We start from the raw sequence: 286190 nt of genomic DNA on the forward strand, positions 1-286190 counted from the left end.
TGAAAAAATCCACTTATGACTCTAACCCAGTCATTTGTCATACGCTTAGGATCTGGAAACAGATTAGGTATTTTCTTAACATACCCACTGTATACATTGACAGCCTGATTTGCCTGAATCATGCTTTCTACCCCGCATTGGATGATGTGGTGTTTTCACAGTGGAGGGAGAAGGGGCTCACAACAATTGGTAATCTATACATAGATGGTCAGTTAGCTTCATTTCAACAATTACAGGGAAAGTTCAACATGCCAACAACACATTTTTTCAGATACCTCCAAATCAGGAATTTCGTAAGGACACATATCCCACAGTATGGCATGAAGCCAAATAGTCCTACATTAGATAGCTTGATCCTTGTCAAACCCCATTCAAAAGGGTCGGTCTCTAGACTGTATGATGTGCTACAGGCCCACATAGAGGTATCCACAGACACCATTAAAAGGGCTTGGGAACAAGAACTTGGCTCAGAAATCTCAGATGAGGACTGGGTAGAAGCTCTCAGGAATATAAACCACAGTTCAGTGAATGCCAGACACAACCTTGTACAGTTTAAGGTGATACACAGGTTACATTACTCAAAAGTAAAACTGCATAAAATATTCCCGGACACCTCACCACTCTGTGAGAGGTGGCAGGATGAGGGGACGTTGACCCACTTATTCTGGACATGTCCTAAGTTACATGTTACTGGGCTCTCATTTTTGATTACTTATCTAGAGCCTTTGATAGAGTTCTAGCCCCAGACCCATTGACCGCTCTGTTTGGTACAGTTGATGGGAATAACCAGGAAGGGAAAGCTGTCTCTCTTTGTACTCTTATTAGCCAAAAGGCTCATATGGCAATTTTGGAAATTGGAGAGTGTACCTACCTTTGAAATGTGGTTACGGGATTTAGGAAATGTAATAAATATGGAAAAGATTCGATACAATACCTCCAATAGAAGTCTAATGTTTTACAAAATATGGCAGCCGATACTGGATAAATGGTCTAGTCCCGCTTCATAACTGGGTTGACGATCTGCTGCTACTCTGTGCTGTACTCTACTCAATATTTATTTTTGGCTTAACTACACTGCTTGTAATGACTATATGCCGTCTTCTTATACATGTACCACCTAATAGGATTTAGTTTTATTTTGTGTATGTGTGAGTTAAGTTTTGTTTTGTCATATAAATTGGCCATCCCATTCAACAGTACAATGAATGTCATTGTTAGTATTGCTGTCTTTTTTATTTGATTTTTTATTGTAAAATAATAAACATATTATTAAAAAAATAATATCAGTTGTAAATACAACACACTTTAATACCTTGCTTTGTTTGTTTCCAGTGTGAAATACAATATAAACGAAGACACAATATGAACCATGATGGACTGGCATACCTGTGAACAACCTAGATCAACCTAATGGTGATCAAATCAATTCCACTTCTAAACATAAACGCACATGTAGTAAATGTGCAGCAGAACTCAGTAGACAAACAATTTGGACCTGCATTCCAGATATTCTTGTACTTTATGTTTCTCGTGTAAGGTCAAAAGTCACCACTGTAATGTGAACCTGTATCCCCATCTCGCTTTATTGATCTTCCAGCAGTTGGCAATGAAAGGTTGACCTACAGATTGAGCTCAGTTAATATCTTTGCCCATGATCTCCTCCACAATCACAGATTATACTCTCAAAATTGCTGCCAGAATGAAGTGGTGCTGGGTATGTACAACACAGTCCCCCTCCTAAACACATATTTGATTAGTAGAGACCCCACTGAGTATTTCCCACCCCACTAGCTGAGACAGGTAGAAAAGTAATCTCTACAAGCCAATAAGTATTCCATATACCGTGTATAGCATTGCAGTGAGTGGAGTAAGGAGTCACTAGTACTCTGTATTAAACCCATTGCCCAGCACAAGAGACCCATTTATGTTTTGCAGACTCTATTGAGTAATTCCAGTAACATGAATGTGTATTTTATTTAAAGTGTATTTCTTTAAATATAGCCTAATCGAAAGAGATCCATCACGCTCTCCCAGAAGCTTGTCTGGTGCGTAAAACCCACAGTGGTATGCTATCTCATGAATTGATATGATGTAGTCAGGTGAGCGGACACCTTGGGCGGTTGATTCATGAGTTGCCCTTCATGCCTGCTTCCATACCCTTTAATTCTGTATTTCTCATCCCTGATTGGCAGATGAGTAGCAACCCTGATTAGAAGCACCTGCTGCTCATCGGTTGTTCTTTGCAAATGCTGTTTTGAATTAAAATAAAATTGTACCTACACATTGAAGAAGGCTGTAAAGCTGAAATGTCTGTGTACACTATCCCTGATGCAGTGAAGAAAAACAAACATTACACATTTTGGTTTAATTAAATAGAGCCTACACAAAAGCTTTCAACATACCAGTATTTTTGTAAACTTTCAAAATAAACAATATTACAAATAATATACATACAATTATCAATACATTTTTTCAAAGGTGGTTGCAATGCTGTGAAAAACAGTTGAACTGCACTAGAGTGACAAAAATATCGACATTCCCAAATGTCTTTGCAGGGGGACTCTTATTTTGAGAAAAAAATCCACGATGGTGCTGTCAGTATAATATACTGCTGCTTGGAAACCCATCTATGCTATCAGCAGAACATGCTTGATTTTCATTTGCGAGATAGGTTGACCGGCAGTGCTGCAATGGTCCTGATGTGCCTCTTTTTCCCTCTGAGAATTTGCATACTACTTGGTCACTGACTTGTATGTGCCACCTGGTTTCACAGCCTAGCCTTCCTGTTGCCTGTCTGTCGCAAAAAAAACCATAATAAATGTTAATATTAAATTCTTCCCCAGTAAAATGTTGAATCAGTCAAATTTTATGGCCCAAAACAGTATAAGGAAGAGCGCACTTTACTTCGGAGACCAGGCAGATTGGGCTGCTCCTCAATAGTCTAAAGATACCTCCTCTCCTCATCTTCTCTCCTTCATCTGCACATAGACTGAACTGAAAATTAAGAAGACATGGTATACTGTCGGTGAAAGCAACATGGTGGATGTCTCTTCAGAATCTGTAAGGAGAGGAAACAAATGAGACAAGAAGAGGAAGCTTTTTGGAATAGTGGGATGCACCCTGCACTGGCCTTTGCTCTCACACTGTAGGGAAGCACTCTAACTGGGACAGAGAGGAAGAGGTGAAGCGAGAGGCTCCACTCCCATCAATATCTGTCTATGTGCCTCCCGAGTGGCAGAAGTGGTCTAAGGCACTGCATTGCAGGGCTACTAGAGATCCTGGTTCGAGTCCAAGCTCTGTCGCAGCCGGCCGCGACCGGGAAACCCATGGGACGGCGCACAATTGTCCCAGCGTCGTCTGGGTTGGGAGAGGGTTTGGCCCGCAAGGATGTCCTTGTCCCATCGTGCTCTAACGACTCCTGTGGCGGTCCGGGCGCATGCATGGTCGCCAGGTGTACAGTGTTTCCTCTGACACATTGGTGTGGCTGGCTTCTGGGTTAAGCGGGCATTGTGTGAAGAAGCAGTGTGGCTTGGTTTGGTTGTGTTTTTTCATATGGAGGTCTATGACCGTGTTGGATTTGGTCAACAAAAAATGTGATTGCTAATTTGTGAGACTTATTTGATTGAATAGAAGTTTTGTAATATTTAGGTTGTTACGAATGTGCTGATTTAAGTGGACGCAGGTGACATCTTGGCAACTTTGAGAAAACAGAGTTGTGTCTGTCTGTTGGTCCCATCTGATCTCGCCGCCTCCTACCTTTCCCCTTTTGCGACAACGACTCCTATTGTTAGGGCAGAGACAAGACCATCTCACCATTATACAGTGCATCATTTATACAGTGCATTCGGAAAGTATTCAGACCCTTTGACTTTTTCCACATTTTGTTATGATACAAGTCCGGGCTCTGGCTGGGCCACTCAAGGACATTCAGAGACTCCAGAAGCCCCTCGTGCCTTGTCTTGGCTGTGTGCTTAGGGTCGTTGTGTCATGTACTGTCATGTTGTGTCTTGTTTCTGTCCTTTCCCTTCACCCTGTCTCCCTCTGCTGGTCGTTGTTAGGTTACCTTTTCTCCCCCTCTTTCCCCCAGCTGTGCCTTGTCTCCTCCTAACTACCTCGTCACCCCTTTTCCCACCTGTTCCCTTTTTCCCTCTGATTAGGTCCCTACATCTCTCTCTGTTTCTGCTCCTGTCTTTGTCGGATTCTTGTTTGTTGTGTTTCATGCCTGAACCAGACTGTCGTCATGTTTGCTGTAACCTTGTCCTGTCCTGTCGGAATCTGCCGGTCCATCTGAGCCTACCTATGTTTGGTAATTAAAGAAGCTCTGTTTAAGTTAATTCGCTTTTGGGTCCTCATTCACGCACCGTAACAGAAGAATCCGACCAAGAATGGACCCAGCGACTTCGGATCCTCTCCACTCAGCCGTCGAGATCCAGGGAGCGATGCTAGGCAGACACGAGCAGGAATTGTCTGCTGCTCGACATGCCGTTGAGACCCTGGCCACCCAAGTCTCCAACCTCACAGAAAAGGTTCACCATCTCCGCCTCGATCCACCGGCCACTTCCAGGGCTTTCGAATCTCCGGAGCCCAGAATCAATAACCCGCCGTGTTACTCTGGGGAGCCCACTGAATGCCGCTCGTTCCTTACCCAGTGTGATATTGTGTTTTCTCTCCAGCCCAACACTTACTCCAGGAGCACTGCTCGTGTCGCCTACGTCATATCTCTCCTTATTGGACGGGCTCGTGAGTGGGGCACGGCAATCTGGGAGGCAAGGGCTGAGTGTACTAACCAGTATCAGGACTTTAAGGAGGAGATGATACGGGTTTTTGATCGATCTGTTTTTGGGGAGGAGGCTTCCAGGGTCCTGTCTTCCCTATGTCAAGGTAATCGATCCATAACAGACTACTCTATTGAGTTTCGCACTCTTGCTGCCTCCAGTGGCTGGAACGAGCCGGCTTTGCTCGCTCGTTTTCTGGAGGGTCTCCGCGCAGAGGTAAAGGATGAGATTCTCTCCCGGGAGGTCCCTTCCAGCGTGGATTCCCTGATTGAACTCGCTATTCGCATTGAGCGACGGGTTGATCTTCGTCACCGAGCTCGTGGAAAGGAGCTCGCGCTCTCCGTTGCCCCCCTCTCCGCATCACTACCATCTTCCTCTGCCGGCTCGGGAGCTGAGCCTATGCAGCTGGGAGGTATCCGCATCTCGACTAAGGAGAGGGAACGGAGAATCACCAACCGCCTCTGTCTCTATTGCGGTTCTGCTGGTCATTTTGTCACTTCATGTCCAGTAAAAGCCAGAGCTCATCAGTAAGCGGAGGGCTACTGGTGAGCGCTACTACTCCTGTCTCTCCTTCAAGATCCTGCACTACCTTGTCGGTCCATCTACGCTGGACCGGTTCGTCAGCTTCCTGCAGTGCCTTAATAGACTCTGGGGCGGAGGGCTGTTTTATGGACGAGACCTGGGCTCGGGAACATGACATTCCTCTCAGACAGTTAAGGGAGTCCACGGCCTTGTTCGCCCTGGATGGTAGTCCTCTCCCCAGGATTCAGCGTGAGACGCTACCTTTAACCCTCACTGTTTCTGGTAATCATAGCGAAACCATTTCTTTTTTAATTTTTCGTTCACCTTTTACACCTGTTGTTTTGGGCCATCCCTGGCTAGTTTGTCATAATCCTTCCATTAATTGGTCTAGTAATTCTATCCTCTCCTGGAACGTCTCTTGTCATGTGAAATGTTTAATGTCTGCTATCCCTCCTGTTTCCTCTGTCTCTTCTTCACAGGAGGAGCCTGGTGATTTGACAGGGGTGCCGGAGGAATATCACGATCTGCGCACGGTGTTCAGTCGGTCCAGGGCCACCTCTCTTCCTCCACACCGGTCGTATGATTGTAGTATTGATCTCCTTCCGGGAACCACTCCCCCCCGGGGTAGACTATACTCTCTGTCGGCTCCCGAACGTAAGGCTCTCGAGGATTATTTGTCTGTAGCTCTTGACGCCGGTACCATAGTCCCCTCCTCCTCTCCCGCCGGAGCGGGGTTTTTTTTTGTCAAGAAGAAGGACGGGTCTCTGCGCCCCTGCATAGATTATCGAGGGCTGAATGACATAACAGTTAAGAATCGTTATCCGCTTCCTCTTATGTCTTCAGCCTTCGAGATCCTGCAGGGAGCCAGGTTTTTCACTAAGTTGGACCTTCGTAACGCTTACCATCTCGTGCGCATCAGGGAGGGGGACGAGTGGAAGACGGCGTTTAACACTCCGTTAGGGCACTTTGAATACCGGGTTCTTCCTTTCGGCCTCGCTAACGCTCCAGCTGTCTTTCAGGCATTAGTCAATGATGTCCTGAGAGACATGCTGAACATCTTTGTTTTCGTTTACCTTGACGATATCCTGATTTTTTCACCGTCACTCCAGATTCATGTTCAGCACGTTCGACGTGTCCTCCAGCGCCTTTTAGAGAATTGTCTTTTTGTGAAGGCTGAGAAGTGCACTTTTCATGCCTCCTCCGTCACATTTCTCGGTTCTGTTATTTCCGCTGAAGGCATTAAGATGGATCCCGCTAAGGTCCAAGCTGTCATTGATTGGCCCGCCCCTAAGTCACGCGTCGAGCTGCAGCGCTTTCTCGGCTTCGCGAACTTCTATCGTCGTTTCATCCGTAATTTCGGTCAGGTGGCAGCTCCTCTCACAGCCCTTACTTCTGTCAAGACGTGCTTTAAGTGGTCCGTTTCAGCCCAGGGAGCTTTTGATCTCCTCAAGAATCGTTTTACATCCGCTCCTATCCTTGTTACACCTGACGTCTCTAGACAGTTCGTTGTCGAGGTTGACGCGTCAGAGGTGGGCGTGGGAGCCATTCTTTCTCAGCGCTCCCTCTCTGACGACAAGGTCCACCCATGCGCGTATTTTTCTCATCGCCTGTCGCCGTCGGAACGTAACTATGATGTGGGAAATCGCGAACTGCTCGCCATCCGGTTAGCCCTAGGCGAATGGCGACAGTGGTTGGAGGGGGCGACCGTTCCTTTTGTCGTTTGGACTGACCATAGGAACCTTGAGTACATCCGTTCTGCCAAACGACTTAATGCGCGTCAGGCGCGTTGGGCGCTGTTTTTCGCTCGTTTCGAGTTCGTGATTTCTTATCGTCCGGGCTCTAAGAACACCAAGCCTGATGCTTTATCTCGTCTCTTCAGTTCTTCAGTAGCCTCCACTGATCCCGAGGGGATTCTCCCTGAGGGGCGTGTTGTCGGGTTGACTGTCTGGGGAATTGAGAGGCAGGTAAAGCAAGCGCTCACTCACACTCCGTCGCCGCGCGCTTGTCCTAGGAACCTTCTTTTCGTTCCCGTTCCTACTCGTCTGGCCGTTCTTCAGTGGGCTCACTCTGCCAAGTTAGCCGGCCACCCTGGCGTTCGGGGTACGCTTGCTTCCATTCGCCAGCGTTTTTGGTGGCCCACCCGGGAGCATGACACGCGTCGTTTCGTGGCTGCTTGTTCGGTCTGCGCGCAGACTAAGTCCGGTAACTCCCCTCCTGCCGGCCGTCTCAGGCCGCTTCCCATTCCCTCTCGACCGTGGTCTCACATCGCCTTAGATTTTGTCACCGGACTGCCTTCGTCAGCGGGGAAGACTGTTATTCTTACGGTTGTCGATAGGTTCTCTAAGGCGGCTCATTTCATTCCCCTTGCTAAGCTTCCTTCTGCTAAAGAGACGGCACAAATCATCATCGAGAATGTTTTCAGAATTCATGGCCTTCCGTCAGACGTCGTTTCGGACAGAGGTCCGCAATTCACGTCTCAATTTTGGAGGGAGTTTTGCCGTTTGATTGGGGCTTCCGTCAGTCTCTCTTCCGGCTTTCATCCCCAGTCTAACGGTCAAGCAGAACGGGCCAATCAGACTATTGGTCGCATCTTACGCAGTCTTTCTTTTCGCAACCCTGCGTCTTGGTCAGAACAGCTCCCCTGGGCAGAATACGCCCACAACTCGCTTCCTTCGTCTGCGACCGGGCTATCTCCTTTTCAGAGTAGCCTCGGGTATCAGCCTCCGCTGTTCTCATCTCAGTTCGCCGAGTCCAGCGTCCCCTCCGCTCAGGCTTTTGTCCAACGTTGCGAGCGCACCTGGAAGAGGGTCAGGTCTGCACTTTGCCGTTATAGGACGCAGACTGTGAGGGCTGCTAATAAGCGTAGAACTAAGAGTCCTAGATATTGTCGCGGTCAGAGAGTTTGGCTCTCCACTCAGAACCTTCCCCTTAAGACGGCTTCTCGCAAGTTGACCCCGCGGTTCATTGGTCCGTTCCGTATTTCTCGGGTCATTAATCCTGTCGCAGTTCGACTTCTTCTTCCGCGATACCTTCGTCGCGTCCACCCGGTCTTCCATGTCTCCTGTATCAAGCCCGTTCTTCGCGCCCCCGCTCGTCTTCCCCCCCCCCCCCCCCCATCCTTGTCGAGGGCGCACCCATCTACAGGGTCCGTAGGATTTTGGACATGCGTCCTCGGGGCCGTGGTCACCAGTACCTCGTAGATTGGGAGGGGTACGGTCCTGAGGAGAGGAGTTGGGTTCCCTCTCGGGACGTGCTGGACCGTGCGCTGATCGAGGATTTCCTCCGTTGCCGCCAGGTTTCCTCCTCGAGTGCGCCAGGAGGCGCTCGGTGAGTGGGGGGGTACTGTCATGTACTGTCATGTTGTGTCTTGTCTCTGTCCTTTCCCTTCACCCTGTCTCCCTCTGCTGGTCGTTGTTAGGTTACCTTTTCTCCCCCTCTTTCCCCCAGCTGTGCCTTGTCTCCTCCTAACTACCTCGTCACCCCTTTTCCCACCTGTTCCCTTTTTCCCTCTGATTAGGTCCCTATATCTCTCTCTGTTTCTGCTCCTGTCTTTGTCGGATTCTTGTTTGTTGTGTTTCATGCCTGAACCAGACTGTCGTCATGTTTGCTGTAACCTTGTCGGAATCTGTAATTCCTGTCGGAATCTGCCGGTCCATCTGAGCCTACCTATGTTTGGTAATTAAAGAAGCTCTGTTTAAGTTAATTCGCTTTTGGGTCCTCATTCACGCACCGTAACACGTTGTCCTGTTGAAAGGTGAACCTTTGCCCCCGCCTGAGGTCGTGAGCTCTGTGGAGCAGGCTTTCATCAAGGATCCCTCTGTACTTTGCTCCGTTCGCCTTTCCCTCGATCTTGACTACTCTCCCAGTCCCTGCCTCTGAAAAAGATCCCCACAGCATGATGCTGCCATCATCGTGCTTCACCGTAGAGACGGTGCCAGGTTTCCTCCAGACGTGACGCTTGGCATTCAGGCCAAAGAGTTCAATCTTGGTTTCGTCAGACCAGAGAATCTTGCTTCTCATTGTCTGAGGGTCTTTCGGTGCCTTTTGGAAAACTCCAAGCGGACTGTCATGTGCCTTTTAATGAGGAGTGGCTTCCATCTGGCCACTCCACCATAAAGGCCTGATTGGTGGAGTGCTGCAGAGATGGTTGTCCTTCTGGAAGGTTCTCCCATCTCCACAGAGGAACTCTGGAGCTCTGTCAGAGTGACCATCGGGTTTTGGACACCCACCTGACCAAGGCCCTTCTCCCCCGGTTGCTCAGTTTGGCCGGGCGGCCAGCTCTAGGAAGAGTCTTGGTGGTTCCAAGCTTCTTCCATTTAAGAACGATGATGGCCACTGTGTTCTTGCGGACCTTCAATGCGGCAGACATTTTTGGTACCCTTCCCCAGATCTGTGCCTCAACAACCCTGTTTTGGAGCTCTACGGACAATTCCTTCGACCTGATGGCTTGGTTTTTGCTCTGACATGCACTCTCAACTGGACCTTACATAAAGTTGAAGTCGGAAGTTTACATACACTTAGATTGGAGTCATTAAAACTTGTTTTTCAACCACTCCACACATTTCTTGTTAACAAACTATAGTTTTGGCAAATCGGTTAGGACATCTTCTTTGTGCATGACAGAAGTAATTCTTCCAACAATTGTTTACAGACAGATTATTTCACTGTATCACAATTCCAGTGGGTCAGATGTTTAGATACAGTAAGTTGACTATGCCTTTAAACAGCTTGGAAAATTCCAGAAAATGATGTAATGGATTTAGAAGCTTCTGATAAGTTAATTGACATAATTTGAGTCAATTGGAGGTGTACCTGTGGATGTATTTCCAGGCCTACCTCCAAACTCAGTGCCTCTTTGCTTGACATCATGGGAAAATCTAAATAAATCAGCCAAGACCTCCTTAAAAAAAATGCCGCAAAGGACCTTGTGAAGATGCTGGAGGAAACAGGTACAGTATCTATATCCACAGTAAAACGAGTCCTATATCGACATAACCTGAAAGGCCACTCCGCAAGGAAGAAGCCACTGCTCCAAAAAAAGCCAGACTACGGTTTGCAACTGCGCATGGGGACAAAGATCGTACTTTTTGGAGAAATGTCCTCTGGTCTAATGAAACAAAAATAGAACTGTTTGGCCATAATGACCATCGTTATGTTTGGAGGAAAAAGGGGGAGGCTTGCAAGCCAAAGAACACCATCCCAACCGTGAAGCACAGGGGTGGCAGCATCATGTTGTGGGGGTGCTTTGCTGCAGGAGGGACTAGTGCACTTCACAAAATAGATGGCATCACGAGGGACGACAATTATGTGGATATATTGAAGCAACATCTCAAGACATCAGTCAGGAAGTTAAAGCTTGGTCGCAAATGGGTCTTCCAAATGGACATTTACCCCAAGCATTCTTCCAAAGTTGTGGCAAAATGGCTTAAGGACAACAAAGTCAAGGTATTGGAGTGGCCATCACAAAGCCCTGACCTCAAGCCTATAGAAAATTTGTGGGCAGAACTGAAAAAGTGTGTGCGAGCAAGGAGGCCTACAAACCTGACTCAGTTACACCAACTCTGTCAGGAAGAATGGGCCAAAATTCACCCAAGTTATTGTGGGAAGCTTGTGGAAGGCTACCGAAACGTTTGACCCAAGTTAAACAATTTAAAAGCAATGCTACCAAATACTATTTGAGTGTATGTAAACTTCTGACCCACTGGGAATGTGATGAAAGAAATAAAAACTGAAATAAATCATTCTCTCTACTATTATTCTGACATTTCACATTCTTAAAATAAAGTGGTGATCCTAACTGACCTAAAACAGGGAATGTTTAGGAATTGTGAAAAATTGTGTTTATATGTATTTGGCTAAGATGTATGTAAACTGTTAAGTGGTGGGTGTGGCCGGTGCATGGAAGTCAGGCGCAGGAGAGCATAGATGAGTGAACAAATAAGCACTTTACTGAGGCAATAGTAAGAACAGAACGCAACCGCGTCACAGAAACAAATGCCCAAACAACAAATTAGGCAGCACAAAGTACAAAGTACCGGCTGCCACAAATCAGTACAAATAAAACCCTGCGCAACCCAGCCGGAAGCGTGCCAACCTAGACAATAAACAATACCCCACACAGACATGGAGGGAACAGAGGGCTAAATAAACATAGTAATCATGAGGAGATGTAAAACAGGTGTGTGGAAAACAAGACAAAACAAATGGAAAAATGAAAGGTGGAGCAGCGATGGCTAGAAGACCGGTGACGTCAACCGCCGAATGCCGCCCGAATTTGGAGAGGGACCAACTTCGGCGGAAGTCGTGACAGCCTATCCAAATCATGTCCAATCAATTGAATTTACCACAGGTGGACTCTAATGAAGTTGTAGAAACATCTCAAGGATGATCAATGGAAACAGGATGCACCTGAGCTCAATTTAGAGTCTCATAGAAAAGGGTCTGAATAGTTATGTAAATAAGGTATTTGTTTTTTTAAATTATACATTTGCAAAACTTCTAAAAACCTGTGCTTTGTCATTATGGGGTATAATGACAAAGTAGTAGCTTGATCTAGAAAAACAATTTTTTAAATTCAAGGTGCCTGAATACTTTCCGAATGCACTGTAGACACGACAATAAAGCAGTGCTAAAATTAAAGGATATCTTTGTTTCATATCTATGACATTCAGAGGCTGAGTTAGGACCTAATGTCGAGGAGTAAAAAAGACTGGAAGTGTAGCACGCTGTTTGGAGGGTTCGAAGTCCAACGTCAGCTTGTATGAAAGATAAAACTTGGACACGTGACGAGACATATGGAACTCAGCAGGACGTGGCACTGGCCTTTTCTCATTTGGGAAAAAGTCAGTCCTCCGTCCTCTCTCCTCCATGACCTGGAAACAGATGAGTGGCCGAGGAGAATGTCACTGTCAATTCGTTAGTAGCAGAGAGGAAGAGGCAAAGAGATAGGGACAACTGGCCAAAAAACTGTGTTCTCCAGTTGGTGGGGTAGTTTTATTTATTTTGCTCACCAAGTGAGGAGTTTTTGTATGGAAGTCAATTGCTATGTGTGGTTTATTTGATTAGAATATAACTTTATTAATGCTTAGATTGTTACGAGTGTACTGATATAAGTAGGACACGTGGTATCCCGGAAACTTTGAGAAAAAACACTTTATCAGAGTTGTCTCGAGATGGCTATGCATATTCATGACATGTATCTATTAGCATAGCATCTCTATCCGTTAAATACAGGCGGTTGACGTCAACAGCCCTCATCAAATATTTTAAAAAGTATACAAATATTGAGATATATCCACCAATCCAAAGAGAGGAATAGGCGGCAGCTTGACAGCCAGCCGTTCCGCTCTGTGGACAACAAATCCCCTTGTTAGGGTGGAGACGGGTATCTCGTCATTATATCCAAATCTATGTTAGTAGGCAAACGGACGACAGTCCTCACCTCCTTGATAGCTTCCTTTAGGCGAGGAAGCACAAGTGTATCTTACCTGAGTTTTTTGCAGAAGAGTATCGGAATCTGCCACACCCCCATTTGAATCAGCTATTGTTTTCTCAAAGGCATGCAAACGTTTAAAAACAGCATGCTACTTATCCTTTTATCTATAAAATGTATTGGACAACTAGCTTCATTTGTTTGTATCACTTTATGTATTTCTTTTGGGATTCCATCCTGTTAACGTAATTTGCCTGATGACACGCAATTGGAGAAGAAGAGTCTTATTTCATACAGCCACATTTTTGTCCACTTTCCCTCTTCTCGCTGCCTCTCCTTGACTACTTTTGATATTTTTCAAAAGGAGGCCAGAGAGAACGGAGGAGAGAGTACGCAGGAGTTGAGCAAATTCAATTAAGGGTCAAGCAACCACATAGAGAAAGACATAGGACTCATGTTTGTATCTGCACCATTGACTCAATTTTCTTCTTCACAATTAGCTGATCCCTCCTGATGACCCAGTTGGACATGACCCCAACAGGGTCACCAGGAGGGATCAGCCAATGAAATTGGAAGTCACACCCAGTTGACTACATTAAAATGGTGGAAGCCCTCAATGGCGCTGCCCATGCTAATACTGCCTTTTGGCCATTAGACCGCTCTATCGTTCTCTATGGGCAACCACCATCTCAATTAGTTGACATGACAGACAGGAATTTATAGACACGCGTAAGGCATTACTAATGAATAATGAACATCCTATTCTCACCCTTACTGAAGTAATCTAATGTGTGACTGTTGCTATCAAATGAGTTTAAAATATGTTTAAATAAATTGATACTTGATGGCTCATAAATTAAAATAATATTTGTGAAAATATTCTAGACTTTTTCTTTATCCATATTGAATGAAATATGATATGAAATTATAATGAAGTAGCTTACACAAAAGATATGAGTCATGTTACACTACAGAAAATTGCAGGAAATTTGCTTCAAAACCCCCAAAAAATCCTAGGGACCTGAATTAAACAAAACTAACTTTTGGTGGTGTATTTAACATATCTCAATGAACAGCAATTAAAATAAGCACAAATGCAGACTCGTTCACATCTGTTGAACTTATTTGGTCTTTCACAATAGTTAATGTAGGTCATTGGAAAAATTCTCATTCCTTACAATGGGCAAAAATATAGGGTAATTACTGTGCTTGTGTCAGCAACAACACTACTGTAATTCTCCATACTTCTATTATTCCACTTCTTCAAAATTTTGCCGCTGCAACTACTTGTTTTAAGCTAAAGTATGTCCTGGACAGTCTTGTCATAAAAATGAGAAAATGCTATATTGAAATGCTTCAAGTATCTTATTTTGTACTTTTAGTACTTCAAACCAAGTCGTCAAGTTTTGAATGTTCATTCAAAGCATCCTGAATACACCCGACGTGTGATTTGATTTTAATTCCACCCTGGTTGTAGTCGTAAGCCTCCCAGGAGTCCTTCGAATAACATTTAAAAACTGTGGGGGCATGCCCTTGGACCCCACTAGCCACCCTTTTGTCTCCTTTTCTCCTTCCTGCCTCTCACAATCTTTGTCATCTCTATTACAATGCACTTACGATCCACTTCTAAATCACGCTTGACTCTTTCAACCGTGGTACAGCACTCGTCCCTTTTAAGCTCCTTCTTTCGAGTACATGAATAGGGGCAAGTCCATTGAATTATATAACTACAAAGATTAAATTATTTGCAAATGTAGAAACATGTCTGATTTATCTTATAGTTTATATACACTGTGTACAAAACAATAACACCTGCTCTTTACATGAAATAGACTGACCAGGTGTATCCAGGTGAAAGCTATTATCCCTTATTGATGTCATGTCTTAAATCCACTTCAATCAGTGGAGATGAAATGTAGAAAACTGGTTAAAGGATTTTTAAGCCTCGAGACAATTGAGACATGGATTGTGTAGTTGTGCCATTGAACTGGGTATGGTAGAAGGTGCCAGGCACACCGGTTTGAGTATGTCAAGAACTGCAACACTGCTGGATTTTTCACACTCAGTTTCACTTGTATCAAGAACAGTCCACCACCACCCAAAGGACAACTGTATTGGAGTCAAAATTGGCCAGCATCCCTGTGGAACGATAGACCTAAGATTTAACAATGATGTGTGAGGACGCGCTGACCACCTTTCAACTGTTTTTTTTTCTCAAAATAATGACCTTGGAATAAAGTGTGTGGATGCAAGGATTACGTGAACAGCGCTACAATAAATCTGTAGCCTAAGTATTACAAACATGTTATCTGATGTGTGCCAGCATGATGATACATGAAAGTGATGTACAGTGCCTTGCGAAAGTATTCGGCCCCCTTGAACTTTGCGACCTTTTGCCACATTTCAGGCTTCAAACAAAGATATAAAACTGCATTTTTTTGTGAAGAATCAACAAGTGGGACACAATCATGAAGTGGAACGACATTTATTGGATATTTTAAACTTTAACAAATCAAAAACTGAAAAATTGGGCGTGCAAAATTATTCAGCCCCTTCAGTTCAGTGAGGATCTCTGAATGATCCAATGTTGACCTAAATGACTAATGATGATAAATATAATCCACCCGTGTGTAATCAAGTCTCCGTATAAATGCACCTGCACTGTGATAGTCTCAGAGGTCCGTTAAAAGCGCAGAGAGCATCATGAAGAACAAGGAACACACCAGGCAGGTCCGAGATACTGTTGTGAAGAAGTTTAAAGCCGGATTTGGATACAAAAAGATTTCACAAGCTTTAAACATCCCAAGGAGCACTATGCAAGCGATAATATTGAAATGGAAGGAGTATCAGACCACTGCAAATCTACCAAGACCTGGCCGTCCCTCTAAACTTTCAGCTCATACAAGGAGAAGACTGATCAGAGATGCAGCCAAGAGGCCCATGATCACTCTGGATGAACTGCAGAGATCTACAGCTGAGGTGGGAGACTGTCCATAGGACAACAATCAGTCGTATATTGCACAAATATGGCCTTTATGGAAGAGTGGCAAGAAGAAAGCCATTTCTTAAAGATATCCATAAAAAGTGTTGTTTAAAGTTTGCCACAAGCCACCTGGGAGACACCAAACATGTGGAAGAAGGTGCTCTGGTCAGATAAAACCAAAATTGAACTTTTTGGCAACAATGCAAGACGTTATGTTTGGCGTAAAAGCAACACAGCTCATCACCCTGAACACACCATCCCCACTGTCAAACATGGTGGTGGCAGCATCATGGTTTGAGCCTGCTTTTCTTCAGCAGGGACAGGGAAGATGGTTAAAATTGATGGGAAGATTGATGGAGCCAAATACAGGACCATTCTGGAAGAAAACCTGATGGAGTCTGCAAAAGACCTGAGACTGGGACGGAGATTTGTCTTCCAACAAGACAATGATCCAAAACATAAAGCAAAATCTACAATGGAATGGTTCAAAAAGAAACATATCCAGGTGTTAGAATGGCCAAGTCAAAGTCCAGACCTGAATCCAATCGAGAATCTGTGGAAAGAACTGAAAACTGCTGTTCACAAATGCTCTCCATCCAACCTCACTGAGCTCGAGCTGTTTTGCAAGGAGGAATGGGGAAAAAATTCAGTCTCTCGATGTGCAAAACTGATAGACATACCCCAAGCGACTTACAGCTGTAATCGCAGCAAAAGGTGGCGCTACAAAGTATTAACTTAAGGGGGCTGAATAATTTTGCACGCCCAATTTTTCAGTTTTTGATTTGTTAAAAAAGTTTGAAATATCCAATAAATGTCATTCCACTTCATGATTGTGTCCCACTTGTTGTTGATTCTTCACAAAAAAAATACAGTTTTATATCTTTATGTTTGAAGCCTGAAATGTGACAAAAGGTCGCAAAGTTCAAGGGGGCCGAATACTTTCGCAAGGCACTGTATGTGCTTGTGTGTCTAGGCATAGCCCTCTAGGTCTAATCTAGTCGACGGCTTAGCCTTGTAACAAGAGAAATTGAAGAGGTAACCAAAAATGTTATTTAAATGTTCTTTATTTAAAAAGATGGGTGTAAGTCTCTCAGAAAAAGGTTATGATAGCCCCAAAAATAAATTAAACAAACTCTTTCAGAACTCTACACATTTAACTACTAAAAATACTGCATAAACTATTACAGTAGAAAAAAACTAACAGGAATACACATAAATATTAACTTAATACACATGTAAAATACAAATATTAAACATTACTGTCCAAGAGGGTATATATTTGTGAGATAATAAATATGAACACTCACTCAAACATGAACAAATACTGTACTATGTTAGGGAGGTTGAGTCCAAGAGCGTTGCAGTGAAAGAGCTTTCGTTAGATACAAACACCTCCCAGTCCTTTTCAACATAAATCCAACTTTAAAAGACTGGATATGCTGATCGCTGGGCTCAACCCAACGCTTATGGAATGGAGACAGATAATGGTGGCTGTGTTCAGGCTTTAGCTATATTCCAATCTGACAACTCAACGCCTTAATTCATGCCTTTCAAGCATCTGGAAGGTGGGCTTTTCCTCCCATATTTCTTACGCCTATTGAGAACTGTTAGGGGCTGAGGGAGTCAACAAATACAGAGGTATTGGGTTGAGTTTTCAGTTTGGAATGTAGCTGCTGTCTAAGATTGATCCAGCAGATTGTTTTGTGGTTAGTGCTATAGTGGGGTAGGAGGGTAACATTGCAAAATTCAATTCAAACAGCAGGCCACCCATGTAAAATTAACTCTAAATGAACTGGGAAATGTTAATTGGAGTGGCTATATACATTCCTATGGAGCCTTATGTGCAAAGTACATGTCCAACATTCTATTAGCTGCATATGGAGTGGTGGAAGCAGAGCCATATTCCTAAATATATACTTTACATGTAGCTCTGGGTAGAACAGGAATCAGCTGGAAGGTACTGAGATGGACTGAGTAACAGTCCATTATCTTTGGAGGTGTAGTGTTCTGAGTTTCTTCTGACCTTACTGCATTCTCCCTCTCAGCCCAAGAGTTAAACAATGCATACACATAATGTATTGGAGTACTGGAGGTTCCTCTTGTGCATTGAGTGGTTGTCCCTTCCTCGGTTAAGGCATTGTGATTGATGGACAGGAGTCAGATGAATTCTCACAAGTTCTCTCCAGGTGAGTACTGTTTTTGTGTGTGTGTGTGTGTGTGTGTTTACTGGCTGGTTTCCTGTTTCTTGCTGCTGATCCAGTCAGTGTATTGTGTAACACGTGTGTACACCCCGGGTGTGTCTTTCTTCCCACAGCCATCACCCCAGCTGATCAGCCCCATCAGAGTCATCTTCCCATCCTTGGGACAGACGAGAGGACCGCCAGAGTCACCCTGCATAGGAGAGGAGGGACACGTGTCAGTTGTGGTTCAGTCATGGTTCAGCAGGAGGCCTACAGTACCATTTTATAAATATTAAATCAGGAGCACTAACATCCAACATGACACATCCTTGTACCAGCTAATTAGCTATTTAAGTGCTTAGTGTTGTAGAGTTTTTGGGGCTTTGGGCTACATACTGCATGGCAAATGGCACCCTATTCCCTACATATATAGTGCACTACTTTTGACCTGGGCCCATAGTGCTATGGTCAAAAGTAGTGCACTATATAGAGAATATAGTGCTATTTGGGACACAGACAGTGTGTTTGGGTCTTAGGAGGGTGAAAGAAGAGCCCTCTTCACCTTGCAGGCGTCATCCAGACCCCGGGTGTCCCCGGCACACAGCATGTTGGAGGTGACCAGACGCCCAGATAAGACATTAGGGACACAGCGGTCCTGAGGCCACAACCTCACGTGACCCCTCTTCACCCGCTCAGAGTACATCGCATTAACTATGGAGAGAGGGGAAATGGGAGGGTATTAAGCTCTGGACACACTATTCATGTTGGTCGGCCTGCATTGCTCCATGCCCTCTAACACATATAGCCTATATAACATTTTTTATTTTACATCTCTAGACTGAATAAGAAAAGATAGCAAGGGTTATGCACCCCTTTGGGCCTCAGGACCAGGATTAAGAAACACTGCTTTAGGTACACTATATATACACAAAAGTATGTGGACACCCCTTCAAATGACTGGATTTGGCCATTTCAGCCTCACCTGTTGCTGACAGAGCCATGCAATCTCCATAGACAAACATTGGCAGTAGAATGGCTTTACTGAAGAGCTCAGTGACTTAACGTGCCGCCGTCATAGGATGCCACCTTTCCAACAAGTAATTTCATTCAATTTCTGCCCTGATAGAGCTGCCCCGGTCAACTGTTATTGTGATGTGGAAACATCTAAAAGCAACAACGGCTCAGCCGCAAAGTGGCAGGCCACACAAGAAAGGGAACTCCGAGTGCTGAAGCATGTAAAAACCGTCTGTCCTCGGTTTTTACTATCAAGTTCCAAATTGCCTCTGGAACAAAGTATGTGAGCGGAGCAGAGCTGGAGTGGTGCGAGGAGCAGAGCGTGCCCAAATTGACTGGAGCACGGAGTGAGATTCTCAAAGGCTGGAGTGTCAGCCTTCTCGCATGCCCGGCCCAGCATGCATTTGTAGTCTAGTTGTGTTCTGCTATAGCCCCTTACTGTAGCTACTGTCATGGAATTCCCTAAATATTGTCATAAAGAAACTGATAAAACACACAAGGTGCTAAATCAAGGTGACTTACAAATATGAGGACCAAGAGCACGAGAGGGAGTGTGGTGATGTATTGTCCACAACTAAATAATCATTGTGGAATCTGAAAAGACACATATCCCAAAAGCATGATGGTGTTCTTACTACGAGCACAAGCTAAAAGAAAGAAATTAGGTGGGTAGATAACTAAGTGTGTCATTGTAGCAAAGTATTTATAAACAAAAAATCTGATCTCTTAAAACATTTTGTTCTATTATCTATACAACAGGCCATAATTGATTTTGGCACAATAGGCCTGGCATACTCCCACATTCAAGGAGCTTTCTGTTTTGATTTAGTTATTTTGCCTAAAAACCTTTAGGCTGACCTATAGAAAAATTCAAAACAACTCTGTATCTCTGCCCAGCCTGGCAAGAGTGGCCAAAAGGGTGTTTAGCATCCCCAGTGGCTCTGCAGGTGTGGAGAGGATATTCTCTGCTGCTGACCAGCTCTCCAGGCACCATCGCATGAGCCTGCAGCCACAGATTGGCTAAAATCCTGTTTCTAAAAAAGTATAGACTATAATGATTGAATACAACAAAATGTTGTTTAAATGCTGAATACTTTATATCTCTACCAGCCTATTGTGTCGCACTCGCAAATGCATTTCTTTGTAGGCTATAGCCTTGAAATAATTGAAATGATATCGCCTAAATAATTAAGGCTCCCTGTCTGGCTCCTGACCTATTTAGAGTGATTATATGCTGTATAATATGACATGTAGCCTATTTGAAATTATGTCCACTTCCTACATTTCCCTTCTCTTTATTCAAATACTTTTCATTCAAATCCATATGGTTTGGTTTCAATACTTCAAACCAAATGGTAGTTCCAGGTAGTCAGAGAAATAAGATGGGTGTTGGTTAAATTGTGATTGTAATGAACGGAGCGAATTTGGAGTGGCAGTATTGTTTCCTGTGTGAGCGGAGCGTTTTTTAGCAGAACAGTTGGAAAGGACATGGATCAGCGTTTCACACCGCTCCATGAGAGATGAGCGGGATTTTCAACCGCTCAACTCTGCTCACATGCTCTGCTCTGGAAGCAACGTCAGCACAATAACTGTTAGTCGGGAGCTTCATGATATGGGTCTTCATGGCCGAGCAGCTGCACACAAGCCTAAGCTCACCATGCGCAATGCCAAGGGTCTGCTGGAGTGGAGTGGTGTAAAGCTCGCTGCCATTGGACTCTGGAGCAGTGGAAACACATTCTCTGGAGAGATGAATGCCATCTGGCAGTCCGACAGACGAATCTGGGTTTGTGGGATGCCAGGGGAACGCTACCTGCCCCAATGCATTTGTCGTGCCAACTGTAAAGTTTGGTGGAGGAGGAGTAATGGTCTGGGGCTGTTTTTCATGGTTCGGGCTAGACCCCTTAGTCCAGTGAAGGGAAATTTTAACGCTACAGCATACAATGACATTCTAGGCAATTCTGTGCTTCCAACTTTGTGACAACAGTTTGGGGAAGGCATGAAAACCCCGTCAAACACCTTTGGGATGAACTGGAAAGCCGACTGCGAGCCAGACCTAATCGCCCAACATCAGTGCCCGACCTCACTAATACTCTTGTGGCTGAATGAAAGCAAGTCCCTGCAGGAATGTTCCAACATCTAGTGAAAAGTCATCCCAGAAAGGGGCCTCCCGAGTGGCGCAGCGGTCTAAGGCACTGCATCAGTGCTTGAAGCGTCACTACAGACACGGGTTTGATCCCAGGCTGTGTCACAACTGGCCATGACCGGGAGTCCCATAGGGCGACGCACATTTGGCCCAGCGTTGTAAGGGTTTGGCCGGGGGGCTTTCCTTGGCTCATCACGCTCTAGCTGACTTCAGTCGTCAGTTGAACTGTGTTTCCTCCGACACGGTGCAGCTGGCTTCTAGGTTAAGCGGGCAGGTGTTAAGAAACGCGGTTTAGCGGGTCATGTTTCAAAGGACGCAGGACTACACCGTCGCCTCACCCGAGCCCGTTGGGGAGTTGCAGAGATGACACAAGATCGCAATTGGAAATCTCAAAATTGGGAAGAAAAAGGTGGTAACAAAATACAAAATAAAAAAAGTATCCCCAGAAGAGTGGAGGCTGTTATAGCAGCAAAGGGAGGGACCAACTCCATATTAATGCTCATGATTTTGGAACGAGATGAGCAGGTGTCCACACACTTTTGGTCATGTAGTGTACGTCAACATTCTTCTCCACCCTTTCACAAAAACCTGAGTGTGCCTCAGGCTACTGTCCTCTACTGGGCATCAGAAAATAAACCACAGAAACACTTCGCTAAGCTTCATGAGTTTAAAAAAGAAAGAAACATTTCAAAGAAAGGGTGATGTCTGTCTTACACTCCTTCTCTTTGCCGTAGCCAGAGATCTCACACTCGGTCCAGTCAGGCAGTACCAGGCCTGGGTCAGGCAGACAGGCGGGCAACACCTCCGGGGAGTTCACAGCACACAGGCCACTATCACTCTTCAACTTCAGCAAGACTGAGAAGAGGGGGAGGGAGGAGGAGGGCAAAGAGAGAATTAGTGATATTTCTTTACTTTGGTTACAACAGCTCTTTACATATGCTACATAATCAAGCCATAAGCCTCTTGCGAGTCAGTGCCTAACATTGTGCTGTCCAATATAGCTCAGTTGGTACAGGTTCAATTCCCACGGGGTAGCAGTATAAAAATGTATGCAATCACTACTGTAAGTCGCTCTGGATAAGAGCATCTGCTAAATTACTAAAATGTCATGTAAAAAAAATGGGTCACCAATGTCATTGTCAAAGTTTTCCTCGTTGTATTTCTCGTGGGTCCAGTACTTCTCCACCTCAAAGATCTGGTCACTGCTGGAGGAGTTCTTACGAAACGTCTGACCCAGAACCACTTGCAGACGCTCTGGTTTAAACCTAACGGAGAAAGCAAATCAGTGAGTCACACTTGGGTGTCTGTGTGTGTGTGTGTGTGTGTGTGTGCGCGCGCACGTGTGTATTAAACCTACCTCTCGTCGAAGCAGTGTGCAGCAGAGAGGACCCAACAGGAGTCTATGAGGACCCCTCCACACAGGAATAAGTGTGCTTTGTATGTGGACCGGAACACGTTGATGGCTGCCTGCCATGGCTGCTCTGTGATGTCACTCTGCCGGGCCCCCCCCAGGATACGGAAGGAGGGGCGACTGAGATTGTTGTCAGCACGCTGTCCACAGGTACCTATGGGGGGGGCAGTCAATATATCATTTTCAGATGTATAAACCTCAAGGTTTAAAGAGGAAGAAGGGGAGGTGTGAAGGAGGAAGAGGAATAAAAGGAGATGGGGAGGTGTGAAGGAAGAGGAGGAATAAAAGGAGAGGGGGAGGTGTGGTGTAGAGGAGGAATAAAAGGAGAGGGGGAGGTGTGGTGTAGAGGAGGAATAAAAGGAGAGGGGGAGGTGTGGTGTAGAGGAGGAATAAAAGGAGAGGGGGAGGTGTGGTGTAGAGGAGGAATAAAAGGAGAGGGGGAGGTGTGGAGGAAGAAGACAAGTGTACAGGTAAATGTAATGTGTTGTTTTGTGACTGTCCTCTTACCTCTGTTGTTGTTGGTGGTGGGAGCCCTGGGGCCTAGAGTAGTGATGGTAGTAAGTCTCCTCCCTAAAGAACAAACAGATACTGTTCAGTACGACATTAGATATCAAATACTCATACAGCGTGACTACAGTTGCAAATGTACTCAATTACACTCCTAGGCATTTCACTCATTGCAATCCCGACAGTCATTTGACTCCTTGTCTTCTTAGTCATTACATGCATTACAGTAAGCTACTGTAGGTGATGACAAATCTTGGCAGAATATACAGTGTTAATTTGACCGGCACATGAGGACATATACATTCATACTGTTGCCGATATTATTGGACAGTAGTCATGGTAACAGAGATACTCACTGCATTTGGTGATGTTACAGAGCTCCCAGGTCAGCTTCATGTTTCTGTAGACGTGACACCAGGGGCCGAGATCACCGTCTGGGTTCCTGAAAGAAAGAGAGAATGTATAAGTGTGTGGTTGTGTGTGCGTGCGAGTGTATGTGTCCAGCATGCATGTGTGAGAGAGAGAGTTTCTCTGTGTGTTTATAATCCTACCTGCAGAAGTTGTGACTTCCCAGCCCCAGCTCTCTGGCCTCCGTACTCCATGCGTTGTAGAACTTGTGGGTGATGAGGGGTGAGTCCCAGGCGAGACAGCTGTAGCCCTTCTTAGTGATGGCTGTCGTCCCCCTGTACGTCTGCCCCGAGCCCTGCACACACTCTGCTGGGCTCTGGTCTGGAAAAACACAGGGTGAGGCACATATTTCATTTACGCTGTGGACTAGTCAGTCAAGTAGCCTTCTTGTCATAGTTTGGCAAGGCGACAATGTAACTGTATCATGCAGGATATGAACCCCACAGGAGAAACCAACGTTTTAGACCATTACACCAAGAGGAAATTGCCGAGGGCAGACACTGGTTTTGAAGTTTGCAGGCGGTGCTACCTCATCACGTGACCATGACCAACTCATGTCCGTTACATTCACTCCCCTTTGACCTCCTCCCCCATGAGACACCACTGCACGTTTGGCGCCATTGTTAACAAGTAGGACATGAACCCAGGTCTCCCATGGGAACAACCAACCTCTTAGATCAAGAGGAAATTCCCTCTTGGGCCAAGTGCAGACACTGGTTTTGAAGTTCACAGGGCGGACTACCTCATTAGGTGACCATGACGGACTCGTGTCCGCTACATAACCAAATAGCGGTACAGTATTACGTTGTCATGTCATTACCTGCAGGGCAGCTGGAGAGAGTACAGAACTCCCAGGCTATCTGGGTTCCCTTGTAGACATGACACCATGGCTTAGTATCATCGCTTGGATTCCTAAGAGAGAGAACAGGGGAGGGGAATATTTATCTTGAGTGCTCGATTGATGTATGTGCGTGTGTGTGTGTATTTGTGCGTGTATGTGTTTGTACCTGCAGTAGTTGTGATTGCCCAGCCCCAGGCTGTTCGCCTCTGGTCTCTTAGCTGTGAACGTCCTCCCTCTGAGGGCTGTGGAGTTCCAGTTGATACATTCTGAGCCGGTTCGACTGATACTCCACGTACCACGGTACCCTTTACCCTGGCCCACCACACACTTCTCAGTGGTGTCTGTAGAGAGGGAGAGAAATTAGTCTATCCAATCCAGCCACCCAAACACAATTTCTGTCCCAAATGGCACCCTATTCCCTTCATAGCGCACTACTTTTGACCAGAGCATATAGGGCTCTGGTGAAAAGTAGAGCACTATGTAGGAAATAGGGTCCCATTTGGGACACAGACGCGGTATCTATGGGAAAATACATTATCATAGCAACCATGTTGATCTGATAAAGTCTGTCTGTCTAGCTGTCGGCCTTCCTCTATGGCTTCCTCCTATCGTCATGCATCCTGGTTACATGACTAAGGACTCACTCACACATCTATTCCGTGTTTCGGCTCCCTGATCTTATGGTATCCATGCAATGACACACGCATGAGTAAACTCATGTAGAGAGGATGTACCGCTCTTTTTAGGCTCACTCAGAGTCACATGGGGACAGAGTTTGGCCATTGTGGTTTCATCAAATGACCAACGATGAATTATGACGCTGATAGATGACGTCATATAATATGACTCTGGGCTCACTCTTTTGGCTGTGAACTCACTCATTAGGCCATCAACATGTGTTACGAATTTACATGTAAATACCCCACCCACGGCCCCCCAACGGGATTAAAACAAACCGATTGATGCCAGCTAACCACTGAGTTCCATGGCGTTCCAGATTTTGGCTTCTGGGGTGTAAACTATTTTTATTTTATGGCTGGCCCACAGACCACAACTCCATAATCTTTTCTAGTCATTGTCACAGGATTACGTTCTACCATTCTCTATGTGTCTACTGCCCTAATGATAGTAGTAACCAACATTACTACTAGATGCTAATAGATAGACATCAATAGCTATCCCTTGTCCTCGTTTTTCAGTAGTATATGAGGCGAGAGGAGAAGTATTTATTGACAGTGTAGCGTGGTCTCTGTGCTCTACTTACTGATCTCACACTGAGCCCCAGTGAAGCCTGGTGGACACTGACACAGGTAGTCAGAGGAGTAGACCATCTCCTTACAGGTTCCCCCGTTGTAGCACCTTGACTGATAGCAGGCTACAGGGATGGAGAGAGGGATGGTTTGACGTGTTGTTTATTATTTCTCTAACAACAATATTTACTAGACCAGACGAAGAGCCCACCTGTTATGCCTTCTTTTACGTCACATACAAAATGTCATCATTTCCCTTTTTTTCAGAACAGCTTCAACCCCAATTTTCACGTCTCTGTTGACAGCGTATGACCTCACACAAGCTGAGAACGAGGTAGTGATTTGTCTGTCATCAGATGGGTGGTCATGCATCATAGCATTGTTCAGTGGGGGTGAAGGAACATGTGTGTACATTTAAATATAGTGAGTCACAATGGGTGGGTGTTCTAATGACTATACATCTTAGACTACACCCTTTCTCTCCATGACACCAACCACTCTCCATAGTGGAGGAAAGTAAGGGACCAGAAAGGAGAGATACTGTAAATACAGAGTGGACAGAGGGAAGGCAGACAGAGGGAAGGGGTTCTGGAAAAGGAAACAAGTTACAGAAAAACAAGCTGAACAGTGTTGTCACTCTGCCCGCCTAAAGGGGGTTGTGAGTGTGTGTGTGTCTGTATTTATATACAGTATATGTGTTTGTCTGTGTGTTTCCACTCACTGGTGACTGGCACAGAGTGACAGCGCTGTCGTCCTCGTGATGCACAGGTGCAGCGCTCCACAAGCTGGCCCCTCCATCTCAACCACGTGTCCCCAAAACCACGCACCACAGCCGACTGGCCATCCACACACCGCTCTATGCATACAAACACACACGAACACAGAAACACACACAGGGGTAGAGACAAAGACATAGAGAGACAGACACGAGTCACTTACAAGATGAGACAGATACATAATGAATACACATGAAAAGAGAAGGTGTAGGTGACAAATTATTTGTTGTAGCTAACACATGATTAGTGTGAAGCACAGGTGGCCAGCGGCACCTTAATGGCTGGGCACCAGTGGCTGGAACGGAATAAATGGAAAGGTATCCAACACATGCTTACACGTGTTTGATACCATTCCATTATTATGAGCCGTCCTCCATTCAGTAGCCTACTGTGGTGTGAAGGGAGGGACAGAAGAGGGGTGTAAGAGGGTGAGGGGGCAGTCCATGCACACCTTTATAGTTTCTTGTCCCTCTTTTGGTGTGACGAAGTTCAACCTGCCATGGGAGAGGTAAGAGAAGTGAGCTCAAATCTCCACAGTACCAACAAACACATAGTGGGGCAAAAAAGTATTTAGTCAGCCACCAATTGTGCAAGTTCTCCCACTTAAAAAGATGAGGCTTGTAATTTAACTATGACAGACAAAATGAGAAAAAATCCAGACAATCACATTGTAGGATTTTTTATGAATTTATTTGCAAATTATGGTGGAAAATAAGTATTTGGTCAATAACAAAAGTATCTCAATACTTTGTTGGCAATGACAGAGGTCAAACAGTTTCTGTAAGTCTTCACAAGGTTCACACACTGTTGCTGGTATTTTGGCCCATTCCTCCATGCAGATCTCCTCTAGAGCAGTGATGTTATGGGGCTGTTGCTGGGCAACACGGACTTTCAACTCCCTCCAAAGATTTTCTATGGGGTTGAGATCTGGAGACTGGCTAGGCCACTCCAGGACCTTGAAATGCTTCTTACGAAGCCACTCCGTTGCCCGGGCTGTGTGTTTGGGATCATTGTCATGCTGAAAGACCCAGCCATGTTTCATCTTCAATGCCCTTGCTGATGGAAGGAGGTTCACTCAAAATCTCATGATACATGGCCCCATTCATTCTTTCCTTTACACGGATCAGTTGTCCTGGTCCCTTTGCAGAAAAACAGCCCCAAAGCATGATGTTTCCACCCCCATGCTTCACAGTAGGTATGGTGTTCTTTGGATGCAACTCAGCATTCTTTGTCCTCCAAACACGACAAGTTGAGTTTACCAAAAAGTTCTATTTTGGTTTCATCTGACCATATGACACTCCCAATCTTCTTCTGGATCATCCAAATGCTCTTTAGCAAACTTCAGACGGGCCTGGACACGTACTGGCTTAAGCAGGGGGACACGTCTGGCACTGCAGGATTTGAGTCCCTGGCGGCGTAGTGTGTTACTGATGGTAGGCTTTGTTACTTTGGTCCCAGCTCTCTGCAGGTCATTCACTAGGTCCCCCCATGTGATTCTGGGATTTTTGCTCACTGTCCTTGTGATCATTTTGACCCCACGGGGTGAGATCTTGCGTGGAGCCCCAGATCGAGGGAGATTATCAGTGGTCTTGTATGGTCTTCCATTTCCTAATAATTGCTCCCACAGTTGATTTCTTCAAACCAAGCTGCTTACCTATTGCAGATTCAGTCTTCCCAGCCTGGTGCAGGTCTACAATTTTGTTTCTGGTGTCCTTTGACAGCTCTTCGGTCTTGGCCATAGCGGAGTTAGGAGTGTGACTGTTTGAGGTTATGGACCGGTGTCTTTTATACTGATAACAAGTTCAAACAGGTGCCATTACAGGTAACGAGTGGAGGACAGAGGAGCCTCTTAAAGAAGAATTTACAGGTCTGTGAGAGCCAGAAATCTTGTTTGTTTGTAGGTGACCAAATACTTATTTTCCACCATAATTTGCAAATAAATTCATTAAAAATCCTACAATGTGATTTTCTGGATTTTTTTTCTCATTTTGTCTGTCATAGTTGAAGTGTACCTATGATGAAAATTACAGGCCTCTCATCTTCTTAAGTGGGAGAATTTGCACAATTGGTGGCTGACTAAATACTACTATCCCCCCCACCACTGTATTGTCTGAATGGCAACAGTAGTGATGAAGTTAACTCTAGACTCTGATCTAAGGTCAGTTTAGCATTTTTCACCTTGTGCATTTTACGAGGTGAAGTTGGCCCTATAGGTGAAGCTGATCCTAGATCTGCACCTAAGGGCAACTTCTACCTGGAGCTGTGGTTAGTGCAGTGGATGTGGTACCTACTTTGTCCGCTAGGGAGTAGCAGAGAGCGGACAGGAGGAGCAGCATCCCCAATACTCTGGCCATGGCTGTGTCTGGATCTTTTCTGATGGAAAATAAATACAAATGATTGAAGACTGTACTAAGCCATGTGAAGAAAGACTTTTTGGTTGATTCAGGACAAGTCAAGTCATTGGGTACATACATCAAGCACTCAACATCCCTTGGACACAGTCACAACTTATGAAAAATAGAACAAAAAAAGCCAACGCCTAGTGAACAATAGGTTCAATGTCACGAGCATGCTACTCTGATGTGAGTAGAGGATGGATGGACTTAATACTACCCCTTCCTCTAACCCTGACCCTTCCTTTGAGTAAGACAGAGGGAAATGGTGGGATAGGTGGAACGTTTTGGGGAATTGGCGGGCATTTCTGATTCCTTGAAGTTGTGATTTCCTGTGAAGCCTTTTAGGCCTACTGATATACAGGAGGGAAATTAAAGCAGTGCTCGTGTGTGCACGCGCGTGTGTGTGTGCATGTGCGGTCCTCTGTAGCACAGTTGGTAGATCATGACGCTTGCACCGCCAGGATTGTGGGTTTGATTCCAGGGGCCACCCTTACGTAAAATGCATGCACATATGACTGACTGTAGTTCGCTTTGAATAGGTCACTGTGTGGGGGCTTGTATTTAAAAGAAAAAAATCCTTTAACTGGGCAAGTCAGTTAACAACAAATTCTTATTTACAATTACTTTCCTCGTTGGTACTGGAAGTCCCCACAAGCATAGTAAAACAAGGAACATTTCCCCATGAGGACAAAGGCTATTTAAGCTTAGGGTTAGTCCTGAGGGACAGAGAACAGTGACAAACTAAGCACAGTTTGCCACCGAGGAGTAGTCTCACAAGCTCACGTGTGTGTGTGTGTGTGTGTACAAATGACTAAAGTAAACTGTGTGAACTCATAAAACGTTGCTAAAGCCCTCTCCCAACACACCAATACAATATGGAAGAAGTTTCTAAACAGGAGTACAGATGTATGGACGGGTAGAATGACTAATGACAAACAGATGAGGACAAGAGAGAAAACGGAAACTTTACAGAGTTTGACACCACTAAGCCGGCTTTCCAAAAAGTTTGTTGCACTACTATAGAGTTTGCTACGTTTTGTAACCAGAATACACACTTAGTTGAATCTGACACACAAACTTTTGTGTTTTTAAATGTGTGGTGATGGTGTGATGATCGTGCTATTTGGTAATACTGAAGGATGCTGGATAAGAGCATGTGCTAATGGAATTTTACATATACATTTTAGTAATTTCACAGAGCAACTTACAACTAGGGAAGGTAAGACAAATACATATCACAGTCACTGCAATAAAATAAGCATGGGAATAAATGTAAATTAACCTAGTTCTCTGAAAACACACATCAGACTAGAGATGCACTGCAGAACCCTTTTAGGCCCCAAAGCCTCTCAACTGTGACTAACCATGACTCACACATAAAGAGAGAGAGAGGGAGAGGGAGAAAGGGAAGACAGAGGGAATGACAAAAGAGAAAAACGTAAAGTTAAAGATGGAAAGAGTGAAAAGGGATTGAGGAAGACTACAGCACTGTGGTCATTGCATGGGACCAAGACCAATACATAAACCTTACCTACCGACATACACCACATCTGGCTGATGGTTTTTCTAATCCCCTGTGGCTGATTGGGCTGGTGTTGTTATAAATGAGGTCAAACTGTGCACACACACGCACTGCTCAGAAACATGAAGCTAATCAACTCACCAGTTGCAAAGAGTAGATTTTCCTGGAACACAGACTCCCTGAGTCTTTCACTGGGATGACTCTGCAAGATGTGTGGGACTTACACACAGACAGAGCAGAGTACATACCCCTTTCAAGCCAGTTGTTTGTCACTCCTGGTTTACTTGGGCTACCCTTAGCTGAGCCTCTTTGGCAGAGCATGAGTTGCGCTGGTCCCCTACTGTCCCTCCCCTGGCCTATCAGACCAGGCCATATGTTTCCTGCCAACATTGAGCCTGTGTGCCTGACGTCACTCACTTTCATGTTTTATCTGTCACACACACACACACACGCCTAGTGCCTGTCCTCCATCATTAACATGTGTCTATCACACACAAATACACATACAAACGTGTGGGTGCAGTCAGACACCACAGGATTATCAGCTGCTGTCTGACAATCCCACAATGCAGTGTGTCTGTGTAGGACTGGTTTGTGGTCTGGCAATGATCCTACTAAACCAGCGCTTACAAGAGCCAACAGACACATGCACATGTTTAAACCCACACACTCAGACAGTTGCACACCCGTATGTTGGTAGAGGTTTAAAAGATAACAAGAACATCTCTTAAGTCAGCATGTTGTTTGTTGATGACTTTAAAACCTACTGCAGTGGTCTAAATCAGGGTCACACAGTGATTATTGGTAGTCTTGAACAAATCTACTTTGAAACAAAAGTACACACCTCATACACATGGGTATGGGCTTTAAAAAGACACCTGTACCATGTCAGATAGAGTTGAAACGTATTACATTTTGATGTGGAGAAACTGTTTAAAGGTAAAATTGACTCCAACCAAACACAACGTAATCTTTCTAAGACAGAGCAGAATGCAGTTGAATCATTGTCCAAAAATGAACAGATTGTGGTTAAAAAAAAGCAGACAAAGGTGGTGCCACAGTAGTGTGGAGTAAAGACGTGACAGAAGCCTATCGTCAATTAGACAATGAATTCTACCAATCTTACCTTCAACCCTACAGAGGACCTAAAAACTGACCTGAAAGGGATCCTCACAGAAGCTAAGGAGAAGGGCTACATTTCAGACAAGGAGTTTAAATACATTTGATGTCAGTCTGCTTATGGCTTCTTTTACCTTCTTCCAAAGGTCCACAAACATCTTGAAAACCCCCAGCAGACCAGTCATCAGTGGTAATGAAAGTCTGACAGAACCCATCTAAGTACATTGATTACTTTATTAACCCTGTTCTGACATCACTCCCAGCCTATCTTCAAGATACCAGATGTGTTGAACAAAATGAAGGGATTGAACAATATAGATACAGCTTCCTTTTTAGTCACCATGGATGTGGTCTCTATACACCACCATTGAACATGAACAAGGTTTGGCAGCTATGCACCATTTCTTGAGTACCCGACCTGAGACTGAGATGCCTCCTACAGAATTAATTGTCTCACTGACTGAATAGACTCTTAATCATAACACCTTTATCTTTCAGGACTGTATTAAACAGGTCAAAGGGTGTGCCATGGGAGTACAGCCCTTCCTATGCTGGTTTGTACTTGGGTAAATGGGAAAAGGACTTCATTTTGGATCCTTCTGATAACCATTTCTTTGACCAGATTATATGGTGGGGACGATATATTGATGATGTTTGCCTGTTTTGGTCCGGTTCAGAAGATTACCTTATTTCCTTCCACCAATACCTTAACAACATTAACCCTATCAAACTAACTATGGAGTACAGCAAGGATCAAATTTATTTTTTGGACCTCGACATTAGTAAAAATGACCAAGGTTGTTTGCACACATCAATCTTTAGGAAGCCTACAGATGGGAATACCATTCTGAGGGCAGACAGCTTTCACCCCAAAAGGCTAAAAGAGAATATTCCATATGGCCAATTCAAAGAGTCCGCAGAATTTGCGATCAGAAAACAGACTAGTGTCAAATCTGCTGAATTGGAGAATCGCTTCTTGAATCGGGGCTATAGCGTTCAGGTCCTGAAAGATGCTGGTATAAGGGCTGGATTACTTGACAGAGAGAAATTGTTGTGAAGGGGAGTGCCTCGTGATACATCAGAGAGAGTGTATTTTGTTACAAAATACAGAATTGAAGCAGAGAACATTAAAAGGATCATTAAATAATTGGGGAATCATCCAAAGTGATACGCTACTACGCCAAGTCTTTCCTGAGCCACCAGTCATAAGCTTTAAGAGATGTCCTACCCTAAAATGACAAATTAGTCCAGTTATCTTCCGGGTGACTCTCAAACTGGGCTCGACAACAAACCCAAGGGCTCTTTTAAATGTAACCATTGCAGTAATGTTGCACAGAAGAAGTATTTTGTTGACACAGCTTCCAAAATGGAGTATTACATCAAGCATTTCATTAACTGTAAAACCACTCATGTCATCTATAGATTGGAATGTCCACAGTGCAAGGTGTTCTACATTGGAAGGACAAAGAGACGCCTTCAAGACCGCTTAGTGGAACACAAGTACGCCATACGGGTAGGCAATGACGACTACCCCATGGCAAGGCACTACAAGTCCCTACACCATGGCAAGGCACTACAAGTCCCTACACCATGGCAAGGCACTACAAGTCCCTACACCATGGCAAGGCACTACAAGTCCCTACACCATGGCAAGGCACTACAAGTCCCTACACCATGGCAAGGCACTACAAGTCCTTACACCATGGCAAGGCACTACAAGTCCTTACACCATGGCAAGGCACTACAAGTCCTTACACCATGGCAAGGCACTACAAGTCCTTACACCATGGCAAGGCACTACAAGTCCTTACACCATGGCAAGGCACTACAAGTCCTTACACCATGGCAAGGCACTACAAGTCCTTACACCATGGCAAGGCACTACAAGTCCTTACACCATGGCAAGGCACTACAAGTCCTTACACCATGGCAAGGCACTACAAGTCCTTACACCATGGCAAGGCACTACAAGTCCTTACACCATGGCAAGGCACTACAAGTCCTTACACCATGGCAAGGCACTACAAGTCCTTACACCATGGCAAGGCACTACAAGTCCTTACACCATGGCAAGACACTACAAGTCCCTACACCATGGCAAGACACTACAAGTCCTTACACCATGGCAAGGCACTACAAGTCCCTACACCATGGCAACCCTGCCTCCCTACAAGCTATGGGTATTGATCATGTTCCGGCCTCTATTAGAAAAGGGGACCGTCTTAAACAGTTAAACCAAAGGGAAAGTTTTTAATTTACAAACTACAGGCCACTAAATACCCTGGTTTAAATGAAGATCTGGATTTACAAATTACAGGCCACTAAATACCCTGGTTTAAATGAAGATATGGATTTACAAACTACAGGCCACTAAATACCCTGGTTTAAATGAAGATATGGATGTACAAACTGCAGGCCACTAAATACCCTGGTTTAAATGAAGATATGGATTTACAAACTACAGGCCACTAAATACCCTGGTTTAAATGAAGATATGGATGTACAAAGTGCAGGCCACTAAATACCCTGGTTTAAATTAAGATCTGTATTTCTCACCCTTCCTGTAAGGTTGTGATTAGTCCATTTGCTGTCATCTAGTGGACATTTTGCTCAATTGCCCTCAGCTATGTTTAGACTGTTGTTGTTCATGTTTTGCTGTGTTCTAGTGTACTATGGACTATATTGCTTTCTTATTCTTGACACTTCTCCCAGTCATATTTAAGGTTAGAACTACCTTTCTAAGTGTTCTGATACTTCTAGCTTGGAGTTGTATTTATGATAACTTAGCTACAGTATTGCACCTTTTAATGTGTATAGTATTGTTTACTAGGTGTGTCCAATCAATTGTGTAACCACTCCCTCTTCCAATTAGGGCTAATTGAAAAGCTGTTCAAAAGAGGACATTGTACTCCTTTTTTTTGTACTCCCTGATGAAGGCCATGCAGCCGAAACGCGTCGGTTTTTAAAAACTGTTTTAATTGAACATGCCATACTAATGAAGGCATTTTAATCAATTATATGAAGAGTGCCTTGCTCCTCCTTTCTTTTTGATGACCAATTTACCCCTTTCACCAAAGAGCACCTTTATCTACCAAAATGTACTATTGTGTACCTTAGTAGCACTTCCCTTCCTCCTCTTTCTACTAGTATTACATTGAGTTTGCATCCCAATATTACACTTTATATACAGTACATCTCAGAAGACTAAAATATAACAAAACTGTTTAAACATAGAAACACAGGATTTCCGTCTTTAAAAACTAAATGTTATTATGAAATTTTGAAAAATATGAACATTCCACCAATGAGGCCAAAGAGGTTGTTTTTGGTCATTGACTGCAGGAAAGGGCTACCTCATTTTCTAGCAGGGATTAGAAGGCAATGGTCTGTCCCAGTTAGTTAATGGTTTCATTTGATTGTGTTGTATGACAATATATTCCCTACACACCCATGAGGGATGTAGCTCTCTTACAACAGTAGGTCAAGTCTGAGTTATGGTAAGAAGATGAGGCTGTTAAACTGTGATTGGAGCTTAACTAATGATAGACTGAGGCAACACACAGGCCCCCACACACAGGCCACATCCGTTCTACTGATGCAACTCATGTTCTATTAGAGTTCAGTCATAAAGCAGAACTGTAATTATAGTAACAGAGTTGTCTAAGTGCTGAGCACAGCTCCTTCTCCCCCTGTCAGTCTGTGTGAGGATGAGTCTAGCGAGCTGACCTGTACAGTAAGGATGTGTGATTTGCTGACCAGTGACCACAGTACTGGTACAGCAGGTAGAGACTAATCAGCGGCCATTTAACCTCTCGAGGGAAATAGGAAAGAAAGTGTTAAATGTTAGGAATCAGAGGACAGGGCTAGACAACTCAGCACAGCGTTTGCAGTACTCTAGTGGAATCTCTCCACACTGCCAAAGCTGACTGTGTACATGTTCTCATCCTCCTAAATCTATCTACTGCCTTCAACACCATGAACCATCAGATCCTCCTCTCCACCCTCTCAGGGCTGGGCGTTTCAGACTCTGCACACGCTTGGATTGCATCCTACCTGGCAGGTCACTCCTACCAGGTGACGTGGAGAGGATCTGTACCTGCACCACGTACTCTCACTACTGGTGTTCCCCAGGGCTCGGTTCTAGGCCCTGTTCTCTTTATACACCAAGTCACTCGGCTCTGTCATATCCTCACATGGCCTCTACTATCATTGCTATGCGGATGACACTCAACTATATACTTTTGTCCTTCCCCCCCTACTGACACCCAGAGACATGCACCTCAACCTGCCTAGCAGATATCTCCATTTGGATGTCAGCCCACCACCTCAAGCTCAACAAGACTGAACTGCTCTTCCTCCCGGGGATGTCCTTTCCAAGACCTCGCCATCACGGTTGATAACGCCACGGTGTCCCCCTCCCAGAGTGCGAAGAACTTTGGCATGACCCTGTCGTTCTCTGCAAACATCAAAGCAGGGACTCGCTCCTGTAGGGTCATGCTCAACAACATCTGTAGAGTACAACCCTACCTCACACAGGAAGAAGCGCAGTTCCTAATCCAGGCACTTGTCATCTCCCGTCTGGAGTACTGCAATTCGCTGTTGGCTGGACTCCCCACTTGTGCCATCAAACCCCTGCAACTTATCCAGAACGCTGCAGCCCACCTGGTGTTCAACCTTCCCATGCAAATCGTATCTTAAATAATCCTACATTACCCCCTGCTCACCCCGACCCCTCCCTGTGAACTAACACTCACTTTTTTTATTTATTTTTTACACCTGACTAGCTCTGACTTTGCTGATAACTACTTTATTGAGGAATGATTGACTTACTATGACTGTGATGTGTGGTTGTCCCACCTAGCCATCTTAAAATGAATGCAGTTAGTAAGTCGCTCTGGATAAGAGCGTCTGCTAAATGACTCCAATGTAAAATGTCTAGTCAAAAATCTGAACAGTGATCAAACTGAATAGAAGGATTTTTTGAAATACTGACCTACAGCTGCTAGAACGAGGACAAAGAAACAGGAAACATCTTTAAAGTGTACCAAGCCTTGGTACTGATGTTGCTGTTGGTAAAATATGTGGCAATGTAAGTTCCTTCACTTTTCATACCAATAAAGCTTCATGAATTTAATTGAAATTAAGTAAATAGTTGTAGACAGAGGAAGTTGTGTGTATGGATGGGCGTATGTGACTGTACATGCACACATGCCAAAGTTATGTTTATTCTTCACTGAGAGAAAGCAGGCAGCCATAGGCGTAATCTGATTAGCATCACATTGAACCAGTTTGATAAACAATGACACAGAACTCTGGTTTGGTTCTAGCTAATTATCTTCCTTTCCTTCTTTAGGTTTGGTTCCAATACTCTAAAATAGCCTTATTTTCCATGTCTCCACATTACTTTTTGGGGAAGATTCACTGGATATGTTATTCCCAACACTTGAACCCTCAGTCATAAGGTCTATACTATGTTAGTGGCTGTCAAAGATATAACATGTCATGAGAGCTGATGTCTGCTTATGACAACTGATCTAACACTGTCATGACACTGTGTTACTTAGGGATAGTAAGCTACTTGGCTGGAGCTATGCCTGCTATACCGGGCTCTTGACCTGTGAATCAGGTCAGCAAAAGCACTGAGAGGCCCCCTGGCCTAAAACACCAGCCCAGCCACCACAAAGAATGCACTAAATGCACCGATCCATAATTAATGGTCCGGGATCAACGTGTTACTTGGCAACATTGCTGAGTTTGGACTACAATGCTGCCCATTAATGATCAGCCAGTTCCTGGAAGTGACCCTGTCCTGTAGGTGGTGCATGTGAGCCACTTCAGGTTTGTCTTGTTCAGTCACCTTGTATCGGAGGACAATAGGGGTGCGCTCTAGTATTGACAAAAGCTATCCAGAGGAATTCCCAAGTTAAACTAGCTGCTTTAAACCTACAATTCCATACAGGGCTAGTCAGTCAAAGGGTGGATCTAACACACAGCTGACTCCAGGGAACCACATTCCTAGAAACATTGTGTAATCTCTGTTCTGTTATCTGAAGGAACACTGATTCACAACTGCTTTCACTTGTTATTGTAGTTTTTGAATGTGAACTATTGCAACAAGAAATTTTAGAATGACCTCATTCCAGAGCTGTGGATTACTGAGTGAAGTGACAGATGAAGAAGTGATACAGTATGTGCTATGGGAGTATCAGGTGAAGGGAGGGGTAATGAGATGAATGCAAAGAGAGGTGGGAGAGAGATGACGGTATGAAACAGAATGTGAGGGGAGTATCAGGTGGAGAGGGGGATAAAGAGAGAAGAATGGAGACAGGTGGAGGGATGGAGAGGGGGATTACAGTAGTGAAAGAATGCAAGAGCATCAGGTGGAGAGAGGGATGAAGAGAAGAATGGAGACAGGTGGAGGGATGGAGAGGGGGATTACAGTAGTGAAAGAATGCAAGAGCATCAGGTGGAGAGGGGGATGAAGAGAGAAATGGAGTGATGTGGTGCGATGGAGAAAGAGTGAGATGAGTGTGGGTGTGAAAGGGGAGAGAGGAATGTGGAAGAGATAGATGTGGCAGGGTATGGTCAGAAGTATTTGACTTAATTACTGAGTAAGAACTAGGTGACTATTGCACTATTGCTCTTGGCTGGCTCAGTCACTCTTTCACTTCCCCGCACTCTTAGAAAAAAGGGTTTCAAAAGGATTATTCGGCTCTCCCCATAGGAGAACCCTTTTTGGTTCAAGTTGAAACCCTTTTGGGTTCCATGTAGAACCCTCTGTGGAAAGGGTTTTATATGAAACCCAAAAGGGTTATTTATACCTGGAACCAAAAAGGGTTCTCCTATGGGTACAGCCAAAGATCCATTTTTCCCCCCCTAAGAGTGCACATAGCCTACATGTGCCAAGGTGTGGAGACAACCAACATCAGGTGAGAAGAAAATGGCACAGACATAAAATGCACGAGATCTACATGCTCTGCAAGTAACAGAATAACTAGCCTACACAATAGCAGCCAAGAGCGTACATATTTGCTTTCTGCCCTTATTCCGTTGAGTTTGCAGACTACATATTTGAAACGGTCCTATAATTCAGTCCCCAATATAGGATAAATGCCATTATGTGATGTTTCGACCATCTTTCTCTCAACCTCTGAATGCTTGGCTATAAAAAGCCAACTGACATGTACTCCTGAGGTACAAATCTGTTGCACCCTCTATAACCACTGTGATTATTATTTGATCCTGCTGGTCATCTATGAATGTCTGAACATTTTGAAGAAAGATCTGTCCTTAACGGACATGTACTCTCATCTCCACCCAGAAGAGGACTGCCCACCCCCCCATCCTCGTTCCTCTGCGTTTCTACCTAAATTCCTGTTTTACTAGCTTGTTCTTTGGGCTTTTAAGCTGGTTATTGTTAAGCACTTTGTGACAACTGCTTATGTAAAAAGGGCTTTATAAAATAAATTTGATTGATTAATCAATTGAGTATTTGTATTTCATAAATGGAGTTTGCTGACTACATATTTGAAGCGTTCCTTTAATTGGAGTCTCCAATGTGGAATAAATGGTATTATTAAGTATGCGATGTATGTGTATTTTCAAAATGGTACATTTGTTAAACTTTCATTAAGTCTACGATATGGAATAAAAAATGCCGAGGTTTACTGACACCATTCAACCGATGAGGGTGCAGCCGTACTACCGCCTGGGAGGCTTGTGGTCCGCGTATGATGCGTGTAACCGAATCGAAAATAAAAAATAAAGTCAATAGCCTACAATTTCTCTTGGAACATTTGCGCGTAGGTCTACCACCGCAGTGTGCACCTTGCTGTGCTTCACATGTGAAGACATAATAGTTGATCAACATTTTAAACTAACCGTTCTGATCTGTTCCATCAGCTTTATTAATTGATACGTCGCATACCTCCACTAATCTACTTTGATACGCATCACGGGGATTAAGAAGTGAGCACACAATGCCCACGAAAAGTGGGTTTACGGCATATACCTGCGTATATACCCTCCAATACACTACCCCAAAGGACATACGTTATATCTAGAAGGGATTGAATTGGTCCATATTCCAGGTAAAGTAAATTAAGGGACACAAAGTGTAGAACAAACGACATAAACCCATCTAGAGAAGATATAAGCACCTACAAGCATCCGGGACCACAACCTACTGTCTGTATGTGAGACTGCGCTCATAATGATATAGCCTAATCATATAATAGCCTAATCATATAATATTTGACATTCCATTTGAAATAATTTGTCCCGGCATGCTTCACAGAAAACAATTAGCAAATGTTGTAGCCTAATGCAATCAATGACTTTTAGCATAGCCAGTACATAACCATTAAAATCTGGAAAACATGAATATCCTTACCTTGTCCTTGTGTATGGTATGTTGCTAGTTCTGAATCTACCTCTAGAAACAATTATCGGAGGATATTGACAATGAAGTGTGATAACTGCTGTGCTTCTCGGTTTTTATCCTAGCCTCGGCTATTTCCGCTGAAGGGGGGGCTGTTTGGATTACTACATGATTTGACCATTTTTACGTATTACATTGTTCTCCGGAAGTGTGACTCAAAGGCACCCAGGCCTTTACGTGACACACACACACACAAACATGAAACTGAACCCGTCTTTGGCTCAACATTGAAGGGTTGATTAAGAAAAATCTATCATATTCTAATAAAGTGAATATTTGTCTTGTACAGACTTCAGTTGATCTTGGTTGCAAATCTGATGTTATTAGTGATTAAATTCTTCGCAACCTGAGTTTATACTCTGCAGCTGTTTGGAATTGGCCTCCCCAAGGCTCCTGACCAGGCCAGGGTAAAGACTGTGGGTGGGTTCAGTACCAATGGAAATCCAGTTAGTGGCGAATCCCCTGCCAGAGTCTGGGCCGTTCCAGACTGCGTTGGCCCATTCCAGGGCTCTACCTGTCAGACAGGAGACGAGGAGGCTCACATTCGAACGGCAGCCAGGTAGAGCTCGAGCAAAAATCCCTGGCACCCAGCCGCGGCTCCATCGTACTCCCTCGGGGGCGCGAGATGCAACGCGCTGGGACCGGACGCCGCCGGAGGAGGAGTGGGTTACGTCGTCTGTGGGGGAGCTGGGGTTGATGTCGGGAGACCACTCCTCTCCCATCGCTCCATCCTCTCCATCATTTGGTCCATCGACGAAACGATCCGATGGAGGATGGCCGTGTGATGGAGGACGCGCGGTCGCTGCTCCTGCTGACTCCATGTCGGTGGTGCGGGCTTCTGTCACGGCTTCTAGGATTAGTGGGTGGAGGAGTCAGGCGCAGAGTTAGTTCAAACGTGGGTTTTTATTCCAGGAACAGAGTAACGGTCACGCCAAACACAAGGGCGAAATAACCAACTCCAACAAACAGGACGAAACCGTCCGGAAAAAAAGAAATCCACACACATGAACAGGAAAAACTAGCCCGCACAAAAGCAGGTGGGCATACCGAGTTTAAATAGCCCAAAACAAAACCCAAACAAGAAACAGGTGAAACTAATCAGACAAAACTAACTGAAATAGAAAAGGGGATCGGTGGCAGCTAGTAGGCCGGCGACGACGACCGCCTTCATTGCAACTCCACATCAGAGAGCTGCGACAAGTCAAAGACATCAAAATGTGTCAGTGTATGATTTTATATAAATAAATACATTATTATTAGTCCTTGTGTGCTGTTGAGGAGAATATGGCTGAAGTTGTTCAACTTTTATTACATTTTTGTAAAGGAAATTATTTAGCGAACACTGGACTAATTGTGGACTAACACTCTGGACTAACACTCTGTCGCCTCGTTGTCAATTCCATCTATGTTAGATTAGTATGGAGTCACCAGTGTTTAATGAGGACACTGTTATGGGTGTAAGATGGCACAGTGATGCCATCTGTTGGTAAATGTTCATTACTGCAACTCTTGTGTTTTACCGGGGTGCTTCAGATACCCGGATGTGTTGTGATGTACTGAACAAGACTGGTTACTCGCATCAATGCCTCTGTCTCGTCATTTAACATTCAAACATGGTGTCAGAAGTGGGATAACTAACCATGCTTTCCGCAAATTAGAGTCACCTGCTCTGGTTTACAAACAAATGCTTATTTGTGTAAAATTTCGCCCGGAATTGGCCTTAAGCTAGAGTGAGTTTGCTAGTTAGCTTCAGTGTTGTTAGCACCGGTTAGACATGGCAGCGAACATTCCCCCTCCCGCCGTTATGAAGCTCAGCGGGGATTGGAGCACGAACTGGGATACGTTTAGAGGTGAATGGGAGGACTACGCGCTAGCAACGGGACTTCTGGAAAAGGAAGATGAGGTAGTGGCTGCCACTTTGAGGACTATAATGGGAACTGAATGCCGACACGTATACAAACACAACCTGAACCTAACAGCAGCACAGCAAGGTAACGCTATAGCTATTCTTGATGCTCTTGAACATTACTTTACGCCAGCAAAGAACGTCATCTACGAGCGTTATGTTTTCGGTCATTGCAAACAGGAGGACGGGGAGTCCATTGACAGCTTTGTCACTAGGTTAAGGGAAAAGGCAGCTACATGTGACTATGGTGCTTTAAGAGATGAACTGATCAGAGATACGATTGTGCTTGGCATAACGGATGAGGGCACCCGCAGACGTTTGCTGAGAGAACGTGACCTGACGCTGGCCTTGGCAGTGGAGACATGCCGTGCAGCAGAGCTTACTGATATACGGATGAGGTCCATGGAGCTAGAAAGGCAACATACGGACAATGTAAATGCTACATTCAGGCAGCCAGTAAAGAAATTCCCCTTTGCCACAGCTAATGCTAATACTACAGCCAACTCTGCAGTAGACAACCTCAATACATGCCGATATTGTGGCATTTCTCATGGACGAGGAAAAGAACACTGCCCAGCCTATGGAAAAATATGCAAATCCTGTGGTACAGCTAATCACTTCGCAAGGGTCTGCATGAAAAGCAAGAGAAAGGAGGGTAAAGTGCTCTCCATGGAAACAAACACAGATGAATGGAACGACAGCACAGAGGATGTACATGCTAGCGAGTGCATAGGGGCAGTGAGGGCAAAAGGACAAAAGTGGTTTGTCACTCTGCTACTTAATAATAAACCACAGCAATGCCAGCTAGATTCAGGGGCCACATGCAACGTTATGAGCCTTAAAGACAAAAGGAGGCTCGCGCCCAGAGACAAACTCACACAGAGTAGCACCAAGCTGAAACTGTATTCAGGCCAGTTCATGACCTCTTTAGGCCTGTTTGTGACAGAGTGTGTTTTACGTGGCCAGAAATACACCCTTGAGTTTGAAATAGTTGAGGCTAGTCAACAGCCATTACTGTCAGGTTCTACATGCGAGCGCCTTGGACTTATTAACTTCACCATCCCAGCTGATCTTAACATTATAGACAAAGTCCAGGCTGGGCCCCTGAGCAAGGAGACACTCCTAAGCAAGTACCATGATGTCTTCAACGCACCGGTCGAGTCAGTTCCTGGGGAAGTCCACTTTGAGTTGGACGCAGCAATCCAGCCTGTCCAGTGTGCACCCCGCAATGTACCAGTGGCCATGAAAGCAGCTACGAAGGCTCAGCTTGACAAATACGAAGCAGATGGCCACATCATATCCGTCACCGAGCCTACGGACTGGATAAGTAATATGGTTATCGTCAAGAAACCAGACAAGCTACGGATATGCATTGATCCTAAACACCTCAACCGGGCTCTGCGACGTTCACATTACATTATGCCCACGTTGGAGGATGTTCTTTACAAGCTCCCAAAGGCCAGAGTCTTCACGCTCGTGGATGCCAGAGATGCCTTTCTGCAATGCAAGCTCGACGAGCCCAGCAGCTACATGACCACCTTTTGGACACCCTGGGGCAGGAAGAGGTGGTTGAAGCTTCCGTTTGGTGTCTCCGTTGCTCCAGAGGTGTATCAGCGGAAACAGCATGAGCTGTTGATGGGACTCAGTGGCGTGGAACCCATAGCAGATGACATTCTTGTAGTGGGCTGTGGGGACAGTGATGAGGAGGCAGAATGTGACCATGATGCCAAGCTGCTGGCCCTGATGGTCAGATGCAGACAGGTCAAGCTAAGGCTAAGCATAAAAAAGCTTCAGTTTAAAGTGCCAGAGGTCCGCTTTCATGGGCACATCTTGTCCTCCACCGGATTGAAGGCGGATCCTGAAAAAGTGAAGGCTGTCTTGGAAATGCCCCACCCATCTGACGTGAAGGGAGTGCAGCGCTTCGTCGGATTCGTCACCTACCTGGCCAAATTCCTACCGCGGCTCTCTGAAGTGTGTGAGCCACTGAGGAGGCTCATGGACAAGGACACCATCTGGCATTGGCTCCCAAAACATGACGCAGCGGTGAGGGAAATAAAACAACTGGTCACCCAGACACCTGTACTGCGATACTACAATGTGTCAAAACCTGTCACGATTCAGAGTGACTCAAGCCAGTATGGACTTGGCTGTTGCCTCATGCAGGAGGGCCAGCCTGTGGCATTCGCCTCTAGGGCACTCACCCCAACAGAGCAGAACTATGCCCAGATAGAGAAGGAGTGCCTCAGCATTGTGTTTGCATGCCAACGCTTCCACCACTACCTGTACGGGCGCGACAATATTACCGCAGAGACCGATCACAAGCCCCTTATTGCTATATTCAGCAAGCCTCTCCTGAATGCCCCAAAACGACTGCAGAGCATGCTACTGGCCCTACAAAACTACAACCTCAAGGTGGTGTATAAGCCAGGGCCAGAGATGTATGTGAGTGACACGCTCAGCAGGGCTACTGCGTCAGGCACACACACACGCTCCATGCATGAACAACACGCAGTGTGCAGCTTACAAACAGAGCAAGTGGATGTTGAACACATCAACCAGGCTGACTACCTTAATGTTACGGACCAGCGCCTTATACAAATCAGACAGCACACAGACAGGGATGGGCATCTCCAGGCATTGAGGTCTGTGATTATGATGGGCTGGCCCGACTGCAGGGAAGAAACTGCTTTAGCCGTCAGAGAATATTGGCCAATCAAAGAGGAGCTCAGTGTTCAAAACGGAGTAATATTCAAGAGTCAGAGAGTCGTTATTCCCCGGTCTCTGCGCCCTGAGATGTTGGCACGCGTGCACTCAAGTCACATAGGAGGTGAGGCCTGTTACAGACAAGCACGTGACACACTGTATTGGCCAGGAATGCAGAGTGAAATTAAAGACTATGTCAGTAAATGCACAATCTGCAATGAATATGCCATTGAGCAACAGAGAGAGACGATGATGTCCCACGAGCTACCGATGCGCCCCTGGCAGATAGTAAGTCTAGATCTCTTCCAGCACAGTGGCAAAGACTTTCTGCTGGTAGTCGATCATTACTCAGACTTTTGGGAGATTGACCTCCTCCCCGACCTCTCAGCAGAGACAACGATCAAACGCTGCAAGGCTCAGTTTGCCCGCTATGGCCAGCCAGATAGGGTAATTTCAGACAATGGACCCCAATTCTCCGGAGTTGAGTTCCGAAAATTTGCTGCAGGATGGGAATTCGAGCACGTCACTTCATCACCACGACACCCAAAAGCTAATGGGAAGGCAGAGTCCGCAGTAAAAATCGCAAAGAACCTCTGCAAAAAGGCTCTGCGAGAGGGCAAAGATGCTTGGAAAGCAATCCTGCAGTGGCGCAATACCCCGACAGAAGGCATGGACAGCAGCCCGGCACAGCGCCTCATGGCACGGCGCTTAAAAGCAGCTCTGCCAGTAGCCAGCACACTCCTGGAGCCATGTGTGGTGACAGACGTGCTGGTGAAGCTACGTCACAGAAGACAGGTCTCCAAGTTCATCTACGACAAATCAGCAAAAGACTTACCTGAGCTCAGGGTGGGTGAAACGGTGCGAATGAAGCCACTACCAGGGGACCGGACAGGCCTCTGGAGACTCGGATCCTGTGTACAGAAAGTGGCACCACGCTCCTACTTGGTCGAAGTGAATGGATCACTGTACCGTCGTAACAGGGTTGACCTTCGGATTGCTGAGCCAGCACCTACTCAGAACCCTGATGGTCAAAGGGGTCGCATGACAAAAGACAGAACCCCAGCAAGTCACATGGGGCCTGAGGCACTGGGCGAAGAGCCAGGGGATCACAGGTCGGCCGCTCCCTCACCCATCAATTCTCCCCTTAGACATTTAGGTGACACGCCTGTGCGGGAACCCGCAGTCCTCGCAGACAAGCCCCCTGTCTTTTCACGATGCGGGCGTCTGTCCCAGCCACCAAAAAGACTTAATCTGTAGGTTTCCCATCAGGGATTGTTGACAGAGATAAAAGTGAAGAGAATATTAAAATGTGTTGTTGTTCTGGGAAAAAAAAAAAAAAAAAAAAAAATACTAAACTGTTAATGTTGGAAATTGTTACTAGGTTTGTTTTGTTAGTGAATTGACACCTCCTGTCCTATTTTATTAAAGGGAAGATGTTATGGGTGTAAGATGGCACAGTGATGCCATCTGTTGGTAAATGTTCATTACTGCAACTCTTGTGTTTTACCGGGGTGCTTCAGATACCCGGATGTGTTGTGATGTACTGAACAAGACTGGTTACTCGCATCAATGCCTCTGTCTCGTCATTTAACATTCAAACAGACACCACATATTTACAGTACACAAACACAGTGCACACACACATGTTTATCACTCATGGTCTGACAAGGCGGTTGTGTACTACTTGATGAATAAGGATAAAATTATGACACCAAGCCATGTCAACAAAATCATTTCCCCTAATTAATGCAATGCCATGACCACAATACCAATAAAATGTGATGCAGTAGTTTTGACCTCCTGTTAGAAGCACGTAGCACATGTAATACAACTTGGTGAAAGTATTAGGCCTAAAACCCAGGTTTTTGTAAATTTAAGACATGCACATTTGGAACACAGAAGGCTGATGAGGAGAGGACAGCTCGTAATAGTGGTGGAGACAGAGCAAATGGAATGGCATCAAACACATGGAAACCATGTGTTTGATGTATTTGATAGCATTCCACTCATACCATTCCAGACATTACCATGAGCCCGTCCTCCCCAGTTAAGGTGCCACCAACCTCCTGTGATTTGGAATTACATAAAGAGACAGCTATACACTTTTACCTCTACTAAAATGCATAGTTTTGTGTAGTTAATTTAGGCCAAAGGCACCTGTATTGTAATTGTGAGGCTGCTAGGCCTTTTTACAAAACACCATATTAAACAAACAGCACTAGCCAGCACTAACAACACCATATTTAGTAAACGTAAACAGGAAATAGTTTCTCAAAACAGGCTACTCAGTGAGGGGGTCTATGCACCTACAAATCACACATTACTAGTGTAAAAAATATATATCTACGCCATACGCATGGAGCTTTTGCATATAAATAAAAGCATGTATACAGTATGGGAACCAAAGTGATACACGTCAGCCGGATGTAGGGAGGATGTTTCATGTTGTTTGTTGATGTGGAAATGTGATAATGTTTTCATTACAAACAGGGGATTCTCTTGAAAACTGAGGTTTTGAGTGTCGAGAATCTGCTGAACAGTCATTGATTGCATCATTATCTTACAGTTGACAATTAAGGCAATGTCATTGCATAGCTTGAATACTCCGAACACCATGGTAGGGTATTTTCCAAGTAGACATTGTACAGTGATTTTTCATTATTATAATTATTATAAATTATTTTAGATATATTTTTAACCCTTATTTTACCAGGTAAATTGACTGAAAACAAATTCTCTTTTACAGCAACGACCTGGGCAATAGTTACATGGGAGAGGAGGGGGGATGAATGAGCCAATTGTATTATGACACTAGTCAAATAGGCCTTAGATCACTATACGTATGAAAGAGTCATGTCGTTTTCCAGGAAGTATCTGTCGCGACTTCTGCCGAAGTCGAAGCCTCTCCTTGTTCGGGCGGTGCTCGGCACTCGACGTCACCGGTCTTCAAGCCATCATTGATCCATTTTCCATTGGTTTTGTCTTGTTTTACTACACACCTGGTTTCAATCCCATTCATTACCTGTTGTGTATTTAACCCTCTGTTTCCCCTCATATGTTTGTCAGTGTCATGTCCTGACCTGGCCTCCTGTAGGTCTCCCCAGCCTGGTGGGTCCTGTGGCAGCCCCACGCAGCAGGCTGTCTCTCCGTCTCCTCCCTCCAGGTTCTCCCGTCTGTCCGGAGCCGCCAGAGCCGCCCGCCTGTCCAAGTCGCCAGAGTCTCCCGCCTGTCCGGAGCCGCCAGAGCCGCCCGCCTGTCCGGCGCCGCCAGAGCCTCCCGCCTGTCCAGGGCGCCGCCAGAGCCTCCCGCCTGTCCAGGGCGCCGCCAGAGCCTCCCGCCTGTCCAGGGCGCCGCCAGAGCCTCCCGCCTGTCCAGGGCGCCGCCAGAGCCTCCCGCCTGTCCAGGGCGCCGCCAGAGTCTCCCGCCTGTCCAGGGCGCCGCCAGAGTCTCCCGCCTGTCCAGGGCGCCGCCAGAGTCTCCCGCCTGTCCAGGGCGCCGCCAGAGCCTCCCGCCTGTCCAGGGCGCCGCCAGAGCCTCCCGCCTGTCCAGGGCGCCGCCAGAGTCTCCCGCCTGTCCAGGGCGCCGCCAGAGTCTCCCGCCTGTCCAGGGCGCCGCCAGAGTCTCCCGCCTGTCCAGGGCGCCGCCAGAGTCTCCCGCCTGTCCAGGGCGCCGCCAGAGTCTCCCGCCTGTCCAGGGCGCCGCCAGAGTCTCCCGCCTGTCCAGGGCGCCGCCAGAGTCTCCCGCCTGTCCAGGGCGCCGCCAGAGTCTCCCGCCTGTCCAGGGCGCCGCCAGAGTCTCCCGCCTGTCCAGGGCGCCGCCAGAGTCTCCCGCCTGTCCGGCGCCCGCTGCAAAAGGTCCCCAGTCCGAGGGTCGCCGCTCCAAAGGCGCCACCTAAGTGGGCCAAGACTAAGGTGGGGTCCATGTCCTGCGCCAGAGCCGTCACCTCGGACAAATGCCCACCCAGACCCTCCCCTATGTGTTTAGGTTTTGCGGCCGGAGTCCGCACATTTGGGGGGGGGGGGGGGGGTGCTGTCACGTCCTGACCTTAGTTCCTTTTTTATGTCTCTATTTTAGTTTGGTCAGGGTGTGAGTTGGGGTGGGCATTCTATGTTTTTGTTCTATGTTTTGTATTTCTGTGTTTGGCCTGGTATGGTTCCCAATCAGAGGCAGCTGTCTATCGTTGTCTCTGATTGAGAACCATACTTAGGTAGCCTGTTCCCACCTGGTGTTTGTGGGTAGTTGTTTTCTGTGTCTGTGTTCTTCACCATACAGAGCTGTTTCGATTTTCATTTCGTTGTTTCACTTGGTTATTTCGTGTTCAGTGATATTAAATTAACATGGACACTTACCACGCTGCGTTTTGGTCCGATTGTTCCTCAGATGAAGAAGATCGTTACAGTCAGATTGTTTATTGTTCAGATTTCGTGTTGTATTGGTGCGCGATGGGTCCTTGTACCCACTTTGTTTTATTATTTCATCATTTTGGAGTTATGTTTTGTTTACAGTCATTAAACAACTCCATTTCATTAAGTTTGATTCTCCTGTGCCTGACTTCCCTGCCACCTATACACACGACTCTGACCGTAGCCTTGTTGTTTTCTGACTTTTGTAGACTTTTTGAATGGTATTCAATGAGCAAAAACGTCATAAGGCATCAGGCAGAAGAGAATTCAGCCACAAACACTAATATAATTGTATATAAAATTATACATATATCTTAAATGACCGCATTTTCACGGATTTTATGATATAATCGTCAAGCCCATTCAAAAGATACGGGGACAGGATCGTTGCAAGCAGTGCAAAGGCCTTACATGGTGGTATCCTCCATAAAGACTGTAACGACACGTTTTATCTGAGCAAAATCTATTGTAAGACTTGTTGTTGCAGTATTTAGGGGAGATACATTCACCTTTTTCTTTTTTGGACTATGTTTACTCAGGTGAGCACCCCATTCCATACAAGCCTTTCCACTGGGCACAAACTGGCTGACTCAATGTTTCATCTTAATTTGCCAAAATATTGTGATATGGAATCTGTTTTAAAATACATTGGATTTGCAAAAAGTCGTCAATTTAAACTTATGAGGGTGAAATTTCAACCCCAGGATTATGTCAACTTGGTAACCAATCTTCAACAGACAAACCTTGTATAAAATATTTAATTTGTGACTTTGAAAAAATGTCAGATCTGTGAAAAAACTAAAGGCTGGGAAGCACCTACTGAGGAAGTGATCAATCAGCAACTACCCTTTGGTCTTCCAGGGTTCTAACCAAACCTGTTCCTGCTTAGCTTTGATATTTGTCACTGACTTCTACAAATGTGCTATCGTGAGAATGATTTACTGGAATCCTCCACTTAAAAATTAAATAAATTCACTTTTGCTATCGAAGTCATTTCAAAGAGTAGGTAACAGAGCAAATGAAATGTAACTACACTTTATGAGTCATACATCATCCATGATACTATTTAGGCCGATATAGCATATTCAAAGTCATCAACAGCTATTGTTTCAATTCAACCCAAGATTCAACTAAAAATAGACATACAGTACCAGTCAAAAGTTTGGACACACTTACTCATTCAATGGTTTTTCCTTATTTTTACTATTTTCTACATTGTCGGATAATAGTGAATAAATCAAAACTATGAAATAACGCATGGAAACATGTGGTAACCAAAAAAGTGTTAAACAAATCAAAATATGTTTTATATTTGAGATTCTTCAAAGTAGCCACCCTTTGCCTTGATGACAGCTTTGCACACTCTTGGCGTTCTCTCAACCAGCTTCATGAGGTAGTCACCAGGAATGCATTTCAATTAACATGTGTGCCTTGTTAATTTGTGGAATTTCTTTCCTTAATGCGTTTGAGCCAATCAGTTGTGTTGTGACAAGGTAGGGGTGGAATACAGAAGATAGACCTATATTATGTCAAGAACAGCTCAAATAAGCAAAGAGAAACAACAGTCCATCATTACTTTAAGACATGAAGGTCAGTCAATACGGAAAATTTCAAGAACTTTGAAAGTTTCTTCAAGTGCAGTCGCAAAAACCATCAAGTGCTATGATGAAGCTGGCTCTCATGAGGACCGTCACAGGAAAGGAAGACGCAGAGTCACCTCTGCTGCAGAGGATAAGTTCATTAGAGTTAACTGCATCTCAGATTGCAGCCCAAATAAATGCTTCACAGAGTTCAAGTAACAGACACATCTCAACATCAACTGTTCAGAGGAGACTGCGTTAATCAGGCCTTCATGGTCGAATTGCTGCAAAGAAACCACTACTAAAGGACACCAAAAAGAAGAAGAGACTTGATTGGGCCAAGAAACACGAGTAATGGACATTAGACCGGTGGAAATCTGTCCTTTGGTCTGATGAGTCCAGATTTGAGAGACGCAGAGAAGGTGAACGGATTATCTCTGCATGTGTGGTTCCCACCGTGAAGAATGGAGGAGGTGGTGTTAAGGTGTGGGGGTGCTGTGCTGGTGACACTGTCTGTGATTTATTTAGAATTCAAGGCAAACTTAACCAGTATTGCTACCACAGCATTCTGCAGCGATACGCCATCCCATCTGGTTTGCAAGCTAGTGGGACTAGCTTTTGTTTTTCAACAGGACAATGACCCAAAACACACCTCCAGGCTGTGTAAGGGCTATTTTACCATGAAGGAGAGTGATGGAGTGCTGCCTCAGATGACCTGGCCTCCACAATCACCTGACCTCAACCCAATTGAGATGGTTTGGGATGAGTTGGGCCGCAGAGTGAAGGAAAAGCAGCCAACAAGTGCTGAGCATATGTGGGAACTCCTTCAAGACTGTTGGAAAATCATTCCTCATGAAGCTGGTTGAGAGAATGCCAGGAGTGTGCAAAGCTGTCATCAAGGCAAAGGGTGATATATATATTTTGATTTGCTTAACACTTTTTTGAATACTACATGATTCCGTATGTGGTATTTCATAGTTTTGATGTCTTCATTATTATTCTACAATGTAGAAAATAGTACAAATAAGGAAAAACCCTTGAATGAGTAGGTGTGTCCAAACATTTGACTGGTACTGTACATATAGGCCTAGGGTTTCAAGCTTTAAGAATAGGATTAAATTAAATCAATATGTTATTTAAAGTGCATTTAAAGTTTGATTTGATAACACATTAAGTTGTTGTATAAATAAACAAAAAATCCAACATTGCATTTCCATTTCAACTTTGCTGTGCTTTCAAATGGTTGAAGTGCAGTGATAACACATTTAGGTGAGAACTAAACCAAAAACCAGACAATATAAACACAACATGTCAAGTGTTGGTCCCATGTTTCATGGGCTGAAATAAAAGATCCCAGAAATGTTCCAGACGCACAAAAATCTTACTTCTCTCAAATGTTGTTCACAAATTTGTTTACATCCCTGTTAGTGAGCATTTCTCCTTTGCAAAGATAATCCACCCACCTGACAGGTGTGGCATATCAAGAAGCTGCTTAAACAGTGTGATCATTACACAGGTGAATCTTGTGCTGGGGAGAATAAAAGGCCACTCTTAACACAGTGCCACAGAGGTTTCAAGTTTTGAGGGAGCGTGCAATTGGCATGCTGATTGCAGGAATGTCCACCAGAGCTGTTGCCAGATAATTGAATGTTCATTTCTTTACCATAAGCCACCTCCAACATCGTTTTAGAGGATTTGGCAGTACATCCAACAGGCTTCACAACCGCAGACCACGTGTAACCACGCAAGCCCAGGACCTCCACATCGGGCTTCTTCACCTGCTGAATCATCTGAAACCAGCCACCCGGACAGCTGATAAAACTGAGGGTTTGCACAATTGAAGAATTTCTGCACAAACTGTCAGAAACAATCTCAGGGAAGCTAATCTGCATGCTCATCATCCTCACCAGGGTCTTGACCTGACTGCAGTTTGGCGTCGTAACTGACTTCTGTCGGCAGATGCTCCCCTTCGATGGCCACTGGCACGCTGGAAAAGTGTGTTCTTCACAGGTTAATCCCGGTTTCAACTGTACCGGGCAGACAGTGTGTATGGCGTTGTGTGGGTGAGCAGTTTGCTGATGTCAACGTTGTGATGAACAGAGTGCCCCATATGGCATGGGCAGGCATAAGCTACGAACAACGAACACAATTGCATTTTACCAATGGCAATTTGAATGCACACCTAAAACACAAACTTTTACAGATGCACAATGAAAGAGCATCCTGTCGGGCTGTATCACCGCTTGGTACGGCAACTGCACCGCCCGGAACTGCAGGGCTCTTCAGAGGGTGGTGCGGTCAACCCAATGCATCACCGGGGACAAACTACCTGCCCTCCAGGACACCTACAGCACCCGATATCACAGGAAGGCCAAAAAGATCATCAAGGACAACAACCACCCGAGCCACTGCCTGTTCACCCCGCTATCATCCAGAAGGCGAGGTCAGTACAGGTGGATCAAACGGGGACCGAGAGACTGAAAAACTGATTCTCAAGGCCATCAGACTGTTAAATAGCCATCACTAGCACACCAGAGGTTGCTGCCTATATACATAGACTTGAAATCCCGGGCCAGTTTAATAAATGGAACACTAGTCACTTTAATAATGTATATCTTGCATTACCCAGCTCATATGTATATACTGTATCCTATACTATTCTACTGTATCTTATTCTATGCCGCTCTGACATTGCTCGTCCATATATCTTTACATTGTTAATTCCATTCCTTTACTAGATTTGTGTGTATTGGGTATAGGTTGTGTAAATGTTAGATATTACTTGTTAGATATTACTGCATTGTTGGAGCTAGAAGCACAAGCATTTCGCTACACCCGCAATAACATCTGCTAAACACGTGTATGTGACCATTAAAATGTTATTTTATTTTAGATCCTGAGGCCCATTGTCATGCCATTCATCCGCAGCCATCCCCTCACGTTTCAGCATGATAATGCAAGTTTCTTTGTCGCAAGGATCTGCACACAATTCCTGGAAGCTGAAAATGTCCCAGTTCTTCCATGGCCTGCATACTCACTAGACATGTCACCCATTGAGCTAGCTTGGGATGCTCTGGATCTACATGTACGACAGCGTGTTCCAGTTCCCACCAATATCCAACAACTTCGCACAGCTATTGAAGAGAAGTGGGACAACATTCCACAGGCCACAATCAACAGCCTGATCAACTCTATGCGAAGGAGATGTCGTGCTGCACACCAGATACGGACTGGTTTTCTGATCCACGTTTCTATCTATTTTTAAGGTATCTGTGACCAACAGATGCAATCTGTATTCCCAGTCATGTGAAATCCATAGATAAGGGCCTAATGAATTTATTTCAATTGACTGATTTCCTTAAATGAACTATAACTCAGTAAAATCTTTTAAATTGTTGAATGTTGCGTTTATATACGATTAATATGGTGACCAGTGGCGGACTTACCATTAGGCAGAAGGGGAAATCGCCTTGGGCCTCACATCATCAAGGGGCCTCATGAGCTGGGCATAGTAAAATAATAATAATAGTACTCTTTTTTTTAAGTACACTACATGACCAAAAGTATGTGAACACCATCGAACATCTACTTCCAAAATCATGGACATTAATATGGAGTTGGTCCCCCCTTTGCTGCGATTACAGCCTCCACTCTTCTGGGAAGGCTTTCCACTATATGTTGGAACATTTCTGCGGGGACTTGCTTTCATTCAGCCACGACAGCATTAGTGAGGTCAGGCACTGGTGTTGGAGGATTAGGCCTGGCTCGCAGTCGGTGTTCCAATTCATGTCAAAGGTGTTCGATTTTGTTGAGGTCAGGGCTCTGCGCAGGCCAGTCAAGTTCTTTCACACCGATCTCTACAAACCACTTCTGTATGGACCTCGCCTTTGTGCATAGGGGCATTGTAATGCTGAAATCGGAAAGGGCCTTCCCCACCCTGTTGCCACAAAGTTGGAAGCACAGAATAATCTAGAATGTTATTGTATGTTGTAGGGTTAACATTTAAATTCACTGGAACTAACGGGTCTATCCCGACCATGAAGAATAGCCCCAGACCATTATTCCTCTTCCACCAAACTTTATAGTTGGCACTATGCATTGGGGCAGTACCGTTTTCCTAGCATCCACCAAACCCAGATTCATCTGTCGGACTGCCAGATGGTGAAGAGTGATTCATCACTCCAGAGAATGCGTTTCCACTGCTCCAGAGTCCAATGGCTGCGAAATTTACACCACTCCAGCCAACGCTTGGCATTGTGCATGGTAATCTCAGGCTGCTCGGCCATGGAAACCCATTTCATGAAGCTCCCAACGAACAGTTCTTGTGCTGACATTGCTTCCAGGGGCAGTTTGAAACTCGGTAGTGAGTGTTGCAAACGAGGAATGACGATTTTTACATGCTATGTGCTTCAGCCCTCGGCGGTCCCATTCTGTGAGCTTGTGTGGCCTACCACTGAGACGTTGTTACTCCTAGATTTTTCCACCTCAGAATAAACAACACTTACAGTTGACTGGGGCAGCTAGCAGGGCAGACATTTTACTAACTGACTTGCAGGAAAGGTGGCATCCTATGACGGTGCCATGTTGAAAGTTACCGAGCTCTTCAGTAAGGCCAGTCTACTGCCAGTGTTTGTCAGAAACGGGCGTGGCTGAAATAGCCAAATACACTCATTTGAATGGGTGTCCACATACCTTTGGCCATGTAGTGTATAATTTATCAGTTTGAGGCCCCCCCATACTCCACTGGAGTGAACAGACCTCTTGTAGTGTCATGGCTAGAAGGGATCCAGCTTTTGTCAAATTAACTTCAGATTTGAACTTTTGTTGCAGGTTAGGAGAATTTACACAGCAGGTTAGGATAATTGCGTTAGGATAATTGCGTTAAGGTTAGGAAAATGTTTAAATGCAAAACATTTAAACTGTTCACGTTAATTTGACAAAAGCTGGATCTCTTCCCTAGTTTAATGTAACGTTAGCAGCCTATCATTTTCTTACGATAACAGCTATTGGCACATTTGGCACATTATCTCTTTAGATATCCTACTCCAAACTAAGACAACAGTCGCCACATATTCTCCATTGGAGACACTGACAGAGATTGTGAACCTAGCTACTGTATCCGTGTATCAGGCATCGACCTATATCAGCAGTACCAGTCTACAGACTAAGAAAGAATACGCTATGCTCTTTGTGGGCGGACCGACCCCGCGTTCAGGTTTACAGGAAATATGACTTTCAGGAAGTAGACTTTGAGAATTTTTTTCCCCCCAGCTACAGTAGTAAATCGAGAGAAAGTGAAGCTTACTTTCATGAACAAAAGTGTATGCTAGGTAGCTGCGTCTATCATTATCAAACTAACTTTTTTCGTTGGCCAAAGTCTACTTTTCAGGTAGGACTAATTTTACAGTCACTACTCACGAGAGAAAGGTGAGAGGTGCTCGCGGTAGTTGTGCTACATTACAGTAGCATCGGGGAAGCCTAATGCCAGCTGTAATCTTCTATAATGAGTGGAAAACAACTAGTAAGCTTGTAAAGTTTATAAACACAATATAAGCATACTTTTATTTTTTATAAATCGAAACAAACTATCCGCATGATACTGCTGTGCTGCTGCTTTATAAAGAATACACTTGATGTTCTCCTGTAGCCTGCTGACAATAAGTCTGGTCATTTCAGTGTTTATATAATGTAGCCTATTATGTATTCAGAGAGAACAGCTATGGATGTTGAGCTAGTAACACTGTCATTATAGGGCAAGTAGTAGCTGTAGTTACTTGTTACCATATATTTTGAAATCGTTGCTGCTCTGCTTGCCTTACCTTTCAGTGCCCCAATGGTCCAGACATGCGTTCGTTAGGCCTACATACAGTGTACATACAGGCTAATAATGCTGTAGTAAACATTTTTTCAGATCCTGTGTTGTTGTGTGGCTGAGGTCAGGACTATCTGAGGACCATGAGTCGCGTTCCCCTGCAGCAGCAGCAGAGCTGTGGCTCCTGGGAGCTGAAGGAACGCCTGGGGACCGGGGGCTTCGGGAATGTCACCCGATGGCAGAACAAGGTGCATAACTTTAACAGTAGCACACCATTCATGTGTGTATTTTGTTACCTATAACTTTTACCCTATTTTGTGTGTTTGCAAAAGTGCTATGCTATCATGTATGAGCATCCTAAGTGGTGGCATTTTTCATGTTTCATACTGTCATCAGATAGCCTACAACCTATGCTGCTGCATGCCTAGCAGAACCTATGGAGGCTCCCACATTAATATTTGATGTAATATTAAATTCCCTCATCATGAACGCTTTAAATGTAACTTACAGGAAATACACTCATCTTTATTCTGTGACCTGGTCCATAGAACTCTGCATCCTCCCTGGCCTATGACATCACACCTAGTCACAGGATGAGAGGGACATAGATGTACATTATTATAGCTACACCATTGGAACTTGTCCACACCCATTTAGTTAGCTCTTTCTGTCCTCTATCTGTGCACTGTCTATCTGTCTTTATGTCTGTATGCACAACTTTGTTTACTGGAAATGCTGCTCAGTGTTGTCTCAGGTGAATTCAGCTGAAAGGGCACAGTGGTAGTACTATGTGGACCCCTACCAACAATGGAGGTCAGTGGTAATGACAGTTAGCATTGTGTCAAATCCTTTCGCTGGCTCGTACTTTACATGCTTCATTGTCATAGATGTATGACCCCATCAGAGTTATGAAAAGGATGTTAATGTATTAAGAGCTTTAGACCTTTGTTCTCTCTGATTCCTAAATGTTCATTTATGTAACTTTATGTCTTTATTCAAATAGATTCAATGACCTTCCTCTCTCTGTGGTCCCTGAGGCTCTCATGCTTTGGCCTTTCAGCCACCTGTAGTCTATACTGCCTATAGTAGTCCAGAACTGCTCACTCCACTCCTGGAGAACAATGTCTGTGTGCTGGCTGGCCTCTGTCCCTCTTAGGGCTTGATCCCTTTCTCTAGGGACTGATCCAACTGTTAAAAACAAACTTGACAATTATCTCTTCTCTTTTGGTTTCCTACTTATGAAATGTACAAGACTTTAAAAGTAACATGTAATGCGCCACATTTATAAAATACATCAGTCAATTCATAAGAAAAAAACACATTTTTCAAAACACAGTTTGATGGAAACCCTAGGCTTTGTACAACGTTATAAGTTACATCAAGATTCAATCTTAATTCGCTCTAACTTTATGGAAAAAGGTTTATTACATAAATATATCACTCCTCTCATACTACCTAATGGGCAGTTTTATTTTAAATGTAGTACCCTGTTGGGGTTTGTTCATTGTTCCTTGTCAATCATTGGCTCATTGGTGAAATTATCATTCAGACAATATCTTTAATTATATAATTCAAAAACCTTTATTAATGCAATTGCATTAACAGAAGTTGACAACAGTTCTTCAAAATAGGAAAAGTCCCTAGTTATTTTATTGAGCCCGAAGTCCAGCCCTAGTGATGTCACTGCATATGTCATTACCTTCTACTCATCAGACCAAGCCCATGCATACACAGCTATACAAACTTGCAAGAGAGATACAATAGTTCCAGTGTTTTCTAAGGGCTAACCAGTAAATGTCCACTCCCCAAGCTGATTTATAGTGGAATGTCTGACTAGTCTCTTATCTCTTACACTCCCCTACACAGTTCTGTCTCAGTCACACATTTCTCAGACCGTTTCCTTATAAGAGGTAGAGACTAGAAAATAAACTGTGGAACAATATTAAACCTCTATAATAAATATATATACAGTGCCTTGCGAAAGTATTCGGCCCCCTTGCCACATTTCAGGCTTCAAACATAAAGATATAAAACTGTATTTTTTTGTGAAGAATCAACAACAAGTGGGACACAATCATGAAGTGGAACGACATTTATTGGATATTTCAAACTTTTTTAACAAATCAAAAACTGAAAAATTGGGCGTGCAAAATTATTCAGCCCCTTTAATTTCAGTGCAGCAAACTCTCTCCAGAAGTTCAGTGAGGATCTCTGAATGATCCAATGTTGACCTAAATGACTAATGATGATAAATACAATCCACCTGTGTGTAATCAAGTCTCCGTATAAATGCACTTGCACTGTGATAGTCTCAGAGGTCCGTTAAAAGCGCAGAGAGCATCATGAAGAACAAGAAACACACCAGGCAGGTCCGAGATACTGTTGTGAAGAAGTTTAAAGCCGGATTTGGATACAAAAAGATTTCCCAAGCTTTAAACATCCCATGGAGCACTGTGCAAGCGATAATATTGAAATGGAAGGAGTATCAGACCACTGCAAATCTACCAAGACCTGGCCGTCCCTCTAAACTTTCAGCTCATACAAGGAGAAGACTGATCAGAGATGCAGCCAAGAGGCCCATGATCACTCTGGATGAACTGCAGAGATCTACAGCTGAGGTGGGAGACTCTGTCCATAGGACAACAATCAGTTGTATATTGCACAAATCTGGCCTTTATGGAAGAGTGGCAAGAAGAAAGCCATTTCTTAAAGATATCCATAAAAGTGTTGTTTAAAGTTTGCCACAAGCCACCTGGGAGACACACCAAACATGTGGAAGAAGGTGCTCTGGTCAGATGAAACCAAAATTGAACTTTTTGGCAACAATGCAAAATGTTATGTTTGGCATAAAAGCAACACAGCTCATCACCCTGAACACACCATCCCCACTGTCAAACATGGTGGTGGCAGCATCATGGTTTGGGCCTGCTTTTCTTCAGCAGGGAGCCAAATACAGGACCATTCTGGAAGAAAACCTGATGGAGTCTGCAAAAGACTAAAGCAAAATCTACAATGGAATGGTTCAAAAATAAACATATCCAGGTGTTAGAATGGCCAAGTCAAAGTCCAGACCTGAATCCAATGGAGAATCTGTGGAAAGAACTGAAAACTGCTGTTCACAAATGCTCTCCATCCAACCTCACTGAGCTCGAGCTGTTTTGCAAGGAGGAATGGGAAAACATTTCAGTCTCTCGATGTGCAAAACTGATAGAGACATACCCCAAGCGACTTACAGCTGTAATCGCAGCAAAAGGTGGCGCTACAAAGTATTAACTTAAGGGGGCTGAATAATTTTGCACGCCCAATTTTTCAGTTTTTGATTTGTTAAAAAAGTTTGAAATATCCAATAAATGTCGTTCCACTTCATGATTGTGTCCCACTTGTTGTTGATTCTTCTCAAAAAAATACAGTTTTATATCTTTATGTTTGAAGCCTGAAATGTGGCAAAAGGTCGCAAAGTTCAAGGGGGCCGAATACTTTCGCAAGGCACTGTATTGATAATCTGTAGTCTAGGACCCTATAAATGTAAGGAGGGATGGTTCTTATAACCCCTCCCCTTCAATTAATACACCATAGCATAATCAATTATTATAATACATCAAACATTTGGTACAGCCACTATCATGACCCCAAGGTGAACCCCCAACAACCCGTACAGAGAATAATCCAATAAACGTTTTATAGTTACATCGTTAGGGTAAATTAACTTCTTGACGCTACCCATCCTGTTAGCGGGATCATTTTCGTCAGCAACCGCTGAATAGCATAGCACCACAGTCAAATAATATTACAACAAAAATATTCATATTCATGAAATCACAAGTGCAATATTGCAAAACACAGTTTAGCCTTTTGTTAATCCACCTGTCATCTCAGATTTTGAAATTATGCTTTACAGCGAAAGCAATCCAAGCATTTGTGTAAGTTTATCGATAGCATAGAAAAACATTATGTACACTAAGCATTAAGTAGCTAGGTCACGAAAATAAGAAAAGCAATCAAATTAATAGTTTACCTTTGATGATCTTCGGATGTTTTCACTCACGAGACTCCCAGTTACACAACAAATGTTATTTTTGTTCCATAAAGATTATTTTTATACCCAAAATACCGTTTGTTTGTCGCGTTATGTTCAGAAATCCACAGGAAAGAGCGTTCACGAAAACGCAGACGTATATTCCAAATAATATCCATAATGTCCACAGAAACATGTCAAACGTTATTTATAATTAATCCTCAGGTTGTTTTTAAAATATATATTCGATAATATATCAACCGGGTGTGTAGATTTTTCAATAACACTAGGAGAAACAATGGCCGCTTTACTCTGTAGCACAAAACTCACTCTGAGAGCCCCACCTATCCACTTACGCAATGTGAGCTTTCACGGTCATTTTTCAAAATAAAAGCCTGAAACTATGTCTAAAGACTGTTGACACCTTAGGGAAGCCATAGAAAAAGGAATCTGGTTGATATCCCTTTAAATGGAGCATAGGCATGCATAGGAACAGAGAGGTTTCAAAATAAGAGGCACTTCCTGATTGGATTTTCCTCAGGTTTTCGCTTGCAATATCAGTTCTGTTATACTCACAGACAATATTTTTACAGTTTTGGAAACTTTAGAGTGTTTTCTATCCCAATCTGACAATTATATGCATATTCTAGTTTCTGGGGCTGAGAAATAGGCAGTTTCAAATGGGTACGTTTTTTAGCCAAAAATGAAAATACTGCCCCCTACACGCAAAAGGTTAACCAAAAGTAGACACACTCCAATCAGTTTCTGAGACAATTGCCCAGACTTTGTAGACAGTTGAATAATGCTTAAACCTCATCTTTATCAAATAATCCATTAAAGGGACCAACTGAAAAACTACGTACGTCTACGTATGGGTTGTTTAAGTTGCATCTCATTATATTCCCAGTATTACTTTATCAAATCTCCAGTAATCGATTATACACACATACAATTCATCATATTTTCATATCTTCACAAAATCCATATAAAATGTAAGAAATTCTTATGTACTCACATCAACCATTCCATTTGCATTTTCAAGGACACTCCACAGCTACAAAGCAGCTCTCCAAGCAAACTCCCAGCTGAACCCCAAAAAATGTACATTTGTTTCCCGTATAATAACCAGCCCGTCATGGAATCCTCAACAGTTCTCTGACCTCCCAGAAACCACGGCAAAGTCTAAGCTCCCAGAAACTATAGACTTGCTGCTAACGTCCCTCTCTCAATACTGTCCAAGATATTCTATGATGGGCAGTGATGGACGGAACCCCAAAATAACATTATATGAACATTTATTAACCAAATTTCAATCATCTTAGTATACAAATGTTTATATCTTATTTACCCACTCACACAACTCTCATATCACATTCACACAGTACTGTTCACAAACACACATAATCAATATTTATATAACCTGCAGGAATATTTTCTTACATATGTACCTAACTATTTTAAACCATTTCATATCATTAACTTATCTACTAATTATTATTTATCTCAGGCTCACACAGAGCCTTCATGATCAACCACACATGATTGATCAAATGCTCACACAGAACATTACTAAATAACCATCCACACAGGATTGGTCAGACCACTCACACAGAATTGGTCAGATGTCCACACAGAACATCATTGAAAGGTTACCCACACAGAGTCAACCTATTGCACCCACACAGAACACTTCTACAATGTTTATCCACACAGGATTTTAAAACCTGACTATATGAACAGGGAAACCTATACCATTATCAAAAGATTGCCTAATTAGTGGTCCCAAAACTGGGTGTTGTAGCCACACTGGGATATCGCCTACTGCGATTACTATAGATTATCTTCCGTCTATCCAAATGTGCAAAACAACCTACAGAGTACCCATGTCTCCTATCTACCTTTTTAACATGGTCCCAAAAATCCTTTCTTACCTTGTATTTTCTAAGTACCAGGAATATCAAAAACAGGCACAATTACACCCAACAATTGCAACCCAGGGCATACCTGTTTTGCCGTAATTTAAAAAAAAAACATTTAAAGTCAGATGCCTCGCAAGGCGTCACCTGCACTCTCGTTCTTCGTTCAATACATTAACCTCACCAGTCCTACTGTCATCAAGCCATTGCCACGGATCTGGACTTTTGGTAGCCCGCAACTGGCTAATTAACAATCATGTCCAAGGATATCTCACTTAAGAACACTCTCATCAACTCAACTCAGTCCTGTTTAGTTACCCCAGCTGTGGCCCTCTTAAGGAAGACCTCGCTCTGAGTGTACAGGGGCATTTGTTATTTTTTAAATTTTTAAATTTTTTCTTATCTTTTTATCACTTAAACGTTCAGTTAATGTCTAATTAGTACTATTAATTCTGTGCACTTTCAAGTTCAATTATTGAAAGAAACCCGTCTCATCCTTAATTCAATTCTGTTCGAGATGATGTATCCATTCTGCTGACGCTCTCAGCCAGGTGGGGATCTGATCTGCTCCAAATAGTGGAGAGTGGCTTTCCCCTGGTTGCATCTAATGCATCTAATTAAGTTTATGCATCTAATTAAGTTTATCATTGCATCCTCGCCGCCAAAATTGTGGTGGAATTATTGTAATCAAAAGGAGAGACTTCTAGATTTCTTCAAAACAATCTAACTTTATTATTTAATTAGTGCAGTAATGGAGCTGGTTGGTAACCACCCCTAGAGGTGATCACTGAGAACTCAACAAGCTGGTTTGAGCCAAAGCATTTTATAGCAAAGTCCATCCTCCTTCAGTCTACATGAGAAACAACAGATGTATGGAATGGGTTAAGATTTGTATGAAATATACTTATAATTCACAGCAGACAGTATCTCATTGTGTAGAGACCAGGGTCTGGCTCTGGAGTCATCTCTCCCTGGTACCGTATAGAACAGAAACATTAACTAATGCTCTGGAATGCGGTATCACCCAAAGACATCGTAAATCTTCAGAGGCCCATCCTCAGTAGAACACACACAGATGAGTGTTCTTACAACCCCTTATTCTGTTGCATAAAACAGCCATTTGATGCAATAACAGTATTATAACATAATCTTGTAATTTCCACCATACTTTCCACTAGCTCTGTGCAGGCCAGTCAAGTTCTTCCACACTGATCTCGACAAACCATTTCTGTATGGACCTCGCCTTTGTGCACAGAGGCATTGTTATGCTAAAACAGGAAAGGGCCTTCCCCAAACTGTTGCCACAAAGTTTGAAGCACAGAATTGTATAGAACGCCATTCTATGCTGTAGAGTTAAGATTTCACCATGAAAAAACGGCCCCAGACCATTATTCCTCCTCCACCAAACCTTATAGTTGGCACTGTGCATTCTGGCAGTAGTGTTCTCTTGGCCTCCATCAATCCCAGATTTGTCCGTCAGATTGCCAGATGGTGAAGCGTGATTCATCACTCCAGAAAACGTGTTTCCAAGCTTTACACGACTCCAGCCGACGCTTGGCATTGCGCATGATGATCTTAGGCTTATGTGCAGCTGCTTGGCCATGGAAACCCATTTCATGAAGCACCTGACGAACAGTTCTGGTGCTGACGTTGCTTCCAGAGTTAGTGAGTGTTGCAAATGAGGACAGACGCGTTACATGCTTCAGCACTCTGTGGTCCCGTTCTGTGAGCTTGTGTGGCCTACCACTTCGCGTCTGAGTTGTTGTTGCTCCAATACGTTTCCACATCACAATAACAGCACTTACAGTTGACCGGTGCAGCTCTAGCAGGGCAGAAATTTGACATACTGACTTGTTGGAAAGGTGGCATCCTATGACAGTGCCACATTTGAAAGTCACTGAGCTTCAGTAAAGCCATTCTACTGCCAATGTTTGTCTATGGAGATTGCATAGCTGTGTCCTCAATTTTATACACCTGTCAGCAACGGGTGGGTTTGAAATAGCCAAATCCACTAATTTGAGGGGGTGTTCACATACGTTTGTATGTATAGTGTAACTTCGGTCTGTCGTAGGAAGTGGAGGGACGGGCATGATGGGCTATGGCATTGTGTTAATGGGACTTCCTCTGCTACTTTCTGAATCACTGGTGATGATTCTATCCGTTACTTCCTGGATTGTTGAGGATAACATCATAATACCCAAAATAAACAATAAGCTGGTCGTACAGCTCATTATGTTTTGCCCAGAGTTGAAGTGTTACAGTGAAAAAGTATGTGAACCCTTTGGAATTACCTGGATTTCTGCATGAATTGGTCATCAAATTTGATCTGATCTTCATCTATGTCACAATAGACAAACATAGTGTGCTTAAATTAATAGCACACAAATTATTGTATTTTTCTTGTCTCTATTGAATACATAATTTAAACATTCACAGTGTAGGTTGGAAAAAGTATGTGAACCCCTAGGCTAATGACTTCTCCAAAAGCTAATTGGAGTAAGCTAACTTGGAGTCCAATCAATGAGACGAGATTGGAGATGTTGGTTAGAGCTGCCTTGCCCTAAAAAAAAACCTCACAAAATTTGAGTTTGCTATTCACAAGAAACATTGCCTGATGTGAACCATGCCTCGAACAAAAGAGATCTCCGAAGACCTAAGATTAAGAATTGTTAACTTGCATAAAGCTGGAAAGGTTTACAAATGATCTCTAAAAGCCTTGATGTCATTAGTCCACGTTAAGACAAATGGTCTATAAATGGAGCAAGCTCAGCACTGTTGCTACTCTCCCTAGGAGTGGCCGTCCTGCAAAGACGACTGCAAGAGCACAGCACAGAAAGCTCAATGAGGTTAAGAAGAATCCTCGAGTGTCAGCTAAAGACTTACAGAAATTTCTGGAACATGCTAACATCTCTGTTGATGAGTCTACGATACGTAAAACACTAAACAAGAATGGTGTTCATGGGAGGACACCACGAAAGAAGCCACTGCTGTCAAAAAAAAACATTGCTGCACGTCTGAAGTTTGCAAAAGTGCACCTGGATGTTCGACAGTGCTACTGGCAAAATATTCTGTGGACAGATGAAACAACAGTTTAGTTGTTTGGAAGGAACACACAATGTGTAGAGAAATGTGTAGAGAAAAAAAAGGCACAGCACACCAACATCAAAACCTCAACCCAACTGTAAAGTATGGTGGAGGGAGCATCATGGTTTGGAGCTGCAGCTTTGCTGCCTCAGGGCCTGGACAGCTTGCTATCGTCAACGGAAAAATGAATTCCCAAGTTCATCAAGACATTTTGCAGGAGAATGTTAGGCTATCTGTCCGCCAGTTAAAGCTCAACAATAGTTGGGTGATGCAACAGGACAACGACCCAAAACACAGAAGTAAACCAACAACAGAATGGAACAGAAGAAAATGTGCCTTCTGGAGTGGCCCAGTCAGTCCTGACCTCAACCGGATTGGGCGGCAGGGTAGCCTAGTGGTTAGAGCGTTGGACTAGCAGCCGAAAGGTTGCAAGTTCAAATCCCCGACAAATCTGTCGTTCTGCTCCTGAACAGGCAGTTAACCCACTGTTCCTAGGCCGTCATTGAAAATAAGAATTTGTTCTTAACTGACTTGCCTAGTTAAGTAAAGGTAAACATAAAAAATAAAAAAAAGATGCTGTGGCATGACCTCAAGAGAGCAGTTCACACCAGACATCCCAAGAATATTGCTGAACTGAAACAGTTTTGTAAAGAGGAATGGTCCAAAATTCCTCCTGACTGTTGAGGTCTGATCCGCAACTACAGAAAAAATTTGGTTGAGGTTATTGCTGCCAAAGGTGGATCAACCAGTTAGTCAAGGGTTCACATACTTTTCCCACCCTGCACTGTGAATGTTTACATGGTGTGTTCAATAAAGACATGAAAACGTATAATTGTTTGTGTGTTATTAGTTTAACCTCACTAGGGTACGTGGGACACTAGCATCCCACCTGGCACACATCCAGTGAAATTGCAGAGCGCCAAATTCAAAAACAGAAATACTAATTATGAAAATTCGCAAAACATACAAGTGTTATACATCGTTTTAAAGATTAACCTATTCTTAATCCAACCACGGTGTCAGATTTCAAAAAGGCTTTACGGCAAAAGCATACCATACGATAATTTGAGAACAGTGCCCAGCAGACAAATCATTACAAACAGTAACAAGCCAAGTAGAGGAGTTACTCAAGTCAGAAATAGTGATAAAATGTATCACTTACCTTTGATGATCTTCATATGGTTGCACTCACAAGACTCCCATTTACTCAATAAATGTTTGTTTTATTCAATAAAGTCCATGTTTATATCCAAAAACCTCTGTTTTGTTCAGTAATCCACAGGCTCAAATGCAGTCACAACAGGCAGATGAAAAATTTAAATAGTATCCGTAAAGTTCGTAGAAACATGTCAAACGATGTTTATAATCAATCCCCAGGTCATAATAATCAATAATATTTCAATCGGACAATAATGTTGTCAATTTAAAAGTAAGGCACGCTCTCGGTCATGCGCATGAAAAAGCTCTGGGACACTGAATGGTCCACTCATTCAGAGTGGTCTTACTCCTTCATTTTTCAGAATACAAGACTGAAACAATTTCTAAAGTCTGTTGACATCTAGTGGAAGCCATAGGAAGTGAGTCCTAAGTCAATGGATACTGTAATGGCATTCGATAGAAAACTACAAACATAAAAAAAATCCCACTTCCTGGATGGATTTTTCTCAGGTTTTCGTCTGCCAAGTCAGTTCTGTTATACTCACAGACATTATTTGAACAGTTTTGGAAACTTTAGAGTGTTTTCTATCCAAATTGTACCTATTATATGCATATCCTAGCTTCTGGGCCTGAGTAGCAGGCAGTTTACTTTGGGCATGCTTTTCATCCGGAAGTGAAAATGGTGCCCCCGACCCTAGTGAAGTTAAGCAGACTGTGTTTGTCTACTGTTGTGATCTAGATGAAGATTAGATCAAATTGTATGACCAATTTATGCAGAAATCCAGGTATTTCCAAAGGGTTCACATACTTTTTCTTGACACTGAAATTGATTAATGTGGCTATTATACTTCTGACAGGCTTTACGCTGCCTCTTACGCTTTACGTTGTGTCAGGCCTGTCTCTTTCTGTGTACTGTGTGTATGTATTGTAACAGCATTGTAATAGTGTTAGTGTGTGTGTGTGTGTGTGTGTCTAATCCTACCTGTGTGTTGTTGTGTAGGACACAGAGGAGCAGATAGCCATTAAGCAGTGTCGTCAGGAGCTGAGTGAGAGGAACAGAGAACGCTGGTGTTTGGAGATACAGATCATGAAGAGGTGAGAGACTTTTATGTCTACGAAAACGTTTTCTTATAATTTAGCGATTTTAAGGGATTTGCATGGTGCGAACAGTATGGCAATGGGTCCACTTAGCTTTACAGTGGGTTTAGGTTTAGCTGTAGACCAATCCATATGGGTCATATCTGCCAACTCAGCAGGGGAAGGGATATGGATGACTATGTAGTACATTAAGACAGGAGGTTTGGCAGTGTGAATCCAACAAATTAGGCTTATTACCAAATCACCAATTGGGATTACGTTACGATAATCCCATTTGAGCCTATTTTACTCACAGCATCACTCAATATTACTCAGCATCACTCATACGCTGCTGCTACTCTGTTTATTATAAATCCTGATTGCCTAGTCACATTTACGCCTACCCACATGTACATGTTGTATTCCCTCAATTACCTCATACCCCTGCACATTGACTCGGTACTGGTACTCCTTGTACGGTGCATTCGGAAAGTATTCAGACCCCTTTAGTTTTTCTACATTTTGTTACGTTACAGCCTTATTCTAAAATGGATTCAATAGTTTTTTTCCCTCATCAATCTACACACAATACCCCATAATGACAAAGCAAAAACTGCTTTTTAGACATTTTTGTCAATTTGTTTTGTTGCCACTCTAGGGGCAGTATTTTCATTATTGGAAAAAAAAACGTTCCCGTTTTAAACGGGATATTTTGTCAGGAAAAGATGCTAGAATATGCATCTAATTGACAGCTTTGGATAGAAAACACTCAAGTTTCCAAAACTGTAAAGATATTGTCTGTGAGTATAACAGAACTGATGTTGCAGGCGAAAGCCTGAGAAAAATCCAATCCGGAAGTGCCCCATATTTTGAAAGCGCTGCGTTCCAATGAGTCCCTATTGAGCTGTGAATGTGCTATCAACCAGCTTACGCTTTCTACGTATTCCCCAAGGTGTCTAAAGCATTGTGACGTAGTTTTACGCATTTATGTTGAAGAATAGCCGTAGGCGGCTACATTGCGTAAGTGGTCACCTGATGGCTCCCAGGGTGACTCTGTAAAATACAGAGGTAGCCATTACTCCAATCGGTCCTACAGAAAAATGAATTGTCCCGACATATTATCGAATAGATATTAGAAAAACACCATGAGGGTTGATTATAAACAACGCTTGCCATGTTTCTGTCGATATTATGGAGCTAATTTGGAATATTTTTCGCCGTTTTCGTGACTGCAATTTCCGGGCGATTTCTCAGCCAAACGTGAAGAACAAACGGAGCTATTTCGTCTACAAAAATAATATTTAGGGAAAAAATGAACTTTTACTATCTACCTGGGAGTCTCGTGAGTGAAAACATCCGAAGTTCATCAAAGGTAAACGATTTAATTTGATTGCTTTTCTGATTTCCGTGACAAGGTTGCCTGCTGCTAGCAAGGCATAATGCTATGCTAGGCTATAATAAACTTACACAAATGCTTGTCTAGCTTTGGCTGTAAAGCATATTTTGAAAATCTGAGATGACAGGGTGATTAACAAAAGGCTAAGCTGTGTCTCAATATATTTAATTCGTGATTTTCATGAATAGGAATATTTTCTAGGGATATTTATGTCCGTTGCGTTGTGCTAATTAGTGTCAGGCGATGATTACGCTCCCGCATGCGGGATGGGGAGTCAGTAGAGGTTTTAAAAAACATAAATATCACATTTACATAAGTATTGAGATTTACATAAGTCTTTATTCAGTACTTTGTTGAAGGACCTTTGGCAGTGATTAAAGCCTCGAGTCTTCTTGGGTATGACGCTACAAGCTTAAGTTGACACACCTATATTTGGGGAGTTTCTCTGCAGATCCTCTCAAGCTCTGTCAGGTTGGATGGGGAGCGTCGCTGCACAGCTATTTTCAGGTCTCCAGAGATGTTCGATCGGGTTCAAGTCCGGGCTCTGGCTGGACCACTCAAGGACATTCAGAGACTTGTCCCAAAGCCACTCCTGCATTGTCGTAGCTGTGTGCTTAGGGTTGTTGTCCTGTTGGAAAGTGAACTTTCACCCCAGTTTGAGGCCCTGAGCGCTCTGGAGCATCAAGGATCTCTCAGTACTTTCTCTGTATCTTTCCCTCAATACTGACTAGTCTCCAGTTCCTGCCGCTGAAATGGTGCCACCACCATGCTTCACTGTAGGGATGGTGCCAGGTTTCCTTCAGACGTGACGCTTGGCATTCAGGCCAAAGAGTTCACGCTTGGTTTCATCAGACCAGAGAATCTTGTTTCTCATGGTCTGAGAGTCCTTTAGGTGCCTTTTGGCAAACTCCAAGCAGGCTGTGATGTGCCTTTTACTGAGGAGAGATTTCCACCTGGCCACTCTACCATAAAGGCCTAATTGGTGGAGTGCTGCAGAGATGGTTGTCCTTCTGGAAGGTTCTCCCATCTCCACATATGAACTCTAGAGCTCTGTCAGAGTGACCATCGGGTTATTGGTCATCATCCTGACCAAGGCCCTTCTCCCCCAATTTCTCAGTTTGGCCGGCACCAATCAAGTTATAGAAACATCTCAAGGATTATCAATTGAAACAGGATGCACCTGAGCTCAATTTCAAGTCTCATAGCAAAGGGTTTGAATACTTATGTAATAAATGTATTCTTTCTTTCATTTTTGATAAATTTGTCAAAAAAAATGTAAAACCTGTTTTCACTTTGTCATTATGGGGTATTGTGTGTAGATTGATGAGAGAAAACATGTGTTTAATCCATTATAGAATAAGGGTGTCAAGTAACAAAATGTGGAAAGAGTCAAGGGGTCTGAGTACTTTCCAAATGCACTGTATATAGCCTCATTATTGTGTTACCATCTCCTTTTTTATTTACAAAATATTTGTAGTACTTTTTAACTCTGCATTGTTGGGAATGGGTTCTTGTATTTGGCGCATTTTATTTGATTTCTTTGTAAGGAACATTCAGGGAGATTTGCATTTTTCACAATGCCTATTTGCTTTGTTCTCTCTGCTATTAACGTCCTTGTCACACCCTGACCTTAGAGATCCTTTTAAATCTCTATTTGGTTAGGTCAGGGTGTGATTAGGGTGGGCAATCTATGTTTTCTATTTCTTTGTTGGCCGGGTATGGTTTCCAATCAGAGGCTGCTGTCTATCGTTGTCTCTGATTGGGGATCATACTTAGGCAGCCTTTTTCCACCTGTAGTTTTTGGGATCTTATTTTTGGTACCATGCTGTTTAGCCCTACTAGACGTTACGTTTTTTTTGTATTTTTTTTTTCTTCTTCTGTGTTCAATTAATAAATAAAAATGTAAGCCTACCACGCTACACCTTGGTCCGATCCTTCCATCGACGAACGTAACAGAAGATCCCACCACAAACGGACCAAGCAGCGTGGCCAGGAGGAGCAGACATCCTGGACATGAGAGGATATCCTGGATGGTAAGGGATCCTGGATGTGGGAGGACGACACCGGGGTTCGCGACCACGACGGAAACCCAAGAGGCAGCTCCCAAAAATTTGGGGGAGGGGCACACGTGGTGGTTGGCGGAGCCAGGGTTAGAACCAGAGCCAACTCCCCGTGCTCACCGTGGGGAGCGTGATACCGGGCAGGCACCATGTTTTGCGGTGATGCGGACTGTGTCTCCAGTACGCATCCACAGCCCGGTGCGTGCTGTGCCAGCTCCCCGCACTTGCCATGCGAAAGTGGGCCTCTGTCCAGGATAGGTGGTGCCGGCTCAGCGCACCTGGTCTCCAGTGCGCCTCCACGGCCCAGTATATCCTGCGCCGGCCAGACCGTGTCTCCAGTGCGCCTTCACAGCCCAGTGCGTCCTGTGCCAGTTCCCCGCACTTGCCATGCGAAGGTGGTCCTTTGTCCAGGACGCGTTGTGCCAGCTCTACGCTCCAGACCTCCAGTGCGCCTCCACGGTCCAGTATATCCTCTGCCAGCTCCATGCACCCGGCCTCCAGTGTGGTACGTCCTAAGCCTGCTCCACGAAGCACGAAGCCTCCAGTGATGATCCATCGCACGATGCCTCTAGTGATGATCCATGGCCCGGAGCCTCCAGTGACGGTCGGCGGTCCAGAGCCTCCAGCGATGGTCGGCGGTCCAGAGCCTCCAGCGACGGTTTCCAGTCCGGAGCCTCATGCGACGGTTCCCAGTCCGGAGCCTCATGCGACGGTTCCCAGTCCGGAGCCTACAGCGACGGTTCCCAGTCCGGAGCCTCATGCGACGGTTCCCAGTCCGGAGCCTCATGCGACGGTTCCCAGTCCGGAGCCTCATGCGACGGTTCCCAGTCCGGAGCCTCATGCGACGGTTCCCAGTCCGGAGCCTCCAGCGACGGTTTCCAGTCCGGAGCCTCATGCGACGGTTCCCAGTCCGGAGCCTCATGCGACGGTTCCCAGTCCGGAGCCTCCAGCGACGGTTTCCAGTCCGGAGCCTACAGCGACGGTTCCCAGTCCGGAGCCTCCAGCGACGGTTCCCAGTCCGGAGCCTCCAGCAAGGGTTCCCAGTCCGGAGCCTTCTGCGACGATCTACGGTCCGGAGTCCCCGGCGAAGATCTACTGTCCGCAGTCCCCGGCGACGATCTACGGTCCGGAGTCGCCGACGACGATCTACAGTCCGGAGTCCCCGGCGATGATCCACGGTTTGGAGCTTCCGCCGACGATCCCCGCACCAGAGGTGCCATCAAAGTCGGCTGAGCCACGAGCAGAGCGGGGTCTGCGTCCCGCACCGGAGCCGCCACCAAGGGTAGATGTACTGGGGGGGGGGGGGGTGTACTGTCACGCCTTGACCTTAGAGATCCTTTAAATTCTCTATTTGGTTAGGTCAGGGTGTGACTCGGGTGGGCAATCTATGTTTTTTATTTCTTTGATGGCCCGGGTATGGTTCCCAATCAGAGGCAGCTGTCTATCGTTGTCTCTGATTGGGGATCATACTTAGGCAGCCTTTTTCCACCTGTAGAGTGTGGGATCTTGTTTTTGGTATTGTGCTGTTTAGCCCTTTTTTCGGTGTTCATTTAATAAATGAAAATGTACGCCTACCACGCTGCACCTTGGTCCGATCCTTCCATCGACGAACGTAACAATCCTGCCGCAACTTCCCTTCTGTTGTAGAGACAGGCCACATAAGATGTCACGGGCACATTCCATGACACTGACACTTGTTATGTCTCTGGGTTCTGTGTTGGTCATTTGGCATAGGATAGGTAGTGTTCCACCAACTCAGCTTTGCTGTGATGCCAGTGGTACTCCTGTTGGTGAGTGGCACTGTGTGTGGGGGTGTGACGATTATGTCTTGGTGTCAGATGGGGTGTGAAGGGGGGGGATAATTCTTGGTGTCAAGTTAGGTGTGGGTGTGGAGAGGTAATTTGTAAGTGTGTGTACTTTAGTATGTATGTGTGAGAGAGAATGGGTGTGAGGACTTCTTGTTATCAGGTCATGCTTTAACGAGTGTGTTGTTGTCAGACAGACGTGGTCTCAAACACAACCCTCTCTTGCACCCACACACACCGTCCTAGCTTTGCCCATGCAGAGTTTAAACCCAGGTTGCCAAGAATCGTATCAATGTAATAACATCAGATTTTCAGCCAAGGTCAACAGAAGCCCTTAGATGTTGAGTCAAAGTCTGCCTCAGGTTTTTGTGTGTGTGTGTGTGTGTGTGTGTGTGTGTGTGTGTGCAGTCCAGGCATGAAAGCCTTTGATAGAGTCACACTTTTACAGAAAGCTTATAACGCCTCACACACACCCCACTACATCATACATTTACAGACACCCCATAACTGCACACCCTGCCCAGCGGAGGCCAGCTAACCTTACAGAAGTCACTAGGGAGAAGAGGGAGAGACGTTCCATATCCAGTCATACCTTTTTCACTATACTGCCTCTCCGTTTCCAGTGTTGATGGGTTGTTATGGTATTCTGATCATGTTTGGTTTAGCAATCAAGTTACTTCTCAGACTACCATTATGTGACTAAAACACAATGACTGTACATTGTCTGCTGACCGATGTTGACCACATGCCTATTTGTTATCCTAATGATTACCATCATCAGTATCACCTAACCACTTGGTACAGTAATATAGTAAACAATTATAAACTGTTCTTTTTCTAATGTTCCAATGTTATTGTTTTGCCTGTAGAATCTGGAACCAATTACGTTTTTAGTTTAATTTGTTTTCACTGGTTTTTATTGGACGGTTTTAGGACAGTTCAGCCTGCGACAATCAGAAACACATTTATACATTCCACAGTGATGCAACAGTACATAACTGTCTCCCCCCCCCCCTCTACCTTCCTCTTTTTCATAGCAATTCTTCACTGTTCTCCATCCCTTCTCTCTCTCTCTCTCTCCCTCTCTGTCTCTCTCTGTCTCTCTGTCTCTCTCTCTCTCTCTCTCTCTGTCTCTCTCTCTCTCTCTCTCTCTGTCTCTCTCTCTCTGTCTCTGTCTCTCTCTCTCTGTCTCTCTCTCTCTCTCTCTCTCTCTCTCTCTCTCTCTCTCTCTCTCTCTCTCCCTCTCTGTCTCTCTCCGTCTCTCTCTCTCCCTCTCGCTCTCTCTCTCTCTGTCTCTCTCTCTCCCTCTCTCTCTCTCTCTCTCTCTCTCTCTCCCTCCCTCTCCCCCTCTCTCTCTCTCTCACACTCTCTCTCTCAGACTGGACCATGTGAATGTGGTAGCAGCGAGGGAGGTTCCTGAAGGGCTGCAGTCCTCCTTACGCATCAATGATCTACCTCTACTGGCCATGGAGTACTGTCAGGGAGGTGACCTGAGGAAGGTGTGTCACACACACACACAGACACACACACACACACAGAGCCTTATGCTGATCATGTTTCTCCTGTGTCTGTGTGTGTGTGTCTCTCCAGTATCTGAACCTGTTGGAGAACTGCTGTGGAATGAGGGAGGGTTCCATCCTTATTCTGCTACGGGACATATGTGAGTAATAGTTCTAAGGTGTTGCATTTACACACTGATTTTGACTAATTCTCACAGTGTCAGACATGGTGTAGCATGATGTCTGTGTCATATGCCAGCAGTTTGGCCATGTTCCACGTTCTTGATGGTGACATCACAGAGCCACTTCCTCTGAGGCGGCAGTTAATGTGTGATAAACTTCCTGTTGGATGGAGTAAATGTGCGGGGACTTTGTGTGTCACACACACCTGTCTGTCTGACCTTTAGAGTGACATCATCAACGTCCCTAACCACAGGCCAGTCACCATTGACAGTATTCACACATAGTGTGATGATTTGATTCCTGCACAGGCCACATGTACTGAATATATGTGTTTACTGTGAGCTTCTGGTTTTGGATAATAGTGTCTTCTAAATGACTATGTTAGTACATGTATATTACATAGTGAAGACAAGCCAGGGTGTCCAGTGAACCCAGAAACATGTGTTTTTATTGTTCTTTATAATCATGGAGTAGAGGTCTTTTTAGATGCTCCACGGTTGCTGAACTTTAACTGCTGGCATGTTTCAGATGAGTTTTGTTTTGATACTTTGACACAGTGTTTTCCATCACTCTGTATACCTTTTACGTTCAGCAGACTCTTTTATCCAGAGACACTTACAGGAGCAAGTAAGGTTAAGTGCCTTACTCAAGAGTACATTGACAGATTTTTCACTGGCTTGACATGACCAGACATGACCATACTAAATATAAAGCTGAACGTCATAAGCTAACTTCAAACTTCCTGATATTCATAGGCACACATCGTCACACTCACACCAAATAAATCATCTGAAACATGCACGCAGATATGAGAGCGCAGGACCGTGTACAGACTTCTACACTTGAACACACTCACACCATACAGGAGGAAACACGCATCAATAAACAAACACACACACGCTCAGGAATGCATATATAAATCCATACATCTCACATCTATGAGATCAGGCACAGACAGACAGGTGAAAACACTTGAAATACAGGCATGCAAAACATATACTCAAGTAGTAATACACACACAAATCATTCCTCTTCCTGTTGAACTTTGTTGGGAACTTCCTACTGATGAGGGTTTTACAATGTAGCACCCACTGGGCCCTGACACACACACATACAGGGGCACTGGGGTTACGGTATCCACATCATTTAACACTCGTAGCCAACTCCCATTGACAGACACACACACACACACACACGCGCGCGCATCATGCTGCTTTTCGATACCCTATTAGCAGTGTAATGTAATGCCAAATGATTCACCCCCTAAATGATGCTGTGACGCTCTCCTCCGGTTAGTCTGTATGGACAAGAGAAAGTAGGAAAGAAGCCCAGGATCCTATTTGATTACATGTTTGATTAAAATACCCGGATCCTGATTGATTACACTGGGTTGTGACTGGATAGCTTGGCTTTGTTTATTATCTCTCTCTCTCCCCCCTCTCTCTGTCTCCTAGCCTCTGCTCTGACCTACCTTCATAAGAAGAGGATCATCCACAGAGATCTGAAGCCAGAGAACATCGTCCTCCAGCAGGGAGAGAAGAGAGTGAGTCTCCCTGTGTGATTTTAGAAACTGAACTCTTTGCAGTCACTCCCAGAAAAATACCTAGGATTTGGCTCAATAGGCTAACTTGATCTTGAGTCGCACAGACGATATGGGTTCATTACCTGCGTAATCACAGAACCACAAACCACTGCAAACCCCAAAGCCGACAGACACCCCATCTCTGGAATAGATCCTACCTTGCATAATATGTGGACATCTAGTTAATGAGGCAGAATAAACCATCCATCAGTAAACTCCTCAATATGTTTGCATGGACAGAAATACAGTTCTATAACTAAGGCCAGACATACTAAAACATGTTGTTGCTAAATGGTTATTTACTCCCTTGTATTATTTCATAGCATGAAGGCTACGGCACAAAACACATTCATTTCTCTCCGGTTTAAATTGGCCGTAAATGTTTTTCATGGTGAAATGTTTCACACACAATAGCAATACTAAACACCCTCCTGGTGAAGGTGAGTGTTTGGAGTTCAGGACTTGTTGTATAACTATTATATGAAACAGTTTTAAAAGGCCATAGAGCAACAAAGTAGTTATTTGATATTTCTGAGTTAATGATATGTTATGTAGTTACTGTTTAACCGTGTCATTTCTTAGTCAATACTAGTAATATGTCATACATTATGAAGTTAAGCATAACCGTTGACACTGTTATCTCTTCGTCTCTGTAGTTGATCCATAAGATCATAGATCTGGGCTACGCCAAGGAACTGGACCAGAACAGTCTGTGTACCTCATTCGTTGGAACACTGCAATACCTGGTGTGTGGCGCTACTGTGGCTAACACTTCTTCTATCTGTTCTATTTCTACATATCTGTGGTAGAATCAGAATAACTTTTATTCGTCAACACATTTACTAGGAATGATCTCACTTCCCCTCTCTTTTATTTTAGCTCTCATAGATTCCTCTTTTTCATAGCAATTCTTCACTGTTCTCTATCCCTTCTCCCACTCTTTCTCTCTCTCTCTCTCTCTCTCTCTCTCTCTCTCTCTCTCTCTCTCTCTCTGTCTCTCTCTGTCTCTCTCTGTCTCTCTCTGTCTCTCTCTTTCTCTCTCTTTTTCTCTCTCTCTGTCTCTCTCTCTCTCTCTCTCTCTCTCTCTCTGTCTCTCTCAGGCTCCAGAGCTCTTGGAGAGACAGAAGTATACAGTGACTGTGGATTATTGGAGCTTTGGTACATTGGTGTTTGAGTGCATCACTGGGTTCCGGCCTTTTCTGCCAACCTGGCAACCCGTGCCCTGGTACTGCCACACACAAACGAACACACACTCACTACACACACACACACACACACACATCCTCCAGCTAAACCTCTTATTGTCTTTTCCCCTGTTAGAAACACAGACCCATTGTTGCTTTATCCTGCTGTGTTTAACCTTGAGCTACAATAATAAACGTGTTGAATGTTATTCCTAAAGGGTGGGATGTTTGGTTATAATAGATCCCACTCCAGACTCAAAATGATTATATTTCAACACGCTATCAAAGACCTACATAATGAGGGGAAATGTGTGTGTACTGCCCATGTGGGCCTCTGAGGCCAGCGTTGACAAGACTGGCATGGCCAAGCTTGCATTCCATATGTATGTGCATGTGTGTGCGTGCGTGTGTGTTTGTCTGTGTGCAAGCATGCGAATGTTATTGTTAGCAATCTAAGCAATTGAAATAGAAAAATACTAATGATCTGTTCTCCTCCCCCTCATCTCTCTTTCTCTCTGTCTCATTCCCTCTCTCAGGCATAGTAAGTTGAAGTTGAAGCAGGATCATGACATTGTGGTTTATGAGGACCTGACAGGGGAGGTGCGCTTCTCTAAACACCTTCCCCAGCCCAACAACCTCAACACGTGAGTCACTACACCGCCACCTGGGGGCCATTTCAACTCGCCTATAAAGTACCTTCAATTTATTAAGACACAAGATAAGTAATTTGATCATTTGGGTGAATTATTCCTCATTGCGTGTGTGTGTGTTGTAGTCTGTTGTTGGGCCGTCTAGAAAGCTGGCTGCAGCTGATGCTGAGGTGGTCTCCCCAGGAGAGAGGCAAGGCAGATCCCCAGACCACTTCCTCAGACTGCTTCTCTCAGCTAGAGACTATACTGGAGCTGAAGGTACACTACACACACACTTTCTCTCTCTTTAATTCAATACAAATCCCTCTCACAGGATCCTTGTTTGGCTAGACACTGGGTTGTAATGGTAGGATTGGATTGTGTTTATTTTCTCTCTAACTCTCTCTCTCTCTCGCTAGCTGGTTCACGTATTGAACATGGTGTCTGCTAAGATCTTCACCTACTCTGTCTCAGCCAATGAGAGCGTGGCTGATCTGCAGCAGCGAATCGGGTCTGACACCAACATCCCTCCAGCCAATCAAGAGCTACTGTTGGAGGCGGGACTAGCCCTGGAGCCACAGGGAGAGGCGGGGCAGTGTGCCATCGACTACACTGTAATCTATCTGATGTTTATACATAATCTAAAATCCAATCAAAATGTCTTTCATATAGCATGTCAGACAGAGCAGTCAAGATATTGCAGGTGTAAAGGCTAATAAGAAGTCTTCATGTATCTTTACTATCTCTCTCTCTCTCAGGAGATAGACGGGAGGAGGACAGACCTTCCCCTGGTGTTCCTGTTTGACCGTTCCTCCTGCACCTACGAGCCCCAGTTCACCCCCCGCACAATGCCAGAGAACATACGCTTTGTCCGTGAGTAGACCCGCACACTAATGCTAAGAAAAGTGAAAAATATCTATGAATAGTGGTCATCTCTGACAACCGTCTCTACTTTTTACATGTGAATATGTGAGGATTCTGTTATACATTGGAACTCTCTCTTTATCTTTCTCTCTTTCCATCTCTCTCTTTTTATTTTTCTCTCTCCCACTCAGAGACGGATCCTAAGCACGTGTTGTCTTACAGTCCTCTGAGGAGGACCTGGGGCCAGGCCTGGGACACCATCCGCACCCTGAAGGAGGACTGGCAGAGGTTACAGCAGGGACAGAAAGCTGCTCTGTAAGATTCAAAAACACACTTATTCTACCCGGGGAGTCAAATGTCAAATACTTAAAGAGATTTGTCCAGTACAATGAAAGTCATGTAATAGTCCCAAAACTCTCTCTCTCTCTCTCTCTCTCTCTCTCTCTCTCTCTCTCTCTCTCTCTCTCTCTCTCTCTCTCTCTCTCTCTCTCTCTCTCTCTCTCTCTCTCTCTCTCTCTCTCTCTCTCTCTCTCTCTCTCTCTCTCTCTCTCTCTCTCTCTCTCTCTCTCTCTCTCTCTCTCTCTCTCTCTCTCTCTCTCTCTCTCTCACTCACACTCACACTCACACACTCTCTCTCTCTCTCTCTCACACTCTCTCTCTCTCTCTCTCAGCATGAGTTTGCTGAGACACAACAGCTCCCTGTCGAAGCAGAAGAATGAGATGGTATCTATGAACCAGAGGCTGACGGCCAAACTAGACTTCTTCTCTACCAGCCTGCACATAGACATGGATAAATACCAGGAGCAGAGAGCTACAGGGATAGGTATGCTACTGGATACATAGGTACTGTACTGTACAGGGGTCACACTGGAATATATCAGGACTAGACAACAGTCATAGTATATTTTTATGACTGCCCCAGACTGCAGCTCAGCATGGATAGGTTGGCTATATATTGACTTTACACTAGGTGTACAAAACATTAGGAACACCTGCTCTTTCCATGACATAGACTGACCAGGTGAATCCAGGTGAAAGTTGTGATACCTTACCTGTTAAATCCACTTAATTTAGTGTAGATGAAGGGGAGGAGACAGGTTAACATTTTACTGCTCTGGGCTAAATCAGGGTCACACAGATTGATTATTTGTAGTCTTAATAAAATCTACTATGAAACAAACGTATACACCTCACACACATGGTTATGGGCTTTAAAAAAGAAGACACCTGTACCATGTCAGATATAGAGTTGTAATGTATTACATTTTGAGTTTGCATCCCAATATTACACTTTATATACACTACCATTCAAAAGTTTGGGGTCACGTAGAAATGTCCTTGTTTTTGAAAGAAAAGCACATTTTTTGTCCATTAAAAAAACATCTAATTAATTAGAAATACAGTATAGACATTGTTAATGTTGTAAAAAACTATTGTAGCTGGAAACGGCTGAATTTGTAATGGAATATCAAATCAAATCAAATTTTATTTGTCACACACATGGTTAGCAGATGTTAATGCGAGTGTAGCGAAATGCTTGTGCTTCTAGTTCCGACAATGCAGTAATAACCAACAAGTAATCTAACTAACAATTCCAAAACTACTGTCTTATACACACAAGTGTAAAGGGATAAAGAATATGTACATAAGGATATATGAATGAGTGATGGTACAGAGCAGCATAGGCAAGATACAGTAGATGGTATCGAGTACAGTATATACATATGAGATGAGTATGTAAACAAAGTGCCATAGTTAAAGTGGCTAGTGATACATGTATTACATAAAGATGCAGTAGATGATATAGAGTACAGTATATACGTAGACATATGAGATGAAAAAATGTAGGGTAAGTAAAATTATATAAGGTAGCATTGTTTAAAGTGGCTAGTGATATATTTTACATAATTTCCCATCAATTCCCATTATTAGAGTGGCTGGAGTTGAGTCAGTGTGTTGGCAGCAGCCACTCAATGTTAATGGTGGCTGTTTAACAGTCTGATGGCCTTGAGATAGAAGCTGTTTTTCAGTCTCTCGGTCCCAGCTTTGATGCACCTGTACTGACCTCGCCTTCTGGATGATAGCGGGGTGAACAGGCAGTGGCTCGGGTGGTTGATGTCCTTGATGATCTTTATGGCCTTCCTGTAACATCGGGTGGTGTAGGTGTCCTGGGGGGCAGGTAGTTTGCCCCCGGTGATGCGTTGTGCAGACCTCACTACCCTCTGGAGAGCCTTACGGTTGTGGGCGGAGCAGTTGCCGTACCAGGCGGTGATACAGCCCGCCAGGATGCTCTCGATTGTGCATCTGTAGAAGTTTGTGAGTGCTTTTGGTGACAAGCCAAATTTCTTCAGCCTCCTGAGGTTGAAGAGGCGCTGCTGCGCCTTCTTCACGATGCTGTCTGTGTGGGTGGACCAATTCAGTTTGTCTGTGATGTGTTTGCCGAGGAACTTAAAACTTGCTACCCTCTCCACTACTGTTCCATCGATGTGGATAGGGGGGTGTTCCCTCTGCTGTTTCCTGAAGTCCACAATCATCTCCTTAGTTTTGTTGACGTTGAGTGTGAGGTTATTTTCCTGACACCACACTCCGAGGGCCCTCACCTCCTCCCTGTAGGCCGTCTCGTCGTTGTTGGTAATCAAGCCTACCACTGTTGTGTCGTCCGCAAACTTGATGATTGAGTTGGAGGCGTGCGTGGCCACGCAGTCGTGGGTGAACAGGGAGTACAGGAGAGGGCTCAGAACGCACCCTTGTGGAGATGTTGTTTCCTACCTTCACCACCTGGGGGCGGCCCGTCAGGAAGTCCAGTACCCAGTTGCACAGGGCGGGGTCGAGACCCAGGGTCTCGAGCTTGATGACGAGCTTGGAGGGTACTATGGTGTTAAATGCCGAGCTGTAGTCGATGAACAGCATATCTACATAGGCGTACAGAGGCCCATTATCAGCAACCATCACTCCTGTGTTCCAATGGCACGTTGTGTTAGCTAATCCAAGTTTATCATCTTAAAAGGCTAATTGATCATTAGAAAAAACTTTTGAAATTACTTTAGCACAGCTGAAAACTGTTGTCCTGATTAAAGAAGCAATAACTCTGGCCTCGTCAGTCTATTCTTGTTCTGAAAAATGAAGTCTATTCCATGCCAGCAATTGCCAAGAAACTGAAGATCTCGTACAACGCTGTGTACTACTCCTTTCACAAAACAGCACAAACGGTCCCTAACCATAATAGAAAGAGGAGTGGGAGGCCCCAGTACACAACTGAGCAAGAGGACAAGTACATTAGAGTGTCTAGTTTGAGAAACAGACGCCTCGCAAGTCCTCAACTGGCAGCTTCATTAAATAGTACCTTCAAAACACCAGTCTCAACGTCAACAGGGAAGGCGACTCCAGGATGCTGGCCTTCTAACATAATTGCAAAAGGGTTTTCTAATGATCAATTAGCCTTTTAAAATGATAAACTTGGATTAGCTAACAACGTGCCATTGGAACACAGGAGTGATGGTTGCTGATAATGTACGTATGTAGATATTCCATTAAAAATCAGCCGTTTTCAGATACAATAGTCATTTACAACATTAACAATGTCTACACTGTATTTCTGTTATTTTAATGGACAAAAACTTTGCTTTTCTTTCAAAAACAAGGACATTTCTAAGTGACCCCAAACTTTTGAACAGTAGTGTGCATCACAGAAGACTGAAGTATAACATAATGCCTTTGGTCATTGACTGCAGTAAAGGGCTACAGGATTTAACATTTTTGAGACAATTCTGACATGGATTGTGTATGTGTGCCAAAATGGGCCAGCATCCCTATGGAATGCTTTCGACACGTTGTAGAGTCCATGCCCTGACGAATGGAGGCTGTTCTGAGGGCAAAAGGGGGTGCAACTCAATATGAGGAAGGTGTTCCAAATGTTTAATACACTCAGTGTATATTCCACACTATAGTACTAGACTAGTGTAATGTAAGGTGTTCTGTCTCTAGCCTCTGAAAAGCTGCTGGGTGTGTGGAGGGAGATGGAGCAGACTGCAGTCAGCTGTGGCCAGGTAAGTGTGCGTGCCGGCCTTCCTACTTGTGTGTTTGTGTTTTGTTTGTGTGGTATGTGTGTGTGTGTAAATGTGTTTGTGTTGCAGGCAGAGAGGGTGACAGAGCTGGACGAGGAGATGATGCTCCTCCAGACAGACATCGTGGACCTCCAGAGACAACCGTGGAGGAGTGGAGAGGCCCTGGACACACTGTAAGAGACAGACAGAAATATCTCAATAGACCAGTCTTTAATCCAGAACAAGATCTAGAAATGCATCTATCCAGTTTCCCCCTAGCAGCTGATGCCTGGCCGTTAGTGAGATAAAACATGAACTGCTCCCTCTCTCCTCTTTCGGCCACAGTGAGGGGAAGGCCATGGAGTTGTTCCGTAAGCTGAAAGAGAAACCTAGAGGTTGGTTTACCACTTCTCCATTCATCACCATTTACCATCACAGTATAGACTTCTGCTGTCTACTTATGATTCTGAGAACATGTCATTATAGACTGGAAAACTTCCTCGCTCCCTTCTCCCGCTCTATCTCCTTCCCCCTGTCTGTCTCTTTTTCTATCTCTCTCTCTCCCCTCTCCTTCCCCCTGTCTGTCTCTGTTTCTATCTCTCTCTCTCTCTCGCTCCCCTCTCCTTCCCCCTGTCTGTCTCTGTTTCTATCTCCTCTCTCTCTCTCTCTCTCCCCTCTCCCTCCCACCGTCTGTCTCTGTTTCTATCTCCTCTCTCTCTCTCTCCCCTCTCCTTCCCCCTGTCTGTCTCTTTTTCTATCTCTCTCTCTCTCTCTCTCTCTCCCCTCTCCTTCCCCGTCTGTCTCTGTTTCTATCTCCTCTCTCTCTCTCTCTCTCTCCCCTCTCCCTCCCGCCGTCTGTCTCTGTTTCTATCTCCTCTCTCTCTCTCTCCCCTCTCCTTCCCCCTGTCTGTCTCTGTTTCTATCTCCTCTCTCTCTCTCTCTCCCCTCTCCTTCCCCCTGTCTGTCTCTGTTTCTATCTCCTCTCCCTCTCTCTCTCCCTCTCCCTCCCCCTGTCTGTCTCTGTTTCTATCTCCTCTCTCTCTCTCTCTCTCTCCCCCCTCTCCTTCCCCCTGTCTGTCTCTGTTTCTATCTCCTCTCTCTCTCTCTCTCCCCTCTCCCTCCCGCCGTCTGTCTCTGTTTCTATCTCCTCTCTCTCTCTCTCTCTCTCTCTCTCTCTCTCTCTCTCTCTCTCTCTCTCCCCTCTCCCTCCCGCCATCTGTCTCTGTTTCTATCTCCTCTCTCTCTCTCTCCCCTCTCCTTCCCGCCGTCTGTCTCTGTTTCTATCTCTTCTCTCTCTCTCTCTCTCTCTCTCTCTCTCTCTCTCTCTCTCTCTCTCTCTCTCCCCTCTCCCTCCCGCCGTCTTTCTCTGTTTCTATCTCCTCTCTCTCTCTCTCCCCTCTCCCTCCCCCCGTCTGTCTCTGTTTCTATCTCTTCTCTCTCTCTCTCTCTCTCTCTCTCTCTCTCTCTCTCTCTCTCTCTCCCCTCTCCCTCCCGCCGTCTGTCTCTGTTTCTATCTCCTCTCTCTCTCTCTCTCTCTCTCTCTCCCGCCGTCTGTCTCTGTTTCTATCTCTTCTCTCTCTCTCTCTCTCTCCCCTCTCCCTCCCGCCGTCTGTCTCTGTTTCTATCTCCTCTCTCTCTCTCTCCCCTCTCCCTCCCCCCGTCTGTCTCTGTTTCTATCTCCTCTCTCTCTCTCTCCCCTCTCCCTCCCCCTGTCTGTCTCTGTTTCTATCTCCTCTCTCTCTCTCTCCCCTCTCCCTCCCGCCGTCTGTCTCTGTTTCTATCTCCTCTCTCTCTCTCTCCCCTCTCCCTCCCGCCGTCTGTCTCTGTTTCTATCTCCTCTCTCTCTCTCTCTCCCCTCTCCCTCCCACCGTCTGTCTCTGTTTCTATCTCCTCTCTCTCTCTCCCCTCTCCCTCCCCCGTCTGTCTCTGTTTCTATCTCCTCTCTCTCTCTCCCCTCTCCCTCCCCCCGTCTGTCTCTGTTTCTATCTCCTCTCTCTCTCTCTCTCTCTCTCTCTCTCTCTCTCTCTCTCTCTCTCTCTCTCTCTCTCTCTCTCTCTCTCTCTCTCCCCTCTCCCTCCCCCGTCTGTCTCTGTTTCTATCTCCTCTCTCTCTCTCCCCTCTCCCTCCCCCCGTCTGTCTCTGTTTCTATCTCCTCTCTCTCTCTCTCTCTCTCTCTCTCTCTCTCTCTCTCTCTCTCTCTCTCTCTCCCCTCTCCCTCCCGCCGTCTGTCTCTGTTTCTATCTCCTCTCTCTCTCTCTCTCTCTCTCTCTCTCTCTCTCTCTCTCCCCTCTCCCTCCCGCCGTCTGTCTCTGTTTCTATCTCCTCTCTCTCTCTCTCTCTCTCCCCTCTCCCTCCCACCGTCTGTCTCTGTTTCTATCTCCTCTCTCTCTCTCCCCTCTCCCTCCCCCGTCTGTCTCTGTTTCTATCTCCTCTCTCTCTCTCCCCTCTCCCTCCCCCCGTCTGTCTCTGTTTCTATCTCCTCTCTCTCTCTCTCTCTCTCTCTCTCTCTCTCTCTCTCTCTCTCTCTCTCTCCCCTCGCCCTCCCGCCGTCTGTCTCTGTTTCTATCTCCTCTCTCTCTCTCTCTCTCTCTCTCTCTCTCTCTCTCCCCTCTCCCTCCCGCCGTCTGTCTCTGTTTCTATCTCCTCTCTCTCTCTCTCTCTCTCTCCCCTCTCCCTCCCGCCGTCTGTCTCTGTTTCTATCTCCTCTCTCTCTCTCTCTCTCTCTCCCCTCTCCCTCCCGCCGTCTGTCTCTGTTTCTATCTCCTCTCTCTCTCTCTCTCTCTCTCTCTCTCCCCTCTCCCTCCCCCGTCTGTCTCTGTTTCTATCTCCTCTCTCTCTCTCCCCTCTCCCTCCCCCGTCTGTCTCTGTTTCTATCTCCTCTCTCTCTCTCCCCTCTCCCTCCCCCCGTCTGTCTCTGTTTCTATCTCCTCTCTCTCTCTCTCTCTCTCTCTCTCTCTCTCTCTCTCTCTCCCCTCTCCCTCCCCCCGTCTGTCTCTGTTTCTATCTCCTCTCTCTCTCTCTCTCTCTCTCTCTCTCTCTCTCTCTCTCTCCCCTCGCCCTCCCGCCGTCTGTCTCTGTTTCTATCTCCTCTCTCTCTCTCTCTCTCTCTCTCTCTCTCTCTCTCTCTCTCTCTCTCTCTCTCTCTCTCTCTCTCTCTCTCCCCTCTCCCTCCCGCCGTCTGTCTCTGTTTCTATCTCCTCTCTCTCTCTCTCTCTCTCTCCCCTCTCCCTCCCGCCGTCTGTCTCTGTTTCTATCTCCTCTCTCTCTCTCTCTCTCTCTCCCCTCTCCCTCCCCCCGTCTGTCTCTGTTTCTATCTCCTCTCTCTCTCTCTCTCTCTCTCTCTCTCTCTCTCTCTCTCTCTCTCTCTCCCCTCGCCCTCCCGCCGTCTGTCTCTGTTTCTATCTCCTCTCTCTCTCTCTCTCTCTCTCTCTCTCTCTCTCTCTCTCTCTCTCTCTCTCTCTCTCTCTCTCTCTCTCTCTCTCCCCTCGCCCTCCCGCCGTCTGTCTCTGTTTCTATCTCCTCTCTCTCTCTCTCTCTCTCTCTCTCTCTCTCTCTCTCTCTCTCTCTCTCTCTCTCTCTCTCCCCTCTCCCTCCCGCCGTCTGTCTCTGTTTCTATCTCCTCTCTCTCTCTCTCTCTCTCTCCCTCTCTCTCTCTCCCCTCTCCCTCCCCCGTCTGTCTCTGTTTCTATCTCCTCTCTCTCTCTCTCTCTCTCTCTCTCTCTCTCTCTCTCTCTCTCTCCCCTCTCCCTCCCGCCGTCTGTCTCTGTTTCTATCTCCTCTCTCTCTCTCTCTCTCTCTCCCCTCTCCCTCCCCCGTCTGTCTCTGTTTCTATCTCCTCTCTCTCTCTCTCTCTCTCTCTCCCCTCTCCTTCCCCGTCTGTCTCTGTTTCTCTCTCCTCTCTCTCTCTCTCCCCTCTCCTTCCCCGTCTGTCTCTGTTTCTATCTCCTCTCTCTCTCTCTCTCTCTCTCTCCCCTCTCCCTCCCCCGTCTGTCTCTTTTTCTATCTCCTCTCTCTCTCTCTCCCCTCTCCCTCCCCCGCCTGTCTCTGTTTCTATCTCCTCTCTCTCTCTCCCCTCTCCTTCCCCGTCTGTCTCTGTTTCTATCTCCTCTCTCTCTCTCTCTCTCTCTCTCTCCCCTCTCCCTCCCCCCGTCTGTCTCTGTTTCTATCTCCTCTCTCTCTCTCTCTCTCTCTCTCCCCTCTCCCTCCCCCCGTCTGTCTCTGTTTCTATCTCCTCTCTCTCTCTCTCTCTCTCCCCTCTCCCTCCCCCCGTCTGTCTCTGTTTCTATCTCCTCTCTCTCTCTCTCTCTCTCCCCTCTCCCTCCCCCCGTCTGTCTCTGTTTCTATCTCCTCTCTCTCTCTCTCTCTCCCCTCTCCTTCCCCCGTCTCTCTCTCTTCCCTCCCCTCCCTCTCTCTCTCTTCCCTCCCCTCCCTCTCTCTCTCTTCCCTCCCCTCCCTCTCTCTCTCTTCCCTCCCCTCCCTCTCTCCAGACCAGAGGTGTGGGGGGGACAGTCAAGAGGTAGTACGTCTGGTGGTCCAGGCAGTCCAGTTCTACGAGAGGAAACTCAAAGACTTCTACACACACCTCAGGTGTCCATGCACACACACATTAGTCTACACACATCTCAGGTGTCCATGCACACACACACACACACTAGTCTACACACACCTCAGGTGTCCATGCACACACACACACATTAGTCTACACACACCTCAGGTGTCCATGCACACACACACTAGTCTACACACACCTCAGGTGTCCATGCACACACACACACACTAGTCTACACACACCTCAGGTGTCCATGCACACACACACACACTAGTCTACACACACCTCAGGTGTCCATGCACACACACACACACTAGTCTACACACACCTCAGGTGTCCATGCACACACACACACACACACTAGTCTACACACACCTCAGGTGTCCATGCACGCACACACACACACACTAGTCTACACACACCTCAGGTGTCCATGCACACACACACACACTAGTCTACACACACCTCAGGTGCCATGCACACACACACACTAGTCTACACACACCTCAGGTGTCCATGCACACACACACACTAGTCTACACACACCTCAGGTGTCCATGCACACACACACACACACTAGTCTACACACACCTCAGGTGTCCATGCACACACACACACACACTAGTCTACACACACCTCAGGTGTCCATGCACACACACGCACTAGTCTACACACACCTCAGGTGTCCATGCACACACACACACACACTAGTCTACACACACCTCAGGTGTCCATGCACACACACACACACTAGTCTACACACACCTCAGGTGTCCATGCACACACACACACACACTAGTCTACACACACCTCAGGTGCCGTTCCATATACACACATTTGCGTTTTCACTCTCCCTGCGGTACGACAAGTGTGTGTGTTTGTGTTGCAGTAAGACAGTGGTGTGTCGTCAGCGTGTAATGGAGCTGCTACCCCGTGTAGAGGGCGTGGTACAGAGAATGGCTGAGAGTGAACAGGTCCTGATGAATCTACAGGAGAGACGGCAGAGGGAACTATGGAACCTGCTGAAAGTAGCCTGTGTAAGTGCACACACAAATGCATACAGAAACATGGACACACACACACACACACACACACACACACACACACACACACACACACACACACACACACACACACACACACACACACACACACACACACACACACACACACACACACACACACACACACACACACACACACACACACACACACACACACACACACACACACACACTCCTGATCAGTGTGTATCCTTGGTTGTTATTCAGAGTAAGGTGCGCAGCCCGGTGAGTGGGAGTCCTGTGGATGGGGGACGCTCTTCCTCCTCTGTTCCCCCTCTACTGACCCCCAGACCCAGCCTACAGCAGCTGTGAGTACACCCACCCACTCACACACCTAATCAGGTGGACAGACAGACAGACAGACAGACAGGCGGGCGGATGGATGTGTTTATGATGGTGTGCTCTTCTCTGTAGTGAGTTGGTGTTTTGTGTGTATTTGAAGTGTGTGTGAGACTGCTTGTATGTGTGTGTGTTTCAGGGATGAGTCTCTGTTGGTGATCGAGGAGAGCAGGACGTTTGAGAGTCGACTACAGAGTCTGATACAGGAGACCATCCAGGAGTCTGAAAGTGATATGCAGGTACACACACACACACACACACACACACACACACACACACACACACACACACACACACACACAGAGGGTTGTGATAACATACAACTGGCTGTCTTTGTCTCCTAGTTGCTGAGAGAGTGGACGTGGCTGAGTGAAGGACAGGACCTTTCCTCTGATCTTTCCTGACTCTACTGGTTCCCTCGGAGGCAGGGTTTCCCCTAGTTACTGATACCGGGTCAGAAATGTCATGTTAAGGATTGGAGTTAGACCTGAGGTTAAGGGATGATTCTGTCTCAAACTGATGCCAAACAGAAGAGCCGTCCCATTCCAGACCCCCTGCTGTGGTCCTCTGCTGCCGCCGTGTGGCGGGAAGACTTACTGCAACAGATTGCATCGCACAATTTGACATTGACTCTTGGGAGTGCCCCAAAAATAATGAATTGAGCCAACATTTATATTCTCCAGGCTCATTGGCGTGCCGATATTAACATGTGCAACACCGCTGTAATCTATACCCTGGTGTATTGGAGTCATCTTCAATCCGGCTCTAAAGGGTGTAGGTTTGAATGAGGAAAATGTTGACCACTGGCATAGCTGTATTTAAACCTGGTCCAATCAAAACCAGTAATCTCACTGGTTGTCCTCTTTACTAAAGTCCTGGTGGTACTGGTTCTAAAGTCTGGTCTGGCCCCTGGTGATGATTCCTAATCTTTCAAAAATGTTTTTATGCTTGCCACAAAATATTCTCTGACCAAGGTTTTAGCTGTAACTTTTATATTCAGTTACCAGTCTCACAGTTCCCCCCAAAGAATGTAAAAGAGGCCCCATTGTGGACTTGCTGTGCCACTATGTAAAACATATATTTTTACTTGTTATCATATAGGGCCATTTTTGGGTCTAGATTGCAGGAAATGGCAGTTATGTGTTCTGCCCCCTCCCTCCGGGCCTCCCCGGCAGCACAACGTTATTAAAAAATCCTGGGGAGGACCCTGCATACTGTAACAGTTAGAACTGGGCTTTTGGGGATTTTTTGGTTTGAAACTGTATATTTTCTGATGCTGGATCTCTATGTACATTACTAAGCCTGATGTAGAATATCCTCTGTGTGTATATACACTTATTTTTAATTGTTAATTTTTTAATAATTGATATTGCAACATTTACTGCAGTATATTAATTGGTTGGGTTATTTTACTTAACTGTGGTCTATTATGTGTATCTGGTTGAATTCAACTTCAACCACCACAGATCAATAGGAATGTTCAACATATGGTGACATGACTTTAAACAAAATATGTATTCATTTTGAATACAGGACACTCAGTGTTTGACAATCTTCTTTATTCCTTAAAGTCAGTTTGAGGTTTCACCTATCAACAACCTTCCCTCTTCCAAGCACAGCACAGACACAACATTACATAATGTGGTAGATAGAATTAAAAGATGAAAAGACAAAAAAATAAACAAACATGACAGGTTTTGAAAATACCCACACATGCATCTATCTTCTCAAAACTCAACCACAAGAAGAGAATTTAGACAAAGAAAATCAACCAGTTCATCCACCCACAGAAAGGTGTATGTATATACATACATGTGTCTGGGACAGGGGAACATGACATTTAAAAATAAATTGTTCCTTCAAAACAAGTCCCTACTGGCTTTGATATACAAAGTCTGTCAATCTCATTCAAGTCAAAAGTAAATTAAATACATGATCTCAGGCAAAGTGAAATTATACCACACAATAAAACCCTACTAAAAAGGTGCTTACGATCCCATCTCGCAAAGAAAAGGAGAAATGTCTGCTTTTGGGGAGGAAGTGGAACACAAGGTTGACTTGTGACCATATATTACACCACTTTGGACCAGAGCCCCATATGAAGTAGTCATAAGTAGTATACTATCTGGTGAATAGGGTTTGTACTGGTATTGCTAAGGAGATGATAGAGAGATGGTGAACCAACTAAAAAAACTGGCTTCAACAGTACTGGAGGTCTCAGAGGGTGCCAAGGGCTGCAGTGTTATGGCCAAAAGACTTGGGAGGTGTGTGTGTGTGGCATACAGAGGTGGAGATGTGTCAGGTGTCATTGAGGCTCTTTTCCTTTTCTCTCATCCACTTCTCTTCATCCTTATGCCTCCAGCTCAAAGCCCATGCCAACCTTGTGACCGCCTGCGTTGAAGTTTTTCGCATCGATCAGAGCTGAGAGAGTCAGCTTCACTCCTAGAGAGAGAGACACCAGTCTTAACACAGAAAGTACTGCTCCTTTCATATACACTGAACAAAAATATAAAAGATTTTCCTAGGTTACAGTTCATATAAGGAAGTCAGGCAATTGAAACAAATTCATTAGGCCCTAATCTATGGATTTCACATAACTGGGAATACAGATATGCATCTGTGGATCACAGATATCTTTCAAATAGATTAGGTAGGTGGATCAGAAAACCAGTCAGTATCTGGTGTGACCATGATTTGCTACATGCAGTGTGACCCATCTCCTTCACATAGAGTTGGCCTGTGGAATGTTGTCCCACTCTTCTTCAATAGCTGTGCGAAGTTGTTGGATATTGGTGGGAACTGGAACACGCTGTCGTACATGTCGATCCAGAGCATCCCAAGCTTGCTCAATGGGTGAGTATGAAGGCCATGGAAGAACTGGGACATTTTCAGCTTCCAGCTTCCAGGAACTGTGTACAGATCCATGCAACATGGGGCCTTGCATTTTCATGTTGAAACAGTGGCAATTTTAGCATGTACATCTTGGGGAAAACTCAAAAACATTTTACATGACATTCAGGCAACAGCTCTGGTGGACATTACTGCAGTCAGCATGCCAATTGCACGCTCCCTCAGAACTTGAGACATCTGTGGCATTGTGTCGTGTGACAAAACTGCACATTTTCGAGTGGCCTTTTATTCTCCCCAGCACAAGGTGCACCTGTGTAATGATCATGCTGTTTAATCATATTATTGATATGCCACACCTGTCAGGTGGACAAATTATCTTGGCTCATTAACATGGATGAAAACAAATTTGTGCACAAAATTCCAGAGAAATAAGCTTTGTGCATATGGAACATTTCTGGGATCTTTTATTTCAGCTCATAAAACATAGGACCAACACTTCACATGTTGCGTTTATATTTTTGTTCAGTCTATATAGTAGACATAACCTATTCCTTTCTTCTGCCCAACTCCTCTGGTACTAATAGTCAAGGTTTGTAGATATAGACAGATGTAGCTCGGCATCTGGTAGGTACAGTAAAGGTAGGTAAAGGTGATTTGAGTTACCTGGCCGGAGGGCTTGTGTGTAGCCGACTCCAATTAGACTGGCGTTATTGACTTTGGCCTGCAGGGGGAGACAGACAGGTGAGACAAGCACGCATTTGGCTGGTTGTGTGGTTCTAGTCCTGGCATTATGGACAGGTATCTGGTTCTGTGTGGTTATGCATGTGTGGTTGTGGTACACACAGACAGGGAAGCGTCCTTGTCCAGCTGGTATTTGGCTCCGATGCCGAAGCGTGTGTTGTTGCTGCCGGCCGTCCAGGCCAGGTTGATGGCTGTTTCCAGGTGGCAGTTCACCTTCTGGTAGATGGAGCCGCCGAACTCTGTACCATCATTACTGAGAGGACAACACACCATGAACTTATTCAGTACGGTGCTGCATAGCTTTTAAATCAACTTCTGCTGGATCATGACTGGTCAGTTGGCAAATGTAACACATGGAGAAAACATCCTCTGCTGGTCAGTGGTTAGGTTAGAGTCAGGGTTAGTGGGGATAGTGGTTAGGTTAGAGTCAGGGTTAGTGGGGATAGTGGTTAGGTTAGAGTCAGGGTTAGTGGGGATAGTGGTTAGGTTAGAGTCAGGGTTAGTGGTTAGGTTAGGGTCAGTGGTTAGGTTAGGGTCAGTGTTAGTGGGGTCAGTGGTTAGGTTAGAGTCAGGGTTAGGTTAGAGTCAGTGGTTAGGTTAGAGTCAGGGTTAGTGGTTAGGTTAGGGTCAGTGGTTAGGGTCAGGGTTAGGTTAGTCAGTGGTTAGTGGGGATAGTGGTTAGGTTAGAGTCAGGGTTAGTGGGGATAGTGGTTAGGTTAGAGTCAGGGTTAGTGGGGATAGTGGTTAGGTTAGAGTCAGGGTTAGGTTAGAGTCAGGGTTAGTGGGGTCAGTGGTTAGGTTAGAGTCAGGGTTAGGTTAGAGTCAGGGTTAGGTTAGAGTCAGGGTCAGTGGTTAGGTTAGGGTCAGTGGTTAGGTTAGGGTCAGTGGTTAGGTTAGGGTCAGTGGTTAGGTTAGGGTCAGTGGTTAGGTTAGAGTCAGGGTTAGGTTAGAGTCAGTGGGGATAGTGGTTAGGTTAGAGTCAGTGGGGATAGTGGTTAGGTTAGAGTCAGTGGGGATAGTGGTTAGGTTAGAGTCAGTGTTAGTGGTTAGGTTAGAGTCAGTGGGGATAGTGGTTAGGTTAGAGTCAGGGTTAGGTTAGAGTCAGGGTTAGTGGTTAGGTTAGAGTCAGGGTTAGGTTAGAGTCAGGGTTGTGGGGATAGTGGTTAGGTTAGAGTCAGGGTTAGGTTAGAGTCAGGGTTAGTGGTTAGGTTAGAGTCAGGGTTAGTGGTTAGGTTAGAGTCAGGGTTAGTGGTTAGGTTAGAGTCAGGGTTAGGTTAGAGTCAGGGTTAGGTTAGAGTCAGGGTTAGGTTAGAGTCAGGGTTAGGTTAGAGTCAGGGTTAGGTTAGAGTCAGGGTTAGGTTAGAGTCAGGGTTAGGTTAGAGTCAGGGTTAGGTTAGAGTCAGGGTTAGGTTAGAGTCAGGGTTAGGTTAGAGTCAGTGTTAGTGGGGATAGTGGTTAGGTTAGAGTCAGGATAGTGGTTAGGTTAGAGTCAGGGTTAGTGGGGATAGTGGTTAGGTTAGAGTCAGGATAGTGGTTAGGTTAGAGTCAGGGTTAGGTTAGAGTCAGGGTTAGGTTAGAGTCAGGGTTAGGTTAGAGTCAGGGTTAGGTTAGAGTCAGGGTTAGGTTAGAGTCAGGGTTAGGTTAGAGTCAGTGGTTAGGTTAGGGTCAGTGGTTAGGTTAGGGTCAGGGTTAGTGGGGATAGTGGTTAGGTTAGAGTCAGGATAGTGGTTAGGTTAGAGTCAGGGTTAGAGTCAGGGTTGTGGGGATAGTGGTTAGGTTAGAGTCAGGGTTAGTGGGGATAGTGGTTAGGTTAGAGTCAGGGTTAGTGGGGATAGTGGTTAGGTTAGAGTCAGGGTTAGTGGGGATAGTGGTTAGGTTAGAGTCAGGGTTAGTGGGGATAGTGGTTAGGTTAGAGTCAGGGTTAGTGGGGATAGTGGTTAGGTTAGAGTCAGGGTTAGTGGGGATAGTGGTTAGGTTAGAGTCAGGGTTAGTGGGGATAGTGGTTAGGTTAGAGTCAGGGTTAGTGGTTAGGTTAGAGTCAGGGTTAGTGGTTAGGTTATAGTCAGGGTTAGTGGTTAGGTTATAGTCAGGGTTGTGGGGATAGTGGTTAGGTTATAGTCAGGGTTGGGGATAGTGGTTAGGTTAGAGTCAGGGTTAGTGGGGATAGTGGTTAGGTTAGAGTCAGGGTTAGTGGGGATAGTGGTTAGGTTAGAGTCAGGGTTGTGGGGATAGTGGTTAGGTTATAGTCAGAGTTGGGGATAGTGGTTAGGTTATAGTCAGAGTTGGGGATAGTGGTTAAGGGTAGTAGTTAGGGTCAGTGGTTATGAGTAGAAATAAAGGTTAAGGTTAGGAGTTGTGGTACTCACACGTTGGTGTGGAGCTGGAAGTCCCCAGCCTTGTATCCCAAGGCAAAGTTGTTCTGGGCCAGTTTAGACTTGGATGTGTCGAAAGCCATCTGGTACCCGGCCAGCCAGCCCTCGTAGCCCAGCACAGCAGCAGCGTGGACCGTGGGGCTGGCCATGTCAAAGTCCAGGTCACAGCCCAAGTTGATGAAGTCACGCTTGTAGCCAGTCTTCAGCTTGGCACTCTTCTTACTGCAGACAGAGAGGAAGGGGCCAGATAAAAGTAGAGGGGGTGTCGGGCTCCATGTGACATTATGGGCCGTATTAGGTCTATACTGGTGCTGTGATTATTTCAAAATCCTTCATGTTCATGTGCACTACTAAAGATTAGACGGGGAGGTAAAGATTGAGCAGTGAGTGATCAGCTTACCCAGTGTTGGGCACAAACGACGTGTCCAGGCCCAGCTTCAAGCCCTTAGCCAGCTACAGACATACAGGATAGAGGTGGTATATCACATATCGTTGAACAGAACACACAAAACAATATGGTTAATAATAGTAGTGACTTTCAGACGTTGTGTATATTTACCCGTTTTATTGAATAAGTCAATATCAAGTGCTGTCGGGATGGTTAAGTGTCATGTAACCTGGTTTTAGGCTGAACTGGTTTCAAACTCACCTGGTCCTCCATGGAGACCTCTGTGGCCAGGGTGTTGTCTGTGTTCCATTTCTGGGTGAAGCTCAGGCCCAGCTCCTTCACCTTGTACTTGGTCTCCAGGTTACCTGCTGCCTTCCCTGTGTCTGTGTTACTGGAGCCTGAGGTTGAAAACTCCTGAGAGAAGGAAGGAGAGGGGCGGGAGAGAGAGAGGAGGTAGGGGGGTTGGAGAAGGAGAGGGGAAATGAGGGATGGTTAATAGCAGAAAAGAAAGAGCACAGCAGAAGAAAATGAAGCAAGGGAGAGAAAAGAGAAGGGGAACTGATACAGACGAGTAGTCTTAACGAGAGCTTAGCACACTCCTCACAGAAGAGATAAAGATGTATATGAGAGAGAAACAGCGAGAGAGAGAAATAGATGAGCACCCCTTCCACATCTCTTCCAAGCAATTCCTCTCAGGTTTGCATGACTGGTTGTAGCCAGTAGTTACCATTTTGAGTAGTGGTAGATACCCTGAAGCAGTGATCACCAACATTAGTCCTGGACCGTGCCCAGGCTTTTGTTCCACCCAGCACACCTCCTTTAACTAATCAACTAATCCTCTAGACCTTTAGTAGTTGAATCGGGTGTGTTAGTGCTGAGCTGGAACCAAATCTAGTGTTGATGACCACTGTGTTAGACACTGGGGGAATCCATGGAGGTGAGTGGGGAAAGAATGCTAGGAGAAGGCTGTGAGCTGAGGGAAGAGACCCAATTGGTTGATCAAGACAGTCATCTAGTCACTGGCCGACCAGTAACCTATAGAGCAGTAACCTGGCCACTTAGACCACTCTAAAGGTGTGTCTATGGAGAGGAGTTAATTATGTTATAGCTTTAGCAGTGTAGGGGGAATGGTATCAATCAGCTGGGACACTGCTGCAAGAAAGCCTGCAGGGAGCAAAAGCCTGCTCTACACAATCACACACACACACCCTTACCATCTGACAATGGAAGTCCAGAGAGGAAGCAAAAAAAAGGCAAAGGAAGAGAGAGGCAGAGAGTTAAGTCAGAAACAGAGGTATTCACACCCAATCGCTTTTCCTCGCTTTCAGAAAGATCAGATATCCATTTACATATTGTATACCAGAGACACCAACACGCTTTCAGAAAGATCAGATATCCATTTACATATTGTATACCAGAGACACCAACACGCTTTCAGAAAGATCAGATATCCATTTACATATTGTATACCAGAGACACCAACACGCTTTCAGAAAGATCAGATGTCCATTTACATATTGTATACCAGAGACACCAACACGCTTTCAGAAAGATCAGATATCCATTTACATATTGTATACCAGAGACACCAACACGCTTTCAGAAAGATCAGATGTCCATTTACATATTGTATACCAGAGACACCAACGTGTTTGAACTGTGAATCAGAGCTGTACAATCTCATTTTACAAGGAAAGGTTGGGTTTTCAGAGAAGTCCAAGTAAAGTGTATTTCATGAAGCCTTCTTGGTGATTGAATTTAGTCAGAGGGAGAGTTAGATTAGTTATCCAAACTGGAAATATACATATCCAACATGAGTACAGGTGAAAATTAGATGAAGATAATGACACACCAACCTAAATAATCCTGCACAGAGCAATGCTACCCCTAACACTTTTAAGAGAGGACAATGACAGTTTCAGGGAACAGCAATGCTATGAGCGGGATCCATTTTGTTCTCACGTATAAGGAGATTCTAGTCAGATAGACAGTGATGTACCAAGCTGAGTTAAACAGTCTGCCAGACAGACAAACACCACCAGCAGACAGACAGTGAGTCAGCCATTTTGACTGTCCTGCTCAGCCATGAGGCGCTAGGGCCTAGACATGAGGCTTATATTGCCAGACTACACGCAAACACACAAATGAATGGGTCACTCGGATCGAGTGAAGCCCAAATGTAATAATTACCCCCCTAAAATATGAGAGAGAGAGCGATCCTAAAATATGAAAGAGAGAGGTTGTACTTACAACTCCACTCTGGGACTTTGTCTTTAGGTCCAGTTTCACGATTCCAAAGCCTAGAGAGAAAGAGGGGGAAGAGAAAAATGATGTCTCTATTCAGGGTCCTGTGTGGCTCAGTTGGTAGAGCAAGGCACTTACAACACCAGGATTAAAGTCACTGGATAAAAAGCATCTGCTAATATATATACTGTATATATATATTCAAAATAGAGGAGCAAATCACATTTGGACCTTCGTTATTGTATACATAATTACATGACTGTTTTCAATGAGGGTCATCCAAGCTTTCAAGCGTCACAGTTGTGAAACAAGAACATTTGCAGAAAAGTTGATCTGATAGTCAGAAAGAAAGATGACGAGGCACTGTGACTCATGACGGAGTCCCAGCCCCCATCCCCTGGCGGTTGTAAATCAAAGGCTAGAGGTCACAGTCCTGGATGACCAGCTGAGGTTTATGGTTTCAGAGGGAGAGAGAAAGAGCGGGAGAGAGACGGATGTTGGAGTTATCCTAAGAGCGTACAGACATGTAATATGTAGGTGTTTCTCCTTGTGTGTGGTGGTGGAGGGGGTGATTTGATGACTCACCATAGCCCTTGCCGAAGATGTCTTTGGCAGCTTTTCCCAGGTCTGAGTATGCAGGAGGAACCGCCATGGCGACTGTGGAGAGAGATGGACACGTTAGGGTGCATCTCTGATACTAGAACATCACTTCTTTAACGCACAGGAGGCAAAAAGCTGATCAAACGAGCGCCCAAGCCAGCACACATCACACTTCTACGCAGAACAGGTCCAACACAGCACATACCTAGAACTTCACACAGAACACAGCTTTGTGCTAGTAAAGTGGCTTTGAACTGAAAGACACACAGCATCTAGAACTACACACAGTGTCCACACAGCATCTAGGCCTATACACGGTGTCCACACAGCATCTAGGCCTATACACAGTGTCCACACAGTATCTAGGCCTGCACAGTGTCCACACAGTATCTAGGCCTACACAGTGTCCACACAGTATCTAGGCCTATACACAGTGTCCACACAGCATCTAGGCCTATACACAGTGTCCACACAGCATCTAGGCCTATACACAGTGTCCACACAGTATCTAGGCCTACACAGTGTCCACACAATATCTAGGCCTACACAGTGTCCAATCTAGAAGAAAAAGAAACGCACACCTATTTAGGCGAGGTACTGGCTAGCGGAGGAGAAAATTTGAAAATGAAAGAGCCACACACTCTAGGAGCTCAGATGCAAAAATGTAATTACCAACGTTTCGACAGCCAAGCTGTCTTCATCAGGGTATAATCACAAACACTGCGGGATGACTCGTTTATGTAGTGTCAAAAGACACAAGTGTCTGTAATCTTGGCCAAGAGTGGCCTAATATCATTGGTTAATTCTCAAATATTAAAATGGCATACAAAGAACAGCCTACAAACAACAAATGGATAGCATTCAAGCATAGATTCATTTTAGACTACACAAGCTTACAAACAATTACAATAGCAAAGTCACAATAATCACAAAAATGGCTTCAGACCAAAGTCTACGTTGAGACCGAAGGGAGCAAGGGTCTTTAAGTTAAAGATCCAGGCAGCCTCTCATTTTAACAATAAATGATCAAGGTCACCCCCTCTCCTAGGGAGGGTGACATGTTCGATGCCAATGTAACGCAGAGACGAAATCGAGTGGCCTGCCTCCAAAAAGTGGGCCGCAACTGAGCAAGTCAAGTTTTTACACCTAATGGTGCTACGATGCTCTGAGATACGTACTTTTAATTCGCGCTTTGTTTTACCCAGATAATTTTTTACCACATTAGATAAATAACTGCCTTAGTGGAGCACGTAATAACACCTTTGATTGGGATCGATTTCCCTGTTTGTGGGTGTTTGAAGGATCTACATTTAAGTGCCATTGCATTGAGCACAACCATTACACTTGTAATTTCCATCCAGTAGGGGCGCAAATAGACGTTGTTCAGGAATATCTTGGGGTGGTAAATCAGTGTACCAATTGGTCTCTGAGATTTCTGCCCCGCGAAAATACGACCAAGGGAAGGTCCGGAAACACATTACAGAGACTGTCATGGGATTTTAGAATGTGCCAATGTTTGTGAACGATTCCCTTAATTTGTTCAGAGCACTTTGAATAGCGGGTAGTTAGAACACAAGAATGCGTCTTTTTGAAAGGTCATGTCTCGTTTCGTTTTGAATTTTCTCAATGGCAATATTAATCTGATCATTTTTGTAGCCCCTCTCTTTGAACTTTCTTTGCGTCTCAGCCATATTTTGGTCGAAATCTGATTGTTTTTTGCAAATTCTTTTGATTTGACAAAGTTGGCTGTAGGGCAAACTATTTTTCAAGGGAAGTGGGTGACAACTATCAGCCCTCAACAAACTGTTACGATCAGTAGGTTTCGTGTAAAGATGAGTGTATAGAACATTATCTTCATCAGAAGATCAAGAAAACTGATTTTGACGTGTATCAGATTTCATAGTAAATCTCAAATGATCTGAACAGGAGTTAAGAAAAGCATGGAACGCCTGGAGCTGTTTTGCATCCCCCCTCCATAGAACAAAAATATAATAAATATACCGTTTCCAAATAATGATGTTAGGCAAGAAAACATTTGAGAGGATTGAAAATAGACTTTCTCCATGTAACCCACATACAAATTAGCATAGTTAGGAGCCATGGGGGATCCCACAGCAGTACCTTTCGTCTGAATAAAGATATCATTTAAAAACATGAAATAGTTATGTGTGAGTACTATTTCAGCCAATGTTATAATGCAGGCACTGGAAGGAAGTGTGTTCCATAGCTTCAATACCGCCCTCGTGTGGAATATTTGTGTATAACGACTCAACATCAAAAGTAACTAACCAGGTATTCTCAGGGAGAGGATCAAGAGATTCAATGATAGAGATCATAATGCTGGTGTCCTTTACAAAGGAGGGGAGCTGTTCTGCGAGTGGTCTAATAAAAAAGTCAACAAAAGTAGATAGAGGGGCCGTTACTGCGTCAATGCCCGCTACAATAGGGCGCCCTGGAGGTTTTGTAACATTCTTGTGTAATTTCGGCAAAGTATAGAAAGTGGCAATTTTAGGGTGTTGAATAGCCGAAAAGTCATGTTCTTTTTTGGTTATCTGACCAGAACTTAAATACCCATCTAGGACAGTGAAGACAGTATTCTGAAATTGGGAAGTAGGGTCACTTCTGAGTTTCTTGTAAAAGGTGTTGTCAAGCAGCTGTCTGACACTAATTTACATAAACTGTCCTATCCATGAGTACAACCGACCCACCCTTATCAGCGGGACGAATAAGGACTGACGTATCGGATTGTAAATCAAGCAAAGCTTGTTTTTCATCCTGAGGTAAATTATGGAAAGATTTGGACTCCTGTTTGTTCTTAAGGAGATGTCGAACATTTTTTTCCACAAGTCTGCAATATGTCTCGATAGAGTGATTGCGATTGGCTGGAGGTATAAAATAACTCTTGCTTCTAAAAGGAGTCGGAGTATGTGCAGGAGAGCAACCTACTGGTTCAATAGAAGTGTCAGAATTAGGGGAGCTAAGGTATTCCCTTAAACTGATATTTCCTTAACTACCTTAACATCACAATCGTTGCACTGGGTTGTAGGCACAAAATATAACCCTTTATTAAGCTAAGAGACATGGGCAGGGCTCAATATCTTACTTGATAAATTAAAGACACTCAGTCCCGTGGGTTCTGGGACCGTGTGAACGGTCTCCTCTGCCTCTGATAGTCGTTTCTTCTTACCCCGTCGGGTGCATCTCGTAGATGCGCGTGCCTGCGGCCTCCTCCGCCCTTCTGTCCCTCCATCTCGTAGATGCGCGTGCCTGCGGCCTCCTCCGCCCTTCTGTCCCTCCATCTCGTAGATGCGAGTGCCTGCGGCCTCCTCCGCCCTTCTGTCCCTCCATCTCGTAGATGCGCGTGCCTGTGGCCTCCTCCGCCCTTCTGTCCCTCCATCTCGTAGATGCGCGTGCCTGCGGCCTCCTCCGCCCTTCTGTCCCTCCATCTCGTAGATGCGCGTGCCTGCGGCCTCCTCCGCCCTTCCGTCCGTCCAGTCTCTCGTTGAATAAAAAACTACCACTGGAAGCCGATGAGGCGCTGGTTGTAGAGTGTTGGTCAGATGGGGGTGGGTTGAAGGAAGCGGTATCCCTCCTGCGTCTGCCATGGAGAGGGGGAGCAGGACCTCCCTTGTCAGGTTTTCTCCAGAAGTAGACTTTATCCTCGGCCTTGTCTTTTTTGTCGTGGTTGAATTTCTTGATTTTAAGTTCCTTTATTTCTGTAGACAACTTGTCCTGGTGCGCTTGGTTAGTTTTCATCAGTTCATTGAATATGCCATCATCATTAACAACAATTTGTAGAGCTGTGCGTTTGTCTTTAATTGTATTATCCATTTCAATAAAATCCCTTTTCAACTGGTCAACAATTAATGTAATTAAATCAATAGAGCATTTGTTCAGGGTGGCACACCAGCGTTCACAGTAATAATCTGTGCTCTGTCCCAATGATGGTTATTTTTGCCACCCGAGTCCCCTGAGTCCCCGTGGAATAATGCCTTGATGCACATAATCACTAAGAGTGACTATATGTAGATGCGTTCTCGTCTGGCGCTTAGATAAATGTAACAGTTCTTTCGATAGGTCAGAATGACCTCCCAGCATGTCAAAAAGCAGCATCTTATCCAACACACAGTGTCCACACAGTGTCCACACAGCATCTGTAGCGGTCGTCATCGGTGGAAGAAGGTGAGGACCAAGGTGCAGCGTGGTGTGTGTCCATATTTATTAAATGAACACGGAAAAAACAAAATAACAAAGAGAAACGACCGAAAACAGTTCTGGCTGGTGCAGACACACAACAGAAAACAGTTCTGGCTGGTGCAGACACACAACAGAAAACAGTTCTGGCTGGTGCAGACACACAACAGAAAACAGAAAACAATCACCCACGAAACACAATAGAAAACAGGCTCCCTAAATATGGTTCTCAATCAGGGACAACAATTGACAGTTGCCTCTGATTGAGAACCATACCAGGCCGAACACAGAAATACCAAATCATAGAAAAACTAACATAGACAACCCACCCAACTCACGCCCTGACCATACTAAAACAAAGACATAACAAAAGAACTAAGGTCAGAACGTGACAGCATCTAGGCCTACACACAGTGTCCACACAGCATCTAGCACTAGACACAGTGTCCACACAGCATCTATCTATGAGTTCACAGTAACACACACCACACGCTGCTCTAGAAAGGTTTCAACATACACCACACAGTGTCTACTAACTAGTGGATCTACAGGCCCACTAATGCCTTCCTCTTGGTAAGGTGCTCACACAATCCTTGACTGTGTCCTAAATAATATTCACATTAGTATACTAGGCTATTCAGTATGAATGGCAAATTCATTAATTCATACTAAAGTAGTTTCCAAAGTTGTGTTGGAGCCTTGTCACTGAGCTAAATTTGGGAATCTTATTCTCTTTTATAAAGGTGTGCTTTGTAAAATCAATGTACTGTCAAGTACTGACGGACGGGCCAGCTACAGTAGCCCTGATGTGGTCTACTGGGTCTGTGATATATTGCTTTTCACTCCCCCCTACATCCCCACTCTAGGCCAGCCAATTGGTTTAACTCCATTTATTCATGGCATCAGTCTATTAGCAAACCGCTAGCTAGCACGGTTTAACTTAATGGGATTGACTCTTACGAGGGAGGGACTGCTTGTCTTTTGACCCCTGGTATACCAGGTAAACATCTCTATAAATAGGAAACCACATGGCACAGCCTGATCTGAGCCACCTTAAGATTAAAGGAATAGTTTGCCCTAAATCAAAGTCTGTTTGATTTTGGGGTGAACTGTGCCTTTAAAAGCCTGCCACTTCATTGCCTAAGTCAGCGCTGTTAGTAGTTAGCTGCCTGCGTTGAAGCTGTTAGCGTAAGAAGATGTGGAAGAAGATGTAGCCATATAGCAATCACAATATACGTCACAGCACCCGCGCTAGTATGCCACTATGCGCTATTGAATGACAGTAAGCCTAAGTCAGAGTTTGGTCGGTTCAACAACTATCCCCACTGCACACAACTGTACTATGCTTGCTTTTATAATGTCACCAGGGTCCCCTGTGTCTCTGCTTTCCTATAGGACCGGTGTGTGTGTGTGTGTGTGTGTGTGTGTGTGTGTGTGTGTGTGTGTGTGTGTGTGTGTGTGTGTGTGTGTGTGTGTGTGTGTGTGTGTGTGTGTGTGTGTGGTGACTTTGCTGTGGCAGTGTGTCTCTTTCTACTCGGTGGTTTCTTTTCCTCAATGACCACTTGAATATATGCCCTTTCAGATGAGTTGCTTGTAACGTATCATGTTACCTATCAAGTCCTCACACATCCATAGTTGTGAAGGAATGGAGACAGGGACAGGGCAAGAATAGAGACCAGGACTGTTGGGAAAAAGCCCAGTGTTTCTTAAAGGGATACTTCGGGATATTGACAATGAGGCCCTTTATCTACTTCCCCAGTCAGAGGAAATTGTGGATACCATTTTTATGTCTCTGTGTCCATTATGAAGGAAGTTAGAGGTAGTTTCACGAGCCTGCTAACAGATACCCAATCTTCCCTACCAAGCAAAAAGGCAGTAACTGCTCATAGTGTGGAACTGAGAAAAACGTTGTTTTTTTTTACCTTGGTTTAACAGTAACTTTATGCAGTTACTACTAACATGACCCCCATTTCCTCCAAAACACAATACAATAGAGGCAGGATACTTGTCAACATGATTAAGCATGTATTCAATGTAGCAAAAATTACATTAACTAATTTTCGACCAAATGAGCAGTTACTGTCTTTTTGCTTGGTAGGGTAGCATAGACTTCTAGTCATTGTGCTAAAGCTAGTTATCAATTGCGGTAGCAATAGTTAGCAACTTCCTTCAAACCGCACACAGAGACATAAATATGGTATCCAAAAGTTAATCTGACTCTGGGGGTGTAGATAAAGGGCCTAATTTCCAAAATCCCAAAGTATCTCTTTAAGTACTCTCTGACACTTGTGTTTAATACGTGCTAAACATCCGTGACATCTGAATGACAGATTGATCAATCTATTGAGACAGTCTAGGGAACCCTGTTGACATCTTTGTCTCCCCACCTCCTGCTCTCCACACCGCTCTCACTCACCCTTGTGGCAACATGGTGCACAGGGAACTCCTTTGTTCTGAATGGCCTGTGATGCTGGACTCGCCTCCTCCTTCCTCACCAGTCTCGCCTTCTCTCCTCCTTTGTCTGACATGACTCTTCAGATGTGGGGAAGAGCACAAGGAAGGACAGAAGACTTAGGCTTCAGCTTCTGCACATCTATCACTCCAATCTCTATCACTCCAGTGTTTAATTGCTAAATTGTAAGTATTCCACCACTATGGCCTATGTATTTCCTTACCTTATCTTACCTTGTTTGCACACACTGTATATAGACTCTTTTTCCTATTGTGTTATTGACTGTATGTTTTTTTTATTCCATGTGCAACTCTGTGTTGTTGTTTGTGTCGCACTGCTTTGCTTTATCTTGGCCAGGTCACAGTTGTAAATGAGAACTTGTTCTCAACTAGCCTACCTGGTTAAATAAAGGTGAAATAAAGAAATATATTTAAAAATTATCAGTTCCCCATGTGCACATCTCCAGGGCAAGGCCTGTAACCATTGGGCTAATACTTAGGGTGTCCAATCAAAAACCCATATTTTGACCAATGGGTAAAATAATATGTTAATTGTGTAGATAATCCTCTAAGAAAACCAGTGGTCCAAACCTCATGTCTCTATCATAGTTTGTAACAAATGTGTTGGTGTTTTTACCCTTGTAGGGTGGTAAAGATTAGGGAGACTCAATCAATGGAGGCCAGAGAAAAAAAGTGACCAAAAATCAGGAAAATAGCATTTAGACTGGATGCTGTGCAAGAATTAAGGCACCTGACCGGCTTACCAATGAACTCCTCATCTTTCTTCTCAAATCCGGAGGACAGAAAACAATACAGATGTAAGATAGATATTGATTTGTTGTATTTTCATATTTTAGTATACACTGTTCATATTAATAGGAAGTTCCTGATCATTTTGGAAGACTTCTCACAAAAACAAATGTTTCTGTGAAAACGGAGCAGAAACAACTTGGAAGACAACCTCCACAAAATGTAAAATCCTTGAAAGTTTCAGCGAGAAAGTCAACAGAGCTCAGTGCTTGAATGTATTAGGTTACGAAATCAAACTTTTTGGATATAATGTTAAATGTTCCCTATGTTAATAGTTATTTCAGTTAGTGACAAAACAAGCAAGTATAGTGTAGATAATCATTGTACCATCTAAACCACTGTGAAATATATTTTCAATAACCAAAAATATTGTATTTTCAGCTGTTTGAAGCTGGTGTACAAAACCAAAAGTAAAAGATGCAAAAACAAAACTTAAGCAAAGGAAGTATAGAAATAGCACACCTAGAACATATATACAGCTTCTTAAACTTGCTTTCAATGAAAATGACAGATCTATAACTAACATTTCTGTGTGTATTTGGCCGTGTCGCCCAAAAAGTTACATATTGTAGCTTTAAATGATATGTTAGAGAAAGACCCCAGTGAATGATTCAGAAAATTAAAAATCATATTTGTCTTGGTAAAATATATTTTATAACATAAGGAAGTGAAATGACATCACCAAAGCACTGGGCAGAGTGGGTGGACACCCTATAATACTGAACCAGAGGGTGTCCTCAGCACTGATAAAGCAGTGCTCTATGGCCCGTAGAGAACTGCTGATATGTTTATCACCCAAAGGGCCCATGGCTGTATAGATGACAAACACACACCACCTATGACAACATCTCATGATCTGGTAACATACACACACCTTACTGTGGTACCGAGAACATCTGGTGATTTGGGGACACAGTGGTGAGGTGGATGGTATGTTTCCGTGGTGATGGTTACCCTGGTGTCACTGGGAATTTAGACTCACTCACCCACTACCACACACACGTATGCATGCACACACACACACCTCACTCCATAATGTGAGTGATTAGATGAGAGCAATCCTGTCCTCTATGTCTGTGTCAGTGCTGATGTCTATGCTCAGGGACTTTATGACAGGGGGCATTCTACAGACCCAGCACGGTTTGGGATCTGTCTTTGTCAGTTACACCCCCCCCCCCTCTCACTTCCATTCCTCCTTACTCAGTTCCTTATTCCTAGCTTCCTCACCCTCTCCTTCCCCCTTCCTCCTGACCCCTGTTCTATAAATAACCCAGGTGGACTTGACACCATGCCTCATATGACCATGCCATTTTGAAATGGGTGCTTTACCCCTCTACCTCCTGCTACCCTAACCTCACACACACCACGTCACTCCTACTCAACCCACACCACCATAGACACACACTCTTTCCTATCACCAACATTGACCCCTACTTTCCTCTCTCTTGACCCCCCCCCCCCCCCACTCTCTCTATCTCTCTCTCTCTCTCACTCGCCTCCTCTGACCCCTTCACTAGCCTGTCCCCCAAACAAATGTCAAAATGTAGATACCAGACAGCCAGTATTCACCATTGTATTCCTGGGTCTTTATGCTATTCAAACAAAAGAAGCACCACTGTTGGGGATATCAGTCAGCAGCAAAAGTTGTTATCATGCCAGCCAAGAGACATTGTTTTGGTGATGAAGACAGACTAGTGTGACGACCCTCCCACTCTGTCTGCCGTATTCTTTTTCTTTGCTCTTGTTTTCCTTATTAGGATGTCAGTGGGCGGAGCTGGGAGGGTTGTCAGCGAAATAGGACACACCTGGGCCCGGGTTTGTGCCGAGATAAATGCACCTTTTCCCCATTCATTGAGGAGACTCTCCATGCAGACACACTGTTGGATTTTGGTTGTGGCTGTTTTGTTTTGGCACCTTTCAACACCCCTCATTATCACATCTATGCACGCAACCAATCACTTACACTACTGATTACTGACTACACACACACACCATTGTTTAATGTATATAAGTTACTTCAGTTAACTTCTTGAGTGTAGGGGGCAGGATTTTCGTTTTTGGCAAAAAAAAACGTACCCATTTGAAACTGCCTATTTCTCAAGCCCAGAAACTAGGATATGCATATAATTGTCAGATTAGGATAGAAAACACTCTAAAGTTTCCAAAACTGTCAAAATATTGTCTGTGAGTATAACAGAACTGATTTTGCAGGCAAAAACCTGAGAAAAATCTAACCAGGAAGTGCTGTTTTTCCTGAAAGCTCTCTGTTCCATTGGATGCCTTGCCTCCATTTAAAGGGATATCAACCATATTCATTTTCCTATGTCTTCCTCAAGGTGTCAACAGTCTTTAGATATAGTTTCAGGCTTTTATTTTGAAAAATTAGTGAGAAAGATAACATCGCGTCAGTGGATAGCTGGGTGTTCGCAGAGTTTTGCTTGCGCAACAGAGTGGGGCAGCCATTGTCTCTCCCTCTCCTATTGAAAAAGCGACAGTCCCGGTTGATATATTATCGATTATATATTTTAAATACAACCTGAGGATTGATTATAAAAAACCTTTGACATGTTTCTGTGGACATTACGGACACTATTTGGAATTTTCATCTGCGATGTCGTAACCGCTCGAGCCTGTGGATTTCTGAACATAACGCGCCAAACAAATGGAGGTATTTTGGATATAAAAATAATCTTTATGGAACAAAAGGAACATTTATTGTGTAACTGGGAGTCTCGTGAGTGCAAACATCCGAAGATCAAAGGTAAGCAATTTAATTGATTGCTTTTCTGACTTTCGTGACCAATCTACTTGGCTGCTAGTGTTTGTAATATTTTGTCTACTGAGAGAGATGTTCTTACATAAACGCTTGTTATGCTTTCGCCGAAAGGCTGTATTGAAATCTGACACGCCAGGTGGATTAACAACAAGCTAAGCTGTGTTTTGCTATATTGCACTTGTGATTTCATGAAAATGACATTTTTTTGTAGTAATTTAATTTGAATTTGGCGCGCTGCAATTCAGCGGGTGTTGATGAAAATGATCCCGCTAAAGGGATGGGTGCGTCAAGAAGTGAATAAATATATTTTTGTTTTTCCTTATCGCCATGTTGTCTCCCTCTGTTACGGGCTACGAGCCGGTTCGTGACACTAGGGACAGGCGAGGGTGATGCTTTACTTAAGGTCTGCTTAGAAATGGCTATAAGCTGCAGTATGTACTTTTTTGGGCGACCTGGCCAAATTCACATAGAAATGTGAGTTACAGATCTATAATTCTCATTAAAAGCAAGTATATGAAGTGGTAGATCTGTTCTATGTGAAAAGTTTCATTTTTTTATCTTTTACTTTCCATTTTGTGCACCAGCTGAAAATACTTTTTGGTTATTCAATTAATTTCACAGCGGTTTAGATGGTACAATGATTTTCTACACTTGCTTGTTTTGTCACATAAACTGAAATTAGGCGAACTACTCGTGTGTGTGTGTGTGTGTGTGTGTGTGCGTGTGAGATAAGGTTGAAGGCAGTCAAATTAGGCTACACCTAGTGAATTTATAGCCTGAATATTCAGTGGTGCATGGGTTAGCTGTGGCTACCACATGGCCTACTCAACAGGTAGCCTAGCAGAAAGGTCACTGGTTAGAATCCCCGAGCCGACTAGCTGAAAAATCTGATGTGCCCTTGAGCAAGACACTTAAAGCTAAATGCACCTGTAAGATGCTCTGGATAAGAGCATCTACTAAATGACCAAAATGTAAATTCCTGCCAGGCATTTCAGGACAGCCATTTTCCTATAGGGGTTGATATTCAGCCCCTGTACATGAAGCTAAATATTAATTTGCTCAACACTATAGGTAACCAAGAACCTAGATTGTGATTAACAGCATTCTTTTACCATTGAACATACTATCACTGGGTATAGGCTTACTCTCTTCAGGCTTATTAAAAGGACTAGGCCTACTGCTTCAGACAACACTACCAGAAAAAGAAGCAAGGCTTGGATCATTATTTGCTGTCCATAAGTGCAATTGGATTTCAGAACTTCGGAGAGCGACAGAGGCTGTCAGAGGTTTAAAATAGGAAAACACCTATTATGCAATCGTACAACCACACTTACTGTGATTACCTTTTTTTTCACAATGACTTGAAATTCCAAATCGTATTCACTTTCATTTCTGTTGTGAGCCGACCTTCTGGCCATGGATTATTGAATTGCTGCGTGTTACATCAGAACCAGCGTGCGTAAAGAGCATTGTGCCAACACGAGGATAACCCTAACCCTCTTTGTAACAGGGGCACAAACCATGCTGTTAATGGGAATTCAAATTTACAAAACATTTTATAAAAACACTGACACTAGATTATATAGGGCGTAATTTATGGGCTCATATATATTGCCTTTAGGAATAGAAAGATGGCTAGCCTAGGTCTCCATTGTTCATAGTTCAATGCATTGCTCATGTTTGCAAAAATCTATAATGCTAGAACCAGATACTCTGGGGGAAAAAAATACAATTCACAAAATCTACAATTTAATTGATTTACAATTTAATATTCTGCTGAAATTCTGAGACTGCAATTGACACTAAACGTGAAATAACGTGCGCAATGCTCACTAGTTAGCGTCAAATGTATTATAGGCTATATAATCGGTTTATTTATAGCCTATAATTAACCTACATAGCCTAGTGATATCTACTTTGTCCGAATGTTGTAATGCCTGAATATCTAAAAGTGCTGAGACTTATGCAGTTGTCAGACATTCAGGCCTGCCCTGTCCTGAAGCCCTACTATCCTGTAGCCTACCCCACTGTACTCTCGCTTCCACACTTTGAGCCATCTAAACAACAATCAAATAAGTAAAATATTGTTTCAGTATCACTCCACTAGCTGATATTAAAATATCGTTGGTGTTATGAATTCCCTACCTTGTTTGCAGGGCGATGCACGGAGTTTCAGAACGGTCTGGGTCTCACGCAATAGGGCAGAGTGAAGGAGAAAGAGAAAGCACGGAGGGGCGGACTGAGCAGGCGCAATCAGACAACAAGGAGGGCGGGGTCGTTGTGTAATTGTCATTGAGCAAAGAGAGGTAGCCTACAAAACAAGCCAACTGTTTTCCAAACCTTTAAAAAGAAACCCTCTAAATATAGCCTCTCAAACAAATTGTACAAAATAGTTGAAGAAGTACATGCAGTGGCTGATAGGGAAAACATATCTGGCAATAAGAATAGGCTATAGATAGTCTTGATCATTTGGGATCCCTTGGCTATTTCGCTCAGGGCAGGTTATAGGCAAGACATTCAATATTTTGTTTTGTCTCATTTACTGATATGGATATAGCCTCTGTGTGATGAGGTTGTGCAACGCAAATGGCTATAACAAGCTTACCTACAGAGGGGAATTCATTAATACTACAGTCAAAATGCCTAATATATAGGCCTACAGTCTGTGCTCCCAATTACTAGAAAAAATGTGTTTCATTAGGTTACATGATCACCACGATAGCGCCACGTGGCTATAAAAATGAATTTGTCCCATTCAGGACAAATGCTCTCATGGGATAACTGACACATTCTACCTTTATCTGGTAAAGACTCTGCATCAAAAGTCAGTGGTACAGACAGTTTCACCCACGCTCTCCACCGGGTCTGCGTCGCACCAAACGGCGGGCGTCACAGACACCTGGAATCTTCAACTTTCAATGACACCCAGCTCCAGAGCTGAAAGCAAGTCACAGTTCCTGTTGTCATTTGCATGGTGCGGAGCCAAAGCTCATCTCTGGACGGCAGAAACTTTTTTTAAATCAGGCGGGTGGGCGGGTATGAAGTCTGGGGAGCAGGAGGGAGACAGGAGGAGCGGGTAGCTGCAAAGTTGCTATTCAGCATCCTGATGATCTGGGGGTATAAACTATTGGCCAGTCTGACAGTTTTTGCCATGATACTTCTATCATGCACATGTCTGAGTGATTAAAGAGGTCCATGAGGATCTTCTTGGCCTTCCTGCGACACCGCGTGCTGTAGTTGTCCTGAAGGGCAGGCAGTGCGCACCCAATGGTGCGTTCGTCTGAGCGTACCACCCTCTGTAGAGCCTTGCGGTCATTGGCGGTGGAGTTGCTGTTCCAGGCCGCGATGCAGCCCAACAGTATGCTCTCGGTGGTGCTCCTGTAGAACAGGGATTCCCAAACTCGGTCCTGGGGCCCCCCGGGTGCACATTTTGGGTTTTGCCCTAGCACTAATCAAAGCTTGATGATGATTTGGTTACTGCTTTAGAACACTGTAAGGGCCCTTGGGGACAGGGCACATTTTTTTGGCCTCCTTGGGTTGAAGTTGCTGCCTTGCCTTCTTCACCACAGTGTCCAGGTGGTTTGACCTTTTCAGCGGCGGCCCCATTGATGAGCATAGGAATGTGTCCAACCTGGTTCCTCCTGAATTCCACATTCAGCTCCTTTGTTTTGTTGATGTTAAGGGAGAGGTTGTTGACCTGGCACCGCACCGTCAGAGTGCCTACCTCCTCTGTAGGCCCTTTTGTCGTTGTTTGTAATCAGGCCTACTACTGTTGTGACGTCACCGAACTTGATGATGGAGTTGGAACTGTGTGAGGCATGCTGTCATGGGTATACAGGGAGTACAGGAGGGGACTGAGGACACACCCTTGTGGGGCCCCCATGTTGAGGATCAGTGTAGAGGAGGTAATGTTGCCTACCTTCATCACCTGAGGGCCGCCCGCCCGTCAGGAAGTCTACGACCCAGTTACATAGGAGTTCAGTCCCAGGGTTGTAATCTTTGTGATTAGCTTAGAACGCACTATGGTATTGAAGGCCAAGCTATAGCGGATGAACAGCATCCTCACATATGCATTCCTTTTGTCCAGGTGCGTGAGGTTCGTCTGTGGATCTGTCATGGCGATCGGAGAATTGGAGATGGTTGAGTGTGTCAGGGAGGGAGGAGGTGATGTGGTCTTTGACTAGCCTCTTGAAGCACTTCATGATGATGGAAGTGAGTGCTTCGGGTTGGTATTCATTCAGTTCAGTTACTTTCCCTTTCTTGGGCACCAGGATGATAGTGGACATCTTGAAGCAGGTGGGGATAACAGCCTGAGCTAGAGAAGTCTAAACACAACAGCTAGCTGGTCTACACATGCTGTGAGGGCGCGGCTTGGGATACCGTCAGGGCTGGCAGCCTTGCGAGAGTTAACACGCTTGAATGACTTGCATAGTCCTCCATGGAGACAATAAACACATAGCCCTCGTTTTCTTCAGGGGCTATCCTCAGCAGCTCAGAGTCATTATGCTCAAGTCGGGAGATTTTTTCCCCCCGCTCGTCCGGCAGGGCGGCGTTGGTGTCCGCGACATGACTAGCTTTCTTTTTGTAATACGTGATCGTTAGAAGCCCCTGCCACATATACCTTGCCTCCGACACGCTGAATTGCTCCTCCCATTTGATCCTATACTTGTGTCTCGCCATCTTGATTGATCTGCATATATCGTATTTGTACTTTTTAACCATTCAATTGTCCTCGGTCACCTTGACATGTTAACCTTTCTGGCGCAGGCGTTCCGCTAGCGACCCACCTCGACAACATCCAGGGAAATTGCAGAGCGCCAAATTCAAAATACAGAACTAGTCATAATAAACATTCCTAAAAAATACAAGTGTTATACATCGGCTTAAAGATGAACTTCTTGTTAATCCAGCCGCCCTGTCAGATTTCAAAAAGGCTTTACGGCGAAAGCATACCATGTGATTATCTGAGGACAGCGCCCCGCTTACAAAAGCATACAAACATTTTACAACCAAGTAAAGGAATTACAAAGGTCAGAAATAGTGATAAAATTAATCACTTACCTTTGAAGATCTTCATATGGTTGCAGTCACAAGAGTCCCAGCTACACAATAAATGTTTGTTTTGTTCAATAAAGTCCCTATTTATATCCCAAAAACTGTTTTGTTGGAGCGTTTTGTTCAGTAATCCACTGGCTTCAAGGTGGTCAAAACATGTAGACGAATACATCCTAATAGTACCGATAAAGATCGTCAAAACATGTCAAACGATGTTTAGAATTAATCCTCAGGTTGTCAATTGTCTAAATAATCAATAATATTTCAACCGGACAATAGCGTATTCAATAGAAAGGAAAAACAACGAAGGGCGCGCAATCGGTTACACGCGCAGACCAGCTCTGCATTCTTCCTCAGTCCGCTGACAAAAAGGGCTCATTCTTCTTCATTTTTCAGAAAACAAGCCTGAAACAATGTCTAAAGACTGTTGACATCTAGTGGAAGCCATAGGAACTGCAATCTGGGTCAATTGAAAATACCCACGTCAACAAAATCTCACTTCCTGGATGGATTTTCCTCAGGTTTTTGCCTGTTCTGTTATACTCACAGACATTATTTTAACAGTTTTGGAAACTTTAGAGTGTTTTCTACCCAAATCTACCATATATATGCACATCCTAGCTTCTGGGCCTGAGTAACAAGCAGTTTACTTTGGGCACGCTTCTCTTTTTTAAAAATTATTATTATTATTTTTTTTTTTACCCCTTTTTCTCCCCAATTTCGTGGTATCCAATTGTTGTAGTAGCTACTATCTTGTCTCATCGCTACAACTCCCGTACGGGCTCGGGAGAGACGAAGGTTGAATGTCATGCGTCCTCCGATACACAACCCAACCAGCCGCACTGCTTCTTAACACAGCGCGCATCCAACCCGGAAGCCAGCCGCACCAATGTGTCGGAGGCTACACCGTGCACCCGGCAACCTTGGTTAGCGCGCACTGTGCCCGGCCCGCCACAGGAGTCGCTGGTGCGCGATGAGACAAGGACATCCCTACCGACCAAGCCCTCCCTAACCCGGACGACGCTAGGCCAGCTACACCTCTACATAACATAAGAGTTCCAGATGGAATAGCATCAAAGACTATGGCGAACTCTCTAGGTGTTACAGGAATATTGTAACAAGATAAAAATGTCTCATAATTGAGTAACAATCCTCCATTAAAAAGTTGACTCACCAGCAGGATATGATTATGATTATTTAAAAAAAATACTTGTTTCTATACAATATGTCCTTATTGTTCCAAATGAAATACCTATGCGGGGAAAAATTATGTTTACAGTGCCTTGCGAAAGTATTCGGCCCCCTTGAACTTTGCGACCTTTTGCCACATTTCAGGCTTCAAACATAAAGATATAAAACTGTATTTTTTTGTGAAGAATCAACAACAAGTGGGACACAATCATGAAGTGGAACGACATTTATTGGATATTTCAAACTTTTTTAACAAATCAAAAACTGAAAAATTGGGCGTGCAAAATTATTCAGCCCCCTTAAGTTAATACTTTGTAGCGCCACCTTTTGCTGCGATTACAGCTGTGAGTCGCTTGGGGTATGTCTCTATCAGTTTTGCACATCGAGAGACTGACATTTTTTCCCATTCCTCCTTGCAAAACAGCTCGAGCTCAGTGAGGTTGGATGGAGAGCATTTGTGAACAGCAGTTTTCAGTTCTTTCCACAGATTCTCGATTGGATTCAGGTCTGGACTTTGACTTGGCCATTCTAACACCTGGATATGTTTATTTTTGAACCATTCCATTGTAGATTTTGCTTTATGTTTTGGATCATTGTCTTGTTGGAAGACAAATCTCCGTCCCAGTCTCAGGTCTTTTGCAGACTCCATCAGGTTTTCTTCCAGAATGGTCCTGTATTTGGCTCCATCCATCTTCCCATCAATTTTAACCATCTTCCCTGTCCCTGCTGAAGAAAAGCAGGCCCAAACCATGATGCTGCCACCACCATGTTTGACAGTGGGGATGGTGTGTTCAGCTGTGTTGCTTTTACGCCAAACATAACGTTTTGCATTGTTGCCAAAAAGTTCAATTTTGGTTTCATCTGACCAGAGCACCTTCTTCCACATGTTTGGTGTGTCTCCCAGGTGGCTTGTGGCAAACTTTAAACAACACTTTTTATGGATATCTTTAAGAAATGGCTTTCTTCTTGCCACTCTTCCATAAAGGCCAGATTTGTGCAATATACGACTGATTGTTGTCCTATGGACAGAGTCTCCTACCTCAGCTGTAAATCTCTGCAGTTCATCCAGAGTGATCATGGGCCTCTTGGCTGCATCTCTGATCAGTCTTCTCCTTGTATGAGCTGAAAGTTTAGAGGGACGGCCAGGTCTTGGTAAATTTGCAGTGGTCTGATACTCCTTCCATTTCAATATTATCGCTTGCACAGTGCTCCTTGGGATGTTTAAAGCTTGGGAAATCTTTTTGTATCCAAATACGGCTTTAAACTTCTTCACAACAGTATCTCGGACCTGCCTGGTGTGTTCCTTGTTCTTCATGATGCTCTCTGCGCTTTTAACGGACCTCTGAGACTATCACAGTGCAGGTACATTTATACGGAGACTTGATTACACACAGGTGAATTGTATTTATCATCATTAGTCATTTAGGTCAACATTGGATCATTCAGAGATCCTCACTGAACTTCTGGAGAGAGTTTGCTGCACTGAAAGTAAAGGGGCTGAATAATTTTGCACGCCCAATTTTTCAGTTTTTGATTTGTTAAAAAAGTTTGAAATATCCAATACATGTCATTCCACTTCATGATTGTGTCCCACTTGTTGTTGATTCTTCACAAAAAAATACAGTTTTATATCTTTATGTTTGAAGCCTGAAATGTGGCAAAAGGTCGCAAAGTTCAATGAAAAGCAGATCATTTTGCAGGAATCGTATCAATGTTATAGTTACAAAGTAACATAAAATTGAGGCCACCAAAACGGGAGAAGACATAATGAGGAATGAAATTCCAAATTGAAGTTGGATTCTTTAAAATAATTTAGCCCAATTTCTCTTAAAAGTATCATTCAAAGTAGGAAAATCTAAAAAATTGAGACCACCATATTCATATGAGTTCATAACGACAGATTTCCTAATATAATGTGTGTGATTTTTCCAGATGAAGTTGAAAAGCACCTGGTCAACAGCTTTACCTATTTTGTTGTCAAGATATAGGGACTGGGCTGCATAAGTAAATCTGGAGATACCTTCAGCTTTAGAAAGCAATTCTCGACCTTTCAAGGATAAATCCCTCCGCAACCAATGGTTCAACTTCTTTTTGTTTTTTTCAATAATAGGTATAAAATTGAATGAGCATCTTTCCTGTTGATCCTTAGATATGGTAATCCCAAGGTATGTTACTTTTTCCTTGACTGGAATATTCCATATAGAGGGTATTACACAGTCTTTAACAGCACACAATTCACACTTATTAAGGTTTAGGCAAAGACCAGATGCTTTGGAAAATATATTTATCACATCGACTGCTCTAGGAATCTGGTCAGCATCTTTCAAAAAGAGGGTTGTTGTGATCTGCAAGTTGACTTATGATAATATCGCTGTCAGCAATAGAGATCCCTTTTATATTGCTGGATTTAACAGAACTTGTAAGAAGTTGGGTTGCAAGCAGGAAGAGGTAAGGTGAAATTGGGCGACCTTGCCTAATTCCTCTTTTCAAATCAAATCTACGAGAGGTGCCATGCTTTAATTTAGTTGAACTGTTCCCATTCATATAAAGAGTTTTAATAGTACTACAAAATAATTCCCCCAAACCACATTTCTCAAGGGAGAGAAATAGAAACTCATGTTCCACTGTATCGAAGGCTTTATAAAAGTCTAAGAAGACAAAACTATCTTTGAAGATTAAATCAGAATAGTCAATAAGGTCTAACACCAGTCGGATATTATTAGATATATGTCTATTCCTCATGAAGCCAGATTTGAGTCTCTTCTATAAATGAGTCCAATACTGCCTTCATTCTTTTTGCTCATATTTTGTAGTCATTATTGAGCAGACAGGTTGGACGCCAATTATTGAGTAGAAGCAAATTTTTCTGGGGCTTAGGTATTAATGTAATCAGACTGAGTCAAACTGGGAGAGAGCATTATTTGTAAAGCTTTCAGAAAAGACCTCCAACAGAAATGGGGCCAACTGTTGAGAAAAAGATTTGTAAAACTCTGCAGATATACCATCAGTCCCAATATACTTATTATTTTTATGGTGTTCAATAAAATAAATGATCTCTTCAACTATAATAGGGTCATCACACTGTTCCCTCTCAGCCTCCCCAATTAATTTCACATCCCCCAGAGAGCCAAAGAAAAGAGTTGAGGAAACCTCACAATACTTAGAACTATATGAATTCCTGTAGAAGTTGCAACTAAAGTTAGAGATTCATTTGGGATCATCTGTGATGAGACCATTAATATTTAATTGTTGAATCATATTATTTTTATAGTGGTATTTTTCTAACCTGAAAAAATAAGATGAATTTTGTTCACCCTCTGAGACACTTTCAACAGGCTTTTGAACAAGAGAGGTGATGTTTGTAATTAACACTTTCTTCTTCAGCTCTCCTTGTCTTGGCAAGAAAACTCCCATATTTTCTTAAATATTTTCCAAACTCATATTATTACTGTGTGAATTGTCAATTATAGCTTTGTTCCAAAAGTGTGTAATTAAATTGCTTATCTCCATCTTGACCAACTTATGTTTTAATATAGAGCTATTAAGCTTCCAGTAGGATGCTCTGCCAATGCCATTATCAGAGAAAAAGTTTAATGTCAATATAAATAGCTCTATGATCAGTAAGGGGAGTGGTAAGGATGTTAACAGAAATACCCTGTTTATCCAAACATTTAGACACCAGCCAAAAATCTGTGTGATTGTCTGGAGCGTGCCTTATTACTCCAAGTGAAATACTTGTCATTAGGAAACTTTACTCTCCAAATATCTCTAATATCAAACCTTTCCATAAACTGCCCCAAACTTGTATTCATAGAAGTGGACTGTCCTGGAGGCCATCTATCAATTCAATTATTCTGAGAAATATTAAAATCTCCACCTACTATAAGTAAAGCATTCGGGAACTTGGTTATATATATATATATATATATATATATATATATATATATATATATATATATATATATATATATATATATATATATATATATATAATTATTTTTTCACCTTCTCCAAAAAATATTGGGAACTTGGTTTTTGTGCTGGTGCTAGCTGCTGCTGCTGACGATATTGTATCATAATATTACTCACAGCGTTCCAAGAAAACATCTGAGACATTTATGGTCTGTTTACAAATATTTTAGAGGCTATTTATACATAATTGTTTTATAAAACCCGTATTTATGATTAATTATATAGCAATATTTTATGTTTAATATTATTCAATTACACCATTTCTTATATAACGTCTTACTTTTATTTTCCTGCACAAGTGAACGCAGGAAATGCATCACCTTTGCCTCTACTGCCATTCATTCCAATTAGACTGGTTTTGGATTTCTCCTTGACCAAAATGTATCCATTATGGAACTTTTGGGGATTATGACATAGCCCCTTTGTTAATTTAATAGCATCTCTATGTCGGGGACATCCAGGTGCTCTGTGGTAGATCGTCGTCGTCCTCAGTATTATCACAGAGGTTCTAAACTCAGAGGCGCAACATCGCAAGACTTCCGGGAAATGATTGCGAAAGAGACCGAACAGACCAGGCCGGGGTTTGGGAAATGAGAAGTCAATGAGACAAGTGAAAGACTCTTCCTTAGTTGTTAATTTTCTCGAAATCTAAAGGTACAACCTAGATTCAAGCCAATGTCTTAAGTATCTGAACATGTTATTACTCCAACTTTGTGAAAGTGACAAACTGAACCGTTTAAATTATTCCTCAAAAACAACTTTATATTGAAGGAGTGCCTTTGATTTCACGGCGTGCACACGCGCAGTTCGATGCAAGACGACAGTTAGAGCAGATGAAGTATTTGTGCGCATGAGTTTAGTTAGCCAACAAGTGTGATCGGGATTTATATTGGAGAAGCAGTTTTAGCCCATCTTTATATTGTACTGTATTTGATGTTACCCGAGCTGCCTCTCGGGTATCTGCGGTAGGTTACATTGTTGCCATGGTGAGGGATTTGTCTTTAACACTGTTGTCTCTGCGTCATTACTGACTGCTGCGTGTTGACTGGGCTGCTAGTGCTAGCTACAGTTGGTTTGAAGTCTGGAGTATTTTATAAAGGTAATATTTGGCAGAAAACTGTAAAACATTGTGTTTATTTAGGCTAGCGAATGTTATCTGTAGTTACAGTAACGTCACCGTTAGTTATCATCAGTCGTCAATGAATGCATCGATATCTTTTGCTAGCTAGCTAACGACGGCTTTTTCTCTAAACTTGCAACAGTAGGTCATGGTCAGCGTGTAACAGTATTTTCTAACTGGCATTACATTTGTTGCTTAAATGATCACGTTACTTTCTGAAATGTGAATTCAGTGAAAAACCTATTCGAGTAGCTAGCCCAATTGTGAATATCTTTGGTCTCTGTCTCGCAACAGCTACAGGTGTTCAGTGATGTGCGAGGGTCCCTCCATGATATCTGGGCCCATACCCCCAGATCCCTCCCTTTTCCCCGAATACTACAAACGTCCTGCCTCTGGTAATATAGCTAAAATGTACAGCATTTTAAAATGCCAATAATTGTTGAAACAGCATGTCACATGGCGTCTTCTGTACTTCCTTATCCCAGCCAGGGGTCGTCTGGAGGGGAACGCTCACGGGACCTCAGCCCTTCTCTCTGGTCCCCTGGCCCCGGACCCTGTGTTGTACCCAGGCTGCTACAGTGCCCGTGCCCCTCGGCACCCCCGCATCGGCCCTAACGCCACACACATTCTGGAGAGGGGCCAGAGAGGGGTGGTGTGGGCCCTGCTAAGACTAGAGGGGGTCTCCCTCAGTCCCAACCCCTCTAAGCACAGTAAGTCCAACGCCTACTGTTTCGTGGTAACCACAGGTCAACACCATCTTCCACTTTCCTTGCCAAATTCAAAGCCACATTTGTGGTTGTAGTGGATGGACTGTTTGTCATTGTAGTACATTGCATGCAATGTCATTTACTATACAGGAAAATACATTTAAAAGGTTCAACAGAAACAATGTGTTTCTGTGTTACCTTTCTCTCATTCCCTGTATTCTCTGTTTGTCCCACAGAGCAGCTGGTGCGTGACTACGGAAAGGAGAACGTGCGTCGGCTGAGGGAGATCCAGAGACGCTGCAAAGAGCAGGAGGCACAGAGGGAACACTCCCGTCCAGTCCCGGTCAAAGCCCTGTGGAGCTCCCCTAAATACCAGGACATCCCCTCCAGGGTCATGGCCCAGCTACAGGTGAGGGGGACTGGGAGATAGGCAGCCCTTTGTTTAGTGCACTGGTGGATTCCACACCAAGCATAGACCTGTGCCAGTTAGTTCAAATTATAAGGATGTCCAGGGATGCTGGGCCTTCTTCCTATAACAAACCAGGGCACCACCATTAGCGTGGTATTTTTATTTTTGTAATAATGTGGGATTGATTCTACATGGCTCCCTCTCTCTTCCTTCTGCAGGAGACCAGCCCTCCTATGAAGCCGGAGTGTCAGAACTTTTTAAAAGCACATTCTATCTGTGGCTCTGCTGGCCCCCCGAGACTAAAGCGTGCTCTCTCACCCTCCCCAAGATCAAACTGTGCCCCATCGCCGTCCCCCTCACCTCGCTCAGCCTCCCAAAACCATACAGAGAAACCGAGTTTACAGGTGAGATAGGCACATTAAAATAGCCCAGACTGACTGAATTAATGGATTGACTCCAACTGAAATGTAAACATCTATTCCTCCAATCAGTGTGTATTTTAGCTGTGTATTTGCACATCTACCTCCAAATCTTGCCCTCTATGGTTGGAAACTCCACAGCTGAAGGTTGAGACATCTTTTTATTCAACTTCCATTTACCTCCAAATGTGGCTGAGCAGAATATCTCTTCTGCACTGTCTGTTTTCACCAATTACCAATATCAAAAATAAATATGGTATGATGTGCTATTCTCTGAGCCCAAATGCAAACTTAATTAATTAGTATTTTCTGTTGCAGGTGCAGGGTAGGATGGTGGACTTTGTGAGCCACAATGCACACGCTGCAGGGAAGACAGTCCTCCGTCGCTCCCAGTCATTGACCAACCTGAGGAACAGTCAGCCCCTGCCCAGCGCCGTCAAGGGACAGGTGCCTCAGTAGTAAGTACACTGAACCAATATACATTATCCTCCTCTGTAACTGCACTTAACAAAAAGTCTATCTTGCATTCAAAAGTGGAAGTCACTGGAAGTAGCAAATCTTCACTCCAGATCCAATAATTCTGCCTCATAGTTAACAAAGCATACTTTTTTCTGACACTATGAATCATTCTCTCTGTCCCTCTATCTATCAGCCTTGAGGAGCGGAAGGAACAGTGGCGACGGGAGGAGGAGGAAAAGAGGATGAGTATTCCTGATCCATCCATCCCAGCTGGTCACACCCTGATGCCAGAGAGGGAGAGACAGGAGACCCTGGAGTCACTCAAAGAGAGTAGGTCTTTTTACCACAAACACTTTTACATTATTTGTCTTATACCTATTATTTTTCAAGTTGCTTAGTATGTATACATCAGCTCAAATAGATGGTATTTACTATTGAAAAGACGCTGTGTATTTATATTGAACCTTCAGACCAAGATGGATGCTCTTATTTATTCATTCTCTTTCGTCTCTGTCTCTATTCTTCCAGCCCATCGGTCTCTGGTGAGTGAGCTGCTGTCTCTTCCAGTCAGGGCCGACTCTCTGGGTGTCCGTTCCCGTCATGCGCAGCTGGACCGCAGGCTCTCTGAGGTGGAGGAGGCCATCAAGATCTTCTCCAGGGACAAAGTCTACATCAAGACTGACTCTTAACACAAGATGAGGCCTGCCTGGATCTTATTCACTAGGCAAGATCATGGGAGAAAACATTCTGAAAGCCTGGGAGACACTATTGAACTTGTTCCATGAAGGCTCTTCTTATTTTTTGTTCTCTCCTTTATGTGCCTACTGAACGTGATCCTGCAGTCTGAGGCTGCTGGGAAATAGCCTAAACTCTAGAGCTATTATTAGTGTAATTTACAAAGAGGGGAATTTGTAAAATGAAGTGATTTATTTCTCCTGTGACACTAAGCAGGTTGCATTTTTTAGTGCTTGACTACCAATGGCCTACTACTGAATGTATAATAATAATACATTTATTGTATCTAGCGCTTTACATTACAAACAATAATCTTATTTGCTTTGAAAACAAATGTAGGGATCTGGCAGTTCATGGTTGATGGTCTTTCACAGCTTCAGATGTAGAGGCATTTGGGAAAGGCAGTCAGTAGCAGTAGCTTGAGCAGAAGGAGCATCGATGATACAGACCGGCAGGGAGAACTTCAGTCAGATACTTTTCTTAGGAGGGCAATTAGGCAGCCCTACTGTAAACCCAGCACTTCTGTTGGCATAGAATGTACATACCTTCACTGTAATTGGTGAGTGTAATGCCCATTTTAGTTGACTCAGAATCATATCAACTTGGAACTGGCATAAATGTGATGTTTCTCAGTTACATCCAAAGTGGGTTTATTGTCTGGCATTTGTCATAAACTACTATTTATTGACTGACTGTAAAGAAGTAATTAGGTGTGTAGTACTTAAATTCTAGTTTTGCATTTCATTAAACTTTGAGGGTGTTTTATGGGTCCTCGTCATATAAATGTGAGGACCAGAGACTCCTCTATATAGCACTCACAATTGTGTCCGACCTCTATTCAGTCCTTTTTTATTTGTGTACCATATTCGCATAATACTACCTGCTCACTGGTCTACTTTCAACCAAAAGTGGTTATTTATCTCTTGCTATTTCTGTGTTGTGTCACGCACGCCCTGCTCCCCCGTAGTGGAGTTGATTGTCCGTCTACTCTCCCCTGTTAATATTAAAAACTTCTCTAGGATAGGGGGCAGCATTCAGAATTTTGGATGAAAAGCGTGCCCAAATTAAACTGCCTGCTACTCATCCCCAGAAGATAAGATATGCAAATAACTGGTAGATTTGGATAGAAAACACTCTGAAGTTTCTGAAACTGTTTGAATAATGTCTGAGTATAACAGAACTTATTTGGCAGGTGAAACCCAGAGGATAAACCCTTCAGATTTTTTTTTTAGGTCTCTCTTTTCAATGGGATTTCATTGGGAATCCAGATTTCTAAGGGACCTTCTTGCAGTTCCTATCGCTTCCACTGGATATCAACAGTCTTTAGAAATTGGTTGAGGTTTTTCCTTTGTGTAATGAAGAAGTAACACAGTTCAGAACTAGGCTAGAGTGAAGAGGACTCTGTTAGAGGCACGTGACCTGAAAGCTAGCTACAGTTTGTTTTCCTCCTGTATTGGACATAGATCACCCCGTCTTCAATTTGATCGATTTATTTAAGTAAAAAAAATCCTAAAGTTGTAATACAAAAGTAGTTTGAAATGTTTTGGCAAAGTTTACAGACGGAATTAATCGAACAAAAGGACCATTTGTGATGTTTATGGGACATATTGGAGTGCCAACAAAAGAAGCTTGTCAAAGGTAAGGCATGAATAATATCTTTATTTCTGCGTTTTGTGTCGCGCCTGTAGGGTTGAAATATGCTTTTCTGTCTTTGTTTACTGGGGTGCTATCCTCAGATAATAGCATCGTTTGCTTTAGCCGAAAAGCCTTCTGACATGTTGGCTGGATTCACAACAAGTGTAGCTTTAATTTGGTATCTTGCATGTGTGATTTCATGAAAGTTTGATTTTTATAGTAATTTATTATAATTTGTCGCTCTGCATTTTCACTGGCTTTTGGCCAGGAGAGATGTCCCACATATCCCAGAGAGGTTCTAACTATGTTGCATACACACAGCTATTAGCTAACTAAACGTTACGAGGACTACAACTAGTACTAGGGGTTAGCGTTTTAAATAATGAAATAAGTTTATATTCATGTTTTACATACTAGCTAGTAATGTCTTATAAGTAGTATAAGGACCGCAAGAAGGTCAGCCTTTATCGAACCCTTATAAGTAGTATACGGTCCTCATTGAAAATAAGAATTTTAACTGACTTGCCTAGTTGCTATTGCTTGCAAATTAAGGTAGCTAGAAAAGAAGCTACTATAACTAGCTAACGTAAACCTATTCATATGTTCTAGCCAGGTGTCATTAGCTAGTAGCTAGCACGCCCCTTGACTTACCTGTAAGAAAGTCTGTTATTCCCTTGTTTGGGGATTCCTGTGGCGCTTTCCTTTTACTCATCTCTGTATTCCCGCTTTTTTCAAAAGTATGTTGTATTCTTATTTTACTTTCTTGCAAGTAATGTAGCTAGCTAACACAGCCTCTGCAGCCTGTTAGCTCTTAAGTGCTGTGCCAAACGTAATTGAAACCCCCTTTGCACATCCTGTTAACGTAAGGTAAAACGTCAGCCTCTGTGGTGATCATGGCTAATAATAGCCTGTGGAACCAACCAATATTCTCTGTTAGTTTCTTCCATATGCGAAGTCTGAGTGAGTATGATTCTATATTTGTTTCTTACACTCCCAGAATTGGCCAACTATGAGAGGAATGTCAACAGAGCTATCCAAAAGTACAACGCCTACAGGCAAGACATGGTAGTAGTGTAGTGAAGGATGCAAGTGTCCCTTCACAACAGGCATCTGAATAAGTCATTTGTCTGGCTCCTTCAGCCCCATGTTTACTCCCTCAATTACAGTGAATAACTATGTGTTGTGCACAGTGTTTTTCAGGAAAGCAGCTTCAGTGATCTCCAAGTACCCCCAGAAGATCAAAATTGGAGAAGAGGCCAAGAAACTGGTGAGTGCATAGGTGTTGAGAAATAGGTGTCTCAGACACAGCAGTACAGTGCTGTTTATAGCAGTGGTCGATTGTAGTTGATTGACTTGAAAGCTCATCTGATGCTAGCCCAAGATGTACTCTTAAGGAGCCCACCATTGCTCCTTAAGGTCCAAGGACCTTCCTTGTATGTTATTTTCAGAGGTAGACTGGCACTGGCAGCCAAAACAGCCAAGTATTCCATCTAAACGTGAATAGATTCTCAAAACTGATATAGTTTTAGAAACATAAAGCCCTTTACTTTCATATCACATAAAGATAATTTCACAAATGCAAAATATTTACTTACTGAAGATTGTTTTAACCAGCAGCCAAATGCATTTTTCAGTGACAACACGATTCTGCAGGCTTTCTCCCGTTACACACAGGTGTTTGGCACATGCAAGATAGCAAATTAGCACAGGTGGTCGCTCTGTCTTCCGTAAACATGCACTGTAACATGGAGATATGGCGGTGTGGGAACACTAAACCTATAAAGGTGTGTATCAATTTTATGTTTTGGTTGAAAAAAATATATATCTTGCCTTCATGAAAGATAAGGTCCTTATGCTTCTAAGACTGTACTGCAAGCGATGCGTGTTAATGTTCAGACTGAGCGTTAGGGCTCTTAACAAAACTCCTCTGTACAGAAGACACCTTCGTCCAATGACTCTTAAAGGTAATGTAATGGAACTGAGAGTCATGATCAAGGGCTAATCTGATGCCAGCCAATGCTCACCAGTAAAGTAGTATAACAGTACACCATTATACTTCCGTTATACATTCTATTGTGTTCATCTATTTTAAATAGGAGAGAGTTGGAAAAGAGTTCACTAAGAAGATAGATGAGTTTTTACAAACAGGAACACTCAAGAAGTTGGAAACGGTGAGTGTTTGAGGAATGACATTATCCTTCAAGCAAGGTGCAGTCTGTCACTTCTTTGTCCAATGTGGCCACAATGCAAAGTGCATAAACGAAAGAAGATAATTATATTGTTAATTCCACTCCGTTTGATGCACAATGGATTGTGTTTATCTTCCCAGATTCGTAATGATGACACCAGCTCATCCATCAACTTCCTTACCAGAGTTACTGGTATTGGGTATGTCTTCTGCTTTGTTTGTTAAACCCAATCACTGCCCCCTTTTTTTCTAGCCCTTCTTGCGGAAAACTACTGTTCCACAGGATTTTGTTCCAGCCTTTATCGAACACACCTAACCAGTTAAATCTCCATCCTTCTCCAGTCCGGCTCCTGACAGAAAGTTTTTTGATGAGGGAGTGAAGACCCTGGAAGGTTTGCTGAACTTTTAAAGCTACTTTTTACAGTACTTTGGATTTGAGATGATACAATGACTATAAGGTTAATGTACAGACTGTCAGCTTTAAAATGAGGGTATTTTCATCCATATTAGGTTACAAACTATCCTATTCCCAAGACATGCTAACCTTTCACCATTACATTAACGGGAGGTTATGTTATCATTTTTGGGGGGAATGATATTTATGCCTCTAACTTTCTCAGTCAGCATTATTCACGATTCATTCAGGATTAATGTAGAAGTGTTTAGTAACATATTCTATTCCATATCGATTCATCTCATATTAAAGCTGACAGTCTGCACTTTAACCTCAGTCATTGTATCATTTAAAATCCAAAGTGCTGGAGTGCACAGACAAAACAAAGAATTTGTCACTGTCCCAATACTTTTGGAGCTCACTGTATATTAACACTGTGCTTTTAGATCTGAGGAAAATTGAACACACGCTCAATCATCAGTAAGTGTGAATTTTCTGTCAGTTGATCACTCTGCCTGCACCAATGTAAGTGTTTTGCTAATGTTTTATGACCATCAATGGTTGATGTCTCATACATTCCAATTGAAGTTTCCTGTGCATGCTTGGTGGCGTGTGTGTGTGACGCTGCTCTGTGTCTGCTGTAGGTACTTTGAGGAGTTTGAGAAGAGGATTCCACGAGTTGAGATGATGGTGGCGGGTGATATTTGCTGTTGTGAATATTTTATATGAATTTTTTTTAAAGTGGTTAGAATGGAGTTAATTTACTGTTACTACTGTCTTACACGTTTTGTGTGTTTGTCCAGACATTCATTCTGCAGGAGCTGGAGTTGCTGGATGCTGAGTACATCAGGACCATCTGTGGAAGCTACAGGAGAAGTGAGTCCTGACATGTAGTGGTGTACTTGGTGGTTTTTAGTATTAATAACTCTGTACTGTTTAGATGTGCATGTTTCATGTATGATCAAGGAAGTGATTGCAGTGGGAAGGAAAATGTTGTTTTTATAAACTAGATTATTTTATGTTTTGGGTAATTTCCTAATTATTTATCTGTTCCTGCATTCTTTTCTGCAGGTGTTGAATCCAGTGGGGATATTGAGATCTTGCTGACGCACCCAAACTACACCTCTATGGATGAGAAACAGGTGACCACCAAACTCCACAATGCATACTGCTGCTTTGGTACTGTAATGATTAATATACACTAAGGTAAGTGGACATTGGGTAAGTGCAATCTCCATTTAAGTGCTTTACAGTTCACCAGTCCAAATATATTCTTCTTATTTGCCATGTATGTCTTCATGCTTTGGTTTACTGCATGTATTCATGACAGCCCAAGGGCATTACATTCAACAGAAGATGATCTCTTATGACTTTCATATGCTCATCCCATCCTTTCTTTGTTCTTCCTCTTCAAGCCCAAACTTCTCCATGCCGTGGTTGAACATTTTGAGTCCATTGTGTTCATTACAGACACACTGTCCAAAAAAGACACCAAATTCATGGTGAGGGCTGCGTGTGGCTAGCTAGCTGCAGGGAATATTGCGTTATCTGTTTCTTTAACAGTGAAATGAACTAAGATGTTTTGATTTGTAATGTAGTTTGTGCAGCAAGGGTCTGTACTGCATTCACTTAACTAAATTGGAAGCAACTGTTCAAGTACATGGCTCACTGCTTATGTATGTGATAGTTACTCTCTCTAGTCACATTAGTCAGAATGTTTATCTATTCAACCTTTATTTTACCTGGTCGACGACTTGGTCGTTGATTTGATGGTTGCTGTCTCTAGGGAGTCTGCCAGCTGCAGCAAAATGATGAAGAGGAATATCTTCACAGGCACATTGATATCAGGTGGGTATCAAGTTAGCTAGTTAAACGCACCTCATCACATGTTGTTCTGATGACTCCGTAACCTGAGGAAGGTCAGACAGAATGACATGTTGTTGAAAGTGCTCTATCTCCCATTATATCTATGTCACATGCTTCGTAAACAACAGGTGTAGACTAACAGTGAAATGCTTACTTACAGGCCCTCCCAACAATGCAAATCGAATGAAAATAGAAAAGTAAAAGCTGTAGTAATAAAGACAAAATTAGTAATGATAACTTGGCTACATACACTAGGGCACCAGTACTAAGTCGATGTGGAGGAGTACGAGGTAATTGAGGTAGATACAGTACCAGTCAAAAGTTTGGACAGATGTACTCATTCAAGAGTTTCTTTATTTTTACTATTTTCTACATTGTAGAATGTTAGTGAAGACATAAACTATGAAATAACACATATGGAATCATGTAGCAACCAAAAAAGTGCTAAACAAATCTAGGGGTGGTATACAGAAGATAGTCCATATTATGGGAAGAACAGCTCAAATAACCAAAGAGAAACGGCTGTCCATCATTACTTTTTAAGACATGATGGACAGTCAATCTGGAAAATTCAAGTGCAGTCTCAAACCATCAAGCGCTATAATGAAACTGACTGTCATGAGGACCGCCACAGGAAAGGAAGACCCAGAGTTATCTCTGCTGCAGAGGACAAGTTCATTAGAGTTAACTGCACCTCAGATTGCAGCCCAAATAAATGCTTCACAGAGTTCAAGTAACAGACACATATCAACATCAACTGTTCAGAGGAGACTGTGTGAATCAGGCCTTCATTCTTGAGCTGCTGCATAGAAACCACTACTAAAGGACACCAATAAGAAAAGACTTGCTTGGGCCAAGAAACACGACCAATGGACATTAGACTGGTGGAAATCTGTCCTTTGTTCTGATGAGTCCAAATGTGAGATTTTTGGTTCCAACTGCTGTGTCTTTGTGAGACACAGAGTAGGTGAACAGATGATCTCCGCATGTGTGGTTCCCACCGTGAAGCATGTAGGAGGTGTGTTGGTGCTTTGCTGGTGACACTGTCAGTGATTTATTTAGAATTTAAGGCACACTTAACCAGCATGGCTACCACAGCATTCTGCAACAATACGCCATCCCATCTGGTTTGGGCTTAGTGGGACTATCATTTGTTTTTCAACAGGACAATGACCCAACACACCTCCAGGCTGTGTAAGGGCTATTTGACCAAGAAGGAGAGTGATGGAGTGCTGCATCAGATGACCTGGCCTCCACAATCACCCGACCTCACCCCAATTGAGATGTTTTAGGATGAGTTGGAAAGCAGAGTGAAGGAAAAGCAGCCAACGAGGGCTCAGCATATGTGGGAACTCCTTCAAGACTGTTGGAAAAGCATTCCAGGTGAAGCTGGTTGAGAGAATGCCAAGAGTGTGCAAAGCTGTCATCAAGGCAAAGAGTGGCTACTTTGAATAATCTCTAATATAAAATATATTTTGATTTGTTTCACAGTTGTTGGGTTACTACATGATTCCATATGTGTTATTTCATAGTTTTGATGTCTTCACTACTATTATACAATGTAGAAAATAGTAAAAATAAAGAAAAACCCTTGAATGAGTAGGTGTGTCCAAACTCTTGACTGGTACTGTATGTACATAGAACTAGGAATAAAGTGACAGATACTAAACAGCAGCAGCGTATGTGATGAGACAAAAAAATGGTGTAAAAAAGGGTCAATGCAGATAGTTAAATAGTTTGAGTTAACCAAATAGCTACCAACTATTTAGCAGGCTTAGGGGTAGAAGCTGTTCAGTGTCCTGTTGGTTCCAGACTAAGGACTCGTTCCAGACTTGCATCGGTTCCACTATGAGGTAGCGGAGAGAACAGTTTATGACTTGGGTGGCCGGAGGCAACTTTTTTTTTTTAGGGCTGTCCTCTTGACACCGCCTGATAAAGAGGTCCTAGATGGCAGGGAGTTCGTCCCCAGTGATGTAGTGGGGTGGACGCACTACACCCTGTATCGCCTTGCAGTCGGATGTCAAGCAGTACCAAGCGATGATGCAACCAGTCAAGATGCTCTCAATGGTGCAGCTGTAGAACGTTTTGAGGATCTGTAGGCCCATGCCACATCTTTTTAGCCTCCTGAGGGGGAAGAGGCGCTGTCGTGCCCTCTTCACAACTGTGTTGGTGTGTGTGGACCATGAAAAATCCTTAGTGATCTAGACAGGAAGGAACTTGAAGCTCTCGACCCTCAACTACAGCCCTGTCGATGTGAATGGGGTTATGCTCGGGCTGCCTTTTCCTGTTGTCCATGATCAGCTCCATTGTCTTGCTGACGTTGAGGGAGGGATTGTTGTTCTGGCACCATAGTGCCAGGTCTCTGACATCCTCCCTATAGGCTGTCTCATCGTCGTCGGTGGTCAGGCCTACCAACATTGTGTCGTCAAACTTAATGATGGTGGCTATAACCTTGTTCTAACAGAAACATAATTTCCCTTATCTTACTGCAGGTTAATTCCTAAGGGCCTATATTACTGTGGTGTGCTGTATTTCACTGTCAGTGACATCTTCAATAAGAACATCAGAACTCCCCCTCTGGAGAAAGGCTTCACCCTCAATGAGTACACCATCTAGCCAGTGGAGGTCACTGGTAAGTCACATATCAGCAGTCCAAAATCAACAGCCTCTGCTGTTAGACATATTATGTTTGGTTCTGAAAGGTCCGGATGGGTGTAAGCTGAGGAAACTCATATTGCTTACATGCAACGAATCCTTCAGATCCAAGTGTCTAGAGGTGGATTTTGGATTAGACACCTGAATCTTAGATACATTTATGAATTTCAGTAAAGAGGCAGTTAGGAAAGCAAAGGCTAGCTTTTTCAAACAGAAATTTGCATCCTGTAGCACAAACTCCAATAAGTTCTGGGACACTGTAAAGTCCATGGAGAATAAGAACACCCCCTCCCAGCTGCCCACTGCACTGAGGCTAGGAAACACCGATAAATCCACAATAATTGAGAATTTCAATAAGCATTTTTCTACGGCTGTCCATGCTTTCCACCTGGCTACCCCTACACCGTTCAACAGCTCTGCACCTCCCCACAGCAACTTGCCCAAGCCTCCCCCATTTCTCCTTCACCCAAATCCAGATAGCTGATGTTCTGAAAGAGTTTCAAAATCTGGACCCCTACAAATCAGCTGGGCTAGACAATCTAGACCCTCGCTACAATTATCCGCTGCAATTGTTGCAACCCTTATTACTAGCCTGTTCAACCTCTCTTTTGTATCTTCTGAGATCCCCAAAGATTGGAAAGCTTCTGCGGTCATCCCCCTCTTCAAAGGGGGAGACACTCTAGACCCAAACTGCTACAGACCTATATCTATCCTACCCTGCCTTTCTAAAGTCTTTGAAATCCAAGTTAACATACAGATCACCGACCATTTCGAATCCCACCGTACCTTCTCCGCTATGCAATCTGGTTTCCGAGCTGGTCATGGGTGCACCTCAGCCACGCTCAAGGTCCTAAACGGTATCATAACCGCCATCAATAAAAGACAATACCCTACAGCCATATTCATCGACCTGGCCAAGGCTTTCTACTCTGTCAATCACCACATTCTTATCGGCAGACTCAATAGCCTTGGTTTCTCAAATGACTGCCTTGCCTGGTTCACCAACTACTTCTCAGAGTTCAGTGTGTCAAATCGGATGGCCTGTTCTCTGGACGTCTGGCAGTCTCTATGGATAGTGCCACAGGGTTCAATTCTCGTACCGAATCTTTTCTCTGTATATATCAATGATGTCGCTCTTGCTGCTGGTGATTCTTTGATCCACCTCTACACAGAAGACACCATTCTGTATACTTCTGGCCCTTCTTTGGACACTGTGTTAACTAACCTCCAGACGTGCTTCAATACCATACATCTCCTTCCACGTGCGCTATCGCGCATAAATGTATTTTGTCCCCCTACACCAAACGCGATCACGACACGCAGGTTAAAATATCAAAACAAACTCTGGTAAAATGACAACTCAATGTTTATATCCCAGGACAAATTAGCTAGAAACAGCAAGCTAGCTAAATAGGACAAATTAGCTAGCAAGTGAAAGCTAACTAGCTAAATTGCCATACATGTTTAATGCTTTTCGACCTGTCCCCAAATTAATGTAATTGGTTTAGTTTGTTTTTATATTTTAACCTGCGTGTTGTGATCGCGTTTGGTGTAGGGGGACAAATTACATTTATGCACGATAGCGCATGCGCGCAGCCGGTTTGGGTTCCGTGTTAGGTTTTATGGATATTTTGACACGTCAACCACAGATGGAACAACGAGTCAGATATTTCACCGGATTTATAAATGTGAAACTTGCGGTTAGCGGTTCCACTCACGACCAAATATGGTCATGAGGGAAGCCTGGTGGCCAGCGCAGGGAGTAAATGGAGCGAGATGGATTTTGCCCGGCATTCTGCACATTTTCTCATTGATGAAACATTTGATTTCCACACAGTTTTCTGTTTTCAAAACTATAATTTGTAACGAACAGAGTGGACTGCCTTTAGTAGACTTGGCCAAAGTTTTAAAAAAGTGCGTTGTTTAGGAGCACAAGGGTGAATTGAGTTATTGCACACGCACACTTCACAAAGTAGGCGTTCCTTACGGAAATATCAATAGGATCTCACTGGAATGTGCTTGGCTCTACCAACTTTGATTGACTTGGTTACATCGGAAAGACAGGCTCTGGTTTATGTTGGGTTAGTTATAATGCTATTTTTGTCCACTGTGGGGCTCTATTCTAGGGTTTTCCAAACTCGGTCCTGTTGGTGTTGTAATACAGGAGAGTGAGACCAAATCATGGATGCTGGACAGAGTGGATTTCAGTTGTAACAAAAAGGCAGTTTATTGAGTCAAAGATATCTTGTCCTGCAGTTTAACGTGCACGGACCTAGTCATATGACTCAGTAAGGAGTCAGCTGAAAAGGGACCTAGACAGAGGTTGCAGCAGATTTTATACATGGAATAATGTAGGTGGAGTCTTGTCGTGTTGGTCTTCTGACTGGTCCCGAAGAGTTGGAGGCGGGCCTGCTCCAGCCAGAGCAGGAGCCCCATTGGTGCACAGCAGAGTCCTCTGCTCTTGGCACCCGACCAGTAGAGGGAGTGAGGTGTGAGTGTTCGTGCGATGGAATGTCTGTGTGTCAAGGAGTCGTGAGATAAGGGGAACTGAAACTGGCAGTTTATGGCTGGGGCTAGGGTGCTTCCTGTTTTTGCAGGAGTGCATGAAAGGATCAGTGTCAGTGAAATAGTTTGGCACTCCAAGCTTGTTAGTGTTGCAGGATGTTCTTTGTAGTTTACAGGGGAGTATATTTGAGTGATGGCAGCCATGTGTCCTTCGGATAATCATGTTATTGCATGTAGGCTCTAAACTTGACTGAGGACACTGGGCCCAGAGTTATCTGAGGACATCCGGTTTAACCAGAGCGTTGGCCAGCTAGTAATGCTTGATATTTGATTATTTATATAACAGTCCTGCCACCTGAAATTTCGGGAAGATTGCCCGCTATTTAGTTTTTCTAAAGACACAGAAAACGGAGGCAGTGGGAGAACCTATTCAAGTAAGTAGATATAGTATAACGACCAAGGGTTTATAAGCGCGGAAATCGAAATTGCCGCACGAGTATGCTTTTGCAGCACAGTCGATAGCGCGCCGGACCTCGGGCTCGAAGATCGAGGGTTCGAGACCTGCTCCCTGCTGTTTCATTACAATATTCTGAAAGTGATCTAAAACGATCTATTATTAACTAGCTTTCTCCAAAAACTTGTGTTGAGGATAACTCAAAAGAGCTGCTAACTTTATATACTGTATAGTTAGTTAGCTACGGGAGTTTAAATATCACCCGTTTGCTAACTTCATATGCGCTCGTTAGCTACAAACGCATCAAGATAGCTAACAGCCATGGAAGAGGGTGAAAGGATTAGCTAGCACTTCCAGTTGTCAAGAGAAGGGAGAGGAGGCTACCCTGGATAGGACCGGTACCTTTTGTGGGAGGACATAATGAAAATATTCTCCAGTTCCAGTCCCTAGCGAGAAACTGAGGACAGACATATAGCGACATATATTATTCAGGGCTGTCTAACTTGAGTATAATGCAGCCTGTTTAGCTTGCTGCTCTCGGATACAGTCGTCAAATCCTGTCTGCAGATGAAGAGGTCCCAATGAATGTTATAAGAGTAAGGGTACATCCTTGTATGCCAAGGATTGTGTACCTATGTTAGTAAATTGTGAACCAAAAATAGTTTAAAAGTCGCAATGTATAAACACTTCTGTTCCAGCACACACATCTGATTCAATGTATCAAACCTAATTAGTTAATAAAGTGTGCTATTGTTGGGCTGGAACAGAAGTCTACTCACCCACTAGATCAGAGGAAGGAGGTTGGCTGCCACTGGTATTGACTTTTTTTTCTCACATTTAATTGTTTTAGTAATAGCTTACTTGTTACTAATATGTCTAACCTTTTACATAAGTTAGCTTACTTGTACACTTTGAAATATGAAAATGTTGATTTATTTGAAGTTAACAATTAAAACAAGTTTAAACATCTAACTTAACTATTATTCAAGATGACTAGTGTTGATGATAGATCACAATCCTACAATAAAGATGGGAAGGGAATATGTCTCTAATTTGTCTGTATTCTCAAATGAACATGACTTGTTTTTCTTCACTCGTAAGATCTCCACTTTAGTTTTATTTGATTGTCACAATTTTTTCCCAGGATATCAGCCATGTGAACCCATTTTGCAGTCCTTCAAGTAACCCCAACTGCACACTTTTGTTGTAGCCCCCGACAAACATGCCTGATTAGTTGACAAGTAGAATCCGGTGTGTTTCTCTGGGGCTACAATTGTGATAATGCCTAAGATATTTTAGGTCCCGAGGTAGGCCGTCATTGTAAAATAAGAATTTGTTCTTAACTGACTTGCTTAGTTAGTTAAATAAAAGACTATCACAATTTGTCTATGCTAAATGTGTTTAAATTGTAAAAATAAGGTGAAGGTGCTCCACTCAAACCACACAACAGAATCATTTAGATTAAACACGGCATATTACAACAATATTGTATAATTGAGGGATGTCTCCTTTCATATTTAGAAAAGAACAAAGTAGTTTAAGTAGAAACTGATGCTGCAGCAGCATTCATCTTCACAGTGGTAATGCAGTTGATGTGGGTGTCTTTTATAGGTCAGCTGGTGAACCTACAGTAGTACATAAATGAAAAGCACACCTGTTGTTAGAATATCACTTCTTCAGGTCATCTAGACAATCAGGGTTCTTAATTGTTGGGTTGCGTTTAATTCATTCAGGTGTTTTAGTGTCGTATAAAGATGACATTGTTGGGCTGGAACAACCAGTCAACACAGCAGGTTGTCTTATCACATTGAGGCCTTTGTCCAATGCTGTAATTATCATTGGGTTATTTTATGACTATATGACAATCACTGGAGTTTTTTTTTTGTTGTGTGTGTGCAATAGTGACCTCCAGGCTTCTCTTCGTGGTCATTGCTGGAAGGGATCCAGTTTTTGTTAAATTAATGTCATATTTGACATTTCATAGCAGATTATGAGAATTTAGGCTGCAGGTTGAGAATTAGGTAAGGGTTAGCTAAAATTCTAAACTATTTTGGGACAATTTGACCAAAGCTGGATCCCTTTTAGCCAGTACCCCTTCTTCATAGGCCTGGATTACATGGTTGCATTCAACAATGTCTAGAGTAGGCCTAGGCTACAATCGTATAAAAAAAGTGTGCTGATTTCTCCAGTCAGTGTAGAATTGCATGACATGCATGACAATGACATGACAAAGGCCACATTTTCCAGTGCGAAGGAAACGTTAACAACTACGCGCTTGTTAATAGCCTAAAGGGGATCACTATCCAATCTACTCAGCACAAATGCGATGATCGGGGCATGCAATCCTTTGTTATCAAGGTACATTTTTAGCTTCCCCAAAATGTTAAACTCACGTGATACATGCTAATTGCTAGACTACAAGCTTTCTAGCTAATTTTCGATAATTCTAAATTCGAAATCAGACCAGATTTGCCAGTGATCGTAACAGATCGGTTACTGAGAGCTGTTTTTTATTTTACTTTTATTTTGGGTTCAGGTCTTGAACCCAGATAGACCGTGTTGATGAATCAACCTGATTTTATGCACTGTTATCATACAGTTTGGGGAGCCACTCGGCTGTTGTGTCAGAATAATTAATGCGGTGTTCTAACATGGACGCCAGGAGGCGTCGTACGTCAACTGCAAGCCCTCTTTAGCCCGGTAATTTAGTAGGATCTCTATGGTTTTGTGGCTTTGTCTTAGTCTGCTGCAAAGCAGCCAGTTAGAAGCAGGTCAAGGCTAGAAGGGATCCAGCTTTTGTAAATGTAACGTTTTTTATTTATTTAATATTTATTAACCTAGGTAAGTCAGTTAAGATCAAATTCTTATTTACAATCACGGCCAACCCCGGACGACGCTGGGCCAATTGTGCGCCGCCCTATGGGACTCCCAATCACGGCCGGTGATACAGCCTGGATTCGAACCACTGTCTGCAATGACGCCTCTATCACTGGGATGCAGTGCCTTAGACCGCTACGCGACTCGGGAGCCCAACGTCAGCAGGCAGCAAGCTAATATCAAACACAGTACAGTGAAATATATTATATTATATTTATAAGTTACCCCTTCTGTCTGTGGTATAGTATGGTTTAGAAACTGATACGTTTATTGTTTACAACGGTTTCCACCGAAACCAACGACGCGTGGGAACCGTAAAGCATGATGGGTTGAAATAAAATGCAATGAGAAACACCAGCGAAAGCTGCGACAGATTAACCAATAACTACACCAAATGCGTAACGGCGTAGCCAATAGGAGATATGTGCGATCGGGTTCGGTCAGTTACACACCCACATTACTTTCTGTCAACCACTACTTAGCGGGAGTTGTAGCTGTGAAACCAAGCGTCCATACAGCGGAGACAACCGGCGTTGGATTAATTAGGTAAAAAATTAGCTTGGTTACTATGAGATGTCGATCGTTATAATTTGTTCATAGTGAAGGAGGTGGTATATTATTAATTTGCTATCTGAATTGATAAGTAACGTTACAGTGGAAACCGTTGTTTGCTTTTGAGTGGCACACAATGGTAATTGACGTTGATTCACCTGCAAGCTAGATAACGTTTAGATTGTCAGACAGCTATCAATAACTTCCATTTTGACACCTAACCTTAGCTAATATCCTGACATACTGACTTGTTAGGGAAGTAAGTTAGCACCTAAAGAAAACAATGCTGTTTGCTCAGAATGTTAACGTTAGCTAATTTTAACTCTTGACTCATTTGGGGAAATGGTATTAGCCAGCTACTGTATAACTTAGCTGTTTTGTCTGTAACAATCTTGATAACAAACGTTAACCAACTAGCAAACGGGTTATTTATCAAAGCAAAGGTCACCCCCCCCCCCCCCCCCCCCCCCCCTCCCCCGTTATTTGGAGAAAATAATTCTAGCTAGCAATTAACTTTAGAAGCGTATCCATAGAAACTGCGCAGTAGCGGTGATGGAAATTGTTATGCAACGTTGATAAAATAATAGTTCCCAGGGATGCCATGTGCCTGTTATGTAACTGTTATTTACATGGCAGCCGGCCAAGTGGTGCTTTGTGTGTTAAGCTCTGATCTGAAGATGCAGCTTTAGCTACTAGTGGATTAGTTTTAACACGCCAATCGCTTTATAGAAGAAGTGAGTACCGTTAAATGCTGGGTGAGCCCATGTTGATCCTCCCATGCCATTAATACCGTGATGTGTTTTGGTTTCCTAGGGCAACCATGTCTGACAGAAAAGCAGTCATAAAAAATGCGGACATGTCGGAGGAGATGCAGCAGGACGCAGTGGAGTGCGCCACGCAGGCACTGGAGAAGTATAACATCGAGAAAGACATCGCTGCATACATCAAGAAGGTACCCAGATGACAGGTCAATGACTAACATGGTCTGTGGTCCATGGAAGTCACTGAACTTCACTAACAGTTGTGCGGAGACCAGGCTTTGTGGAATCTAGCCCATAATACATCGATTCGCCCAAGGTCAATTAAATGATTAAATGCCCACAGTCTACCTGTTTGGCCTCTGTAGTTGCATGCCTTTGTTTGCTGTCTATTTCAATAAATACTAGTCAAATACCACCACTGTTTCCTTGTTGAGATTCAATGGGTGCATTTGCACTGAGTTGCTAGCTTATAGCAACAGCATGAGCAAACGGTTTACGTTTATTGAAAAAGTGTGGATTTTTGCTAACAATCACAAAACTAGAGGACAAACTTAAGTACACGTGGCCAGTTGCGCTTTTAAGTATTGACCTTGGGCGAATCGACAGTGGGAGCTAGATTCCACAAAGTCTGGGTGAAGTTACTTAAACTTTCTTCACTGGCGAGTTTAGTCCGCTAGGTCTGTGGCTGAATAACTCTGCCTATTCCCCATGCAGAATAGTCCTTGTGACTCTTGCCAAAAGTTACACTCGGGGCTGCAGGGGATTGATTTGATGTTGCGATATGTTTGATGCTCAAAGGAACTGTATAATTGTGTACACGGGTAAAGAGATGTTTCGGTATGAAATTTAGTTTAAATAGTCAGACCTTCATACTAAATGTTAACTGCCTGACACGTTACTGGTTTACTATAAATCAAGGGAAAACTATATGAAATTATTTACTAGGTACAGTTACAGCTCCCGAGTGGCGTAGCGGCCTAAGGTACTGCATCTCAGTGGAAGAGGCGTCACTTGAGTTCCTTGGTGTCCACATCACCAACAAACTAACATGGTCCAAGCACACCGAAAACAGTTGTGAATAAGATATGACAAAGATTTGGCATGGGTCCTAAGATTCTCAAAAGGTTTTACAGCTGCACCATCGAGAGCATCCTGACGGGTTGTAATGGCAACTGCCTGGTATGGCAACTGCCTGGTATGGCAACTGCAAGGCACTACAGAGGGTAGTGCGTACAGCCCAGTACATCACTGGGGCCAAGCTTCCTGCCATCCAGGGCCTCTATACTAGGCGGTGTCAGAGGAAGGTCCTAAAAATTGTCAGACTCCAGCCACCCTAGTCATAGACTGTTCTTTGCTGCGGTACCGGTGCGCCAAGTCTAAGTCCAAAAAACCTCTTAACAGCTTCTACCCCCAAGCCATAAGACTCCTGAACATGCTGCTGCTACGCTCTGTTTATCTATGCATAGTCACTTTAACTCTGCCTACATGTACATATTACCTTGACTAACCAGTGCCCCCTGTATATAGCCTCGCTATTGTTATTTTACTGCTGCTCTTTAATTATTTGTATTTTTTTACTAAACACTTATTTTCTTAAAGGCTTGTAAGGTGTTGTATCTGCATGTGAGAAATAAAATTTGATTTGATGGATGCCAGGTTGCAGTTGTAAATGAGAACTTGTCCTCAACTAGCCTACCTGGTTAAAGGTGAAAAAAATAATCATTTGATCTTGGCAAATGAAAAATGATCTCTAACAGGTATTGTAAACAAAAATTTGAGATGCACTTTATGTGGAAAATTTCTGGGCTCCTTTATTTCAGCTAATGAAACATGGGACCAACACTAATTTTGTTCAGTAGCTCACTTAATAATGGTTTCGTCAATGCATGCTGCGTCTGATTCATCACTGCATTCCTCTCTGCCCCTCCCAGGAGTTTGACAAGAAGTATAACCCTACCTGGCATTGCATCGTAGGGAGGAACTTTGGCAGCTATGTGACCCATGAGACCAAGCATTTCATCTACTTCTACTTGGGCCAGGTGGCCATCCTGCTTTTCAAATCTGGCTAAGCGGCCCCAGCCCCTTCAACACCAACTGACCATTAAATACTGACTCGACAGAAAGGCCATCACCCTGGTCAATGGGGACTGCCTTGTTCTGTGCTGCTTTGTTTAAGAAAAAAAAATACATGGCCATGTGAGATTAAACACTTGTATTTATTTTTGTTTTCTACTACAGTAGATTTGATGTCACCGGTTTTTATTTTTATTAAAGCGATATTGTTTGGCTCTGTATCTTTTGGAGTACTTTATTTTAGCTACTTATGGTCACTCCTTTTATTTGTGCTATGACGCTAGCTTGTCACGAGGTGGATTGTCCAAGTTGATAGAATGACAGCACTGATTGTGTAAGAGGCCATTTTATTTATGATAACCAGATACTACATGCGGTGGGTGACAATTTTCACCTCACTCACTTAACCATTAAGGTAAATGTCGAAGATCACATGGGGTAAAGAGCTCTTTTCCAAAATAATCCATAAAATCGTGTTCATCTGCCACCAGGGCTCTAAAGGCAACGCGTAAAATCTTCCAGATTAAAAAAAAAGTTTTGCGCTGTACGGTTTCCAAGTACAGCAATGGTGCGGATTAGATGGCTACAGCAGCGAGAACGGATTACTTTTTAATTATTTAACCTTTAACTAGGCTAATCAACACATTCCCATTCACAATGACGTCTAAGAACAGTGAGTTGACTGCTTTGTTCAGGGGCAGAACGACAGATTTTTACCTGACAGCTCAGGGTTTCGTTCGAGCAACCTTTCGGTTACTTCTAGTCGAACCAGGGATGATATTTGACCCATACCGACGCAACATTTATCTTCCTATAGCAGTAGTTTAATTTAGGCCAAACCATAGAATGGGATTTATAGGATCCCTGGTCCAGACGTAAATTCAGACCGTCAGGGTACTCGCGCCTCGTTAACGATTTTTTTTACACGCAATCTGATGCCACAAAGTACTTAATTGAAATTGGATAGGTTTGGTATGCTAACATCACCGGCAACTCATATCCATTTGGGGCGAAGAATGACACCGCTTGCATGTCTCAGGACCTATTTAGAAACCTAATACTACATTTTATGTACAGTAATTCGAATAAACATCGAGGGCATGTGCTAATTTAATTGAGTGTCCAGACCTAAGAATCAAGGTCCGTAACTCGTAAGGCCCAAGTTAAACTATAAAGGCAAGATGGAAAGAGTTACGGTTTTACCTGTTCCAACATCCTTGTATGGGAGGTTAATGTCAGTTTAATCGTGAAGACATCTAGTGTAGGGGTGAATGAAAGACAACTGGAAACTGAGTTGGTCGACAAGACTTCAATGGCAGCACACAAACACCTGACGCTCCCTGAATGCCATGGCCTGCCACAACCCCATTGAGTTTTGAATTACAAGGGTGCTGCTGGGAGTTTAACAGGACACCTCAAAGATTGTATTGATGGAAAATGTCAACTTCAAAACATACAGCCAGAAGGTGGGATAGGACTGTGGTGGTACTCTTTATTACAACATTTAGAAAACCAGTTTGTGAGGGTAGACACCATTGGAGAGGCAGAAAGAGGAGCGCAGGTAGCCCTTCAGCTGGGGAACCTTCTTAATGAGGGGTAGCAGCTGAGAGTCTACAGTCTTCTGGTCTTCTTTCCTCTGCTCTGTCAACTGGTACTTCTGTAGCAGGGGGAAGAGAGATTGTCAGACAACTTTAGCTTCTGGCCTACCAATTAAAATCATTTTCTATTTACAACCTTGTTTAGCCACAACCAAAGAGGAAAGTAGTTATCTACCATTGAACGAAAGATTAGAGCTTTCTGGATAAACTGACTATTCTTCAAATAACGAGGGATTTGGATTTATACACATATTGCTCATCTAGTGCAGGCCAAAACCAGCTGGCAAGTAAATACAAAAAACACCAGGAATCCAGCTAAAAATATTTTATTTAGGAAATCTGTTCAAGTATTCCCACTAATACATTTTAAAAAGGAAATGTGATTGTGTCTAAATGTAATCAAGGTATAAAATTGTTATTTTAAAATGCAATCTCTTTGTGGTCAATTTGCAGTGTACCAGTTATTATAATTATGTTACTGCCCGTTGACCATCCACTGACAAATCGTCCCACAGCTGAATCTAGCTGCCTACCCCGATTTATTATGCCCACACTGCCTGTACGCTACCAGTCCAATGACAACCTTCAATAGTTACCCCTAACCTCTACTCCCTCCCAATAGTTTGTGAATCCCAGAAAGTGTGCATGTGTGTATAGGTTGTGTATGTCTAATGTGGGGTTTACCTCTTTCTCTGTGTCAAAAATCTCTCCCTCCTGGTGGCGGGGTCTCCTCAGCCTCTTCTTCTTGAAGTAGGCGTCTGACAGAGTCTTGGGGATCTTCATGCCAGAGATGTCAACCTTGGTTGCAGTGGCGATGACAAACTTTTGGTGTGCCCTGCGCAGAGGGACACGGTTCAGGGCCAGGGGACCTAAAAGTTGGAGTGCGAGTTGGGGATTGAGTTACAACTGAAATAGCAAGAAGAGCATATTTTCAAAACATCACATCAAGGTAGGTATGGATACCTGATGAGGTACTGCAGCTACACAGACATGAATGTGAAATAAAATCTCACTGGACATTCTGAAAATAACTTTATGCAACACTTGTTTTGCCAATCCACCGTGATGAATAAGAATATTTCAAAGAAAGCACTGGTTGTTCTTACCAGTTACAAGCAGGAGACCACTGGAGAGCTGCTTCAGGAACACAACACGCTGAGAGGAGAGAGAAGAGACAGTCACTGGATTGCACAGGACAACATCTACCACATGTACATGCTACAGTAGATCACCAGCCCTGATCCTGAAACAGGGCATACAGGCTTAGTTCCAGCCTAGCGCAAACCCACCAGATTCTTACTGGTAAAATCAAGTGCCACAGCTGAAACCATCAAACTTGTGGCTTAGAATAAAGAGCATTAACAAAACGATCTACAAAAATAGTACAACAAAAATTGTACTAGGCCACTGCCAATTTAAATGTATAGGGAAACGCATTACATAAATCTTTAACAAATCTGTTCAGATGTTCATCAACTTGAGTTTAATGGAAATGTTCCACTTTACACATTTATGTGCTCCCAATACAATGCTGCGAGTGTCCTCTGGCAATTGAGCCGCACTTAAAAGCTGACACCGTAGCAGCAGGACCTGCTGGGTGAATTCAGTGTGTGGGCGCAGTCCTGTGTGTGGGAACTACTGTAGTATGCCAGCAGTATGCCTGTGTGAGGCTTGTATGCGTGCGTGTTTCTATGTGTGGGCAAAAGGTGAACTGATTTGTCAGTGTGGGAGTATCAGGCAGCTTATCACATGTAGGGCACAAAGGGGCAGCAGAGCAACAAGGGGTTTAAATTCATATGCACAGCACACAATCTGCAATATTATTGTTTGCAAAATAATCATACAGTGGGTAAGCTTCAGTGTGTGAAAGCAACAGATATTTATAAGAGCATTGTTTGAGTTTGGCCATGAGGGTTCTCACCTTCCTGCACTGGCATCCAGTTAGCAGGACAAGGACAGTTTAAGGTGGTGGGGCTGGAGTGAGGTTACGGTATGATCCAACTCAATGACACATGAATGTGTGTGCATGCATGAGTATTAATGCATGCAATCTAACCTTTCCGCGGTGGCGTCCAGTGAGCAGTACAAGCACGGTTCCTGGGGTGATGGTGGCACGCAGGTTCCTCTTATGCTGGCTGAAGGGCTTCTTACCATGGTTCTTCAGTTTACGGGCCACATCCTCTGTGGGGTAGTAACGGGGCTGGGGGGCAAACGAGTCAAGGGATATTACACAACTTCACAAGTGTAGAATTAAGCAACATCTTGCTACCAGACCCAACTGTATGCAGTATATTGAACCGATGAAAAGTAAAAATCAGCCTTTTATGTATACGACAGACCAAATCCGTCTCAAACCGGAATCTTCATCTGCTGAATGTGGTAGTGAGCTACAAAATCCAGCAATGGTTACAACGACCCAAGAGAAACTTGATGCCAACCACAATATAGGAAACCATGTTTGAGTGAGCTAAAGACTCACCATTTTGCGCATCTTTACAACACGAGTGCCTCCATTCTTGTCACCGCCAACAGTCTTGGTGATGGTGGATGGGGTCTTGACCTTCAGCTTCTTCTCAATCTAAAACAAGCACCGACAGCACATGTTGAGGCTTTCCGTACACTACACAAATGACTTGACATTAACCAACATCTAGTTTTTAATAAACCCTTAACCTGTTAGTATTTATTAGGGATCCCCATTAGCTGCTGCCTTACTCTTCCTGGGGTCCAAACAAGTTTAACAGGTTCAATCTAGAGAACCAAAGTGACCGCTTCCCCCAGTCGGTGTGCCTCCCCTCTCTTACCTTGGTCTCAGTGGTCTTGGTCTTTCTCTTGTACATGGCCCTGCGGGCATACATGGCGGAGCGAGAGTAGCGACCGATGCCCCTGGCCAGGACAGGGTTCCGGCTGCAGTGAGCCTTCTTGGCCACCTTCTTGTCTCCCTCTGCCATCTGGGGAGACGGGGAACAGAATGGGTTAAACTCATGGATAGTTCTTCAATAGAAATATTGCTCTAATATAGATTTATAAGATTGTAGTAATTCCATGGTCGAACATTCATTACTAGTGGATCATGAATGACTGATGCTGGTTAGTTAGATACTTTCAATATGGTGCTGAAACAGAACGTGACAGCTAGCCTGATGTTAGCACACCAAACCTATCCGCTAAGAACATTGTGGCTTCAGATAGTCAAGAACGGGTAACCAAAATACGTGGCTGTAAACTATGGTCAAATTATAGAGCAAAATCAGCAGGCCCCATCAATGGATGATTGCCTGCCACTACAACACTGGCATGCCATGAACATTTCTGCAACTTGGTAACATAACAGCACAAGTGTGCAGGTAAATACGGACATTTCAATAGACAAGTTAATTAGGCATTTCACAGAATTGACAAAACACATTAAAATGACTGGAGAAAGTGTACACACAAGCATGAGCATATACCGGCATGACAAGTCGTAGCTAACGTTACGTTAGCTATACCATTCACCTTAAGCTAGAAACCAAGCCAAATGTGAGGGCCAGTGAATAGAAATGAAACATGCGCCAAATCTGAAATCTGCTAAATTACAACGCGTTGAGATATGTAGCAGGCTGTGGGCCTACGCTTACGAAACATAACGCTATTTATTTACAAATCATCACACACAAAACAACCATATTCAAACATAAATAGTCTTAAGGACATAGTCAATAGCCCCGTATAAATTGGAAGCGGTTATTTGGTGCATTTTGTATGGATGAACACCGATTTTATTTATGCAGTAGTGTGGTGAGAGGCCATTCTTACCTTTGCTATGAAAAAAAGACCGATATCCGGGAAGTTACGTATATAACCACGTTGCATTTGACGTTGACGTAAAAGACGCAAACAAATCTTGGCCCTTGTAGTCCTTTGAGAAACAACTCATTTATCAATAAAATAAAACAATTTATAGTCAAACATTGTAAATTAAATCTATGAATGCTGTATTTGTCTGGTAAGAGGAGTAATGTTCATATTTGTAATTTCTGGACAAATCTACATTATTTCCAGCAATCATCATCAAGTAATGATCTATGAAAATATTTGCATCTACAGTCTCATAGGACCAAGATTACTGTGGCGTTCCAGGTCACCTTCATTGCAGACACACTGCACAGAGCAGCACATTGCTATATCGATGTGGATCCTGAGATACATTACCAAAAGTATGTGGACACTTGCTCGTCAAAATCTCAATCCAAAGTCATGGGCATTAATATGGAGTTGGTCCCCCCTTTGCTGCTATAACAGCCTCCACTAATGGTAAGGCTTCCCACTAGATCTTGGAACATTGCTGTGGGGACTTGCTTCCATTCAGCTACAAGATAATTAGTGAGATTGGGCACGGATGCTGGATAATTAGGTCTGGCTTACAGTCCGCGGTCCAATTCACCCCAAAGGTGTTTGATGGGGTTGAGGTCAGAGCTCTGTTCAGGCCAGTTAAGTTCTTCCACACCAATCGCAACAAATAATTTCTGCATGGACCTCACTTTGTGCATGGGGGCTTTGTCATGCTGAAACAGGAAAGGGCCTTCCCCAAACTGTTGCCACAATGCTGTATGCTGTAGCATTAAGCTCTCTCTTCACTGGAACTAAGGGCTCTACCCGCATTCCATTATTCCTCCTCCCACCAAACTTTAGTGGGCACTATGCAAACCCTTTCTCTATGCACCCAGTAGCGTTCTCCTGGCTTCCGTCAAACCCAGATTTGTCTGTTGGACTGCCAGGTGGTGAAGCGTGATTCAAGACGCCAGAGAATGCATTTCCACTGCTCCAGAGTCGAATGACGGCGAGCTTAACACCACGCCAGCCGACGCTTGGCATTGCACATGGGCTTGCGTGTGTGGCTGCTCGGCCTTGGAATCCCATTTCATGAAGCTCCCGACCAACAGTTCTTGTGCTGACGTTGCTTCCAGAGGTAGGTTGGAACTCGGTAGTGAGTGTTACAACCAAAGATAATTTTTACATGTTACGGCACGGCACTCGAGTTCCTTGAGATGGTGTGGCCTACAACTCGCGGCTGGGCCGCTGTTACCCGTAGACATTTCCACGTCACAATAACAGCACTTACAGTTGACCGGGGCAGTTCTAGCAGGGCAGACATTAGACAAATTGACTTGCTAGAAAGCTGGCATCCTATGACAGTGCCACATTGAAAGTCTGAGGTTTTCAGTAAGGCCATTCTATAGCCAATGTTTCTCTGTGGAGATTGCATATGTGACTGAAACAGCTGAAGCCACTACTTTGAAGGGGTGTCAACTTCAGGCAATAGACAGTGAAAGACCTAGTAACTACTACATGATACTCAATAAAGAATCAACAACAATCTCACACATTAATTTGTGAATCCCAGGTTTTCACTTTAATCATAAAAAAAAAACAAGATCTTTACAGGCAACCTTACATCATACACACATCTCACATATATATCTCCAGTAGATAAGGCAATGGTGATCCATGCAAAGGAGTGATAATTCAGGCAAGAAATTCTGGATCAATTATGCAGTTACTTCTCTTTCCACAGAAAGCAACATTGGTTACCTCAACTCAATAACACTCACCTCAACTATTCATATACTACAGCGAGATGTAAATGCTATGTCCTGTATGAGCTAGCATTGTCTCCAAGGCAAACAAAGACTTACAAAAACAGGAGTTAGCCCTTCAGATTCACAAGGCCTCTTTAAGCAGATTGTTCATGTATGGCAACCCATATTGTCTTTTAGAAAAAGGTAACAGGAATATGAAACATCCAAGAAAGGAAGTTTAGACATTTATGTTCCTAAACATACAAATACCATTGTCTTCTGTGTTCAGAGAAACAGCAACCATTTTCTGGAGTAATTATGAGATCTTTGTATTTTTTTTCTGAGTGTAGATGCTGGAGTCATGTCTAATTTGAAGTGTGGGTCAAACGTACAAAGAGCCTAATTTTATTTATTTTTTTACATTGGAAGGTGGATATTCTTACATTAAGTCAATACTAAGAAAACTCTACCTTAGACAAAAACATAAGGTCTTACTCGAGTGTGTATATGGCATGTACTCTATTGAGTATGTAGGGTGTGGTGTGTGTTAAGAGTGTGGATGGTATTCTAACTGTGGATGGTTTGCTCGGTTCCTCAGTGAGTGTTCTCTATGATTATGGCGATACCCTGACCACCACCGATGCAAGCTGATCCCACAGCATACTTTCCTCCAATCCGCCTGAAGGAGAGAGCAAAATCACAAAATGGAAATCACTCACCTGTGAGATAATATGAATTGCTCAGCCATTGAATAGCGTTATTTATTGGTTTAACTCCTGTATGCTGAGGTATAGAACTGCCCTTAGCTGTGGTATATTGGTCAGATACACTGTTTGTTGAACTACATAGAATGATAAGCAGTGCTCTGAGTAGTAAGAAGACTACTGGTGTGGTTACCTGAGCTCGTGGACCAGGTGAGCAGTGATGCGTGCTCCAGAGGCTCCCAGGGGGTGGCCAATGGCAATAGCCCCCCCATCAGCATTACTCTTCTCTGGGTCCAGACCCAATGCCTTGGCAACAGCCAGGTACTGAGCAGCAAATGCCTCATTCACCTGAGAGACAGCAAAGGTGAGAAAGAGGACATGAGAAGTCAGAGCAGGAGAAAGAGAAACAGTGAGAAGGAGGAAGTCAATTCTATAGAGTGCACCACAAGAAGGAGATTGAGTAAAGCAAAACAATATCTGCGATTTCCTGCACCAGTTCCTACTTCCTATTCATGAACTTAGATGAGCATACCTCCACCAGATCCATGTCTTGGAGGGTGAGACCTGCTTTCTTCAGGGCTTCTGTGATGGCTGGGACTGGGCCTGAGGGGGAGAATGACAGAATCTTACCAACAGAAACCACTAGATGGCCATGCTGGAAAGGACTATATTTGGCTGTATTATATGTTTTCATCAAGTACATGAGATATGTTGCCAGTCACCCACCGATTCCCATAATGCTTGGGTCACAGCCGGAGACGTGATAGGCCACTATTCTTGCCAATGGGGTGAGCTTGTGCTCCTTCACAGCTTCCTCACTGGCTATCACCACGGCAGCAGCGCCGTCAGACACACCCTGTTGAAAAGGAGCATATCTTGCAGAACAGTACATTCAAAACTAGCACAGGATTTAAACCTAGCACACAAAAATGATCTGCACGCCATTTAAAACCGGTGTGCTTGGGGACAGACTGAATGTGATACTCCGTTGGCAAGCGCTGGTAGGAACTGGGTGAAAGGGCTTGGACTCAGAAGTTAATCGGTTTTGTTAAGAACTCACTGATGCGTTGGCGGCAGTAACCGTTCCTCCCTTTTTGAAGACAGGGGGTAGCCTAGCCATCTGCTCCAGGGTGGTCTGGGGACGAGGGTGCTCATCCTGGGTCATGGGTACTTTGCCCTTCTTTGCCTTCACGTCGATGGGTGCTATCTCTGCCGTGTAGTGGCCCGCCTCATGGGCTAAGGTTTAGAGCGCACACAGACAGAAGTCAACTGTTCATTGTCATGACAAGATACAGAATTATTTCTGGTTTACCGAGGACAGATAATCAGGAATTCCTTATTAAAATCAGGACAGTCTTCATGCCTTAAGTAAGGATTGTAAACATGTAAGCTTAGTTATGGTAAGGGTTGACCTCTAACCTGCCTTCCACCTCTGCTGGGTCTGGTGAGCGTATTTGTCACAGTCGTCTCTGCTGATCTCATATTTCACTGCCAGGTTCTCTGCTGTGATGCCCATGGGGATCTTAATGTGCAGGTCAGTAAGCCCCGCCCACAGAGTGTCCTCTAGCTGAGACAAATACAGAACACATTAGTTTAGTCCTTGGCATTGGTTTAGAGCAGCTGTTAAAGGGCTCTTGCAGTCAAAAATTATCAAAACCACACACATTTGGTTCTTACCGCTCCTCATTTATTAATTCAATACCTTGAGGTCGAGTCCGAACTTGGTTCCGAAGCGGACGTTGCGGACAGCGTATGGCGCCTGGCTCATGCTCTCCGAGCCGCCACACAGCACCACCTCTGAATCCTTCAAACAGATTTCCTACAGAGACATACAGGGTCTTAAAGGGGACAAACGCACAAGGCTGCGAATGTTCCTAAGCAATCAGCAGAGGAAGAAACCATGCACCTACAATTGACCTACAAACAAAAGGGTAGGTGACACTGCAGCAGAAATAACTTTCCTGGGGTCTCTGTGACAAACTTTGCATAATATATATTTTTTAATTATAGTGTACAGTGGGCAGGAGTCCAGTTCAGACAGAGATACATTAAGAAATGCTCAGTGGAGAGTAACAGTGTAGATTATGTAGAGTCTTAGTGCTTAGTGTGTCTACTGTACCTGAGCGCCATTGATGATTGACTGAAAGCCGGACCCACACAGGCGGTTCACGGTGAGAGCAGGCACTGGAATGGGCACCCCACACCTCAGGCCCACGTGACGGGCAATGTATGGAGCATCTGCAGAGCTCTGGAGAGAAAGAGAATATGTCTTATTAAGTCAACTCTCACATTTCCTTCCTAGAGAGTTTATCCTTGCCTCAGCTTGCCCTTTGGAGTTTTAGACACACCTGCATTACGTTTCCAAAGATAACACTGTTGACAAGCTCAGGTGCAACTCCCCCAGCAGCAAGGGCAGCCTTGGAGGCATGCTCTGCTAGGTCTGTTGCACTGTGATCCTTCAGCACCCCACCGTAGGTTCCAAACGGGGTCCGCTTAGCAGACACAATAAACACATCTGGATGGAGAGAAAGAGAAGTCGGTGTGAGGTGACTAATCAAGCTTTCCTGCAGCTTTGGACATGGTTTGAGTGACAGTACAGAAAAAATATTGGACTTAAAGAGGCCGTCTTGCCTACTCTCACTGCATAAACTTTTGAGAGTTCTATCATAAAACTCCACTGCAGTGTCATTGCAATTCTCATGCAACTATGAATAGTGCCACGGTCACCTTCACCCTACATTCATTTTCAACTCAACTAGCCTTTAGAAATGAAACGATAGAGGCAACTGTCAGTTGTTGAATATGTAGAGGGCAGACACATGACAAGAAATAAACAAGTTTACATGTAGAGACAGACTGCCAACTGTCCTTTATTCATTCATTCAGAATAATGATCACAGCTGGAGAGGCTAAACGGTGACAACTCTAAAGGGGAACACTGTTTAAATTCACAAATGTAGGCTATAGTCAGTAGTGAGCAACTAGCCATGAACAATAGTTTGAACTTCGTCGACTGTCTGGAGCTTCTAGTTATAATTTGGCAGACAGACAAGCTATCAACGTTACTACGCAGACACCTTTGCAGAGCAAGATAAACATGTTAGCAGAAAACTAAAGCATGCATTTCGTGGTGCGTGGTTTATGAAAAATAACAATATTACTTACTTCTGAGCAGTGACATAACGTTGATTCCTCCTTACGTCCACGAAGGTCAATGTATCTGTTTGAACCGGGAGTCAATTTAAGGGCGCTTTTATGACAAACTCTGGCAATCTTGGGTCGTCACTAGTTACCACAGCCACAAAGTCATAAACCCCGCCCATTTCCACAATTCATATTCTTAAAGGGTGCTTTTAAACCTAACCTTAACCACACTGCTAACCGTATGCCTAACCTTAAATTATGACAAAAAGCACATTCTTGTTTTCATGATTTTTTACCATATAGACCATTTATACATTGAGGCTGTGATAACTAGTGGAAATTTGACCTTTTGCCTAAATAATGTGTATCTAATCATTGAGACAACAACATTCGACAAAATAACTCTGATCAACATGTTTCTGTAAGGAAATGTTAAATAGTTACTTGTACAATATTTATTCAGTTATGTAGCTATGTTTACTTGAAAAAGTGTCTAATGTTACTGACAAATTGTATCTCTGATGTAACCAGTGCAATCTGGTCTCAGAGCATATCTTGTTATTCTTTATGTAAATCAAGGACACTCCGTTTAGTATGATATTCTACTTTCGTATGGTATGTATTAATTTGTGGATGTCCATCATCCATTTGTATGACATGTTACGAATTACAATTCGTATTATATCTTACGAATTAGCAAAACGTACAATATGTTACAAATATACTAAACACATGATATATTACGAAAATTCAAAATGTGCAATATGTTACGAATTAGCTAAAAGTGTTATATATTACGAATTTGAAAGACTCTCAATGTGTTACAAATTTGCAAAATGTGCAATATTGTAATGAAACAGCAGGGAGCAGGTCTCTAACCCTCACCCTTCTAGCCCGAGGTCCCCAGGGTCGTTACAATATGTTACGAATTTGCTAAACGAATGATTATGTAGCGACCCGCAGAGACAGCTGTGTGTTATGTGTTAGGCTCGTAGGTGGTTGTGTTTTACTTACCAGTGCCCAGTGTTCGCGGGTCCGAAATGCCAATCAACCTGCTATCTGCCAATCACGGGAATGCCTGGAATGTTCTGATGCCGGGCATCCTGGTGGTTGGCGGAGTGGCATGGAGGGGGGTTGGAGCATTGGATGTTATGACCAGGTTTAGCTTTTGTTCTCTCTCTTATGTCTGGCCTTCACAAAAGAAGGTCACGGTTGGCTTGTGGGTTATCCTTCATTTATTTGGCGTGGGCCACGGCCAAACAGTAGAGTAAAGTTGGGTTAATAAACCGTCAATTCGTAAACTCAAGCCTCAATCTGGACAATTGTTCCTTAATGTTCTAGTCAGGTCATTACAATATGTTACGAGTTCTAGCTAGGTGGCTAGGGTTAGGGTTAAATTTAGGATATAGGTTAGGTTTAGCTAACATGCTAAGAAGTCCCAAAGTTGTAAGTAGTGGAAAAGTTGCTGATTATCAAAAATGTGTTGCTAACGTTTGCGTTATACACCCAACCACTCACCTCAACCAACCACCTAAGTAACCATCTGTTTTATGCAACCATACTAAACGTAACATATCATACCAAATGGCGTGTATTTACGTACATAATAATACGACATGCTCTGAGACCGAGTTGCAACGTAACGTGAGCGAGGCGAGCTACAACAATGGGATCGAAAGTGTCCATCTGAAGCTCGAGCTAAATTTACGTCTGTTTCAAGTTGCACTTCCGTCCTGCGGCTGTCAAGGGGACCGCAATGATAAAATGTGTTGATACACGTGAATAACTTTCATCTGATTTGATTGAATAGTAATCAAATAGTATATCGATCATGTCCATTGTTATATCGCGTGCCCTGTGTAGGGTATTGTCCCGACAGACTGCAGTGCCAACTAACGTTAGGTGAGTTGTCTCATGCAATTCTGGTTAGCATAGGCAAGCTAGCTAACGTTAGCTACAGCAGTTGGAACATGTTTTCTTTTCTCATCCAGCTGTATTCTAAAACCTGAGCAAGTTAGCCAACTACGCTATCTATTCACTGCAGTGGAGTTCCACTAGGTTCGATTTGGGGTCTGGTAGTGTTCAGTTTATATATTTTACCTATTGGCAGTGTTATCAAAGGCACAGATTGATTTTCACTGCTACGCAGACAATACACACATTTGCATTCCTGTGTCACCAGAAGATTTTGGCTCCACGGATAAATTATTAGACTGTATTAGTGATTTAAATACTTGGATGGTTCACAACTTCCTCAAGCTAAATCAACACAAGACGAGGTACTTATTGTTGGAGCCAAAGCACAGAGAGAAAATCAAGCTGCACATTTTAACTCACTGGCAATACAAATAAACACCAGGTACATAACATAGGTGTTGTTTTAGATTCTGAAAAAAATGTTGAATCACACATTAGGAATGTGACCAAAATAGCTTTTTTTTACCACCTAAGGAACATTGCCAAGGTGCGATCATTTCTCTTAGGCTGATACAGAGACTGTAATGCTATCCTGTCTGGTCTACCTTAGAAAGCCATTGGTCAACTGCAAAACATACAGAATGCAGCAGCGTGGGTACTGACCAAGACCAGACGGAGAGCTGGTTTTAAGGTCTCTGCACTGGCTGCCTATTAGTTTTAAAATTCATTTTAAGATAATTCTATTGTTAAAAAAAAAAAAATCAATCCACAATTGTGCACCCCAATACATGTCAGACATGCATTTGAGTTATGTACCCAGTAGGTCCCTCAGGTCCTCTGGCACTGGCCTTTTAACTATCCCAAAGCCTAGGACCAAGAGGCAGGCAGCTGTTAGTTATTATGCCCCCAGCCTCTGGAATAGCGTACCTGAGGGGGGCTGAAACTGTAGACATAAAGAGTTCTTAAAACACATCTTTTCAGCTTTGCCTTTCCTTAGGGTGCTTTTTGGTTGTTTAGTTTGTCATTCTTTTTGTTTTTTATCATGTTTGTTGTGTAGTAAATACTTCAGCTTTTATTTTCATTTGTTTTTTCCTGTAAAGCACACCACATTGCATTCCATGTCTGAAATGTGCTTTATAAAGCTTGATTTGATCTGTTACAGTGGCTAGATTGAGCTAACTAGTAGTTCTCCCCTTCCTCTGATTTGGTATGTTGTTCTTCACAGCTTTTTGATGGGAGTGGACGGTCATGTCAGTCAAGGTCCTTGGTTTGCATCTGTCCTCACATTGAAGACATCTGCGCCACTAAGGTAGGTTGAAAATCCTTTTGTCTATAAAGGGTTTGTTCTCTGGTGCACTTTCAGACTCTCTTTGCAGTTCCCTTAGGCACCATTTGTTATAAATGCACTACAAGCTCAACTTTCACTCATTCTGCCTGCATGTGCTCTAACAGAGCAGAGCCCAAGAAGAAGAAGAAAGTGGACCCTCGTAGAGAGCAGATGGTGAGAGAGAGACTGAAGAAGAAATTGAAGAAGCTGGAGAGAGTTCCTCCTGAGCTCATTCCCATTGAAGACTTCACAACCCCAGCCAAATACATGGACGAGACCAGGTATGGCTCACCCACCTTTAGTGTTTAAATTAATGGAGTGGCTGACATTCCCATACAAAATCTGGGCACCACCATGAGTTACTATGGTGGGCACACCCTACCATTGAAGTAGGCACATCCATAAGCTTGGAATATTTACTGTTGCTTCACCCCCAACAGTCAATAGTGGCTTAGTTTGAACCCTGCTTACCATAGTGATCTCCAGCAATAGTCTTAGAAACACACCAAAATCAGCTGATGGATTGAAATTGAGTATGATGCTGTGCTTAACTGATTGTTCTGTTGAGTGACACACTATTAGTGCAACCCAAATGAATTTCGCTGTCCTAATGTACACCTGAATAGGTCCCTACTCTATTTGTTTGTTTTTCCTAGGGTGCGTGGTGCTGCTCAGCTTCCCTTTGAGGAGAGTGAACGTCGGGCTCTACTGCTGAAGGAGTGGTCCCGCTACAAACAGGTAAATGTGATCTTGTAAGCCATTGTTGGTTTAAACTATCACAGTCATATTTGGAAGCAGAAATCAGTGAGCAGCCATTGACAGTACCTTCTTTGTAGACATTTTGATATACCCAGTTTCTGTGCTACATTTTGACTTTCTGCTACGAGCAGACCCAACACCGGGCAGAGATGGAGGCAGTAGGCCTGGCTGTGGAGGCCCAGAGGGAGGCTCTGGAGGAGCTGAGGCTGGAGTCAGAGGAGCTCTACCAGGCAGCACTGAGGCCAGACCCCTTGCTCTTCCCCTTCAACCACCAGGGACCCAGCTACACACCGCCCAAGGCCCAGTATGAGGCACCTGAAGGCAAATACAACAACATCACCAAAGTCTACACCCAGTGAGAGGGTGGCAGCATTAACATTGTGGGCATAACATGTGTTGACATGGTTATTACATCCCCTGGTCTTTACATGATTTGGACAGACTAAATATTTGACGAGCATGTTCATGAAAATAGTTTAGACATGAAAGCTAGAACAACCTCCCTGCCACCAATAGTGGATGGATGTCTCATTCAAAGGGTATTTCAACCGCTTACCGACCAGAGGACCATGACCCCGTCATGTTCATCGTATTGACAACTGCCCTGTCATGGAACAAGTTTCAATTCACACTCATAAAGTGATTCACATTCTGTACTGTATTGTTACATTCATAAACGTCATAGTTTAAATACAACCAGTAAGTAAAACATACCAGAGGGTTGAAAAAGGATTCACTTTTTAATGTATTTTTATTATATACATTTGAATGTATATAACAGACTGTAGATGAGGTGTCCTGTGAACTAATAAAGACAAAGAGCCCATGTAATGGTGTTACAGAAACACTGGCCTCCATTTCAATAGGTAGAGAAACATACAAGCGCTCACTTGAGTCTTTCCACACAATGACCTAGACAGTATAAAAAAAAGTCAGACCACTGGTGCAACCCAGAATACTGTATGGTATGGTGCTGTTACCCTTATGCCAATACAGTAATTATTTTCACCAAAATACACTCACCGTCCAGTTTGTTAGGTACACCACCCCGTTCATGAAAATGGATCGCTCCTACAGTCACCTGGCCGTGGCTTGTTATATAAAGCAGACAAGCTTCGAAGCTTTCAGTTACTGTTCGATTGAACGTTAGAATGGGCAAAACAAGTGATCTAAGTGACTTTGAGTGTGGCATGATCGTCGGTGCCAGGCGCGCCGGACCCTGTATCAGAAATGGCCCTCCTGGGCTTTTCACTCACAAGTGTCTAGGATTTACCGAGAATGGTGCAACAAACAAAAAACATGCAGTCCTGTGGGAGAAAGCAGCTCGTTAATGAGAGAGATCGAAGAAAGGCAAGAATCATCCAAGCTAACAGGCGGTCCACAAAGGGACAAATAACGGTGCAGTACAACAGTAATATGCAGAATGGCATCTCGGAACGAACAACTCATTGATCCTTGTCACGGATGGGCTATTGTAGCAGACGGCCACACCGGGTTCCACTCCTATCAGATAAAAACAAGAAGTGGCTCCAGTGGGCACACGGTCACCAACACTTGAAAATTGAGCAGTGGAAATCATTGCCTGGAACATGACAGCGAGGTCAGTTTACTTGAGTGGCCTGCCCAGTCCCCAGACCTCAACCCAATAGACCATCTTAGGGATGAGCAGGAACGAGCTGTTTTGTAACATTAAAATGTACCGCCGTCCAATCTGCAGCAACTGTGCGATGCTATTGCGTCATCATGGACCAACATCCCTGTGGAATGTTTCAGACACCTTGTAGAATGCCCCAAAGAATTCAAGCTGCTCTGGAGGCAAGGGGGGTCCTAATAAACTGGCCAGTGAGTGGATATCATTGCTCAGTATATTGCTCACGCATATCTTAATTTGTATAACTTATGGAAAGAATAGAAAGCACATTTTCACAATCAATACTTGTTATTGATCTCTGTGTAGAACGCTGTGACTTTCAAGTGTAACAGTTTAGCTTCTGTCCCTCTCCTCGCCCCTACCTGGGCTCGAAACAGGGACCCTCTGCACACATCGACAACAGCCACCCTCAAAGCATCCTTTCCCATCGCTCCACAAAAGCTGCGGCCCTTGCAGAGCAAGGGGAACAACTACTTCAAGGTCTCAGAGCGAGTGACATCACCGATTGAAACGCTATTAGCACCCCGCTAACTAGCTAGCCATTTCACATCAGTTACACAAGCAGTAGAGGTACACTCTCCTAATACCATTGGAGTACACTGGACACCTCTGGGAAGAAACCATTTATGACAGAGTGGTTCTGGTGGTCCTGGAGAGCAGGCTTTTCCCCAGCCCACTGAACTAAACTAAACAAAAAGCCTTCACACCCTCTGCAGGGGGCATATTCAGCTAAGTTACAGAACATTCAGATGTAATAAATTGTGTAGAACAGACATTCTGTCATGAACAAATACAACTTTTACCAGCTCTATACATAACAATTATAGATGCAATGTCAATATATTAGTCTGAATTAGCCACAGGGTCATGGTTTACTAGCCACAACTATACTGTGATTTAGTTTGTAACTAAACAGACCTTATATGCTACATTGTGGTTGGTTTGGCCATGGCAGTGTTAACTCGGGATGGTTAAGACTGGGAATCCAGGGGCTTCCCCTAGTGCAGGGCCATGTGCCAGTCTCTGGGCCGATCTCGTCTCAGGTCCCACACAGGGGTGAACTTTCTCTGCTCCACCATCTGGTTCCTCTCACTCTGCTGTAATGACTCCTGGGGTAGGGGGAGGACAGTCAGAGTTGGTTTGGGGACAGTGCAAGAGAGATCTTTCACAATTTCCTGTTCATAAGCAAACTGTAGCCAATATTTCTGGATGTTGATGGCATTTGCCCTGTAAATGCAGGATTGCTGGTTCCTGTGCTGCTTAGGCCGTTTCAAAGTGATGATTAAGTGCTCAACTGTACCTTGGTCTCTGGACTTGGGTTATTCTCCCACTCTCGACATGTGTAGTAGTCTTCCTTCCACTGCCAGCAGGAGGGGGATGTGCCATGCGTATAGTAGTTATAGAAACGGTTCCACAGGCTTTTGCAGGGTCTGAATTCACGCCAGTAGTCATCACAGGTCCGGGGTGGCTAGGGAGATTATAATTACAGGTAATTAGTAGACTTGGGTGGCATACCGTATAACGAGGTATTTGGAAATAGCCATGGGATGGTTTTACAATACCGTCAAAACGATTTCTTCGTTTTTGTTATTATAAATGTGAATATTTGTTGGTACTTTCTAAGTAAATACCTGAAGTCAAATTGTGCAATATGTTAGGCGATAAAGAAGATCGCGTTCATTTCACCTGTCACATAATTTTTCATTATGAATCTTACCGACCGAGGTAGACAGTTTCAAGTTCGATATTCGCGCTTTCAAACCACTTGAGCCACAGACTCCAAATAAGTATCATGATGTTGGAAAAATTGCGCACAACATTGCACAAGTTTTATTTTCACGATTTAGACATGAATGTGCTTTCCAAAGCTAATAAACATGTGGAACTGTGAGCAGCGTTTCGTATTCCTAGTTGAATTAGTTAGGGAGCGTGAACAAAGTACAAACTTTTTTTACATTAAAATTTCAATAGCTCCTTGGTCATGTGACACTTACTTCAAACAAGGTTCAGAATGTCCACTGACTATACCTTCATATTGCACACTCTGATGTTTGTCTACTTTCATCTCATGCTATTAGACTTAAATCTGTAAGCTTTGCAGAACTTCACTTTACATGGGTGTTTAAAAATAAAACTTTTCCATCCTCGCAATAGCTATCTTTCACATGGACACTGAAAAGATCTGCAAATAGCTGTATGTGGTATGGATCAAGGACAGGAGCGGTGTTCATACAGAGGTGCTTAAAGGAAGGTGCACAGGTAGGCCTTATGAAAAACAACGTTTCATATGCTCTTTTTAATCACAGTAATAGGCAGTGATTTGTCAGTCACAGTGAGCTTCATAACGTGAAATAATCCTTTTTATAGCATCACTTTCATATACTGGACATTAAGACAAATCCTTCTACGTTGAGTATTAGAACACAGTTTACATAACGTGATAATGACTTGATACTTGAATGCATAACGACATAACGTGATAATGACTTGATACTTGAGTGCATTCACAACAAGCCAGCTGCAGACAACTTACAAAATGCAATATTGCATTTGAGGGTTTGTTTTTTCTGATGAAAATAGTTATTTGATGCATGGCCTACTATTTCTAACTGGGAAAATAAATTCCTATGTCTTTTGTGAGTAAAATCCTTTTTCCAAAATTGATTTAGGTACATTTTTGTGAAGAGGTATGAGGGTTGCGATATGGGTCATTTAATAGTACAATCATTTAAGGGATCAATACATTCTATATTGCTTCCCCAGTTTCTGCATGAACCATCAGGCCAAGTGTTTTTGGTTGACCCTGCTGGACAGAAAGAGAAGGAGGAATCGGAAACACGCTGCATTCAAATTCAGGTCTTAGTTATTCCATTGTACTGGATCAAATACATATTAGCATTTTACATACATTAATAAGTGTAATACTTTTTATGACATACTGTGAAAAACTCTCTTAGCTGCTGGCTCTGTCACTTTCAGACATGCACAGAGCAGACTTGAACCACAGGGGTTCTCTGTAAAGAGAGAGTAATCCAGAAGGCACAGACACACCCCTTGGCTTTCAATTGGCACCGTTAACCTGTATGTATCCTCTCCTGATTGGCTCTGTGGTGCACAGTCTGGCAGTCTGACTAAAGTGCCAGAGGTATTTGGAGAGACAATCTCCTTTGTATTTATGGGAACAAATATTTCCTAACACTTTGGATCCTATTCTTGGACAGTTAGAAGACAATGCATCAATGCAAAAAAAAAGTGTATTACTAGTTACTGTCCATGAGTAACCTCAACCTTGTGGTTCTATGGGTGTTTGGGCCAATAAAGTGCCAACTCAATTCTACCACTGACTAGTCTCTCATGCCCCTATGAACGGGGACACAGGACAATAGTTTTTAATCTAAACCAGCCCTTTTTTACTGGAGTACACTAACCCCTAATTGGGTCTCTTTTCTTGACACACAACGGCAGTTTACCAGATAACAAGTCAAGAAGAACAAAAAGTAGATTGTTGTAAGGGTGTATTACGTCCTGTGCTGGCCCCATTGTCATATCCATTCTGGATTCTGAGTGGTAAAATCAGAGCTGAAAAATGTCTATGTATGTGTATACCTTTTCCGCCAAGACAGAACTGCCAAAGGGGGTGGAGTTTCAATCTACTGCAGAGACAGCCTGTAGAGTTCTGTCATGGTATCCAGGTCTTTTTAAAAGTAGAAGGTCGAACTGCCCAAACAGTTTGAGCTTCTACTTTTAAAAATCCACCTTTCCAGAATTAAGTCACTCACTTGTTACAGACCCCCCTCAGCCCACAGCTGTGCCCTGGACACCATATGTGAATTATTTGCCCCCTATTTATCTTCAGAGTTTGTACTGTTAGGTGACCTAAACTGGGATATGTTTAGCACCCCGGCCATCCTACAATCTAAGCTAGATGCCCTCAATCTCACCCAAATTATGATGAAATCTACCAGGTACAACCCCAAATCAGTAACCTCGGGCATCCTCATAGATATCATCTTGACCAACCTGTCCTCTAAATACACCTCTGCTGTCTTCAACCAGGATCTCAGCGATCACTGCCTCATTGCCTGCGTCCATAATGGGTCTGCGGTCAAACGACCACCCCTCATCATAGTCAAAAGCTCCCTAAAACACTTCAGCGAGCAGACCTTTCTAATTGACCTGGCCCGGGTATCCTGGAAAGATATTGACCTCATGCCTGGTTATCCTTTAAAAGTGCTTTCCTCACCATCTTAAATAAGCATGCTCCATTAAAAAAATTTAGAATCAGGAACAGATATACAGTAGGGCAAAAAAGTATTTAGTCAGCCACCAATTGTGTAAGTTCTCCCACTTAAAAAGACGAGAGAGGCCTGTAATTTTCATCATAGGTACACTTCAACTATGACAGACAAAATTAGAAAAAAAATCCAGAAAATCACATTGTAGGATTTTTTATGAATTTATTTGCAAATGATGGTGGAAAATAAGTATTTGGTCACCTACAAACAAGCAATATTTCTGGCTCTCACAGACCTGTAACTTCTTCTTTAAGAGGCTCCTCTGTCCTCCACTCGTTACCTGTATTAATGGCACCTGTTTGAACTTGTTATCAGTATAAAAGACACCTGTCCACAACCTCAAACAGTCACACTCCAAACTCCACTATGGCCAAGACCAAAGAGCTGTCAAAGGACACCAGAAACAAAATTGTAGACCTGCACCAGGCTGGGAAGACTGAATCTGCAATAGGTAAGCAGCTTGGTTTGAAGATATCAACTGTGGGAGCAATTATTAGGAAATGGAAGACATACAAGACCACTGATAATCTCCCTCGATCTGGGGCTCCACGCAAGATCTCACCCTGTGGGGTCAAAATGATCACAAGAACGGTGAGCAAAAATCCCAGAACCACACGGGGGGGGGGACCTAGTGAATGACCTGCAGAGAGCTGGGACCAAAGCAACAAAGCCTACCATCAGTAGCACACTACGCCGCCAGGGACTCAAATCCTGCAGTGCCAGACGTGTCCCCCTGCTTAAGCCAGTACATGTCCAGGCCCGTCTGAAGTTTGCTAGAGAGCATTTGGATGATCCAGAAGAAGATTGGGAGAATGTCATATGGTCAGATGAAACCAAAATAGAACTTTTTGGAAAATTCATGTAAAATCTTGTGAGATGAAAATTGACAAATTAAAGGGTGTGCAATATAGAAGAGTAATCAGTGGACATACTGAACCTTGTTTTAAGTCCAGTAGGTCATATGACCAACCAGCTATTAAAATTTTACATTTGGAAGAATTCATGTAAAAACATGTGAGATGAAAATGGACAAACTAAAGGGTGTGCAATATAGAATGGTAGTCAGTGGACATTCTGAACCTTGATTGAGTCCAGTAGGTCATATGACCAACGAGCTATTGAAATTCAAAAATGTAAACAAATTAAAAATAGTACGAGATGTAAATCGACAAAAAATTATTCTGTGCAATGTGTGTCTGTGTCTATGCCATCGGGTTAGCTAGAACCAGTTTTGAAAGTTTTAGGAGTAATGGTTAAATAGCTATTGTAATTTGTAACATGTGATTTGTCACTATGTTGACAGTCCCTAACTGCTGTTGATGGACGTAAGGAAAACTACAGGCGAATATCCAATTTACCTCGGTTCCAGTTAGGTGGTGTTGGTTTACAAGAGACGAGACCGGAGACTTGTTGTGAGTCACTCATACTGCTTACACATAGGATTCACGGTAGGTAGCCTGTAAAAACAACTGGGCAACATTTCTATTTTTTACCTCTTTCTTTTCGGTATTCGCCTTTTATGTAGCCATTGTTTTTGTCAGGAAGGAGCAAAAGACATTCAACGTTGACCCTGTTGTGCGACCGTTGTCACGGTAACTTGACAGCTGCATGTTCTAAGTTCCTCATTTTAAATTCAGACCTTCCACTACTTTCCTTCCTTCACATTCACAACAGTAAGTTAGCAGCTTGTAATAGCCTACTTGTAAATAATTACCTTGTATTTTCCTGCTATGGTGAATAAAAAGTTGTCTACTCAAAACATTGTCAGATGGCCTATGTTCTGGTAATTATATAAGTTGGCTGGACAGAAATCCATGAATGTTTATGCAGGTCCTAAGAAACATCAGACAAATACATATATATAATAACATAGGTGTTTTGTGTATGTGGACACAAAAGTTCCCTCTTTTTTTTCATCACTGAGCAAATTTCAGGTCTGCTGAGCGCAAACTTGAACGTCGCAATGATTTTTTCTTTATTTAACGAACATTTTAAAGAAAATTCTTATTTACAATGACGGCCAAACTCCCCTAACCCAGACGACGCTGTGCCAATTGTGCGCCATGGGACTCCCGATCACGACCAGTTGTGATACAGCCCGGGATCGAACCAGGGTATATCGTGACGCCTCTAGCACCGAGATGCAGTGCCGCTGCGCCACTTGGTAACCTACATTCCCCTGCCCTGATCACAGTAGGGGAAAATAAAATAAAGACGCCCTTCCCCTCTGCTCTCAAAACAATGAGCTCTGTGTAGCAGGTAGAACGTCGCATTGACATAACGCTGATGACAAAGCAACGTGAAGCTTATAGTAGAGCTGAAGTGTAACGCCGTATTCAAAACAACTGGGAACTCGGTAATCTCCAACTTCCGAGCGTTGAAGAAAAGTGAAAACTAGAAGAACAAAAAAGCTCAGATTGGGAAAGATCGTCTTGAATTGTCGACCAACTTGAATTCCAAGAGCTCTGACTTTCTGACCAAAAGATCACCGAAGCCCATAATTTAAAAAAAAAAATGTCCCGAGTCCCAGTTGTCTTGAAAGCACCATCAGCCTACATTCCCCTGTCCTTATCAGTCAACACATATGGCCTATATTTTATAGTAAGAATGAATATAATAGAACAAAATATAAACAATATTTTTCCCACAGAACTTGAGTGTCATTAACATGTGCAACTGCTGTCATAATAAACCAGTGGTATTTTGGAACAGAGCCCATGTGCTCATTGAGGTAGAAGCATTAGCATATGCTCTTCCAGATCATATAATACCATCTGCCCTGGATGAACCTCTGTATGAGCATTTCATAAAGTAGCTTTTTTGATCAACCTTGGATGTGATCATATTGCACACACTTTCTCTTCTCAACCTACTAGCCATTTGTAGTTTAAGTTAGAAACATGTGCACACTAACCCATCATGTATTCACTAAATATAGAGGGCTTTTAAATATTTGTCAAAGTCAAGAAGAAAAAAATGAAAAGGAAGTGTGCACTCCAGTGGAGGCTGCTGAAGGGAGGATGGCTCATAAAAATGACTGGAACTGTGTAAATGGAATGGCATCAAGCACATAGAAACCATGTGTTTGATACCATTCCACTAATTCCGCTCCAGACATTACCTTGAGCGCTTTCTCCCCAATTAAGGTGCCACCTACCTCCTGTAGTGCATTCCCCCCACGCCAAATGCCAAAGTATTTCTGTGACAATAGACAAGAACAACTCAGACAGAACTACATGCATTTAAATGGAGAGAATAAATGCATAAAAAGCATTTCTGTAAAGCTTTGTGATTGACAAGAAATAGTTTGACGGACAACAGAGTGTTCATGACTTAATATGTGCCAAGGAAAGGCAACATTTATACTCAGGACTTTTAAATACATTACTGCAATCATAACTAGGTCAGTTGGTGGAAATAAAAGTACAGGCTTTGTTGCCGGCATTACCAGTCAGATACAAAGAAAAGGCATCAAAAAGTTGGTGTTTTTCAGTCATGCAAAATGTCTAATGATTTCATTTCTCTGTTTTGTTCTATCCCAGTCCATACTGTGAGACTGCCCCCATCCTCACCAACCAACCATGCAGCTCAGACTCATAAATCCCTAAATTATTCACAAGTTGTTCTTGTATCCCTTTACTGTGTTTTGTTCTTGACTCCGCACACTTATCAATTACAATATGTAGCTATTTCAATACCTACTGATACACTTTAACATTAGGCTCTATAAAGCAATATAATGGAAGCATCATTCCACACACAAATAATTAAGACAAAAATAAACAGATCTATACAGATTGCATATTCAAAACACTGTACTTTACTTCAGAGTGTTGATAAATAAACAAACTAAATAGCATTTATCTACCACTCATCACTCAAAGTTCGAGTCCAACAGGTTCCAATGTCAGAGGAGCGTTTCCAAATTAATTTGATACATATTCCAAGAAAAATCAAACCCACTCCCAACATTAACAACTGTCATTCCGTTGAAAAGTAGAACATTGTTTATGATATTTATCATATTGTAGTGAAAGGAAAGGGTTGCTGTCTTTGAATGGGCTCATACCAGCAACTCTGGACTCTAACCACAGTCCCAATAACATTCAATTTTTTTGATGTGCTTTTAACATGCTTACCATGGGCAAGACCATTACAATATGATCAAAGGAGAGTAACGCCTTGTTGATTCCTGCCAAGGGAAAGAAAAAAAATGAACCCAGCTCTTTTCATGACCTGCCTTTATTGGTTGCTTATGGTGGGTGTGTGAGTATGTTTGTGGAGTCTGCAGTCAGTCTCTGCAGTTGAGTACTGTAGTGCCTCAAATCTTTCTGCCACCCTTCTTGCGAAGTGACTTTCCCTCACCAGAGAAGGCGATGAATTCCGAATCCTCCTGAAAACATGCAACTAGCTTTAGCGTACATCATTCAAATCTGGCACATACAATTTGAACCATCTAAATACAGCTTTTATGCCTTCCTGGAATTTCAGTGTTTGCAAGAAAGGGATGAAGCAGTTTATGACATTTTCCTTCTTTAACCATCATACTTACATCCTCTGTTGTTTTCCTGGGCAGAGGCCTAGAGTTTCTGATGAAGGTGATCCTGCCAACCTTGTACTCATAGTTAGGAATCCCTCTGCATTGGGACAGAGAGGGGTTAAATATTAAGATCAGAGTTGATTTCATCATAGCATGTCACATGTAGATGTGATCTGGAAACACAAAAGTTGCCTGGATATGGGGAAAGGATTATGGGTTGTTTTAGGACTGATAATAGCTCCCAACCTTTTAATGTCACTGGGATCGATGGGGACGGGGCTGGGCTCGATGCCTTTCTTTTTGCCATCCAGACGATTGCCTGAACCTGTGAAAGCCTATAGAGAGAAGTATTCAGACTAATTCATGGGTTGAATTGAGGATTGCATGAGCTTCGCATAAATGAAAGAGAACGTGAACCATATGGGTATGAACTGAGGTAAGTAAGGAAAAAATCCATAAGCATAAACTCACTCTGAATCTCATGTCCATTTCAGTCCAAGTGTTGGGGTCTCCTTCCTCATCCTGTTGTGAGGAGTGATTAGAGTTCATCAAAACATACAGTATAAACACTGAGACCGGATTAGAAATACTCAACATGTGTTGTTCTTACTGTGGGCTCCTCTGGTGCTTTGTAACACCTCTCTGGTTCTTTGTAACCAAGCGGCGCATCAAAGTCCACCTGAGAGACAACAACAGGTATGGCTGGGTGAGGTAGAGCTATTAGGTACCATAATCTAAGTTAAAGTGTTGTGTCTCCACTTATGGTATGATCGATAGTACAGAAGATCTTACATTCATATCACATTCAATGATAGATACGGCCTTGTCTGGCTTAGTCTCCATCACTCGCAGTTCATAGATCTGAAATCAGTATAGAGAAAGATAACAGGTCAGGCACAACTGTATGCCACACACAGGCTGCCGGTGTCACATTATTTGTGGAGGACGGGTTCGTATTAATGGTTGGAACGGAATAAATGGAATGTTAACACAAACACATGGCTTCCATGTGTTTGATACCATTCCTGCCATTATTATAAGCCATCCTCCCCTCAGCAGCCTACTGTGATGCCACACCTTACATTTAGAAGAAACATTTCTGGTGACAAGTCAAATTCCATTACAGTTTTGCCTTGTGCATTGTAATACAGTCATCATACAGTATATGGCCAAATGTTTGTAGACACCCCTTCAAATGAGTGGATTTGGATATTTCAGCCACACCCTACAGGTGTATAAAATCAAGTACACATCCATACAATCTCCATAGACAAACACAGCCAGTAGAATTACCTTACTGAAGAGCTCAATTACTTCCAACGTGGTATCATCATAGGATGCCACCTTTCCAACAAGTCAGTTCATAAAATTTCTGCCCTGCTAGAGCTGCCCCGGTCAACTGTAAGTGCCGTTATTGTGAAGTGGAAATGTCTAGGAGCAACAACGGCTCAAATGCGAAGTGGTAGGCCACACAAGTGACTGAAGCGCATAAAACTTGCCTGTTCTCGGTTGCAACACTCACTACTGAGTTCGAACTGCCTCTGGAAGCAATGTCAGCACAAGAACTTCGTCGGGAGCTTCATGAAAGGGGTTTCCGTGGCCGAGCAGCCACACACACGCCTAAGATCACCATGCGCAATGCCAACATTGGCTGGAGTGGAGTAAAGCTCGCTGCCATTGGACTCTGGAAACACATTCTCTGGAGTGATGAATCTCACTTCACCATCTAGCAGTTCAACGGACTAATCTGGGTTTGGCGGATGCCAGGAGAACACAACCTGGTCCATACAGAAATGGTTTGTCGAGATCAGTGTGGAAGAACTTGATTGGCCTGCTCAGAGCCCTGACCTCAACTCCATCAAACGCCTTTGGGATGAACTGTACCACCGACTGTGAGCCAGGCCAAACCGTCCTACATTAGTTAACCCTACCTCACTAATGCTCATGGCTGAATAGATGTCCCCGCAGCAATGTTTCAACATCTAGTGGAAAGCCTTCCCAGAAGAGTGGAGGCTGTTATAGCAGGAATGGCGGGACCAACTCCATATTAATACCCATGATTCTGGAATGAGATGTTCGATGAGCAGGTTTCCACATACTTTTGGCTGTGTAGTGTACCAACTAACTTCAAACAGTTACCTTTTCATTGTAGTTAATTGCGACAACATCTCCTGTAGTTAAGCAGGCAAAGTTTCTCAAGGCATTTTCCAACCTATAAGAGTGAAGTGAAAAGTGAGAATAATTTGCCTATTTTTAATGACACTTAAAGACAATGTGAAGAGGTGAGTGATTAAAGGTCTATAACTGTACATACACTGCTTTGGGGTTAGTGATATCCAGGAAGTCTGGGCTCTGTGGCTGGAACTTGGAGTATGTGGCCACCATGAGGTTCACACTCTCCACCTGGACCAGGCCTCCTTCCTCCAGCAGGAGATTCTGCATCATCTACAGGGGAAACACACAGGCAACCATGTCACTACAGACAACATACACACTAAAGTTCATGACCACAGAGAGGTGACGATTTTAATTAATGATTTTAATACAGGGCCACTGACACGGCCCGCTACCACACTTGCGGGCTCTCCTTCACCGTGGCCAACGTGAGTAAAACATGTTAACGCGTTAACCCTGCCCAGACGGCATCCCTAGCCGCGTCCTCAGAGTATGCGCAGACCAGCTGGCTGGTGTGTTTACGGACATATTCAATCAATCCCTATCCCAGTCTGCTGTTCCCACATGCTTCAAGAGGGCCACCATTGTTCCTGTCCCCAAGAAAGCTAAGGTAACTGAGCTAAACGACTACCGCCCCGTAGCACTCACTTCCATCATCATGAAGTGCTTTGAGAGACCAGTCAAGGATCATATCACCTCCACCCTACCTGACACCCTAGACCCACTCCAATTTGCTTAACGCCCCAATAGGTCCACAGACGATGCAATCGCAATCACACTGCCCTAACCCATCTGGACAAGAGGAATACCTACGTAAGAATGCTGTTCATTGACTACAGCTCAGCATTTAACACCATAGTACCCTCCAAACTCGTCATTAAGCTTGAGACCCTGGGTCTCGACCCCGCCCTGTGCAACTGGGTCCTGGACTTTCTGACGGGCCTCCCCCAGGTGGTGAGGGTAGGTAACAACATCTCCACCCCGCTTATCCTCAACACTGGGGCCCCGCAAGGGTGCAATTCTCAGCCCTCTCCTGTACTCCCTGTTCACCCATGACTGCGTGGCCATGCACGCCTCCAACTCACTCATCTTGTTTGCAGACGACACTACAGTGGTAGGCTTGATTACCAACAACGACAAGATGGCCTATAGGGAGGAGGCGAGGGCCCTCGGAGTGTGGTGTCAGGAAAATAACCTCACACTCAACAAAACTAAGGAGATGATCGTGGACTTCAGGAAACAGCAGAGGGAGCAGCCCCCTATCCACATCAATGGGAGAAGTGGAGAAGATGGAAAGTTAAGTTACTCGGCGTACACATCACGGACAAACTGAAATGGTCCACTCACACAGACAGTGTGGTGAAGAAGGCACAACAGCGCCTCTTCAACCTCAGGAGGCTGAAGAAATTTGGTTTGTCACCGAAAACACTCGCAATCTTTTACAGATGCACAATCACCGCCTGGTACGGCAACTGCTCCGCCCACAGCCGCAAGGCTCTCCAGAGTGTAGTGAGGTCTGCACAACACATCACCGGGGGCAAACTACCTGCCCTCTAGGACACCTACACCACCCGATGTCACAGGAAGGCCAAAAACATCAAAGGGCAACAACCACCCGAGCCAATGCCTGTTCACCCCGCTATCATCCAGAAGGCAAGGTTAGCACAGGTGCATCAAAGCAGGGACCAAGAGACTGAAAAACAGCTTCTATCTCAAGGCCATCAGACTGTTAAACAGCCACCACTAACACTGAGTGGCTGCTGCCAACATACTGACTCAATCTCTAGACACTTTAATAATAAAAAATTGGATGTAATAAATGTATCACTAGTCACTTTAAACAATGCCACTTTATATAATGTTTACATACCCTGCATTACTCATCTCATATTTATATACTGTACTCTATACCATCTACTGCATCTTGCCTATGCCGCACGGCCATCGCTCATCCATATATTTATATGTATATATTGTTATTCCTTCCTTAATACACACACGTGTAAGATAGTTGTTGTGAAATTGTTAGATATTACTGCACAGTCAGAACTAGAAGCACAAGCATTTCACTACATTCACATTAACATCTGCTAACCATGTGTATGTGACCTATAAAATTCGATTTGAAATGTTTTGACTGTTCGAGTACTCCAATATCTTTTTCGAAAATATTTTTTGAACAAGGCCCGCTTTGGAAAAAAATATGGGAACAATGCCTAATTAATCACAAACATTACAGATAACAAATCCTAATTGCCCCATAGAGACAGTGTACAAAACATTATGAACACTTGCTCTTTCCATGACAGACTGACCAGGTGAAAGCTATGATCTCTTATTGATGTCACTTGTTAAATCCACTTCAAATCAGTGTAGATGAAGGAGAGGAAACAGGTTAAAGAAGGATTTTTAAGCCTAGAGACAATTGAAACATGGATTGTGTACAGTGTGTGCCATTCAGAGGGTGAATAGGCAATACAATGGTAGAAGGTGCCGGGCGAACCGGTTTGAGTGTGTCAAGAACTGCAAAGCTGCTGAGTTTTTCACACTCAACAGTTTCCTGTGTGTATCAAGAATGGTCCACCACCCAAAGGATATCCAGCCAACTTGACACAACTGTGGGAAGCATTGGAGTCAACATGGGGCCAGCATCCCAGTGAAACACTTGACACCATGTAGAGTCCATGCCGTGCCAGGCATAGACTGACCAGGTGAGAGCTATGATCTCTTATTGATGTCACTTGTTAAATCCAACTTCAAAACCAGTGTAGATGAAGGGGAGGAGACAGGTTAAAGAAGTATTTTTAAGCCTTGAGAAAATTGTGACATGGATTGTGTACAGTATGCCATCGTTGTAAATAAGAATGTGTTCTTAAAATGATTTGCCTAGTTAAATAAAAGGTTCAATAAAATAAAAAATGCTCAGAAGAATTGAGGCTGTTCAGAGGGTAAAAGGGGATGCAACTCAATATTAGGCAATGCCATTTCAATATTAATTTATTGAAACCGTAATATCAACTGGTTATATTATATCATGAAACACAAGCTTTAAAAATGTCAGTAACCTTAGCAGTGGCGCTTGTTTGTAGAAGCCGATGGCTGTGCACTGGCATAGCCTTGTTTTGTGAATTTAGCAGACAAGATATGCGTAATTCCTGAGCCCTTAACACGGTCAAGACACATGTTATAGTAAAAAACATGTTGTAATATAAACAGAATTAAACAAAATATTTTTTCCAAGTGAAAAAAAAGTGATGCATCACGCATCTGGAACATAGCCATTACACAATTTCATTCTGTCTCGACACCAAGAAGTACCAAAAAGAGTGTCTGTTCAGAAAAGCAGAGAGAGTCCGGAGAGACGAGGCTTATTCAGGGTCCCAGCCCCAGACACATATGACCAGATGCTAGATATAGGAATTCAACCGCTACAAGCACCGTTTTTCTGTGCATCATTGGCTGTAAGTGACAAAAAAGTGATCACTACACGAAAGTAGTTAAAGTGCTCTACCTTCGAACAACATAGCTATGATTTTTTGTTAGTTTATTATCCCAGTATTAATCATTACCCTCTTCATTGACTTATCGATTGTCCTACAGGCTCACATTTGTAGGCTACATTTAATAATATATTCAGTTGATCATGATGACAATTGTAGCCTAGATCCTTTGTACCGATTTTTCCCACTTAACAATGAAGTAACTGATAAAGCCCATTTTATGTGGCACATGCAAATGTGTTGCATAATGCATTATGAGTCTCAGATATTAAAACCTTATTTTCCTTTTATTTAAGGTCAATTTTACAACTACTTCTGGTAAAGTAACATATACTTAAGAGGTCCTTTGGAAATAATTGGTACATGTCTTCAAGAATCAGCCCAGAGTAATACAAAAGTATTTAATGCAAGAACCTCGGACACAATGTGCACCTCACAAAAGACCTCATCCAACATCAAGGTGCCCAAGTCCAGTTTGACATTGCACAGAAATTCAGCAGGACCATAACGAGAGAAGACAGACCTCATGCAGCAATTTGATAAAGACTGAGCTGACGCCAAAGTCTGGAAAGCACTCAATCTCAAGTAAATCTGAGGCCATCAACCATATAGTAAGTGTGCTTCTTCATCAGAAGGAGTTTGCTTTGACACCTGGCAGGTTCTACCCGAGCATCCAAACCTGCTGCACAAATTGGACTATGAGGAACAAGTGTAATGGATCAGATTCAGCAACCAAACTGACCTTACACCGCGAGAAGAACAAACTGTCTGCCCTTTTGGCACGCAGACAAAGGCACAAATGTTGACTGTTGATTTCAACTGTGGTGCTAAAACTCTGGATTGGAAACTGTCATCTTAAATGCCACAGTTAGAGAAGTAATTTAAGAAAGAGGAAAGACGTAATACTGAAACAAATGACAACGTAGACTGACAAAACGTGTATTTACTTTTATAACGTTACATTCTTTGTTGCATTTATTTATGCAATTATTTTAACTTTCTCCACATATTGTTACATTACAGCCTCACTCTAAAATGGATTTGAAAAACTCCTCAATCTACACACAATACCCCATAATGACAATGCAAAAACAGATTCAGAAATGTTGGCTAAAAAAAGTAAATACATTTATTGAAGAACCTTCTTGGGTTTGATGCTACAAGCCTGGCACGCCTGTATTTGGAGAGTTTCTCCCATTCTTCTCTGCAGATCCTCTCAAGCTCTGTCAGGTTGGATGGGGAGCGTCGCTGCACAGCTACTTTCAGGTCTCTCCGGAGATCGATTGGGTTCAAGTCCGGGCTCTGGCTGGGCCATACAAGGACATTCAGAGACTTGTCCCGAAGCCACTGCTGTGTTGTCTTGGCTGTGTGCTTAGGGTCGTTGTCCTGTTGGGAGGTGTACCCTCGCCCCAGTCTCAGGTCCTGAGTGCTCTGGAGCAGGTTTTCATCAAGGAGCTCTCTGTACTTTGCTCCGTACCTCCCCTTGAGCCTGACTAGTATCCCAGTCCCTGCCGCTGAAAAACATCACAGCATGATGCTGCCACCACCACCATGCTTCACTGTAGGGATGGCCAGGTGATGAGCGATGCCTGGTTTCTAAAAACCTGTTTTCGCTTTGTCATTACGGGTATTGTGTGTAGATTGAAGAAGTAAAAAAAAATATATATATATATATATATATATATATTAGAATAAGGCTGTACTGTAACAAAATGTGGAGATGGTGAAGGGGCCGGAATACTTTCCGGATGCACTGTACATCCTTGCAGTTGCATGAGGTAGTAGCACAATTGTCACAGCAGCCATGTTTGGGTGATATTGGTTGTATGCCTTAATCATCAAAGAGCTGTAACAGTTTCAACCGCCTACAGCTGGTTCTGTTTGACACATACAGTCCGTTCTTATATGAAACTCAAACAAGCTGTCTTCCACGGTACAGGATAAATGAATTTTAGCTCATGCCGTCCCTCCCTGCTCTTCCATATGACTGCATGTAGGACTCAAGGTCTTGAGGTGGTCCATAGTTGACTACATGACACGCTTAAAGTCTATCCCCATTCCCAGTGCTGAAGTAGCCATCACAACTCTGAGATTAGATGACTCATTTTTCAAGGCTGCGATTATGTGCAATTTTATGCCCTTGGTTGTCTCTGAGAGGTGCATGTTGAAAAGCCTGTTTTCCAGTGTGTCCTCTGCTCCTGCTGGATGCACAGATTTCTCCCCAAGGAACTGCTGAAAAACCTTGATGTACAGCAAAGAAGTCTTCAATTATCTTACAGTATATGACAGTCCTTGGGGTCTCAGGCCCTGAGCAACCATGAATTCTAAATGGCATCAGTAGTTCGCAAAGTAGCCTAAGCGGAAAATATACAGGACGCAATTATTCCAAAACTGCTGCTTGTTGTTGGAACACATTTTCCTACTTCAATCAACCAGTCCATTTTGCATTTGTGACAAAACTGATGCCATTTGGCAAGGAATGTAGGTTGTGTGTCTCATCAGTTAGATACGTTTTTATAGGCATTTCTGTAGGCCAAACGGGAGCTTGCGTGCGCCCTCAGCACGCATGTGTAGAGGGAGCGGTCGGAATGCAATTGAGTGAAAGAGACACGGAGGGGAAAGGGAATTTAGGGAGAAGAATTGTATTCTTTTTTGTTGTGCCCCACAAATGTACATGTACAAATGGAACACTAGAGTCAAAGCAAATGAACGTTTGTTTTTTTAGGGATAAGGGTGACAAAATGTCACTTGCCCGTTCAGGAAGCCACAAAGCACATTCCACCAAATAGTTTTGCAGTATTTGAAAAAAAAAAGTGATCTCTGGTTAAAGATGGAGTTTTAAAGTAGTCCATTAGAGTACTCATGCCCATCCCTAACTTTAATGCACGTTACATAACATACACTGTTCCCAATTTAAAGCATCCATCCATCCATACATACATATACATATATATTTTTTGGTTTAGGTGTTCTCACTTTATTTAGACAGAAAGGAAATCAGAGGGGGAAACAGGCAACAAGGAGAGAAACAGTGGAAAGGGTGGGGATCAAACCCTGGTCTCTTGTGGGGAGTCTTATATATTTGACTTGTGCCAGGGAGTGTTACCACTTCACCACAGCTCTGCAGTTAAAGCATTCTTTGATATAAATATGGCACAAGGTTTATAAAAAATAAGTGTTGAAATAAAACAACCCTGCTCACCCAGTGTGGCAGGTAGCAAATCCCCTCATCTGCTACAAACTCCAGGACACCACAGTGTGTCATTCTGTCGGAGTTCTTGTTGGTAAGTTTGAACAACATGGGGTAGGTGATGTTAAGTCTGCCTTTGGGGGAAAAGAGTGAAGGGTAAGAAGAAGTCATCTGTTGGGTATAAAACTCTGGTTCGGAAAAATTGCATATGTAGATCATCAGAGTTTAAATCTGGATAAAGTAGGAGTATACTTACTTAGTTGGTCAAGTGCAGATGGCGGCATTATAACTATAATGAGAAAACAGAGCAATATGAGCACTACTAAACACTTAGAGCAGGATAAGGCTGAATCAACTGACAGTAGGATGACAGTGACTGCAATCTCTACAGTCACTTCACTTGTGTATAGGACACTGGGGCAAAGCTTAGGTGTCAAACTCCATACATTCCTGGTATAGTTATGATATATTTGAAAGTTAATATAGAATACTTACTTTTTCCTCCTTTCTCCACATCAGACCGGTCGTTGGGACCCGCTAGCATGGACACAGAGTAGCAGCGGTATTGAGTGGAGAAGCGGTTTTGGAAAGTCCGTGGCATCGGGTGGTCAAACATGTTGAAGGAAAACTGTGGCAAATATTTAGAAAAACAAAAAGTAGTTAGGTCAGGTAAAAATGAGTTATTTTTAGACAGTTTGTTAGACAACGTTACCCTAACTAATTTCAAATCCAACTTTAATTTCAAACATCATCATCATCATCATCATACCAACTAGTTAGCCTACTTCATGTGAAACTAGCTGACAAGTGACACCAGTTAACTTTTTAAAGCTGTACAATTCACAAGTAAAGTTGCTGAGCAAGGTAGATATTCATTTGTCAGAATGATGGTGCATATTTCCTTTGATTTGAATGGCTAACTATTTCCTACTATCAAGCTAACAGTTAACGGCTAGCTAGTGAATTCCGATACGATGTGGCACTGGTTATGTTAGCATTTTTCATAAGCAACAGTCAAAACCAGTGTTGTCGAGTACTTACCATGATGAAAATTAGCACTCCAAACGTTATATATCAAAATGTATAGAATAAAGCTATACTAAATAGCGTATTCTCCGACAAACTGCCTGCTGAAACTCCAATGTTATCTTCCGCTTAGCCGCAACTAAAGCAGGAAGTGACGGATTACCCAAAACAAAGCATGAACACCAATCAGAATCCTAACACGAACATTCTATCCTTTGTGATTGTCTAAACGCGCGCTGCCGCCTACCTGCATGCAATTTCTATTGGTCAATTTTACATAAGCCTACAAAGTGGAGTTTTATTGGTTGTTTAACATTCGGCAGCTGAAGTGCGAATTGGCGCCATATTTCCAACAAGGACAATTTGACCATACGACAGAAAAGCTCCTGGCTGCATTGAACAATAATAAAGTACCCGTAAAGTTATTTTATATTTTTCTGTTTTTATACAACCTTAGGAATATATTGTAAAATGTTTATTACGGACATAAGAAAGGAATTCTACGACGTTGTTGTCAACCAGGTAAGAACTTCTGACGCTGGATTTAGTTTCATGTTAACTAGCGCGTTATCTAACCGCAGAGAGGGGTGAAAATAGGAATACCACCGACATTTTTCAGTCAACTAACGTTAATTATTCGCCTGCTATTTTTGCTAAATAAAATAGGATGTTAACGCTAACGTTACTTTTTACAAACTTCTGTGACTTGACTATTGATCTGTTCCTCCATTACTTTCAGAGAGTTGCCCTCCTGGTGTCATCTGAAATCGATGCACTCTGCGCCTGTAAGATATTACAGGTAAGTCAAGGCCCCATCTTTTGCTGTCAAATAAGTTAACTGATCTGCTACATGTTTGTCTAATTCACATGTTTTCTTACTGCCTCTTTCACCCCCATCTACCCAGGCACTGTTTCACTGTGACCAGGTCCAGTACACCTTGGTGCCAGTGACAGGTTGGCAAGACCTTGGTACCGCCTTCTTAGAGCACAAGGAGCAGGTAATGTGAGACACCTGTCCACACCTGAATACCCTGGAATTCACCTTATTGTGTCTAACATGATTATCAAAACTACAAACATCCATGAAGGTGTCTGTTATTTGCTCTCATTTCAGTTCCGCTGTTTTGTCCTGATCAACTGTGGGGCCAATGTTGATCTCCTGGAGACCCTTCAGCCAGAGGAAGATTCCATCTTCTTCATCTGTGACACACACAGACCTGTGGATGTAGTTAATGTCTACAATGACACCCAGGTGAGCAGTCAATGTCTATCCTAAATGACAGCCTTTTCCCTACATAGTGCAAAAGTAGCACGCTATATGGGGAATAGGGTGCCATTTAAGGTCTAGCCTTATAAAACTAGCTCACTGTGTGACTTATTTACTAATCTTTGTCTGTGCTTGTTTGATGCTTTTCCCACGTCGGGAGCTATATCCGTGGGTGGTTCTGATTCAGAATGCCACGCTATGCCCAGGAACGAATTCAATTATTAGATGCTACTACCCCCTCCAAATCAATACCAAATATGGATGTCAGTGTTTGCTCGCACCCGCTCCATTGTACTTCCTGTCTGTGTCAGCATGGTGCCTGTGTTATAAGGCTGATTAGCTAGGACATACAGGTGTGAAACACAGGTGTGCGTGCAAAGCGAGAACACAACATGGAATCCATCTTTGGTTTTGATTTGGCGGGGGGTGGTAGCATCTAACAATTTCATTTAATAGTTTCTTATGCACTGCTCGTTCATGTAAGGGATGACATTTTAAGAAGGACTGTCTACTAACTATGGATATACATTCCGACATGGAACACGTGCTGCTACATAGGTAGTCATTTGATCGCAAGTTATCTCGAACGCATTCACTATGCAATACAATTAAACCTCTTAAGTTCAATTATTAATAAAGAGGTTTAAGTTTGGGCTAGTCCTTCACAAGGGGTTGCTTCACTTTGGCAGCAGTTGGGTGACTTCAGAGGAGGAAAGTCCTTTAGGATACTGCCTTTGAGATGATAATGAGCACAGAAGTTGCTGTCCAGATGAAGAGCCAGTGTCAATCAGTGTTCTGAACTCAATCTCCCACAATCCACCCCCCCCCCCCAGGTGAAGCTGATGATAAAGCAGGATGATGACCTTGGAGTGCCCTCCTATGATGACATCTTCCGTGATGAAGAGGAGGAAGGTGGCAATGACTCTGGGAATGAGAGTGACGGAGGCTCTGAGCCTTCTGGGAAACGGAGGCGATACGATGAGGTATACTATGCTGTAGAGCTGAGACGATAAACCAAACATTATCGACACTGACCACACCGATCACTTATTGCAGTAATTTTGAAGATATTGTTCAGTACGATAAGTAGCCAATACTAAAGAAATGTAAAGTTTGATATGAAATAAGTTTGCTAATAAGGGTGATTGTTAATAGGACAATTGATGACTACAACCATCAAACTAGTAGTAGTTTAAAGGATAAAAAAATGGTACATGCTATTTTTATAAATGTATCATTCTATTTATTGTTATCGCATCAATTAAATCCATATCGCGATAAATTGCCTTTTGTCCACATCGACCACCACTATGCTGTATTGATGTCACAAAAGTTGATAATAAAAAAGAAAAATGATATTGATCCCATCCCACCTCTACTTAACCCTTTGATCCAATTTGGATACATATTTCTGATTCTTATTAATGTTTATTTTGCCAGGTGTAATTTTATTTGCATATGACAATGTTGATTTCCACAAAGTAGATGAAGCCGATCAAGTTTGCAGTGATGTATTGTTATTTATACCAACATGTTCCCATGTTTAGGGGGAAGTGGAGAGGAGGATTGAGCGACAGAGAGCAACGAGAGAGTGGGAGGCAAGGAGGTGACGTTTAAAGCCCCCATGCAGTCTTTTATAATTTAATATTTAAATCATCCCTGTTTGGTTAATAAATCACTGTTTATTTATTGAAAATTACTCAAATATATTTTGTATAATTTATTTCCCTGAACCAACTTTGGCCCTTGAAATGCTCTGTCTGATCGAGTGTGCGAAGATGTTTACTTACACAGCCCTAATTGGCTGATTAGGATGATCTAGAGCCCACCCCCGTACCCAGATGAACTGTCATTGACTCTTTATAATCGGATCACATTGTCATGATGTGGGCCAGAAGTTCCATCCCATCTGAACAGGCTGAATTTCCAGGCATTTAATTTTTTTTTTTTTTAAATGGTTCTTACACAAAAAGGGCAATAACACCGAAATTGTGATAATTATGATATTTTGATCTCATTGTGTGGCCTTTAAAAATAATAATTACAACAGGTAAATCACGGTTTTAACCACACTGCCCCTTTAAAGGTTTAAACAGTCTTATAACTTTGACTTTTGAAACGTTTCATTTCAGACGTGAGATCCTGTTTGACTATGAGCAATATGAATACCATGGGACTTCGGTGAGTATGCATTATATATTGGTTATGTTGAAACTTGCTGTGTGTGTGTGCGATACATACATTCATGTAGAAATTGTAAAAATAAAGAAAAACCCTTGAATCAGTAGGCATGTCCAAACTTTTGTGTGTGTGTGTGTGTGTGTGTGTGTGTGTATATATGTGTTATATAAATAACATGGACATTTCTAAGTGACCCCAACCTTTTTTCATTTTTATTTATAAAAAAGAAAAGAAAAATGGGGGTCACTTAGAAATGTCCATGTTTTCCATGAAAACATACATGAAAGGAGTTGTTAAAATGAATAGGAAATATAGTCAAGACGTTGACAAAATTATAAATAATGATTTTTAATTTAAATAATAATTGTGTCCTTCAAACTTTGCTTTTGTCAAATAATCTTCCATTTGCAGCAATTACGTCATTGCAGACCTTTTGGCATTCTAGTTGTCAATTTGTTGAGGTAATCTGAAGAGATTTCACCCCATGCTTCCTGAAGCACCTCCCACAAGTTGGATTGGCTTGATGGGCACTTCTTACGTACCCTATGGTCAAGCTGCTCCCACAACAGCTCAATAGGGTTGAGATCTGGTGACTGTGCTGGCCAGAATACCAGCTGACTGCTTCTTCTCTAAATAGTTTTTGCTTAGTTTGAAGCTGTGCTTTGGGTCATTGTCCTGTTGTAGGAGGAAATTGCCTCCAATTAAGTGCCGTCCACAGGGTATGGCATGGTGTTGCAAAATGGAGTGATAGCCTTCCTTTAAGATCCCTTTTACCCTGTACAAATCTCCCGCTTTACCACCACCAAAGCACCCCCAGACCATCACATTGCCTCCACCATGCTTGACAGATGGCGTCAAGCACTCCTCCAGCTTCTTTTAATTTTTTTCTGCTTATCACAAATGCTCTTCTTTGTGATCCGAAAACCTCAAACTTAGATTCGTCTGTCAATAACACTTTTTTCCAATCATCCTCTGTCCAGTGTTTTTATTATTTTGCCCATCTTAATCTTTTATTTTTATTGGCCAGTTTGAGATATAGCTTTTTCCCTGCAACTCTGCCTAGAAGGCCAGCATCCCGGAGTCGCCTCTTCATTGTTGACGTTGAGACTGGTGTTTTGCGGGTACTATTTCATGAAACTGCCAGTTGAGGACTTGCGAGGCGTCTCTTTCTCAAACTAGACACTAATGTACTTGTCCTCTTTTTCAGTTGTGCCCCTAGGCCTCCCACTCTTTCTATTCTGGTTAGAGCCAGTTTGCGCTGTTCTGTGAAGGGAGTAGTACACGGCATTGTACGAGATCTTTTAGTTTCTTGGCAATTTCTCGCATGGAATAGCCTTCATTTCTCAGAACAAGAATAGTTTGATGATTTTCAGAAGAAAGGTCTTTGTTTCTGGCCATTTTGAGCCTGTAATCGAACCCACAAATGCTGATGCTCCAGATACCCAACTAGTCTAAAGAAGGCCAGTTTTATTGCTTCTTTAATCAGAACCACAGTTTTCAGCTGTGCTAACATAATTGCATAAGGGTTTTCTAATGAACAATTAGACTTTTATAAACTTGGATTAGCTAAAACAACGTGCCATTGGAACACATGAGTGATGGTTGCTGATAATGGTCCTCTGTAAGCCTATGTAGATATTCCATTATAAATCAACCGTTTCCAGCTACAATAGTCATTTACAACATTAACAATGTCTACACTGTATTTCTGATCAATTTTATGTTATTTTAATGGACAAAAAATGTGTTTTTCTTTCAAAAACAAGATTTCTAAGTGACCACAAACTTTTGAACGTGTGTGTGTGTGTATGTATGTATGTGTGCAGGCTGCAATGGTGATATTTGAGCTGGCATGGGTCCTGACTAAGGACACTAAAGATATGCTGTGGTAAGTGATCTTATAAATGTTTTTTGTGAAATTATATAAATGTAATTTATTGCATATGCAGACTATGACAACAATCTGTTAAACATTTGATGTTGGACAGGTGGGCCATCATTGGGCTGACTGACCAGTTGGTTCATGATAAAATCACTCAGTAAGAATATTTCACTCCAACTCTTCTATAACACTTCAAATCTGATGCAACATCTAGGATGCCTACAAAGTTTTTGAAAAATACAAAGCTCATGTCTTACACGAGCACTAACTTCCTTGTATTGTTCCTGTGCCTCCCAGTATGAAGTATGTAACAGACATCGCTACTCTGCAGCGCCACGTCTCACGTCACAACCACCGGAACGAGGATGAGGATAATTCTCTCTCTATCGACTGCATGAGGATCTCCTTCGAGTACGAGTATCCTTTAACTTCACTGGCCAAAGGACCAGGGGAGCTCAGACTTGTGCATGACAACTAGTTGAGACCTAACTTTTTGAGACCTTTGGTTCAGCTATTTTGTTGCTGTGGTGTTTTCTAGGGCTGTGACGATACCAGTATCATGGCAAGGAAACAAGACGCGAGGCGGATTTAACTTCAGGAAAACAGCCCTAATGTTGGAAACAAACAAACATAATTGTTGTCATCCAGAGTCACATTTAGTTTATTTTCCAAGGTATAGGACACTAGTTTACCTACTGCGGGATTTTAAAGAAATGAAAAGGGAAGTTCTCATTTTTGCCCTGGTTTTGCCTCGATATGAACGAGTATCGTAATACTGGTATTGTCCCGGCCCTAGTTTTTTAATTTGGGTCCGCCGTGTTGTTAGTAAGCGTTGCCACATTCTTGTGGCTGTGTGTATGCTGTCCTGACTGTCACCCTCCCGTTCCTCCCTGTCATGTGTTATTAGTAAGCGTTGCCACATTCTTGTGGCTGTGTGTATGCTGTCCTGACTGTCACCCTCCCGTTCCTCCCTGTCATGCCTTTCTCTGTGTGTTAACCCCTTGACGCCCTGTCTCAGTCTGCGTCTGGCCCTGTACCAGCACTGGTCTCTGTTTGAGAGTATCTGTAACTCCTCTTACACCTCCTGCAACTTTAAGCTCTGGTCAATGCATGGCCAGAAGAAACTCCAGGAGTTCCTCGCTGACATGGGGTATGCTATCCCCAATTTATGACTGTCAAATAGAATAGGATCTCCATCAAATTATCATTTTAGGAACATGCATGACTCGCTTTCTTGAATATCAATTACTAATCAATTAGTTAATGGAAGCTACAATTAGTCTGTAGCCTCTGAAGGACAAATGTCACTTCATCAAAAGTAATGGGCAGCAGTTTGTTTTGATTTATTGATAACAATGGATTGTTTGAAGGCATCATCAAAGATGGTTTCTGTTTGTGTTGTCCCAGCCTGCCCCTGAAGCAGGTGAAGCAGAAGTTCAACTCCATGGACATGTCAGTCAAAGAAAACCTGCGAGAAGTTATAGAAGAATCCTCCAACAAATACGGGTAAGAGTGTTTGTCTATTCTAGTGCATCAAGATATCTGTAATCCCCATTATCAATGACTCTGTGTATATGATGAATAAAATATGCCCTTCTCCTAATATGCCCAATAGACTATTTTCAAGTACACGACACAATGACGTCACGTACAGATGTGCGCAACTCTTGGCAGCAGTAAGAAAGCCATTGCCATCTGCGCCCGTTCGACATAGCCTAGATTCACTTTTTATTACTCCTAAACAAAATACCTTTGGTGTTCTCATACGCATACTATGTTTTGATTCTCACTTTAACAGTCGCTAAGATTCCATTTGTTTGCAAGCTTTGGAAAATAACTGTTTTGGGTACAGCAGTTGTAGTTGCTTATAAGTGCAATTCATACATGTAAATAGAGGCTTTTTTTTGCTGGCGTTCTAAATTATAAGAACTCCCACTTGTTCTGCCACTAACTTGCGCGCATCGCCCTTGTGTGGCAATGTTTGTAAAACACAGAAAAGGGTCTATAGCCCTCATTTAATGCTGTTTTCTCTGTCCCTTCAGTATGAAGGACATCCGTATCCAGACTTTCGGCGTTCACTTTGGCTTCAAGAACCATTTCCTGGCCAGTGATGTCGTGCACGCTACTGCCGCCCTGCTGGAGAGCACTGAGAAGGACGACAGCCCCGGCGACAACTTTATCAAGGCCCTCGACTGCCTCTCCAGGTACACACACGTACATGCGCACACAAACTCTCCATAAGAAATGCCTTTGACTGCCTGTCCTGGTGTAGGAGGAGTACTGGACAATCCCAGAAAGCTGGATTGTTCTCTTATTCCTTGTTGAGCTCATGATGAAATGTATAATGATTAACAGAGAGCACAGGGTCTTGGGCCCTCACGGTGCTCGCCCCATGTGTGTATTCACTTGGGATCAAACGGGAGAGGGACGAGGGTTGGGCGATTATTACGAACGTTTATCGATGACGATTGACAACCTCGTGATGTGACAAATGATGGTTTAGCCTATTTGAACTTGACTGGTGCTGCGCCATAGGCCTGAAGAACGAGGGTCGGACAGGGCAGCACACGAGTGACATTCAGAGGAATCTGCCTATTCCTGTTTACTATAGCCTATTTCAATAAATAGCCTATGTTGTATAGGGCAGCAGAACGCAAGAGAGGAATTTAGGCTAGACAGAATTCCACCAAAGCAGTGGAAAATGTCCATTCAGGAAATGTTTCTAGCTCTGTCGGATGCACAGACGTTAAAGCTTAAACTTATTACGTTTTATAACTGACACTCCTTAACTATATTGTCTAGCTGTTTAAAAAAAAAAAACGCTATATTCCCTTCTCTCCATTCAATATGACCTTTGGGCTAGGCCAGGGGTTCTCAAACTTTTTGGGGCCGGGGGCCACTTTTGTGATAGCAAATTCACCAGAGACCCCCCTCATTTTTCATAATTGATTGGATTTGTAAAGCACCTTTCTAACAACCAGAAGTAAAATCAGTTTACATAGTAGGGGGAATCTCACCTCATCCACCACTAATGTGTGGCACCCACCTGGGTGATGCACAGCAACCATTTTCTGCCAGAACTTTCACCACACATCACCTATCAAGTGAGGAGGCCGATTAGGTGGCCATAATGGAATGGGGCCAGGGTAGGAATTTAGCCATGACACAGGGTTTAACACCCCTACACTAATGATAAGTGACATGGGATTTCTTTAATGACTACAGAGTCAGAACACCTCTTTAACGTCCTATCTGAAAGATTGCACCCTCGCCGGGCAATGTCCCCTTCACTGCCCTGGGGCATTGGAATCTCCTTAGACCGGAGTCGTCGTCCCTCCCCCCAACACCACTTCCAGCAGCATCTGGTCTCCCATCCATTTTGAGTACATAATCACGATATGACAAAGGTTCGCCCAACCCTAAGAGGGACCTATTTGAATTATGTCCAATAGTAACACATTGTTTTTGCAAAAAGTGTTACGGTGTGCACTAATGAATACATCCCAGGTGTTGGAATGATCCCATCCTGTTTTCTTTCCTCTGAAGGAGTAACCTGGAGCGTCTCCATGGTGGCATTGATTTGGCTAAGAAGAAGTTGATGGCCATCCAACAGACTGTAGCCAGTTGCATCTGCACCAACCTCATACTGTCACAGGGACCCTTCCTCTACTGCTACCTCTTGGAGGTGTGTGTTATACAGTATACTGTTACCACTGTAATATCACGGTACCAAAATGTCATGATACTTATGATGCCAGCATTTTAGAATACCATAGTACCACTTCATATGATACTACCAAATGTTTTGGCCCTACTGTTTAAAAAGCCAATGGGACCTGTTATAAAATGTCTATAAAGTCTGACATTTTTTATAAATTCTGTATAAAAAAAAAAAAGTTTAGCAACTAATGTCTTGTTTGCGCTGGTCCAATAATGTCCACTTGACTTTCATGAGCATATCATGTGGCAGCAGTAATCAGCCTGCCGCATCCCCTATCAGTCCTCACTCGCCTGTTTCTCTCTGTTCGCTCTTCCTGGACATCTGTTCCTCCATCAGTTGAAACGTAATGTAGTGGTGATGATGAGAGGGAATGCTGCCTGGTATCGTTTGTAAAATGTTGGTATCGTTTGTAAAATGTTGGTATCGTGACAACACTAGTGTGTGGTACGTCCTCCCTATGACCATCCATCTCTGTGCAGGGAACTCCTGATGTGAAGCTGTTCTCCAAGCCCATGGCCTTGACCCTGCTCTGCAAGTACCTGCTCAAAGCCTTTGTCCGCTCTGTGAGTAACTCAGTATTTCACTTACCCATTATCCAAGGCCCTGTCTAGCTCTTGCCCCTGGTCTTCAATTAGTTTCAAACAAAAATGACAGAGTTTTAGATGTTTGTTTATGGTATTTTGCATCGCTCTTGCTTGTCTGCCTATGCCTGTACATAGACGAGGAATAAACGATGTAAGCTGCTGCCCTTGATCATAGCTGCTCCCATGGATGTGGAGAAGAGAACTGTCATCGTTCTAGGCATCCCACCTGAGTCTGAGACATCCGACAAGAAGAAGTGAGTTCATAAGTTGTGTGCCTGTCTCAGTGCAAGCACTTGAATGTTCTTTATGTTTTGGGCAAAACTAAAACAAATGCTAATTTTAATCTTTGTTTTGTTCTCGCTCTCTCCCTAATTTCTTTCTCTCTCCTTCTCCAATAGTTTCTTTGGCCGTGCGTTTGAGAAAGCAGCAGAGAGCACCAGCTCCAGAACTCTCCACGACCACTTCGACACCTCTAGTAAGTCAAATGTTATTGTAATTGTATATATTTTCCACAAGAGGGCAGACATGACACACTACAGATGGGCCTTGTTTAGCAGTACACTGGTGTCGTACATATATTTCAGTACTTTATTTGGCTCTCATACAGGTGCTTTCTCATGTCATTGTTACAGCTTTAATCATTACATCATCAGGTGTTTAAAAAACATTTCCCTTGCACCTGCTAGCCATAACAGCTCACATTGAGCAATACACATGCTCATACTTAACTATGTTTTGCCTTTGCAGTCATTGAGCTAAAGATGGAGGACAGGACTAAGTTTCTGGATGCCCTCATCACCCTGCTGTCCTAAGGAGTGAGCTAACTAAGACACACTGATGTATGGATAAAGTTCCTGAAATTGATATGTGAAATCTGTAGATGCTGGAAGAGACTCTATGACATTACAACTAGGTTCATGCCCAATGTGATGGAGAAATCTCTATTTTGTGCTTCACCTGTTTTGGCCAATGTTATGTATTTTCATTTCAGGATACTTTGTGATGCCTACATGTATATTGTACTGTTTTTCTACGTGTATTGTGAGGGTTTGTGTTTTTAATCTCATGTAAATACATTTTTATACATTCATGTAACACTTATTAAATGATATTTTATTGATGTATAATTATTGAAGTTACCATCTACTAAGAGAAGGAATGATACACTTGAAACATTTAGTAGTAATAGGGGTATGTAATAACATTGAACTTTGGCGCAGAATGTGATATGGACCGTAGAAACTGCTTAACCATCTCCCTCAGTATACTGATCTGGAGCATAGGTTAACACACAGACCGTGGCCCATATAGCACAGTATAAATACAGTTCCATGGATGGGTGGGATCCAAGTCCCTCTCTGTGGGCTAATTGAGCCCCATGTCTCAAATCAGTAGGAGGTCATGACCCACAGAGAAGAGGGTTCTGGGGGTTTCACAGGAAAGGCTGATCTGCTCGCCATGGTGAAAGCGAAACGTGCCAGAAGGAGCTTACTGAGCTAGGGGAGGGGAACAGGATCCTCATAGCAGACGTGGTGTGTCTACTGTGTATATTATTTTATTGCCTTGAACACAAATGTGGATGTGTAACAATCTGACTTCCTGCTGATTGAATGTTTGGATGTACAGTATTATTGTATGTTCTCAACTAACTGGAAAATGGTCAGATGAATTTGCTATGAAGATAAAGCTCATACTGTTCACTGGTCTGGTGAGAGACATCTTATGATGTATAGTTCTATTGTTTACTATTTCATATCCTCTAAACACACCCCACTAGTTACTGGGTAGGTCCTGTTTATTTTTGAGTGATGTTATTACCTAAAGTGAGCTGATGGAGCCAAATTATTGTTTACTTTACTTGGAGTTTAGGAGAATGTCTCTAGATTGTAAAGAATTAGAATTTGGCCACTGGGATTTTGAACTTGGCAGCCATAATATCCCTAGTCTGGCTACACTATTCCACTGTTCCTTTACATTGTGAACTTCTTATCAAGGAATGTTCTGGCATCTGATGACGTCCTGTCTGCCTTTTCACCAAAAGGCAGCATGGTTGTGCCCCATCCCCCAATTTCACCCTCACATAGCCTCACCCCTAGTACCCATACCCCAACCATACAGAGGTCACATCTTTCAGATGCCAGTGAAACGTGGAGAAATTGTGAATTCCAGTCTATTATGGTGTCTGCCCCCCCCCCCCCCGCTGGCATTTCTCTCAACCAAACCACTTCACCCCTCAAACCCCATCCTATTCTTCAGTCCCCTCTTTCACCTTTCCAACCCCCAATGGTGGGGGGCCACTGGCCTTTCTGCTGCTCTGCCCCGGAGGAATGCAACACTACCCCCTGGTCATGTCACAACTACACGAACACACTCACATGTGGCAGGAGAGGGGTAGCGTGTGGGACAGAGGGTATTTGAGGGCCTCACAGTCACACATGTTGCCTTTACTCCTTGGGGTTAAGCTACTTTGTTCACAGAAGGAGCCCAGTGACTACTTTACCCAAGAGCACTGTGTGAGAGTGTGTCACTGTGTCAATACAAGTATATCTCTTTATTTGTACAGTACTGGATATTTGTTAATTAGTTAGAAAGATTAAGAGATTTGAAAGTTCTAGGGAAAACATTTTCCAACTTTCTTAATTTTACTTAATGATTAACAACTGCAACATCCTTCCAAACGAATCCACTTTCAGAGTGTAGGAAATGAGTTGTGATCTCTTCTACAGGTTACTCTAATAAAGAAATGTGGTCAATAAACTATGTTACAGTGGCTGTGAAGCATTCAGGCACATACATACATACAGCATGTCTCAATGACTTCTTGCACAGTAACCCTCTTTCTATCTAAAGCCTTTTCACTTGTTTTCTTCCTCTCCCTAACAATCCAGGATTCCTGATAGGATTAGCCAGACTGGACAACCGGGAACAAAAGCCCACAGCTGACTCCCACTGTCGACGCCTGTCTCACAGAGACGCTATGCTGGGGAGGGTGAGTGGGCTACACACACATACGTTGCCCTCCCCTAGTCATGCATTCACTGCCATCATCAGTAGCTCCCCAAAACATCAGCTGGGGTCTAAAGATGCCCCTCCCACTGTGACCTTTAACCTAAGTGACTGCCAACCTCTGTGACCTCTCACAGTTGTAGGGTCAGCCCATAGAATAAGAATATTAGGATCTCTATGGGTCAACCTCTGAAGCTGGCATTACTGTGTTCTTTCTAAAAGCACTCTTGAAAAAGATTTGAGTAGAAATGTTCATGTGCAGTTTTCTTATTTTTTTCATTGGTAGTTTAGCAATGAACCTGACTACAGTGTATGCATGTATTCTTTCATTTCTTAAAATATAGATACCATCGAACTACAGACCACATTGTGAAGAAAGGACCCGCTGCTTTCTGAACGTCTAACCATATACCCACCGTCATGGATGTGTGACTATACCGAATGTGAAGACACACTCATACACGCAGCATGGAGAGGCCAGTGTCTCAGATGAGTGGGCAGCCTCATTCACGGCCAGACCTGGGGCTTTTCATGAGAAGGGACTCGCGCTGCACTTCCTTTAAACCTCAGAGAGGGAAGGGCAATTTTTTTTTTTACACTACCCTAGTTTCCCTGGACACCAGAGACATAGGGTGTCCAGCCCTGAGAGGTCTGAATCATGCTGTTTGTGCTACTTAGTACAAAGATAAACTTTGAGAATGATAGAATACATTCACACACTCAAGAATTAGCTAAACACTAATTTCATCCTAAACAACTAGTTTGTTGTTTATTTTTCCAAAGCTGTTCTGTCGTTTGCAGAGCAAATCCACAGCAGTGCCTGGAATAGCAACACTGAATTTCCTGCAAGACGCAATTCATGTCAAAACAATGCTCTCCTCAGGATCCTGTGTGTGTGTGGTGTAAATATGTGGGCCAGCAGGCACAGCTGATACTAAACCCAACCTCCTCCATTAATTACAAAGACCTTGGGTTGACTAGACTGGGTAGATAGAGAACCTCTGGCATGGCACACACCCACATGTTAGGGGCAGCTTTTCTTAGGACATTAACTGTTTCTCTAAATTATGGGTTGTAGGTAATTCCTGGGTTATAATTTGGTTTATTTGGTTGATCAATACAATCCCCCCTTTTAGCTGAAAAGTTAAGACAGACATACAAGCAGAGAGAGACTGACAGTGTTTTCAGTGAGCCATGATACCCGTGATAAATAAGAAATGTCTCTTCATCTGTCTTTTGACATTCCTCAACCTGCAGGCCTTCTCCTTCATCTCATCTTCATTTCCTTCATCTCAGCCTAGTGCTTTCATGCCTTCTTTTTGGCCCGGTCTGTGTGTGTGCATGGCATGTTGTTGATTTGATGTCAAGTCTGGAACATGTTTTGGATTTTTTACACACCTTGTAGTTTCTTGGATGTGTTATCTGTTCTGTTCCCTGTTTGAGTAATTGAGGGGTTTGTTGTATTTGTGTTGTGGGCTGCCTGACGTTATATTGGTGCACTATACAGTAGGCAAAATGGTGTTTAGAATCTGTTAATCTATTCTGGATGATTGGTGGGGTGTAAAATGGGATAGAACTCTCAATCTCTTCACTATGTTAATATACAGTGCATTCGGAAAGTATTCAGACCCCTTCACTTTTTCCACATTTTGTTACGTTACAGCCTTATTCTAAAATGGCTTTAAAAAATATATACAGTACCAGTCAAAAGTTTGGACACCTACTCATTCAAGGGTTATACTTTATTTTTTAAACTATTTTCTACATTGTAGAATAATAGTGAAGACATTAACACTATGAAATAACACATATGGATTCATGTAGTAACCAAAAAAATGCCAAGAGTGTACAAAGCTGTCATCAAGGCAAAGGGTGGCTACTTAGAAGAATATCAAATATAAAATACACTGCTCAAAAAAATAAAGGGAACACTAAAATAACACATCCTAGATCTGAATGAATGAAAACTTCTTATTAAATACTTTTTTCTTTACATAGTTGAATGTGCTGACAACAAAATCACACAAAAATTATCAATGAAAATCAAATTTATCAACCCATGGAGGTCTGGATTTGGAGTCACACTCAAAATTAAAGTGGAAAACCACACTACAGGCTGATCCAACTTTGATGTAATGTCCTTAAAACAAGTCAAAATGAGGCTCAGTAGTGTGTGTGGCCTCCACGTGCCTGTATGACCTCCCTACAACACCTGGGCATGCTCCTGATGAGGTGGCGGATGGTCTCCTGAGGGATCTCCTCCCAGACCTGGACTAAAGCATCCGCCAACTCATTAGCATCGTACAGCCCCTGTGATATGCAGCTGTTCAGGGAAGCTAGAAACCATTATACACAGGCAGTTAGAAAAGCCAAGGCTAGCTTTTTCAAGCAGAAATTTGCTTCCTGCAACACTAACTCAAAACAGTTCTGGGACACTGTAAAGTCCATGGAGAATAAGAACACCTCCCAGCTGCCCACTGCACTGAAGATAGGAAACACTGTCACCGCTGATAAATCCACCATAATTGAGAATTTCAATAAGCATTTTTCTACGGCTGGCCATGCTTTCCACCTGGCTACTCCTACCCCGGTCAACAGCACTGCAAACCCCACAGCAACTCGCCCAAGCCTTCCCCATTTCTCCTTCTCCCAAATCCGTTCAGCTGGTGTTCTGAAAGAGCTGCAAAATCTGGACCCCTACAAATCAGCCGGGCTAGACAATCTGGACCCTTTCTTTCTAAAATTATCTGCCGAAATTGTTGCCACCCCTATTACTAGCCTGTTCAACCTCTCTTTCGTGTCGTCTGAGATTCCCAAAGATTGGAAAGCAGCTGCGGTCATCCCCCTCTTCAAAGGGGGGGACACTCTTGACCCAAACTGCTACAGACCTATATCTATCCTACCATGCCATTCTAAGGTCTTCGAAAACCAAGTCAACAAACAGATTACCGACCATTTCGAATCTCACCATACCTTCTCTGCTATGAAATCTGGTTTCAGAGCTGGTCATGGGTGCACCTCAGCCACGCTCAAGGTCCTAAACGATATCTTAACTGCCATCGATAATAAACATTACTGTGCAGCCGTATTCATTGATCTGGCCAAGGCTTTCGACTCTGTCAATCACCACATCGTCATCGGCAGACTCGACAGCCTTGGTTTCTCAAATGATTGCCTCGCCTGGTTCACCAACTACTTCTCTGATAGAGTTCAGTGTGTCAAATCGGAGGGTCTGCTGTCCGGACCTCTGGCAGTCTCTATGGGGGTGCCACAGGGTTCAATTCTTGGACCGACTCTCTTCTCTGTATACATCAATGATGTCGCTCTTGCTGCTGGTGAGTCTCTGATCCACCTCTACGCAGACGACACCATTCTGTATACTTCTGGCCCTTCTTTGGACACTGTGTTAACAACCCTCCAGGCAAGCTTCAATGCCATACAACTCTCCTTTCGTGGCCTCCAATTGCTCTTAAATACAAGTAAAACTAAATGCATGCTCTTCAACCGATCACTACCTGCACCTGCCCGCCTGTCCAACATCACTACTCTGGACGGCTCTGACTTAGAATACGTGGACAATTACAAATACTTAGGTGTCTGGTTAGACTGTAAACTCTCCTTCCAGACCCATATAAAACATCTCCAATCCAAAGTTAAATCTAGAATTTGCTTCCTATTTCGCAACAAAGCATCCTTCACTCATGCTGCCAAACATACCCTTGTAAAACTGACCATCCTACCAATCCTCGACTTCGGCGATGTCATTTACAAAATAGCTTCCAATACCCTATTCAAACAAATTGGATGCAGTCTATCACAGTGCAATCCGTTTTGTCACCAAAGCCCCATATACTACCCACCATTGCGACACATGCACATTTGTGGCCTGCTGGAGGTCATTTTGCAGGGCTCCGACAGTGCTCCTCCTGCTCCTCCTTGCACAAAGGCGGAGGTTGCGGTCCTGCTGCTGGGTTGTTGCCCTCCTACGGCCTCCTCCACGTCTCCTGATGTACTGGCCTGTCTCCTGGTAGCGCCTCCATGCTCTGGACACTACGCTGACAGACACAGCAAACCTTCTTGCCACAGCTCGCATTGATGTGCCATCATTACCTGAGCCACTTGTATGGGTTGTAGACTCCGTCTCATGCTACCACTAGAGTGAAAGCCCCGCCAGCATTCAAAAGTGACCAAAATATCAGCCACGAAGCATAGGAACTGAGAAGTGGTCTGTGGTCACCACCTGTAGAACCACTCCTTTATTGGGGGTGTCTTGCTAATTGCCTATAATTTCCACCTGATGTCTATTCCATTTGCACAACAGCATGTGAAATGTATTGTCAATCAGTGTTGCTTCCTAAGTGGACAGTTTGATTTCACAGAAGTGTGATTGACTTGGAGTTACATTGTGTTGTTTAAGTGTTCCCTTTATTTTTTGAGCAGTGTATATTTTGATTTGTTTAACATGTTTTTGGTTACTACATGAACCCAGAAGTGTTATTTCATAGTGTTGATGTATTCAAACCGTGCTTATACACCTGCATTGCTTGCTGTTTGGGGTTTTAGGCTGGGTTTCTGTACAGCACTTTGAGATATCAGCTGATGTATGAAGGGCTATATAAATAAATTGGATTTGATTTGATTTGATTCAATGTTATTCTACAATGTAGAAAATAGAAAAAATAAAGATAGACCCTGGAATGAGTGGGTGTGTCCAAACATTTGACTGGTACTCTATATCTCATCAATCTACACACAATAGCCCATAATGACAAAGTGATAACAGGTTTTTAGAAATGTTTGCAAATGCATTAAAAATAAAAACCAAAATACTTTACATAAGTATTCAGACCCTTTGCTATGAGACTCGAAATTGAGCTCAGGTGCATCCTGTTTCCATTGATCATCCTTGAGATGTTTCTACAATTTGATTGGAGTCCACCTGTGGTAAATTCATTTGATTGTACATGATTTGGAAAGGCACTCACCTGTCTATTTAAGGTCCCACAGTTGACACTGCATGTCAGAGCAAAAACCAAGCCATGAGGTCGAAGGAATTGTCCGTAGAGCTCCGAGACAGGATTGTGTCGAGGCACAGATCTGGGGAAGAGTACTAAAAAATGTCTGCAGCATTGAATTTTATTTAAACAGGTAGGCCAGTTGGGAACAAGTTCTCATTTACAACTGTGACCTGGCCAAGATAAAGCAAAGCAGGGTGACCAAAAACAACAACACAGAGTTACACATAATAACACAAGATCCCCAAGAACTCAGTGACCTCCATCATTCTTAAATGGATGAAGTTTGGAACCACCAAGAGTCTTCCTAGAGCTGGATGCCTGGCCAAACTGAGCAATCGAGGGAGATGGGAAAACCTTCCAGAAGGACAACTATCTTTGTAGCACTCCACCAATCAGGCCTTTATGAGAGAGTTGCCAGATGGAAACACTCCTCAGTAAAAGGCACATGAGAGCCTGCTTTGATTTTGTCAAAAGGCACCTAAAGGACTCTCAGACCATGATAAACAACATTCTCTGGTCTGATGAAACCAAGATTGAACTCTAGCCTGAATGCCAAGCATCACATCTGAAGGAAACCTGGCACCATACCTACGGTGAAGCATGGTGGTGGCAGCATCATGCTGTGGGGATGTTTTGCAGGGACTGGGAGACTAGTCAGAATTGAGGGAAAGATGAACTGAGCAAAGTACAGAGAGATCCTTGATGAAAAACTGCTCCAGAGCGCTCAGGACCTCAGACTGGGGCTAAGGTTCACCTTCCAACAGGACGACCCTAAGCACACAGCCAAGACAACGCAGGAGAGGCTTCGGGACAAATAGCTGTGCAGCGATGCACCCCATCCAACCTGACAGAGCTTGAGAGGATCTGCAGAGAAGAATGGGAGAATCCAATTTTGTAGCGCCATACCCATGAAGATTTGAGGCTGTAATCACTGACACATTTGCTTCAATAACGATTTTTTTGCAAACATTTAATAAGAACTGTTTTTGCTTTGTCATTGTGGGGTATTGTGTGTAGATTGATAAGGGAAAACATTTAATCAATTTTAGAATAAGAATGTAACGTAACAATGTGGAAAAAGTGAAGAGGTCAGAATACTTTCCGAATTCACTGTATTTGATAACCTCCTCACTGGAAATGTAATTCTAGTTTAAAGGAACAACATGTTCCTCCATCTTGATGACAAAAGCAGGAATGTCTTGGGTGGGATGTCAGCGGGAGTAGCCTCTGGTTTTGCTGACCAATTCCAAAAACAACTCCAACACAAACACTACTGCTTTAGGACGGTGTGGTGCAGGGAAGATGAGATTAATGATTTGGCATGAGCGACTTTGTGTGCACGCGCGCACATCTGTGTTTGTGCTTGAGGGCTAGCCAGTGGTGTGAGACAACAACCAAGGAGCATTTCACGTGTGATGGAGCAGTGTTTAAGCCCCCCTCTTCTCCCACACCCCACTTGTTCCTTCCTGTTCCGCTGTCCACTGGACAGGAAGTCTGTGCTACTGGGCTGTGACAAAGCTCTGAGTCATTCCACTGGCTTCAGCCTCAGGGGTCCACCACTGTCTAGCCACGCTGAATTATGAGACTTTCTTAAGTAACCTATAGGTTTTTACCACTTCTAACAAATATCTTATGTACTTGCTCATCACTTAAGAAAAAAAATACAATTTGTCATTTTATTGTAAGCATGGGAATGGAGTGACTGACTCACTGTCTTTTATTAGAGACTATCTGGGTGCACCTGCTTTGCCTGAGTCATCTATTACTCTGTCTCTCTTTGGCTGAATTCCAAACACTTAAAAGACACCCTATCCTCAGCCCTCAAATTAAGTGGGCACTTCTCATGACGGATCATGACGTCTGACGAGTAGACGCTTGCAGGGCAAGGAGCGAGGGAGGAAGGAATGATTTTTAAATGGACCGCCCTTGCCTGGAAATTCGTCACTCATTCAACCCGCGATGATTATTTCAGCCACCGGTAGCTTGTGGGTGCTTTATATGCGCTACAGTCAATTATGATTGCATGTCTACTTAAATTATCTATATACTTATTAATATACGCCTACTGTATGACAGATAGCAAATTAATTAGCTAACGAATGTTAGCATGCCTAGCTGGAACTTCTGAAGAAGGAAAACATTTTATTTCTACAATTTCCAAAAGCTAATCAAACAAAAACATAATTACTTTTACGAGACGTGTTTGTGCCATCATGTGCATTAGTAGCACAATTTCTTTTTTTCACCCCTTTTTCTCCCTTGTCCCATCGCTGCAACTTCCGTACGGACTCGGGAAAGGCGAAGGTCAAGAGCCATACGTCCTCCGAAACACAACACAACCCAACCAAGCCGCACTGCTTCTTGACACAACGCCCGCTTAACCCAGAAGCCAGCCGCACCATTGTGTCGGAGGAAACATCGTACACCTGGTGACCGTCCCGGCCCGCCACAGGAGTCGCGAGTGTGCAATGGGACAAGAACATCCCTGCTGGCCAAACCCTCCCCTAACCCGGACGACGCTGGGCCAATTGTGCGCCGGCTGGCTGCGACAGAGCCGGCTGCGACAGTGCCTTAGACCGCTGCGCCACTCACGAGGCCTGAGTAGCACAATTTCTAACCTTTTTTACTTACACTTGTATGTTGACTTATCCATATTGACATTGAGGTTTTACATTTTGGCAGACAATTCGTAGCGGATGTACAATCTTCGCGAATTGAATTATTGGGCCGAGGTAAACATAATTGTACACTTGCAAACTCGATCAAAAACGAGGGCTGAAGGGCTCACGTTGCGAACTTCCCTTGTTACAGTTGAAGTCGGAAGTTTACATACACTTAAGTTGGAGTCATTAAAAATAGTTTTTCAACCACTCCACAAATTTCTTGTTAACAAACTATAGTTTTGGCAAGTCGGTTAGGATATCTACTTTGTGCATGACACATAATTTTTCCAACAATTGTTTACAGACAGATTATTTCACTTATAAATTCACTGTATCACAATTCCAGTGGGTCAGAAGTTTACATACACTAAGTTGACTGTGCCTTTAAACAGCTTGGAAAATTCCAGAAAATGACATTGTGGCTTTAGAAGCTTCTGATTGTCTCAAATGATGTTAATTAGCCTATTGGAGGTGTACCTGTATTTCAAGGCCTACCTTCAAACTCAGTGCCTCTTTGCTTGACATCATGGGAAAATCTAAAGAAATCAGCCAAGAACTCAGAAAAAGGAGGAACTGGTGCACTTCACAAAATAGATGGCATCATGAGGAAAGAAAATTGTGTATATATTGAAGCAACATCTCAAGACATTGTCAGGAAGTTAAAGCTTGGTCGCAAATGGGTCTTCCAAATGGATAATGGCCCCAAGCATACTTCCAAAGTTGTGGCAAAATGACTTAAGGACAACAGAGTCAAGGTATAGGAGTGGCCATCACAAAGCCCTGACCTCAATCCTATAGAAAATATGTGGCCAGAACTGAAAAAGCGTGTGCGAGCAAGGAGGCCTACAAACCTGACTCAGTCACACCAGCTCTGTCAGGAGGAGTGGGCCAAATTCACCCAATTTATTGTGGGAAGCTTGTGGAAGGCTACCGAAACGTTAGACCCAAGTTAAAAAATGTAAAGGCAATGCTACCAAATACTAATTGAGTGTATGTAAACTTCTGACCCACTGGGAATGTGATGAAAGAAATACAAGCTGAAATAAATCACTCTACTATTATTCTGACATTTCACATTCTTAAAATCAAGTGGTTATCCTAACTGGCCTAAAACAGGGAATGTTTACTAGGATTACATGTCAGGAATTGTGAAAAACTGAGTTCCTCCCTGACCAAGGCCCTTGTCCGCTGATTGCTCAGTTTGGCCGGATGGCCAGCTCTAGGAAGAGTCTTGGTGGTTCCAAACTTCTTCCATTTAAGAATGATGGAGCCACTGTGTTCTTGGGGACCTTCAATGTTGCAGAAATCTGTGCCTTGACACAATCCTGTCTCGGAGCTCAAAGGACAATTCCTTCGACCTCCTGGCCTGGTTCTTTCTCTGACATGCACTGTCAACTGTGGGACCTTATATAGACAAGTGTGTGCCTTTCCAAATCATGTCCAATCAATTGAATCTACCACAGGTGGACTCCAATCCCGTTTTAGAAACATCTCAAGGATGATCAATGGAGACAGGATGCACCTGAGCTCAATTTCGAGTCTCATTGCAAAGGTTCTGAATACTTATGTAAATAAGGTATTTCTGTTTTTTATTAATTCGCACAAAAATCTAAAAGCATGTTTACGCTTTGTCATTAGGTATTGCGTGTAGATTGCTGAGGATTTTATAAATCAATTTTAAAATATGTAAGTGTAACGTAACGAAATATGGAAAAGTCAAGGGGTCTGAATACTAACAGACTACAGTGGAAATGTACAAATTAATGAACGTGATATTTGAGTCTCTCAGCCGGTTACTTTCGCCTTACCAGTCAAACAAGCCCAATAACTCAGCCCAATTGCCAACCCCTGCACTGGGTTGATGTAACCCTTAAATACAGATCTTGGATCAGCTTACCCTCTCCAATTTCTAACCTTAACCATTAGGGCGATAAATCGAAACTGATCAGGGGAATTTTCAACTCCCGCGCCCACTCCCTCCTTTTCGTGTCTCAATCTCTCCCAGTTAGGTCAAAATTACCGGTCAACACTGTGTTCCCAATGATTCTACTGAGATTAATATTGGCATATTGTATCACATTGGGCACATGTTGTCTTTATGATAAGAATTAATTGTGTTTTTGATTGAGTAGGATATTAGTAGTGCAATATGAGGCATTCAATAAAGTTTAATATTTCTTATCTGTAGTTTTTATTGTCAACATTTTGATAGTTTTTTTTCTTTAACAAATGATGGCTCAAACACAGAATGAACCACTGAGATCTTACATTCAGTGGTGTAATGGATGGTATATGCCATATGTCCACTTATTTTTTTAGTGGACATTGCATATACTCACTTCCTAATCCCCATTGATATGTTTCAAAGTAGTGTAGTGGAGGTACACACTGTATCAATTAATAGTGCAGATAGACCAGATCAGAATGTTTAGTTTAAAATGTACACATGCTGGAAGGCCTACGCATGAATGTTCCAAAATTATATTTGCGGGAAAATACCGTTCACATGTGAGGGGTTTCATGGACAGATATTGAAATATCCGTTAGAATTTTAGAAAGAGGGGTGATTTAAAGATACAACAACTATCATGGGTTGATAATATGACTAGGATAATGCCCTTGGATGCTAGACAATGAAATAAAGTTGAAAGAAAACCAATACAACAGAAAAATAATTGCCTCCACCTTTCTATGGTGGGATAGGCTACTTTGAAGCAAAGAAAGTTGAATAAAGGTTCAACAAAAATAAATTTTAAAAAGCAAGGAAAGACATCCATAATATTAAGTAAAACACCCAGGTTTCAAACAATTAAGGAAAAGGGAAAATATAGTGATGCTAATGATAGGCCTAACCTTCTTCTGATAGATGGAAAAGCTTTCCCAAAAACGTTCTATATTACATGTTAACTAGTTACAAAGTAGCCTACATGTCAAAATTATTATTTGCACCATTGTAGACGATTGCATGGCGACGTTGGTCTTGAATAGAAACACTTAATCCGGTCCAACGGTTGTCTCGCGCCGAATTGAGCATGTGCAGGCCATCAAATCAAAGGGACTCCTTCGATATAAAATAGTTTTTGACGAAAATGAAAACGAGGTTTGAGTAATAATAGATTCAACTACTTAAGACATTGTCTCGTATCTAGGTTGGGCCATTAGATTTCGTGAAAATTAACAAATAAAGAATAATGTTTCACTTCTCTCATTGACTTCTCAAACCCTAAACCCCGACCTGGTCTGTTTGGTTTGTTTCGCAAGCTTTCCCGGAAGTCTTGAAATCTAAAACCGGTGAATTTCTGACTCAGTTGACAGCCTCATTTATCAGTTTCAATTAGCCTACTTGCACAGTACAGCTTGGGCTGGGCTAACTGTGAAATACCAAAAGGCGATTGATAATTTTAGGTTATTCAGAGCGTAGTCTATGTCACTGTTTATCATATACTTTTTCACACAGGGCACCTGTTCTTTTCCCTGGGGGGCAGTTAGGAAATAAATAAGTAAAATTATTGTATACCCAATTCTCCTGGCACCTCTACACCCCTGCTTACGCAATAACACATCGTTATTGTTGCTGTGGTCATTGCTGAATTACTGTCTTTTCGTAAACCCATTCTCCCTGTCCTTAGCCTATGCAGATGTTCCGGTTTTCAGGGGAAATGGAAAAAGAGCCTGTGACGCGACTTCTGCTTTTGGACATTAACAAGGCGACACTCCATCTTAACTCCTCCACATTTACCGGATTGGTTGAACAGTGCAGAAGAGAACCTCCCTCAACAGTTTTTTTTCCTTATCGTCAAGACCAGCATATAGGGGGTCTAGTTTCAGGCGTTTCTTTTATGACTGCTACGTTAGGTTACAGGCGGGGAGTCTGTGTCTGGCTGGGTGTGGGTCTTTGGAATGTCCCTAGGCCGGGCCTTTATGAGGCTCATCCATACCACCACATTATAGACCCTGTCGCCAGGCAACAGCAGGTCCTAAACCGTTACCATGGCAAGGGCCCATTGAGTGACGTTGCTGGTCCTGTTTGCCTCTTTTCTCTCTGGAATGGGGGTCATTTTAGAGGTGCACCCCCAACTCTACACCCCAGACAATCCCAAAATAACAGCCCAGCCCATTCCCGAAAGACCATACTGCTTCTTTGTGCAGAAACCCCAGATACACATCAGAGTCTGAATGCCTATAGAGGGGGTTATGGGAGTGATGCGATGCCTAGGTTGTCCTCAGCGAAAAGTTACATTGAACGTTTGGGAAAGTCATCTGCAAGTGCACACTAAGATGTTTATTCACAATGGAGTTCTATCAAGTGGTTCTTTGCCACTTTTGGCTAAAATGTCAATTGCATAGCCTACATGCAGTTGTTGGACATAATTTCTCTCTACTAATAATGTCGTTGTCTTTTTTTTACCAAAATATAATCAGCCCAACTCATATCTACCTCGATTCAGTTGAGCTGGTGAATGACCTTTACATGTTCTAGTTATACGTGGGCATATGACCCACTAAGACTCTTATGTGGCCAGCTAAACTATAAGTAAGCTTTGAAAATCCAGCCAAAGCTTTGAACACGGGGCATTCATAATCAGCTCTGAGAATACCAATAGCTTACATGCCAGATGTTTTTGTTAATTAAGTTAAACCTGAATTTTAGGATTTGCATAATGTAGGCCTAGTATTTTAAAACAATAATTACAGGAAATCATTTTATTTGAACTCAAAGATGCCGAAAGTTGGGAATATATTTTAAGAGAAAAGGTCAGAACTTTTTTTCATCTCACAAAAAAGTTGTTTTGCCACCATAAAATCAGCCAATTTTACAACCCACAATCACAATCACACAGACAGGCCTACAAAATCAAACCCCTCCATTGGCGGGAAAGTGCGATAGTGGTGGAAAGACATCCGAATTTGCTCGCCTTTTAAACAGCGCGGTGGATTGAGAAAGAGCTGTCTGAAAGGGGGATGGGTCGGGGAGTATTGTGTGTTTAACAGCAGAGCCCCACTCTTGCTGAATGGGTATTGTCATCTAGATTTCTATAGTTCACCAAAATACTTTCTCCTGCTGGGGAACTCAACGCATCACGCAGGCGTCAGGCCCAGACATAAATAATATTGAAGATTTGCAAACTACATGTTCTGATGCCCTATTTATTATATTAATTAAACTACATTTCGATTTGTTTAAATAAAACACGGTAGAACAAATACATTTAAGACGATATCAGTTTAATCTCAGTTTAACATTGGAAAGAATATTGCATGAAATATATAATGGATCTTTACATCAAACATCAACAAAACCAGTTAGTAAAACAGCAGTGTATTCATACAAATCCATGACAAGAAACACATCCAGCACAGCTTCTACATACAGATATAAAACTCACATTTGCAAACTTTTAAAAGTTTCATCTGGACATCCTATATTTGGCATCTAAATCTATGGTCCTAATTTTTGTAAAATAGATTATATTCCACTATTATAAGGACGCCTGAGTTGTGTTTCCTTAAAAATAGGCCTAGCCTACATTTATTTTTTTTAGCTCGTCCCACAGTGCCATGAAGCAAAAATCCACTGTCCAAAAACCTTTCAGGTGGTTTGGAGTGCTATCACTCCGAAATCATAGTAACTGAAGCCTACACTGAAGTAAAACAAAACAGTGGATATATTCAGTCGTATAATCTTCATAATGGTAAACATTTCAAAATGCAAGGGATTATGAGCGATCATAGAAAATATAGACTAGGACATTTAAAAATGCAGGTACCTAAAACAAAGACGCTCATTTTTGTCATTGGCTATCACTTTATATCCAGACGTTTATGCATAGTCTCCAAAAAGTTTATTTTCTGCTGTTTGAAAAAATGATGAACGAATATGTTATCCAATAGTGTGTTTAGTTTATAGTCAGTGTAACAAAATGATGCTTTAATTGATTTCAAAGTTCAGAGTAAACTGCAGGTGCAAAAAATACGTTTAAAAAAATAGTTTTTCAAAGATCACAGCACATTTACGCACAGCATAGCTACCCCATCCCGAGGGTGGGAAGCAGGGCTACACGTAATTCCTTTTGTCATAGTCTCCGGTCCCGTTCGGTGTGGCCCGTTTGGTCGGGGAATATTTGGCCGAATAGCCCGAATTCCCGTCAGAAGGACAAGAGCAGCAGAGTAGCGCGCCCCCGATCAGCAGGAGCGCCGTGGCCGCCCAACCGATGTAGAGCGCGGCCCCGATCTCCCTCTTTTTGGACGCAGGCACCTGTGGGTTGTAGAAGTCAGAGATGATGTTGTTGGCCATCCAGCAGAGGGGAACTAACACAAACAACCCACTGGTGATGTAGATGACCCCTCCGGCGTTTACCACCCGGGTTTTGACGTTCTCGGCGCTAATGCAGTTGGTGCACTGCGCCCCGGCGATCACCACCATCAGCCCCAGCACGCCAAACACACACGAGATGACGGTGAGGGCTCGCGCCGCCTGCAGGTCGTGGCCGAGCGCAAGGACCGAGTCGTGCACCTTGCACTGCATCTGGCCGGTGCTCTGCACCACACAAGACATCCAGAGCCCATCCCAGATGGTCTGAGCCACCACAATGTTGGCCTCGATGAACGCCGTTACCTTCCACATGGGCAGCCCGCACACCACCATCACCAGGAGCGAGCCAATGACGCACAGCCCCAGCCCAAGGATCTCCAGTCCAGCGGACACCATCTTCGCTATTTTTAATGGATATTTGTTATAATTTGTGTCCTCCTCTGTGCGTGAACAACGCGTCTTTATGTGGATGCTGCGCTTTGGAATATCTGAGCTTCAGACAGATTCAGACAACGTCGATTTGTTTGAGACTCCTTACATCACTCTTGCTACAAATAGTCTACAATAGGCTGTCGTATGTTACTGACTGTAAAAACAACTGGACTCATAGAGCGGCTTGACCAATTATATGTTTTGAGTGGGGTGGGGGTGACAACACAAGTGCTAAAGCCAGAGGAAAAACTTTCACCCAATCAGAAGTCCCCCATCCTCTCAGCACCAATGAGGAGGCAGGGATGTTGGATGAGAACGAACAAAGCCAGGAGACCGCATTTTGTGCGTGCGTGCGTGTGAGAACAGTTAGTCGGTTGAATATAAGGTTGGGAACAAACGCAGAGGACTTGTAAGACCCTAGGCTGTAATAAAACATATTCTAACCAAGTTGCTCATTACTGGAATAGCCTTCACAATATCTAAATTATATGACTTTGAAGCAAACATAATTGCTGGGCTCTTATTTCCAATTTAGTCGAATTTAAGAACATACAATTAATTGGTTATACCCATAGCCAGACCCATGGGCTACTGTATATGACTCTGGTTCTAGACAGAACTGCATCATTTAGTATGACATTCGATGTTATTGATTTTTTTATTTTTAATATTGGAACATTGTAATAATAGCCGAATAAAAAACAAAAACACCACATAGCCTATGTAAGGGCCCTAGACATAGCAGTTAGGATTGCCTACTGCTGTCGACAGTATGCTGTTTCCAGGCTACAGACTGGACTCACTGGACCATAAGCAGGTGTAATGTTAGTTGCATTACAAATGTAGCCTACGTAATGGCCCCAACCAGAGCAATTAGAATTACCTAATGCTGTGACAGTATGTTGATTGTAGGCTAAAACTGGACTCACTGGACCATAACCAGGTGTAATGTTAGTTACATTACAAATGTTGTTTTTGCTTCTGGTGGGTTCAGGGCATAATTAAGCATATACACATTTTCATTTACGTCATTTAGCAGACGCTATTATCCAGAGCGATTTACATGAGCAATGAGGGTTAAGTATTTTTCACCAAATGTATGTAAACTTTGTTTAAACTCAGTTGCCTGTATTCTATATTTAAATGTTGTCTATCACTAGCAGCACCATACCACCAAGTAACATTCTGAGTAGTCTATGTGTAAATGTAGCCTACTTGGCCATTAAAGGTGATTCTGATTCGAAACAGCGAACTTCAGATTATTGGCCCAACGCCTCTAACCGCTAGACTAGCTGCCGCCTGTTTCAAATCTAGACTAAATCTATATGTTAGAACATTTCTTGAAATATATTTAATTGGAAAAAAATGTTTAAAACGATGCACGCTCTCCTTGACTGTTTTGTTTTCCAAGTTTGCATCGACTTCAATTTAAAGTTTTAATTTAGGATACTTTCCGTAGGCTACATTAGCATAGACAATGATTTTTACAATGTTACTGTTGACAAGCGTGGAATCACAGTGCTACTTCCTACACAATAATGTTTGCGAAATAATGTATCCTCCCACGAACTCCCATATAATAACGTGTAACAACCAAAGCGTGACATCATCAAGAACGATATCCTCCTCGTATAGAAACTGAGAAGTATGGCTGCCATCTTGGATCTTGAATTACCTTTGCATATTGTGATTCCACCCTGGTTTGAGCCGAAATGAACCCAGTTGCACTGCCTCCCACCCGTGAAAAAAGACAAACGGGCGTCATGGGATGAGGGCGGGACATTGGAGCTGTTTCCGGAGTCCCTTCCCTGGCCTGGGATAGAAAGAAGAGGGGGGAAATACTTCTGTTTATTTACATTTCATAAGTTACACACAGGTAAGGTCTCAAACGGTCGTATATGAATGCTTGTCTACCAAATGAGTGAGAGAAAGAGAGAAAAGGGATGAGCTTTTAGCGAGATCAGATAGTTGAAACTTGGCAACATGACACCACTCACTCACTGGAATAGCAACCTTTTCATGCTAAAGTTTGACATAAAACAAAGTTTCATAGTGCTTCGGAAGTTGAATTGATAGGCCTGTTTCCTATTTACAATAAGGTACACTGTTTCCATGTAAAGTATATGAAATTATGCCTAACATATTCGCCGTAAATTCTTCATAGTGTCGTGTTTGGAATATGTCAATCTTTCCCAAACTGGGTGTGGACGTCAACTAGTAGACAACAAAAGGCCAAAACATTTCCGCTACATTAAACATCCTAATTTATAATTCGAAGAAGTAACTTTTTGTTGTTGTTGAAAAATACAAAATCTTTATAAAAAATCATGAACCACACATTTCACTTGTGACAATATTGACTTTGACACTGCATTATGTAAGTATGAATGAATGAGGGGTAACTATCCCCAGAGGTATGGTCCAATTGTTCACACAAAAAAGCAAAGTTTGGTAAAAATGTGGTATATGGATGATGGTCATGCTTGGTCATGTTTGCAAACAAACTATGAAGGAAAATAAGTAATTTTTTAGCTCTTTAATGAAAAGAGGAGCAACAATTGCTCAGCTGCAAAGTGGTAAGCCTCACAAGCTCATGGAGCAGGACTGCTGAAGCGAGTAGTGTGTAAAAATTGCCTGTCCTCGGTTGCAACACTCACTACTGACTTCCAAACTGCCTCTGGAAGCAACGTCAGCACAATAACTGTTCGTTGGGAGCATCATGAAATGGGTTTCCATGGCCGAGCAGCCGCACGCACACAAGCCTAAGCTCAAAATGCGCAATGCCAAGCGTCGGCTGGAGTAGTGTAAAGCTCGCCACAATTGGACTGTAGAGCAGTGGAAACGCATTCTCTGGAATGATGAATCACTCTTCACTACATGGGAGTCAGATGGAAAATCTGGATTTGGCGGATGCCAGGAGAACGCTACCTGCCCCAATGCATAGTGCCAATTGTAAAGTTTGGTGAAGGAGGAATAATAGCCTGGGGTTAGCCCTTTAGTTCCAGTGAAGGGAAATCTTAATGCTACAGCATACAAAGACATTCTAGACGATTCTGTGCTTCCAACTTTGTGGCAACAGTTTGGGGAAGAACCCTTCCCTGTTTCAACATGAAAATGCCCCTGTGCACAAAGCAAAGTCCATACAGAAATGGTTTGTCGAGATCGGTGTGAAAGAACTTCACTGTCCTGCACAGAGCCTTGACCTCAACCCTATGGAACATGTTTGGGATGAATTGGAACACCGACTGCAAGCCAGGCCTAATTACCCAACATCAGTGCCAACCTCACTAATGCTCTTGTGGCTGAATGGAAGTATGTCCCCGCAGCAATGTTTCAACATCTAGTGGAAAAAGCCTTCCCAGAAGAGTATAGGATGTTATAGCAGCAAAATGGGGACCAACTCCATATTAATGCCCATGATTTTGGAATTAGATGCTTGCCGAGTAGGTGTCCACATACTTTTGATAATGTGGTATGTATGTAGGCTACTGTATGGATGTAGTCTGTGACCAAAACATGTGTTGTTGTACTGAGTTCATTTCAATTCCTAGAACCTGACATAACCGTTAAACATCAGATTTATCATTGACCTCTGACGGTTTAGCACGTCCTGATAAAATACATTTTATGTTTAGACAACTCCACAATAACAGTAGGAAACAATAATAAGTATTCTCATTGTGTGTGTCTCTGAGCTAAGAGATGGCGGAGGGCCACTATTGAACAGCTATCATCCATCTTGGCTCATATCTTTTGGCTCAGGGAGTCTATGAACACTTCATTTCCCTCTGTTTGAGTGGATGGAGATTATAAAAGGGAAGCCTTTATTGTGAATGTTTAGGTCGTGATAGGAGACCCTTATACTGAACTCAAAGATGGTGGTAGTTTAGGTAGAGGTTGCCCATGAGCACAGATCTTGGATCAGCGTACTCTCTAAATTCTGACCTTATCCATTATCGGGGAAACATAAAACTGGTGTTTTATCAGTGTCAAGTGGCAAGTTCCTCTTACTCCTGAAAAATGCAGACTGCCTCCCAAATATCACCATATTCCCTCTTGTAGTGCACTACTTTTGACAAAGAGCTCATAGGTCCCAAATGACACCCTGATACCCATCGGCCATTTGATTAACCTCAGTGTGAGCCGTCTCTTTCTCTAGTCTTATCTCATAAGGACAGAGCTGAGAGGGAGCCCTCTGACACCACTCATCAAGGAGGGACGTTTCCTTTTGTTTTGTAGTATGGTGTGAACGGAAAAACAACATGAATCAGACTGACATGTCCAAGTGGAGATCCAGAGTGGTGCTCTCAGTAATTGTACTGTACAGGATATGTTGTAATCCTCAATACTGGCAAATGGACAGTGGCATGGAAGAGGATTTGTGTCCACCCATAGAACAGTCTAGTTCTAACCTCGTAGAAGGATGTCATGAAGATATGCTATGGGGTCTGTTTTCTTTCAGTCTTTCTAAGGATCTTTGGTGCTTTGGTAATGGACACATGCTAAACTTAACTACCCATACATTATGGAAGTTGGGTCAGTACTGAGATGTTTATGCATTGTAGGAGTGGTGTAGTAAGAATTTCAGGGTAAGGCCTACACTTGTTGTATTCGGCACATGTGACAAAGTTTGATTTTAGTTTTATGATTTCACAACATAAATAGAAAAATGTGACATTCTATTTATATTGCTCTGCCATTTAACCCTGTGATCCCATGTTGGTCATACAGTAGCTAGGCCTTTGTGCATAGTGAAACAATGTTATGATAACATTTTTGCTTTGCCATCAAACCCTTCTGTTGCTTGACTATTTCCGCTTCTGTCCGCATCATAATAAAAGGGCCATCCTGTGCTCTGTACTCTGTCTGTGTTATGAACAGCCCTGCTGGTTTCCGCTGGCTTGAAAGGCTTTCTCGTTCCGCCCATTGTTGTGGTTTTTCTTTTCATTGCTTGTAGAGAGCTCCTGAAACAGAGTATAACAGCTTTATTATTGTTGCCCACATCACCTCGTGACCCCCAAAGGACCACTTATTACAGTCAAGCCTCAAACCCCCTACTGTGTATGTGTGTACATGTGAGTCTGCCAACTTTCTTTTTATGAGGCTACGTTCAGTTTATTAGTTCGCTGCCCAGTCATAGAATAGCTCAAATTAGAGTGGACATTTCAAGAAGAGGTTCTTAACCAAGAGACCAAATTAAGCAAAAATAGAATTCAAAATAATAACTCATTTATATAGATTTTCATAGGTCTCAAAATTTACGTCTGGCTTAAATTTGTTAAGTTACTGTGTGGCTAAGAGGTAAGGTGTATAGATTCACTGCCACCACAGCCCCTCCAGCTAATAAATCAAGTGTAAACCTCACATGCCAGGATTTTGGCTTAACTAAGGTGGCATTTTTCCTTCTTTGCCAAACTGTTTAATCTCCCTCAGGTCTCCCTTAAATGGGTATTATTAAGTGAGTATTATTGCCGCCTGCCTCCTGCCTGTATCTCCCGTAGTGTTGCCTTTGTGTTAATACCACAGCGATAATGGAACAGCTTAATTAATCTACTGCTGGTTCCCACAGAGACAGTCCAGGAATAACACGTGTGTGTGTGTGAGTGTGAGTGAGTGAGTGGACGTGTTTAACTATACTTGTGGGGACCAGATTTGGTCAAACAAAAATTTGACCAACTGGGGACATTTTGTTAGTCCCCACATGCTATTTCTAGGGGGGTTAGGAGCTAGGGTAAGGGTTAGGTTAGGGAAAATAGGATTTTGAATGGGACTGTCCCCACAAAGTTAGTTGTACAAGACTGTGTGTGTGTAGGGCAAACTCATTTGGTTGCGGGTAAAAAAAAAAAAAAACTGACATAATACAGTATGTTTCTTGCTTTTGCATATTCAATAAATGCATTGTAACTTGTATGGTATGAAGGCCACAGAACGTAGCCGTAGATAATAGATGAATAATAATAATGCTGTGAAATAAATGTAGGCTATCCCTCGGATGCAGGCCGTCTCACCCCGTGCTGCCCGCTATGACCTGCTAAGATCCATATCGCAAGCTGTTGACTTGTGGGCCCCGTCCGTCAGGCATGCCACTGACTGACCCTAACCCCCTCTGTGCTTCGACCCCTGATAGTGTGTGTGATTGTGGGCCAGTGGGGCCGCGGGTGGGCTCTTGTTCCGTCTCTTACCCAGGCGGAGGGGTGATCTGTATGAAAAGCCTCAGGAACCTGGGTGATAAACAGCCATTGTTCTCCTGAGAGCTTGATGAAACAGAGAGGGATATCTGGCCGTGCCGCCTGCCGCAGACATATGAGGTCCTGCCACCATAAACAATAGATCAGTGTTGTAGTACTCCCGTCTCGAGGCCACATATTGAGTGTCTCGGTTTCGGATACATTTGTACTTGGTCTTGACAGTGAGCACTCATCATTTCTTCACCAGACCAGCGGAGTAAAAAACTCTTATCAGCTTCCATTCAATCAGCGGATAAAACCACTTTGCCGGGCCAAATATATACACTCCTTTCTTGAAACATTATCTTAACAGCCTTTATCTATTATATACATGTTTGCGCAGTGGTGAACCTATAGGCCTTCAGTGTGTGACAAGTTTGTGATTCTGAAAGGACAGCAACTGTAATACCAGCGCACTCATGTAGGAGAATGCACTTTTTGTAAAACACAAAGAGCCATTGGTGTAGTGGAGGGTATACCCAGGTACAAACTGTATACCCACTTGTTTTCAGTGGGCATTGTGTATACTCACTTCTTAATCCCTTCTGTTGTGTATCAAAGTGGTGTAGTGGAGGTATACGACTTATCAATCATGTAGTACAATAGAGAGATCATGCACAAAGTAGCCTACACAATCACAAAGCATGTGAAATATATTCACATTCGCGCCGCACAGATGTCTTAGTTCAGCGGAATATCATCTGCAAGCAGCAAGAGTGTGCAGCTCTCAGCTGGTTTTAGCTTGGAGCAGCTCACAGAAGTATAACATCGGTAGCTAGTAGGGTAGGAAAGACATTTATATCTACCAGTAAATGCTAAGTAAGGCAACAATGGGTATGCAAACCAGGTATTTAAAAAGTTTAGTCCCAAGTGTTGGCTAGTAGACCATTTGTGATGTGCAGTTGTCATCATGTGCTGTTTGCATCAGGGGCATAGACATGGATGGGCCTGGGCCTGACAAGCCCACCCAATCAGATTTGATATGGTTTAAGCGTTGTTGTGGACTTAGACCATCACGATTTTGAGAGTGAAAATCTGAAATATCTATAGGAAAACTCATTTAAAAAAAACACAGGAAAACACAGGATTTTTCACACAGGTGCCTTTCCTTTGCTGGATGGGGAGTTTGGGAACTTTTTGGCAAAATTATAGTAAACCCACTTCTCCAGGTACCACTTCTCCACTGCATAGGGCCGATGGAAAGACAGCAGTCATACACAGCATGATGTTAAAGGATAAGCAGTCCATAAACTCTGACATAAGACAGTAGGTCCCAATCATAAGAATACAAAAACACAAGCATTAAGCATTTCCCAATTGAAATGTACAACTATTACTTCCCATTGCAAAATGGTCAGACAGGTGTTTTCTAATTTGTGTGGAAGTTGCAAGCTAGCCAAATTTTGCCAGTTAGCTTGGGTTCTTCGATGGGACACGCATGCATTAGGCTACCATTGCCCATCGTTTATCAGTGCAATTTTGACAGCCAAATAGCTGATAAAGTTTGAGAGCATTTGTCTAATGTTCCTTTGTTAGATTTTAGCTCATCTTGCTCTGGCTAGCATTAGTTGTTGATCTTGTGGATGTGCGTAACTGAGGGAGAGAGCGCCTACTTTTTCATGGTTGTTTGATAAATAGGACTGTAAAGTTCCCAAATGTAAGAGGACTCCCGTGGTGTTTACATTTACAGAAATACATTCAGGTGTATTGTTTTGAATTTTGGCAAATTAAATGTGTTCTAATGATCTAAAGTTGCACTGTTGCAAACACACAGTAAGGTTAAAAGTGAATGATGGCAGGCCCATGTGGCAAATGGCTTGTTTGTATAAAGGCCTATTGTAGCTCTGACTGGGTGTGTGTGTATACACACACACACACACACGTATTTGTTACGCTGCCGATTTTGCAGGTTTTAATACTTAAAGCATGTAGAGGTCTGTAATTTTTATCATAGGTACACTTCAACTGTGAGAGACGAATCTAAAACAAAAATCCAGAAAATCACATTGTATGATTAAGTAATTAATTTGCATTTTATTGCATGACATAAGTATTTGTTACATCAGAAAAGCAGAACTTAATATTTGGTACAGAAACCTGTGTTTGCAATTACAGAGATCATACGTTTTCTGTAGTTCTTGACCAGGTTTGCACACACTGCAGCAGGGATTTTGGCCCACTCCTCCATACAGACCTTCTCCAGATCCTTCAGGTTTCGGGGCTGTCGCTGGGCAATACGGACTTTCAGCTCCCTCCAAATATTTTCTATTGGGTTCAGGTCTGGAGACTGGCTAGGCCACTCCAGGACCTTGAGATGCTTCTTACGGAGCCACTCCTTAGTTGCCCTGGCTGTGTGTTTCGGGCCGTTGTCATGCTGGAAGACCCAGCCACGACCCATCTTCAATGCTCTTACTGAGGGAAGGAGGTTGTTGGCCAAGATCTCGCGATACATGGCCCCATCCATCCTTCCCTCAATACGGTGCAGTCGTCCTGTCCCCTTTGCAGAAAAGCATCTCCAAAGAATGATGTTTCCACCTCCATGCTTCACGGTTGGGATGGTGTTCTTGGGGTTGTACTCATCCTTCTTCCTCCAAACACAGCGAGTGGAGTTTAGACCAAAAAGCTCTATTTTTGTCTCATCAGACCACAAGACCTTCTCCCATTCATCCTCTTGATCATCCAGATGGTCATTGGCAAACTTCAGACAGGCCTGGACATGTGTTGGCTTGAGCAGGGGGACCTTGCGTGCGCTGCAGGATTTTAATCCATGACAGCGTAGTGTGTTACTAATGGTTTTCTTTGAGATTATGGTCCCAGCTCTCTTCAGGTCATTGACCAGGTCCTGCCGTGTAGTTCTGGGCTGATCCCTCAGCTTCCTCATTATTGATGCCCCACGAGGTGAGATCTTGCATGGAGCCCCAGACCAAGGGTGATTGACCGTCAACTTGACCTTCTTCCATTTTCTAATAATTGCGCCAACAGTTGTTGCCTTCTCACCAAGCTGCTTGCCTATTGTCCTGTAGCCCATCCCAGCCTTGTGCAGTTCTACAATTTTATCCCTGATGTCCATACACAGCTCTCTGGTCTTGGCCATTGTGGAGAGGTTGGAGTCTGTTTGAGTGTGTGGACAGGTGTCTTTTATACAGGTAACGAGTTCAAACAGGTGCAGTTAATACAGGTAATGAGTGGAGAACAGGAAGGCTTCTTAAAGAGAAACTAACAGATCTGTGAGAGCTGGAATTCTTACTGGTTGGTAGGTGATCAAATACTTATGTCATGCAATAAAATGCAAATTAATTACTTAAAAATCATACAATGTGAATATCTGGATTTTTGTTTTAGATTTCGTCTCTCACAGTTGAAGTGTACCTATGATAACAAATTACAGACCTCTATATGCTTCGTAAGTAGGAAATCCTGCAAAATCGGCAGTGTATCAAATACTTGTTCTCCCCACTGTGTGTGTGTGTGTGTGTATATATATATATATATATATGTATGTGTCAGGTTCTTCCTGGGGGTGTATATGAACAGATTGTAATACGATTTCATTTTGCTAAAATGCTGCCAGTTCCACTTCAAATGCAACGATGTTTCAAATGCAACAATGTTTTATTTTCAAAGAGGTGGCTAACAGCAAGCACAGTGCAATATTAAACACAGTTCCACTCACCAGATGATAATCATTTAAAAATGAACTTCTTGTTAGTTATTATTGAAAAGGGAGAAGCTAACAAATGGACAATAACGTAAGCACCAGCTGTCAGAGCAGCTCACAGATCACTGCACCTGTACATAGCTTATCTGTAAATAGCCCATCCAATCTACCTCATCCCCATACTGTATTTATTTATTTATTTATTTATCTTGCTCCTTTGCACCCCAGTATCTCAACTTGCACATTCATCTTCTGCACATCCTACCATTCCAGTGTTTAATTGCTATATTGTAATTCATTTGCCACCATAGCCTATTTATTGCCTTAACTCTCTTAACCTACCTCATTTGCACATGCTGTATATAGATTTTTCTACTGTATTATTCATTGTATGTTTGTTTATTCCTTGTAACTCTGTGTTGTTTTTTTCCATGTGTAACTCTGTGTTGTAGTATGTATCGAACTGCTTTGTTTTATCTTGGCCAGGTCGCAGTTGCAAATGAGAACTTGTTCTCAACTAGCCTACCTGGTTAAATAAATGTGAAAAAAATAAAACATCCTCTTAGATAACACCTGCTGCAGCCGCTGCAAACTAGCCGACAAGAAAAGCTAGCTAGCTAGACCGTGGGAAAACTACTGCTCGTTATTGCACAGTGACCTGTTGGCCTTCAAGAAGGCAGACTTTTCCACACGTTTTTGTAAAAGCAGTCCCACCCATTAAGCCAATGTGATTGGTTCATTCCACTGTTACTCAAATTCTGCCCTAATACAGTTGAATGGCAGATGCCTTTCTGATGGCCTATCCAATGGCTAACTTAGTAAGCTAGAATTATTTCTCCAGAGACCAGCAAAGAAAGATCCTGATTGGATATATTTTTCTCTTCAGTGTTAACCCTTTCCTTTCTAACAAACTGAAGCAATTAAATCAGAACATAATTGAAAAGAGTAATATAATTATTCTTATTATTTTCATTATTTTATAAATTCCTAGCCCTTCTCTGAAGGCATAGAAGGCCCATTGTTCCCCACTGTGTTTGGGTTAGTAATACATTTTAGTGTCTTTATTTCCCTCAGCATGCATTTTGTCACTATTTGAATGTCTAAAGAATCCATCCATATGTTCTAAAATATGAATGCAGAAATACATGGTCTTGAATTGGACTCGCATTTTTATGGTCTCGGTCTTGGTCTTGAATTGGTCTCGCTTTAGGTGGTCTCAAACCCAAAACTGCAATAGATAAATCTTCATCACTCTTTAATGGATTCAAGACAATATTAAAGTGTCATATGGCACACACTCCTCAAAAATATGGGTTACATTTCTTTTCTTGTGTTTTTCAAATAAAGTTACATAACAGGGTTCAGTAGTCTGGCTGTGCCTGCCATCTCTCCCCCTTTTGCTTTATCACACACAACCTGTCAGTCAGTGCCTAGTGTGTTAGGATCAAATGGAGGGATGTTTTTACACAGTGTAGGGCACAGGTTGGTGGCAATTATGTGATAATTTATCATTCAGGATAATTTCTCTTTCATCCGAGTAGTGCCATAGAGTAAAGCAGCGGGAGCCTAACTAAACATACCTGGTTCTTAGTGGAGGTCAGGGAACCAACTTGTTGTCCGCCCTGTTTCTGCTCATTCAGTTGACTGTGATACAGTTAATGGGGATTTCCATGAGGGACTAGATGTGAGCTTAGAGTGCCCTGGTGTGGATACTGTCATTATTCAGAATGTCGGTGAGAGTGGCTACTACATGTTGAAGGTAGTACTGTAGTAAGAGTTGAGTGTAGGCCTGGTGGTGAGTGATTTATACAGTTGTTGTCTCAAGCAGAGATGGCGAGAGAGCCTGGGTGCCAGTCTGCTTCCGCTTAAACAACGCTACATTGTTACCTTGCCAACAACAAAAACAAGTTTACTAAAGAATAAACAGACTTGCACCCAGGCTAATGTTAGTGTTGAGTGACTTATATGATATTTATGTTTCTGGTTGCAGGTTCAGGCGACCAGCAGCAGTGGCCATGTCTCAGTCTGCAGAGAAAGGGAAGGTGAGTGTACCCCTACTTCTGTAGTATGCACACGCCCTAACCCAGGCACTCAGAGAGGACATCCTGTATAAACACAGCTGTTTCATCGGCAGCTTTATTGCTTATGGGATTATCTCCTCCGTTTAATCTGAATTTACACCAGCCATCTCACACACATCTACTAAAGGCTGGAGGTTAAGAATGTCAGGGAGGAGAGCGATATATTGTCTCATGCTTCATAAAAAACATGTGTAAACTAACAGTGAAATGCTTACTTATGGGACTTTCCCAACAATGCAGAGAGAAAAATAATTATAACACAAGGAATAAATACACAATGTGTAATGATAACTTGGCTATATACACATAGGTACCAGTACCGAGTTGATGTGTAGGGGTACAAGGTAATTGAGGTAGATTTGTACATACAGGTAGGGATAAAGTGACTAGGCATCAGGATGGACAATAAACATTATCCGCACAGAGAGAGAGGGGAAGGGAAGAGAAACAATTCAAGACCCTTCCAATGCAAATCCTAGTGAGTTATAGTGCATTACCATTATAACCATGTGTTTGTCAGTTCCCCGAGGCAGCAGGATATGTGGGTTTTGCCAACCTGCCCAACCAGGTGCACAGGAAGTCAGTGAAGAAGGGATTTGAGTTCACCCTCATGGTCGTTGGTGAGTATGGCCTAAACTCACCTACACAGTAGTTATTTTGTGCCAGAATGCTGTTGTGTAGTTGAGGGCTGTTTCCCAAATGGCTCCCTATTCCCTATATAGTGCACTACTTTTGACCAGAGCCCTGTATAGATCTTAGAATGATCACGCCCGGTCCCTATTTCTGCAGGAGAGTCTGGTTTGGGCAAGTCTACGCTGATCAACAGCCTGTTTTTGACAGACCTCTACCCAGAGCGATACATCCCTGGGGCCGCAGGTACACACACACTCTCTCACACTCACTCACTAATAATGGAGAAATGTCTGTTCTGTTGTCTCCAGTATAGTATTGCTTGGAGTGGAATGTTAAGAGTGATCGTTTGTATTAGTCTTTCAAAGGCCCATCCCCTCCTCATGATTTAGATTATTTGCCAGTCTGGAAAACAACCTCCAGCTCCTACCACTTTTGTGTTTGTAGTTCTGAAGGGATCGCATAGGTGTAAGCAATATGGTGTTGGCTTTTGCAGTATTGATCTTACAAAAAAACACATGATTTGAAAAAGTATTTTTGGAACACTTCACATGTTTTCACATGTAGTTTCATGTTATCACATGTTGTTTTGCATGTTGTCACATTGATCATATGTGAGCACATGAAAACTTGTTTTTGGATCACTTTACATTCATGTGAAATTCATGTGTTTTTTCCATAAGGGTGCTTACAACTGTCCAGTGCCTTAAGATCTGCAGAAGGGGTTAGGGGCTGCCTGGGTTTGTTTTCAACTTGGATATTTTGTCCAGAGGCTTGGCTTAGGCAGGCTTTAGTCACAAGGAACAGAAGCTTTGATGTGAAAAGTAATTAAACTAGTTTGGGATCACTTAGAAAAAAGAAAAAAAAAATGTAATGGAATATCTAGTATAGGCGTACAGAGGCCCATTATCAGCAACCATCACTCGTGTGTTCCAATGGCACGTTGTGTTAGCTAATCCAAGTTTATAATTTTAAAAGGCTAAGTTGATCATTAGAAAACCCTTTCCCAATTATGTTAGCACAGGTGAAAACTGTTGTCCTGATTAAAGAGGCAATAAAACTGGCCTTTAGACTAGTTGAGTATCTGAAGCATCAGAATTAGTGAGTTTGATTACAGGCTCAAAATGGCCAGAAACAAAGACCTTTCTTCTGAAACTCATCAATCTATTCTTGTTCTGAGAAATGAAGGCTATTCCATGCGAGAAATTGCAAAGAAACTGAAGATCTCGTACAGCGCTCTGTACTACTCCCTTCATAGAGAAGTGCAAACTGGCTCTAACCAGAATATAAAGAGGAGAGGGGGGCCCCGGTGCACAGCTGAGCATGAGGACAAGTACATTAGTGTCTACTTTGAGAAACAGACACCTCACAGGTCCTCAACTGGCAGCTTCATTAAATAGTACCCGCAAAACACCAGTCTCAACGTCAACAGTGAAGAGGCGACTCCGGAGTCCTGGGTTCGCGCCCAGGCTCTGTCGTAACCGGCCGCGACCGGGAGGTCCGTGGGGCGACGCACAATTGGCCTAGCGTCGCCCGGGTTAGGGAGGGCTTGGTCGGTAGGGGTGTCCTTGTCTCATCGCACACCAGCGACTCCTGTGGTGGGCTGGGCGCAGTGTACGCTAGCCAAGGTGGCCAGGTGCACGGTGTTTCCTCCGGCGCATTGGTGCGGCTGGCTTCCGGGTTGGATGTGCGCTGTGTTAAAGAAGCAGCGGCTTGGTTGGTTGTGTATCGGAGGACGCATGACTTTCAACCTTCGTCTCTCCCGAGCCCGTACGGGAGTTGTAGCGATGAGACAAGATAGTAGCTACTACACAATTGGATACTACGAAATTGGGGAGAAAAAGGGGGTAAAAATTCAACAAAAAAAAAAAAAAAGAAGAAGAGGCGACTCCGGGATGCTGGCCTTCTAGGCAGAGTTGCAAAGAAAAAGCCATATCTCAGACTGGCCAATAAAAAGAAAAGATTAAGATGGGCAAAAGAACATTGACACTGGACAGAGGATGATTGGGAAAAAAGTGTTATGGACAGACAAATCTAAGTTTGAGGTTTTCGGATCACAAAGAAGAATATTTGTGATAAGCAGAAAAAATGAAAAGATGCTGGAGGAGTGCTTGACGCTATCCGTCAAGCATGGTGGAGGCAATGTGATGGTCTGGGGGTTCTTTGGTGATGGTAAAGTGGGAGATTTGTACAGGGTAAAAGGGATCTTGAAGAAGGAAGGCTATCACTCTATTTTGGAGTGAAGCATGGGGTGAAATCTCTTCAGATTACCTCAACAAATTGACAACTAGAATGCCAAATGTCTGCAAGGCTGTAATTGTTGCAAATGGAGGATTCATTGACGAAAGCAAAGTTTCAATTAAAAAATAATTATTTATAATCTTGTCAATGTCTTTAACTATATTTCCTACTAATTTTGCAACTAATTTCATGTATGTTTTCATGGAAAACAAGGACATTTCTGAAGTGACACCAAACTTTTGAACGGTAGTGTACTTATCATTAGGCCTTGTCCCCCGGGACACCTCTCAGCTTAACCTAGTGTGTTAAACAAAATATTATATATGTAATCTCTCCCTCTGTAGAGAAGATTGAGCGGACGGTGCAGATAGAAGCCAGTACGGTGGAGATTGAGGAGAGGGGCGTGAAGCTCCGCCTTACTGTGGTCGACACCCCAGGATACGGAGATGCCATCAACAGCCAGGACTGGTGGGTGTGGGTGGGTGCGGGGGGGGGGGGGGGGGGGGGGGGGGTGGTGTGTGTCTAGGTGGGTGTGTATGGCTGGTGAGACATACACACAGATCTGTCTCACAGAGAAACAGAGGAGTTTTCTCATATTTTGTTCTGTTTCATGTTCTGAGTCCCCCTCCACTTGTTTTCCCTCCTGTACTCCCATCCTCTTTTACCCCCTCTCTCAAATTCCCTCTCACCTCCCTCCCCCACCCTCTCTTTCCTACCTCACCTCCCCAATCTTTCATTCACCCTTTCACCATTTCCTTAGCCTCCTCCCCTTTGTCTGTTTGTGTGCAGGGTTTTTTCTGGATCAAAACGGCGCTTAGGTGGTGGGTGTGACAATGGGTACCGACGGCGTTCAGCGCTGCTGAATTTAAAGGCCCAGTGCAGTCAAAAACGCGATTTTTTCTATGTTTTATATACCTTTCTACACTGAGGTTGGAAGAATACTGTGGAATTGTAAAAATTATGATACTACCCTTCTACTGTAAGAGCTGTTTGAAAAGACTGCCTGAAATTAGAGCTGGATGGAGTTTTGGCCTGCCTGGTGACATCACCAGGTGGTACATTAGTTAATAGACCAATAAGAAAGAGAGTAAAAAATAACTGAAAACTAGCTGTTATTGGTAGAAAGTTTTCTCCTCCCTACTCAGACCGTTCCCAGACAGTCATAGCAAAATTCTTGCTTGAGAAATTGCTCTTCCTGTTTCTTTGACTGTTGAAAACAATCAAAGTAAGGTGCTTTATTGTTACCCAGAAAGGATTTGATATTGAGAGAGAACTTCTGCATTGGGCCTTTAAGAGCACCCCCGTCTTGGCGGTGTAGAGAAATCTTTTTGTTTTGCCAATTTTCTGCAATTCTACAAATGATACATTTTTGTAATAATAAAGCTAATTTCCTGCAATTCTACACATTTGCCATGGACCTGATGGAAAATGTTGCAGTTTTAAAGCTAATTTCCGGCGATTCTATATTCTTCCATGGAAATGGGAACGTTTTAATGCTAATTTCCATACATTTTGTTATTTTGCTCAAACGTAATAACTAAATCAATACAACTGAATAGTTTTAATTTTAAATTCACCCTGACTGTCTAGCTTTTTATTTTGGTGGTTGTTAGTTCTCAAAGATTATATTATAAAAAGATATTGGCATCATTCCATTCCATTTCAATTTAATTTCAATTCTTCTCAGTTGAATTGGACAAGGCATTTTTTCACCGTAGTGGCTTGATTCGTCTGGAGTTGATATGGAATGAACCCCGACAATGCCTGGGTCCAACTGGGGGATGTGATTTTTATTTTTATTTTATTTAACTAGGCAAGTCAGTTAAGAACAACTTCTTATTTACAAAGGCAGCCTGCCCCGGCCAAACCCTAACGACCCTGGGCCAATTGTGCGCCGCCCTATGGGACTCCCAATCACAGCTGGTTATGTTACAGCCTGGAATCGAACTAGGGTCTGTAGCACTGGGTGAATATAAGTCGGAGGTAATCTGCATCCCAAATGGCACCCTATTCCCTATATAGTGCACTACTTTTGACCGACACTTGGCATTTTGCATGGTGATCTTAGGCTTGTGCTGACGTTGCTCCCAGAGGCAGAGGCAGTGTCCCAAGGATTTCAATGGCAGAAAATGTATGTGTGTGTGTGTGTGTGTGAGTTTAGCTATGTCTGTGTGTATGAGTGTAGCTGTGTCTGTGTGTATGAGTGTGTACAATAGTTGATGATGGCAGGTACAGTGATTCTTCCTGTTCCCTTGCCCCCTCAGCTGCTGTGTGGGCTCTTTCCCTCCCTCTCTCCCTCCACCTCCCAGCTCCATTTCCTGTTGATTGTCCTGACATGCCTGTGGAAGAGTCGACATAGAAAAATGGTCACATGCTTAGTAAACAACAGGTGTAGACTAACAGAGAAGTGCTTACTTCCGGGTCCTTTGCTAACAATGCCGAGTTAAAGATGAAGGAGATAGAAGTAGAAACCAGGGTTGTTACCACTGGCAGTGGTCTAAGGGTTGAGTGCAATAGAGCAGGTTAGCAGCTCAGTGGCGTTAGTGACAAAGGGGCAACAGTAGCAGGTAATCAGGATATGCTAAGATCCAGAGTTGGGATCATTTCAATTGAATTTCAATTCCTCTCAGTTGAATTGGCAAGGCATTTATTCACTGTAGTGGCTTGAGTTGTCTGGAGTTGATACGGAATGAACCACAACACTGCCTGGGTCCAACTGGGTGACGTGAATATAGGTCAGAGGTAATCTGCACCCTATTCCCTATATAGTGCACTACTTTTGACCAGAGTAGTGCACTAATACAGGGAATAGGGTGCCATTTGGGAAGTAGACTTTGTGTTGATGTTACTCCTGTTTGGGGGGGAAGCTGTTGCTAAATACCATGTGACCACGCCTAGTGGCCCTGCAGGAAGTAATCAGAGAAAGCAGGTCAGATGGCAGAGATAGGCTGCATCTCTTTCTGGTCTCCTTTCCTCCATGTTGCTATCTGTTATCCCTGGTTTTAATATCAGTGTAGATGAAGTACGAAAGGTGAGGAGAAAAAGCTTAGACTTTTGAGTTGCACCCACTTCGTAAGTATAGACAGTGTATATACTGCCAAGGCTACAAAGACCCAACATCTATTTCTGGAGGTGGTCTTCAAGTTCACACAATGTCTCTGGTTGGTTTGTGTTTGATGTGTGTTGTGTGTGTGTGTGTGTGTCCTCAGCTTTAAGACCATCATCCAGTACATTGATAACCAGTTTGAGCGTTACCTTCATGATGAGAGTGGCCTGAACCGCAGACACATCGTAGACAACAGAGTCCACTGCTGCTTCTACTTCATCTCTCCTTTTGGACACGGGTAACACACACACACACACACACTTCTACTTCACACCACTATTTAGACTGGGTAGTGGTAACATAATCACTTATTTTTTTCTATCTATTATTTATCTGTATTAAATTTCTACCTGTCTCTGGATCTGTCCAGTCTGAAGCCTCTGGATGTGGAGTTTATGAAGGCCATTCACAGCAAGGTCAACATCGTCCCTGTCATCGCTAAGGCTGACACACTCACACTGAAAGAGAGAGACCGCCTTAAGAGGAGGGTGAGTTGGGCACACGTGCATAAGTATGCCACATATTCAATAGTTTTCCCTCATTCCCTTAGGTTTAAATCCCTTTTTAAACACAGGTGTAAAAACATAGCATGGCCCTTCACTAATATCATGATGGAACCGGTGGAATGTGAGATGAGGTTGTTGCCAGGATGTTGTGGGCTGCATCAGCTTCACTAGCTGTTCTTGTTTGTGTCCTGAGCCATATGGAACATTCATTACAACGTAGATGATAGAATAATAATCAGAGGCAGCTATCCAAGTCGGACATTGTGATTGTATGTGAATACGCACATTTGGCCTGTTGTTTGTGTGCGTGTGTGTACATTTGTGATGATGCAGCTTGATTGCTGCTAGACAATAGCAGGATTATTTAGAAGTGCAGAAAGAGAAAATATGGAGCCAAGAGAGAGAAAAGAAAGGGAGAGACAGGGAAGGAGAGAGAAGAGGGAGAGCGAGAAAGCACACATCTTGGTCAGTATCCCCTCCCAGATGCTTCCTATTGGAGCAGACCCAGGTGTCTGCCTGCCTGCACGCTCTCAGTTTGGTCTGGTCTGACATAATATGCACACACACACACCCTTGTTCGACCCTTTGTGTTATCGTAGACAGGTTACACTTTGGGCTCCCTTTCATCTCACATGCATTAGACCCTGTAAAACACACACCACCACACACACCAGGAGAGGTGTTTTAAGATGATATCGCCCACGCTAGGCAGAGGAGAATAAGGTTGTGTAAATAGGATTTCCTGCTTCTGTGATATCACTCCCTCATCCCCCTCTTCTCCACCCACCCAGCCCACCCAACAATTGTGCTGTTGCCTGATGATTAGATGTTTTGGTTTCTGCTCCTTTTGAGTCTGTTTGTTTACATTTCTTTCTGGGATCAAACAGTGCCTTTCTCTCTGGTGGGAGAGATGGCAACCAGATCCGGACAGGGCTGAATCGTTGTGTGTGTGTGCGTACATCCTATAAAATAATTTGGTGACATCCACCCAATATAATCAACAGTGAATATCTTATTGTCTAACTTCTGCCCCTTTGTTTTGCCTGAGCTGTACAGTAACTACTCTGTACTGTATTTCCCCTATCTAACCACCGTACTGACAGTCCAGTCCCAGCTAGTAGTGTATGTTCAGTCCCAGATCCCCCACCAGCACTTCTTTCAGACCTCCGAGACATTGGTCATTTCCCCCAGTGGGGGGGCCTCTGCCCCGGCCTGTATGGGGCCGGAGTGGGCCTTGCCTGGCACTCAGGGCTGGAACGGCTCTCCTAGCTGGGCTCCAGTGGAGGATGGCAGACTCAGTCACTGTACAGCTGCTTTGTTGGAACCCACCATGTGAAATCCATTGATTAGGGCCGATGAATTTCTCAATTGACTTATTTCCTTTTATGAACTGTAACTCAGCAAATCTTTGAAATTGTTACGTGTTGTGTTTATATTTTTGTTCAGTATAGCTTTTACCCTATCCTATAGGGTGAGTGTTCTGACAGCCACAGGGGCTGGGGTGAGAGAGGGAGAGACGATATGCTTTGATAACGTCTCACACCCTTTCCTGCTCAACTGTTGAAAACTGTCTGTTTGTCCAATTGGTTCCCATGGTCCACTTAGCGTTCCCTTAACAACTGTCAGTTAACAAGTAATTAGGATAAACTGAATAGATAGCATACACACAGATGTGCACTGTAATACATCACAAACTCACATACAGTTTCACACAAACCTCAGCTGCTCCTCCACAAACAACATTTATGAATTCCCACATGGGCCTACCAGCACACTCAGATTAAACAGGGATGGCATAATTGACACAGTCTGTATCAGGCTAATGGTAGTGAGTTCCTGGATAAGTCATTATAGGCAGGAAGTGGAGGGGGGCACTCACTATCACAGGTCCTTATTTAACCGTGGAACCAAGCTGTATTTTTTTGCATTTCCAATTACCCTTCGCTAAGCATCAATTTAATTGACTTTTAAAGGGGCAAAAAAATGTCTGACTGTGATTTGCTCATCTTGGGTTTACTTGTTGTCCTTTGCACTATGTTTGTTTGTCAGTTTAATAGATTGCTATACCAGGGTAGTACTATACCCCTCACCTATTAGACTAGGGTAGTACAATACCCCTCACCTATTAGACTAGGGTAGTACAATACCCCTCACCTATTAGACTAGGGTAGTACAATAACCCTCACCTATTAGACTAGGGTAGTACAATAACCCTCACCTATTAGACTAGGGTAGTACAATACCCCTCACCTATTAGACTAGAGTAGTACAATACCCCTCCCCTGTTAGACGGACTAGGGTAGTACAATACCCCTCCCCTGTTAGACGGATTAGGGTAGTAGAAAACCTCTCCTCTGTTAGACGGACTAGGGTAGTAGAATACCTCTCCTCTGTTAGACGGACTAGGGTAGTAGAATACCTCTCCCCTGTTAGATGGACTAGGGTAGTAGAATACCCCTCTGTTAGATGGACTAGGGTAGTAGAATACCTCTCCCCTGTTAGACGGATTAGGGTAGTAGAATACCTCTCCTCTGTTAGACGGACTAGGGTAGTAGAATACCTCTCCTCTGTTAGACGGACTAGGGTAGTAGAATACCCCTCCCCTGTTAGACGGACTAGGGTAGTAGAACACCTCTCCTCTGTTAGCCGGACTAGGGTAGTAGAATACCTCTCCTCTGTTAGACGGACTAGGGTAGTAGAACACCCCTCCTCTGTTAGACGGACTAGGGTAGTAGAATACCCCTCCCCTGTTAGCCGGACTAGGGTAGTAGAACACCTCTCCTCTGTTAGACGGACTAGGGTAGTAGAACACCTCTCCTCTGTTAGACTAGGGTAGTAGAACACCTCTCCTCTGTTAGATGGACTAGGGTAGTAGAACACCTCTCCCCTGTTAGATGGACTAGGGTAGTAGAATACCCCTCCCCTGTTAGACGGATTAGGGTAGTAGAACACCTCTCCTCTGTTAGACTAGGGTAGTAGAACACCTCTCCTCTGTTAGATGGACTAGGGTAGTAGAACACCTCTCCCCTGTTAGATGGACTAGGGTAGTAGAATACCCCTCCCCTGTTAGACGGATTAGGGTAGTAGAACACCTCTCCTCTGTTAGACGGACTAGGGTAGTAGAATACCTCTCCCCTGTTAGATGGACTAGGGTAGTAGAACACCTCTCCTCTGTTAGACGGACTAGGGTAGTAGAATACCTCTCCTCTGTTAGACGGATTAGGGTAGTAGAACACCTCTCCTCTGTTAGACGGACTAGGGTAGTAGAATACCTCTCCTCTGTTAGACGGACTAGGGTAGTAGAATACCCCTCACCTATTAGACTAGGGTAGTAGAATACCCCTCACCTATTAGACTAGGGTAGTAGAATACCCCTCTGTTAGACGGACTAGGGTAGTAGAACACCTCTCCTCTGTTAGACGGACTAGGGTAGTAGAATACCCCTCACCTATTAGACTAGGGTAGTAGAATACCCCTCACCTATTAGACTAGGGTAGTAGAATACCCCTCACCTATTAGACTAGGGTAGTAGAATACCCCTCTGTTAGACGGACTAGGGTAGTAGAACACCTCTCCTCTGTTAGACGGACTAGGGTAGTAGAATACCTCTCCCCTGTTAGATGGACTAGGGTAGTAGAACACCTCTCCTCTGTTAGACGGACTAGGGTAGTAGAATACCCCTCCCCTGTTAGACGGACTAGGGTAGTACAATACCCCTCCCCTGTTAGACGGACTAGGGTAGTACAATACCCCTCCCCTGTTAGACGGACTAGGGTAGTAGAATACCCCTCCCCTGTTAGACGGACTAGGGTAGTAGAATACCCCTCCCCTGTTAGACGGACTAGGGTAGTAGAATACCCCTCCCCTGTTAGATGGACTAGGGTAGTAGAACACCCCTCCTCTGTTAGATGGACTAGGGTAGTAGAACACCCCTCCTCTGTTAGACGGACTAGGGTAGTAGAATACCCCTCCCCTGTTAGACGGACTAGGGTAGTAGAATACCCCTCCCCTGTTAGACGGACTAGGGTAGTACAATACCCCTCCCCTGTTAGACGGACTAGGGTAGTACAATACCCCTCCCCTGTTAGACGGACTAGGGTAGTAGAATACCCCTCCCCTGTTAGCCGGACTAGGGTAGTAGAACACCTCCCCTCTGTTAGCCGGACTAGGGTAGTAGAATACCTCTCCTCTGTTAGACGGACTAGGGTAGTAGAACACCCCTCCTCTGTTAGACGGACTAGGGTAGTAGAATACCTCTCCTCTGTTAGATGGACTAGGGTAGTAGAATACCCCTCCCCTGTTAGCCGGACTAGGGTAGTAGAACACCTCTCCTCTGTTAGACTAGGGTAGTAGAACACCTCTCCTCTGTTAGACAGACTAGGGTAGTAGAACACCTCTCCCCTGTTAGACAGACTAGGGTAGTAGAACACCTCTCCTCTGTTAGACAGACTAGGGTAGTAGAACACCTCTCCTCTGTTAGACGGACTAGGGTAGTAGAACACCTCTCCTCTGTTAGACTAGGGTAGTAGAACACCTCTCCTCTGTTAGACAGACTAGGGTAGTAGAACACCTCTCCTCTGTTAGACAGACTAGGGTAGTAGAACACCTCTCCTCTGTTAGACAGACTAGGGTAGTAGAACACCTCTCCTCTGTTAGACTAGGGTAGTAGAACACCTCTCCTCTGTTAGACAGACTAGGGTAGTAGAACACCTCTCCCCTGTTAGACGGACTAGGGTAGTAGAATACCCCTCCCCTGTTAGACGGACTAGGGTAGTAGAACACCTCTCCTCTGTTAGACGGACTAGGGTAGTAGAACACCCCTCCTCTGTTAGACTAGGGTAGTAGAACACCCCTCCCCTGTTAGACGGACTAGGGTAGTAGAACACCTCTCCTCTGTTAGATGGACTAGGGTAGTAGAACACCTCTCCTCTGTTAGACGGACTAGGTTAGTAGAACACCCCTCCCCTGTTAGACGGACTAGGGTAGTAGAACACCTCTCCTCTGTTAGATGGACTAGGGTAGTAGAACACCTCTCCTCTGTTAGATGGACTAGGGTAGTAGAATACCCCTCCCCTGTTAGATGGACTAGGGTAGTAGAACACCCCTCCCCTGTTAGACGGACTAGGGTAGTAGAATACCCCTCCTCTGTTAGATGGACTAGGGTAGTAGAATACCCCTCCCCTGTTAGCCGGACTAGGGTAGTAGAACACCTCTCCTCTGTTAGACTAGGGTAGTAGAACACCTCTCCTCTGTTAGACAGACTAGGGTAGTAGAACACCTCTCCCCTGTTAGACAGACTAGGGTAGTAGAACACCTCTCCTCTGTTAGACAGACTAGGGTAGTAGAACACCTCTCCTCTGTTAGACGGACTAGGGTAGTAGAACACCTCTCCTCTGTTAGACTAGGGTAGTAGAATACCCCTCCTCTGTTAGATGGACTAGGGTAGTAGAACACCTCTCCTCTGTTAGATGGACTAGGGTAGTAGAACACCTCTCCTCTGTTAGATGGACTAGGGTAGTAGAACACCTCTCCTCTGTTAGACTAGGGTAGTAGAACACCTCTCCTCTGTTAGACGGACTAGGTTAGTAGAACACCCCTCCCCTGTTAGACGGACTAGGTTAGTAGAACACCTCTCCTCTGTTAGATGGACTAGGGTAGTAGAACACCCCTCCCCTGTTAGACGGACTAGGGTAGTAGAACACCTCTCCTCTGTTAGACGGACTAGGGTAGTAGAACACCCCTCCCCTGTTAGACGGACTAGGGTAGTAGAACACCTCTCCTCTGTTAGACGGACTAAGGTAGTAGAACACCTCTCCTCTGTTAGACGGACTAGGGTAGTAGAATACCCCTCCCCTGTTAGCCGGACTAGGGTAGTAGAACACCTCTCCTCTGTTAGACGGACTAGGGTAGTAGAACACCTCTCCTCTGTTAGATGGACTAGGGTAGTAGAACACCTCTCCTCTGTTAGATGGACTAGGGTAGTAGAACACCTCTCCTCTGTTAGACGGACTAGGGTAGTAGAATACCCCTCCCCTGTTAGATGGACTAGGGTAGTAGAACACCTCTCCTCTGTTAGATGGACTAGGGTAGTAGAACACCTCTCCTCTGTTAGATGGACTAGGGTAGTAGAACACCTCTCCTCTGTTAGACGGACTAGGGTAGTAGAATACCCCTCCCCTGTTAGATGGACTAGGGTAGTAGAACACCTCTCCCCTGTTAGATGGACTAGGGTAGTAGAACACCTCTCCTCTGTTAGATGGACTAGGGTACTTCATTGAGTACCAGTCCTTCTATTGAAGTCAGAGAGGCAGTAGCCAAGAATCTGCCACAAAAAGACCTCGGCTGTAGAATGATTAATGACTCTTGTGTTTTCCCCCTGATATTTATTTGTTTATTTGTTTTTCGATCGCCACTTTCTCACCGTTTTTACATTGTTTGTCCTTTCATATAATTGTGTTCCTCAGCCACAGCCCTGCTCCCTCTGTATTATTAGGGGGAAACAGCTTGTATAGAACAATATACGTTTCCTGCAATGTGTCAAGACTATACCACCGACAAGACGCAGCCTGCCACCCTGCTCAATATAAGCTTATCAACCTCTGAACAAACCTCTCTTACTCTCTGTCTCCATCCTTTTATTTTGTTCTCTCCTTCTCTCCCCTCCTTTTACTATGTTCCTTTGTTCTTCCTGCTCTCTCTCCTTTCCTCTTTTTTTTTTTTGTAGTGCCAGTTTCCCTGGCTAAGGTCACAGTGGTCTGTAACTCATAAGTAGTCCTGAACAGGATATATTGGAGAGTTTATCCTCTGTGTCTGGGACCCTGCAGTCATATCCTGTGTGGGGCTTTACTCATAAACCACCTCACTACTGCTTCTCTATTTGATCAGACTATACACAGGAGCTGGTTTAGACTGGATCTTGGCTGGGACAATGCTACTGAAAAAATATCAGATAACAAAATCCCTGCAAATCAGTGGTAGTGGATTTGCCATATAAGGGAAGCCATTTTGAAATACACTAGTGAATTTCCAGCGGTCTATGGAAAAGAGAATACAAATAACTGAGCTTATTCAGCAATGGGTTTCAGATGATCTTGGCGAGGGAGGGCATGTGGTGCTAGTACACTGTACGGTATGTACCCACTAACCTGCTTTAGTGGTATAGTAGCATTTTAATGAGTTATTTTACTGCAATTGCTACTATTAGGTCACTACATGGCCACTGCAGTTTGAAGGGAGGCAGAGGTCAGAGATGGCTGGAGAGCTCAGGAGGAGTTCTTTTCAAGCGCTGAGCCGGGGGGGGGGGGTACAACCAATTGTTCGGCCCTCCCTTTCTCTCTCCCCCCTCTTCTCTTGTTCTCGCGGAAGGCAGTTTGGCCGTGCGGCTGTCATATATCACCCAGGCCGCCGCCCGTGATGCTGTCACAGCTTTCCCGTCATTGTCTCACTCCTGTCGACTCTCCCAGGCATCCTCAGTCCTCTCAGCCTTGCTCCTGCTATGTGAACCAGCGCTACAGCCCCACAGGGGTATTAGTAGCGTAGTATAGCGCTATACCTCAGTCTCTAGGCCGATAGTAGCAGTGGAGTACAGTTTGCCAAATACCTTGTATTCCCTCCCCAAATCCTGCATTGTTTCTTTTTTCCTCTGAGCATCTAATGGGTCTTAACTACTAAAGACCAATGAGTGTTTGTATGGGTAAAGGTCAAACACTGATAATGACCTCATCCTTACTGAGGTCTCTCCTGTGTGTGTGTGTCTGTGTGGTCGTTGTCCAGTCCTTTTCCTGCCTGTTACTCCAACAATTCTGTGGTATTTATTTGTCTGTCCTGTGGCAGTCATTGTGCCAGGGCATGCCCGTGCTTCTGCAGGATTAAAAATAATAAATACACATTTCCCTCCGTGGAGAGAATGACTAACACACAATTACCTTCTCAGGAGTGGATTTGGAACGGGCCTTTTACAGTGAGAAAACAGCAGGTTTCCTTGCTTTTGGAACATCTTAGTCCCCCCCCCTGAATAATTGTTTTGCCTGACACCCCATCAAAAGAAAGACATAGAATCTACTTATTAGTTAGACAAATAATATAAGTAAAGATATTAGCCCCTAGAAGTCAGAAGATCTTGAAGTCAAGATGGTGAAGTAATTATATCTATCCATGTGTTTATGCTAGAGACTTACCATCTTGTAGTGGCTACATCTCAATCCCTTCTTTCCGGTGATATAAAGTTCACGTGTAACACAGGGCTTGTGATTGTACACATGAGAGGATCCGGACAAGAAAATCATCACTAAATCGTCTGTAAAACCCAAACCATGTGAGCTACAAACGAATATGTCACCAAAGGGGAGACTCTCACATTTAGCTCTACGACATCCACAAACTTTACAGCCGTCGTCTGAACTCTCTGTCACGGATGTCCTCCTTTTCAAAGAGGTCTTCTCACAAAACCGACTGTCCAGACCGAACCGTTGGAGCTATAAACTAATATGTCACCAATCTCAATGCACTCAAGCTTCAGGGGAGTGGTCTGAAGGAAGCTCAGCACCTGGCTGTAAAAACAGCATAGGACTAAACCAAACATCTTATATCTTTCAGATATAGAAGACACTTCAAAACCTTGTCTCTTATGATTCATTTTTCTGTTTTTGCCATTAATGAGTGTTATTCAATACGTTTCTATGGGATTTACCAGTAATGACCAAATTCAATGTTTCATCAAATAATTTGTTTATTTTTAAAAAGTATACCTACAGGGGGCCTAAAATTCTAAATCAAACGGCTAAATGATACATTTCATGACCATCTTAAAGCAATTCCATATGTTAGCTTACTAGATATTGCGATCTAAGGGCTTCGACCTACGGGGTTAATAGATATATTAGTTTCTTACTACATTAATGTTCAACCTACTGTGAAACTGCACTGTGACAACCAGAACCAGCCTGAGGTAGCCTGAGCTCCTTTCAAAACTCTTAAGCTGACATGTTCCTTTGTGATACTAGCTTATACATTATTACTAGGCTTAATTAGTACTGTACTGAACTTTCCTTCACACTCTGTGATCAGAGTTTGATGTGGGTGGTCTGTGGATCGGTTGGGCCTTAGCTCTACTGTACGAATGCTCCCAGTCGAGAGAGAGGGGGGGGGGTTGCTGTCATTCCGTTGCCTTTTTTAAATTACGCATTAAGCCCCACTAGTTACCTTAGTGACTGTCTTCCCCAACACCCCTCCATTCCCATGCTCCCAACCTGGGCAGACCGAGCAGGACCGGTCCAGTCTGGTACAGTAATTACAGGAAGGACCTCTGCTCTTGTGGTCCAGTGAATAGGTCTGGAATGTCAACTTGATGTCTTTGTTTAAATGCTCTTTCAGAATGAGTCACTCTTTGCTTCACCCTTTTCATTTCTGATCTGGACGAAAGAAGAAAGTTTTCCCATGCAGTGCTGTGAGGGTCTCTGTTAGCCTGCGTACCTGTACACCTCCATGCTACTGTATATTACTGTCTGGGCAGCCAGATCATGGTGCAGTCGTCAGGATGTCTGTATTAGGTTGCCTCCAAAATGGCACCCTATTCCCTATATTGTGCACTACTTTTGACCAGAGCCCTCTGGGCCCAGGTCAAAAGTAGTGGACCAAATAGGGAATAGGGTGCCATTTGGGAAGCTGAATGAGTCTTCGACAGGATCACCTGGAGCTTCTCAGCCCTAGGGCCAGATGTTAGGGGCCTTGGGGGCAAAAGATGGAGCAGGGAGTCAAAGGCTAGTTGTGTAATACTGAGAGGCTGGGGCAGGTTTACAGGCAGCCCCAGACAGTATGTACCATTACAGGCATCCTCTCCTTGGCAATCGCCCCCCATGGAGATCCTAAGCTCCACGTCGTCTTTCTCTCCACACACACACACACACATTCATTCTCCTGCTGTCTGCCAGATTATCCCAACCCGAGAGCTGATCCTACAGAGAGCGAGAGAGAGGTGTGTGTGTGTGGAGGGGGTGGCATGGGTGTCTAATACCCTCAGCTTGCCTCCCTCAGAGTGAGTATTGTTGGGGCTCCGTCAACCCCTCTGACTCCCTAGGGGCAGCAGGAGGGTAAGTCTCAAGACATTTCCTGGAAAGACGGAATCATTTGTTCTCTCAGGGCTTAAGGTTAACAAATTACATTTAGAATTAAAGTTGTTTTTGAGGGAGGGACCTAGAGGGATCCAATGCGCAGTCAGTGTTTTCCCCCACTGACTCCATCATTGGTTGTGTTATGTGTGTGAGCCATGTTAGTAGGAGCATGTGTGAGCTCAGTCAGTGGTCAAATATGACATTTTTGGTTGTTATTCATTGTGTATTGGATAGCTTTATTGGCTACAGAGGCTGTGGTCTGTAATGTTACATAAAGCTTACTTAGCATTCTGGGCCACTGCTTCCTTGCCCTCCTCACCCTGGGTCGATAAGAGTTTAATGATGCCATTCGTTTTTCACTCTGATTTGTTGATTTCATAAGACTTTCCTTAGGTGCATAGTTTCACTTCCAAGCATTGTTCCCTGGTGGACTAGTTGTTTAGTGGGCACAAACAGCCCATGATGGCAGACCTGAACAGGCTGCTGAGTCAGGCCAAGAGTAGGGCCAGGTGGACAGACAGGGCTGTGGTCTGTGGCTGATGTTACACAGGATGTGTCCCAAATGGCACCCTATTCCCTTTATAGTGCACTACGTTTGACCTGGGCCCATAGGGCTCTGATCAAAAGTAGTGCTCTATAAAGGGAATAGGTTTATATTTGGGACATAGCCACAAAGATTGGGACTGTTGTTCTCATAATGTAGAGGCTGCTATCTACAAACACCATTATGGTATGTGGCCACTGTAGCTAACTGTACTGTGGTGGAGCGGGGCTTAACCCAGGTGTGTGTTTGTGACTGTTTTTCTATTGTTTTGTGGCTATGATAGTCATACTCCTGTGGGTGTTTTTATATTGGGTTTACTTTGAGGTCATGTTTATGAGAAAACCATATGGAAATATGATTTGTGTTTGTTATTCCATGGTGTCTGTAACCAGGGTTACTGCATCTGTTAGTGTGTGTTGGAGGCCTAAGTGACTCAATATTTCCTTTTTCCCTATGTAGATAAAACATCCTCTATATATATATATATATATATATATATATATATATATATATATATCTCCATATCCTATGGCCCTGGTCAAAAAGTAGTGCACTATGTAGGGAATAGGGTGCCATTTGGGACAAAAGTGTTTCAACTTATCATATTCACTGTCTCCATAATACCCCATACAGTAAGAATGTCCCTCCCCACCCTTATAATTTATTTCCCCCAAGGGGAATGTTTCTTCCTCCTCCTCATCAAGGCTCCACTTACACACAGTCATATTAGATCACATATCAAAACAAACTAAGCGTTTAAATCAGAAGCTCTCACTTCCTTTTCTAATTAATACTGAGGCAGAACCCTGTGTGCCATTGTTACCAGAGACCTGGTCTGCCAAATCAAACACAGCAACGGAGAGTGAGGCAGAGAGAGGGAGAGAGGCGGAGGGAGGCAGAGAGAGGGAGAGAGGCGGAGGCAGGCGGAGAGAGGGAGAGAGGCGGAGGCAGGCGGAGAGAGGGAGAGAGACAGAGGCAGGTGGAGAGAGGCAGAGAGGCGGAGGCAGGCGGAGAGAGGCAGAGAGGCGGAGGCAGGCGGAGAGAGGGAGAGAGGCGGAGGCAGGCGGAGAGAGGGAGAGAGGCAGAGGCAGGCGGAGAGAGGCGGAGGCAGGCGGAGAGAGGCGGAGGCAGGCGGAGAGAGGCGGAGGCAGGCGGAGAGAGGCGGAGGCAGGCGGAGAGAGGGAGAGAGGCGGAGGCAGGCGGAGAGAGGGAGAGAGGCGGAGAGAGGCGGAGAGAGGGAGAGAGGCGGAGAGAGGGAGAGAGGCGGAGGCAGGCGGAGAGAGGGAGAGAGGCGGAGGCAGGCGGAGAGAGGCGGAGGCAGGCGGAGAGAGGGAGAGAGGCGGAGGCAGGCGGAGAGAGGGAGAGAGGCGGAGGCAGGCGGAGAGAGGGAGAGAGGCGGAGGCAGGCGGAGAGAGGGAGAGAGGCGGAGGCAGGCGGAGAGAGGGAGAGAGGCGGAGGCAGGCGGAGAGTGGGAGGGAGAGAGGCGGAGGCAGGCGGAGAGTGGGAGGGAGAGAGGCGGAGGCAGGCGGAGAGTGGGAGGGAGAGAGGCGGAGGCAGGCGGAGAGTGGGAGGGAGAGAGGCGGAGGCAGGCGGAGAGTGGGAGGGAGAGAGGCGGAGGCAGGCGGAGAGAGAGAGGGAGAGAGGCGGAGGCAGGCGGAGAGAGGCGGAGGCAGGCGGAGGGAGGGAGGGAGGGAGGGGGACGGACGGAGGCAGGCAGGCAGGCAGAGGGAGGGAGGGACGGACGGAGGCAGGCAGGCAGGCAGAGGGAGGGGGACAGGCAGGCAGAGGGAGGGGGACGGGAGGGAGAGAGAGAGGGAGGCAGGCAGAGAGACGGACAGAGAGAGAGGGCGAGCGAGAGACGGACGGAGGCAGGCAGGCAGGGAGAGAGAGAGAGGCAGGCAGGCAGCGATGGATGCAGCGAGTGAGAGACGGACGGAGGCAGGCAGGCAGGCAGGCAGGCAGGCAGGCAGGCAGGGAGGGAGCGAGCAACGGACGGACGGACGGAGGCAGGCAGGCAGGCAGGCAGGCAGGGAGCGAGCAAGCGACGGACGGACGGACGGACGGACGGACGGAGGCAGGCAGGGAGCGAGAGAGAGACGGACGGACGGACGCAGAGGGAGGGGGACGGGAGAGGGAGAGAGAGAGAGAGAGAGAGAGAGAGAGAGAGAGAGGGAGGCAGGCAGAGAGACGGACAGAGAGAGAGGGCGAGCGAGCGAGGGACGGACGGAGGCAGGCAGGGAGCGAGCGAGAGACGGACGGAGGCAGGCAGGGAGCGAGCGAGAGACGGACGGAGGCAGGCAGGGAGCGAGATGGACGGACGCAGGCAGGGAGAGAGAGAGAGAGGCAGGCAGGCAGCGACGGACGCAGGGAGGGAGAGAGAGAGAGAGGCAGGCAGGCAGCGACGGACGCAGCGAGCGAGAGACGGACGGAGGCAGGGAGGGAGCGAGCGAGCGACGGACGGACGGAGGCAGGGAGCGAGAGAGAGTCGGAGGCAGGCAGGGAGTGAGAGAGAGACGGACGGACGGAGGTAGGCAGGGAGCGAGGGACGGACGGAGGCAGGCAGGGAGCGAGAGAGAGACGGAGGCAGGCAGGGAGTGAGAGAGAGACGGACGGACAGACGGAGGTAGGCAGGGAGCGAGGGAGGGACGGACGGAGGCAGGCAGGGAGCGAGCGAGAGATGGATGGATGGACAGACGGACGGAGGCAGGCAGAGAGAGGGACGGAGGCAGGCAGGGAGAGAGAGAGAGAGACGGACGGACGGAGGCAGGCAGGGAGAGAGAGAGACGGACGGACGGAGGCAGGCAGGGAGCGAGAGAGAGACGGACGGACGGACGCAGAGGGAGGGGGACGGGAGAGGGAGAGAGAGAGAGAGAGAGAGAGAGAGAGAGAGGGAGGCAGGCAGGCAGAGAGACGGACAGAGAGAGGGCGAGCGACAGAGAGAGGGCGAGCGAGAGACGGACGGAGGCAGGCAGGGAGCGAGCGAGCGAGCGACGGACGGACGGAGGCAGGCAGGGAGCGAGAGAGAGACGGAGGCAGGCAGGGAGTGAGAGAGAGACAGACGGACGGACGGAGGTAGGCAGGGAGCGAGGGACGGACGGAGGCAGGCAGGGAGCGAGAGATGGATGGATGGACAGACGGACGGAGGCAGGTAGAGAGAGGGACGGAGGCAGGCAGGGAGAGAGACAGAGAGAGACGGACAGACGGACGGACGGAGGCAGGCAGGGAGAGAGAGAGAGACGGACGGACGCAGGCAGGCAGAGATGGAGACGGACGGACGGAGGCAGGCAGAGAGCGAGAGACGGACGGAGGCAGGCAGGCAGAGAGAGAGAGATGGATGGACGGAGGCAGGCAGGCAGAGAGACGGACGGACGGACGGAGGCAGGCAGGCAGAGAGACGGACGGAGGCAGGCAGGCAGAGCGAGAGAGAGAGACGGAGGCAGAGAGAGAGAGACGGAGGCAGAGAGAGAGAGAGAGACGGAGGCAGGCAAAGAGACAGAGAGAGAGACGGAGGCAGGCAGAGAGACAGAGAGAGAGACGGAGGCAGGCAGAGAGACGGGGGCAGGCAGAGAGACGGAGGCAGGCAGAGAGAGAGGGACTGAGGCAGGCAGAGCGAGAGAGACGGAGGCAGGCAGAGAGAGAGTGAGACGTAGAGCTGGTGGGTCATAAAAACCAAAATGGCCCCCATATCTACCTTCTCTCTGCCAATTACAACACAGGACTGTAATCAGCCTTCTAGTTAGACAGTAAGGAGAGAGGATTGTGTAGGAGCATGTCAATACTCTGTTACAGCAGCGCCGCATGTTGCAACTAAGAGGCCTGGTATCCTGTACAAAAGCCCAATATCTCTGTCAGGATTACTTGTATTGTTAGATGCCTGCTAAAATCCACTTTAAATGCAAGCCTATGAAATGTACTTATTTTCAGTGACTTTAAAGTGTGATGAATGAGTATAGTAAAGAAATCTAAATAAATAGGATAACAAATATAATTGACTTGCCTAACATTGTGTGTTATATTTGTCATTTAGACGTATTTAGATCAGGCAGTGGTTTGAACACATCACCCCTGAAGCTAGTGATTACAGGTGTGGATGGTTAAGTCAGGCTGCTGTAAATAGATGTTAGGTAAATCCAGGTAAATAGTTATTAGGCTTAGCAGGTTGGGGAACAGGTCCAAACACCAGTTGAGAGATTGGTTTTTAGTTCAATTCCTCAGTTGAGATGCAACTCCCGCGTTCCTATAAATCTCCCACTGATATCACTGGATGATTCACATGAAACCTTTTGTTATGGCAGTTGGTTGTTGGGTGTGTTGTTGGTCGCTGTGGCTTTGCAGGAGGCTCCTTCTGTATCCCTCCCACCTCTGATACATTCAGAAATATATTTCACATGTTTTTCAGCATTTTAAACTGGATTGACGTAACCAGTTTTGTTGTTTGTTACTTTTTTCCCTGCCATTGTGTGATATCTGTTTATTTCCCCTCGGTGGCACGTTTCCCGAACTCTTACCCCACAATACTGATGTTTCTGTTCTGTGTGGGAAGAATCCACAGGTCATGTGTGATGGGGAACGGGTCTTGTTCTGTGTCCAGCTGTCCTCTGGGTCCAGTAGGTCTGTTTGTTTTCAGTTGTCCTTAACAATACCCTTCTCTCCCCACACACACCCTATAACACACACTCTGCTCTGAGAAAACAACCCACAACCATAACAGGAGCTGGAACAGTGGCCTGCTCTGTAGGAAAAGGCTGCTCTCACATCCTGGGTTCCTGTTTCCCTCTCTACTGTACTTTATAGATTACATGAAAGTCCCAAAAATGTCAGGGAAACAACACTTGACATTTTTGGGCTCAGTTATGCAACACTCATGCATTGTTAATTGAATTTTGCTCATGAGAAAACAGAGAAAAATACACGTTTGATGTATAAAATAAACATTTCCACCTGTCCTCTAGATACTGGTGAAGAAAGGCCTTTGTGTTGTTGCTTCACTGCTGGAGGCTGAACAAAGGAGTGGGGAGAACTTTCCTTATGACTCTGTTAGACATCTCTCACAAACACACCCTCTCTCTCCCCCGTCTCCACCCTAGGGGTAGTTAATTAAAGTCCCTGGGTCTGTTAGACATCTCTCACAAACACACCCTCTCTTTCCCCCGTCTCTACCCTAGGGGTAGTTAATTAAAGTCCCTGGGCCTGTTAGACATCTCTCACAAACACACCCTCTCTCTCCCCCGTCTCCACCCTAGGGGTAGTTAATTAAAGTCCCTGGGTCTGTTAGACATCTCTCACAAACACACCCTCTTTCTCCCCCGTCTCCACCCTAGGGGTAGTTAATTAAAGTCCCTGGGCCTGTGAGGCTGCACAAAACACACCAGGTATTCTCTGGCTCTCAGCAGTGCAGTAGTGGACTGACTGTAGTGTAGTCAAAAGCCCTCTCCTGGTGTCGCCCTGAAGAGGTGTAGGGAAGTGAACTAGGACCGGGGCAAGTGGGATGTTTTATTCTCCAGATAGTGTTGAGGACCGGGGCAAGTGGGATGTTTTATTCTCCAGATAGTGTTGAGGACCGGGGCAAGTGGGATGTTTTATTCTCCAGATAGTGTTGAGGACCGGGGCAAGTGGGATGTTTTATTCTCCAGATAGTGTTGAGGACCGGGGCAAGTAGGATGTTTTATTCTCCAGATAGTGTTGAGGACCGGGGCTAGTGGGATGTTTTATTCTCCAGATAGTGTTGAGGACCGGGGCAAGTGGGATGTTTTATTCTCCAGATAGTGTTGAGGACCGGGGCAAGTGGGATGTTTTATTCTCCAGATAGTGTTGAGGACCGGGGCAAGTGGGATGTTTTATTCTCCAGATAGTGTTGAGGACCGGGGCAAGTGGGATGTTTTATTCTCCAGATAGTGTTGAGGACCGGGGCAAGTGGGATGTTTTATTCTCCAGATAGTGTTGAGGACCGGGGCAAGTGGGATGTTTTATTCTCCAGATAGTGTTGAGGACCGGGGCAAGTGGGATGTTTTATTCTCCAGATAGTGTTGAGGACCGGGGCAAGTGGGATGTTTTATTCTCCAGATAGTGTTGAGGACCGGGGCAAGTGGGATGTTTTATTCTCCAGATAGTGTTGAGGACCGGGGCAAGTGGGATGTTTTATTCTCCAGATAGTGTTGAGGACCGGGGCAAGTGGGATGTTTTATTCTCCAGATAGTGTTGAGGACCGGGGCAAGTGGGATGTTTTATTCTCCAGATAGTGTTGAGGACCGGGGCAAGTGGGATGTTTTATTCTCCAGATAGTGTTGAGGACCGGGGCAAGTGGGATGTTTTATTCTCCAGATAGTGTTGAGGACCGGGGCAAGTGGGATGTTTTATTCTCCAGATAGTGTTGAGGACCGGGGCAAGTGGGATGTTTTATTCTCCAGATAGTGTTGAGGACCGGGGCAAGTAGGATGTTTTATTCTCCAGATAGTGTTGAGGACCGGGGCTAGTGGGATGTTTTATTCTCCAGATAGTGTTGAGGACCGGGGCAAGTGGGATGTTTTATTCTCCAGATAGTGTTGAGGACCGGGGCAAGTGGGATGTTTTATTCTCCAGATAGTGTTGAGGACCGGGGCAAGTGGGATGTTTTATTCTCCAGATAGTGTTGAGGACCGGGGCAAGTGGGATGTTTTATTCTCCAGATAGTGTTGAGGACCGGGGCAAGTGGGATGTTTTATTCTCCAGATAGTGTTGAGGACCGGGGCAAGTGGGATGTTTTATTCTCCAGATAGTGTTGAGGACCGGGGCAAGTGGGATGTTTTATTCTCCAGATAGTGTTGAGGACCGGGGCAAGTGGGATGTTTTATTCTCCAGATAGTGTTGAGGACCGGGGCAAGTGGGATGTTTTATTCTCCAGATAGTGTTGAGGACCGGGGCAAGTGGGATGTTTTATTCTCCAGATAGTGTTGAGGACTGGGGCAAGTGGGATGTTTTATTCTCCAGATAGTGTTGAGGACCGGGGCAAGTGGCTAGAACTAGAAGTATTAAGAGGGAGAAGGAAATGGCGTGTCCAGAATCTTACTCCTGTCGTGGAGGCTGGGCCATGTCTGAAACAGTGACACAGGAGAGCGAGAACAGAGGGAAGAGGGGCCTGACAGACAGCAGTGACATCGAAAATTACCAACTGCCTAGTTCAGATGAGAGGGATTCCTGCTTGGTTGGGGGCGGCTCTGGCCAGTACAGGTTGCCCTTAGGCACAGATTGTGAAACTGACCTTAGATCAGTGCCTAGGGGTAACTTCATCTGCCTGATAAAGTTTGAAAGGTCAAAGGGTCACGGCGGGTTTTTGACCCTGTGTGTATGTTTCTGTGTTAGATCCTGGATGAGATTGCAGAGCATGGCATCAGGATCTACCAGCTGCCAGACGCTGACTCAGATGAGGATGAGGAGTTCAAGGAGCAGACACGAGTACTGAAGGTATGGCACACACAGGCAAATGGCACCATATTCCCTATGTAGTGCACTATTTTTGCCATCTGGTCAAAAGTAGTGCACTATGTAGGTAATAGGGTGTCATTTGGGATGACGTAGAAATACTAACACCAACTAAGAGAAAGTACACCCCTAAGTGAAAATGTCCAAATTGGGCCCAATCAGCCATTTTCCCTCTCCGGTGTCATGTGACTCGTTAGTGTTACAAGGTCTCAGGTGTGAATGGGTAGCAGGTGTGTTAAATTTGGTGTCATCGCGCTCACACTCCTCATACTGACTGGTCACTGGAAGTTCAACATGGCACCTCATGGCAAAGAACTCTCTGAGGATCTGAAAAAAAGAATTGTTGCTCTACATAAAGATGGCCTGGGCTATAAGAAGATTGCCAAGACCCTGAAACTGAGCTGCAGCACAGTTTCAGGGTGTACTCACTTTTGTGATATACTGTAGGTCAGCGTTATGTCAAACCTGAACCATCTGGTCATTATTTCCTTCCTTGATCCCTCTATCTCTATATCCCTTTGTTTTCACACTCCTCTCTGTCTCCCTTTATCTTCCTCACCCTTCTATCCATCTCTCCCCCTTTACTCCTCCCCCTCAGGCGAGCATTCCATTTGCTGTGATTGGTTCGAACCAGCTGATTGAGGTGAAAGGGAAGAAAATCAGAGGTCGTCTCTACCCCTGGGGGGTCGTGGAGGTGGAGAACCCAGAGCACAACGACTTCCTCAAACTACGCACCATGCTTGTGTGAGTCACCATGACAATGCAATGCAACTTTTGTTAAAAAAAACTATTAATCAAATGTATGAACAGGTAGCCTTTAATACTACATGTAAAGTAATAGGAATCTATGCATGCTCTTATCCCTGCTTTTTCTTTATGTATTACTATATTGCCATCTAGTGGGTGAATAGAGAACTTCAAGTCTGCCCATCTGTTGCTTCCTCTAGTGATGCAGTCTAATCTAGTGGGTGTTATGGGGGTTCGTACTAGCCGTATAGTGATACTGACGTGTGATGGTTGTGTGTGTTTTCAGCACCCACATGCAGGACCTCCAGGAGGTCACACAGGACCTGCACTACGAGAACTTTCGCTCAGAGAGACTGAAGAGAGCTGGCAGGTCAGTCTGCAGTGTTTTATATATATATATATATATATATACGCGCACACACACACACACATGCGCACACAGGCTGATGCTGAGGCTATTACAGTTATGTTCCTTATTATTCCCCTACAGAGCTGTGGAAGAGGATGTGGTTGACAAAGACCAGATTCTCCTGCAGAAGGAGGCTGAGGTGAGTAGCTAATACAGGGTTAACGTGAGAGACAAGGGTGTTTGCCTCTACCCTTTTGTCCATACTAAACCATGCAGCCAGTGATCTGTCGGAGAATAACAAATGACCCGATGCTTCCGAATTCCCTCTGATTGGGCTGTTTGTTTTGCCATTGCGAAGTATAGAGATGGTGGAATGCAATTAAAGCTGTTATTAAACATGCACGTCCAATTAAAGCTGTTAGTAAACATGCATGTCTGTACAGGATATGACATATCTGACTTCCTGTCCCAGTTAAATGGTGGGAATGAGTCAGGCGATGTAAAGAGTATTGTATACAGGGTTTATACTGGCTTGGCTGCTGGTGGGGGCTGTGTCCATAAAGATCCTATTAAATTACTATTCTAATTCTATGGCTGTGTCCTTATGGGAGGTCAGATTGGTTTCGTACACCATATGTTTTGACGGTTTCTGTTCCTTGACTGATGTTACTACTGGTACTACTTTATGAAGAGGGTCAGAAGTTTTCAGTCAACCAGAAATAGACGATTTAGAAATCAAATTGTATTTGTCACATGCGCCGAATACAATAGGTCTAGCTAGACAATGCAGTTTTAATAAAATACCTAAAAAAGTAAGAGATAAGAATAACAATAGGGAGGCTTTATACTGGGGGCACCGGTATTGAGGTAATATGTACATGAGGTAGAGTTATTAAAGTGACTATACATAGATAACAGAGTAGCAGCAGCATAGAATAGGTGACAAGAGGCAACGCAAATAGTCTGGGTAGCCATTTGATTAGATGTTCAGGAGTCTTACGGTTTGGGGCTAGAAGCTGTTTAGAAGCCTCTTGGACCTAGACATGGCGCCTTACTCTGACACCGCCTAGTATAGAGGTCCTGGATGGCAGGAAGTTTGGCCCCAGTGATCTACTGGGCCGTACGCACTAACCTCTATAGTGCCTTGAGGCCGAGCAGTTGCCATACCAGGCAGTGATGCAACTGGTCAGGATGCTCTCGACGGTGCAGCTGTAAAACATTTTGAAGATCTGAGGACCCATATAAGAACATTGTTTGGTGAATTCTGAAGACCCATGAAGTGTTTGTACTTGTAAGTCTTAGTGAATTATTATTTTATTTAAAGTGCTCTTGTTATTCAGTCAACAAATAAAATACAATCCACATTAATGTCAGACAAAAGTAATAGAATAAAATAACTGAAAAATAAACAAATGATACATTTAGAGCGGCACTATCAGAAATCATGTTAGATATTTCCAGCTTTAGCCGAGACAATGAGCACAAAATGAGTTTTACAGCATCTAACATATCATATGAAACACACATTTCCTTAAGCACTCCATTCACTCTGTCCAGTTTGAGATGAAGTTGAGTGGAGACCAGAGTCTATTGAACCTGGGCTGTCTTTTGCAGAGGTTTGGTGTCGTTTAACACTGGTCACAAACTGTGGATGTGACCTATTAGACAGAATCACACAATACAGACTTGCATTCTTGTAGCAAGCAGCTTGGGATACCAGATCAGCTTAGCTAAGTGTTACGTTTGTTTGCATTCCTTCAGTCTGCAACATGCAGAGCTCTAAAGAGCACTAACCTGCTTTAGTGTAAATTTAAATATCAATGCATATTTTTTATTCAGTCACATGCTTAAGTGGGAGAATTAGTATAAGTCAATTTGACCCCCGTTGGCTGTGAAGTCAAATGATCCACCTGAAGTTCTATCCACGACCACTAGATGGAGATGGGTTCTATTGGAGAAAAGGTGGTTTTGCATAGAGGCTCTTAGAAAGCTAGGCGAATGTATTCTCTCTCTGGTATTAATTTTATTCAACTATCCCTTTCCCTCTCTTTCCTTCTCTTCTCTCTGTAGCTGAGGCGTATGCAGGAGATGATTACCCAGATGCAGGCACAGATGAAGATGAAGGGAGATGAGTGAAAAGAGAGGGATCAGGGAGGGAGAAGAGAGGAGCCCCTCACCCATCAAACCCTCTGTGCGTCTAAAACTCCATCATGGTTGTACTGCTGGGCGCACTCATCACCGCCTATCCCTCAGTGTGTCAGTCAATCAATTAACCAATCAACCAATTAAAGGTCCTCAATAACCTAATTTTAATTTGGAAGTCTTCAATATGGCCCCTAGTTCACCGTGGTACTGAGATCCACTGATCTGCTAGTCTGAGTGTTGTTTTGGAAAGCGTTACTGACGTTATGACATGAGGTATGTTTGTCAGGAGTGTTATAACATGACATAATAAAGGATATGGGTTATGATATATAATAAGACATACTGTAAAGACAATGATTGCATGTTCTCCCAATAAGTGACTAATGATGTAAATTTGTTTTCATCAGTACTACTAATTATGTCTCATGTACAACGCAGATCTTCCATTGATAATGGTACTAATACATCTCATTGTTAGACAACAATCAGACTTCAGTGTTTACAGAATGTTAAGGGAATGTGTTGAGTATATTAAGAGGACATATCAGTCCAGGTGTAGTAATAAGTGTCCCTCAGGTGGCACTGTAGTCTGTTCTATAAGCACAATACTTGGAAATAACTATAAAAGTAATATAGATAGACTTGTGTGGAAATATCCCACATATTAAAAATGTTGATTTTTTTTTTAACCTTATCACATTTGGTCTATATTTTGAAATATTTACGAAACTTTGTGCTTCTGTTGTATTGGAGACAGTTTGCCTTGGGCTCAAGTGTTTTCAAACTATGCACAACCGTGTCATGTCTTAATTTGGTTAATATGCCTTTTGTATCTCCTAAGATGTGCACTTAAACCTTTCAGCAACGTTTGTCTTTATTACTTCCATTACATCATGAGCAGTTATAGCATTTATGTGGGTTTTTTCTTTGGTTGTGTTTTTGTGGGATTTTCCTAAAGGGGTTTTTCAATGATTTACTGTATGCACATTACTCTTCTCATATTAGCCAGCTCCATGGAACTTACAGTATTAAACTGAATTCCTAACTATTTTCTGATTCACCATGTGCATGTCCCAAATGGAACCCAATTCTTATATGGTGCACTACTTTTGACCAGAGCCTAACCAGACCCCCGGGCAAAAGTAGTGCACTATATAGGGAATAGTGTACCATTTGGGACACTACCCATGTCTGTCTGTGGCTGTGCCATCCCACTTTCTAGACTACTGACTATCTTATACAGTGAACACCTCTCTCTGTGTTCAGAAATGTGTTGTTTGTGTTTAGGAGTGCTATCGTCAGTTGCTTTGGCATCGTCTCTGTAACCTGGTTCTTTCTGCTTAGTTGGTCAAAAGATTTGTCTCTTTTGAATCTTCGAGCCATTAACCAAACTAGGCTTGAGACCTTTTTTTTAGTAGTTTCTCAACTTTTGCACTGCAATTTCAGAAATAAAGTTTCCGTAGAAGCAGACTTGTAGTGGGAGTGCTTTTTTCAGGCCATAAGTATGATGATGAGAGGCCATGTAGAAAAACCAAGGCGGGGGGATTGAATGGAGACTGTTTCAGTTGCCAGGCCTTCTAGACATCGATCAAAGGGAAAACACTAGAAAAGAAGCTGCTGTAGAGGTTGGTGTAGCAATGTTGCTAGATGGTAAAAAGCTGATATGACAAGGATGCATGGATAGTAAGCCTGTGTTATTCTCTTACACATATGTGCACAAAGTGTATGTTGAACAACGAATGTTTAAAACATAGTAGTGATAGGTTTGAACAGGATTATTTATTATGCAAGCTGCATACAATATTATTGACATCAACAGTAAGATCATAGGCAACTTCTCCCCAGCTAACAATTCTAGGAAGAGAGAATGTTTTTGTGATGTTCTCCATGTTTGAGTGTCCAGTTTTCTGTTAGTTAGGGGAACATTCTATGTATGTTAGCAAAAACCTCCTGAGAACCTGTTTAGCACCTCTTGGCATTAGAGTTAGGAGAACATTCCCTAAATGTCAAACATAACTTACCCAGAATGTGTTTTTTATGTCCAATATTAATTTTCTAATCATGTTTCATTGGAACTTTGCAAGAACATTCCTCCCCGTATGGAAATTATTTAACAGATATTCTCTCAAAAGAACATGTATTTATTTTTAAACAATTACTGGTGGCATAAAGTCAGTGGTCCTACCTGTCAATGATTTTAGAGGCCGGTATAATGATTTAAATGATTTAACCATCCCGATCTGTTTACACTTTATTGATATCTTAGAAATGTCCTTGTTTTTGAAAGAAAAACACATTTTTGGTCCATTAAAATAACATCATTGATCAGAAATACAGTGTAGACATTGTTAATGTTGTAAATGACTATTGTGGCTGGACACAGCTGAATTTTAATGGAATATCTACATAGGAGTACAGAGACCAATTATCAGCAACCATCACTCCTGTGTTCCAATGACACGTTGTGTTAGCTAATCCAAGTTTAGCATTTTAAAAGGCTAATTGATTGTTAGAAAACCCTTTTGCAATTATGTTAGCACAGCTGAAAACTGTTGTGCTGATTAAAGAGGCAATAAAACTGGCCTTCTTTAGACTAGTTGAGTATGTGGAGCACCAGCATTTGTGGGTTCGATTACAGGCTCAAAATGGCCAGAAACAAAGACCTTTCTTCTGAAACTCGTCAGTCTATTCTTGTTCTGAGAAATGGAGGCTATTCCTTGTGATAAATTGCCAAGAAATTGAAGATCTCGTATAATGCTGTGTACTACTCCCTTTACAGAGCAGTGCAAAGTGGCCCTAACCAGAATAGAAAGAGGAGTGGGAGGCCCCGGTGCACATCTGAGCAAGAGGATAAGTACATTAGAGTGTTTAGTTTGAGAAACGGGTGCCTCGTAGGTCTTCAACTGGCAGCTTCATTAAATAGTACCCGCAAAACACCAGTCTCAACGTCAACAGTGAAGAGGTAACTCCGGGATGCTGGCCTTCTAAGGCAGAGTTCCTCTGTCCAGTGGCTGTGTTCTTTTTCCCATCTTAATAATTTTTTTTATTGGCCAGTCTGAGATATGTATTTTTCTTTGCAACTCTGCTAGAAGGAGTTGCCTCTTCACTGTTGACGTTTGTTTCTGGACATTCTGAGCCTATAATCAACCCGCTAATGCTTCAGATACTCAACTAGTCTAAAGGTCAGTTTTATTGCTTCTTTAATCAGGACAACAGTTTCAGCTGTGCTAACATACTTGCAAAAGGGTTTTCTAATGAACAATTAGCCTTTTAAAATGACAAACTTGGATTAGCTAACACAACGTGCCATTGGAACACAGGATTGATGGTTGCTGATAATGGGCCTCTACGCCTATGTAGATATTCCATTTAAAAAATAAGTTGTTTCCAGCAACAATAGTCATTAACAATGTCTACACTGTATTTCTGATCAAATAACCTTAACCACTATCCCAATAAGGGATATCCTTGGGGATGGTTTATAACCCTAACCACTTCTCCGGAGGCACTTGTGTAGATCTGCAACAACTGCATAGGTGTAAGCAATAGGGTGAATGCACTTTGAAGTACATTTCTGCTCAGTTAAAAGTACACTCAAGAAAAACTTTTATTGATCATAGTGGTTCAGGAGTAAAGTGAAAACAGGGTTATATGCCCCACCAATATTTAGACAACTATACAGAAACCCTAAAATTGCTGAAATATGTAGATCAAATCAACGATGAGAGAATAGTCAGATTAACTGAGATGTTTTAACTGATACAAACATGGTGGGGTAGCAGGAATATCTGAATGCCTTCAACTGTGAATGGATTAGTCATTCACCAATCAGAGCCTTGATGGGCTAGGCCATAGTAACAAGGGGTGATGTGTAATAAAACGTTTTGTTTTTGTTGGGAGAACGTTTCTTTGGGACCGTCCTGATGAATGATACACAATTTTCTTTCAGCATTTTAATAAAACTTGTCTAGAACATTATCTTATATTCTCTGAACATGGCAAACATGTTCTGTGTATGTTTGGTGGGACGTTGATGGAATATTCTCCTAACCCTTAGATAACTGGACACAGGAATGTTTGTGCAATATTGTCATGAAACGTGTCTAGAACATTAGTATTGAATATTCGGAGAAAATGTTAACCACATTCTGAGTAAGTTCTGCTTGACATTAAGGGAATGGTCTCATCGAAACAGTCCTTGTAAATCATTGGAATATTCATATGAAAGGTGAGGTAATTATAAAATGTAACTATTAAGGGAAGTTTCTCTAAAGTTGTGGGAACGTGTGTTGTTAGCTGGGTCTCCATCCACCATTGGGTACCACATATAGGAGGGCGGGGCTCTCACACAACCTGTCTGGCTGCTGTAGTATCGCGGAGAAGGACCGGGCGCGTGCTTTTACCAAACAGTACGTCCGTTTTGGAAGCGACACCGAGGGGAGGAGAGCCGTGAAGATGACGACCAATATCAGATACAAGAGCCGGATCCCGATCAAATCGGGTAAGCATGATGAAAATAGGGATGATTATGCATAAAGGCAATTATAACGCATTATAATTACAATGATTGTCTTTCTCTATGTATTTCTCTCCCCCTCTTTCTAAATTGGGCGTCGTTCTGTATCCCTCCACCTGCGTTTCATGTACCCATCCACCACAATGACCAAACAGATGAGACCACTGAGGTAAGGAACATGTTTATTCCTAAAGGATTTTTTTAAATAGAAAATGTTTATCTGTGCTCCGCGCTTTTGGTATAAACCAAGGCCATGTTAGGCGATTCAAAGAATCATTCATATCAAGCATGGTAGCTTACTTTTTTTCTCTCCAATTCGCTTCGAATGGCCGCATAGCCTAGATATATATTTAGCCTACAGCCTATGTAGGCCAAGTAAACGTCAACGGAATCATCATTCCGATGCATTGAAGATTACTATTGTTGTCATGCCACCGCATTACAGGGTACAGTGAGCATCACACAGTCAGAAGGATTACATATCATATTTACGCAAACAGTCAGACACAGGATGCGTACGCAGCTTGTGGTACCCGAGGGCTCTCCTCATCCTTGGGCATCCATCCATTCATCCAGGCTTCCAGTCGCGCACTTGGCTGTGGGCGTGACAGTGACCCGCTTCCTAAATGCTATTAGAGACCCTATTGGTATAGTCAGCGAAGTGACCGGCTGTTAATTAGCACATCGCTGTCTTTAGAACAATCTCTGTTTGCATCCTCAGTACATCACAGCTCATTATCCTCTCATTGCTTTCCCTCTGAATTGGTCAGACGAGCTCCCTTTCATAGATGCCATAGATTATTACCTTGCGTTAACCCTGTGTGTGACCATGCATCATTTAGGTGGAGCTTGGTGGCTGGCTAAACTATCCTCCTTCGCAGAGGGCGAATATTATCCTGAAATTCAGGGGTCTCTATTTTTTATGAGCCTTATAGTAAAGACATGGAATTTAATTATATATTTTTTAATCCTCTTTAAATGTGAAATGAACACAACCAGTCATGTTTTCATCTGAAAACAAAAGTTTCACTTTTGTTGCATTTAGGGGGGCTCATCTCTCATTTTCTCTCGTTGGGGGTTGCCCCCCCCCCCCCCCCCCCCCCCCGTAATTTGCACTCTGCTCCTTGGGAGACCAGCAGCAGACTACTTCTCATGTGTACATATCTCCTCTCTCTCTCTGCTCTGAGGGTGATCACATGATGACAGAAGCTTTGGATGCTGTTCTGTTAGTAGGTTATTAGCCTTGTGTAGCTACATTTGCGAGTAGGCAGCATGCAGCAATTGTAATTAATAGACTCTCCACACATCCAACCCTTACACACAAGCGCACACACACACATAACCACCCACAAATACACACACACTGATGCTCTAGCATTTGCTATTTATTCAACTGCTCGACCAAGACACTACCCACATTATATTTCTAAATAAAGCCCTACTTGACTTGGCACTTTCATTATCTACTCTGATACCCTGTTGTGTATATATTAGGTTTTACTATGCATACTACTTTTCAATTACTTGTTATTTTTTATTTGACTTTACTCTTATTATTGATTATATGGCACCGACAGACATGACAGCTCTGCTTCTGGCTCCTAAGCAACTTTGCAGTATTTTATTTTTTGTGTGTTATTTCTTACATTATTAGCCCAGAGCGTTTTTTGTCTTGTTACATACAGCCGAAAATAACTTTTGGATATCAGAGCGGTAGTAACGCACCAGCATTACGACCAGGAATACGTCTTTCCCGAATTGGATCCTTTGTTCGTACCCGTAAGGGCAATTTAACTTATCCCAGAGGCTGTTCTGAGTCGCAGCCAGCGGAGAAGAGATATTCTGAGTGGACTTCTAGTCTGATTCAGGGGGCAGGCACACCATCCACCACTTCTGAGTATATTACTCGCTAATGTTCAGTCTCTGAACAATAAAGTAGACGAGCTCAGGGCGAGGATCTCCTTCCAGAGAGACATCAGGGACTGTAACATAGGCTGTTTCATGGAATCATGGCTCTCTTGGGATATACTGTCCCCATCCATACAGCCAGCTGGGTTATCAGTTCATCGTGCAGACAGGAACAAAGAACTCTCCGGAAAGAAGAAAGGCGGGGGAGTATGTTTCATGATTAACTACTCATGGTGTGATTGTGATAACATACAGAAACTCAAGTCCTTTTGTTCATCCAATCTAGAATACCTCATAATCAAATGCCGACCGTATTACCTCCCAACAGAATTCTCTTCGATTATAGTAAAGACGTATATATTCCCCCTCAAGCCGATACCATGACGGTCCCTCAAGGAACTACACTGGACTTTATGCAAACTGGAAACCACCTATCCTGAGGCCGTATTTATTGAAGCTGGGGATATTAACAAAGCAAATTTGAGGAAAACGCTTCCGAAGTTCTATCAACACATTGACTGTAGTACTCGCTTAGGGAAAACACTAGATCGCTGCTACTCGCCTTTTAGAGATGCCTACAAGGCCCTCCCGTGCCCTCCCTTCGGCATATCATATTTACGCAACCAGTCAGACACAGGATGCGTACGCAGCTTGTGGTACCCGAGGGCTCTCCTCATCCTTGGGCATCCATCCATTCATCCAGGCTTCCAGTCGCGCACTTGGCTGTGGGTGTAACAGTGACCCGCTTCCTAAATGCTATTAGAGACCCTATTGGTATAGTCAGCGAAGTGACCGGCTGTTAATTAGCACATCGCTGTCTTTAGAACAATCTCTGTTTGCATCCTCAGTAGATCACAGCTCATTATCCTCTCATTGCTTTCCCTCTGAATTGGTCAGACGAGCTCAATTTCATAGATGCCATAGATTATTACCTTGCATTAACCCTGTGTGTGACCATGCATCATTTAGGTGGAGCTTGGTGGCTGGCTAAACTATCCTCTTTCGCAGAGGGCAAATATTATCCTGAAATTCAGGGGTCTCTAAATAAAGACATGGAATTGAAGTATTATTTTTTTTAATCCTCTTTAAATGTGAAATGAACACAACCAGTCATGTTTTCATTTGAAAACACAAGTTTCACTTTTGTTGCATTTAGGGGGGCTTATCTGCCATTCAGGGGGTTACCCCCCGTAATTTGCCCCCCCGAAAACTCTACCGAAGTTCTATCAACACATTGACTAGTACTCGCTTAGGGAAAACACTAAATCGCTGCTACTCGCCTTTTAGAGATGCCTACAAGGCCCTCCTCCGCCCTCCCTTTGGCAAATCATATCACGACTTCATTTTGCTCCTCCCTTCCTATAGGCAGAAACTCAAACAGGAAGTACCCGTGCTAAGGTCTACTCAAAGCTGGTCTGACCAATCGGAATCCATGCTTCAAGATGTTTTTTTATCACACAGACTGGGATATGTTCCGGGTAGCTTAGAGTAACATTGACGCTTACACGGACACGGTGACTGAGTTCATCTGGAAGTGTATAGGGGATGTTGTTCCCACGGTGACAATTATAACCTACCCAAACCAGAAACCGTGGATAGATGGCAGCATTTGTGCAAAACTGAAAGTGCGAACCACTGCATTTAACCATGGCAAGGTGACTGGGAATATGGCCGAATACAAACAGTGTAGTTAGTCCCTCCGCAAGCCAATCAAACAGGTGAAGCGTCAGTACAGAGACTAAGTGCAGTCGCAATTCAACGGCTCAGACACGAGGTATGTGGCAGGATCTACAGACAATCACGGATTACAAAGGGAAAACCAGCCATGTCGCGTACACCGACATCTTGTTCTCAGATAAGCTAAACACCTTCTTCGCCCGCTTTGAGGATAACACAGTGCCACCGACACAGCCCGCTCCGAAGGACTGTGTGCTTCCGTTCTTCATGGCCGACGTGAGTAAGACATTTTTAAGAGTGTTAACCCTCGCAAGGCTACCGGCCCAGAAGGCATCCCTAGCCGCTTCCTCAGAGCATGCGCAGACCAGCTAGCTGGAGTTTTTATGGGCATATTCAATCTCTCCCTATCCCAGTCTGCTGTCCTCACTTGCTTCAAGATGTCCACCATTATTCTTGTACCCAAGAAAGCAAAGGTAACTGAACTAAATGACTATAGCCCCGTAGCACTGTTTTGAAAGGCTAGTTAAGGATCATGTCACCTCTACCTTACCTGCCACCCTAGACCCACTTCAATTTGCTTACCGCCCCAATAGATCCACAGACAATGCAATCGCCATCACACTGCCCTGTCCCATCTGGACAAGAGGAATACCTACATCCGAATGCTGTTCATTGACTATAGCTCAGCCATCAACACTATAGTACCCTCCAAGCTCATCATTAAGCTCGGGGCCCTGGGTCTGAACCCCGCCCTGTGCAACTGGGTCCTGGACTTCCTGACTGGCTGCCGCCAGGTGGTGAAGGTAGGAAACAACACCTACACTTCGCTGATCCTCAACACAGGGGCCCCACAAGGGTACGTGCTCATCCCCCCCCTGCACTCCCTGTTCACCCATGACTGTGTGGCCACGCATGCTTCCAACTCAATCATCAAGTTTGCAGACAACACAACAGTACTAGGCCTGATTACCAACAATGATTAGACAGCCTACAGGGAGGAGGTGAGGGCCCTGGCAGAGTGGGGCCAGGAAAATAAACTCTCTCTCAAAGTAAAAAAAAAACAAAGGAGCTGATCGTGGACTTCAGGAAACAGTGGAGGGAGCACGCCCCTATCGACATCGACAGGACCGCAGTGGAGAAGGTGAAAAGCTTCAAGTTTCTCGGCGTACACATCACTGACATTCTGAAATGGTCCACCCACACAGACTGTGGTGAAGAAGGCGCAACAGCGCCCCTTCAACCTCAGGAGGCTGAAGAAATTTGGCTCTTAAGACCCTCAGAAACTTTTACAGATGCACAATTGAGAGCATCCTGTGGGGCTGTATCACCGCCTAGTACGGCAATTGCACCGCCCGCAACCGCAGGGCTCTCCAGAGGGTGGTACGGTCTGCCCAACGCATCATCGGGGGCACACTGCCTGCTTTCCAGGACACCAACAGCACTCAATGTCACAGGGAGGCCAAAAAGATCAAGGACAACAACCTGTCATCCAGAAGGCGAGGTCAGTACAGGTCCATCAAAGCTGGGACTGCGAGACAGAAGCTGTTTTTCAATCTCAAGGCCATCAGCTACCGGCTACCACCCGGCTACTCAACCCTGCACCTTAGAGGCTGCTGCCCTATATACATAGATAAGGAATCACTGGTCACTTCCTTAATGTTTACATACTGCTTTACACATCTCATATGTATATGCTGTATTCTATTCTACTGTATTTTAGTCAATGCCATGCCAACATTGCTCAACCTAATATTTATATATTACTTAATTCCATTATTTTACTTTTAGATTTGTGTATTGTTAGATACTACTGCACTGTTGGAGCTAGGAACACAAGCATTTCGCAAAACACGTGTATGTGACCAATAACATTTGATTTGATACTGATTATTGTACTGCAATGTTGAGGGATCTAGCACACAAGCATTACACTGCACCTTTTATACCTGCTGTAAACTGTGTACCTGATGAATAAAATTTGATTCGATTTGATAGCACGGTTTTATGTTTTTTAACATTTTGATCTCAATCAAAGCTAATTGCTGAACTTATTGTAAGGCTATTATATCCAGGCCTTTGACAGTATAGTGTTACGGTCATGCAGAGGCTATGGCCTACATAGGTCCACTGGTCCTTGCTGATTTTGTGGTGTTCACATACTGTAGGAATCAAGGCACCGTAATTCTTATTGTTTGAGCTGTAAGCTGGGTTTGCTGAAGAGAGATATTCAGTAAGCCTGTAAAATCACATGGGCAGCATTGTGGAATTAACTTTTGGGAAATGATTGCTCGAAGACACTTAGCATTGATTACTACAGTACAGTTACTACAGTGTTGATTTGGAAATACTCAGCGTGTTTGCATGTCCCCTAATGAATGGACAAATGTCCTGTGTCTGAAGACATTCAATATTCTTTCCCCCTGTGAGGACTTTTCCCTGTTTTTATATTTGCTGAGATCCTATCGTACTATGAATTGGAGATATTCAAGCAGCATATCTGTTGCTACAGTGCACCCACACACTGCCTGACTTGATCTGGTGCTTAGGGAGGGTGCTTCCCTGGGTAGGAAGTGGGACTTTGTCTCTGTGTGTGTGCGTGTTTGTTTGTTTGTTTGTGTGTGTGTGTGTGAGAGAGAGAGAGAGCAAAAGAGACAGAAAGAGAAATATAATAAATATACAGTACCAGTCAAAGGTTTAGACACACCTACTCATTCATGGGTTTTTCTATATTTTTACTGTTTTCTACATTGTAGAATAATGGTGAAGACATCAAAACTATGAAACAACACATATGGAATCATGTAGTAAGCAAAAAAGTGTTAAACAAATCAAAATATATTTAATATTTGAGATTCTTCAAGTTTGCCTTGATGACAGCTTTGCACACTCTTGAGAGAGAGCAGGGGCGATGCAGAGGTGTGTCACATTCAAATCAAGCCCATTGTCTCCTTTTACCCTCCTCTCTCTTCCTTCCATTCTCATCACTCTCGGCTGCTGGGAGAGAAACCTACCCACACATTCCTAAAGGTGATTGCTGTGTGTAGGCTGAAGTTCAATGACACTCAGTTATCACAAATCACTATGGTGTGGAATCTACACCACATGTTTTTATTATAGTTCTCCTTGGCACTACTCACATGCAGAGTGGGCCCTGGTCTCAACTTACTGTTGAGGGTTAGAATAGTAGAATACACAAGGTGCAATTTTGAAATTTGGTAGTACATTAGCAGGTCTTCTCTTGTAATATCAGTCACTAACAGAGACTCAATCAGCCCATATCAGCTAACATTTTTTTAAATTGATAAGTTAGTCTGGCCAGCTACTGTACACTACATGACCAAAAGTATGTGGATGTAACGGAGGTGAAACGGCTAGCTTAGTTAGCGTGGGCGCTAAATAGCGTTTCAATCAGTGACGTCACTTGTTCTGAGACCTTGAAGTAGTAGTTCCCCTAGTAGTTCCCGCGGCTTTTGTGGAGCGATGGGTAACGATGCTTCGAGGGTGACTGTTGATGTGTGCAGAAGGTCCCTAGTTCGCGCCCGGGTATGGGCGAGGGGACGGTCTAAATTTGTACTGTTACATTGATGCTGTTGACCCGGATTACTGGTTGCTGCGGAAAAAGGAGGAAGGTCAAAAGGGGGGTGAGTGTAACGGAGGTGAAACGGCTAGCTTAGTTAGCGTGGGCGCTAAATAGCGTTTCAATCAGTGACGTCACTTGTTCTGAGACCTTGAAGTAGTAGTTCCCCTTGCTCTGCAAGGGCCGCGGCTTTTGTGGAGCGATGGGTAACGATGCTTCGAGGGTGACTGTTGATGTGTGCAGAAGGTCCCTAGTTCGCGCCCGGGGACGGTTTAAATTTGTACTGTTACATGGACATGTGCTCGTTAAACATCTAATTCCAAAATCATGGGCATTAATATGAATTTGGTCCTTCCTGATTCTATAACAGCTTCCACTCTTCTGGAAAGGCTTTCCACTAAATGTTGGAACATTGCTGAGGGGACTTGCTTCCATTCAGCCACAAGAGCATTAGTGAGGTCGGGCACTGGTGTTGGGCAATTAGACTTGGCTTGCAGTTGGTGTTCCAATTCATCTCAAAGGTGTTTGATGGGGTTGAGGTCAGGGCTCTGTACAGGCCAGTGAAGTTCTTCCACCCCGATCTTGACAAACCATTTCTGTATGGACCTCGCTTTGTGCATGGGGGCATTGTCATACTGAAACAGGGAAGGGCCTTCCCCCAAACTGTTGTCAAAAACTTGGAAGCACATAATCGTCTAGAATGTCATTGTATGCTGTAGCGTTAAGATTTCCCTTCACTGGAACTAAGGGGCCTGGCCCGAACCATGAAAAACAGTTCCAGACCATTATACCTCCTCCACCAAACTTTACAGTTGGCACTATGCATTTGCACAGGTAGATTCATCTGCCGGACTACCAGATGGAGAAGCCTGATTCATCACTCCAGAGAACGCATTTCCACTGCTCCAGAGTCCAATGGTGGCGAGCTTTACACCACTCCAGCCGATGCTTGGTATTGCGCATGGTGATCTTAGGCTTGTGTGAGGCTGCTCGGTCATGGAAGCCCATTTCATGAAGCTCCCGACGAACAGTTATTGTGCTAACATTGCTTCCAGAGGCAGTTTGAAACTCGGTAGTGAGTGTTACAACCAAGGACAGGCGATTTTTACGCGCTTCTGGCTTCACCACTCGGCTGCCCCATTCTGTGAGCTTGTGTGGCCTACCACTTCATGGCTGAGCCGTTGTTGCTCCTAAACATTTCCACGTCACAAGCAGCACTAGCAGGGCAGAAATTTGACGAACTGACTTCTACGTGGAAAGTCACTAAGCTCTTCAGTAAGGCCATTCTTCTGCCAATGTTTGTCTATGGAGATTGCATGGCTGCATGCTCTATTTTATACACCTGGCAGCAACGGGTGTGGCTGAAATATCCAAATCCACTAATTTGAAGGGGTTTACATATTATTCTGAGTATATATAGGGTATGAACACACACAACAGAGGTTCTGATTGAAAAGACAGTGTAGGAAAAAGGAATAGTTTGAATTCTACCAGCCCAGGCCATCCATCTGCCATCCATGGTTGTCATGGTAATCCCTATGAAAAATGGTTACATGTGGTTTAAAACAATGAGTCATGCATCAGTGAGTGTTAATATGATAAATATTGATTTTGACTTAGCTGGGCTGAACAGATGTTTTTCAGATGGAGATATGCATCTGTCTCACATCCCAGCCTTGGACCAGTCTCCCCCCCACCCCACCCCACACACACACAGCCTTGAGTGCTGCTGGTTGTAGTCACAGATGGAACCCCCTCCCTATCCTCCCTCGTGAAGAACAGCTGCTATGCTTGGATAGACTTGCCGGGTGGGGTAGGGGACATGCAGGGGGCAGGCATTTAAACAGCGGAACCCCTTGGGGGTCTTGATCGGTATTGGTAAGAGTGTTGAATCATCTCTTTAGCACTGCTTAAAGGACATTATCAGAGGGGAAATGTTGCCCACTCTTCATGTAACAAGCACCAACCCTACCTAGTTTCAATACCATGTTCATACCAGCACTCTGTACATGGTGCATACCACCAGCTAGCATGCTTACTGTTCTTGTAGACTTCAAGTCATTGCGCTAACGCTAGTTAGCATTGGCTTGCGAAACTACCTCTAATTTTCTTCATACTGGACGCAGATACATAAACATGGTATCCACGAGTTCATCTGAGCTATTCCTTTAGTACAAAAGGATACTACATAATCAGTTTATGGTTGTTTACAGAAAATTGTCTGGTAGCAACATGTTCAACTATCTCTCTCATGTTCTGAGTGTTTGTCTTTGTTCTTTATCTGAACTGAAATTTGTATTTTTCTCTGGCACCTGATGTCATTATGTCATGCTGCAAACATGCAATGCCAAACATGCAGTGTGTTTGTGTGCGGTTGTGTGTGTGTGTGTGTGTGTGTGTGAGAGAGAGAGTTCACAAACAACACACGTGAATAGAAAGTGTATATTTTATCTCTATCCCTAGGTTTCCCTCTCTCCCTGTACAGCTAGCCATGTCTCAGCCTTTGCGTAGGCGTTTAAAAAGCTTTTGCTAATAACCCATGCCTGACCCAGATAGGATTCCAAACCCCTTTTTAAGAAGGAAGAGTTTGGGTGACCTTGATAAGTTAGAGATTATATGATGTTTGAGAGGAGGAATCAGAGACTTGGGAACTAAAATCTAATGAAAATTGTAAGGAGAATTAGAGGACTCCTTTTGCCTAATGTGGGTAGAAAAGCTCCCTTTTGGAATGTTAAAAGATGTGAGGAATCTTTTAAAATGAAGGAATTCCTCCTTGAGAAATTTTAAAAGATTATCTGAGAATGGTATGATACATGAAATACAAAATAATTTAACATTAAAAAGTATAACTTTTTTACATACAGTGCCTTCAGAAAGTATTCACTCCACTTTACTTTATCCACATTTTGTTGTGTTACAGCCCGAATAAGATATTTATTAAGTTGGGATTTTGTGTAACTGATCTACACACAATACCCCATAATGTCAAAGTAGAATTTTGACAAATTATTAACAAATAATTATTCAACCCCTTCGTTATGGCAAGCCTAAATAAGTTCAGCGGTAAAAAATATACTGAACAAATTAATTCTGTGTTCAATAATAGTGGTTAACATGATTTTTGAATAACTACCCCATCTCTGTACTCCACACATAGAATTATCTGTAAGGTCCCGCAATCGAGTAGTAAATTTCAAGCACAGATTCACCCACAAAGACCAGAGGGGATACCGATTGGAAGATCCCTTTGAGCATGGTGAAGTTATTAATTAGGCTTTGGATATTGTATCAATACACCCAGTCACTACAAATATACAGGCGTCCTTCCTAACTCAGGGATTTCACTATGAGGCCAATGGGGATTTTAAAACAGTTACTGATTTTAATGGTTGTGCTATGAGAAAACTGAGGATAGATCAACAACATTGTAGTTACTTTAAAAGACTAACCTAAATGGCAGAGTGAAAAGAAGGAAGCCTGTACAGAATAAAAACTATTCCAAAATATGCATCCTGTTTGCAACAAGGCACTTAAGTAATACTGCAAAATAGGTGGCAAAGAAATTAACTTTATGTCCTGAATACAAAGCGTTATGTTTCGGGCAAATCCAACAAAACACATCATTGAGTACCACTCTTCATATTTTTAAGCTTGGTAGTGGCTGCATCATGTTATGGGTATGCTTGTCATCGGCAAGGACTAGGGAGTTTTTTTTATTTATTTATAAAATGAAATACAGCTATAGGCACAGGGAAAATCCTAGAGGAAAACCTGGTTCAGTCTGCTTTCCAACAGACACTTGGAGACAAATTCACATATATCCTGAAACCTACACTGAATGTTCCTGAGTGGCCTAGTTAAAGTTAGAACTTAAATTAGAACTTAAGTTTTCACTTTGTTATTATGGGGTATTGTGTGTTAATGGATGAGAATTAATTGAATTCAGGCTGTAACACAACAAAATGTGGAATAAATCAAGGGGCATAAATACTTTCTGAAGGCACTGTATCTGGTGCTGCAAATCGAACCAAAAAACCATATCGCCAAGTGTCCCTCTTTTTCCCCATTTCCAAACCCCTGACCCTACCCGCAACTTGGCAATTCATGTAGCTCTGAAAGGATTGGATTGATATAGACGTTAAGGTGGCTAACAGTTCCACCTTGTGCCCTGATAGGTTATGAACTACTTCTACAATATTTACTAATCTTTACAGATCTACTCAAGCCACTTATAGGGAAAGGGCTATAGGTCAATTTGTAGCTAGGCTGTGGAAGAGCCTATTGTTGCTGAATGGTTAGACGTTAATGCTAGGCTACGCTAGCCAAGTGTCCTTTAGAAGGACTATTGTTGCCAGGCCAATTACGTGCTGTTAGATTAGCATGGTAAAGAGCCTAGCACTTAGAGGCTCACGTCTCCAAGGAGAGCAAACACCACAGGGATGGGGGATGGGGGTCCAAAGAGCCTTTCTATCTCACCCTCTCTCATTCTCATCCTCTTTCTCTCGATCTCTCAAGTTCCACCATCTTTCCCTCTCTTTTCCCTTCACCCTCTCTTTCTCTATCTATCCCTGTCTTCCATCTACCTCCCTTCTCTATCTTTCCCCCTTTCCCCTTATTTTTCTCCTTCCCTTTCTCTGGACGCATATTTGGCCCAACACACAGCAACCATTTGTTGCAGCATTTAGACTTAATTGTGTGTAAAGTCAAGGTTGGACAGGACTGAGATGTCATCAGGAAAGGTCACCTCTTTATATCTACATCACAGAATGTATCCTCTCCACATCTCCTGGCTCTGGAGCTGCTTTACAGCTTGTGTGTATGGTTGTCTATCTGCCTTACTTTGTGTGTGTGTGTGTGGTATGAGTGTCTGTCTTTGTGTATTTAACTTCTGTAATATGTGTGTAGTTTACTGCCGTGGCCTTTTGAAAAGAGCTTTCTGAAAGGCTACAACAGTAAACAAGAAGATCAATGCATCTGTGTGAATGACTGATCTCTGGATCATTGCCTCTGTATCCAGCAGGCATGCAGGTTCTAAAGGGAAGGAAGTCACTGGACCTCTAGTTGCTGTCAGCTGGAAAGGGAAAGTGTCTCTGATGATCAGTGATTATCTAAAGGGAGGATGGAAGGAAGGATGTGGGTTAAAAGTGTTGGAACATGGACCTTAGCTTCAACACCATGGCTCCCATAGTTCTCTCGCTCTCGCTCTCTCTCTCTCTCTCTAGCTCTCACACTCTCTCTCTCTCTCCAGCTCTCACACTCTCCTCCTGTCCAGTATTTGGTCAGCTGGAGGTGTGGATTGTGAAGGGTTTAGATCAGTGTGTGTGTCACTGTCACCAGCAGCACTGGGCTTGGCTTCAGATGTCTCAATGTTTCATCTTCAGCCTTTCACATTATGTAGCATTGTTATGGTTAGCCGCTAATAACCACACTGGTTTCCATGCAGGCAGAGCTCAAGAATTGTGTATTTTTCAAACACCTGAAAAAGCTTTTTTCTTGCAATCTAGAGCAAAAATCGTCATGCTTAATTTTCTGTATTTAAAAAAAAAAATATCTCAGCATACTTCTTGTCTGTATCCTTCCGACTCAAATCATAATAAAATCAAATGTTATTAGTCACATGCGCCGAATACACTTCCAGTGCTTACTTACAAGCACTGTAAGTGGTGGTAAAAATAAAATAAATCTGCTAAAATCTGGGTAAAACATTGAAAGGAATGAATGTGAGTCTTATTCGGTACATTTAGTTATTGTTTGCTTTTCTAAACTCTCCCAACCTTGCCAGCAAGCATGCCAGCTAAGGAAGTTAGACAAGATAGCTACTCTAACTAGATTGATAGGCTGAAATTACTTCAAGGTAGCTAGTTACATCAACAGCATTCTCCCGGAAACCCTAGACCCACTCCAATTCGCATACCGCCCCAACAGATCCACAGATGACGCAATCTCAGTCTCACACCACACTGCCCTTTCACACCTGGACAAAAGGAACACCTATGTGAGAATGCTATTCATTGACTACAGCTCAGTGTTCAACACCATAGTGCCCACGAAGCTCATCACTAAGCTAAGGACTCTGGGACTAAACACCTCCCTCTGCAACTGGATCCTGGACTTCCTGACGGGCCGCCCCCAGGTGGAAACAGTAGGCAACAATACGTCTGCCACGCTGATCCTTAACACTGGGGCCCCTCAGGGGTGTGTACTCCTGTATTCCCTCCTGTATTCCCTGTTCACCCACGACTGCGTGGCCAAACAAGACTTCAACACCATCATTAAGTTTGCTGACGACACAACAGTGGTAGGCCTGATCACCAACAACGATGAGACGGCCTATAGGGAGGAGGTCAAAGAACTGGCAGTGTGGTGCCAGGACATCAACCTCTCCCTCAATGTGAGCAAGACAAAGGAGCTGACCGTGGACTGCAGGAAAAGTCGGACCGAACAGGCCCCCATTAACATCGACGTGGCTGTAGTGGAGCGGGTCGACAGTTTCAAGTTCCTTGGTGTCCACATCACCAAGGAACTATCATGGTCCAAACATACCAAGACAGTCGTGAAGAGGGCACAACAAAATATTTTCCCCCTCAGGAGACTGAAAAGATTTGGCATGGGTGCCCAGATCCTCAAAAGGTTCTACAGCTGCACCATCGAGAGCATCCTGACCGGTTGTATCACCGCCTGGTATGGCAACTGCTCGGCATCTGACTGTAAGGCGCTACAGAGGGTAGTGCGTATGGCCCAATACATCACTGGGGCCAAGCTTCCTGCCATCCAGGACCTATATAATAGGCGGTGTCAGAGGAAAGCCCATAAAATTGTCAGAGACTCCAGTCACCCAAGTTATAGACTGTTTTCTCTGCTCCCGCACGGAAAGCGGTACCGGAGCGCCAAGTCTAGGACCAAAAGGCTCCTCAACAGCTTCTCCCCCCAAGCTATAAGACTGCTGAACAATTCATAAAATTGCCACCGGACAATTTACAATGACCCGCCCCCTTTATGTACACTGTTTATGTGCCCCTGTATGTAGCCTCGTTATTGTTATTCTTATTGTGTTACTTTTATTATTACTTTTTATTTGAGTCTACTTATGAAAATATGTTCTTCTTCTTGAACTGCACAGTTGGTTAAGGGCTTGTTGTATTCAGCAAATAAAATGCATGTGTAAAGTTGCATGTGACAAATACAATTTGATTTGATTAGATTTATGAGGTTGGGAGATTGGGAACCTATCTGGGCCAGCTAAAGCCAACTTCCTAAAATTGCTAAGGGGCGAGTAGTATTGTTTTTAACAAAAAAATGATACAGTGCCTTCGGAAATTATTCAGACCCCTCAACTTTTTCCACATTTTGTTACATTACTGCCTCATTTTGAAATTTATTAAAAGTTTTTTTCCCTCATAAATCTACACACAATCCCCAAATGACAAATCAAAAACAGGCTTTTTCAAAAAACTATACCAAATTAAAAAACTGAAATTTTACATAAGTATTCAGACCCTTTACTTACTACTTTGTTGAAGAACCTTTGGCAGCGATTACAGCCTCGAGGCTTCTTGGGTATGATGCTACAAGCTTGGCACACTTGTATTTGGGAAGTTTCTCCGATTCTCCTCTGCAGATTCTGTCAGGTCTGACTGGGCCACTCAAGGACATTCAGAGACTTGTCTCGAAGCCACTCCTGTGATGTCTTGGCTGTGTACTTAGGGTTGCTGTCCTATTGGAAGGTGAACCTTCGCCCCAGTCTGAGGTCCTGACCGCTCTGGAGCAAGTTTTCATCACAGATCTCTCTGTTCTTTGCTCTGTTCATCTTCCCTCGATCCTGACTAGTCTCCCAGTCCCTGCCACTGAAAAACATCCCCACAGCATGATGCTGCCACCACCATGCTTCACCGTAGTGATGGTACCAGGTTTACTCCAGATGTGACACTTGGCATTCCTTCCAAAGAGTTCAATCTTGGTTTCATCAGACCAGAGAATTGTTTCTCATAGTATGTGTCCTTCAGGTACCTTTTGGCAAACTCCAGGCATTCTGCGTTGTGCCTTTTACTGAGTAGTGGCTTCTGTCTGGCCACTCTACCATAAAGGCCTTATTGGTGGAGTGCTGCAGAGATGGTTGTTCTTCTGGAAGGTTCTCCCATCTCCACAGAGGAACTCTAAGCAAGAGTGACCATCGGGTTCTTAGCCACCTCCCTGACCAAGCCCCCCCCCCCCTGCTCAGTTTTGCCGTTTGGTGGTTCCAAACTTCTTCAATTTAGGAATGATAGAGGCCACTGTGTTCTTGGGGACCTTCAATGCTGCAGAAATATGTTGGTATCCTTCCCCAGATCTGTGCCTCGACACAATCCTGTCTCGGAGCTCTATGGATGATTCCTTCGACCTCATGGCTTGGTTTTTGCTCTGACATGCACTGTCAACTGTGGGACCTTATATAGACAGGTGTGTGCCTTTTTTTTAAAACATGTCCAATCAATTTAATTTACCACAGGTGGACTCCAATCAAGTTGCATAAACATCTCAAGGATGATCAATGGATACAGGATGCACCTGAGTCTCATAGCAAAAGGTCTGAATACTTATGTAAATAAGGTATTTCTGTTTATTATTTTAATACAATTGCAAAAATGTCTAAACTGTTTTTGCTTTGTCATTGTGTAGATTGATAGGGGGAAAAATACATTTAATCCAGTTTAGAATAAAGCTGTAGCATAACAAAATGGAAAAGTCAAGGGATCTGACTACTTTCCAAATGCACTGTATATATGCAACACCGTTCAAAAGTTTGGGGTCAATTAGAAATGTCCTTATTTTTTAAAGAATATAAATTCAACAGTGAAGAGGCGACTCCGGGATGCTGGCCTTCCTCTGTCCAGTGTCTGTGTTCTTTTGCCTATCTTAAATCTTTTATTTTTGTTGGCCAGTCTGAGATATGGCTTTTTCTTTGTACCTCTGCCTAGAAGGCTAGCATCCCGGTGTCGCCTCTTCACTGTTGACTTTGAGACTGGTGTTTTGCGGGTACTATTTAATGAAGCTGCCAGTTGAGGACTTGTGAGGTGTCTGTTTCTCAAACTAGACACTCTAATGTACTTGTCCTCATGCTCAGTTGTGCACTGGGGCCTCCCACTCCTCTTTCTATTCTGGTTAGAGCCAGTCTGCACTGTTCTGTGAATGGAGTAGTACACAGCGTTGTACGAGATCTTCAGTTTCTTGGCAATTTCTCGCATGGAATAGCCTCCATTTCTCAGAACAAGAATAGACTGACGAGTTTCAGAAGAAAGGTCTTTGTTGCTGGCCATTTTCAGCTTGTAATCGAACCCACAAATGCTGATGCTCCAGATACCCAACTAGTCTAAAGAAGGCCAGTTTTATTGCTTCTTTTTAGAACAGCAGTTTTCAGCTGTGCTAACATAATTGCATAAGGGTTTTCTAATAATCAATTAGCCTTTTAAAATGCTAAACTTGGATTAGCTAACACAACGTGCCATTGGAACACAGGAGTGATGGTTGCTGATAATGGGCCTCTGTACGCCTATGTAGATATTCCATTAAAAATCAGCCGTTTCCAGCGACAATAGTCATTTGCAACATTAACAATGTCTACACTGTATTTCTGATCAATTTAATGTTATTTTAATGGACAAGAAATGTGTTTTTCTTTCAAAAACAAGGATATTTCTAAGTGACCCCAAACTTTTGAACAGTGGCCAAAAGTTTTGAATGACACAAATATTAATTTCCACAAAGTTTTCTGCTTCAGTGTCTTTAGATATTTTTGTCAGAGGTTACTATGGAGTACTGCAGTATAATTACAAGCATTTCATATGTGTCAAAAGGCTTTTATTGACAATTACATGATGTTGATGCAAAGAGTCAATATTTGCAGTGTTGACCCTTCTTTTTCAAGACCTCTGCAATCCGCCCTGACATGCTGTCAATTAACTTCTGGGCCACATCCTGACTGATGGCAGCCCATTCTTGCATAATCAATGATTGGAGTTTGTCAGAATTTGTGAGTTTTTGTTTGTCCACCTACCTCTTGAGGATTGACCACAAGTTCTTAGTGGAATCCAGGTCTGGGGAGTTTCCTGGCCATGGACCCAAAATATCGATGTTTTGTTCCCCGAGCCACTTAGTTATCACTTTTTCCTTATGGCAAGGTTCTCCATCATGCTGGAAAAGGCACCAAACTGTTCCTGGATGGTTGGGAAAAGTTGCTCTCGGAGGATGTGTTGGTACCATTCTTTATTCATGGCTGTGTTCTTAGGCAAAATTGTGAGTGAGCCCACTCCCTTGGCTGAGAAGCAACCCCACACATGAATTGTCTCAGGATGCTTTACTGTTGGCATGACACAGGACTGATGGTAGCGCTCACCTTGTCTTCTCCGGACAAGCTTTTTTCCGGATGCCCCAAACAATCGGAAAGGGGATTCATCAGAGAAAAGGACTTTACCCCAGTCCTCATCAGTCCAATCCCTATAACTTTAGCAGAATATCAGTCTGTCCTTGATGTTTTTCCTGGAGAGAAGTGGCTTCTTTGCTACCCTTCTTGACACCAGGCCATCCTCCAAAAGTCTTCGCCTCACTGTGCGTGCAGATGCACTCACACCTGCCTGCTGCCATTCCTGAGCAAGCTCTGTACTGGTGGTGCCCCGATCCTGCAGCTGAATCAACTTTAAGAGACGGTCCTGGCGCTTGCTGGACTTTCTTGGGTGCCCTGAAGCCTTCTTCACAACAATTGAACCGCTCTCCTTGAAGTTCTTGATTTAGGTGCAATCTTACTAGCAGCAATATCCTTGCCTGTGAAGCCCATTTGGTGCAAAGCAATGATGGCGGCACGTGTTTCCTTGCAGGTAACCATGGTTGACAGAGGAAGAACAATGATTCCAAGCACCACCCTACTTTTGAAGCTCCCAGTCTGTTATTTGAACTCAATCAGCATGACAGAGTGATCTCCAGCCTTGTCCTCGTCAACACTCACACCTGTATTAACGAGAGAATCACTGACATGATGTCAGCTGGTCCTTTTTGTGGCAGGGCTGAAATGCAGGGGAAATGTTTTTGGGGGATTCAGTTAATTTGCATGGCAAAGAGGGACTTTGCAATTAATTGCAAATTAATTATTTAACTAGGCAAGTCAGATAAGAACAAATTATTATTTACAATGACGGCCTACACCGGCCAAACCCGGACAATACTGGGCCAATTGTACACCGCCCTATGGGACTCCCAATCACGGCCGGTTGTGATACAGCCTGGAATTGAGCCAGGGTGTCTGTAGTGACGCCTCTAGCACTGAGATGCAGTGCCTTAGACTGCTTCGCCACTCGGGAGCCCGAATGTACATGAGTATCTCTGTCCCTGATAAGTGTCTTTCACAGTGGCCTCCTAAACACTGTTCACAATATGTACCGTTTCACTTTATATAGCTGATGATGTCAGCTGTATCCATGTGTGTATGTTTACATGTGTATGCACGTGCATCAGGCCGTGCGTGTGTGTGAAGGTGAGAGAGAACTCCCTGTGCTGTGTCCTACCAGAGGCCAGCGGGACAGCTGGCCAGTGAGAGAGAGAGAGAGAGGGAGGGGCCTGAAGAGGGCTATTGTGATGTCACTCTAGGACATCTGTTCTATTCAGAGGACACCAACCCCATCTCCCCCACAGACACACACACACACACACACACACACAAACACACACAGAAAAACTATCTCGCCCTGCCCCTGCTATCTGGATGCTCAGTCCCTTACACCAGGGTTTCCCAAACTCGGTCCTGCCCCCCCGCGGTTGTCTTGTGCCAGTTTACTGAGAGGTATACACATAAGGAACATGAGTACAGACTCACACAAGGGCAATATTAATAAACACAACTTCAGACAAAGAAAATAGCTGTACAGTGGACCCCAGCACATCCCTACCCTCTGCCTTTGACCCCCTGCGCTCCTACTTCATCTTCTCACCCCCCCCCCCCCCCCCCCCCAACACATACACACCAGAGCAGCAGTAGCTTCCGTTCAGTCACACACCCTGCCAAATCTGCTGCTCATGTTGTCTCTTTCTTCATTCTCTCCTGAGAGTCAGTCAAGTTTTCTTTCAAATGCTGGTATCTGATGTGTGTTCTTATATCTTACTTTAAACGGTAGCTTAGCTACATAGCACAATACATTTCTGTTGATAACTACCTTCATCATATAACTTGTTCTGTTTTGATCTGTCTCCCTCGTGTGATGTAGATTGGTATTACAGCTTCGGAGCAATCCCATGAAGAGAGGTCCTAGGGATCCACAGCTTTTCAGGCTTTTGTTCCAACCCAGCACTAATACATCTGATACAGCTATTCAAGGGCTTGATTAGTAGTTAAAATAACATACCATAGGTCACCTTTTCTGAGTCAAGATCACTTTCTGAGCCAAAATGCAAGCGGAGATCTACCGCTCAGATTTTTTTTAAACATGCAACATTAACCAATTAAAAACAGTTCTGTAGCAATGAGATTTGTGCAATAGGCTATAGGCCCAATACATTATCACTGCATATTGGCTGTGCTTGAATTTCCCTGTCAATGTAGTTCATTTCAGACCATTTTGGAATTATATTTAAAAAATGTAGGTGTATGATCACGCTGGTAATACATCATGTATTGTATTACTTGAGGCACAGCGGAGTGAGCATAATAATTATCTTATTTTTTTACTGGACTGATGGCCTTCATCTGATGGTCAGTCTGAGGGGAGGCAGCAGTGGTAAGGCTGTCTATCACCCAACTCACCGTCCCTCCACTCCCCCCGCTGAGAAAAGGGGACACAGTCTTCCAGCTGATGGTCAGTCTGAGGGGAGAGAGCAGTGGTGAGGCTGTCTATCACCCAACTCTCCGTCCCTCCACTCCCCCCGCTGAGAAAAGGGGACACAGTCTTCCAGCTGATGGCAAAACTCAAGTTACAATGCATTATTTCTGCCTGTTACTCCTAAACAAATAGTGACTGTTTTCGCGTTATCATTATGGGCGATTGTGTGTAGATAGCTGAGGATTTAAAAAAAATCAATTTTAGAATAAGGTTGTAACAAAATGTGGAAAAAATCAAGGGGTCTGAATACTTTCCGAAGGCACTGTAACAACGCAAGCTTATCGGAACACTTTGCTATATTCATTCATTGCAGCTGCAGTGTTGGTTGTAGCGTGAGGGGAAGTAGGAAGAATGTGCATTTTATGGCTTATAAAAGTGTTGACTGCTGAATACCAACTTAAACATGAACTTACTCTTAAAAACAGGAGCTCTTTGCTGTTTTCGTTGAGTCTCTCTCGAGTCATGGTCTTAACAGTTTTGAAATCTCACAGTATCAACTTTGCTATGTGTTCAAGGCTTCTTTTTACAGTCTATGGCTCGAGGAAACTGCAGACATGGTGATCTGAGCTATCTGATTGGCCAACGGAAGGCCTATATGTACACTTGATTTGCTCTCTGGGCCTGTTTTATCTTCAGACACATGAAATGGTTCAAAATGGGAACACTTTGCCTTCCCAGCACTAGGACTGCTGAGTCAAGTGCACCTACCACCTACAGCGTGAAACAAATCAAAAAGAGGAAAGCAAGGCTTTATCGTTGTTTTTTTTAAAGAAATGTTTGGTAATCGATTAGGAATGCCTTGGAGATAGACCAATTGATGTTGCCCACTCTGTCTGGGGTACCATAGCTTTCTTAGCTCCATTTGTCTTGAACCTCATGTCTGTCCTCCAGTGGTAGCTTAGCTGAGATATCACCACTGAACCGAGACACACACACACACACACACACACACACACTCCATGGGCCCACATCTGGCAACAATTGTCCACCACGCCCTGTCCTGTTTCACAGTGTGTCGAGTGTATGTTTGTATCACGGCTGTGTACATCCCCCAACAAGCCAACACCGCAAGGAATTACACAGGACTTTTAACAAATTGGAAACAACATATCCCGAGGCCTCATTTCTTGTAGCCAGGGACATTAACAAAGGAAATGTAAGGAAACTTCTCCCGAATTTCAAACATCTTTTGCCTCACTCACAGGAAAAATACATTGGATCCTTGTTATTCTCCATTCCGAGATCCATACAAACCCCTCCTTTGATAAATCAGACCACATCTCCATTCTGATCCTCCCCGCCTATAGGCAGAAGTTAAAACAGGAAGCACCTGTGTTAAGGTCTGTACAACGCTGGTCTGACCAATCAGAATCCATGCTGCAGGACTGTCTTGATCACGTGGACTGGGATATGTTCCGGGCCACCTCTGGGAATAAATTAGACAAATTGAATTACTTTCTATCTGGGTTCATCAGGAAGTGGATAGAGGATGTTGTTCCTACAGTGATGATTTAAAACATACCCAAACCAAAAACGCAAATAGCGTTTAGCTATTAGCGCAAACCACCGCATTTAACCACGGTAGAGTGTCTGGAAATATGAACAGACCACCTATGACCACCGCAAGAAAATCAAAGAGGCAAAAAGACAGTACAGGTACAGTCGCAATTCAACGCCTCAGACACGAGACGCATGTGGCAGGGACTTAAAACAATACGGATTATAAAAGTAAAACTAGCCACGTCACGGTCACTGATGCCTCACTCCCAGACATGCTAAACACAGAGACGACGTGTGCCCCCGCTGCTCACGAGGACTGCGGGCTGCCAATCTGTGTAGCCGAAGTGAGTAGGACCTTCAAGCGTGTAAACCGTCGGAAGGCTGCTGGCCCGGATGGCATTCCAAGCTGTAAACCGTCGTAAGGCTGCTGGCCCGGATGGCATTCCAAGCTGTAAACCGTCGTAAGGCTGCTGGCCCGGATGGCATTCCAAGCGTGTAAACCGTCGTAAGGCTGCTGGCCCGGATGGCATTCCAAGCTGTAAACCGTCGTAAGGCTGCTGGCCCGGATGGCATTCCAAGCTGTAAACCGTCGTAAGGCTGCTGGCCCGGATGGCATTCCAAGCTGTAAACCGTCGTAAGGCTGCTGGCCCGGATGGCATTCCAAGCTGTAAACCGTCGTAAGGCTGCTGGCCCGGATGGCATTCCAAGCTGTAAACCGTCGTAAGGCTGCTGGCCCGGATGGCATTCCAAGCTGTAAACCGTCGTAAGGCTGCTGGCCCGGATGGCATTCCAAGCTGTAAACCGTCGTAAGGCTGCTGGCCCGGATGGCATTCCAAGCGTGTAAACCGTCGTAAGGCTGCTGGCCCGGATGGCATTCCAAGCTGTAAACCGTCGTAAGGCTGCTGGCCCGGATGGCATTCCAAGCTGTAAACCGTCGTAAGGCTGCTGGCCCGGATGGCATTCCAAGCTGTAAACCGTCGTAAGGCTGCTGGCCCGGATGGCATTCCAAGCTGTAAACCGTCGTAAGGCTGCTGGCCCGGATGGCATTCCAAGCTGTAAACCGTCGTAAGGCTGCTGGCCCGGATGGCATTCCAAGCTGTAAACCGTCGTAAGGCTGCTGGCCCGGATGGCATTCCAAGCTGTAAACCGTCATAAGGCTGCTGGCCCGGATGGCATTCCAAGCGTGTAAACCGTCGTAAGGCTGCTGGCCCGGATGGCATTCCAAGCTGTAAACCGTCGTAAGGCTGCTGGCCCGGATGGCATTCCAAGCTGTAAACCGTCGTAAGGCTGCTGGCCCGGATGGCATTCCAAGCTGTAAACCGTCGTAAGGCTGCTGGCCCGGATGGCATTCCAAGCGTGTAAACCGTCGTAAGGCTGCTGGCCCGGATGGCATTCCAAGCTGTAAACCGTCGTAAGGCTGCTGGCCCGGATGGCATTCCAAGCTGTAAACCGTCGTAAGGCTGCTGGCCCGGATGGCATTCCAAGCTGCGTCCCCAGAGCATCCGCAGACCAGCCGGCTGGAGTGTTTACAGACAATTTTAACCTCTCACTATCCCAGACTGTAGTCCTCACTTGCTTAAAGATGGCCACCATTCTTCCTGTACCCAAGCAAGCCAAGTTAACTGAACTACATCACTATTGCCCCGTAGCACTCACTTCTGTCATCATGAAGTGCTTTGAAAGGATAGTCAAGGATTGTATTACCTCCACCATACCCGACACCCTTAACCACTACAATTTGCATACTGCGCCAACAGATCTATGAACAACGCAATCACCATTGCACTACACACCACCCTATCCCACTTGGACAAGTGGAACACCTATGTCAGAATGCTGTTCATAGACTACAACTCAGCTTTTAACACCATACTGCCCTTTAAGCTCGTCATTAAGCTCAGGGCCTTCTGTCTGAACTCCTCTCTATGCAAGTGGATCCTAGATTTCCTGAGGGTCGGTAACAACACCTCCGCCATGCTGATACTCAACACGGGGGCTCCCCAGGGGTGTGTGCTCAGCCCCCTTCTGTACTCCCTGTTCACCCATGACTGCGTGGCCATGCACGACTCCAACTCAATCATCAAGTTTACTGATGACACAACAGTGGTAGGCCTGATTAACAACAATGACGAGACAGCCTACAGAGAGGAGGTTAGAGCCCTGGTGGAGTGGCGCCAGGAAAATAACCTCTCCCTTAACGTCAACCAAACAAAGGGGCAGATCGCGAACTACAGGAGACAGAAGAGGGAGCACGCCCCCATCCTCATCGACGGGACGCAGTGGATAAGGTCAAAATCTTCAAGTTCCTCAACGAGCACATCACTGAGGACTTGAAATGGTCTCGCCACACCGACATTGTGGTGAAGAAGGCGCAATAGCGCTTCTACAACCTCAGGTGGCAGAAGAAATTCGGCATAGCCCCTAAGACCCTCACAAACTTCTACAGATGCACCATTGAGAGCATTCTGTCGGGCTGCATTCAGCACCCGGGTGAATACTGTATCCCCGACATAGTTTATTAAAATATTTCTACTAATGTACATTGTATTTTTGTTATACTGTTTATACAAACTGCATATGTCACGCCCTGACCTTAGAGAGCCTTTTTATGTCTCTATTTTGGTTTGGTCAAGGTGTGATTTGGGTGGGCATTCTATGTTCTTTATTTCTTTGTTTCTGTCCGAGTGTGGTTCCCAATCAGAGGCAGCTGTCTATCGTTGTCTCTGATTGGGGATCATACTTAGGCAGCCCTTTTCCCTCCTCCTGTGTGGGATCTTGTTCTTTGTTTGTGTGCAGGTAGTTTGCACAACGAAGCTGTTCGGTCGTTGTATTCTTTATTGTTTTGTCTTTTCTAAAGTTTCACTTGGTTAATAAATGATGTGGAACTCAAAGAACGCTGCGCCTTGGTCTCATCCTTCCCGACGACACCCGTTACAGCATATTTCTTTATATACTGGATTCACGACATACTGTAACTCACACTATATTAAATCTACATGAGCTTATCTTGTGTAAATTCCCCCGGTGTACATATGTATAGATTGCATTTTGATACAGCTACAGTGCTATTTGGGTTGAACATCCAGGATTCGTCCCTCCGTTCTTTTAATTGACATTTGACTGCATTCTTAGGAGCAAGCAACATAAGCATTTTGTTGCACCACTATAACACCTGCTAAACTGTTTATGTGACCAATTAACTTTGATTTAACTTAATGAGAGAACGTTTCCTTTGATACTTTTAGTGTAATTTCCACAGCAGGGGCCTTTTGTTGTATGGCTAATGTCCAGTCTAGACGTCGGCTCGTCTCTTCATATAGCCATTGAGTCACACATCTCTTGCTATCGTCATCCCAGGGCTGGGTTAAGAGGACCTTTAAGCTTCACTCAGCTCTGTGTGACAGGTTACTGTCTTTTACAAGTCCACACTTGAACCACACAAATAGTTTGTGTCTCTGCTATAGGACACTGTGTTGTTCTTTGACAACTTATCACTATTAGGGTCAGATATGAGCTAGATTATTTAGCCCTCTCGTCTGTCTGCTTCTCTCTTTTGTGCTCTTTCTGCTCTAGGCTGCTATACTGTAGGTTATTACTGTAGCAGTGAATGCTTTATTTTTCTAATGGTGGAAAAGGGGGAGGGACTATGGTGAATGAATGAGTGTATTTTATTCCTTCAGTTTCCCCCTCCGTCCCTCTCTTCCTCCACTAAATTTCTACCTCTTACTACCTCTCTCACTCTGTCCTACCATTTTATTTCCTCCTGTCTACCCCCCTAGCTCTCGCTCTCTCCCTTCCTCCCTCTCAGAATTCCCCCCTACCTGTCTGAACAGGGAGCAGTAGAGCGCTGTGGGACAGAGGAGAGAAAGAGGAGAATGAAAGAGAGAGGAGGAGAGTAGGAGGAACAAAGACATAGTGAGGGAGAACAGGAAAGTGGTGTGTGTATTGAGAAGAGAGTGGACTGACGGAGAGGTAGAGAGTAGAGGGGTGCATAAGAGAAGCGTTGTGAGGAGGTTGCTCTGTTTTTGTCCTTTGGAAAACCTTTTCCCTGTTGGTGTCGTGCTGGCTTGTTATGGATGCTATCATGCTGCAGGAGAAACTAGTGGAACGCTTGCTGTGCCCTCGAGTCAGAACCGCGAGGCGGAAGGTAAAGAACTGGAACGTGACAGGCGAGAGAGGATAGGGAATGAGAGGAGAGAGAAAGTAAAGGAGAGGAAAGAGAAGGGAGAGGGGGTCAATGTCAAAGAGAAATTGACATTTAACACACACACACACACACACAGGTCAGTAAACGCTCATAGAAACACCATCTTTCTCTCTCTAACATGTCATATTAGTATGGAATATAGAACATACTGTTTTCTTAAGTTATGTCCTGATACGTTCATGACAGATTTATGGGTAGTTTGTTTGTTCTGACTGTGGCATATTTGTTCCCAAACACACCCTAGAAGTAAGTCAGATGTTTGTATGATTACTCATTGATATAGATTTCCCAATTCTCTGTGTGTGTGACTTCAGCACGAGCTCTCTTCCATGTCTATGTATGCTGTGACCGTGTGTATGCGTGTTTCTGTATGTAAGCCTTGCCCCAGGAGCTGTCGAGAATGCACATGACAAATTATGACAACTTGTTATAGACTGAGTATTTCTTTGGCATGTTTGTGTTTGTTTGGGGTTTAAAATAGGCCATTTATGTCTGGTCAATACAGCCTTTGTCACTCTCAGTGTGTGTGTGTGTGTATGGGGTCTTCAGTACTGTAGATTCTGAGTAAGGAGAAGCTTTGGGTGATGTGTGAATGGTGTCAGAAGGGGATGAGGAGAGCTGCAAGATAGACAGCCATTGTGTGGTGGAAATGTTATAGATCAGTCATACTTTTCTCTCTCTTTCTCTCACTGTGTCTGTGTGTTTTTTATGTGTGTGTGTTGGTGTGTGTGGAAAAAGCGCAGCGCCAGGTCTTAGAGACTTTCTCCCCTGCTATTGTCAAGGGATTTGTGGGTGACTCAACTGTGAGTTGAGTTTGAATTTGAGCTGTATTTGAATTTAAATTGCAATTTTTCTGTATTTATTTAGGTCTTAGGAATGTTGCTTTGAATAGATATCCGACTGAGGATATTGTATGTTCGTTTACCTATTGTGTGAGTGTGACTGAGTCTCTCTCTCTCTCTCTCCCCCTCTCTGTCTCGCTCGCTGTCTCTCTCTCTGTCTCGCTCTCTGTGTCTCTCTCTCTCTCTCTCTCTCTCTCTCTCTCTCTCTCTCTCTCTCTCTCTCTCAGGAGAAGCAGTATGTGGGCTTTGCCACCCTCCCTAACCAGGTGCACAGGAAGTCAGTGAAAAAGGGTTTTGACTTCACTCTCATGGTCGCCGGTCAGTGAAAGTATTGTTTGTAGCATTTACTGTAGTAAAAGTAAAACAACCCAGTGATATTAAGTACTTCATGTGTTTTCATGAATGTTGACTCAGTGTTAGTGTTGATGGCCGTGTGTGTCTGTGTGTGTTGGTGGTTGTTTAGAAACATGTTATACTGAACAAAGATATAAACGCAACATGTAAAGTGTTGGTCCCATGTTTCATGAGCTGAAATAAAAGATCCCAGAAATGTTTTCATGTGCACAAAGAGCTTATTTCTCTCACATGTTTGTTTTCTTACATCCCTGTTAGTGAGCATTTCTCCTTTGCCAAGATAATCCATCCACCTGACAGGTGTGACATATCAAGAAGCTGATTAAACAGCATGACCATTAAACAGGTGCACCTTGTGCTGGGGACAATAAAAGGCCACTCTAAAATGTGCAGTTTTGTCAAACAACACAATTCCAAAGATGTCTCAAGTTTTGTGGAGGCGTTCAATTGGCATGCTGACTGCAGGAATGTCCACAAGAGCTGTTGCCAAATAATGAAATGCTAATTTCTTTACCATAAGCCGCCTCCAACGTCATCGTAGAGAATTTGTCAGTACGTCCAACCGGGCTCACAACCGAAGACCATGTAACAACCTCCACATCCGGAGTCTTCACCTGTGGGATCGTCTGAGACCAGCCACTTGGACAGCTGATGAAACTGTGGGTTTGCACAACAATTTCTGCACAAACTGTCAGAAACCGTCTCAGGGTAGCTCATCTGCCTGCTAGTTGTCCTCACCAGGGTCTTGACCTGACTGCAGTTTGGCGTCGTAACCGACTTCAGTGGGCAAATGCTCACCTTCGATGGCCACTGGCACGCTGGAGGAGTGTGCGCTTCACAAATTCATTCAGATTTCAACTGTGCAGCCGGGCAGATGGCAGATGTTGTAAACAGAGTGCCCCATGGTGGCAGCAGGGTTATGGTATGGGCAGCATAAGCTACGGACAGTAAACACAATTGCATTTTACTGATGGCAATTTGAATGCAGAAATAGTGACGAGATCCTGAGGCCCATTGTTGTACCATTCATCCACCTCCATCACCTCATGTTTCAGCATGGTAATGCACGGCTCCATGTCGAAAGGATCTGTACACAATTTCTGAAAGTGTAAAATGTCCCAGTTCTTCCATGGCCTGCATACTCACTAGACATGTCACCCATTGAGCACGACAGCGTGTTCCATTTCCTGCCAATATCCAGCAACTTTGCACATTAAAGAGGAGTGGGACAACATTTCACAGGCCACAATCAACTCTATGTGAAGGAGATTTGTCACGTTGCAAGAGGCAAATGGTGGTTACACCAGATACTGACTGGTTTTCTGATCTACGTCCCTAACTTTTTCTTTAAGGTATCTGTGACCAACAGATGCATATCTGTATTCCCAGTCATGTGAATCCATAGATTAGGGCCTAATGAATTTATTTCAATTGATTTATTTCCTTATATGAACTGTAACACAGTAAAATCTTTGAAATTGTTGCTCTTATATTTTTGTTCAGTGTATGTAATATGTATATCATGTTACAGGGGAGTCTGGTATGGGTAAATCTACTCTTGTCAACAGCCTGTTCCTCACAGACCTGTACAAGGACAGGAAACTACTCAACGCTGAGGGTGAGTAACACACACACACATTAAAATGTAAACTAGAGCAATTTTAAAATGCCATCTCATTAGAGGTTCTCTTCCCTTTCTCTATCCATCCCTCCCTCTCTCAGAGCGCATCAACCAGACAGTGGAAATCATTAAGCATACAGTGGACATTGAGGAGAAAGGAGTGAAGCTCAAATTGACCATTGTAGACACGCCAGGGTTTGGAGACGCTGTCAACAACAATGAATGGTGAGCTAAATCTCTTTGAGGCTTCTTTACAGGTGAGAACAGTGTTTCTCATTTTTATTGTAGTTCCATTGTAGTTCCAGACAAACTCACCTGATTCAACTCAATAAGGGCTTGATGATTAGTTGACAAGTTGAATCAGGTGTGCTTGTCTGGGACTACAACAAAAATGTGTGCTGTTGGGGAACTCTAGGACTGGAGTTGGGAAACACTGGGTTAGAAGATTGACCTAAAATAGGAATGATAGCGGAAATTCATCTTGTACAGTGGGGCAAAAAAGTATTTAGTCAGCCACCAATTGTGCAAGTTCTGAGTCAAGTGTAATTTTCATCATAGGTACACTTCAACTATGACAGACAAAATGAGAAAAAAAATCCAGAAGATCACATTGTAGGATTTTTAATGAATTTATTTGCAAATTATGATGAAAATTACAGGCCTCTCTCATATTTTTAAGTGGGAGAACTTGCACAATTGGTGGCTGACTAAATACTTTTTTGCCCCACTGTATATAGCTGGAAGCCGATCACAGACTACATCGACCAGCAGTTTGAGCAGTACTTCAGAGATGAGAGTGGACTGAACAGGAAGAATATACAGGACAACAGAGTCCACTGCTGCCTCTACTTCATTCCTCCGTTCGGACACGGGTAACACAAACACACATACGCACACACTCACACACACATACATACACAGGAATGTGATAGTGTAATGACAGGTATAGATAGTAATAACACATCCTGAGTGTGATGACAGGAGGATACTATGTAAACAGCACCAATACAACTCAACCAGCAAACACTGTTATTACTGCCCACCTCAGTCAGAATGCACTTATTCTCCATGAAAACTCACACGTGCATGCAGGTACACACGCACATACTCTGACCAGGCGGGGTATCTCCTCTCCCTTGCAGACTGCGTCCAGTAGATGTTGAGTTTATGAAGGCTCTCCATGAGAAGGTGAACGTGGTTCCTCTCATTGCCAAGGCTGACTGTCTCACTCCCAATGAGATCAAGAAACTCAAAGACAGGGTGAGTTCAACACAGCAGACCGACTAAAACTGCTGAAGCAGGTGTCACATTATGATTGGAAGATTGGAAGTTGCTCACCCAGCACAATGTGTGGTGCCACGTGTTTGCGCGTGTGTGTGTGTTCGTGTGTGTGTGCATGTAGGTCCGTGAGGAAATTGAGAGGTTTGGCATTAAGGTGTACCAGTTCCCAGAGTGTGACTCTGATGAGGACGAGGAGTTCAAACAACTGGACAAAGAACTGAAGGTGAGACACACAACTGGAGACCGAACATTAACAATAGAGTCAACCAAACTCAACCATACCTTCTAACATGTCAATCTATCATGCCAAATCCTAACCTGTGTGTGTGTGCGCACGTGTTCTGTGTGTAGGAATGCTGTCCGTTAGCAGTGATTGGCAGTAACACAGTGGTTGAGGCCAGGGGCCAGAGAGTGAGAGGGAGACTCTATCCATGGGGTATTGTGGAAGGTGGGTGACAACACAGATCAATATTACTTAGGGCTTTGACTCTTTAAGTTGCATGGTGAACATTCCTCACATATTAACATTTTTGAAAGAAAAATGACTGAAACTCAAACTATGAAAAACAACCTCTATCTACCCTTATTTCTCAACCAATGCATTATGATTAGGCTCAGTTTTCTTGCTCAGAAAACGCCCTGTTCCTAATAGGATACAGTGCATCACTGCTGGTGGAGACAACAGAGAGGAATGTTTTATCTAAGCAAATCATGTCAGTGTAAAATGACCCAGTCTTTCTGTCTGTTTGTGTTTGTGTTTCAGTGGAGAACCAGTCTCACTGTGACTTTGTGAAGCTGAGGAACATGTTGATTCGCTCTCACATGCATGACCTCAAAGACGTGACATGTGATGTGCACTATGAGAACTACAGAGCCCAGTGTATACAGGACATGACCAGGTATGTGCGTCTGTGTGTATACTGTAGAGCAGGGTTTCCCAAACTCGGTCCCTGGGTGCACATTTTGTTTTTTGCCCTAGCATTACACAGTAGCTTTAAATAATCAAAGCTAGGGCAAAGCCAGAATGTGCACCCAGAGGGGGCCTCAGGAACGAGTTTGGGAAACCCTGTTGTAGAGGTCAGACAGAGTGCAAGACCGAAAGTATGAGGTGCTTGGTTTATAGTTTATATCTGAAGTGTTTATTAATATTGCCCTTGTGTGAGTCTGTATTCATGTTCCTTATGTTTTTTCCCCTTAGTAAACTGACGCACGACAACCGCATGGAAAGCCCGATCCCCATCCTGCCCCTATCCACCCCAGATGTGGAGACAGACAGACTCATCAAGATGAAAGATGAAGAGGTAAACTGCTATGTCATCATGGGTAACATCACCTATACAGGATAATCTCCTGTTTATAAAGAGATCCTAGAAAGGACAAAAATGGCATTACCCCTCGTACTCTCTCTCTACCTCCTCTAACTTCTCACTTTCTCTGTCTCTCTGTGTCTTTCTCTCTACCTCCTCTCTAACTTCTCACTTTCTCTGTCTCTCTGTGTCTTTCTCTCTACCTCCTCTCTAACTTCTCACTTTCTCTGTCTCTCTGTGTCTTTCTCTCTACCTCCTCTCTAACTTCTCACTTTCTCTGTCTCTCTGTGTCTTTCTCTCTACCTCCTCTCTAACTTCTCACTTTCTCTGTCTCTCTGTGTCTTTCTCTCTACCTCCTCTCTAACTTCTCACTTTCTCTGTCTCTCTGTGTCTTTCTCTCTACCTCCTCTCTAACTTCTCACTTTCTCTGTCTCTCTGTGTCTTTCTCTCTACCTCCTCTCTAACTTCTCACTTTCTCTGTCTCTCTGTGTCTTTCTCTCTACCTCCTCTCTAACTTCTCACTTTCTCTGTCTCTCTGTGTCTTTCTCTCTACCCCACCCCCCTTCTTTCTCTCTCTCTCTGTCTTTCTCTCTACCCCACCCCCCTTCTTTCTCTCTCTCTGTGTCTTTCTCTCTACCCCACCCCCCTTCTTTCTCTCTCTCTGTGTCTTTCTCTCTACCCCACCCCCCTTCTTTCTCTCTCTCTGTGTCTTTCTCTCTACCTCACCCCCCTTCTTTCTCTCTCTCTGTGTCTTTCTCTCTACCCCACCCCCCTTATTTCTCTCTCTCTGTCTTTCTCTCTACCCCACCCCCCTTCTTTCTCTCTCTCTGTGTCTTTCTCTCTACCCCACCCCCCTTCTTTCTCTCTCTCTGTGTCTTTCTCTCTACCCCACCCCCCTTCTTTCTCTCTCTCTGTGTCTTTCTCTCTACCCCACCCCCCTTCTTTCTCTCTCTCTGTGTCTTTGTCTCTACCTCACCCCCCTTCTTTCTCTCTCTCTGTGTCTTTCTCTCTACCCCACCCCCCTTATTTCTCTCTGTCTTTCTCTCTACCCCACCCCCCTTCTTTCTCTCTCTCTGTGTCTTTCTCTCTACCCCACCCCCCTTCTTTCTCTCTCTCTCTGTGTCTTTCTCTCTACCCCACCCCCCTTCTTTCTCTCTCGCTCTGTGTCTTTCTCTCTACCCCACCCCCCTTCTTTCTCTCTCTCTGTGTCTTTGTCTCTACCCCACCCCCCTTCTTTCTCTCTCTCTGTGTCTTTCTCTCTACCCCACCCCCCTTCTTTCTCTCTCGCTCTGTGTCTTTCTCTCTACCCCACCCCCCTTCTTTCTCTCTCTCTCTCTGTGTCTTTCTCTCTACCCCACCCCCCTTCTTTCTCTCTCGCTCTGTGTCTTTCTCTCTACCCCACCCCCCTTCTTTCTCTCTCTCTCTCTGTGTCTTTCTCTCTACCCCACCCCCCTTCTTTCTCTCTCTCTGTGTCTTTCTCTCTACCCCACCCCCCTTCTTTCTCTCTCTCTGTGTCTTTCTCTCTCTCTCTGTCTTTCTCTCTACCCCACCCCCCTTCTTTCTCTCTCTCTGTGTCTTTCTCTCTACCCCACCCCCTTCTTTCTCTCTCTCTGTGTCTTTCTCTCTCTCTCTGTCTTTCTCTCTACCCCACCCCCCTTCTTTCTCTCTCTCTGTGTCTTTCTCTCTACCCCACCCCCCTTCTTTCTCTCTCTCTGTCTTTCTCTCTACCCCACCCCCTTTATTTCTCTCTCTATCTGTGTCTTTCTCTCACACTTTCTCTCTATCCCACCCCCCTTCTTTCTCTCTCTCTCTCTCTGTGTCTTTCTCTACCCCACCCTCTTTCTTTCTCTCTCTCTCTGCAGTTGGCGAGGATGCAAGAGATGCTAAATAAGATGCAGCAGCAGATCCATGATGGGAAGGACCAGTGAGCTACAGCCCCATCTGCTGGCAACTGAACTACAACCACAACTTCAGACATGTTACTTACATACCAACTATAATGTAATCAGGGGTGAAAGTATATTTAAAGAGGACCTCCTATGCGTGCACGTGCACGCCATTTTGTTATGGGCCTAATAATATAATTAGTTATAGAACCCCTATTAATTTAATAGGATCTCTGTGACCTAATAGTAAAGATTACTGTTAACTTTTAAAATGTATTGGCCTACCTATTAATGTATCATAAACACAACCAGTCATAATGTTTTCATCTGATTGTCAAACAATTACTCCAAAAGGTTACTATAGGCTTCCCGCGCACATTATTCCACTCTAAAATAATTCCTGCATCCTTGCACTGTGCACCTGCCATTTGATAAATGCTAAGAGACATCAGTTGCAAAACACCAAAACGTTTAGTGAATGACATTCTGTGATGGTCATTCACTAGGCCTACAAAAGTCTTGTAACCTGAATTGATGCGTCCTCTGCTGTCCACGCCCGTCTCGGCCACTTATCTCTGCCTTGGCAAAATGTATGTGTTATTGTCGAACCACGCTGCATTTTCGAGCGTAACCCAATCGTTTTTGTCTGTTCGCTCATTCTTCATGCGGTAATGATAAGTAATAGTATATAAGCCTACAGTTTTCTTAGAATCACTCTGTTTTAATTATTGTGACAGGCTCATGCTTTACCGGTACAGTGTACCCCCACTATTTATTTTGCCGGTACGCCGTACAGGACCTGCTTACTTTCACCCCTGGATATAATCAGCACTGTGTTGGAGGAAAACAGTAGCTGCATGTTCATTGGTCATTTGTTTTTTGGTGCTTGCATATTTGGTCTGTCCTGCAACGAGAAATGTGGTGTTTTTACTGTATCTTGTGTCCATTTGAACCCCATTAATATTATTGACGGTCCTAGTAACATATGACATAACATAAACATGTCATATAAATGACCTGTTAAATGTATCCAATTTATTATAAATATGGTGAATACTTTTGGGATATTCTGTCAGGTGATGAAGACGCATTACAAAATGTTTTGTAAAACAGCGATATTACTGATGTTAAAGTTTGAATCCTTGTTGATGTTGAACGCGTGTGAGTGTGTGTGTGTCTGCGTGTTTCCATATGTATCACCCTCTATTACGAGAACCTTGTTCTGCTTTGAAACTGTGAGAATTTGCTTTCCCTTTCTTAGTGGCATTTCTTGTATGTTCTAGCTACAGACTAATGAACAATAGGCTACCTAAGAATCTGAACATAAATGTAACGTATTAACTTTTTACTGCTGGTCTCTACTTCGACTTGTTGAGAAGTTGAGAAGACCTTTCTCATGTTTTGGTGCTTGTGAATGAGATTGAACATGTCTCTAGTGCCAGTTGCTTACCTTACAGTGAATTGAGCCCCTCTGACATACAGTACATAGCAAATGAAAGGGTAGGGACAGAACAGTAAGGGGTGCATGTGCAAGCATGCCGAAGTTACTCAAATATGCTTACAGCTGGATTTCCACTCTCTCATATGATGCAATGTGTTTGTTCTGAAATGCATTATGACCTATGCCACAGTACCACTATGGGATGGTAAAAAGAGGCCACATTTTAAGAGGAGCTACTGTATATGCTTCTGTCCAATATGGCATATGTGTGTGTATGTGTGTGAAGTTTATGCTGCCTTCTGGCTGTGTCATACAGGATGGTGATTGTGGCTTTTTATAGTGCTAGCGCTCAGAGGTCATGGTGGAACTACTGACCAGGTTATGAGGACGAATAAACAGTCTTGATTCATATCAGTGTTTCTTCAATATATCTTCATCTGAAAAAAATTATATAAATAGCCTATTGTTTCTAGTACGATCTTACTGACACTAATATTTCTACAAGGAAGGTCTTGACTGGTTCTCAAATGACGCCCTATCCCTTATAATATATTGTGTTACTTTTGACCAGAGCCTTAGGGCAGTAAGGGCACTAAATAGGGAATAGGGTACCATTTGAGACACAGCCCCTGAGACATCCTGTAGGCCCCATGCAGGCAGGCCTGTGTGGGGGAAGTCGGGCTACTGTAGCTGAATAAAGTGCTGAGTCACAACGTATCTCCTTGGACCTCACTTCCCCTCTGGCTCACAGTCAGATCCATCACTAACCCAACTGACTGTTTGGAGCTGAATGATGAGGGCTTTGCTGCAGCTATAGTATAGTGTCTGTAGACGGTGAACCTACGAGCCGTTGTGGGGAAAGTTTATCCTGGGTTGCACCCAGAGAAGTAGGAAGCTTAGCTGCTAAGCTAGTGTACTGTGGTCTGTCACATACAGTATGGTAAAATACTGTTGATCTGTGGATAGTTTGTAGAGATGTATCAATAGGGGCCAGTAGTGTTAGTATTAACTGTATCCATAAACCCCCCTGAAGCTTAAATAAGGCTTCCCTGACAGGAGCCTCTATGGCAGTGATAAGGAGTAAAATGCTGCTGACATTAAATAAATATATTCTTCCTGTGTCCAATCAGTAGTGTGTGTCAACCATATGTGAGTGTCAGGGTGCTTTATCAGTGCAGGCCAGCTTGGACTTTTATACACTCTCATGCCTCTGAGTGATGAGTTGCAAACCACTCCTGCTATGAACACATGCAACAGCTACGACCACACACTCCTGCTACGACCACACACAACAGGGAAGGTAAGGCACCCTCTCCTGACCATAACAAGACCATAACACCTTTCACTATGACTGTAACCTAATTAACTGTTTAATTAGGCTTTCTCTGTGTATGATATCACAAGCATGATAAATATGTGTACGCAACCAATCAAATTTGATTTGATTGGAGAATGGTCTAAGATGTCAGAAAAACCTGTCAAAGATAAATTCCAGTGGTAGTTATAAAAATGTCTGACAACTGTTTCCTCTTTAGAAAACAACTACTATGGAGTATAACTGAATTGTTATTAAGATCAAAGGTTAGATATAATTTTCAAATCCTCATATACACTCCATGACCAAAAGTATCGTCGAACATCTCATTCCAAAATGATCTGCATTAATATGGAGTTGGTCCCCCGTTGCTTCTATAACAGCCTCCACTCTTCTGGGAAGGCTTTCCACTAGATGTTGGAACATTGCTGAGGGGACTTGCTTCCGTTCAGCCATGAGCATTAGTGAGGTCGGCACTAATGTTGGGCGACTAGGCCTGGCTTGCAGTTGGCATTCCAATTTGTATTATTATTTAGTTTACCTTTATTTAACCAGGTAGGCTAGTTGAGAACAAGTTCTCATTTACAACTGCGACCTGGCCAAGATAAAGCACAGCAGTTCGACACATACAACAACACAGAGTTACACATGGAATCAACAAACATACAGTCAATAATACAGTAGAAAAAGTATATATACAGTGTTTTAATTAAACACTGGAGTGATTGATGTGCAGAAGATGAATGTGCAAGTAGAGATACTGGGGTGCAAAGGGGCAAGATAAATAAATCCATTCAGTAAGGGGATGAGGTAGTTGGATGGGCTATTTACAGATGGGCTATGTACAGGTGCAGTGATCTGTGAGCTGCTCTGACAGCTGGTGCTTAAAGCTAGTGAGGGAAATATGAGTCTCCAGCTTCAGTGATTTTTGCAGGTCGTTCCAGTCATTGGCAGCAGAGAACTGGAAGGAAAGGCGACCAAAGGTGGAATTGAGATATACCTGCTGGAGCGCATGGTACGGGTGGGTGCTGCTATGGTGACCAGTGAGGTTAGATAAGGCGGGACTTTACCTAGCAAAGACTTGTAGATGACCTGGAGCCAGTGGGTTTGGCAATGAGTATGAAGCGAGGGCCAGCCAACGAGAGCGTACAGGTCGCAGTGGTGGGTAGTATATGGGGCTTTGATGACAAAACGAATGGCACTGTGATAGACTGCGTCCAATTTGTTGAGTAGTGTTGGAGGCTATTTTGTAAATGACATCGCCGAAGTCGAGGATCGGAAGGATGTTCAGTTTTACAAGGGTATGTTTGGCAGCATGAGTGAAGGATGCTTTGTTGCGAAATAGGAAGCCGATTCTAGATTTTATTTTGGATTGTAGATGCTTAATGCGAGTCTGGAAGGAGATTTTACAGTCTGACCAGACACCTAAGTATTGGTAGTTGTCCACATATTCTAAGTCAGAACCGTCCAGATTAGTGATGCTGGACAGGCGGATATGTGCAGGCAGCGATCGGTTGAAGAGCTTGCATTTAGTTTTACTTGCATTTAAGAGCAGTTGGAGGCCACGGAAGGAGAGTTGTACGGCATTGAAGCTCGTCTGGAGGTTAGTTAACACAGTGTCCAAAGAAAGGCCAGAAGTATACAGAATGTTGTCGTCTGCGTAGAGGTGGATCAGAGAATCATCAGCAACAAGAGCGACATCTGACAACAGGCCATCTGATTTGACACACTGAACTCTATCAGAGAAGTAGGAGGTGAACCAGGTGAGGCAGTCATTTGAGAAACCAAGACTGTTGAGTCTGCCAATAAGAATGTGGTGATTGACAGAGTCGAAAGCCTTGGCCAGGTCGATGAACACGGCTGCACAGTAATGTATCTTATCGATGGCGGTTATGATATCGTTTAGGACCTTGAGCGTGGCTGAAGTGCACCCATGACCAGCTTTGAAACCAGATTGCATAGTGGAGAAGGTACGGTGAGATTCGAAATGGTGAGTAATCTGTTTGTTAACTTGGCTTTCGTAGACCTTATAAAAGGCAGGATAGCATAGATATAGGTCTGTAGCAATTTGGGTCTAGAGTGTCTCCCCCTTTGAAGAGGGGGATGATCGAGGCAGCTTTCCAATCTTTGGGAATCTCAGACGATACGAAAGAGGTTGAACAGGCTAGTAATAGGGGTTGCAACAATTTCGGCAGATTATTTTAGAAAGAGAGGGTCCAGATTGTCTAGCCCGGCTGATTTGTAGGGGTCCAGAGTTAGCAGCTCTTTCAGAACATCAGCTATCTGGATTTGGGTGAAGGAGAAATGGGGGAGGCTTGGGCGAGTTGTTGTGGGGGGTGCAGGGCAGTTGACCGGGGTAGGGGTAGCCAGGTGGAAAGCATGGCCAGCCATAGAAAAATGCTGATTGAAATTGTCAATTGGATTTATCGGTGGTGACAGTGTTTCCTAGTCTCAGTGCAGTGGGCAGCTGGGAGGAGGAGGAGGAGGTGCTCTCATTCTACATGGACTTTATAGTGTCCCATAACTTTTTTGAGTTTGTGCTACAGGATGCAAATTTCTGTTTGAAAAAGCTAGCCTTAGCTTTCCTCACTGCCTGTGTATATTGGTTCCTAACTTCCCTGAAAAGTTGCATATCACGGGGGATATTCGATGCTAATGCAGTACGCCACAGAATGTTTTTGTGCTGGTCAATGGCAGTCAGGTCTGGAGTGAACCAAGGGATATATCTGTTCCTGGATGGGGCCTGCTTATTTAAGATGGTGAGGAAGGCACTTTTAAAGAATAACCAGGCCTCCTCTACTGAAAGGATGAGGTCAATATCCTTCCTGGATACCCGGGCCAGTTCGATTAGAAAGGCCTGCTCGCTGATGTGTTTTAGGGAGCGTTTGACAGTGATGAGGGGTGGTCGTTTGACTGCAGACCCATTACGGATGCAGGCAATGAGGCAGTGATCACTGAGATCTTGGTTGAAAACAGCAGAGGTGTATTTGGAGTGCAAGTTGGTTAGGATGATATCTATGAAGGTGCCCGTGTTTACGGATTTGGGGTTCTACCTGGTAGGTTCATTGACAATTTGTGTGAGATTGACGGTATCAAGCTTAGATTGTAGGATGGCCGGGGTGTTATGCATGTCCCAGTTTAGGTCTGCTAGCAGCACGAGCTCTGAAGATAGATGGGGGGCAATCAATTCACATATGAAGTCCAGGGCACAGCTGGGGGCAGAGGGTGGTCTATGGCAAGCGGCAACGGTAAGAGACTTGTTTCTGGAAAGGTGGATTTTTAAAAGTAGAAGCTTGAATTGTTTGGGTACAGACCTGGAATGTAAGACAGAACTCTGCAGGCTATATCTGCAGTAGATTGCAACTCCACCACCTTTGGCAGTTCTATCTCGTCGGAAAATGTTATAGTTAGGGATGGAAATTTCAGAGTTTTTGGTGGTCTTCCTAAGCCAGGATTCAGACACGGCTAAAACATCCGAGTTGGCAGAGTGTGATAAAGCAGTGAATAAAACAAACATAGGGAGGGGGCTTCTAATGTTAACATTCATGAAACCAAGGTTTTTACGGTTACAGAAGTCAACAAATGAGAGCACCTGGGGAATAGGAGTGGAGCAAGGCACTGCAGGTCCTGGATTAACCTCT

The 286190-nt window shown here is 43.8% G+C and overlaps 14 protein-coding genes, 1 long non-coding RNA gene and 1 pseudogene across 33 annotated transcripts in view; 9 read left to right on the forward strand and 7 right to left on the reverse strand.

Annotated features, from left to right (window-relative positions):
• Positions 1-16758: 16758 nt before the first annotated feature.
• Positions 16759-40078, reverse strand: LOC110536184 (tissue-type plasminogen activator). Of its 5 annotated transcripts, none has more exons than XM_021621799.2 (15): positions 39672-40078; positions 28534-28615; positions 26694-26736; positions 26188-26322; positions 25481-25591; positions 24383-24557; positions 24196-24287; positions 23519-23696; positions 23324-23409; positions 22968-23030; positions 22407-22614; positions 22178-22314; positions 21764-21904; positions 18455-18603; positions 16759-18103 (listed from the first exon to the last, which is right to left on the reverse strand). In XM_021621799.2, exons 2-15 carry the CDS (start codon positions 28594-28596, stop codon positions 17936-17938), a joined length of 1749 nt encoding a protein of 582 aa, XP_021477474.2. In that variant the 5' UTR covers positions 28597-28615; positions 39672-40078; the 3' UTR covers positions 16759-17935. The 5 variants fall into 5 exon arrangements, with proteins under 5 accessions (XP_021477474.2, XP_021477473.2, XP_036791958.1 ...); XM_021621798.2 differs by lacking the exon at positions 39672-40078 and adding an exon at positions 30302-30458; XM_036936063.1 differs by lacking the exon at positions 39672-40078 and adding an exon at positions 30170-30188.
• Positions 40079-55520: 15442 nt separating this feature from the next.
• ikbkb (inhibitor of nuclear factor kappa B kinase subunit beta) lies at positions 55521-90755 on the forward strand. Of its 3 annotated transcripts, none has more exons than XM_036936068.1 (22): positions 55521-55832; positions 56223-56371; positions 67297-67391; positions 74013-74133; positions 74225-74294; positions 75771-75859; positions 76555-76644; positions 76999-77123; positions 77619-77726; positions 77858-77990; positions 78131-78325; positions 78470-78584; positions 78767-78890; positions 79247-79398; positions 82560-82621; positions 82709-82812; positions 82964-83013; positions 87106-87205; positions 88057-88204; positions 88439-88539; positions 88710-88809; positions 88915-90755. In XM_036936068.1, the coding sequence occupies exons 2-22, from the start codon at positions 56267-56269 to the stop codon at positions 88972-88974; spliced, it is 2247 nt and encodes a 748-aa protein (XP_036791963.1). In that variant the 5' UTR covers positions 55521-55832; positions 56223-56266; the 3' UTR covers positions 88975-90755. The 3 variants fall into 3 exon arrangements, with proteins under 3 accessions (XP_036791963.1, XP_036791961.1, XP_036791960.1); XM_036936066.1 differs by having other exon boundaries at positions 55521-55738; XM_036936065.1 differs by having other exon boundaries at positions 55521-55700.
• Positions 90113-110293, reverse strand: vdac3 (voltage-dependent anion channel 3). 9 transcript variants are annotated; one of them, XM_021621803.2, is made up of 11 exons: positions 110142-110293; positions 104376-104491; positions 97751-97822; positions 97172-97221; positions 96136-96138; positions 95183-95335; positions 94934-94986; positions 94528-94755; positions 92264-92414; positions 92084-92141; positions 90113-91012 (listed from the first exon to the last, which is right to left on the reverse strand). In XM_021621803.2, the coding sequence occupies exons 2-11, from the start codon at positions 104485-104487 to the stop codon at positions 90921-90923; spliced, it is 972 nt and encodes a 323-aa protein (XP_021477478.1). In that variant the 5' UTR covers positions 104488-104491; positions 110142-110293; the 3' UTR covers positions 90113-90920. The 9 variants fall into 9 exon arrangements, with proteins under 9 accessions (XP_021477478.1, XP_036791964.1, XP_021477479.1 ...); XM_036936069.1 differs by lacking the exon at positions 110142-110293 and adding an exon at positions 104645-104648; XM_021621804.2 differs by lacking the exon at positions 96136-96138.
• Positions 110294-118713: 8420 nt separating this feature from the next.
• enkd1 (enkurin domain containing 1) lies at positions 118714-122884 on the forward strand. 3 transcript variants are annotated; one of them, XM_036936074.1, is made up of 8 exons: positions 118714-118868; positions 119629-119729; positions 119820-120044; positions 120278-120450; positions 120669-120854; positions 121188-121327; positions 121522-121658; positions 121857-122884. In XM_036936074.1, exons 2-8 carry the CDS (start codon positions 119645-119647, stop codon positions 122015-122017), a joined length of 1107 nt encoding a protein of 368 aa, XP_036791969.1. In that variant the 5' UTR covers positions 118714-118868; positions 119629-119644; the 3' UTR covers positions 122018-122884. The 3 variants fall into 3 exon arrangements, with proteins under 3 accessions (XP_036791969.1, XP_036791967.1, XP_036791968.1); XM_036936072.1 differs by lacking the exon at positions 118714-118868 and adding an exon at positions 119013-119179; XM_036936073.1 differs by lacking the exon at positions 118714-118868 and adding an exon at positions 119039-119313.
• On the reverse strand, positions 122237-124660 carry LOC118937374. The gene is made up of 2 exons (XR_005034710.1): positions 124350-124660; positions 122237-122585 (listed from the first exon to the last, which is right to left on the reverse strand). It is a non-coding gene; the product is annotated as an uncharacterized LOC118937374 (long non-coding RNA).
• A 774-nt stretch (positions 124661-125434) lies between these two features.
• On the forward strand, positions 125435-130991 carry LOC110535089 (annotated as a pseudogene).
• A 5826-nt stretch (positions 130992-136817) lies between these two features.
• Positions 136818-140244, forward strand: LOC110536190 (dynein light chain 1, cytoplasmic). The gene is made up of 3 exons (XM_021621813.2): positions 136818-137183; positions 138003-138141; positions 139882-140244. Exons 1-3 carry the CDS (start codon positions 137032-137034, stop codon positions 140017-140019), a joined length of 429 nt encoding a protein of 142 aa, XP_021477488.1. The 5' UTR covers positions 136818-137031; the 3' UTR covers positions 140020-140244.
• A 1251-nt stretch (positions 140245-141495) lies between these two features.
• Positions 141496-144713, reverse strand: LOC110536189 (60S ribosomal protein L6). The gene is made up of 6 exons (XM_021621812.2): positions 144426-144713; positions 144101-144199; positions 143678-143821; positions 142728-142776; positions 142306-142490; positions 141496-141680 (listed from the first exon to the last, which is right to left on the reverse strand). Exons 1-6 carry the CDS (start codon positions 144570-144572, stop codon positions 141528-141530), a joined length of 777 nt encoding a protein of 258 aa, XP_021477487.1. The 5' UTR covers positions 144573-144713; the 3' UTR covers positions 141496-141527.
• A 2271-nt stretch (positions 144714-146984) lies between these two features.
• Positions 146985-151198, reverse strand: acaa2 (acetyl-CoA acyltransferase 2). The gene is made up of 10 exons (XM_021621814.2): positions 151052-151198; positions 150235-150401; positions 150006-150134; positions 149589-149705; positions 149306-149453; positions 148947-149122; positions 148613-148742; positions 148419-148489; positions 148080-148234; positions 146985-147861 (listed from the first exon to the last, which is right to left on the reverse strand). The coding sequence occupies exons 1-10, from the start codon at positions 151065-151067 to the stop codon at positions 147777-147779; spliced, it is 1194 nt and encodes a 397-aa protein (XP_021477489.1). The 5' UTR covers positions 151068-151198; the 3' UTR covers positions 146985-147776.
• A 1476-nt stretch (positions 151199-152674) lies between these two features.
• Positions 152675-155878, forward strand: mrpl40 (mitochondrial ribosomal protein L40). Its single transcript, XM_021621815.2, has 5 exons — positions 152675-152932; positions 154173-154256; positions 154400-154555; positions 154931-155012; positions 155165-155878. Exons 1-5 carry the CDS (start codon positions 152862-152864, stop codon positions 155390-155392), a joined length of 621 nt encoding a protein of 206 aa, XP_021477490.2. The 5' UTR covers positions 152675-152861; the 3' UTR covers positions 155393-155878.
• An 8426-nt stretch (positions 155879-164304) lies between these two features.
• On the reverse strand, positions 164305-175583 carry LOC110536194 (ubiquitin recognition factor in ER-associated degradation protein 1). 2 transcript variants are annotated; one of them, XM_021621817.2, is made up of 12 exons: positions 175426-175583; positions 174880-175012; positions 174641-174673; positions 174397-174518; positions 167834-167964; positions 167659-167731; positions 166312-166380; positions 166130-166198; positions 165991-166041; positions 165766-165854; positions 165532-165616; positions 164305-165369 (listed from the first exon to the last, which is right to left on the reverse strand). In XM_021621817.2, exons 1-12 carry the CDS (start codon positions 175426-175428, stop codon positions 165301-165303), a joined length of 927 nt encoding a protein of 308 aa, XP_021477492.1. In that variant the 5' UTR covers positions 175429-175583; the 3' UTR covers positions 164305-165300. The 2 variants fall into 2 exon arrangements, with proteins under 2 accessions (XP_021477492.1, XP_021477491.1); XM_021621816.2 differs by having other exon boundaries at positions 164305-165372.
• A 135-nt stretch (positions 175584-175718) lies between these two features.
• On the forward strand, positions 175719-186980 carry cdc45 (CDC45 cell division cycle 45 homolog (S. cerevisiae)). The gene is made up of 18 exons (XM_036936077.1): positions 175719-175932; positions 176150-176209; positions 176316-176408; positions 176525-176662; positions 177511-177660; positions 178225-178283; positions 178810-178858; positions 180685-180746; positions 180847-180897; positions 181038-181157; positions 181759-181890; positions 182148-182246; positions 182783-182944; positions 184287-184425; positions 184941-185024; positions 185181-185299; positions 185444-185520; positions 185793-186980. The coding sequence occupies exons 1-18, from the start codon at positions 175882-175884 to the stop codon at positions 185855-185857; spliced, it is 1710 nt and encodes a 569-aa protein (XP_036791972.1). The 5' UTR covers positions 175719-175881; the 3' UTR covers positions 185858-186980.
• A 13957-nt stretch (positions 186981-200937) lies between these two features.
• cldn5a (claudin 5a) lies at positions 200938-203045 on the reverse strand. Its single transcript, XM_021621820.2, has one exon. The coding sequence runs from the start codon at positions 202439-202441 to the stop codon at positions 201788-201790; it is 654 nt and encodes a 217-aa protein (XP_021477495.1). The 5' UTR covers positions 202442-203045; the 3' UTR covers positions 200938-201787.
• A 1153-nt stretch (positions 203046-204198) lies between these two features.
• zgc:63587 (uncharacterized protein LOC393431 homolog) lies at positions 204199-243748 on the forward strand. The gene is made up of 12 exons (XM_021621819.2): positions 204199-204353; positions 214353-214404; positions 214964-215063; positions 215233-215319; positions 217659-217782; positions 220524-220658; positions 220791-220908; positions 238918-239019; positions 239636-239781; positions 240071-240154; positions 240275-240332; positions 242204-243748. The coding sequence occupies exons 2-12, from the start codon at positions 214378-214380 to the stop codon at positions 242267-242269; spliced, it is 1047 nt and encodes a 348-aa protein (XP_021477494.1). The 5' UTR covers positions 204199-204353; positions 214353-214377; the 3' UTR covers positions 242270-243748.
• A 2885-nt stretch (positions 243749-246633) lies between these two features.
• On the forward strand, positions 246634-281681 carry sept5a (septin 5a). 2 transcript variants are annotated; one of them, XM_021621824.2, is made up of 12 exons: positions 246634-246779; positions 246950-246963; positions 273572-273662; positions 275230-275316; positions 275421-275544; positions 276057-276191; positions 276462-276579; positions 276722-276823; positions 276952-277048; positions 277364-277499; positions 277799-277901; positions 279770-281681. In XM_021621824.2, the coding sequence occupies exons 1-12, from the start codon at positions 246734-246736 to the stop codon at positions 279833-279835; spliced, it is 1119 nt and encodes a 372-aa protein (XP_021477499.1). In that variant the 5' UTR covers positions 246634-246733; the 3' UTR covers positions 279836-281681. The 2 variants fall into 2 exon arrangements, with proteins under 2 accessions (XP_021477499.1, XP_021477498.1); XM_021621823.2 differs by lacking the exons at positions 246634-246779; positions 246950-246963 and adding an exon at positions 272044-272442.
• Positions 281682-281818: 137 nt separating this feature from the next.
• Positions 281819-286190, forward strand: part of gp1bb (glycoprotein Ib platelet subunit beta) — an 8654-nt gene continuing 4282 nt past the window's right edge. The window contains 1 exon segment of the mRNA XM_021621825.2: positions 281819-282534. Within this exon segment, the coding sequence (XP_021477500.2) occupies positions 282483-282534 (52 nt within the window). The 5' untranslated portion in view covers positions 281819-282482.

Source organism: Oncorhynchus mykiss, chromosome 11, assembly GCF_013265735.2.
Source record: "Oncorhynchus mykiss isolate Arlee chromosome 11, USDA_OmykA_1.1, whole genome shotgun sequence".
Classification (NCBI taxonomy): Eukaryota; Metazoa; Chordata; class Actinopteri; order Salmoniformes; family Salmonidae; genus Oncorhynchus; species Oncorhynchus mykiss.

Excerpts from the sequence above, each read along its gene's own strand:
- LOC110536184 (XM_021621799.2), bottom strand. The coding sequence starts at position 28,596 with ATGGCCAGAGTATTGGGGATGCTGCTCCTCCTGTCCGCTCTCTGCTAC. Across the intron at positions 25,592-26,187 it reads TCACTCTGTGCCAGTCACCA|CCTGCTATCAGTCAAGGTGC; the intron begins GTGAGTGGAAAC and ends CCATCCCTGTAG. Across the intron at positions 22,315-22,406 it reads GCACACTGCTTCGACGAGAG|GTTTAAACCAGAGCGTCTGC; the intron begins GTAGGTTTAATA and ends TTTCTCCGTTAG.
- ikbkb (XM_036936068.1), top strand. The coding sequence starts at position 56,267 with ATGAGTCGCGTTCCCCTGCAGCAGCAGCAGAGCTGTGGCTCCTGGGAG. Across the intron at positions 74,134-74,224 it reads AGGGAGGTGACCTGAGGAAG|TATCTGAACCTGTTGGAGAA; the intron begins GTGTGTCACACA and ends GTGTCTCTCCAG. Across the intron at positions 77,727-77,857 it reads CAGCCCAACAACCTCAACAC|TCTGTTGTTGGGCCGTCTAG; the intron begins GTGAGTCACTAC and ends TGTGTGTTGTAG.
- vdac3 (XM_021621803.2), bottom strand. The coding sequence starts at position 104,487 with ATGTCAGACAAAGGAGGAGAGAAGGCGAGACTGGTGAGGAAGGAGGAG. Across the intron at positions 97,823-104,375 it reads TGCACCATGTTGCCACAAGG|TCGCCATGGCGGTTCCTCCT; the intron begins GTGAGTGAGAGC and ends CTCTCTCCACAG. Across the intron at positions 91,013-92,083 it reads CACACAAGCCCTCCGGCCAG|GAGTGAAGCTGACTCTCTCA; the intron begins GTAACTCAAATC and ends CTCTCTCTCTAG.
- enkd1 (XM_036936072.1), top strand. The coding sequence starts at position 119,148 with ATGTTACCCGAGCTGCCTCTCGGGTATCTGCG. Across the intron at positions 120,045-120,277 it reads TCCCAACCCCTCTAAGCACA|AGCAGCTGGTGCGTGACTAC; the intron begins GTAAGTCCAACG and ends TTTGTCCCACAG. Across the intron at positions 121,659-121,856 it reads CCTGGAGTCACTCAAAGAGA|CCCATCGGTCTCTGGTGAGT; the intron begins GTAGGTCTTTTT and ends CTATTCTTCCAG.
- LOC110536190 (XM_021621813.2), top strand. The coding sequence starts at position 137,032 with ATGCGTAACGGCGTAGCCAATAGGAGATATGTGCGATCGGGTTCGGTC. Across the intron at positions 137,184-138,002 it reads ACCGGCGTTGGATTAATTAG|GGCAACCATGTCTGACAGAA; the intron begins GTAAAAAATTAG and ends TTGGTTTCCTAG. Across the intron at positions 138,142-139,881 it reads TCGCTGCATACATCAAGAAG|GAGTTTGACAAGAAGTATAA; the intron begins GTACCCAGATGA and ends TGCCCCTCCCAG.
- LOC110536189 (XM_021621812.2), bottom strand. The coding sequence starts at position 144,572 with ATGGCAGAGGGAGACAAGAAGGTGGCCAAGAAGGCTCACTGCAGCCGG. Across the intron at positions 143,822-144,100 it reads TTGTAAAGATGCGCAAAATG|CCCCGTTACTACCCCACAGA; the intron begins GTGAGTCTTTAG and ends TTTGCCCCCCAG. Across the intron at positions 142,777-143,677 it reads CTGGACGCCACCGCGGAAAG|CGTGTTGTGTTCCTGAAGCA; the intron begins GTTAGATTGCAT and ends CTCTCCTCTCAG.
- acaa2 (XM_021621814.2), bottom strand. Across the intron at positions 150,135-150,234 it reads TCTTTGGAAACGTAATGCAG|AGCTCTGCAGATGCTCCATA; the intron begins GTGTGTCTAAAA and ends CTTTCTCTCCAG. Across the intron at positions 148,235-148,418 it reads AAGACATGGATCTGGTGGAG|GTGAATGAGGCATTTGCTGC; the intron begins GTATGCTCATCT and ends GCTGTCTCTCAG.
- mrpl40 (XM_021621815.2), top strand. The coding sequence starts at position 152,862 with ATGTCCATTGTTATATCGCGTGCCCTGTGTAGGGTATTGTCCCGACAG. Across the intron at positions 154,556-154,930 it reads AAATACATGGACGAGACCAG|GGTGCGTGGTGCTGCTCAGC; the intron begins GTATGGCTCACC and ends TGTTTTTCCTAG. Across the intron at positions 155,013-155,164 it reads AGTGGTCCCGCTACAAACAG|ACCCAACACCGGGCAGAGAT; the intron begins GTAAATGTGATC and ends TGCTACGAGCAG.
- LOC110536194 (XM_021621816.2), bottom strand. Across the intron at positions 166,381-167,658 it reads CAATTAACTACAATGAAAAG|ATCTATGAACTGCGAGTGAT; the intron begins GTAACTGTTTGA and ends TACTGATTTCAG. Across the intron at positions 165,373-165,531 it reads CCAGGAAAACAACAGAGGAT|GAGGATTCGGAATTCATCGC; the intron begins GTAAGTATGATG and ends GCATGTTTTCAG.
- cdc45 (XM_036936077.1), top strand. The coding sequence starts at position 175,882 with ATGTTTATTACGGACATAAGAAAGGAATTCTACGACGTTGTTGTCAAC. Across the intron at positions 176,210-176,315 it reads GCGCCTGTAAGATATTACAG|GCACTGTTTCACTGTGACCA; the intron begins GTAAGTCAAGGC and ends CCATCTACCCAG. Across the intron at positions 176,409-176,524 it reads TCTTAGAGCACAAGGAGCAG|TTCCGCTGTTTTGTCCTGAT; the intron begins GTAATGTGAGAC and ends CTCTCATTTCAG.
- cldn5a (XM_021621820.2), bottom strand. The coding sequence starts at position 202,441 with ATGGTGTCCGCTGGACTGGAGATCCTTGGGCTGGGGCTGTGCGTCATT.
- zgc:63587 (XM_021621819.2), top strand. The coding sequence starts at position 214,378 with ATGTCTCAGTCTGCAGAGAAAGGGAAG. Across the intron at positions 214,405-214,963 it reads AGTCTGCAGAGAAAGGGAAG|TTCCCCGAGGCAGCAGGATA; the intron begins GTGAGTGTACCC and ends TGTGTTTGTCAG. Across the intron at positions 239,020-239,635 it reads AGCAGACACGAGTACTGAAG|GCGAGCATTCCATTTGCTGT; the intron begins GTATGGCACACA and ends CCTCCCCCTCAG.
- sept5a (XM_021621823.2), top strand. The coding sequence starts at position 272,368 with ATGGATGCTATCATGCTGCAGGAGAAACTAGTGGAACGCTTGCTGTGC. Across the intron at positions 276,824-276,951 it reads AACTGGACAAAGAACTGAAG|GAATGCTGTCCGTTAGCAGT; the intron begins GTGAGACACACA and ends TTCTGTGTGTAG. Across the intron at positions 277,500-277,798 it reads TGTATACAGGACATGACCAG|TAAACTGACGCACGACAACC; the intron begins GTATGTGCGTCT and ends TTTTCCCCTTAG.